General features: G+C 38.4%; 1 protein-coding gene across 1 annotated transcript; it reads right to left on the bottom strand.

The window, feature by feature from the left end:
• Positions 1–96,987: 96,987 nt before the first annotated feature.
• On the bottom strand, positions 96,988–288,027 carry SHISA9 (shisa family member 9). Its single transcript, XM_072878328.1, is given in 8 exon segments — positions 96,988–97,358; positions 116,992–117,147; positions 279,106–279,233; positions 286,507–287,112; positions 287,558–287,742; positions 287,744–287,898; positions 287,901–287,946; positions 287,986–288,027. Coding segments are annotated over 8 exon segments (1,689 nt in total).
• Between the last annotated feature and the right edge of the window lie 331 nt (positions 288,028–288,358).

Here is a 288,358-nt window from a genome sequence, read left to right as displayed (position 1 = left end):
TCACCATCAGGGGTACTTTGTGCTGGATTTTATGCATTCATTGAACATGTCTTAGGCTCAGAGGACTTGGGTATTGTTTTGGTATTTTAAGCTATATTGCAATGGCCTGCAGATCTTCAGGGTTGTTTTAAAGTCAGGAGGCAGATAAACCTAGTTAGAAAGGAAAACTTAATCTTAGACTGGGGATCAATCCCATTATGGTAAATACTTGATCATATCTTCAGATAAAAGTAAATATTCAAATCATTATAATTAAGTGAGGGTTCAAATATGGTGGCAGCAGTCATTGTTCTCTGTACAAGAGACTGGCAGTTTTGACTCCTAGCATCTCCTCCAGCTGGCATGTATTGGTCCTACTGGAAAAGGTGAAGAAAGTCCTGTTGACTTCAGATCTGATTAGGGATGGCCCTATTCAAGAAGGTATTAAGTACTTTTAACGTGGTTTTCTTCATAGCATGCTTGATTTTATGTATATGTGATAGATAAATGGTATATCTGGTTTGTGTGTTCACAGCTGTTGTGTATAGTTAGAGTGTCTGGAGGGGTCAGAGGAAGGCTGCCTTGTCCTGCCCTGCTCCAGGGGAACTGGCCAGTGGAGTAGGAAAGTGGACCCTCCTGCAGAGTAGCTGTGTGTTCTCAGCTCAGAGAACTTTCTGCAGTACCCTGGAGCAGAAGGCATGGGAGAGAGCTAGAAGGAGGTGAGTACTGTAGAAGACGATTAGGAGTACCTCTTAGAAAAGCTGATGCAGGTCACAGGCAAACCTTAGAGGTGATGGCAGATAGCCCTTTTCCATGTATAGTATTCCAGAAGGAGCTCACAGAGCTTACTGGAAACCAAGAAGCCATGGAAATGTGTTGGACTAGAAAGGATGATTGAAGAAAAGGTTTCAGCCAGCAAGGATGTCACTGGAGGGGAGTAGATCTGTTAACAAATCCTTTTATTTTAATCTGTTTTTCCCACCAACTCAAAGTTTCTCTACTCAGTAATTCTAGCCTATGCAAGCCTACTTTCAAATAAAATTCAATTCTATATTTTACAATGGAGCATGTTTGCATTAAAAGAAGACGGATTCATCTCGTAGCATTGGCTAACTTGGTGTCCAGTGAAAAGTGTCTTCTGAGCTGGGGCCTGTTAGTGGAAGGATTTGAGTAATGGTTTTCCATTATCTGAATCAAAGTAACTGTAAAGTCTGAACAGGCCCAAACAGATACAAAAAGCTCTAGGGTGATGACTGAAGATCAGCTTTGTGATTTTGTTAATTTCTGTGCCAATAAATCCAAAACTGAAAACCGATGTGCCAAAGCAAGAGTGGAGACTTTCCTTTTCAAAGGCAGTTTTAAAAAGTTCATGATTAAAGACTAACTTCCAGGCTCTTGTCAATAGTTCCAAAATTAAGTTTGTCATAACACTTTATGTAATGCTAATGATAAGCTATTTATTGTGTGGAAAATGTCAGTTTATTTCTTACTCTCTTCTTTTGATCTAATATTTCCTGACGTGCTGAAGTCTTAGTATTTAGGTCTGTGCAGTGACTATCCATGGGAAATCTCTGTAACAGTGTGGTGAGGGAAGCTGTGCAAAGACAGGGTAAGGTGAAGCACCTGCGTAACTGGTTGAGGGCTACAGTTGGCCCTGAAATTAAGCAGCTCTTTCTAACTTTGATCTGGTATCACAGTGGAATTTTTATTGCTAATTTATGTATTCGTTATGTTGCACAGTTCTAGCTTGATGTAAGGCCAAGAGCAGATAAGATTAAATGAGGGGGTGGGAAGAGAGAAGAGGCTTGGAACAAAGGAATGGCTTCAGGGCAGGAGGAGGCTTTCCCTTGGACATGCTGTGGTTGGTTGTGCCATTTTGTTCAAGTGAAACCAGCATCTGCACAAATAGGGTAGGACTGAATAACAGCAGTTGTGAACGGGGTCATTGCCTTTGTGCAGCGTAGTGAGAGGAGCTGCCATTGCAAAAGCTGTGTTCTGCCCTGGCTTACTGGGTGTTTAGAAAGGAAGAAGAAAATGCAGGCTGGACACCTGGCTACGTGGCACCTGAGTTCGATTTTTGGTTTCAGTGAATATTTCACCATTAATTCAAAGGGGAGCAACGTTGATGAGAAGGACTGAGAATTCCTTCTTGTGTCCCAGCGTAACTGGTGTGTTCACGATCAGAGGAACCCCTGTACAAAAGCAGGTTAAGGGCCCACAGGCAGAAGAAAAAGATCTGAGCTCACCTGCAGAGCTGTTGGGTAGAAGATTGCTCCTCTCACGAGTTTGAATCTCTCTCTCCAACATACTTTTCAAGCTAAAGCTCTGTAGCTTATTATCGATTCAAAAATAACTTGAGGACAAAGAGTATGCAGAAGTTAGAACTGAAGTGGCATGTATCTCTTACACGAAGCTGGATTTAATTTAATGGAATTATTTCTTACGGCTCAATGGCTGCCCCCAAAACCACAGGTTATCAATTCATCGGAAACAGTAACCCCATCATTAACCCTGGCCTGCTGCAATCTCCAGCGCAAGGCTGACCCACATTCTACAGTAATTCCTTGTTAAAACCAGATGAAAAGAAGTCATAGAAGGACAATAACCTCATAAACATTTTACTTGCCAAGCTTCTCTGTATTTCCCGAGCTACTGCCCCGATGAATGGAGGGCTGGAGCCTGAGGAGAAACCAGCTTCTTCCTTCTGCTGGCAACTGCCTGCGGCGGGGAGCGGTGTGGGCCGAGTGCCCGATCCTCAGCCGAAGGCAGCTCCCCCACACAGGGGTTGCCCTGGCTGGGCCCGCACAGCCGCCGGGACGCACTCCCCACATGGCACGCGTGAAGGGGGCACCCATGGCTGCGCTGCCTCTGCAGCAGCCCTGAGCATCAGCAGCCAAGCCCTGGGCAGTGGGACACACTCGGGGCCCTGGCACAACCAGCCAGAGTCCCAAATGTCACTGCTAGGGCTTTGCTTTCATACAGACTTGCTCAAAATCTGATGAAGGCAGTGGATGTCTTTCTGTTGATCTGAATGAGTGTTGGTTTAGGCTAACAAGGTAACCCTGATACTTAGAGTTGGTAATATAAGTGGTAGGAAGGAAATGATATTAAAAATAATGTCAATCTCTGGATTATTTTAGCTATGAAACATATAGATCTGATTAGTATTTTGCTGTTCCCTACAAAGTAGCTCAAAAGCTGAGTCCTGCTGGTATGTTATCAGACCGAAATACCTCTGCCTACTTCTGACTTGTGTACAGTATTTATGAAGCTGCCTATGTGATTTCATTTTAGATTATTATATTCATGAATAAGCAAACAACTCCTCTCAGAAAAAAAATATTTCAGGTTCTGTTAGAAGCATTCTTGATTTCTAAAAATGCATGGTTCAGGCAAATTGTGTTATATTTTCAAAGCATACTCAAGCTACGCATAATATCCTCCTTCTTGACTCCTAGGTAGTCATACAAGGTCATACTGATCAGGACTGCTCAGTTCAAATAGACCTCCAGACATTCAGAAGGACTTAGACTGTGCTGCTTTTGCTTAGCAAAGAATGTGCTTACACATCAACCTTCTCCTCCTTTCCTTGCTCAGTTATTTCATGTGCTTATTTGCTTTCTTAGACTGAGTAGTGATATTCACACAAGTAGTTGTTCCTGTCCCGAGGACATGATAGCACACTGGGTGATACTGCTTTCTCAGCAGGATTTTTACTACAAGAACACATGAAGATTTATGTGCTCACACATTGTTAAACTGGCACACCTCTGCGTTTCCAAGCTGTGAGTATATTTTAAGAGTTAAATTGCATTCAGTATATTTTCTCCAAGAAAAGTAACCCTATCCTCTATCTAACTCTATCTGTAACTCTAACTCTATCTAAAGTCATTGTAATGACTCAGACTTAAGGTTGCTGATGTGTTGAATCCTATTCTCTACAGTGTGTAATATGACAGCAAAACAGATAAAAAGGAAAAGTGTATCTAGTAGAATGGAGCTTTGGAACCCCCCATCCAGTTTCCATTGATTTCTTGAGGATTTGGGTTATTCAGGATTTGGCTGTTTGCAGGCTCCACGGAGCTCCTCGCCTCCCTCTTTATTGGAAGAGGAATTGCGTTGTTTCCCACCTCTTCTTGCCATAATCTTAGGACATGCTGGCTCTCAAAGTAGCTGTAGTACAGAAAGGATGTCAAGGAGCAGTCCAGTTGAGTAAACCTGAGCTTGACTGTTCTCCTGCACCTTGGTTGAAATTGTTATTTGCATACTTATTAAACTCTTAGGTCACTCCTTTAAACTGTTCTTTTGGGGTCACTGCAAAATGGTGATTTTAGAATGTAGCTTTTTGTACCTTCATCGTACCTAGTATGAAGGAACTGTTATAGAAATACTACCACACAGTACAGTGGAGATATATTTTATCATTGTACAGGAAAGTCACAAATGAAAATTGGACAATGATCAGGGTACATTCTTGCTACCATGTTCCTTTTATTTCATAAGTAGTTGAGGGAATATACTCTGGTATATGGTGTATTGTTGAAACACCATGTTTATATTTAATATAGAATAATGTGTATCAACAGGGACTCTGAAGGTTAGCTGCTTAAAGCAGGGCTAACTTTGAAGCTTGATCAGGTTGCTTTTGGTCTAATTCTGACAAGTTTTAAATACCTCCAAGGTCCGTGCCAATGTTTGACTGCCCTTACGATGAAAATTATTTTTTCTGGTTGCATATCTGGTTGTACTTGTCTTTGCTGTGTCTTGTCCCTATTGACCTGTTGCTAGTCTCTGAGAAGACGCTGGCTTTGACTTCACCATCTCCAGGTACGCTATGTGCTCCAGCCTCCTAACTAACTGGCTCCAGTATGTCAATGTCCTTTTTGTACTGGGGCACACTGGAGGCAGTACTCCAGCTGAGCTCTCACAAGTGCTACATAAAAGGGAATACTCAGTTCCCTTGACTCGCTGCCTATGCTCCTGCTAACTGTGTAGTTAGCATCCATTGCCCCAAGGGTGCACTGCTGATTCATGTTCATCTTTTGTTCACTCCCTCCTCCCCGATCAGCAGCTTCTCTGCCTTCTTTGTAAGGAACAATAACCTAGGAGTGACCAGACTTATTATGCCTCTTATAATGGACCTGTCCATTGTCAGGATGGCTGTGATTTCTACAAAATTCATTTCCAGAGTGATAAATCTGAGTATGCTTTTGGACTTGTTCAGCTTATGTGCATAGCAGAAGAAAGAGGTAGAAATAAAATAGTACCTTTCATCCAATACACGCAATGCTGTTTGAACATTCAAACAGTGTTTGAACAACAGAAGTGGCCACTTTCTGCAGCTGGGGAAGTATTTAAAAGATTGAATGCTGCTTGTGTGAGCTATCCATGATCCTTATTTTCATTCACTTTAAAAAAAGAGAATGCTGTAAGCGTAACTTTTGACCTCTGGTAATTTTTTAAAAAGCTTTACACTTTTCCCATGATAGAGGTAGTTTTACAACAAGTTATTAACAGCTAACTAGGATACTGTTAAGCTCACTAAAGCTGATTCTAGAGATTTTCATCAAATGAAGGTGGTTAGACTACCAGGAAGATGTTTGTTTTCAGTGCCCCACTTCTTTTTTTCCTACTCTGTGGGTGATTAGAATAGAGAGCTATCTTACCAGATGCAGTATTTTAAGATAGAGGAACATTTAACTAGCAATACTTCTGTAGTTAAACAAAAGTGAAGTTATAGCCAAGCATATTCTTTACTCCCACAGATTCTGTATTTTTCATTAGGTTTATTCATAATTTTACCATTGACAGAGAAATAACTTTGAACATTCCTCCTTATAGGAAACAAATGGTCTAAGTCTGGCTTCCTGAGCAGACAGGCTTTGTTTATTGAGTTTTAACCATGTTATATAACTCTTCTTGTCACAGGTTTAGGAATTCAAAGGCAGGTTTCTAGCCTGAAGGTTTCTGATAACATCCTATTTTCTCTTGTGTTTTTCCTACTACAGTTTTCAACTTTGTGGCACTATTAATTCTCTGCTAATAATTTTAGCCAATCTCTTCAGCTAACAATGAAAGCTAACTTTTGTGATAGGTTATATTTTCAGTGTATAAAATCTATATAAAATATAACCAATTTATTATTAAAATCTTATTTCCCTAGGACTGGTATGCTAAAACCTTATTCAGTGACAGCATAGAGTAATTAATATTTAGGGTTTTCCTTGCAAAACTTTAAATAAGTATATCAAAACCCAGTATCATAGGTTTAGTATCTTTTCAGAGAAGGATACTTCCCTATCAAGCTTTGTATCCTTTCAGAGAAAATTTGAAGGTTTGTATAAACTGTTAGAGCAAAGTGCGCTTTTGTGGTTTGCAATCAGCTGTATTTTGAATTTGAGAAGAGCTGTGAATCCTTTGTACTTTGATCAAATCAGTGGTACACATCTTTGCTGAGAAAGTCCTGTAGCTTCATTTTCTAAGTCTACCTGACAGCAATGCCTTTTTGTTTGGTTGCAACAGCCCATTTCTACAGGGGCAACTTCTGCTATAGCCCCTAGGTAAATGACCTGTCCCTTAAGCTTCCACATCTTCCCATTGCCTTGAAGCAGACACTTTTGCTCTACCACCTGCAGGCTCAGGCTTCTTCTTAGACTCCTGTAGTGCCTGCTAAATATCCTTATGTAGCTAAAATCAAGTTTGTAACTTTAAGTCAATCAGATCTGTTAAAAGAAAAAGGAAGAGTGGTGCTTTTCCACTTTATCACTGATGTAATACAAAGAAAGACTAAAGCTGGGTTGCCAGAGCTACAAAGCTGCTTCGTTCTTTGTGCAGATTGCAAGAGACTTGTCAAAGAGCTTTTGACTAACGAAGAATGCAGCCCTCGCCCCCAGGTCGAAATACCGAAGCCTGGCTCTCTGCCAGTCCTCTTCTGGAGCTCCTGGAGTACAAGGACTTATGGAAAAGACTGGGTTGTCTCTTGAGTCAGTGAAGTCTTGGGAGGGGAAAAGCATGTAGTTAGCTACATAAATTGCAGGGTTTGGTGGGGAGCTTTGACAGCAAAGCTTTTTGTGTGTCCCTGATCACCACTGTGTTTCCAGGAGGATGTGAAAGTTTACAGGAAGCATCAGGAAGGGATGTTTACTGTCACACTTGATAAAGCTACATGTTCATAGGAAAAACATGCAGTTACAGGCATTACTAGTGGTGGCAATTACTCACTGGAAATGTGCCCCTTTTATGCTTTTATCCTGGGTTTTGTGCTATTTCTGTTGTGTGTAAGTTTTTCATCATGTAATTTGGATTCATGAATTTCAGCACATTGGCTTTCTGGTTTATTTATGTTGTTGATGGTGGTGTGTGATTGCTTAACTTCTTTATCTTACTTTTTTTATTCTTTCACTTCATGCCTGGAATACTGACAAAATTTTAAATAGTGAATAATGAATTAAGCAAGATGTTTGGCTGTACCAAATGTTGCAGTATCTTTTGGGACTCAGAAATATTGCACACATACTGAACTCAAGCTTTTGTTAGAAACTTATGTGGGTGGCAGAACATACCTATCTGAAGTGCAAAGGCCACGGACTTAAATAGTGGTGAAACTCATGCTTTCCAGAACTAGAGCAAGCTGTAGCTTTCTATACCACTACCTGTCTTCTGCAAGAGATAATAAACTTCTTGGGCTTATTTCATGTCTTATAATTCACAGGTTTTTGTCCCATAAAAGCTAATGGAACCTCTTGACCCAATAATAATATATGATTTATAATATATGTGTTAAAACAGGCTAGGTTGCCTCTTGCAAACATCACAAATGCACACAGTACCTTCAGCCTAACAAAGGGGGATAAAATAATTTAGAACATAAGTAAGAGATATGAAAACTAAGAAAACATATGATAAAACCACAAACTAAGAATCAGTTTTGCTGAAGTCCTCTTAAACTGGCAGGAGTTTTTCAATTAACCTCGCTGAGAAGAGGTTTAGATCCCGGATAAACTGGTCTCTGTTCTCATTCTAGCACCACATCTGGATCCCCTCCAGCTTTGGAGAGGGCAAGGCTTCTGACTTGGGAATTCAGCAGCAGCCTCTGTATTTTTCCTCTAAACTCCATCAAATATGCCGTCAATTCAGTTCCAGGTAGGTTATATATTACATGCTGATTTTAAATTGCAACCCTGATTGCAGTGCAACATATCTGTACCAAAGTGTAGGGATGTTATGCTATGCTCCATCTCTGTCTAGGACTTATCTGGGCTGTAGTTATGTGTTTTCATTTGTCTCCTTTCCTCCTGATTCTGTGTGTGTGGTTGTGGGTGTATGTGGTGGACTTCAGCTATGTGGTCTTCACTTATGATTAATTGCTGCTTTGATTTGTGGTATTTAGTTGTGGGATTAAGACATTACCACTATTCCTAACAGATGAATAAGTTTTATTTCTGTGTTCATGTACTGCAGGTGATTGCAAATTCTTCCTGGTACAGAAGGTTCACAAAATGTTCTGTGTAATGACATGATTTAGGAGGTGGCAGAACTGTGGAAAAAACCTTACTGCAGGATGTTTTGAGAGCAGCCCTCTCCAGTTCATCTCAGCAATGGACTACTCCCTACATGCTGTCCTCTCCCTACAGCAGAAAAGGAAACCAGGTATGGAGGGACGAGGGACCAGCACTGTGGAGTAAGCCTGGGAGGCAGGAGCTGAATCTCCAATTTAATAACAGAATTTTTGTCACTGCAGTTCTCCAACTGGAAATAAGGAGTAGTGTTTTGCTAAAGGGGTGTAAGTTAGGAGAAAGAAATCCATGAATGATTGTGAAGCAGCCTGACGTTGTGACAACGATGGCCAGGTGCTTAGCGACATAGGGTGCTAACCTACAGCTGAACAGACAGCAGGAGATGTGATCTAGCAGTAGGTCATTTATTTATTAAAACAGGAGAACTTGTAGACTGTGATATTATTTCTGCAGTTTATCCAAAGCTGCCTGCATTGCTAGGTTAGATAGTCTGTGTGTGCAGAAGGGAACACCCTTGAGGAAGTTCCGTAGCTTCCTTTATGTTCTATCTAGTACTGAGTACACTCTGGCACATCATCAACAGCCTTCCTTCACTACAGGATCCTAGTGATTAAAACCTCTTTAATTACACAAGGCCTCTTGAGAAATATTATCTAAAAATTTAGCGATGAACATCAGAAAATGTGTTACCTAGGCAGCTGAAACATTTTTGGGTTTTGTTTTTAATCAGTCTAAGTAAGCAGTTAGAGACCAGTCACAAAGTGGAAATAATCTTTTGTCATATGTGATACTTTTAAGATTTCAGATTACTGACTAATTATCACTAATTAAGATGTGAACAGAGCACCTGGATGCTTGCTTCTCTGCCTGGACACTCCAAAAGATGCAGCTGATGTGCATTTTTTCTGCATTATTTTTCATTTCTATTTTATTTCTGTAATCTGACAATCAACAAATCTAAAAACTACTGGTCCTAGGAGTGGGGGAAACGCCAGAATTATACATTTTACTGTTTGTTAGTGAATATGAAAATTCTTGCAGTGTTGTGTTTCATTTTTCATCTTTTATTGGAGTTTTGTTTTTCAGACCAACATCTAATTAATTTCAGGTGTGGGTAAAAAGTTACCGGGTGTATGTGATTGTTATTATTTTTTTTTAACTGCAAGCATTAGCTTCTTACTAGTAGGCCTTCATGGTAACCCAAATGACATTTAGAAATGCTACTCATGCTCATGTATGATGAAGATGGCATGTGGAGGAGTAGAGAGGATGATCTGAATGATTTGAAGGGGCTAGTATGTAGCTACATCAAGATTTATAATTGTATCTAACAGAGTTTGCTAGGACTGTGTTGTAGAGAGCAAATGTTATAAAAACTGGTGCTAAACAGCCAGGCCAGGGGGGCTTATAAGCCACTTTAGTTCTTCCACAAGATAATGAATGCAAAACACTTATATCACCTCTAAAGTAAATGCTATCATTCAGTGTCCTTAACTGTAGTAAGAACATAGTAAAAAACTCTATTTATTATAACTTCGTTGCATTTTATTACAAGACACACCCTGAGACAGATTTGTGGTATGCTCCTACCAGTACCTGGGATTACTCAGCAGCAAACCTTCTATCTGATTTGTTGGTTAGACTGGTAGACCTGAAAGAAGTTTTAGCCATAAACATGATGGGGCTGAAGAGTTTTGAATGTTAGAATAAGAAATTCCTTGCTCATACTTTCAAACTTGCAATACATCTTTTCAACACTCATACTTTGTGATCTGCAACTCACACAGCAGGCTCTTTTGTGCAGTGTTCAAGGCCAGCAGCGTAACACACACAGTCCCCCAGCACCCAGTCCCTTGTACGTGCAATTTGGGAGATTATAAGAAAGTCAATTACCAGCTATAGCAGGTGAAACTGATTGGAGTGCAGACTGGCAAACACGGAGTACCTAACAAGCATAAAGAACACTTAAAAAGGCACTGCCAAAGTGACACTGCATTGGCAGCATTGCCACACAACCTAACAGCTTGCTTTCATTGTGGGAGGTTTTTATCCTGTCTTTCTGGCCTTGTGATAAACTTAGAGCATCCTAAGGAACAAAAACAGTTATGGAGCTATAAAAGCATCTGTATCTTCCCTGACATAAAAGTCCACCAGCTTTCTGGAGATGATATAATGCGGTGACCAAATCACTTGACAGGTTTATGAAATATGTCAACCTCAGTAATACATTTCCTCAGCACCATCCTTAGACATGTTTTGAAATTTCATTATTAATATTGCGGGTCTGAAAAAATAGCTTATGTTCCTCTACCTGATCAACTGTCCAGGAAGGAAAAAAGGATGCAACAGACAAGTGGTTTGAAGGTGCTCAAAGGTAGTTATTGAAGCAGGTTGTTGTTTGTGTGATGTGAATGTATACATAGGAAAAAAATGTGTACGAACAGCATACTACTAGTAGCTTGAGATGAAGATGTTAAAAATAAAGTGGCAATTTGAAAGGGCATGCCTGCTCGCTACTGAAGCTACAACCAAAGGTTTGTCAGAAAGCCATTAAGGACTGACTGTTAAACCAGCACGGTGATTCTGCACTATAGAGTGTAGCTGTCTAACAGCATATTTGTCTGGGAGCCTACGTATATACTTGTCACTGGCTGAGACAATGTTACTGAGAGAGCATCTTTCTTGTTCTCCTGTAGATATTTGTTGTTAATATCCTCTTACACATTTACTAGATATTCTCCTGTAATGGTCCCCTTCCCTATGAGGACCAGAGCTGCTGAAGGTCAGAGCAGATCCCTGTAAGTGGGGTACTCCACCAAAGGATCTGGCCCCTGGCTCTCATGCAGTGCCAGCGTTACCCAGAGGAGTGGGACTGACACTGTGCAGTTCCCCACAGCAAGCTTCTGTCACTTGTGCCAGCTTGTTTACTGGTAATGCCCACAACCAAGAACATGAACAAGGTTTCCTAACACTGATACGGAGGGAATTGGTTTGAGAGCACAAACACTTGCAACCCTTTATAGTTTATTTCTAGCATTTGCTATTCTTCCTGCTTTGTAGTTTAGTTGCACCGAAGAAGTATTATGTACAGTACAAAATGCTTACTACTCTTCTATATTCTTCATCTCTTAAGCTATTTTTTTCTTTGCAGATTTTAAATTAAGAGAGACCCCAATTAAAACTATGGGGTTTGAGTTTGTTTGTTTTTATTTCACTGCTTTTTTTAGGGGCCTAACCCATTCCTCCATGTGCATTAAAACTTTATCTTTTTCTAAGGAGCAGGTCTCGATATTAAAAATAGTAATAGTTTGGACTTGCTTAGCTGCTTTAATATTAACTTTGCAGTACTTTACAGGTACCAGTTAATTAAGTTCTGTAGAACTGCTGTTACAGCATAGGCAGGGATGGGTAAATTGATAAATAGAGTGGAAGCATGGTTTCCCTAAATTCATAATGGGATGAAGTCAGCTCTGTGATGTTTTGTTTAGCCCCTTTATAGAGGTTTATGCAGTGTAAAATTCTCCTGTTCGATGCTCTATTTTTCTAGCACATATAAGAGAGCATTGCTATGCACATTATAAAGGTGATCATTGCCTTTGTGAAAGACTCAGTTATAGCCACAATATTTCCCTTACCTCTCCTTAATTGGTCCCTTTGACTTTCTAAGTTTAGTTTCATGTTTATTCTATGCTTCCAGCACTATAAATATCCTTACTGCCAAACTGCTCTTTTTTCTAAAATCACATCTAGATCCTTTTTCTTGGCATTATCAATGTTATCTATATACGGTATCCTCCTTGCCAAATTTCTGTGCTACATTTGCTTACAAGGAATTATTAAAGCTATAGCTCATTATGACTTGTCTGTTTACGGTGCAAGAAAGTCATGTGTAAAAAAATGTGGAGTGTGTTGTGTGCATATATGCAGACACATGCATACATTTGCACATATTAAGTGAATAAGAAGCTGTAAAAATAATATCTGCTGAATTCTGAGTCCTTAGAATAATTCATAATTTCTCTACGTTTCTCAATATAATTAATTTAGCTGGAGGAAGATATGATAAAGGTAAGGGTAGACTTTCTTCCTCAGAATTGTTTTTTAACACGCTATTTTTAAATGATATCTCAGCAATGTGAAAAGCAAAGCACTTTTACCAATCAGAAAAGTGCCAAAAAACCAAGTTCACTTCTAGTTTATGAAATGTGCTTCAATAGAACAATAGTTTTAGGACTAATGACTGTGATCTTGATCTAGTCTTGACCTGTTAATAAAATGTAAAAACGCCACAATGCTCTTTGGGCGTGTGTTTAAGATACTATGTTATTTTCCCTGAAAATTAAAAGCAACAAGGCATATAAATATTTTAGGTTAGTGAATTAAGGTCAATTTGTGCTTTGCATTGGATATATATCTATATTTTCTAAAGCGTCAGAAGAGAAAGGGTCACGTTCACTGAGTGATCAAAATGAAGCTCAATTACCATCTCCAGTCTCATTGCAAGGTTTATAATTCATGCTTGTTTTAAGTTACAGTTTGCTTAAAAACAAAATAAAAAAATCTTCTAAGTTGTTACTTAGAAAAACTGCCTTCCTAATGTTCTCCATCATGTGCATAATTTTAATCTCCAAATTGGGAATAGATTTGAAGATAAATTTTGTCAGCCGTCAGCAGCTATAGATTTGCGTTAGGACAAGAACATGCCCTGGAATTTCCAAGAGAATTCAATTTTGGATTCAATTTCTGTTTCAGAAACTAGCATTAATCAATTCTACCATATTAAAAATCAGGTCTAAAAAAAAAAGAGCCAGAAAACAAAAATGGCGATTTGTAGCAGTTCCTGAAACAAGCTCGCCTACCAAGTTCACCCTGAACGTCGAGATTTATTTTATTCCAAATATGTTTTTAATACTTTAAAACTTTAAAATGTGGAGGTAGTTTCAAACTTTGCTCTCTGAGAGGCCTTAGGACATGTAAGTTGTTTCATTCCACTGCTCATTTCTACTCCATAACAAGGAGGACTAGCGCTGCACATACTTAGGTGATCTTGTTGATTCTAGTAAAATTGAATAGGATGAGCAGAGTTTGGCTGCAAGTGTTACACATTTTACTTTTATTTTCAAATGACAAGCAGGCTTTCTGAAGCCAAATCCTGCTGAAACAAATAATATTACTGAAGCTAATGAATGAAGAGAATAAGTGGACTGTGCCGGCAGTGGATTTAACTGCTACTGAAAGGCTTGGCAAATACACAATAGAAGTTTGTTTATATGGTAAGTAAAACATCAATATAATACAATCTTAAACAACAATGAAATAATTGACCTTTTGTTAAAAATTTGTATCAGGTCTGTTCAGATCCATAAATAAAGTTTAGATCCAGTGGAACTGGATGCGCGATTGCTAAAGATTATATTTGAATAAATATCCCTGTACTTAAATGTCTGCAGTTTGATTAATCTGACCACATCTGTCATAAATATGAGCTGTAAGTTCCAGTCTGCTGGTTGTCAAATATCTGGTAATTCCAGGGCCAGCCTCAGATATAAACCAGAATGGAAAACGAATCTTGGGATATTTCAAGTTGCAGTCTTTGGTTCATATTGGATCTAAAACTGGATGGATTTATGGTTTTTAATTAAATGAAAAGAATTTCAGTCCTTCACTATGACTGAATTTTAAGCTCCTTTTGGGAGAGAACAATCTTCCGTTCTGTCTTCATGACAGTGTTTGCTTCAATGGGACTCTGCTTCAGCCTAAAAGGCATAGTCATGATACAAATTTCTGTGGTGTTTTTGGTGAAGATTATTCATAATGCATGTGTTCCAGAACTGCTAAGCGTTTAAATAACTAAATTAATAATAACACTCTTTTACCCCCCACAGGACATACCAAAAAATCCCAAGTACTGTTTTGCATGAATCTTCCCTGATTAAGCAAGGGCAGATAGTCCTGTGATTAATTCATATTGAAAAAATCAGCTGACTGAATATTTAAAAGCAGATATAGAAATACAGCTACTTTCTAAATACAGGTTCCTCATACTTGCTAAACTACATGCTCTTCCTTTTTTTTTCCTTTTTTTTTTTTTTTTACTTTTAGGAGCACTCTCGCCACATCAGTGACAAAACAGACATCAGGCAACTAGCAGCTATCCATTAGAGTCACATCTGGTAGGTTTGACTGACATTCAGTAGAACTGATTAACCACAGAATAACATGCCAGAAATGTAACAGGAGAAGTCACTTCTGCCTGATACCAGTCAATCACTCACTCTCTGCAAGTACAAATGCACATTCACAGCGGAATGAGTTTGACCCACACTCTTATCAGAATAATAGTGAGAAACTATTGCCAGACTTTTAGATGGGAAAAATAAAGTACAAGCCAAATGCCAGAAAGCAAATTCACAGATGGGAATACATGTTGTTAAATGGCACCATGGCATATGACCGCAAGAATCAGACAGTTCTCCATATTGTAGAAGATGTGTTCAATATGATGATTGCCAGTACTTGAAATACAGAGCTGAAATATGTAAAATAATATAGCAAAATCCTGATGCAGTATTTTGACAGCTCAGTGCTTTAAAGATCACTTTTTCCATCAATGCAAGAAATAAAATAATCTAATGCTTAGAGCAAAAAGCAAGGGTCTTAGTGAGAGCTGGTTTTTGGCCTAGATTACGTAAGGCAATTAAGCGTGTGCTAGAGTCTTCTACTGATGTTTTTGTTGACTCAGAATATGTTTAAGTTCCATTACGTGGAACACGCTTATGTGCTCTGAATCAGTGTCTTTAGCCTTGTGGTTTCAGTATTCTAGCTCTCAAACTATCTGAATATAATGCAGGTCAGATTCCACCTTGCTAGCCAGGCATACTCAAGGGAATAGAAAAATAACTTTTCTACTCCTGCAGCTTGAGGCATCTCTGAATTTGGTTGCAGTTTCTTTGCATTCAGTGTATTGATGGGTCCTAGACACCATGGTGTGATGTTGGGATAATCTGAGTATGTCATATGGAGTTGGGAGTACAAAGGCAATTTTACAAACCTCTTATAAGATGCAATAGTAAATATAAAATCATCCTCTGTCTCCAGTTCAGGTAGTCTCTTCCATACCTCCTCCAGTGCAGGCCCTGGCCCCCCAGCGTCCAAAATCTAACACACATTTGAACAGCATTTGTCAGAGAGAATGTACAAAGAAAATAATTCCCTTGACCACCTTCTGCATTCCACAAAATTGGCCTCTATACTTAAATCCTTTGAATCTCTACTGCACTTGACTGTATTCTTTTTAGATTTTTGTGTACCAGAAAGGAAGATTTTCTAGCTTGTAGTTTTTGAGACAGCCATATACCCCAGCTATATTTTAACAGATACAATGTACCGTTAGTCTTACAAACTTTTCTATGACAGCCTGTTAAAGCTATTGCAGCAAAAAAATACTATACCGCAGCCACCAGATCTGCCTATATATTTGCTAGACTGGTGTAAACCAGGACCAACTCAAAGCAGGGATGGTTTGAATGGGAATGACAACTGAGAACAGAACAGGCTTTTACATTGGACAGAATCAGTCTATCTACAAAAGAAAACACCCATTACATATAATTATTTCCTGAAACAAAAAATTGATTTGGTATCTAAGTGTAGAGCTTGCATAGTATTTCACAAGAAATGACTGTGCAATAATCTTTTTTAAAGAAGATAGCTTTCTGAAAGGAAGCCATATGCATAATGCCCCCTAATAAGAGATGAATCTGATTGAAAATAACTGTGCAGATAATCTCATTCCATTTTTAAAAGCACTAAGCTCTGTGTGATTGGCACAATTACATTAATAATTTATAGCCATTGGGAATTGTTGGTTTCTGCCTTTTTTGGGAGTGTGAATCATGAATGATTGCTCATTTTAACAATATTGAAAAAGATTGGAGAAGTAAAGCTGAAGGGAGGAAATGTGCTGACAGAATGTGCAATAATTGTGTTGGCCAGCCTGGCTGCTGGAGCTGGCTATCAAGTATGTTTTTTCTACTCGACTAGCAAGAATCCTTATATGAGGAAAACATCATCTCTGGAAACAGTCCCCAGTGGCTGCTGTTGTTTGAGAATGCCGAAAACTCCCTATTTTGTTTGTATTTTAGATGTGGTATAAAATAAATTCCAAAATGTGCAACTAGGCTTTGTTTGGTTTGTTGCAATGTCAAAAAGCTTTAACGCTTAAGCTGTTGCTGCTGTTCCTGACAGAGCAAAGTAGGACAATCAAAAATGATGCGTGAAAGGAGCTCTCTGTGCTTGACTTCACTGTTTTTAGCATGCGATGGTATATATTTCTTTATTGAACTTGTTTCTGTGGGGATCGAATGCAGTATGTTTTGCAGAAGGATCAGACCTTTAATATAAGATAAATTACTTTTCTTACCATTTGAGACATATGCTCGATGCACTTCTGCAATTTTGAAAGTGTGTATATTTCCTGTACTGTATTATATACCATTTAGCTGTTTTCTTTAATGCTAAAATGCAAATCATGTCTTGGAAAATTCATCCTTCCATGCATACAGACACAGAACAAAGATACCCAGACTTTGAGAGGAACAGTTGGTGGCTTCCGAGCTATAAAAACAAATGCAATCAATGTTCATAAACCTTTATAAACATATAGCATTGTCAGCACAAGAATCAGTTTGAATTAGTCAGAGGTTTCACACATCTCTATTTGTTTAACAAAACCGTATTAGTAGCATTTACTGTGCCTCTTCCAAACTACAGTTTTTTGAAAGCCTGACTCTGTGTCCATTCACTAATGATGATATTGTGTCTAAGCAAGAAGTTCTGTTTAATATAGTTGGTTCAAATTTCTAAGGAAAAAGACAGAACATTTGCTTCTGAATTCCAGTGCGGTACGAATTCTCTTGGGAAAGAACTACAATCAGCTTATCACTAGGAATAAGACTTAGACAGAAGAGTCCCTCACAAACCACGGTTTACGATTTTCATCTTGCTTGTTTTCCCTCGCGGCTGTCTGGGCTGCCTTCTTCATTTCTGCTTCCATCTTTCAATGGATGTGAACCAACTGATCCTTGGGACTGTTTTTCCCCAGCAGTACAAAACAACCGTGAAAGTCCCAACCTCAGCTCTATTTTCTGTTAACACCACATTAACATTGAAAGGTACAGATTAAGGCTGTCTTATCTCCAGCTTCCTCAGCCCTGTTGCAGTTCCTCCCAGTCCCATCAGCTTTCAGCAGCTGCCACTCGCACAGTTCCCAGGGGCTCTGAGTCCCCTTCCCGGCAGGGATGCCCAGGCTGGGATGGGTTAAGAGGCAAGTCTGTCTTTGATGGTATGTGGCTTCAGGTCACAGAAGTACATGGTTAAGCCTCATAGTGAATCTTCTCAGCTTGGCAGAAGCCAGCACACAACCCTTTTCGATTTCCATAATTTCTTTTTTTCTCTGCGTAGGGACTCCTGGCAGAGGAGACCAACAAAGCAGTCCCCTGCTCCTCAGTCCTGCCTTGGCTCTTCAGCTCAAGGACGGCCAGTTCCCATGCATCTCACAGATAACCTGCCTCCCCTGGGGAATCTTGCTCTCTTATGTTTCGCTCCTCTTTTTTAAGCTCAGAATCTGCTTTCGTCACTCCCAGCCTTTTAGGGCACGCTGGGGTACACTCGTGGTTTTTGCAGCAGAAATGTTGCCTACGTTACTTAAAAGCTCCAGCAAATCAAGACAGTGGTACAATTTACATGACTTCAGGCTTGTGAAATCCTGATGGAATCCTTTCAGCCAGCCTCTCTCTAGCTGGCTGTAAGCACTTCTGAAGATAAATGCTACAATTTTCAAAGGAGCTTAAGGAAGTAGGTGCCTGATCTCCTTGGATTCCTTAGAAAATCCCATTTTTTTAAGCTGTTGTAGCATTAAAATACAATGTTTTATTCCCTTCTTTTTTCAGAAAAAGAGAAGACTTTGTTTACTGAAAATAAACTTCAAAAGCACATAGTGTTTTAAGTTTTTTTCTTGTTCTTAATAGCTACGCATTTTACAGTTCTTTATTAAGTGTAACTATTGATTTGAAGAAGCATGTGTGGAGGCACTCAGTGAATAGATTGAACAGATAATCCTATTACATTCAATCTGATTGCAGGAGTTACTGTAATTTTAGTTTTTGTAAGGGAAGGTGTAAGGCTTTTATATGCATGTGTGTATATCTGAGTGTAAAGCAACATGCAGTAATTAGATAAAGTCAGCAATAATAAGAAACTGGAGCTTCCTGTTAATCATTTCTTGAGCTATTTTTGGTGTGATTATTTGTGAGGAAATTAGGAAGTTCTGAACCATTAAAGCTTAGCAAAATACAGACCTATGCCCTATAAAAAATAAATAACAAAAAATAAAGACAAAATCTATACTTCTAAGCAAATTACTAGGCAGAGCTGTCATTCTTGCCACAGGGTAACTGATGATGATGATGTGATAAAGCTTAATTCCCACTGGATCTCTTAGAATTACTCTATGCTCCCTGGGGTCAGGGAATTCTTCCTAGCAGCAATGGCTATTTCTGGCCTTTACTTGTTTTTCCGAGAATGTCTCACCTATGATCTTCCTGTCTGGACTCACTTCACTGTTGTATGTTTATTAGTACATTTTACTAGTCATTTTTAAAACAAAAGCCAAAAATTTTGCAACAAAACAAACCTGCAACAAACCCCAGAAGTAGCTGCGGAAAATGAGCGAGCATGCTTATAATTACTGATGTTGAATGCTGCCTCATTTTCAGATTAGTTCTGTTGAATGAATCTCAACGTGAAGGGATAAGATACTACATAGTGTTCTAAAGCCAGAGTCTGATCTGTAATGATGAGTTATAGACTATTAACCATTTGTAGATATTTTTTTTTCCCCTGAATAACGTGTTGGGAAAAAACCCTACAGTGTAAAAAGTAAGACATACCATATACTTATGAAAATTCTGCCACAATTTTAGAATTCTTCAGTTATTCTCCTTTTTATCCTCCTAGTATCCAGTGATTTAATTCAGATCCAGAAGAGCACAATAGCTTTTGCTACCACGTTGGATGCAATGTAAATTATTTAAAGACAAATGTCAAATTTTCCTGTAGAGCAAGATATTAAATGGCCTAGGCAAGTGACAAGAATTTGTCCACAATGTAATCTGGATACAACATTTATAAACTGTAGTATATTTTGTACTGCATTTTAATTTGTTTTGGTGTAATTTTCATTTCTTCGCCCAGGGTACCTATTTCAGAAATCACCAAATTACTTAGTGTAGTCAGTGATGTGCATTTTATTATCCAGAAGTAAAAACCTGAAAGACAAGAACAATCAAAGAACAGCAAAACATATTTGTTTTAAGTGATAGACAAGGAGAATGATGATTCAGAATAGGAACTGTAAGTGTTGATGTCCAAATGAGATGGGAACAATTGATTATGCTACTGTGCTTTTGAAACAAAGAGATGTAACGAGCGTAAGCAAGTGTCTAATTCTTCTTGATACTGGCTCAGAATAATTTCTCTGCTTTAAACTGAAAAAGGGATCATATATCCCACACTGAGTTAACAAGCCTTTACTGTAGGTGTTTTCATTATTACTATTACATTATAGGCAGGCAATTACATTGAGTATAAAACCTTTTTTACACTTCACTGATTACATTTTTAGTAACAGGTCATGAACAAATTAATCACCTCTTCGCAGAGTGTTCATTAAAAATTGTCTTTTTTAGTCTTTCTCTAAGGCTTTCCAAGTTTGTGTAAACAATGATTACAGCTCACAACCTGATACTCTGCTCACATTGAGTAACACCTTCCCACAGTGATGCAGTGGGATTGTTTATGCTGTACAGTGGGAGTTAGCATACACACTATGGGCTCTACACCAGCCCGAACTGCTTCAATGATGTGAAAAATCAGCAGAAAGTACTTAGGGTCTTTAAAGCAATTATTCCATCAACTCGTCCTCTTACTTCAAGAAATGAGAGCTGTAGACCACTCTTGACTGTAAGGTTGTATCCAGATCATGTTAAAGGTCTGCTAGCTGTATTCCCTGTTCTCATTTTTTTTGCTCATCTTTTTTGAACCTACTTATTCCTTTTGCTTCCACAATTTCTTGCAGTCACGAGATCCACAATGTAATCATGTGTTGTTTGAAGAATAAACTCCTTTTTTGTTCAATATTCTGCTTCATAATTTCAATAGATGTATCCTCGTTCTCATAGTGCATGAAATGGAGATTCTTGCTTTTCACAGTGTTAAAGGAGACATTAAATCTGACATCTGAGGAGCTGCTTCAAGGGCTTTAATCTCTCTTCTATACAAATGGGCTTCGTGGGTTCAAGGAAAACCCTGGTGTCCGGAGCTCCAAGCATCTGCAGTGGCCTACCACATCTTTGCAAGGTATTAGCTGAACCTCATCAAAACTTTTTTTTAAAAAAGTGTATTGCAAAATGGTATCCAGGTGAGATTATTTAGCATTACAAGTCCTTATGCAGCTTTTAGGAGAATCACTTACTTGCTAAATAGAGTGCAACAGCTCCTTGGGAGCCATTCCAGTCTATCAGGTAAATCTGTAATTAGTATCCAGTTGATCTGAAGCATGGTGCTGTCATTATATTGATATAGACATACACATTAGAAAACATTACTGCCTGGGCACAGCAGGCAATTCACAGACTCTAATAACTCAGCCATTTTATTTTTTTAAAGCCTAGTAATTTTTGTTTCAGAGTTAAAACATAAAATCATAATTGCAACAACATTTTTAATTTTCAGTTAAGCATAAAGCACACAAGACATCTGTAATTTTTTCTGTGATTTCTATGTTTTGAAAATAGTCTATTATATTTTTTTAAAAGAACTGAGAGGCTTTTTGTTTGTTCTTTGTTTTTTAAGCAAATAGTTTGTGTGGTGACCTTAAACTGGTAGCAGCAGAAAAAAAGAGGAAAGATTGTCAGTTGTTTTTGTGAAAATAAATTAAAAAAAAAAAGAAGAAGTTTCGTTTTAGTGCAGCTGAGTGGAATCCCACTTCATTTTGTTTGAATTTCAAAATTTAGTTCTAAAAATGGCAGAGGTTCATGCCCTTTTGTGGCAAATGGAGGTCCCATATTTTGGCATAAAGGTTTAAAATATGTAGCCATGACTAATATAGAAGGAAATAAAATGATGTGTCAACTTGTATCTACTATACTTCCAACATATTCAATAAAATTTAGAATAATTACCCTGAGGTGGATTTGGCAGTATAAATGAAATTCAGGCATAAGAATACTGTAAAGTTTCCATGGACAGGAGCAGATGCACAAATCAGTTACTTCAGATAACCTCCCCACCTTCCCACCAATTATATTGCATTTGCAAGTCATTCAATCTTCTTTTGAATAGTTGCTTAAGCCTTCATTATTAACTAAGCATTACTTTTTCTTTTTCATACATTGACTAGAGGTTTGGGATATGAAAAGCAAAGCTCAGAGGTCTGATGGTGTGTTGTTTGATGCTTAGAAAATGGATACTGTCTGCAGACTCAAATACAAGAAGATGAGTCTCTCTTGTCATTTCTTCCATGGCCTCAATATACCACAGCCAGTATAAGTATGAGACAGATTTCTTAATGGGCGAACATCAATAATAAACTATTCTCATTCGCGTGACATGTTTGAAAGGAACAATGTGAACAAAGAGTGCATACTACCTGGAGCATTTCGGTCTGATGATACATTTTCAAACAGAAGTACAAAAGCTATGAACTGTTACATACATACAGGGTTGATTGATTTTGCTTTAAAATCACATTTAATGGGAAAATTTGTCTTAAAAATAAGCCAAATCAGGCATGCTAGTATACCTGGCGTAAGTAAAATCAGAAATGCGAGTGCTTTTTGAACAAGACGTCAAGACCAGTCCTGCAACTAATACAATAGACCGGAGCTGAGGAAAACCTGATACATAACTGTTTTTCAGTTTATTCGTAGGGTGGAGAATAATATGGGCAAGAGAATAACTCTTAATTCCAATTATTAATTGAAATTATATTTTGAAACAAATGGAAACAAGTTTGGGTCAGCCAGTGCTTGGCTGACCCACACATGGGCTTTTCAGTAAAAAAGTAAAATTCAAATTGAAGTATTCACCCAGCTCTGAAACTGAGGGCATCTTCTACATTCAGTCTCTAGCTTTTTCACCAGTCCCTTATATGGTTGGGGGAAACATGCATAACCTTCTCTTGTCCTTGTCCCACAAGGTGTTAGGTATTTTAAAAAAAAAAAAGGTATTAGGTATTAAAAAAAAAAAGGAGAAAAAAGCCTTGTATAAGAGGGCAGAGGCTTTTCTTTATGCAGTAGATGTACATCAGCTGGCATAGGTGGGCTATGCCCTTCTTGGGACTATGGGCTCTACCTTTATAAAACTGTGATGTGATTGGGATTCTTTTTAAGCTATTAGTCTTGGCACTGAATGGGAATGGTGAAGTTAAAATCTCTGAGAAACAGAAATCTCATTCCAACTCCATGAAATACCTTACTAGCAAATCCTTTGGATTAATTCATCACCCGCGGTCTTTCCAGGTGGATGTTTATTCAAAAACTTTAATTTTCATCATAGACTTAACTTTGTCCTAAAGGAAACTGACAGAAATAAACTTTGTTAAACTGTACTGAGCACAAATATAGAGTGTAATTACACTGAGCAAATAATGGAAGAGACCGCAAACTGGAGATCAGAATATTCTAGTAATTCACAGAGAATAAAAATTACATTTGATTTTGTAAACATGTTGCCTGGTTACACTGGGATTAAGACCTCATCCAATAGTTTAGGAGCATGTTTAAGAGGGAACTTCACATTATTTGAATCTCTCAGCCTCTATTGACAGGCTGTCTGTAGAACACCTCCTGTTCTCATTTTAGAATACTGCAAATGATAAAAATAATGTTCCAAATCCAGTAAGGACTTAAAAGTTATATCAGTGATATTAATAATTTAGTAAGCAATCTTGGGCTGCAGTACCGTCCTTTAACATTCACAGTCAGACTGATGGTCTAATTCACAAAACTGTTTTCTCACTATAAAAAATAAAGTATGACAAAAAGTGCAGTAAAAGGTGAAAACAGTTAGTTTAGTGAGAGGCTGATCTGTAATTACTGCTCCAACGCCACTGAGATTTCCAAAGATCCTGTTTTTTCTATTAACCTCTCTGCTTCTGCCTGCCTCCAAATCACGCCCCTCAGCCTCTCACACCGGAAGGCAAACTGGAGATGAATTTGCATGTTCATGTGCTGATACTTTATCAGGGATTTAAGGTAATTTTATTGATATCATAATATTTATATTATCTGCGTACCAAAGTTTTGTGACAACTTCCAATAAACATCCAAGATGTTTTTCACAGGCACAATAACAGAAGCAAATATCATATTCAACTGTTATGTACAACAGTATATTTTGTAGCCTACCTCAGGCCATCTAGGTTTCCAGCAAAGTAAGGGCCAAGAAAGCAGAAAAGCTACAGAACACCCAGGGAAATTAAATATCACAACACCAACTCAAGAAAGTTGAATCTTGACTCAAGAAAGCTCCAGCTGTCAGAAAAACTTTTAAGTATCACTCTTCATATGCATTTTCTTTTCTCCAAGATCTCTGTAATGTTCTGGTGTGAAAATCTTGTGCATTTGCCATCACTCTTTTGCACATGACTTTATTGTTCACTGTGTGAAAAATAAGTTTTGTACTTTTATTTCTTCCCATGAAGTAGAGATTTTTAAGACAACTGTCAGTTTAGTGCATCAGCAATAAATAAAGCTTCAAGTCAGGATAAAAAGGAAGTATTGCCACACCATTTTCAACTACCTTATATATTAAACGGTTTTATGTATTCTTGCGTTTCATTTTTTCCACTTGCATATTGCTGAGGACCAGGCAAGGGTTGCAGGTGTAATATAAGGAATCTGTTAATCAGAAAGCAAATTTGCTTGTCTTAAAATCTCTCCAAGATAGAAAGCAATTTTGAAAAAAATTTACTTTCTTTTAGCTAAATTTTCATGTCACTGTTTTTGCTTTTCCTTCTGCCTAGCTATTGGGAATTTCAGGGAGGCTGGTCAATTTTCTGTTGAAGGAGAAACAAATGACATGAAGTCAGTGCATTTTCTTAAGTTTAAGCTCTTTCAGTTTTAGCGTGCACAAGCAGAAGTACTTATAAATAGCTAGCAGTCAATCTTGTTTTTAAATATACCAGCCTAGACATCAGCAGTACATTTCTAGAAGGCACTGTGCCGTAAGAGCTTGCTATAGTTACACAGGGAGTCATACTTGCCTATTGCAAGGGCATCACAAAATTATCAGTACGTCTTTCTTCAATGTTAAGCTACAGCTTTATCAGGTGATCATTAATACCTTTTCGCAGTGCTATAGATTCACCTGTATCAAGAATCATGGTCCAGGTCAGGTGCACAAATCAGCCAGAGTATGTAGTATGAACTTTACATTTGCTTTATTTCACCCTTAGGACAGATGATACTGTCCTGTTAGTATTTCACAAGATAACACATTATTCGGGTTGAAGGGTTGTGTTTTGATTATATAAACGGTTGATGCTTGATTGCACCTACAAAAGCCCCAGCAACTGGGTAAAATATGCCCTAGAGTAAGTGGGTCGCCCTGCCCTTACACCTGTGTCTTGTGGAACAGGATATACACGTTCTGTCAGGAGGACTTTCGGAGCCTACAATTCTGTCACAGAATGCTGCTTTTTTTTCCTCCATCAGACTTATTATTTTCTGGAATGAAGATTATGGTGATTTGGACTCAGTCACTTGGGGAACGAGAGGGGAGGGGCCGGATTAGATCAAGAGGATGGCAGTCTTCAGCAAGGACTGGCCATGTAGGAGTAATAGAGGTGAATCGGGGAACTAGATGATAGGAGAGGAGGAATGGATATCATTGGCGTAATTAGCAAGGACTTTCAGGCTCATGGGAATTGTTTGTGAATATATTCTGGAGAACAGAACATTGAACAATTAGTGCTTGAAGCTGAAGGCATTACAAAACACCAGATTAACTGATCCGGTCTATGCTCATGTAATTGTTTTGCACATTAGCTTCCAAAGGTACATACAATTCCATGTTACAAAGGCTCCTGAGAATTTGCAAGTGTGAAAAGCTAAATAGTAGGCTAATGAGAGAGGTTAGATTTTCATTTCCCAAAGCTACATATGGGAGTATACTTCTGAACAGGGACTTAACTTAGTTTTATTTATTTCAGAGAAGATCCTTTGAGGCAGTTTGAACATTGTTGTTATCACTTGCACTTGATGTTTATTGAATAACTATTCTTTCAAAAAATCTTCTACTGAATTATTACTGAAATATCTGTTCAAGTTTGTATTCTATAGATCTAATTCAAGATTATAGGTTCCAGTAGAATTAGAACAGGGATATATTTTCCCCCTGTGACCAACATTTCTGTCTCTGTTTCTAGTTCTTATGCTTTTCTGTATAGGAACCCTGAATCTATGATTAAATGTTATTTATTAGGCCCTTTCCTTTGAGAGCTGTTTCGGAGAAAAAGTATGTGAACAGACTAGTAAAGGGATTTTCAACCTTTACTTTCAATTGATCAGACTTGAAATCATTGCTACTTTTCATTTGGTCTTTTTCTCATTTCTTTAAAATCAATCTGTACTCAAAGAGGAGTTTATAAACTGAATACAAACTAGGGATGTCCTCTCAGCTCTGAACCAGAGTTATATTTGGTGAGCCTCACAAGCACCTTCATATGGGTAACACAAGTTTTATAGAATGCCTGCTGTGGAAATAGATTCACTACCTTGCTGGTAGGCCCCTTTAACATATGGTAGAAACAGAGACAAAGGGAGAGGGTAGATTGCTAACTTACCCCACCTTTAGAGAGAGAATTATTTTCCTTCATTAACTTACTATGTTTTTCTTAAACATTATATACTGCTTTAAATATATTACTTTTGTTAGATTTGGACTAGGATTGTTTTTACATGCATCCCAGGATGTATGGGATATGTATGGATCACAAAGGGGAAAAGAAGTTTATTGGATTTTTGAGATAGTTGTGGAAAACTACTGCTACTGTTACTCTGAACGCATATGAAACTCATCTTGTTTGAGGCCTTTCCCTAAAATGCTATCTAGCTGCAGAACTGGCAAGAATTCCTTGTGGCTTGCAGGAAACTGGAAGAAAGAAGCTTGGAGAAAACTGGAAGTTAAATACCTGGCTTACTCTAAATATAGCTGAATAATAAGAAACTGAGGCAAACTTAACTTTCACTCACATCTGGAGTACTGTGTACTTTTTGACCTCCAGTACAAGAAAAACATTGACATACTGGAGTCAGTCTGGCTGAGAACCATGAAGATGATTAGGAAGCTGGAGGACAACGTACCAGGAGACTGAGACCTACGTGTGTTCAGTCTTAGCAAGAGGAGGCCAAGGCAGGGGGATCTAATTGCTGACTTCAATTACCTAATGGGAGGTTATAGAGAAGACAGAGCCAGAGCCTTCTAGAGGTGCACAGCAAAAGGACTGGGGCCAACAGACACAAGATGCAGCAAGGACAATTCCAATTAGATATAATGAAAAAGGTTTTTCATGGTGAGGGCGGTTCAACACTGGCACAGGTTGCCCAGAGATATTGTGGAATCTCCATCCAGGGAGATAATCAAACAAGGCCCTGAACAATTTGATCTAACTTTGAAGTTGACCTTGCTGTGAGTGGGGCTGGATGAGATAACTTCCAGAGATCCCTTCCAATCTGAATTATTTTATTGATTTCAACTGTCGGTTTCTTAGTGTGTACATAGGGGATGTAAAGTCAGAGCTTTGGAGGCTACCCAAGCGAGAAGGACAAAGTATACTGAGAGAAAAAAGAATGACAAAACAACAGAAAAATCTGGAAAAAATCACACATAGTAATTCTGTATTGAGTTGTCAATTATTGTTTGCAGATAATAAAGGTTCTTTAAAAGCTTCATACAAAGCAAGACAGCTGAAAATATATTATTTTTGCCTTGTTATGAGACACCAACTGTTATAAAAGTTTTAACGTCCTTTAAATATTGTAGCATGAGGGAAAAAAATCAGAACAAGCTCACAAAAAAATTAGAAATGTGTTCCTCAAAACAAATTAACATTTTCAAATGCCTTAGCTTAGTGATTCCTTTAGAGGCAGGGATGATCACAAGATGTTGGCCCTAATTTTGTCTCTAGCTGTTTCTGTGACTGCCTAAGCTGTTCAGTGATGAGATCCTGGAGATCTGTAAAAATATTTAGAAACAAAGAGGGTGTTATACAGCTACACAGGCTGCTAGGGCTATTTTTGAGGAGGAAGAAAGAGCTCCCGACAGAGACAGGAGATCTAAGGCACCATGAAGAGAGGGGAGCGCAGAGGATAAGCACCAGGTATCAGAGAACGGCACATAGGCTGGAGGAGAAAGTACTTCTGGACATTGGAGTTTTTATGGAGTTGGGTCCTGGTTTCTTCACACACCAATGTATAGGTACAAGAACACTGAAATAATGTAGTTACAGTGGTTTTTACATTATTATTTTTGAGTTAGCTATTTGCAAACAGCCATAGAAGTTTCAAGATTTATAGCCATTTGTCATGTAGCTAGATGTAATGCACTAACACATGATGTTGAATCTTCTTTGCCCACCTTATTCCTGCTCTCTCAGGTTCTATATCTGGAAGTTAATAAGTGATGCAAATAACAGAAGTTCAATCACTTACTACGTCCCAGCTTCTTTAACACAGTCTGTACTATTAACACGGTAAGTGCATAACCTGAACAGTTATGTTTTAGCAATCTTGCCAGTAAAATAGTTGCTGCTTTTTTTAGCTTATTCCATGGCAGAGATTCTATTACAGGATGCTGGATATTGCAGTAGAAGGCTCCAAAAATTTTCCAGGAAAAAGGGTATTTTCATCTGCCATTTATTCACCTGCTGGAGGCTTATGGGAAGGAAGTTACAGACATGGATTTGGAAGGGGTTTTGTCAGAATTTTTACTGAAGTTCTGTAACATATGAAACTGTAAGCTTACACAGCTTCATATGATAAATGCTATTTAAGTACAACGAGGAAAATGTTATGTTGCTTATGTTGTTTTATATCTGGTGAATACAGATTCTGAATATAGATTTGGAAAGGAGGGCTTCCAACTAATCTTTTATTAAAGGTAATAAATAAAAAAGCCAGCCAAGCCAATGGAATGATTTAGTAATTCTAAGAGAGTTGGAAAATAAAATAGTATGTAGTAATGACTTCTGTTGGAAATTGGGATGAAATATTGAAGTTTACTTTGTTAATACTGAGTAATAAAACCCAAGATATAATAGGTGATCTCCCAAATTTGCTGGTTTTGTTCCTTAGTGCACAGAAGGAAGGTGAAATAGTTTTTTCTTATAGTGCAAATGCACCATAAGAGGAAAAAAAAATCAGATAAAAAATATATCAAATTTTCTTCTCTAGGGTGGAACTCTTTGAAGTGTCCTTCAAATACTTGTCCAATTTCATTGCTCCCCTGGTTGCTGCCTATGGCTCTTTCAATGTATTCATACTTACACGCAGGTCATGTTTCACTCCTAATCTACGAGAGCTGGAGGACAGAGGTGATAGGAATAATGGTGTAAGTTGCACATCACATACTGTAGCTCTTTCATCTTGCATCTTCTTTCATCTTTCCTCAGTTTCAAGCCTCTTGTCACATAGGTTACATCATCCTACACTAATAGGCTACACTTACCCAAGCTATAGAATGTGTAAATTATGTTAACTTATACCTACCTGTCAAACTACTTTTCTAGGTGAAGGTTCCTTAAAAAGAGAATGTACTGTGCCCCTTCTTTCTCTCCATCTGCTAGAAAAGCTCATATATCCTGTGAGAAAAGGCTACTGACAGAATGTACAGAACAATCCTGTTACCTGCTTCTTGGTTCCCTGATCATTTTCTGGGGTGTTGAGATTTTTTAATACATTATTTAGATCTGAGGAGTTTACCTACTTTTGAACTCAAACCCCCTTTTTTAAGCCACACGTGTCTAACTGACTCAGGGTCTGTCTCCCATTTGCTGTGCTTCTGATCTTGGTCTGTTGTGTAACAACTGTGTAGCAAGAGACAGAAGAAAGTTTAAACTACAGCTTTCTTGAATGACTTAATGCCTTGAAGTGTGTGTTTATCTTTGTTTTGTCCTCCGCCCGCAGGGACCAGAAGACATTTTTTGGGAATTTTTCTGTTCTCTCTGTTATGTTCTCTGGAGGGGGGAAACGGCAGAAGAAATGACAACGTCACACACTTAAATACATGTGAGTAATGGTACAAGCACTTGTTAAGTTAGATGTTTCTTTGAAACATCAAAAATTATTAAATTTTCATGGGAAGCTTGAAACACTGTGTATTAAAGTACAGTCACTGTGCTTCACATTTTTAATAGCATCCCTTGATTTCCCTTTCTGAGACCATTATGGCAACATCACATACTGATGAAGAATAATGCTTTGTTGAAATGATTATACAAAAATGGAATTGTGGTTTAACCCACTGACATTAAACATTGCATGGGTGTCAAAACTGCATGGTGTCAAAACATTGCATGGGTGTCAAAACATTGCACGGGTGTCAAAATCATAAATGAATACACATTATATTCCCAAAAATTTTTTCATCGGTACAAAAGCAGGAAGGGGTTCTCATCTCATGACTAAGCCTTGGCAGTCCCTTACTCTAGAAGTCATCCTTATATTCAAGGATGGATGTTCACTGGAATCTAGTTGTCAGAAAAGTTGCCATACACAGCCATGGCTTGAAGCTAGAAACTGTTGTTAATTGTCATAATAATACATTTGCACACACACACACAAAATACACAATTAAAGCTCTCATAGTTCCTAAAAGCTTAATCAGTACTTACTGAGACTAGCATTTATATTTTTTTTAGAAGCTGGGCTCAATACTTATTTGAACTATAAAATTCTAGGTTACTGCATAGGAGAAATAGGTTCCCTCTGTGAAGTTTCCTCCTCTCCTCTAGCTATGCTAGAGAAGATCAAGACATATTCCACTGAGAAGAGAGGGAGCACATCTCCAGTGGCAGCTGCTCTGATTTCAGTGCAGGTTCTTGTACTCTGGATAATAAACATAAGACAAGTTGGCTCCTTAAACACCTGTGTGAGATTGTAGCAAAGGCATCATTCATCTGTAAGAGATTAATGAGAGGCCTTCATTTGCCAGCCCTCCTACAAGCACCTTATGCTTGCTGACATCTGATATTTCCCGTGGTGACTGGAGTTAACACATTTCCAAGGCAGTGCCGCATTGGAACCTTTATCACCTCATCAGCAGCTCCGCTTGTGTTGACTCTACGCAAGGGACAGGTCTTAGGCCACCCCTTCTTGATCAGTGCCAGTCCAGTCCCTACAGAGCGCAAATGAGGCTGCTGAGCTGCCAGCTTGCCCTGATTTTTTACTTTTTCTTTGCTGTGCAAACAATTGGAATGCCTGAAGGTAATTCCTGTTGTTCAGCCAGTCTGTTAGGTGCATTATTTTCAATTTTTTGACTTCACAGGTCTGCAAAGCACATTGGACATATATGATGTCACATAAGAATTCTTTTACTTAGTATAAACATAAAACTTGAGAATATTGTCTAGAGAAGAAATGTCCTACTAAGGAAGAGGCAAAACCTTTCATCTTGTAAAATGTATCAAAATCTTATGTATAATGAACAGAGAAACAAATACTTCTTCCATGCAGGCAAGGCTCTTCCCTTTTCTTTATATTATTTAATACTCAAGTTAAAAAAAAAGTCATCAGAATAACCTATTAGCAAAATCATTGTTGTAATACAAGTCAGAGATGGTACTTAGTACAGATTATATATGGCACAATGCATGGTGTAAGAATTAAGTTCCTTTTAAGATATCCACAGTAGGTTTGAGTGGTAGATTGAATGTAGAGCATGCTTACCAATTAAAGTTTTATGAAAGAAAATCTATTTGTTGTTCAAGTTACATATTCTAACTACTTTGATATTTGTTAGTCTGTGCTAAGGCAAAGAAGCATGCCATGAATTCATGAGTGGCTTTATTAAAGTCTTTTCAGATAAAGTATATTGATTTTCATCTGAGCTGTTATTCTAACATTCTGTTCAGGATTTGATGATTTCATTTTGTAGTTGCTTGCAAACTTTTGCCTTAGATGTAGATATGTATAATAGCATTAACTCTGTAGTATAATAACATGCTGAATAGGGTATACGTCTGTTGATTGCTTTAATTTGGGTCAGTACATCAGAATGCACGACTTCTTTGTGGTTAAAATTTTGCACACTTGTAACACACACAAACACCCCCTATCACACACGCCATGCCCTTTGTTCTGAAGTACCTTTTTGCTAAACCATCTCGATGGATGGACAGATCATTAACTTACATCCTGTTCTCCTAAATATGTCTGCATATATTCAGAAAGTTAGCATTCTATCAAAAGGACCTAAATTCACTTTACTTGTTCCCTACGTAGAGAAGATCTACATTTAAAACACCGAACTTTCTAGTTGGTTTATTTAAGTGGCTGCATTACTAGCAGTTCTGGTAGAGCAGAACCTCGGATGTGTTTTCTCCTGAGCCGTGCTCACTCCATACCCATGTACTTTTGGACTCACTCCTAAAGGAAATTTACAATAGAGAAACTTTCTTCTTTTGTTTCATGCTTAGTATTATCATGGGATACAAACAAGTGGCCTGAAGCTAATTTTAAGGAAGCATAAGCATATGCTGTTGTTCATTTTCAAATATATCTTCTTTTCTTTGGAATTGTAATGATTCACATTATGCTTCATGTTTTCAGCAGATAAACAACTTGATTGTGCCAATCCCTTAACTCCATCAATACCAGTGCTTTTATCAGCAGACAGGCTAAATTCTCTTTTTGTTTGTTCTTCTAAGGGATTTCCTCCTTTCTTCCCCTGAGTTTCATGTTAAGACAGAGGACAGCTTCAGGGAATTAGAAGAGGTATTCTTTTTAGTAGAAACTCCACATGAAATTTCTTCCTTAGTCCTAATGGTCCTCCAGCCGAACGCAAAAGCAGCCATCCTAAGCAAAATAAGGCTGGTGAAAGCAGCAAAGAACTAACCTGATTTCTGTTGTAACACATTGACATCTCTGGGAAATACATAAATGGGATGTTAGCATCCCACAAGTTAGTTCACAATACATATCGGTTGGAAAAAATATTAGATATTTTACTAAAATGCTTGTATGTTTTGGATGTAATTGCTTTAAAGCATGACCCACTGTACAGTCATCTGTTTTAAAAATCCAGCCTAGCAGAGCAAAAAACAGAATGAGGGATACAGAAGTTTATGCTGTGTTTGAAGCAGTTTCTGCCTACCCATCCCCTCTCACCTCAGAGCACACCCTGCATCGTTAGGGCAGAGTTCTGCTCCCTTTCTCCAGCCCCATAAATCTGCTGTTACTTTCTGTAGAGTGGCATGGCTTTGATGGAAGCGGTGAAGAAAGGCCTAGATAAGTTGTGAAAATAGTTTGCTCTCCAGAAAGGTGAGAAAAGTGAGTTTTTACTATTACTTCTTCAGATAAGCAAGAGACTTGTCTTGGACTCCCTTATTCCAGATTAGCGCTCTCCTGAACACAACAGGGCAGAGATGGCAACAATAGATCTTTTAAAGCAAAAACAATCCTTTAAATTCTTTCAAGTTCAGCCTTGCAAACTTCAAGTGGAAGCAGATGCTGCCTTTCAGTAGCATGTAAACTATTGACACTCATGAAAGGAAAGGTTTTCAGGAGCTTATCCTTAATGTTTCTGTTCGTGCTGCCTTTAGGCAGCTCTTTGATCACCCTACTAATAGTGAAGGATCTGGTCATGAGACCTGTGACTCCCCATGCCTCTCTGTGCCTCTCACTAATGTTTCCAGACCCAATTCAGAGCTATGTATTTAAAAGCTCAGTGCTACAACTCCTAAATCCACCCCCCCTTTTTTTTTTTTTAAGTTAAGGCTTTTGTACAAATAAGGAGGCCTCAATTTAATTTGAGTCTTCAAATGAAAATTCTAGAAGCCCCAGCTGAGGGGGATGATGAGCAGATGCTGCAGGTGGGGAAGGGAGCAGCTGAGGGGGCTCTGGGGGCAGCCATGGCACCTGTGGGCAGCTGAGGTGAAGCGGCTGGGTAGGAGGCTATGTCCAAGGGCATAAAACTGGTCAGCCCAGAGAAGTTGGAGCCTGTCTCAGGAGGCATGGAGAAGTTTTAAAAGAAGGTGTCTGTGGCCTGCTGCCTAATTCAGTGTGGACTTTGGAGGGGTTCATCTGCTGCTGGGCTGCAGGGGCTGTACTGTGCACAGTGCTGAGTGGGAGTGCAACTGCTTTATATGTGAGTGATTTTTGAAGCACATAAAAGGGCTGGAGTGTTACTAGAGAGCCACAGCTGAGGCTAGGATAAATAGAGAGCTATAATGGAAGGGCTGCTTGATTTTTTTTTTAGGGCATGAGGGGAGGGAAAAGCCCTTCTTTGGGATATCAGCTGGAGTGTGAATACGGTAGGAGCTTGTGAACTAAGATGGCTGCTGAGGTGGTGTGAGGAGGGTGACTAGGGAAGATGCAGGTTAGTTTTGTGTTGAAAAGCAAATAGGTCAGAACATAGGCCTAGAATTTTAGTGCCTTGTCTTACCCTCATTTTGCTGAGGAGAACTACTGTTCTTGACCATGTGATGGATGTTAGATTGAGTTTAAAGCTGAATTTTAGATGATCCTTAGGAAGGCTGACTAACTTCCTGCATTTTCTCTAGGAAAGTATAGGCTCTTTGGTTTAGCTGAAGCACTAAATCATTTGTGTGCTGTAATTTTACTTCTTGAAAGCAAGGGTGGAAAACTTCATGATAAGATGAGGAAAACTTGAAGCTAACAGGGACTGAAGTGGTGTAAGATGGTTATGCAGGTTGTGGTCTGTGTGGGGATGGACATGCTTCATTTGGGAGTGTGCCTGCAACAGTCAAAAGGCTGAAAATGAAATTCATGGTTAAACTTCCAGACTTCATGGCATGAATAAAGTATAAGCTACTAAGTTGTTCATAACTACATGATTGAAAATAAGACTCCAGTGATGAGGACGGAGCTAACTCTTGTAGTTAAATGGTGTAGTGTTATAGTTGGAGGAAAAAATGCTGTGTTGAGCTAGCTCCTTGGTGGGATAAGAATCATATCTGGGATAAAGGATTATTTAACTAATGCTCAAATTAAGAATTATGTTACTCAATGGACAGTCATTGTGCTAGATCATTGCCACCTGTATTAAAAGTCATGTAAGTAAAGGAATTGATTTCTTGCAGTTATCACTTTACATTATTTTTTTTCCCCCTTGGACTGTGAGGGAAGGTAATGGGAGAAGCTGGAACATAGGCCCTGGCTCACCAGCTGCTGAAAGCACCTTCCCTGATCCTGCAGGCAGCCTGCTTCCCTGGAAGCACTAGCTCCTGAGACAAGTGGGGACACAGCGAGGTGAAATTGCTGTCTTTTAAGTAGTAAACTAAATCGACCAGGTGCAATTACCATTTCCATCTGCCTTTTCATCCTCAGTCTCACTGATGTGTAGATGTCAAAGATGACTGTTGGTGATCTTCAGGAAGTAGATACTCAGTTGTGTCTAGGGCAGGTACAGGGACTAATTTTGGGCATGACAGTGATAAGTGCTTCGTTTAATGATGGACAGAATGTGAAAGTCTACCAGGACAGGAGAAGAAAAGCATGAAAAAAATGTCTTTGATATGTTGTGTATGCTAACCAGAACTCATACAGGGTTCATATGGGTAAAGTACAGCTGAAGATGCTATGATGTGTCTTAAACTCCTCTGGAGAGGAGTGAAGAGCACAGCTGTTGGCCAGAACTCCACTTAATTGTATTTTTTAACTCTTCCCCACACCCCTTCTCCCACCCCTAGTACATTTGGGAGAGAGGGGTGTACTCCAATGTACTTGCCCTGCCTAATCTTTAGTGTACTCAATAGAGGGGGGGAAAAAAGAGGCTTTATCAGAGGTCATGAGCATAGTATGAGTGCTCGCAACGGTCTTCTGGAAAAGCCTGTTTCTCCCCATTGATTAGGGATGCAGTTTTCTTCACATCAGCTACCTTTATGTGCTGAAGTTAATTTCTACTGTAGTGACAAAAAGGCTAAGGCAATCCATGTATAAATGCTATAAAATGCTAAGCAGGCATGAAAAGACTACGCAGCCTCTGCATTTAGCACTGATATAATTGCTATTGGAGTATCATCTAGTGTTTGCAGTTCTAGAAGGAGGCCAAAAGCTGCAGGGTTTAAAGGAGCTCTTTTTTTCTGAGTTAAAATGTAGAAAACATCTCCCAAGGTCAAGAAGCCCAATCTATTAGTGTATCAAAGCAAAGGCTGAAGAACAATGTGATTGGTCTATAAATACATGCAACCATTTCAGTAATTTGACAGAGAATTAACCAGTCAATTCAGCAAACAAAATACAACAAAAAAATTAATCTTATAGTGGAAAAGGAACCAACTTGCACAATGTTAGGACTATGTACTTAATCATTTATGTAAATTAATTGCTCTTGGAAGAACTTACCTTGGGTGATAATTATGTTATTGAAACATCTTTTAATCCACTTGGGCTGCTTTTCAGGAGTGTATGCTGTAGTTCAAGTAGAGATATTGTATGTGAAGCAGCAATACAAGGCAGTCTCATGGCCTCTGATATGTGGGCCATTGGGCTAAAAGATTATAGAGGTTCCTCTGATCTGAAAAAAAGAAGGAATCACTGTAACAAGTTTCCTTTAATTGCACTACAAATGTGACTGCATATTACATGAAGCAGGAGAAAACTGCCTTCTTAAAGGTGAAGCAAATCTATGTGATCCAATGCTCTGCTTAATTGATTAGCCAGCACCAAAGTACTGCCTGAATGAGGGAGGAGACGAAGTATATTTTTGAACTGACAGATCCCTACGTTAAAATCCCTTAGTTCAAAAATGTATCTATAATTAGCAAAAAGACATCCATATGGTGACTTTTCTAGTCCCAGATGGGTAGCTGTCATTTTGCACATGATCTTTGCTTCTCTTTTGAAGTAGAAATGAGTAATCTTGGAAATATTAATCTGACTTCAACTATATTTATCCTTCTATCAACAGTGATGACACACTTTGATTTCTTTCTTGGCGTACACAGTATGTGCTGTGGTGCAGAGGATTCCAGTTGCCATGATTTTCAGTGGAAAGAATAATTATCACAGGGAACTGTAAGTAAGTTATTATGGATTATTTGTATATTTAATTAGCAAAGCCAAAATTTTCAAGAGTAGTGATGCAAAGATATGCCAAACTTGAAACTGTGAAGGGGGTGATAGAAAGTGTTCTGCAAGTCTTAAAATTGGCTCCCCTTTACAGCCATGTGTTACCTGGCATAGGAGCAGCTGTGCACCTGCTCCTGCCTGGCAGGCCACTGCTGGGAATAGTTATGTTGGAGCAAACAAAGAAGTAAAAATAGTTTACTGTGCCAGAAAAATATTTTTAGGTATCTGAATTATCTTTTTCTCTTAACTATTGGAGTATTAATCCTTAGCATGGATCTTTCTGCCCTTGTCAATATAGCTCAATATAGCTTATGTGGTGACGTAACTACAGGCATCTTGTGTGTTTAGACTTCCATTTTCTTTTTTGAGGGCAGGGAGGCGAAAGTAATTGTGTAAGGGGAAGGTATTTTGTAGCAAGTGTTAATGTCTGTGCATGACTTTCACCCTCTCATTTTACAAAAAATAACTTTGGTTGCTTGTGCTTAAATATCCATATAGAGAGGCTAGCAATCTCTGTAAGTGGTGCAAAAACTTGACATTCCTCTTAGTAAGCATTCTCCTTAAAATGCAATCTTATTTTGGAGGGGAAAAAATGTTACAGTACAGTGTTGTTTTTTTTTTTTACCACAGGCAGTGTCAGAGGCAAGAGGCCAGATCCAATCAAATGAAGTAAATGGAATTACCCTGAATTTACTCCTGTATAAGTGAGAGCTTGTTTCAAGCCCCAAGCTACATGAAAATGATTGCTGTTCTCTTTGCTAGCATTGCCCATATGAAAGCTGACATAAATACAACCTAGAGTGAACTTATTTAGCAAGTGATAGGGTACATTTTTTCACCATGATTGAAAGGCCTTAAGAATGCAAGTCTCAGATGCACGAAGGAATAGAGGTGCCTGAGTTCCACTAAGATCAATAGGAATTAAATGTTTAAGTGACTCAGGCCTGTGCCTCTGAAAACATTCAAGCATTTTTAGCAACTCAGCGATCATAGTTCAGCGCTATCCTTATGATAAAATTTGATTCTGTTTTTAACAAACACCTATGAAGCACAGGTGATGAGAATGAATGTCAAAAGCTTATTTTTGTAGGTTAACGTTTTTTGTAAACAATTAACATCTTAGTGTTGGTGGCCTAATACTAGGGGAAATTTTAGTATAGTTGTAATCTTAGCAAGTAACTGAAGGGGTAAAAGATCTGAAAATTAACGTTGTCATTACAAGGGTGGGGGAGACCTGCACTCCACAGTGAGGAGAAACACCACACAGACACTCATGTGAAATCAGAGAAGAATACAGTCTCTTATGTGGCTGTGTTATGACTTCACAAGGACTTTAATACTTCATATCTTGTTTTTGAATTTTTTCCCCAAGCTATAGCAGATGGCAGAAGAAAAACAGATTCTGTCCCTCTATCAACCTTATTCTTAAAAATTTCTCTGGGATTTCAACCCACTACTTCAAGTCCCTTTACTGTTTTGCTTTAGATACTCTCTTAACATTGCTGTACAAAAAGATGTAAACTCAGTTAAGAGACTGTCTTTAGAAATAAACCTATGTAGATTAGATCAGTGAGAAACCAGTAGGAAAACAACATTTCTATGGTCTACCTGCATGTTCTAAAACAGGATGAAAAAATTTATGCATCCAATGATGAAGTAGCTTGCTAATCAAATAAATGATATGTGGCTTATTTTGCCCCATGTCTCTTTAAAGCCATGAAGATTAGATATAAAAGAGAAACTGCATTTTTTACAGATATGAGATTACATAATCATCTAGCACTTAATATTTGGTAATTTTAAGCTTGAGTTGTGCCTCTAAATGCTTGACTAAGTAAGTAAATTTAATAAAACATATATATACTTGAAATATGTGCCAAAGATTCAAATATTGTGGCAGAACCCAGCTCCGATGGGTATAGGAATATTTGTTGTGTACATTTCATCCTAATAAATCCTTCACAAATAAAGCAAGCCACAACTAAACTGTAACAAAGGCCAACTGATTTGTGGCAAGAGCAATATTCAAATCTTCACTTCTCAAGAGCCTGTGGAAAATGTAAATTCAACTGAACCAGTAAATTGTGGTTAATTAGAGGGAGGGAGAAATTATTACTCAGACTGAATGGTGGGTACCCAATTAAAATATTTGAATTGGACAGTTTCCAAAAAGATGTGCAAGTGGGGGAGGTTTCTGCCCCTGCACAGGGGAGCACTTGTACCTTAAAACATGCAGAGTGAAGTTCAGCAGGTTAAGACTTGATACCTGTCAAATTTTCAGTTTTGGCTTTGGAATCTGGGAGTTGTTGTAGGTTCTCTCAACTGACTTTTCTTCAGTCAGAGCCTAACAAATACCAGTGGGGAAAAGCTTCCTAGGTTACAGCTCTTTTTCCATTTGCAGTTTCTGCAGGAGACTTGCTACCACACTAAATTGGCAGGAATCTTGCAGAAAAATACACAAGGTAACAAGGAACACTTAATCACACACAACACTATGAAACAATATTTTCTTCCTTGTAGAACAACAGTAGATGCCATGTCCAAGTCTTTCTATCAGTCAAAATGATTCAAGACGTGGAAATTTTGCTGCTATGTTTCAGGACTTCTCCTAATAAGTGATTGATGCTTAATAAGGCTTAAAATTTGCATACACACCCCTATGGGTTATTTTTTTCTCAGCTTCTCTAGGTTTCATTCCAAAATTCATATGGGATGACAGGTGAATGAGTCCCTAAAATTTATGTAGTGTCACCTAATTGTGTTTTGCTTGACTTCTTTTAGAATTAATTACAGCTAAGGAAGCAAAAGGCTGAATTCATAAGGATGAGAATAATGGTCAATTTATAAAGAGTTTTGGGGTGACTAAAATATCACATAGCTCTAGCTGATAAAACTTAATATTCTGCCATCTTTAATGCTTGATGCACTTTTGTCAGATGTACACCAAAAAATATTACTGTCATATAAACCTTTAAAAAAAAAAAAGAGTAAACGGGTCAGTGGAAAGAGTTAGGAATCTCTTTTATGAAGGGAAAGTTTGTGCATAAAGAACTTGTAGGCTCTCAGTGGGTGAAGCTCTATTCAGGTGCATTTTTTTATTAATCTAGGTAAGAGTTATAAACAGTTTGCAGTATAATCACCAAAGTAAAGGGAATTGTCCTATCAACATGTGTGCAGATATGGCACCCTCTCAAGAGGTTTAGAAATCTGATTCCTCTTCTGTTCTCGTTCTGATCTTGTTCATTTAATTGCATGCTGTTTGTCAGGATCTGGGACAATTTTAGAGCTGAGTGCTCAGAGGAGAGACTCATATTTGTATTTTTTGTTATTGTTAATGGGAATATGCAGGGATATTTTTATGCATAGGAAAACCTAGAATGCCTTCTCAAAGCTATGAATCCTGATTCTTTCCTGATGCTAGCTTTAATATGTTGTGTACATTATGTACATGATAAAAGCCTTTAGCAAGTGTAAAGGCTCTACTTCTAATACAGATGTATAGAAAAGAGGGATGAGTCTCTGCAAAGAGGAGTCATTTAGAATGTAACATCAGGGAGCTATGGGACGTATCACCCTGTGTTATTGCACATGCTGCTTCCTCACAAGGCTTCAGGCAAATTAGAAACTATGTGATTGAGAATAGCTTCACAGAAATCCGAGAGGAAAGGTACAATTAATGTCAGTTAGTAACAAATTAATTATACAAAGACTAATGTTCAATTATTTTATTGTGTCTAATTTGTTTCCAACACATTTATGTCATCCATCTGTGCTCTGAGGCTCCATTGTTGTTGAATTTACTATTGGCCCAAGGTCCATCCACATATTTCTCTATACTTCAGGATCACTTAAACACAATGAAGACAAATTATTAGAGACAGTTTTTAAAAGTACTGAAGTGACATTTCATTCTGGGCTTTGGCCATACACAGTTAGATCTATGTGCCCTTTAGGTAGGTTCTGAGGGGCTTATTTGGCAAAGTGTATGGATGAGAGCCCAGTTATATGTAAAACCTGTTTGAGATGTGCCTGCTTTTTAGGGAGGAAGCAAGTTAAGATGCCGAAATACCTTCTGGCAATCCTCTGCTGAAGTTTATGTGCACCCATAGATGTCTGTGGGAGACTTCTATAAAGCCTGTACATCCTTTCTTATAACCTGTACCTGATTGTTCTTTTGTTATCTTGCATCTCCTTTTCCTGTATAGATGAGGTGGAATGATAAGAAATTACCAGTGCAGAGTCAAACAGTAGAAGTGATGCTGCTTCTGGGCACCAAGAGGAGTCTAATAATAAGGACGTCCCGCTCTGCAGGAATCTCTCCATATGGGAATTGTTCTATCCAAACTGCATTGTAATTCCATTTCCAATGTCCATTTCTCAATTACTTGGAAACTGTCTGCTTTCCTAAGGGATGCATCTTATTTCAGCATTTCAAAATTAGGCATGAAATTTACTGCTCTATCAAAACAATGAGTTATTTGGTCCTCACACAAAAAAGGAGTCCTGGGACTGTAGGTGATTAGAATGTTGCAAGGCTGCTTTATCAGCCATGTTATAGCCTGAATTATTGCCTTCAGCTGTTCTTTATCTGGTGTTTACAAATACTTGTTTGCATCAGTGTTTCTGCTGCTTTTTTATCTCCTTTTTATCACTATGTCACTAAAAGCTGGTTCTGTCATTCTCCTCTAGTTACCCATTTTCTTCCTCTGTTGACTGGCTAGTTGTAACATCATTATTTCTGTGATATTGGAAAGAAACTTACTACTTAGTCTTTTTCAGCTCTCTGCTTCTGAAAGCTGTGATTGCAAAATCACACCAAGCGATTCTATTGGGTTTTTATTTATATCCCTCTGCTACTATTTGCATTTCACTGAAAGTCATTTCTGAATTTTTCTCTTTTTTTAGTAAACATAATTAGCTCCTGTGAATAGGAAACTGTTTTTCTTTATTGCTTTTTATTGAAGTACTTTTTTTTTTTTTCCTTCTCCCTTGAGACAAAATTGTGAACAGGACTGTTTTGGAAGGTATTCTTCCTTGCCTTTGGATTTAGAAACAAAGGAGACTAACATCTGTTATCAAATAATGTTTTGTTGAAGATTTGAAACAGTTGTTAAACTATTAGAAGGCCTTTGAAATCTGTAAATCTCTACTTAATCTACAGTAATTGAAAATCTTGCCTAACTAATTTTCAAAAACATGAAAAGCCATGTGCCGGACATTGACTTAAACTGACAGGAGTTTCTGAATGTCTTTCTGCTCAGTTAATTAGTTCATTCTCTAATAGGAATTATTTGGAAGGTACCTCTTGGGCATAGTGTGATGAAACAGTATTGAAAGGTGCAGGAGTATTCAGTGATCTGATCATATCTAGATGTTAATCTGACACTGTCCATATGTTCCTTATGTTCGTTTTCATGAAAATCCCAAAGATACTCTATCATCCAAATTACATTTCCCAATTTTGATTAATCTGTAAGTCTTTAATTCACTGTTCCATCTCTCTGCTGGTAACTTAGGTCTCTTGTGTCATCTTTTTTCTTTTGAAGGAATGTACACTTTTAGCATGGAATCATTCTGCATTTAGATAGCAGAAGGGTAGTTTTTGCATTTAGATTTAATTTGATATGACATATCTTGAATATCCTCCAGGATACTTTTATCTTGTTTTTTTAAATTACATCATCAGAATATAACATTAATTAATTACCTTAAATAATAAAATGTTCAATTTATTTACTTTTGGTATCACTAGGACTTTGTAATTCCGATGTGAGGCTCTTACAGAAAGAAGCCCATAGGAGGCAGTGGCACTGGGAGCAAGGCAGAACAATGTAAAATGAATTCCCAGGTAAAAAAAACTTAATTTCTCTTGAACTGAGATGAGATTCAGGGGATGAATTCTTTTTTTAAAGCATGTACCTAGAAGAATCTGCTTGTTTAACTTCTTATTTTGCAAGGACTTTTGTTGTTGCTTAAATTTGAAAACAGCTTGTGAATTTTTATGCAGTCTCTTTATATACCCATCCAAAGATACCCTGTGATGATTCAACTGTTAATAATATCTGTAAGTTGGAGACGGTATGGTTTGTTGCATTGAATATTGAAAATCTTGTTGCAGAAAAAGGCCAAACTCATATTAAAAGAGCAATAGTTTCAGTTAGCCTGCTGATGTTCTTACTTAGAGTTGGTGTCCACTGAAAGCTAGAGCAAGATCTGTCCTCACATGTTAGGAGACTAGGGGTATTAAGTATTTGTTAAAAATGTGCAATTATATTCAAACATGGTAAATTTCTTACCACAAGCTTGACCCTTCTTAAATCATTCTATGTTTACAAACCTGGCATGCTTGTATGGCAAAGGTGTGACAATGTAAGCTATACCTAATTGAGTTCAGGTAAGATAAGCGGTGTTGTATGTGTTTAACATGTTAGACTTAACTCATATTGTGAAACTTCTGTGTGGCTACCAAATATCTGTCAAGAAGTGCTGAAGTATGACACTAAAATCCATGGCTCATATCCTGGTAGTATTGAATCACGTTTTAATGGAGTTACATACATTGGAGACCCCTTTCTGATAGGTACTGGTCCCAAATTACCTTTACCTGTAACTGTTGCCACCCGCCAATAAGTATTTACTTGCTTCTTACTCCAAAAGTTAATGATCTGAGGTGCAGTCCTTCACATAGTTTGCAAAGTGCTTGAGCTTCTTTGGAAACTGAATTCGCAATAAAAATGTAAAATATGTCTAGAAATGACATTGAAAAAATATATTGGAAAGAATTCATCTGTAGTTAAAGCTTGGCACTGTTGTAGCCTGGCTTAAGCTCTGCAACAGGAATAGCTAGATACCGTTAGAGGGAGGGGGAAATCAGCCTCTCGCATATGTTTTGGCTGTCGTGCTGTTTCTCTAATGCATACCAATACTTTGTCATCACAGATGCCATCAGAAAGGCTTTTTCCATTTCAGTAAATACCTTTTGGGGGCAAAGCAGGTGAAATCACTAGTGACTGGTAAATTTTAGCATAAAGTAAAATAAACTTAGTTGAGGCTACACATTCTGTTTTCCTTTCTTGGCAGTGCTACATGAGAAATATGGCAACATTCACGCTTTGATTAAATATTAGAGAGAAAAAAGGTGGGGATGGGAAGCAATCTGAAATAGAGTGGACCCTATTTTAATCTGAGATTGTCTCGAAGAAATTGTGTTTTAAGAGTTAATTTGAAAATATAGGCCCGCAAAGTGTTCTAGGGGAACCTTTGGAAACAGACATCCATTTCAATGCATTTTCAGTGAAAATTTGATACTTTCCTGTCCCATTATGTCTTTGGACACTTTCATTTTTTATTTTATGTTGTATCACTTGCCAAACTTATTACAGAGGGTGGTATTTTCAGATTTCCTTCATAGCTCTTGGTATCCAACATTGGTCAACCCCAGAGCTGGTATTCTGCTGTTACCCCTAATAAGTCTGTCTATCTGCTTTTCTCAGTAGTCTCCTGGTCTTTGAATAAACTGCAGGCTCCCAGATCTTGCTGAGCTCTTTTTGCTCTCTACTTCTTTCTCTGCCTGCCCTTATGCTAGTCTGAAGCTTCTTTCCCTGAAAATGAGGTAGCTTGAAGAGGAAGAACAATTTTCCTCTTCTCACCAGAGGATTCCACCTGATCTGGTCCTGGTCTTAAAGAACGTGATGATGTAACATAGAACAACTGTTATCTATTGTACCCCTTCACGTGCTCCATTGCTTACTGGTGTTAGGATCTACATGGTCTGCATATTCCAAAGTGTCTGTAGTATTTCATAGATGTAATCTGGTATGTGTGCCAAGACTTCCCATATTTTTGTTTGTGCACTTGATATGTCTACTTTTAAACCCATAATTTTGAAGCTCAATTTTCCTGGTTTTGCTATGAATACTGGTAATGTCATTGGTTTTTGTTTGTTTTTTTAACATCATCAACTTATAACAGGAATCCTCTGTGAGGTACTACCTTGCATGTGCCCTCCATGCAGATGTAAATCCCAAGCATTATGGACCACTCTATGAAAAAATGCAGCTTTTAGAGGTGTTCCCTGATTTGGCACAGGAAAAGTTAAAATCCAGTCAAATAAAAAGGAAATCAAGTTTGATTCAAATAGCACATTTCAAAGCTTTTAAAAGAATTAGCTGTGATAATTTGTTATGTCTATCTCAGCCACACTTTCAGAAACTTTGACTTCTGTTTCTTAAACAAAAAAGACTTAGGAGCATAACTGTTCAGCTAAAAGGGTGGCTTTTTGTCACCTTCAAGCCCTGTTTTCAAGGAGAGACATTTAACATATTTCCTGAGAAAAGAGTTTGGTTTCAATGATTTGGTGTCTTAAATGAAGTTAGAAGTATTTCAGCCAGTAATTTTTTAAGATATTCTAAGCAACTGCAATTGCTTTGTAGTTCCTAGCATATGTTAGGGGCCAATGTGCTTAAAATGCAGGGATTTCCTTTTCCTTATAGGAATTAGTGGAGATGACTTATTCTGAATATGTTTATCTCCCTTAATCATAGTGACTAGGCATAGCTGCAGTGTTAAATAAGTGGTTAAGAATATTGCAAGAGCTGCTTTCAGGAAATACAAAAAAAGGCAAGAAACTATATTACGATTATATGTGAGTTTGTTCTTTAGAGCTTCACTTAAATTCTACTCCTTGTCATTTCAAGTCTAAATAATGGTAGTAGCAGTATAGGTCTTGATTGTAAATGTAATTTGTATATGTAGGATTTTCCTTTGTCACTTTATCTGAAGTATTTGTTCTGAAATTCTTTGAAGTGGCTTAGAAAACATAACCGAACATAGCTACATAAATGTCCATAGTGTGCTATTTTATAATAGCTGAGGTGACTACATGGAACCAAGAATATTGCAGTATTCAAGTCTCCTTGTTGTTCACAGGCAGTGATGCTTCATTGCTGTGCTTCCTAAGAAGCTTAAGGTTTGTCACTATAGAAATTTACATCAACTGTAAAAAAAATTAGTAAATTACTCTATTTACTAAATTCAGGTGTCCTGAGGTGCAGTTCAGTGCTGCCTAGAATGCATCACTCTGACTCCCTGTTTTACCTCCTGCTAGTGGGGCAGAACAAATACCTGCAGAAGTGGGCTTAATTTAGCAGGTCCTAGGGCATCAGTATTTTTGCAGCAAAGCAAGAGATTTTCCAGTCTGTCAGTCTTGATTGTTTTTGTCACAGAGCACATGGAAAGGATACAGTTCTCCAATGAACAGATTTCAAAACAATTTTGATTCTGTCCCTCCAGAGTATCTGCAAACTCTTTTAGATTAGTGACATCTACAGCTTTATAAATGCATCATGACTTGAAATATCCACGCTGTTAAGATTAGATTAACTGTCTGTTAAGGACAGACTTGTGCAAAATCTTCTTTGATATGACCTCATAGTCTGACAGCAAAATATTGATAACTGTTCTGAATGCTTCATACCCTTGACACCTTAGGTTAAGTTTGGTAGCTCTGCAGGTCTCTGGTCTTAAACCCTGGTACGTAAATCAAAAGGCCAGTGTCTCATAGATGAGTACGTGGCACTCCTGTTCCATGTCTTACTACTGTAAAAATCTACCTGAAGAGCTGCTCTTTAGATTTGTCTTTGACAGTTACTTTGGTGAAATGTACAGCACTATAGTTAGAAAGTACACGTGCAGCCTTGCTTGTACTTCATCTCTTCAGCATGATTGTCAGATGGTGCATGACAACTGACAAACCAGTTAAAGGTAACATCTCTGAGTCAGTAAGTCTAAACAATTATGCCCAGCCTCTAGCATGTGTCTGTGTGCTTTGAGATAAACCCTTTTGAAATGGCATCCCAGAACATCAGTATGAAAAAGACAAGCTATGCCTTTTGTTCTTTGTTGCCTTCATCTTCCACTTACCTTCAGCAGTTTTTGATATTTACTAGTGGTGTCTAGGAAGACTCTCACAAAGCTTTATTTTTGTAACATTTTCCTGCACCTCTTCCAAAATGAACTGTTGGGAAATAACCATGGTGATACAGCTAAAGGTAAGTCTGCTGCACAATTAGGCCATATGATTGGTGTGGAGTCTGAACAGATTCCCTCCTGTGTTGGTGTGCTGTCACTTGGTCTATTCTCACCTGTGTCTCTGCGGATAAATTGCAACATTCTTTGTGCCAAATGTCCAAGGATTACTTTTCGCCTCAGGAAACCGTGGGAGAATGTTCCTTCTAAATACAGAAGGACATTTAACAACTTCTGCACTCAAATGACAGCAAGCACTAGAAGAATAAATTCATGGATTGTACATAATCTGGGCAAAAACACTTGTAGGGACACAGGTGAAACCTACAGTGTAGACCTATCCATAGTGCAACAGTTCTTTATAGAATAGTCTGCAATAATTTGGATTTAAAGAGGTGTAAGAGGAGTCTGTAGACTAGTTCTTTGCTTCTAATTCTGGAAGATTCTTCTAGCTAGATTCCTTTATTGTGTCTCTCTTTCCCTTGCCCTTTTTTTTTTTTTTGCTCTGCCTTTCTTACTGCATGTTGTGGTTTAGCCCCAGCCGGCAGCTAAGCACCACGCAGCTGCTCGGTCACTCCCCCCCGGTGGGATGGGGGAGAGAATCAGAAGAGCAAAAGTAAGAAAACTCGTGGGTTGAGATAAGAATAGTTTAATAATTGGAACAAAATAATAGTAATAATAATGAATTTAAATGAGAAGGAAAACAATGAGAGAGAGGAACAAAACCCCAGGGAGGGGAAAAAAGGAGGGGGGGGGGGGAAATGATACAACCGCTCACCACCTGCTGACCGATGCCCAGCCAGTCCCCGAGCAGCGATCGCTATCCCCTGGCCAACTCCCCCAGTTTATATACTGGGCATGACATCATATGGTATGGAATAGCCCTTTGTTCAGTTTGGATCAACTATCATGGCTGTGCCCCCTCCCATTTCTTGGGCACCTGGCAGAGCATGGGGAGCTGAAGAAAAATAAAAGTCCTTGACCAGTGTAAACACCGCTTAGCAACAGCCGAAACATCAGAGTGTTATCACTATTATTCTCTTACTAAAATCCAAAGCACAGCACTATACCAGCTACTAGGAAGAAAGTTAACTCTATCCCAGCTGAAACCAGGACACTGCCTTGAACCTTCTCTTCCTGTATATTATATTCAAGCTGAGAGATGCTCCAGATGCTTCAAATGGCCTCTCCATTACTCTCTTTGCACACTAACTCCATCCCAGCAGAAGATTTGCTTGGTCATCCTGCTCAGGGGGAACTTGGCATACTGATACCTCATGAAGACAGTGTCAATATGTCCAAGGTACCCCTTGAGCCAGAGCTATTTAAGTTGCTTTCTTCACTTGGGGCACCACTACTTCTCACAGTCAGTAAATCTCAGCTGGCTGAGTGCTGGAATCTAATTAACCTGCTTTATTCAACCAGCTGCTACAAAGAGCTGAAAAGTAGAAGTCCCTTTGGTGTGCCCATTATGAGCAGGTTTTGCTGTGTTTGTTTTGCAGAAGCATTCATGTTCCACATAAATAATAAAGAAGTTCAGACACACAAACTTGCTGTTACACATTGAAGTAACTTGAAGTTTCATATAAACTATGACACAGTTGTATGAATAAGCCAGCTCTTGTTTTACTCTGAACGGATTACTGCTGATGGGCTTTGGCCTGAAACTGTCCAAATGCTGCCCTGAATAGTCAAGAAGTACCCTCTTAGTCCTGGTGTAGGTTCTTTGGTCAATGGCAAGTTATATGTACCTCACCCTCTCTTCCTCACTTTAACTTCATGTTGACATGTGAGTTGCTATTATGTCTATTACTACAGTTGTGTGAATTTATCAACCACTATGATTAATTTATTGGGAGGATATAAGTTGGTCACTTATGACACTGTTATATATGTTTGCGTTAGGGAAGAAAACAAATTTGTAGCATGGTTGAAATCAGCAGGCTTATCCAGGTTTTTTACACTGATGTTTAAAGCAGTTTGTTCCAACGTTTTAAGTACCCTGGTGTAGGGAAATATTGAGATTTTTTGGGGAAAAAACCTCCGAAGTCTATCTGATCAGTGCTTTATGATGGTATTACACTGATGTAGACGGAAACCTGTTCAATGTGCATCAACAGCCCTCCTTAGATAGAACTGCCAGGTATAAAAATAATTTTGAAAATCAGGAATGTGTATATTCTGTTTGTTTTCTTATCTCATCTTTTTTATTTTGACAAAAATAAACAAAACAAAAAGCAACTGCTGGTCACTGGCATAGCTGTGTCTACCGAGTGGTGAAATCATTAGTTTTCTTCTAGCTACTAGAAGGACTGCTTCAAAAGTGCCTTGCACAGTCCCAGGTAGGAAATGAGGAATCAGAAAGTGGATGGAAGTTAGTTCTTTTACATAGCTGTGCTTACTCAGAGTTTTAGATATAGAGGGCTCTGTGTGTTTCATTTATATCTGCTTTCTCTACATAAGGTGATCTGAAACTGTACTGCACTGTGGTTAGAAGCCTACTTTTGTGGACTGTGAATCAGAATTCCTAGCATCAGCTTTTTCCTCAAAACTAAATGGATCTATAATAAATCGATTTTCTTGGAAATAAAAATGTCAAATATTGGCATTTCTAATTAACAAGGCATCTCAGTTTCTGAAAATTTAATGTGTCCCATGTCTCTACTGAGTAGTCTATTACAGCTGTAATACTGTTCACTTGACACCTCATAAATAATAATTTTCACATGAAGACTTCTGTATGGAAGACACTTCAGATTATCTGAATTAATAATTTTATGCATTGCAGAGAAATGGGTGAAATTAATATTGAGTAGTAAAAGTCATCAATAGGAGGTATGTAACTTTGGATGTAATTCTTAATGTTGTTGATATTGTTATGCAATAACCTCCCCTCTGTTAACATATTATGTAATTGGGTCAGCAAAGAAAAATTATCCTGCATTATATGAACTCCCTATGTGAAAGCAATTTGCTAATTCCTTTTAGGGCAGAGAGAAGAAAGTAATCCTCAGTAGCAATAGGGTGACTTTCCTGGGAGTTTGTATGTGCATGCAAGTTTAAAAAAACCAAACAAACAAAAACCAAAACCCAAACAAAAACAACCCTCAAAAACCCTGCAACAGGTGAATTCAGAATTCCTGTTTCCAAGAGATGGTAACACGTTATTTTGCCAGAAGTTGTATGCTGTGAAGTTTCAGTGCATTTCTGAAGTTGAGAAGATAAGTTTAACCCAAAACTGCTTGTCTTCAGTTTTAAAAATGTTTTATTTAAGTTTTGTAAATAGGGCTCTGATATAAGGAGGGCTTCTGACTAATCACTGTTGTTATTGGCCCTTGAGGAAGACAAGAGTTTTGGGGTCTGGATGAAAATCAGACCTGTTCAGATGATCTGAGTTTGCCCACTGGTCAGGGTGGGGGGAAATATTCTGCTTCTAGGCGAAGGGGAGTGCTAGCTAAGAGTGTGTTCTGAAAGACAAAAGTCTCCATTGGTTAAGGGGGACATTCTCTTGGAGGTAAACGGTGTGAAGGGCCCAGTGTTGATGGAGGCTTTACACAGGCTTGGGGTGAAAAAGGAGATTCCCAGAGCCCTTTTAATCTCCCGTTGCTTTTTCATCTTTCATCTTTTTTTTCCCCCCATCTTTATCTTACAAAGAAAGAAGCAAAAATGCTTAAAACCTTCCTTCCTTTATTTCTAAGAGGTATTGGAGAGCAGTGAACTATTCTGGCAACGCAAACTGATAATAATCTGTCATCAGGGAAGGAATTATTCTAAATTTTTATTAGCTATTTGTAGTGTGGGTAACACCTGGAGGCCTTGATCAGACACAGCAACGGTGTTTGTCAGCATAACAAATGAACAGTCCCCACTTCAGACAAACTTACTACCTCAGAGGCAACAGAAGTAAACTCTTCCTTGAGATGGGAAGGCATGGAAATGAAGAAGGAAACTTATTGTGTAGCATGCAATCTTGTAGAGAAGTATGGGGAAAGGGAGCTTGTGCCTGCTGTCCTTCAGTGCCTGGGCATGTGACTACTTAAATACAGCCTCTCCGAATCCATCTCCTACAAAGGTTCTTAAGCTCCACAAACCTCTGGCTGTGCTTCCTGCTAGTCCCCACACAGAGTATCACGACAATCTGAGCTGGGATTTGCCATCTGTTATTCAGTAAGGCATGCTACATTCCCCAAAGTAGTGATACAACTGCACTTTCCTGTAATTTTTTACTTGATTCATAGAGGACTGACCTCTTGCATAACATTTTTGATGTGGGTTTTGGGGGGGTGGGGGGAAAGTGGGGTAGTGGTGCTTGGTGTAGTTGTGGGTTGGTTTGTTCTTTTGCCCTTATGTCTTGCTACTACATTTTCTCTCTTTTGAGGTGATTGAGCTTAACCAATCTCTAATTCCCAAGTCAGGGATGCTCCAAGTTTTCTTAGGGATGTTTCACTTGCTCAGACTCTGCACTGTGACCAGGGTACTGATCTGAAGTAAGAAGACATAGAATAGTATCAAGTATATTGCACTTTTTCTTCTGTAACTACCTCCCTCATGCACATGCTTATCTAGTTGTGTTCTAGATAGATTTTGTTTTGGTTTAGCAGTCAGTAACCTTTGTTTGTCCCAGGAAACTGGCTGCTAGCTTAAGGCTGTCTATTGCAGTGCACACACCAGCTAATTTTGTGCAAATTTTTCTTGTTCTCAGGACCCAACTTGAAGTACCAGGCATTCTTCTGTTTACTTGGCATATGTGATGTGGGTACATTTTTATTGCCCACATTCCACCTCTTCATTAGTCTCATTCTCTGTTTTCATCTCATTTAAAATGTCAGGATCTGCCACTTCTCTGCCAATTTCATGATGGCCTACACTGGCAAATGCCCTGAATTGTGCTATAGTCATTTTTGCAGGTGGGGAGGGCAGTGTCTCTTGATGTTTCTTTTGGATGATGTCAGTTTTGGTGTTTGGACGCTGTGTATTGAAGCTGCATTTTCTAGCTGTCTTAGTCTCTGAATCTGATTATTTGGGATGGAAGCAGAAACCTGTGACTGAAAGGGACCTATTTTTATAATTAAGTTCACTCAGTAACATGCTGTTTTGTTAGATTATCTTTATATGATATACAATTGTTTTGTCTGTTCTTATTTCCTGGTTGGGTAAAAAGTAAGGAGGTTTGGTTTGAAGTGTAGCCTTGAGTGACAAAACAAACTATTGTTTGTATGGATCTACAAACTTCCCCAAAACTTCTAGTGACTTGCCATGCTCAGGAAAGAGAAGTCAGCATCTCTAAATGAGAAACTTTCTCAGCATGGTGTGTGACATTTGCCATTTCTGCTTTCCAACAAGTAGGCTTTATTTTTATGTATCATGATTGGAAAGTATATTTAATTGAATATAAATACTTTAACCTTAATGTTGAACAGTGGGAGACAAACTATCAGACCTTTCTTTTCACTGCCTCTTATGTAGCCATACACAACAGCACAAAGAATTGTACCTTCCCAGTATTTGGTACCCCCTTTATACTGCAGTGAAATTATTCTAAATGTACAGTAGTGGTAATTGAAGCATATTGCAGCCACACAGGAAATCTCACACTTGTGGAATGCAGCATTTCTCCTGACAAAAACCCATTGCCCTTGAGGGGTTACAGTACAAGGAGGGCAGCAAAATCTCCTGTTATTTGCTGACCTTGATGTTAGTGAATTGTGTGCTCTTATAAAATAAGAGGATGTTCAGGTTTGCAGTTAGCCAGCTCTCAGCCAAAATAAAATTTTATCCTGGTCTCCTGTGGTAGGCTTTGCAGCAGAGATCAGCTGTGGAACGTTACTATCAACACTGCATGCTGAGATCCTTCTTTCATGCAAATTATGACTTTTTCTGTGAGCAAGTGATAAGCTTTTTCAAATGGCATGGTAACCTAACAAATAAAAACCTTCCACATTCGCATGAAGGAGCGGCTTCTTTTGTATGCCTCTTAGTGACCTTAATTTCCATGTGATTAAATTTTGATCTTTTAATGATTTCACTGTGATGGGTGACAGAGAAATGAGGGACAAGCAGGAGAAACTGGCACATCATTGCTTGCAAATAAACTCATTTGAAAAATACATAAAATAGATTTCAAAGTTCAACTGAACTGACTTTCTCTTCAGATTAAATTATGTTGTATTCTCCCTGTTATTATTTTGCCATAAAGATGTCTGGATTTCTGATTAGGAAACAGACCATCAAATACAACTTGGCCGAAGTATATAACTAAAATAATTGGAGAAACCCTAGAAAACTTGAGCCACTTAATGTTTCCTATGCTGCTTATTTCACATTAAGTATTTAGAGCGCGCTATTAGTGAATTTAGTTGGATAATAATTACATGTTCAATTAGTAAGGTAATGTTTTTTGTAAAATATTTTTGATGCTTCCACTGCTGGAATGCAGAAATCCCAAGGATTATCTCAGGAGGAGCAACAGGGAAAGTAAACCACTAACTCAACCTAGTGGTCCAGACTCTGAATGCCCTTGCTTGAGTAGATGTAGAATTATTTCAATAGCTTCAAGTATTATACATTTTAACTAAGTTACTTCTCTGTACATGACATTGGGATCTGATCCATACATGACAAAAAAAGGTGTATGGGGGGACTTGTTGTAGAAGGGCAGTTAATAATACAAGGAGAACATTAACCAGGATATTGATTATTGTAAAAATGTCACAACGATGATCTATTAAATGCATAGAATTTTGATTATTGCACCCTATCTTGAACAATGCAAGCTGTTTGAATCTGACCTAATTTTTTTACAATAGTATTAAAGTCCTTGACTTATTTTGCTGTAAAACAAATGAGAGTTAAAATTAGGCCTGTGTTTTCCAACTGAGGAAGACTCCATGTGAGATTATAGTTCCCCACTAGCTTAGGATCTGATTTCACTAAGAGATTCTTTTGAGCAAAACCACTGTAAACCTTACAGCTGTTTTCACAAGAAAAGGAAAGTGCCACACAGTAGGCTTGAAATCATGACTTTAGATTCTTCAGCAGCAAGGGAATCCTCTACCTAAAATTGCTCTCTACTAAGACCATAAATCAGACTTTTACTACTGAAAAAGCTCTGTTGGCATAAGGTGATAGTTTTCCTCTATTAGATGTTACTGCTTTACAGCAAACCTGTTTTGTACACTCTTTATCTTAATCAGGAGAAAGTTAGGCAAAGGTAGGAATAAAAGATAGTAAAAGCCTCTGGAAAACCTTGCTTAGTTAAAATCAGTGGTAGCCAGAATTCTTTCCTGAACATTGCTGAGCACAGTACTTTGTAAAGAACCAGTATTGACAGAGACGTCAAAACCTCAAACTTTTTATTGTCCATTTTTCCTCAGGTATATTTTCCCATAAAATAAAAGTTTTACTGAAAAGGAAGACACTGTTATATTATCTGAAAGATGTGAACTTTGGACACATATGTGACAATGCCTGCAAAAGCAAAAAAGAAAACAACACTTCCCCTCCCTCCCAAAAAAAAAACCAACCCCCAAACAAACCAAGAAAACAAACGAAAGATGCAGTGAACCTTCTTCAAGAAATGTGTCTGTACCTAAACTCAGACTAGACAAGCTTATTTTTTGCATTACACTCTGAGTGTATATATCTTGTGTATATATCTTCACATATTTGCTGATGACTAAATCCCCTTGCTTAAGGGGCTTGATTAAAAACTCCTTCTCCGTGAGCAGCAAGTAGGGTGGCAAATTTAATAACCACTTTGTTGTAAAAGCTGCAAGTAAAGGCATATAGATGCAGCATCGTGGTGACTTTGATACAGAAAACACTAAGGATTTTTTGTTGTGGTGGTGTTCCATGCATACTGTTTCACCCTTTGATGTTAAGCATGCACAAGGAGAAACCTAACGTAATAACATTGGATGTCTTTTCTTTCCATTTGTAAATATTTGTGTTTGCGGACTCTATATCTGACAGTTTTAACTGTGACAAGTCACAAGGCTTCTTTTGCATAGTCAAACAGGCCTCCTGGATCACTAGACCATCCCCTATGTCACAGCTGAATGTGGCAGAATCAATCAGGGATAAAAAAGGCACATACAGTTACAGGTAGAGATTCAGTGATGGTATTTTACCTGAAGGTTTGAACTAGCATTAATAGAATGATCATGATCTCAGAGCAGTTCCTCTTTGAGAGGTGTCACTTCTGATTTATAATTGCATACTGCCATCAGTTATGGCTATTTGTAGAACTGCAGAGTGCTATAGGTTGCAAAGGGCCTCTGGAGGTCATTCAAACTCCCTGTTTAAAGCAGGACTGCTCAGATTCAGCCTATAAACAACTTATGTGCATAGCATGGGCAGAGTTTGAGAAACAGCCTTGGTATTTATTTAACACTAAATAAAACTCTCAGTCTTGATGGAAACTTGTAACTTCTGATAAAGTACTTTTGTGTCTGCTCTGGTTGTCTAAAAATATGTAGGATAAACTTCAGGCATTCATGTGTTTTATATATTGCTAGCGTTGCCTTTGCCTCTAAGTTTTATATGAAATACATCTTTTCAGCTTGGATGCGAAGGCAGCTCTAGCAATATATAAAACACATGAATGCCTGAAGTTTATCCCACATGGACCAGAAGTATCAGCCTGTTGAGTTACCTGCATAATCTCACTGCTGTGAATTGGATTTCAAATATGAAAACACAATGAGAATCCTCCTGCATATTAAAATATATCGTGAGATGAAACTGAAGAGGTTACTATGAATGTAGATAAGTTCCTGTACCTATTCCAACAGAAATCAAAGCTTAGCTTTTATATTTCCCATCTGTATTTGAGCCAGCTCTTTTAGCTCTAGTCAGGAACCCTTAATCTGGCAAGCATGATGTCTTTTATATATTTTGTTCTTTGTGAGAAGCTGTGAGCTAAAATCAAATACAACTTCAATGAAATTTGCATGTACTTTAGCAGGCACGGCAGTTCAAAGAAAAATGGTCTCTAACAGACCTTTGAAGCATCTTTGGCAGTTACATGTTATAATACAGTGACTACTTTATATGGTAAATGGTCCTCAACTGTGTGGATTCGGAAGCACTAAAGAATTGTAATGCTAACAGCGACCACAGGTGATTTTGTTCAGACACTTCGATATGTTTCAAAAGGATCATAATCTGGATGTTTTTTCCAGTGCTCGCATGCACTAAAAATGGCTTAAGTGGTTAACACAGCAGCTTGTGGTATGGTTGTGATTAAAGACAGATGAGCCCAATAGGATAACATTTACTCTGTTCTCAAATCTATCACATAGGTGTATTGTGTGAAATAAGCAAGCTGTCATCAGAAGAGATATTATGATCAAATCCCAAATCTGAGAAAGCTCTTTTAAACTTCCCTTGTTTTTACTGTTTTAAATAATGTAAGCTGCAGGAGTATTAGGAAAAGTGCTGTGCAGTAACTAAAGCAAAGACAATGCACAAAAGTGGGGGGAGAGGGACAACGTAAAACATAACAAAAATCAGTCAATACAGAGAAGGAAATGTAATGAATGGTCAGCCTAGCTTTTCTGGCTGTGTATTGTGTAACCGCCAAATCTGAGGTGGTGTCGTGTGTTGCTCTTGGCAGCAACTTTGCTTTGGAAAGTTATTTTCAGTCTGGATCATTTCAAAAGTGTGTCTGTGAGAAACTGCAGTGTGGAGGACAAGTACAGCTGGCTTGGGCAAAAGATGTCAGAGGGACGTGGCCATTTCTTACAGTGGTTTTGCCACTGAGGAGAATATAATACGTAAGCACATCCTGCAAGAATGTCTATGCGGGGACTGAATTATTTTTAGCAGCTTAAACAATGCTTAATCTCTGTATAGGCAACCTTACTCATAATTAAATTGGTCTTAATTTGGTTTGATCTAAATTACAGTGAAGGTGAATTAAGATACATGAAATAAGCTATTTAAATTCTGAATTAAACCATCTACGTAGTTTTATGCAATTTAATCAATGTCCTTCAAATTCACAGACTTAGTTAAAATAGTTAGCTTTTCCAAGATCCTTAAGTGCTGTGATGGCAATTTGAGTCTGAAAACTCTTGTGGGGTGCAATATTTGGGGAATACAAAGGCAATATCTTAAATCCCATCAGCTAAATTTAAATAGTTCATATGTTATCTTTACAGACAAAGGTCAGATTGAACAAAGCATGAATGAACTTGCTCTGAGCTGACAGAAAGCGTTCCTATGCAGCCAGAGAAAATGACCGGTAGAAGTTTTTGTGTTCATGCCAAGTGCAAAACTTGCTAATGAATTTTATCAAAGTTTAGAGGGTGAACAGAATTCTGTTACCAAGGCTGAATATTTTTTGGCAATGTTTCATGGCAAAGCTAAGAGACTAAGATAATGAAGTATAAAAAATAAAAAAGTTTTGGTTCCTTCATCAGAACTGAATTGAATTTACACTTCAGTTTTAGATTTAAAAGAAAAATCTGTGAATTTATTATATCCTCAAGAAATGCAGAGAACACTGTTTCCAGAGGTATGAGGATTAATGTAATAAAACATTTCTTTTTTTGAGTTTATACTATAATACAGATTTCTCTCTGACATAGGGCTTTGTTTTAATCAGACAGGTTTTCTGATTTTATATATGTAGTAAATTTTAAATTACTTCCAATAATGTCTGCCTGACCCTTGCCTCCTTCCCCTACCTATTTTAGATGGTAGTCAGAGACTAATTGCCTCTGCATTATCATCACAGTGGTCTTTCTGTCTGTCTGTCTGTCTGTGTTTCTTTCCCCCTGCTCTCCCTGAATGTATTCTAGCATTTGTAGGGCATTTATTTAACAGGTGGAAGGTAAAAAAATGGAATTAGGTCTATGATGCAAGCTTCCACAGGGACTCTTCAGGAATTTGTCCATGTGCTAAACTGATTTCTCTGCTCATGTTTATCTTGCTTCAGGGAACTTTGCTAAGGTCTAGCCAATGTCACTGCAAGGTCTGTCTTTATTAGAAAACACCAAGAGAAGATGATTTAAGTGAGAAACTTGGTAAATTATTTTAAAAACAACTTGAACTCTTTGACAAGTGTTATTTTAAGGGACTCAAGAACAAGTTATTACTCAATTCTTCAACTATGGCATCTTATTCCATGCTGGAGCATTGGAGCTAGGGCACTTGTGGTTATTAACAGTTACTACGGAAATCATTCGCAGTGTACTGAATTCTCACTCAGAATGAACTATAAATTGGAAATACATGTTTTTGAGCATCAGTCCATTCTTACAAGCTGTTCTTCAACTATGACTTGGGTTCAACCATATGTATGAACAGGAAATTAGAAATACATCGCTCGTTTGCCAGCCATTCTTGATTCTTTTGAAAGAAGAAAAAGGAGAGTCTCACTTTGCCTTATGGGGGGTGCATGGGGTCCTCAAAGCTGGTGAGAGCAGAAAGTGGTGGTACATTTTCACCTTCTGAAAGATGCTGGTCTGGCCTATACTGCTCACTCCAGCAAATATTCTGAATTCTCTTGAAGTGGAGTTAAACCAAGCCTTTCTTTTGTAAGGTTGTGTAGATATGATTGTAAAGATTTAGGAAACATTTTGTAATTAAGCTTTTCAGTTGGTCACTTAGCTGTTAGAAACACCTGTGGCTTGCATGCAAATGCTGTTCAGAGTCAGCAAGTAAAGCCAGTATGAATGCTACTTGAATACTGCACCTTCCATGGAAAAACCTTGGGACGTTTTGCAGACCCACAGTGTCCTCACAAGGTTCCTGTGAGTAATGAAATGTACCTGCACATTGGTTTTGAGCAAGGATTTGCTCAAGCCAGTGATTAATAACTGAGTTTTTGAAGACTCTCTATCTGTTACCTCACAATGATCCTACTTAGTTTTATTTTGCAAAAAAGTTTGTCCTTTTCCCAAGTGAGAAAGTCCTTTTGAGAACATATTTTCCAAAACTCTTCATGTAAATTGTTTGTTTTGAGAGGTGATCTGAACTGTAAGCATCACACGGAAACCTTTTGCAGGTTTTTACACCTGCAGAAAGGTTATATTTCTATTTTACAGGTGTATATACTAGAGTTCAGTAGGTACAGTCATTATAAGACTAAGAACAGAACAGAGAATTCTTCAATGGTGACGTGTTTTTTCTTAGAAGGAATTACTTCATAAATTAAACAGCAAAACCACTATGTAATCTCTTCCCCTTGTTGGCTTGTTTCACCCTTCTCGTATTGGAAATAAATTCAAAACTGCCTTGAGAGCTCCATATTGTAGCTCATCTAAACATCATTATACAGTCTTAATGGGGCCCACACTGTGCAGCTGCATGTCTGTTTTATAAAAGCCACTAGGATCTCTTACAAGGACGTCTCTTATCGTAAGATATTACCTGCTAACTGTTCAGACAGTTTTCTGCTTATGGTTTCCTTACCTTAGCAAACCCTTTACAGCAAGGGTGTTAAGCTGCTGTTTTATGTAGCTTTTCCAGCTGCATCAGTAAGTGGAAGGAAACAAAAGAGAAATTAAACTAGAAAGAAGGAAGATGCCAGTTTTTTCTTCTAGACAATAGAAAACACATAAAAGAATGATTCATTCCTCACTTTTTAAAGTAGTTCTGATTCCCACTAGTTCAGTTAAGATTTCCCACTGTGTACGTTACCTCAAAGTAATGACATTCATATGCTGGCTATGGTATTCCTACCAGTGATATTTTCTTTTGACATATGCAGTGTTCACAAATACACCGTGACTAAGTTGTCCCAAGCACATGACAGTTGTGTTTTAGGGAAATAAACACCAAACTCAAAGGAGGAGGTTGCAATTATGGTTCTTATACACCAGACAAATCTCCCTCTAACCTGGCAGTAGGTGATTTAGAGGTAGGAGTTAAATTTCAGTCCTTTCATTGACGCTTCCAGTAAATATTCTCCTTCCCTAATACTGAGTGTTTTCTGTCTATACCAGCAAGTTTGGTTTTTAATACTTCAAATGTGAATATAGTGGGCTTGAACAATCTGAAAACATTTTAAAATGTTTATGACTTTTTGATCATTATATCAAAATACTTCATCTTGCTTATAATTTTTTTCTTGGGAACCATTTTTTCCCTACAGTAATGAAGCCCAGGACTTGTGTCACTCGTTTCTCTTTATATCATCCTAACAATTGAGGGAAAAGGAAGCTGTCACTAGGTGATAGACTTCTGCCAGACTTGACTGCTAGTTGAGTCTGCATTGCGCTTCTATGCATATTTTTTTCCTGTGTTTTTACCTAACATTTCATAAGCGTTGTGTTGATACAGTAAACTTTAGTGTCTGTGTTGAATCTGTGGTTATAATGCCAGATTACATCTGTGATCTTTGAGGTAGTACCTCTTAACCAAATGCGTTCCTCACTACAGTTCAATCTCTACTGGATTATTTGCAAGTATCCTGAGAGCTGTTCTTCAAGGATCCTTCATTCCAGTATAAACCTGACTGACCTCTGCCCCTCTATCCCCTCCAGATTTTATGAAAATATTCACTAGAGAGGAACTTGGACACTCACCACAGAGATTTGGTATTTTTCATCCTTTCAAATGATCAGTGAAGGGAGTCTAAAAATTATTTTAACACAGCAGCCCTGACATAAGACAGCAATTTTCTGTTTCTGCCATATGGTAGTCAAAATGTATGTTTGGCTAACCATCTGCAGGTCACCCAAGTCTATTGAATATTGATAAAGACATTCACCTAAAACATGGGTTAATCTTATTATTCTGGTTAGTCATCTTATTCTGACATCTTTAAGTGAAGTGAAAAAGCAATGGAGTATTGAGAAAGGCATCCTTATTAAGTATGCAGTACCTGTGAAATGATATCCTGAATATCAGAGCATTTTCCTGAATCAGAGCTTAGGCTGCCTTTTTGAATGGTTTTATAAGAATCATGAGAGTCGCTGCTGACATCTATAGTTAGATAATTGTTTTGAAGCCGTAGTCTATCCCTCCTACAATTTTCCCATTGATATATGCTGCTTTTCAGATTTGGGGGCAGAATTACTGGCTAATCTCTAAATCTATAACATGTAACTATAGAAATGCTGTTTCTTGTCTCATTTTTATTGTATGCAATTATCTTTTCATTCATTCTGATCTAGTACTTTTAAAATACAGTTTGTAGTTGATCCACAGCATCACAATTTCATTTTAACTTTTAAATATCTCATTTTAAACAATTTTATTTAAACTTTTGAGTAACTTGCTGATACCTTTCCTCAGTGTTAATGCAGTGTTTGCATGTAGGATGCATGAGACACATTTTGTGTTTATCATTTGAAATGAGTTTGTGAACCAAGTTCCATCTGTATGTGATCTGTAGTGCTGAAAAAGATTTTAGAAATGAATTTCCATTTTGTTGTGCAGAAGTAGAGGGAAAGTGACAGCTGGACAGCCATTCCACCTGCATCTCAGAAGACTCATCAAATTACTCTGATACTTGGGAAATTTAGCATCATCCCTTTAACTCCTGTACGCTGATCTTAGAAGGTAGTGATCATAGTGCCAAGCAGTTCTGATTTACTTCAGCAACAGAGACATGAGCATTTTGGAGTGTCTCTGCCTTTGGCAGCACAGAAAGGAAAGGGGTGACTATAGTTGTAGTTACGTTGCCTTTTCCTTCCCCTTAGGCTGGATTATTTTAATATGAAAAGCACAAATCCAATGCTATTTGTATTTAAATTTGTTTCTCATCCAAGGAAAGTGCTGTCTACAACTCCTTATATTGTAACAAACTTTCTGGACTAGTTTATTTGGGTACAATTTGATGTTAAATTACTATGGGCAGCAGCATAAATAATATTCCTGGAGATATATGATAAATTATTACTATCACAGCTTTTCTCTTATAGTCGGCATACTATTTGGTTTTTTTAATTCATGCTCTTTGCATTTTCATTAGATGTTTGGAGATTAGAAGAATGCTGATATTTGCAGAACTGTTTGGACTATTAAAGAGATTTGGATATTAATAACTAAGACTGGGTCAATTATGTATAGATTATAGAAGCCTACACAAAATAAATCAGTGGGAGCTTTACCGTCTGTATTAGTGGAGCCAGGACTTCATATGTGACAGGTAAGACACAAACATTTTAACTAGAAAAATGTATCTTGTATTCTTATCCATAAATTGAATTATCATGAAGGGAAGGGGGGAATAGGTAGATTTGAAGAATATGTGAAAGCATTCAGAAATCATACTCTGTTTGTCGAAGAAAAATGTATTTAAAGTCATTGATGGTTCCTGAGGATTCTATGGCAAGTTTCGGTGAGCACAAACAAAAACCAGCAGAAATGACCAGACCCACCAAGTTCAGATACTTAAAATTAAAGTTTTGTTCATATCTCAAAATATTCAGAAACAGCAAATGATGAAAAGCTCTTAAAATAGGAATGTACTTGTACGTAAGGGTATAAACAACTCATAGGGTACTTCATGTCAAATTAGCAGGACGGGTGGGAGGAACATAGTGTTCTGTTACATACTATTGGACTGTCAGACAGCTTGGAGTAAAAAGGAAGAAAAGTTGGTGGACTTTACTAAAAGCAAGATGCAGGGGAAGTATGAGAAAAAAATTCTAATGCAATTTTAACCACTTTAGTATATAATAGTAATCAAGAACATAAAATAATGTACACAGTATGTAAAATGAAAATAATTTATTCTCTGAATTATTATTAATACTTTCTGGTGTCACAACAGAGCTTGAAAAATTACATGTATTTAGTTAAACATTAATCAAGAAAGCATATTTTCAAATTAAAGTAGTTTCCATACCTGAAGGTATGTGTGCAGGCTAGATGTAAAGGAAAACATGTATTTTAGTAATGTCAGCATATCTGAAATAATTTGGGTAATCTTTTCATAGGTATATTTTGTCAAAAAAATTTCTATTCCATGTTATGAAAATGCCATTAATTACAAAATTCCCTGAAAAAACTAAGCTGAAGTATAGCATTAGAGCAGTTACTGGGAGCTTGTAGGCATTTTTTTAATATTAATTTGAAGACTGTCAGCGAAGCAGTGGAGGGTCAAGTTCCCAAGAACTGAGAATATGGTTGATAAGTGACAATCACCTATTCCAGATAATATTCAGAGCTGGTGTGAGAAACTTCTTAAACAGTAACTTTTAATGCCTGTGACCTCCTCATCCTCCTGCCACCAAAGAGCTGATCATTACTTATATAGCAGTCTTGACAGTCATGGCTCGGTCCCCTACTTTCTTCTGCCTGATGGTGCAAGCAAAAACTATTTTACATTGATGCTAAGAGATCTCCATGTGGAAGTGGAATTCTGCCCATGGGCTATTCAGTGCAGAGTTGAGAGTTTGGATCCTTTCTCAATGCACATTGCATTCAGCACTCCAGTCAGGCAGTAACCACGACATACTATTGCGCTGTAGAAGAACCATCAGGATGACTTTTGAAAAATGAGAATGCCAGTGTCCCTGAGCTGGGTAACACTAGGAGCAACCTTTCCTTTCATCGGAAATTGTCATAGCCATTCAATACCCCTGGAATTAAAAACTGTTCCTTTTGTACCACAAAATGAATGTGCAACAGATCATTGCCTATTGTCAAGATCTTCCTACACCAATAGTATGTTCAGCAGGTAAGCCTGAAGTTTCTGTTCTCACTCAATTTTCAGTCCCTATATACAACTGCAGAAGCAGCTTCAAGAAGAGCTAGGGGTTGCCTATGAGATACTATAAAGAATGTTTATGTTTTTCACAACCCCATTTTTCACACCCATCCATCTGTCCTTATTATGCTCAGCACTTTAGTGCCCAAACAACTTTGACAGTTCTGCTATTCCAATTCTCAAGTAAAATCCTGTGTTATAAAGTTCCCTATTTTCCTGCACAATAGAGGTGCTTATTTAAATGCAATTTTCACTGGGGTTTTTTTGTTTACCAAAGTTATTTATCATGGGTTAATTACTACATGTTATTACCACAGATTGATCTTGGTTGTTCTTTTAGAGGCAGTAACAGGCATAGCAATTTTAATCCTCATAGAAAAGTGCTTCAGTAATAAGTAAATGTAATATTACGATGGATTATTGTAGTGAGTTATGTTTTCCTGTCTATCCAAAGTGAGACTAAAATGTTAAAAAAAAAATTAAAAAGTTTTAACAGGGTAAAACAGCTGAAATAGTTAGTACAAAAACAGCTTAAACAAAAAAGAATTACTGCACATTAGCAATCTTGTGAGACATGATTTATCTTAAAGGAATCCAAACAAGTTGGATGGAAATCCTGGGGGTTTTATTGGCTTTCTTCTACTATTTAGGAACTTTCTGGTTTGTGGACTGACGGTGAATTAAAAGTACATTTTGGTTAATATGAACTGTTCAACTTTACAAACAAAATGGAGTAATCGGTCTAGTTTCTTGTTAAATGTTTAATCTAGATGTAATCATCTTTCAAGATTTGTTATCCATTACAGCAAATAAACATCTGTCAACAGTTTACATAGTTACAGAAGAAACTGGGCATTAGATCAATTTGCAGCCCCTTTTAGGTTGTAGGCTTTACATTCTCACTTACCGCTGTAAAAAATAGGCTTTGGCATAGAATCTTCTTGCTTACTGTCTAAGGTGGGCACTAACAAATCCACTGAAATTCTTTACTCCCGAGACTGTCTATAAAGGAATAGATGATGCTTGTGAAGAAGTAGGGGATATCCCCCATGTTCTCTGTGAGACCAGATCTGGACTGGCTGGGGAAATGCTGGGATTTTCCTGTTAGGATTATCTGGCAAGGGAAGAAAAACACAAAGGAAGCAGCAGAGTCGCATTACCTCCCAGGGTTAATCCTGACCTCGTGCAGTTTACCAATCACTCCTTACTTATAATTTTGTTTAGAGATAGAAAGTAGGTCAGAACTTAAAAAATATGTTCTTTCCTTGTTCCCAAATCACTTAAATTAAGACTTCTTTTCTGTAGTAACCAACTAACAACAGTTATCAGAAGGGCTGTCTCTTTGTTTAAGAAGAAAATTCTGCCTTTCTCTCCTAGCGCTCTCAGGTCTGATATTACTCTGCCATGACATAAAATCTTCCATTTTCTGCTGGGCAAACAAGGCAAATTCTCCAACTTCCATCAGAACATGTGCATGAATGTTGGCATATCTAATGTTTGACACATTTGTTATAAACAAAGTAGCAGATGTTACCTTACCCACGTATATTAGTTCATTAGAGAGCATATTTATTTCATTTCAATTTTTAATGTTAACTCTTATGTGCACTTTTGCTGCTAACAGAAAAGCCAGTATGGCCTTAAAGGTAATGCTTTCTGCTCCATATTATTTTGCATGTTGTATTAGATGTTGGGGTTTTTTTCATAAGGCAGCAGGGCTGCTTTTTCCTTAACTCAGAGCAAAATATTGTCCTTGAATGTAATCTCCTTCTTAAATTGGATTTGCTTACGACATACAGTAATGCAATGTGTTTGTATGTTTGTTATACATATATACGAAATGTTCAGAAAGAGGAGGAGAAGGAAGTTTTGAGCAGGAAGCTGGACTAGATAACCTCTTGAGGTCCCTTCCAATTTAAATTATCCTAGGGTCTGTCTGAGGTGGCTTACATATACTAGCGCCACAGGGAGACAATGAGTTAATGATTCACTTCTGCATCAAAGTTTGATTCAATTCATCCATGAAATGGGTTCATTGGTCTTAGCCTGAAGGCACAGCTTTGATCTTGCAAGCTTCTCTGCTGAGGTTGTCATCTGTAGAGCTTCACCAAATGCAACTAGTCACCCCTCTGCACCTACGGCAATCTAGACATTAAACTGTGTGAGTTGTCGCACTATTTCACTTAGAGCTTCTATCTGACCTTAAGCCAGTTCTTGAGGAATTAACCATTGGTGTGTTGTTAGGACACCTGAACCCAAAACTGTCTTATACCTAAGAACAATTACTTGGTTTCTGGGCTTGGAAATCCAGTGATGTCCACAATCTGTTGGAAGAAGGTGTACTTATGAGATTGCTGTTTAAATACGCTCCCTTTAGAGAGCAGTGCACATACAGTAATAGAAACCCTGATTCTAGTTGATGAGGTTTAATTATGAGGTCTGGCTGTATTTTATCTTTAAAGTATCTTTGTGAGTCGTCCATGTACACTTGTATTGCTAGAAAAATCTATTAGGAACAAATTAGTAAATAACAATAATCAGCTTCAACAGAAGTTACTCCTTCAGTGGGTTAAAAAGAAACCAAACACTGTATTTGTATGTCATACAGTAAAGTAGTCATTTTTCTATGTAAAGTAAACAGTTTTCAAAACATAAAATGGGTGCTGCTTTCTGACCGTGGTGCGTGAATAATGGTTTGGCTGCAGTGGTTGAAATCATAGCTTGTTTCCCGCCTTTGCTCCTGCCTGTTTGTGGATTGTGTGTGCATGCACACACTTTTGATGTTTTTATATTTTCTGATGATTCTCAAAAGAGATTCTGAAACTGAGATTCTAGACATAGGTGTGACTATACTTTTCTATATGGGCAGTATGCTTTTTTAGCTGGAGTTAAATGGAGCTAACTAGATAATGGTCAGAGTCTTTTTTCTCTGCTCAGCAGCAAGAAAACTAGCGTGATACAAAGAAGGGATTTTGTTGTACTGCAGAGAGGTCAGTTACTGGGGGAATCACTTGACTGCACGTCTGTGTTTTAGTTAAAAATGAAATCTTGATTAAAAGCAAGCAGCAGAGAAACAAAACTGAAGTAAGCAGAGGATTGCAAAGTGGAGAAAGTATATAAGTCTTCCTATATCTCTTGCACCTGTAAATACACAAAATACAACTGATACTCTTGCAACTCATTGTGTGGACAACGACTTCACAGGCAAGGTAGTATCATATATTGGGTGCAACAGAGAAATTCCGGGGTTAGAACTTTATGAAATGCAAAACAAAGTTACCATGGAAATGAGTTTATACATCACTTCTCAAAATAAAAAGATGTAATTATTTCAGGACTATAGCTGATGATTCTTCTCCAGGAGGTGTATCTTCTCCTACGTCAGCTTCAGAGACAAAAAAACCCCTTATAATTGGTGTTTTTTATTTCACCTTTGATTGATTTAGACAGCTCTTGACCAAACTATTCTAGAACATGAAAATATTTTAACATCCTGCAAACTGAAGTTGAAATCCAGCCAAAAAAACACTGTATGAAGAAACAGGGGAATGTCTCCACTTCTAACTTGAAACTGAAAACTGTTTTCTTTAATAGTTAGAAATGGAAATTCTCTGAGATGCTTTGACTAAAAAGGGAAAAATGGGTAATATAAAGCTGCAGTTTTAATCTGTAGTCAGAGAACTAAGAAAAACATTATTGCCAATCTATTCAGCAGTATTTGTAACAAAAAATTCTACTTCCTTCCATTCTTTTTGTAAAGCATGGAAGGAAAAACCTTCTTCTATGTACCTGTGAATAATAAAAGATATCTAACAAGTTTTAGAAACTATCAACAGTTTTTGTATGATAACTATAACTGCTTATTACCAATCTTTTCCCAGGAACAGACTATATTTTTTTTCCTCATTTTGTAATTTTGAAAACAGGCCTACAGTTTTACATACCATTTTGCATTAGAGTGTATGGTTCATCCTATTAATGTTCGCTCTTCATTCTTTTAATTACAGGTCTACATTTTTATCTGTATTCTAATTTCCGTGGAATTAGACATGCTAATCCATCCTTTAATAATATGTTTACATTTTGCTTCTTTCAGGATGAGAGTAAATTTAGGTGCATTTTAATTTCTTTCAGTTCTGCATTTTCTGAAGTTTGCATTGCAGATTGATATATATTTGAATATATGTATATATCTGTACCTATATAGATGTGTATCATAAGACACATACTGAGGATAAATGAAACCTCAGTGTAGTTTTACAGATCCTTGGGCACTATTTCTTTCAGAATTGATTATTGCTGCTGTGACTGCAGGGTAATAAAAACCATTAAATGGATGTCTTAGGAACTACTGGTAGTGTAGCCACTCCTGGAACTACTGAAATGTATTCCCTTGCAGAAGGGAATTGAGTATGGGATAGCTCCCTGGGCCAGTGCCACAATCACCTGCTCAATTTTTGCCAATATTGCAGGAATGTCTTTAGCCAGCTCCTTAGCCCTGTTTTTGTATACATTTCTGTCGCAGGGAGAGGTGTACTAAGTTAAAGAAGGTTTGTATTAATAGTTGCATGTGGACAAACCTTCTGTCTTCCAGCCATCTGAAACCCCCCTAGCATTAATCACTTGAATAGGAGTTATGAAGCCAAAAGGGAAGACATATGGACATATATTAATGTCTCCTTTAAAGAAACAGAATGCAGGAGCTTCCATAGTAGGTCAGACCTGTTGTCTGTGTGTCCACTGTGGCCATAGTTGCAACAAAGTACAAGAAACCTATTGTGAGCCATTGGGTAGTCAGCTCTCAGGATAATAGCACTTTCTGTCCTGAGACTAATTATTTTATATCTGGAAGTATCAGGCCTAGTATCCCTTTATTTTCTGTTTAGTTGGCATGCCTCATTAGAAACAGAAGTCATGTGTCAACTACATGATTGTTTCAGTTAATGCCGTCTCCCAGGGGGGTTTGTGCTGGTATGTTCTAGCTTTTTTTTCATTAATTGCTTTAGAAATACCAATATGTAAGGTATTAAAACCTAATTCAGCAAGGTACTTAAGCAAGTACCATCTCACATATATATATAGGCATGCTAATTTCAGCGAGAGTGCTCATAGGTTTAATAACTTGCTGTACCGAAGCTAAAACGCTTTAAAACCCCTTTTGTGATAAGGCTCGTGCTTAGGGTGCAGACATCTTCTGATGGATGTTGCTGCAGCAGTTCCTGGCATTATGTCACCATCTTTTGTGCCATAGGTTAACGTGCCCATAAGAGAGCTGACAGAGCAGGATGTGTGTGCACATCTCGCCTTTCTCAGCTGACGGGTTGGCATCTCCTGTGAAGCTACTGTTGTGAGTGACCTCTGTGGAAAGGTTGGGGTTGACAGCTTGGGGCAGTAATGTCTTAAGCTGCAAAATTCCTCTGAGGATACGTCAGTACTTAGAGAACTACCAGGAAAAAGTATGAGTGAACAAAGAGCTGCAGATTAGAGGACCGTTGTGCAAGTAACACCTGTTCATATTTTTTGGACCCTCCTTTTAGACACCCAACACAGCAACAGGCATTTGCAATTTGAATGTGCCTTGTACCCATTGCTTAGCCTCACAGAAGTATGTTATGCTAAATCTGGTCTCCAGGATCTAGCCCAAGAAAGTGTGTCAGGACATTAGATTGCTGGTTAATATGATTAAAGCGTGGGATTTAATTACTCCCTAAGTAATGGATGTTTTATTTCCCTTTTTAAGTTGCACTAGTGATCTACAGTCCCACTTTTAATTTGAAGCTTTGCTTTCTCATACTCATTTTCTGCATTTTGCATGCTTGTGCAGTGAGGAGCTTTTGCATGTTTTTATTTTCTTTTTAAAGAAAAAATGTGATAAGAATGGGTGGAGGCCACAGTTCTCTTCCACAAAGGAGTAGGCAGCAAGATAGTTCTTGGTGATTAAAACTTAAGACGCATTATTACGGGCTATAAAAGATAATGACCCATTATAAAATGCTTCTGGATTCCAAGAGTCCACCTTTTCCTTAAGCCTCACTAATTGTACTGGATCAGACCCATGAGGCTGAAGCAGACAAATTGTCTTCACGATGGACAGAGACTCCCCATAGGGCACTGGCACAAAGATCTGCTAAGCCATGAGTCTAGCAAGGTTCATCAATGGTGAGGTGAAATCTGAAGTACCTTTGAGTAAATTATTAGAAAATTAAATGGGAACTAACCTGTGTGAGATGGTTGGATTGGGTTTTGTTAATTATCTTGTAATTCAGTTTTCCATTGGTGTTAACTTGGGCAAAGGCCTTTCCTGGTGACACACTAGTTTTGGATGAACTTCAGATTTGCTAAAAATGGTCCACGAAGTATGGATACTTTCCAATCAAAAGGGACAGTAGCTGGAGAAGGAAACCTAGAGAGTTCAAAGCAACGTTGAAACTGTTTCTACAGGCAAGAATCTCTGAAACAGGTTGTTGGTGAAAGTAATCCTAGGGTGATTACTTTGTTGTTTATATGAAAGCTGGCACAACCACATGGTGATCCATACTAGGGTGTTGCAATCACTTGTTATCCCTCAGCCTTGTCAGTATCTTTCATAACCTTTCTTCAAGTCTGTCCTTTTTCTACAGCATTTCCCTATTGTAACATACCTATATTGTAGTGATCTTGCTATTATAGCAACTTGTAACTAAGAGAGGTTAGGAAGCAGTCTGTCATCAGAAACCATACAGATATGTACTGAGGAAGGAAAAGAAAATCCTCAAGCCATTTATTGCGCTTACTGGAGTTTTAGTTAATTGTACTGGAAATGAAAGGCACTGATGCTGGTGTGGTATGAATCTTTTTTGGGGGTACTGTCTGAGTTCTTTCCTACAGTGATGTTCCGTATGCAGGTATTTCAGATAGCAGAAGGATAACACGCAGAAACACTTTATGGTGGTATTTGACTTCTCACTGTGTTGCATTTCTAAAGCTAGTGCATTTAACTCATCACTGCATGTTAAAGGCAAAACACCCATGTCTGAGGGCCAGTCACTACTGAAGTTGCTGGAATTGTATCAATATTGCCATGCTGGTTTTGCATCAGAGCTTTAATTTCAAAGTTGTTCTACTGTTAGGCCCCCATTTGCACATAGCTCTGTATTCCTTGTGTAAGAAAAGAAAGTCTGGAGAGTCTTGCAGTGACACAAGGTTTCCAGGGCACCTGTGGAGTGAATTGTGTCCAGCAGTGACTGGCATCTGAGCTGGTCTGCGGAAGGGGGAGTGTATGTGAGTATCCACAAGCCACTTCAGAAAAGCAGTGCGTTGCACTTAGAAAAGGGAATTGACCTTAGTTAGGTGGATCACTTCAGCTGAAACTTTCTCCTGTCTGTTGTATTATGCAGTCTGTAGTTTAAGAGCCACAAAGATACACTAATAGCAGTTTCTACATGTTGTATTTTAATTTGGTTTTTCCTTTTAACTTTTGCGTTTATCATTGGAAATGCATGGCGGTGGGCAGAAGAGGGTTTGAGCACTGGAATGCAACTTCTAGTATGCACACACAGTCCTGTAAATGTTAGGCTGGACCTTGGTTTTGGCTAAGTAATGTTGTGAGTATGATTTGTTTTTCAAAGAGTGCTTGTTTTTTCTGAGAAAGTGAGAACTGCTCTGAGTATTTGAAACAATCAATTAATCCTAATTTTGAAACAGGCTGTACTGTAACTTGTAATAACCTGTAGATTATACATTACTGATAAACATACTATCCATAAACTATTCCCATTTGTATGTGCGCTATGCGTTTTTCTAGCAATTTTAGGAGTTATGAAAGGCATGACGTTTTGATTACAACATTATGGTCATACACACATCACCTCATACACTGTTGCACCTGTCTTCTTGGCAGAAGCATGCTTTGTTTTGCAAGGGATGGCATTAATATCTCAGGCTATCTCACTTTGCTTTTAAAATTATCACCTAAATCTAGTTTCCTGTTCCTTCTTTATATTGTTCTGTCTTTGATCACATCTATATCTGGGGAAAAAACGGAATAGGAAAGATAGTGGTTTAATTAGTGGTGATGGCCAGAGGGTATAACTGTCATCACCAGAATGAATGGCTGCTTTCCAGTTGTAGCAGCAGAACTAGCAAAATTGTATCACCCAATTTATCTACCTGTGATTACACTCTGGGAATTCCCATGTGTGTTGATCACATACTTACCAGGTGATTGATTAGTCCACAGCAAGATTACTGAACCTTTTCACAAATGTTTTCAGTTTTTCCATGTGCAGCTCTTCTATTTTGTCACATCTTATTTCCTCTAACTTGGACTCTAGAGAGATCTGTATAACATGCCTATGCAGATTAGTTTTGATATTAATGCAAATTAATAAGTAATACACATCACCCCTGTAACTGATGTGTCCTTCTTCCATTCTGACCAAACTGCTGAATTGTTTTCAGTGAATTAAAACTGAGCTCTGCTGTTATTTTCTCTTCAATGGGGATGTACGTTACTAATTTTCTATTAGAGAAGTTGTTTATTAAAAAATCTGTCTGTTCATTATTTGTGCTTATGAAGGTGGAGCAACTTCATATGCAGAACATAATTAGCACTTGGAATTGTTTTGATCTAGTTTTCTCTAGGTAAACACTTCACTAATAGAAGATTTCTAGTGGTGAGAAAACTTCTTTTTTGAAGTCTTGGCATCAAAGCCTAACTAAGTGAATTTCATGATTCAGCTAGATTTCAGTGCAGTGCAAATAATTTGAAATACCTTTCTCAAATACCACTTTTTATGCTAATTTTGCTTGGGGTTATTTGGGGGGGGGGGAGGTAGCATGAAATGCAAAATATTTCATGAATAAATTAAATAACTGAAGCACAGAACTTCTCCCTCAGTTTGAGGGCTTTATAGAAAAGTAACATGCTGAAAAAAATCCTCTTCTGGCTGCACATTAAGATATGGAGAAGAGAATGGAAAATATCTGTCGCTTGAACTGCTGAAAGCATCTAAGAAAAGGTTTCTTGTGGAAATCTGTCATCTGTCTCTGGTATTTTGAGGTGGTTGTGTAGTCACTCTGAGGTACCTCTTTCCATTGCTGGTCTGCCCATTACACCCTATTCCACCTCTTCAAAAACTTAGGAAACAGGACCCCTTTCCAGATTAGGGTTCTAGATTAGTTTCAGTTTCACTAAGAATGCAGATTAGGATGTGGTCCACATACGAGTAATGACAGGCCCATTCTTTTGAAAACTGGATACGTATTTTATCTATTGCTGGTAACAAAAAAAATGTGAAGTAATAATGCTTTGAAAATCCAATTGCATTTTCAGCTGCTCTGTTATAATGCTCTATTTACTTTTTCTTTAATGTTACATTTCTGCCTTGTTTATAAGCATGTGTAAATTAAGAACAGAAGAGATAATAAGTATAATGCAAGGATTTTCAAGAAATTTTAATGATCAGTCAGGTTCTGAACATGTGGGATCTCAATAATGTTCTCTTTTTATAAGACAAATATTTCTCTGACTACTAGAATACTCCATTCCCTATTCTCTTTGTTCCACCTCATTTCTAAAGAGTGGAACAATCTTCTTTGTGTTGCTCTTGCTCTGCTGAAAGTTGATATGAAGCCAGATCCTTTCAAAAGTGTTACATTCATATAATAAAAATATGTAGAGATAGAAACACAAGCTCCTGCTCCAGGCTAGTATTTTTGGCTCTGTAGAATACACTTGAACATGAACAACTATGTATCTTCCATTTAACCATCATCTTAACTTAATTTCACGTGACCTAAGGAGCTGACAGCATTAATCTTCCATAATGATTAACCAGATGGAAAACCTTTCTTCACATGATAGTAAGGTGACAGATTTGTATCCAGAGAACAAGTACTGATGTGTTTAATTTGCTTGCAAATTGAACTGATAAGATACAGATTATTTAGACCAAAGTTGGAAGTTAATTCTCATTTACTAGTCATTCTTGCTCAGACCATTAACAAAGCCTCTAGACGATTGACAGTTCGGTGGATTTTTAATTGTATTTAGGTAAAACAATTATTTTCCACACAAAGTGTATACATACTTTATATATACACACACACACACCCTTTGTGTACTCTTAAGACTTTTCTCAGATTTGTTTTTCCTGATAATTTAATAAATGAGACAACTATCAGCTTTCTTCTGAATCTAGGTTATTCTTCTCTCATTCTGTATCGCATCTTCCTCAAAGAGGAACAGGCATCTCCAGTGATAAATGTGTACCTCTGTCTGCCTATGTAACTTTCAAAACCCTGGATTTGGAATTAAAAAGAGCACCACCTGATCTACCTTCAATTAACAATTTGCAGAATGGTCTTCCTTCTCCCCATAATACAGAAATTCTCCCGTAACGTGGAAATTAGCAAATGCAATTGAAACAAAAAAAGTCTTTGAAATGAAAAGGGAGTAAGAATTATAATCCTTAACTTATCCATTATCACTCTCCCCTTTCTGTTTAAGCCTCTCTGCTGCAATAATCAAAACTGCAGTTGCTTAGTCACTGATAAACCTACATCATATATTAATTCCATTATTTTCCTGCAGGCCCTAGAAGTACCTTTTGACCATGATGCAGCTTGTCCGGTGATTGACAAGTGTTCTGATAGCTTGTTTCACAGCTTTCTTGCATCTTAGGGGCTGAATTGCTGGAGGCACAAGCTGTGCTGAGAGAAAATCAAGCCTTATCAGTGCTTCCCAAATTCTTGTTCAGGTTTTTCCTCTTGAGCTTCTGCCTGCCTTTACTGATTTAATTAATGCTTCTGTGTCCCCAGGTTACATACCTGCTGACTTTAAATCTGTTGCCATTTATCCATTATTAAAGTAACATCCTATGCCTGATGACTTGGCTGACAGCTATAGAATTACTGCCAAACTCCCATTCCCATCAGAGATCCTTGGAAACAAGGACATCAAAGATTTTTTTTTTTTTAATGAAAAGGGATAAAATTTATCTTAATAGTTTAAAGTCTGACATCCTGAAGCTCTTTAGAAGCTAATTAACTTACATTGCATTGACTTGGATATTGTCATTTCTCCTTTCATTCATGTCAGTGTTGCATTGGAAAATAAACTCTTCTAAGAGCCACTTGACTCTGCTTTTAATGGTGAAGTTAAGGAAGGTAACCAATGGAACTAGTAATATCTTTAGCCTTAAACTTGGTTCTCTTGCTCTTGCCATTTTGCTTTGAAGTTTAAACTCACATCTGTTCTCAAATAACTCCCTGTCCAGGGGATGACCATATGTCAGAGTAAAAGGGGACTTGCAGCAAAATCAAGAGGAAAGCATTACAATCTCTATGAGCTTCCTGACATTGGGGACGATCCATTGAACAGCCTGCTTTGTGAAAGGGAAAGATCGTGTCCCCTTCTGAATAAAAAATCCTTTAGCTATTATATATTATATTAAAACAGTGTTGTACAGTAGTTCTCATTAGCCTCCCTGTAACTCAACAAGCTTAGTGACTATTTCCTCCACACAGTTGTCCACTCTGCTTTGACTAGAATGGATTTTCCAGTCTTTTTCAAACCACAGATTAGATTTTCTAAGAGAAGTGGACCTCTGCATAAAACTATTGATGAAAGACTTGCTTCTCTTAATTAACTCTTCCTGAGATTGTAGAATCAGCCCATAGGCTCTTAGATGTCTGTGGATCGTGAGTGGAAAAGCTCTAGACTAGGATCCTACAGGACTAGTAGGATTGGTTTAGGAGACAGTATGTCCCTGTCTGTTTCCATTTCTATATAGCTTTCTTCAGTATTTCTATACTAGCATTTCTGCACGACTCCCTTTTTTGTCTTTTTGTAACTTTATGCTTTAATTAAATTACCTTTTAAAATACACAAATTTTCGTTTACTGAGCATCAAATATAAGGATAACATATGAAATAAATGGTTGTAAAGTTCCATAAAGAATAGTTAATCTTATGTTCACAACTTCATCTCAGACTAAATCCAACTGATCTTTCAAAATGCTCAGAGGGCATCAAATTAAATTAGCAGAAGGTAGATGCAAAACAAGCAAAAAGGGCTTATTCTTCATACAATACAAAATGTTACGGAATGCCTTTCTGCAGGTTGTTGAGAGTCCTAAAAATTTACATGTGTCAAAAGTGACTGGGAAACGTAATGAAAGAAAAAGAATCCACTGAGAGTTATTAAATAGAAAGATGTCATACTTGGCTCAGGAGATCCTGAACAGCAAACTGCTGGAAGCCAGGGGAGTACAAGGTAAGTATATTTCACCTGTTATACTATTCTCAAAATGCTTCAAAATTCTCAAAGTACTTCTGAGCTTCTCTGCCCATTGTGAGAGATGATGTTCAGGGTGATCCTGTACTAATCTTATTTTACTATTTAAGTGCTTTTTCCCCTTGACCCTGTCTTTCTGTTGGACTGCTTCAGGATTATCTCCTTGGTTAAATATTTGCTATCTATGATGCTTTAATAATAGATATTATTCTAGATGTATTCATTCAAACATTACTACTCTGTAGATGGCACAGGTGTTTCTGTTGAAATTTTTATGCCTGATTTGATTTAATCTTTTAAACAATGTTTGTCCAAGATTTAACATTTGGGTGAATAAAATTAAAATGAACGTCAGCATTTGAAAACTAAGTTTGGGAATCCCATCTGCTATAAAATTTCTTGTTTTAAACACAGAAAGTTTTGAAAGCATTGAAATCCCAAAATTACGACTTTGCTCAATAAGACTGGCATCAATTCCTTTTTTTGCATTTAATGATCTTAGATGTTTTTAAGCTCCAATTGTAGTTGTATTTATAAGTAGCTTTTATATTTTTGGAAGATGACACTATGCAAATAATCTGCTGTGATCAAAACTGTAAGATGTAGAGTCTGAAGTACACTGAATAATTCCTGCAAGTATTGATATAAAAATGTCTTTGGCTTCCTTTTTCCCCATTATATTTGAACAAGTTGTGAAACAGGATCTCAGAAACTTCTAAATAAGTGTTTATTGTCATTACAGAAGGAGGCCATGTCTAGGTTTGAATAATACAAAATGTCATTTCAGTTCACAGCTAACTGTGTACAGTGAATGAATCCACAGTTTGCCATACAAATAAACAGGAAACAAGTACAACTGGAGTTAAAAAAGTATTAAAATAAAATTTTAAGTTGATCCCAATGTATATTCTACTGTAAATGAAAGCTTTTAGAATCCTTTGATTGTTTTCAAAAGTTTGCTTGTATTTCAAAAAGGTTGAAAGGAAAACTAGGTGTGTATAAGCTGCTTTACTCTTTTATGAAAGGAGTAGCCTGTTTAGGTACTAAGAATGCACATGGAGACAGTTTCAAATATTAGTACTGTTTTGTCAGGAGCTTGAGTCAATCGTACATTTATCAAGGAAAAAAGCTCTATCCAAATGTTGCGTAGATGTCAAAACAAAACATTCATGGGGAAATGCCATTTAAGAATAATTTGTCAACTCAAGTTTTTAGAAGATTTCAGATTCATCAGTCTCAATTAAACAGAGAAAAGAACATCCAAATTTTCCATATAATAACTTCTCATTTTAAAATTTACAAAATTAAAATCAAAATACTTTTAAAAGTTCAAATGCCTGCAGCAGAAATATTTCAAAATTATTAAGTAAGTTTTCTAACACACTGAATCAAAAGTAATCACATTTTATAAAGCAGATGTCCGAGTCTGCCTTTTTTTAATCTGAATTCAGCTCTTTCTCTGGTGGAGGCAGTGGGAGAGTAGTGGGAAAACAGTGTCCAGCTCAGCTAGTGTCTGTAGAAATTTAGCTGTGGTGTGAACTGACAAGATAGCCACTGTTCTGTATCTGCCACTGCAATCTCCAGTATGGTTTTCTTGGGATGGAGCAAAATTTTTCTTGGTCCTTCAGTTTAGTCTTTGCTGCTGTCTTTTGTTATTAATGTTGTCCTAATGTCTGTACTGGAGGAAGATAGCCTTGATTTGTCCAGAGGAATCCAAACTCCAACTGTCTGCTCCATACAGAGATGCTCATTTTGGAAGAAGACAACCAGTATCTTTTTCCTGTTTGTTTTCATTGATAGTAGTTTGCTACTTCTATTCTGGGCTGCTCCTTTGTTTTTGCCATGTCGAATCTCCCATCATCTCTGTACTGGCTATCAGAGAGGAGGTTGCCTTCTCATTTCAAGCTGCCTCAGTCCAGATTTTCTGTTGTCAGCGTTTCATGACAGTTTCTGTGCTGGTTTCTGCCTGTCTTGAGAGTGTAATGGATCAGGTCCCAGTACAATATGGGAATGCAGTTCAGGTGGATCACCTCACATATTGGTCTTTTTGCATTTTCAGCAGCTAATTTTTGAAAAGGTTTAGGCATAATCCTATTGCTCTAGTTTCAGAACCAGGGAATTACATGTTGAACATTGCTACTCACTTGGGTTTGCTCCAAATCATGGCAACACACTGACAATGACAGATTAAATTCCCTTCTGTTCCTTGTTACAATTTTCAGTTAATAATCAACATGCTGAAGATGTGGCAGGCCTGGTTGATGCCTTTTAGCACAAGTGACCTAGGTATTAGATTTCCCTTGGCACAAAGGGATACGGATTTGTGAGAGTTCTGCAATCGTCTGTCTTCCTAAAAATCACCAGTTGTTCTGATACAGTTTGAAGTAATTTCAAGACTAATTAAAAGAGGCTTAGGGTTCCACTGGCAATAATGCTGGGTGTCAAGGCTGAGGCACATTGGCAGAATGTAATTGGGAAACAGTTTTCTTTCTGCATTGTACTTCACTCTGGCTAGTGTTATAAAACTATTGGTTTAATAATCATTCTTATTCACACACACAATAAAAGGAGGTGTATCTGACTTGATAATTTTCGTTTTAAGTTTTCTGGTTTCTAGCTTCAGCTGCTTCTTTTATCTTCACTTTGTCACTTCATCCATATTCAGGGGAACTTCATTCAAATCCAGCAAGCAATTACACTGTGGTGTAACCATGAATAATATTGCTGTTTACACACACTTAAGATAGCCCATTTCTTGACAGGGAATGATATTATGTAGATTGATACTGTCTATTTTTTTTTAATTCTGTCTGACTTGCTATCCATCTTTCTAGACATTTATGAAATATCTGTCTTCATTGCAACCCTCCATTAAAACTGGAGATGATGTTTTATCCAATGATGTATATTCTGCTAGTGCTTACAAAGCTGGAGAGTGCATGCCAGCTGCATAAAGTCACTTACGGAAAGATAAAGTATGGTGAGAGAAAATCACAAGAACTCATCTATGGATAATGTGTGGAAGTGAAAACATTTCATTAAAGGCAACCTTTCATCCTTTAAAAACACAGAACTAATACTGAAATCAAGAGGAATCTCATGTATAAAAGCTCACAGGCTAGTTAGGTAGCTGTAAGTTGTTCTTAGGGGACTGTTACAGCAGCCTGCTTACCTTTATTACTAGTTACAGAGGACAAACAAAAAGAAAAAAAAATATATCTTTTATGACCTGAGTGAAGGTGATTTCATGGATTTCAGTTGAGGAAGCTCCCTCCAGGATCAGAATGCAGCTTTTCTTTCAGTTTGGTAGCCATAAAAAAAGTTTAAGAAAAATCCCATGCTAAAATGAAAGTCTCTTCCTTACACTTTTTTTTAGCAATATACCCCTTACCATGCATCAGTTTTACGGAGAATGAAGAGACTGATCATTTTGAATGTATTTATGTATGGCACAGTTCCTTCTTCTGATTAATGTTATAGTAATAATTTTCCCCAGTAAAGAAGTAGAGATATGTACTTCCAATCTGAAAATAGGTTTGTTTAGATTAAGAAGCTACCACTGAAAATAAAAATTCATACAAATTGAAAACTATACAAACAGGAACAATATGTCAACAAATTATGAAAATTTATGAAGATCTACTAAGTGATCCCAGATCACCTTAAGTTGCTCAGGCCTTTCACAACCCACCACTTGTTACCAGTGACCACTTTTGTTCAGAAAACTAGGATTAGCTTTTGATATAGCTTGAAAAAAGGCTCTTCACTTTACTCTCCCTTTTTGCAGTCAGATGCTTGCTCTACCTTTTCCATACTTTTTTCCTTTTCAGAATGTTTATTGAATGGCATTTAATTAAAAAAGAAAAGAGAGAAAAAGATTATTTAGTAATATTGATAAGTCTGCAATTGTCTTACAACTTTGTAGTTTCATTTGCTTAGAAGATAGTGCCTATTGGAAAAGGGAAATGATACATGTAGAAATGGAAATAACGCAATATGCAAGCTAGGATTTCCTGCTATATATTGCTTTAATACCTTATGTAAATAATGAATAAAATTAATGCAACATCAGATAGTATGTTAGACCACTGAATAAAGTATTTTAGGTAATTCTTCTTTTTGTTGAGGTTAGAAAAGTTATTGCAACACAAGCAACTTGCTACAGAAGTCAATATTGAGCAAAGCAACTCTACCAGAAACTAAGCTCAGTATGCAGACAGCAGTTTGTTGTATTGGGTTAAGTAATCCAGCAAATTCAGATGCTACCCTTTTGATTTAAATAACTCCACATGTTTCAAAAAGGTATTTTCTCAGCTAGAGCCTAGTGCCATAAGATGCTTAAGAACACATTTAGCTTTAAGTCCAGAGCCTCTGCCCTTAACTATCAGATAACTGTCAGATCTAAGGCATGTGCTTAAATACCTTGCTGAGTAAGAGTCATCAGGTGTGAGCTAATTCTTATGGAGGTCAGTAGGAAAGTATCTATAAGGATTACATTTGGGCATGATGCTGCCTCTTCTTGAAATAAATACCTCTGAAGTGATCCTGCTGGTATCAGCAGTGAAGCATTTTACTAGTTTTGTCTAGCATTTACAATGATTTTTAAAATATTAATCCAATTTATACTTCTTTTAGCAATCTCTGTTTCTCTTCAAGAGTCAAGCTCATGCATATAAACTCTTTAAATTATGATTGCCAGCATTATTCAGCAAATATCACCACTTTCCCTGTGAAATAGCTGAATAATTGTTTTACATTTACATTTATAAATATTAAGTGACCAATTCTGTAGTGTAATGAGATCAACAAGCTATCTCAAAGTTGCAAAGTGACTTATAGGAGTGCTTTTTATATTTTATATATAATTGTATTCAACCAGGTCTAGAGTGTTTATAGAGTATGGTTGTTTATGGTTGATAATAATAATACAAAATAAAAAGAAATATGGCATTTCTTTGGCTTATATAGGAGCTTCTCCCATAGTCTGTCAAGGGAGATGGATTCTCACCAGCACAAATGATAATAAAAGTCCTGTTTAATGATCCTCTTTCAACACACCTCACAACACTCTACTAGTAGAGACCATGACATTGGTTTACAAAACTGAAGACAATGATTCTCATACAAACAGCAAGGCAAGACAACATCAAAGAAAGCATTGACAGCAGATAGAAAATTAGTGCCCAAAACTTATGTGAAGTTCTAGACTAGGTAATGATTACTTTTTTCCAGATGCACATTTGCAGTCACATCTGTAGTTTGTATTATTTAAGCCAAAGTATTTCACATTTAAAAAATAAAATATCTGGGAGGAAACAGTTCATCCTAAGAAAACAGTGAGTATTTTTTGGTTTAATTTTTTAGAAAAGGCTGTAAGGGATAAAATTAAAATAATCACAGCTACCGCTAATTTGAGTTTCCTAATGTGGTCCTCATTTCCTAATGGTGAACTCACTGTGAAAAGAATTAACATGCTTGGGGTTTTTTTCTGTTGCAAATGTGAGGTACTTGCAATTAGATTTTTAAACAGTTTTTCTACTTCACCAATAAAAATGTATACAGGCATGCTTTATAAGTATGACTTTGGGCTATGCTTTCTACATGCACATCTGTACTGTTGATATAAATTGAACTTACATTTATTTTATAGTGCTTTTCTCTGTAGTGGGTTAATAGCAATATCCTGGATCGCTGCAGTTTCCCAAAAGAGGAAAGAAGTCTCTTCTGTCAGTCTCACTAGTTTTTACAAATGTCTCTGCTGCAGCCAAGGGTCTGATGTAGGCAGCAACTCAGAACTCAAGAACAGCCCAAAAAAGTAAATACTTGCAGAATTAACCCTCAGAGGGTTACCCTCAGAGCACAGAGCACATATGGACAACTAACAAACCCCAAACTAGTAGTTTTCAACATGTTACTGACATGTACTGTTGTAATAGTGGCTACAGTGGTAATTATTAAGAATTTTCACATATGTATTATGATCTTGGCTTAGGAAAATAGGAAGAGAAAGACTCTAGGCCACCTTTTTTCATCCTGTCCTTTGTAGGGTGATGGCAATGTTTCCTCAAATATAATTTAGATCTGTTTTTAAATTACAGATGTAGTAGTGCATAAGTTTTCCTTACTTTTTTCTGTTGCATCCCTGTAATCTTTCTCAGAAAAGTCTTTGCTTGAGTAGATGAGTCCACCCTCCGTGCTGTCAAAAGAATGGGAGGTTACACTTTAAGTTATTCAGTTGTGCTTGGAATGTATCTTTTGTTTGTGAGATTTGTTTTTGTGTAATTTCTACATGCCAGAGCTGTAGGGTTTCGTGCCTATGACATTGTTACAGTCTGGCTAATTTATGCTCAAATCCTCCTCTTTCCATAATTTTCTTTTTGCCTGGGAAAGCCCACTGATTTTACTAATGAATCTAGTACTGATTTCTGAACAGCTGCTAATAATAAGAAAATTGTCTTGATGGTTATTCTCAAGTCTGGAGAATGAGCATGCAAGCAAGTTGTTGGGTCTTTTTTTTACTTTCCAGGATGTTTGGCTTGTTTGGAGAGCTCTCATGTCAAATCCCTTTTATCTGTAATTACAAAGCATTATGATTTCATCTTGGTGCCAAGGGACAGCAAATGACTGCAGGGAATACTGAAAGCCCATTTATTTATCTTAAGGCCAACTTTTGGTCACCGTGACATCATTGCCTAAATTCTCAGTAAATTTATCTGTTTGGAGCTTTAACCCTATGCATGCTTCCCAGGACTGACTACAGTTTGTATACAAACTCTACTGGGAGCAATTGGGAAAATATTTCTTTCCTTTCTCTTTTAAATAGTATGGGCTAGACTATTTGTCCCAGGGAACTGACAGTCAAATTACAGATAGATTATTTTTATCCCCACTTTTTAAATGAACTAATACCATAAAAAAGGAACTGATTAATCCTAAATGACGTAGGAAGTCCATTTCAGACTGAGAAATGAAACCTATGTTTTTTGGAAGCCCAATCTTACTTCTTCGTTCAAAACCTTTGTACCTCCCATCTGTACTCTTCTACCCTTTCAAATGCTTTATTGGAATTCAGAGGCATGATTTATTCAGATTGTAGCTGTAAGCTGACTTGTAGAGGCAGGTTCTTTCCTTACCTCTGAGATCACATCATCTGTGTGGGATGTTATATTGGAGATCAGGATTTTGGCCTTTTAAAGACGGTGGCTGACTGTCAGGTAAGGACATGGAATGAAAAAGCTACTGGCAAATGTATTAATCAAGTCGATATTGGTAATACATAATAACACAGTTAAAATAGTTTGTGCCTCAGGATTCTTTATTTCCAGACAGTCTGTAGTGTGTCCGAATATATGCGCTTTTAGCTACTGTATAAGTCTGTCTAGGGAACATTATGCACTGATTTGCAATTGCAGTGTAACAACGCTGAATTTTGGGGAAACCGCAGATATCTTTATGCTACTAATTACAGCTTTCATCTGCTGCTAACTGATAAAAGAAATGTGAGAAAAAGCTCATTCCTAGGGGAATAGACTTTCTGTCCCATCTTTGCTGTGGGCCTTGAAGAAAAAAAACCAGAAGAGTTGTAATGGACTTTCAAAGATCATCTAGTCCATCTTTCTTCTTCAAGAAGCGTTCAACGATATCTAAATCATTCTTGACAGAATCAGTTCAGTGTTTCTTTAAAATCATTTAGCAATGGAAACTCCACAGCCTCTGTATATAATCCATTTCATTGCTTGTCATTCCAAGCCATTCAAAAGGTTTTTCTTCTAATACTTGACTAAATCGTCCTTACACCAACTAGATTTTTTTTTTCCTGTCTCCAGTGGGGTATAGTATTGTCCTCTTTTCAGCAACTCTTTACATAGATGTAATCTTGTCTCTCCATAGCTGTCTTTTGGCTAGAATAAAAGGAAGAAGTACTCTCTAAAATAACAAAATTTTATTTTATCTTGGCTTTTGCTCTCTTCTTTATCTTTGTAATTTCTAATCATCTGACCATTGCTGTTTCTCATTTCTGGAGTTCATTTGTAAATTTCTGGATGCTATTTCAGTTAAAGCCTTAGTCATATGAGTAGAAGAATTGTATGACATCAGAACTCAAAAATACTTTTTGCAGAATAGTTTCCTAGTCCATCATTTCCTACGTTGTCTGTTTTTCATGTCTTCATGTTAGTAGCACTTTGCAAATGCCGTTGCTGATCTGCGGTGGTCTGAAATAGCTTGGATTGTCAAGACCATTTGAATTCCAGTCACATCTTATCAGCACTTGCAGTCCAAAAGTGTTCCTTTCTGCAAGTGTACTCTGTAGTCTGTCCTCTAAGTCATAACTAAAATACTCATTGGTACTGAACCCCTGGAAAATCTTACTCAATGCAACATTTGCATTTCCCTGATTGCTGCTATTTGAATATCAGAGTTGGCACCCATTTTACAGTAGTTCCATCTAGACAAGTTGTGAGGGAAAAAGTACAGAGATGCTGGAGAGTTACGTGCAGAATCTTCCTCTGTTACGTGATGAAGTCCCCTTCTGTTCCCACTCAGAGTCTTTTCTTCTTTTTTCCCCTCATACTTCTGAAGTGAGTTTGTGAAATTTTTTTTTTCTTTCCCGGCATCACTTATTTACCCTGTGAAACAAGCCAAAGACAATAAGAAAATTAGATCCCTCTCCTTATGTCTAAGGCCCCTTTCCTCACCAATGCTTTGATCCCCCTTGGCTTCACATTTGCGCTATTCTCACAAATGCTGTGATCCAAATAGCAGAACTCTAAAATTGTTGTTGGAGTCTCTGCCTTATTCTATTAGGATGCTAAAGTCCATTGAGATAAATGATCAAAACCAGATTCTCTAAGGACTGGCAGAAGGACGTCAGCCTTTTAGGGCACAGTGATGTCCTGGGGAGGAGAGGCCTGGCTGAATATAATTAGAATCCTGGGTGCAATTACTGACTTTGCTGCAGTGTAAATTGAGCAAATCCTTGAAACTCATTCAGTGTTAGTTTCTGTCTGCTAGGTAATTCTACTTCAAATATAAGATCTTTGGAGAAGGGACTGTATTTCTAAAGTATACATAGTGCAAGCAGCTTCATACTGCCATCTAAAACATGACTTATTGTCAGTTACTGACTATATTGTGTTGTCTTAAAAAAAAATATTCTGTGTTTGTTAAATATCAACAGACCAGCGTCAACACCAATGTTTATATATGTCACTCCTTACCTGCATTGCCAGTGGTGTAAGCAGAGAAGCTGAAGACTCAGAGAATAGCTCAGGTTGGAAGGGACCTTGAAAGGCCATCTGGTCCAACTTTTCATGGGAAAGGGAGCCTAGATGAGATTATCTAGCACCCTGTCCATCTGCATCTTGAAAACATCCAGTGACAGGGACTCTACCACATCCCTGGGGAGGTTGTTCCAGTAATTGATTGTTCTCGCTGTAAAGAAATTTGTTTCTTATATTGAGATGAAACCTCTCCCTATGCAGCTTGTACCCCGCTGCCCCTTGTCTTCTCCATGTGGCTCCTTGTGAAGAGAGAGCCTCCATCCTTTTTGTAGCCACCCTTTAAGTACTGGAATTCTATTATGAGGTCCCCATGAGCCTTCCCTTCTCCAGGGAAAAGAAACCTAACTCTTTCAGTATTCTGTCTCCACTAGACATGAACTGTTTTAACCTCTTTTCAGTGACTCTTTGTTATATAATCTGTACATAATCTCTCTCTTCAGTTGTCTGTTCTGTAGCATAAACAACTGTAGTTTTTCATTTTTTTCCTCACAGTTTGTTTCCTCTACACCTCTGCTTATTCATGCTGATTGTTTAAGTAATAACTGATTACAGTAACCTTACTGATTTTTCTCTTCCCTGGTACTCTTCAGCTGACCCTTATATCTCTGGAAGCATGATGGCCAAGGCTTGGCACAGTATTCTAGCTGAGGCTTTATTACATCTGAGCAGAGTGGGAAGATTACTTTATGTGATTTTCTTATTTGGCCTGTCTGATTTTCTTGACTCATACATAGGCAGTTTGTATAGTGTTATAATTCCCAGCCCTGTGTTTTGCGGATCTGCTGCCTGATCTGTTATTCCGAAACTTGTATGTCTGTGCTATTATTCCTACCTATAATATATAATAACTGTGTGTATATGATACTGTGCATTAGTCCTCAGTGCTCCATCCTGTTTATTTCATACCCCCATGCTATATGGTGAGCACTTTTTGATTCTTACTTTGCTTTCCTTTTTTAAGCTGAAACGAGTTACCTGTAACTGTAATACTTTTCCTTACTGACTTAGACAATGAAATACAAATATATTTTGATATTATAAAGTAAACTTTTGAAGAATGTTGCTTGATTCCTCTTTGTGTTTTATTAGAGGCTTACTGATAACGATGTTGTTCCATTATGGTCAAACTTTACAGTAGGCTAATTTAACCCACATTTCCCAAATTTCTTATGAAAATGTGACACAAGCCAGAATCAGAAGTCTTGATAAACTGTATGATATCTACTGCTACTTGCCATCTTTTTGATTGGAGACCTTGCCATTAGGAATGAGCAGCAGATTTTTAAGATGTCACTGGGTGAATTCAGGGCAGAAATCTGCACCTCTGATGAGGATGCTCCAGGACATACTTTCTATGCTCACCAAGAGAGTGCCAAAAGTGCCTTCCCTGCTAGCATCTCAGTCAGTCTGAAGTTTTGGTTGAGAAACCTATAAAACAGCTTTCTGGCAATTCTTCCTCCTGTTGCTGAAAGAACGAGATGAAAACAGATGAGAGCAGAGGGCTTCTTTCTCTATCACAGCTTCAAGCCTTACATACAGGAATATGCACAAGGGGTATTAGGATTCTGTCTGTATGTGAAAGTCTCCCAAGGGAAAAAGGCATGTCATACAGCTTGAGAGATTGTACAGCTTGAAAATAGTAGAAAACATGATATGGAATAGTATGGTAGGAGATAAGATGCTTTTTATTCCCATCTGTGCTTCAGGGGTTGAATTGGCAGCAAATTCAAAAACCTTTACTAGGCAACAGAAAAGATCAAGAAATATAGTATATGCATAGCAGGGCTTTGGCAGGAGGTAGCGTATGTCCTAAGTGGATAATAGAAGCAGGTCTGGGCATTAATGTAAAGCATGTACTTTCCAAACATTTTTTTCTAAGATCTCACACTATGTCAGGTTTTGCAGAGTCTTTATGGACAATGGTTTTTTGACCTCTAGTTAAAATGCCTTTGAATAGAGTTCTCCAAGAGAAGCCCCAACACTGTATTATTTTTCTGGCATTCATTATTGTGTAACATATGGATATGTCCCTCTGCGGAGGTTGTGTTGTCTGTCTCAGCTGCTATTCCACATTGATAAAAATACTGGTTCTCTTCTCACTTGTATATATTAACAGCTTGAGTGTAAGTGAACATATATGCCACAGGTTCTGGAGACTTATGATCTCCAAGAGGGAAAAAATACCTCTGTTTATTATGGTGTCTCTCATGTGGTTCCCTTGTGCAGCTGAAAAAGGGGAAATTAGCAGATGGTGTAAAACTACTGCAGTTATTAACAAGCAGCACTATCAATTCTATATATTTTTTCTTACTGCAGCCTTAGTCACCTCTTAAGTTTTGTAACCTTTCTCTTGATCTGGTGGACATTCTTGATAATCTGTCTTTTCCTCAGTTTTCTGTTTGTTGACAGGAATATGGCTATTCTGATATTAACATACACAAAATCTACCACCTAAACAGAAACAACCAACCAAAGCCAATGCAGAGGAGAGAAGAAAAAATAACATTATGTCTTTATAAGTAATGCCCTCTGTCTGCTTAAACATATTCATGAGAGCTTGCTTCTCTTAATGTTGGTAATATGTTCTTTGGCTAGCGTTCTGTAATGCTGACAGCATTAACAGGAGGTGTTGCATACCGTGCTGTCTTGCCTGTGTTTGTCTCTGGTTTTGCTTCTTCTTTTCTCATATATATATATATATGTAATATTATAGATATGGGGAATAGGATTTGAGCTGGTAAAAAACTCAGTATTACCTCTTTACTGAAGTGTTAGCGTCCCATCTCTTCACCTGTTTACTCCCACTCCACACGGACACAATCTTTTTGCAAGTATATGTGTATTTTCTTCCTATTATGAAAAGAAACATGTTTAAAATAGCAGAATAGCTTTTGTAGTGTATATAGGAGCTTTTCAAAAAGTAAATTTTTCTATTACTAACCTGTCTGGGAAGTGCAACCCCAAAGATAACTGAACTGTGATTATCAGTAAATTTGGGCGTGAGAAAAAGAGGCGTTTCCTGCTGAATACTCATCTAATACTGCTGTCTTTGGAGAATGATATCTCACCGAATAAAATAATCAATTAATAATAAAATAAATTGTACACAGTGAAATAACAGCATAAGGAATACCAGTATTTAGTGTGGCACTCATCTTGTGTAGAAACTTTAAAAATATCTTAATAGGTAAGCAGCCAAATATTAACTAAAAGTCAAAGAAGCTAAAGAGTGTCTAAGACAGGAGTTTCTAAGAAGCTAGGCAGCAAATCACAAGGGAATTGGAACTGGGCCTCAAAATTCAATATATTTTGATGCTGTTTGTAGAAAGTGATAAATTTTATACCTGCACTTTGACTTTATGCAGACTTCAGTATCCTGATGGCTGTCGTAGCTGTCGTTCACAAGGACTTTGAATGTGCACTTTGAAGCCAAGCAACAGCCTGAGAGTGGAGTCTTCCCTACTCATTATGAGCTGTGTCAAAGTTACAAGATAACCAGGTAGATGAGATTCTGGCAGGATAATTGCATTTTGCTACAAGGCAATGTTGCAGCCATTATTTTGTTGAACTGCAGTCTCAGTGGTGACTGAGTCCAGGAGATCTGTGCGATCCTGTTGTATATCTGCTGCATTTTCTTTCCCAGACCATTTAGTTGGTGTCAGACTGAAAAAAATTGCTTGCAGTGGAGCCTAAAAAATTTTGCATATCAAAGAGTGAATGTGTGTTGTCTGTGGGTTTTGGTCTTCCACACACTGACAAGCCTGCCACTAACTCAGCAGTACAGGATCAGGGCCTTTACTATTAGAGTCATGCTGTACAATGTTGTGTCTCTTGCTGTGTTCGACAGGGCACCTCTGTTATGAGCCCTCTTAGCCTTGTGCTTTTTAGATGCATCTCTTAGAACAGGAAAAAAACAAACTCATAAATCACTGTTAGTAAAAACCAGAACAGTTTGCTCTGCATAGAGAGACTTGTGCAGAGTCTTGTGCATAATAGTATACACAAGCTGTCTCTGCCTTAATGGATCCTGCCAAGTTGCTCTCTATCATTCTTAGTCTTACCATTCCCCAAGCAGTAATGGTAAAACACATTACAGCCTTAAAGGACACTTTTCAACCCTGAAGTTTAGATGGTCCCTTCTTTAGAATGTCACATTCTTTAGTATTTCATTTTCAAAAGCACTAAAGTAAATTAGGTATATAGATCCCATCTTCAAAAGTGATATAAGGCCCCTAAAATGTAGCAAGGCAGTTAGGTGGATTTTCCAAATCAGTGTTACCCTCTGATGGTGTTGTAAGCACAAATGTTCTAGGGAGTCAGGCTCCAAAGGTCAAACAACTGATGTGGAAAATCTTGTAAAATGTGTGTGTGCATACACATGCGTACACAGAGAGAGAAGTTTTTTTTCTGAGACTACTACATTGGTACGGAAGCTGAGAGCCCAAGTGAGGGGCTGGGTCTGAGGGGATGCTCAGGAAGACTGCGGGAGTTCACTGGAGAACATCAGTTCTGAAAATACCACGCAGTTCTCCTGACATCTTCAAATGGGTGGTGGAAAGTAGCCACCAAACCATGGCATGTGGCAAAGCCAGTACTGATGCCACAATAGTCCAATCTATCTTTATGTCTTTCAATTGCATGGTGGTTTTCATTCCTAGTATATGAGGGAGTCAACAGGATGTCTCTGTGCTCAGTAGTCAGTGCTGTCTCTTGCAGAGTGTGTATGAAAAATCCCTACTGAAGTATAACACTGCCTTGAAAAGAGACAGAAAAGTAGGCTTCCTTGAGCTCTCTCCGTACCCCTGTAGGGACAAAGCAAAACCTAGTTTCTCTTCACCTGTGGCAGGGAAAAAGAGCAAAATTATTATATTTTTGCAATGTTTCTGTTGCTTAAAGAAATAGTAAGTAGCCGGTAAAGTGTTCTTTTCCCTTGGGGACCAATTACTTCGGGAATTATATGCAGTAACATTGGCAAAAGTCTCTCAAATTATTTTGAGAATTATTTTGAGTAGTCTCTCAACTACTGTGATCAAAATGTTAGTGTAAGCCCAAATACCAGAGAGTGAAAATGAGGCCAACAGCTGCATGCAGTAAAAAGAAGAACGTACTTCTGCTCAGGGAGTATTAGTGGCTCCACTGACACACCTGCTGCTTGGTAGGACTTGCTTCCTTGACAAAATAACCCTGCCAATGACCACTGAAAAGGCTTGTGATTATTCCCATTTTTCAGTTCTAGTTTGTAGCTGAACGTCAGATTGAGCAGCAGCACCGCCTGAAGTTCTCTCTTGATTTGAAATCATCCCTATCGACAGCCTATTGTACTCCCAGTCTTATTTATTGTGAGGGATGCACACAGCACTTGGTGTGCAGGTTCAGAAGATGAACCCTGCCGGTGCAACATCAACCTCTATTAACAAGCAGCGATGCCTCTTACAATTTACACAGGTGAAGTTGCTAAGTGAAGGAAGCTAGTGTTGACTTAGACAAGGTGCAACTGTGTGTGTATTGTTAAAGCCCTGGATAGACAAAAAAATTAATTCTACCTTTACTAAAAAAAAAAAAAAAAAAAAAGTATTTTGCAAAATGGTTTTGTTTTGTGATGCAAAATTGTCCTCAAGTTACCTGCAGAGAAAGATAGGTACAAAGAGCCTCTTCATGCATCCGTGAAGGACCAGACTTACTATAATATTGCTTCATGCACTTAGGTACAAGCAGCATCTCGTTCTTTTCCCTTATGTGAAACCAGAGAGGCAGTGATAGATTTGGGTTCTAGACCTATCTCAGCCTCAGGCAAGCTTGAATCCATACCTTCTGCTTTCCAGAAAGGGACCCTAAGGTCTGAAGGTGAAAAATGAAATGAAACTGAATAGAACACCTTGCTCTTGAAGCAACACCTTTATCTTGCCAGAAGAACAGTCTCGGGATGAGGAGGACCTATGCAGGGAGCCCTGGCCTGTTCAGTCATTGTTTATTTAGCAGATTCTTACATAGGAAGAATCCCCAGAACTAGAGTCAGGACTGATTTTCTTCCAGTGTGAAAAAGTGTAATTTGATGTTGCTGGTGACAAATACGTCTGTCTTATGTTTTGCTAACCTGGTAGGGCCAGCACAGCTGAATGAGTTGTGTCAAATTCTTCATGATGCATCTTCTGCAAAAGTGTTTACTAGGTCCAATCAGCTGCACTTGTCTCACAGCAGCTTTTGTGCAGATACAGGATGTAACCAGTATCCTAATTTGGTCCTGACTTTCATTAATGCAGCTGGATGGGGAGGAAAGGCCTGGTTTAACGCTCATGTTCCAGATTGAGTTGGCAGGTATGAGGATGCATCTTACTTGCAGGCTGAGCAAATTTGAGTCTGGAAATCTTTAAAGCATGAAGTATGAATTCCAAGAATTGTTTTTTACAGCCACTTTTCAAATTAGAGCTGTATGTTGGTGTTTACATTGAAAGTTTTCCCTTGGGGTTTTAGCTGTAATAGCATTTGCTGGCTCTTTTTTTTCCCATCTGTAGGCTGAGATTAATGTGCTATTATGTCACATTTTTCAAATGAATTGATTTAGTAGTTTAGCATAAAACATTGAAGTTTATCTTCCCTCATTAGTCACACTCATCTGCCATTGCCCTCCTAAACATGGTCCTACACAACGTACACCAGGAGAGCCAGCTGGGCTGATTGTGCAGTTTGCTAGAGCAGAGCACGAGTGCTACAAGAGGTGCGCTCTGTGAGTAATAACCCAAGCTGCCAATGACAAATTCACATTGCACAGTCTCTTTCTTCATCTCTTCTAATGTCACCCCTTGACATTAAGCCTGTTGTTGAGAAAACACTGCTCATGTGTTGGGCAAACACTAGAGATAAACTTGAGTTTGAATCCTAAGTTCTCAGGTTAGACTTCTGCGCTCTTCTGTGGGCAACCTAGTGGGAACTGCAGAATATGGCATGAAGGATCATCTTGTACATCTGTCCTTTTCAGGTGGGCGGCAGCTGGTCAAAGTGGTCAGAACCTGATAGGAATTTAAGGTAAATGTAATGCATATCGTGTAAACCGGGACAGTTTCATGACTCCAGACGACTTTTGGAGTAATGCTGTTATATGCTACATCTTCTGCCAAACTACTGGTAAATTGATAATTTTATCTACAATTACAAAACCTCAGATTTTTTTTCTCCCAAACCAGTCTCATTTCTAGAGGATTAGTTACCAGGAATTTTCTGAGAAGTTCCTGATATTTAATATAGCCAACAGTGTTAATAATCGTTTTACCCCTTTAGAACTTTGTTATTGAACTAATATAGGGGGGTTTAATTTCTTTTTTTTTTTTTTAATTGGGATTTTAATGTATCCTGGAAGCTATTTCTAACTGACTATGTAATGGTATTTTAGAAACAATACATACAGCAAGTTGCTGTATAACTTGAAATGGACTTTCATTCAGTCCTTTTTGGCTGAAAACAGCTTCATACTCAAGCTAGCATGGCATCTGTACTACTATATATGTATTATATTAATGCTGAAATAAATGACAAAAGTTATCTGAAGTCATATATAATCAAAAGACACAATAATGTGACTTTCCCATTCATAAAAATAACAATGCTCACTTTTTAGTAATGTGGTACTCATCCTATTTTCTCATTGTCAGCACTGCGTGATATATGAGATGATATAATCTAATACAATAATGCTTCCTGTCATAACTGTTTTTAGCAAAATAAAATTATCCATGCCAAATAGAAAGATTATATAATTACAGTAAAGACTATATTTATCACTGGAAGTCCTTCATGTATTCAAGTATCGAGACCAGGATTAAATAAAGTGTGCAGGATTGTGTGCAAAAGGGATTTATGGACTAGGGTTATTTATTTAGTACCCAAAATTCAATAACCATTCTATAAGAATAGAGCAAAGCATGAATCTTTTCCCAGATCTATTAAAATCTAAAATCTAAAGTCTGAGTCTTGGAGACACTTTGTAGGTAGTGTGGAATGTCATGAGACCTGATCCCCTCTTTATATAAGTCACCATGTCTTCAGTTTGTGTAAGCTGAGGCTCATGCTCAAAAGATTTAGTCATGAGAACAGATGTTTCCAGGGTAAAGGGGTCTAAAACAGATAACCTTTAGACTTTTAGACTCCATAGCTCTGTATACGGAACATTTTCATTTCTTGGCAAGACACTTTTTTGTTTGTAGTGCAGTGCATCTGTGTTAATATCAAAGAGCCTTATGGAAGAAATGCTTATGGGAACCCAGTGCAGTTCTTGCTCATGGCAACAAAAGGTTCAGGCTAACACAAGAGAAAAAAACATGCAGAGACAGAAAATCAGGTGCAGGGGGGCTTTTGGAGGTTTTTTCCACATATCTGGAAGAACGAAAGCCTATGCAGAGGCACTTCTACTAGTGAAGCAGTTGTCCTTTTTGCCATCTGTGATTCCAGTCAGGAATTTGCTGATAGAAACAACATGTGAATTAGATGGGTTGGTGGTGGAGCTGTAACAGTAAGTTGTGCCTACTGTAGGTTAGGCTTGTATTCCACTGGGCTTCCCAGGCTTCCCTGTGGGTCGCAGGGCTGCCCAGAATTTTTCTGGTGCTGTGGCCACACTCCATATGTCTCTCCTGAGCCCCCTGGCAGAATGGCGTTGTTTCTGTAGTTGTGCCTGAGGCAGGGAAATGCTCCTGTAACCAGAAATGGGGCTTTTATGGACTATTTCGTGGCACCCATAAAGGCATAATAATGAAAATGAGACTTTTGTACTGTTTAAAATGGCTGACTCCAGCCACTTCTGAATTGATGTTTTCCCTCTGATGATGTGTCACGGCTTCCTAGGAATCCTAAATTGTCTAAAGAATTTGCACCAAGTCATGCACTAAATTGATTCTGAAGCTAGGTATCCTGACTCTTCATTTCTTCTTCTGAAATTCATACGATATCATTGCAGCAAAGCAAAGAGAAGAAGCTACCCAAACACTCTCCTTTTCTGAGGTTCTGTTCATTGTCAGGTTTATGAGCCATTAGCAGTACTAAAAGCCTGTAAAGGGCTTTCTGTTGCAGCAGACCTGGTACATAGGTGTTATGTACAGGTTTTTCTGTAATAAAGATATAAACATTTTGAAGCAATATACACCAGCGTTTCATCTGTTCTTACTGGGCAGTTTGAATCCTGGGATGTGGCTGAACCTTTTTGCAAAACTCCCGTGCATTCATGAGGACGAGGATCTGTCCCTGTGCATGCTTACCTTTTTTTTTTCCTCAAAACTGTAATTAACTGATCAAGTGACACAAGCTGCGTGTGGCGCTTGGAGGCTCACAGGGCACATGGAGCTTTGCAAGGCTTGCATGCCTTGTGTATATTATGTCACATTGCATGTAACAGGCGTTGCACATATGTAAAGCGTACAACATGCAGCTGCTTTTCAAAGAACCTCTTGTTGACAAGGCTACCAATGGCAGAGTCAAATCATCACTTGTGCTGAGATGAACCCCACTGGCTGCAGTGAAAGGCTCCAGAAGCTCAGCTGATAATAAAAAATTGGCCCAATGATACAAGTTTAGGAATGAGCCACCAAGTGGGATTCACATAGAATCAGTTTTATTGCCAGGTAAGAAATTCATATTAATATAGTGAATACATATGTTTACAAATAAACATTCTTAAAAAACAAACAAACATTTTATTGTAGGAAGTATTATTGGTATCATAAACTCTGTAGTTAACAAGTATTAACACGGGTTTACTTACAGAACATACAGTTACTAAAATATTTCCACATAAAATATGCTCAAGTTACATGAAACCTGTGTGAATTAGAGTGCAGCTGTAATGTGTATCTAAAGCATATGGATTAACAGCAACATTCCATAAAGGGTCAAATTAAGTCAGCCAGTTGTGAAGGCAATAAAGATTAAAGGAATAAAAGTAAGATAGTGGAGAATCTGGGTTGTGTGCAAAGTATTTGTCCCGTGGGCTTTGTCCACTTCTGATAGTCTTAAAACACATGATCATACAATTTAGCAGCACGCTTATGGAAAGATGCCAGTGCTCTCAGGATGCAAATCAATCTCGATATAGCTAAAAAAAGGTCTCTCCATTTAACCACATTTCAAATTCTTAGCCCTTGCATCTTTGACTAAGAAGAAGCACTGCCAGTCAGTTGAGTACAGTAAGAAATGCCACTTCCAATTCTTCTTAAAACATAACAGGTCTCATTCCTCCCTGCATAGTCTTCCAAAACTAATCTCCAGAAGAACTGACAGCTGGTGAGAACACAACTGTAGTAAGATAGCTAGTTAGGATTTAGCCAAATGACTTGTTTCAGGGGAAGGGCAGGAATTTAAGTGAAAGACTGCGTTGCCTGCCATCAGGCAGTTGCAGCACCGCTGTCCCATCCCAACTCCGTTTACCTGTTTGTGGATGTGCCGAAGCCTTTACAGGGCCAGGACTGCGAGTCTGCTACCAGTGCCCAATTCAAGAGTGGTTTTACTCATACGAGCAAAGCATCCTGCTCATCAGAACCACAGTCAAGACCACGAGTCCAATTGTTTGTTTAGTTTAAACCCAGATCTCTTTGACATTTGAGGCTAGTCCATTAGCCTCTTCCACCAAATAGTCCACCAAGAGGGAACGCCACTATAGAAAGCCAAACGATAGAGACAATATACCATATAACATTTAGTTGAGCTACAAAGAACTACCATGGCTAAAAGCAAATACAAAATGAGAGACTAGAGGGAAAAAGTTTAAGTTGGGAAAATGGAGGGGCTAACTAAATAGTCTTGACTGTGCAACCACTGCAGGGATATGTAGTCCGGTTTCCTTTGGGGACAGAGGAGGCTGAGCAGGGCAGAACCCTTGTCATCCTTAGCAAAACATGAGGAAATAGCTTAAAGGAACAGAGGGGTCACTTTGAGAAACAAGACTGTCATTGAACAATAGTAATACAGTAAAGGCACCACCCACGCTTAATTTCAGTCTGAAGCAGTTGAAGATAGGCAAAACATTTAGGTGAAGAAAAAGTCCTGACAGTCTGCAAAGTGAGAATTGTTACCATCTGCCCGAAAACAGGAGGACTGAGAGGGAATATTCTGATGCCCTTATTCCCCCAGCAGCTTTCTGTGTCATATGATATGTCTCTTCTTGTTTTGGAGGTTCCCAAAAATTTCAAATCAAATGAAATAAACTGAAATAAAATCTTCTGCTGTTTGTTATCATCCTGCAGAATTCTCTACCAACCAGAAAGGTCCCACATGCTCTCAATCATAACAGTCTTCATAAATTCCTTGTGAAAGAGTCTTTTTTCCCTTATTGTGTATATATTTTTTGCGCTTTCTATAGGATGGTGTGAAAGTACAATAATAGATGTTAGGGGTTGTACCAAGATGTTTGCTCTTGGCTTTTCACAGATCTAGTGATTATTAATAGGTTTTGTACAAAACTCCTCTCAAATAATATATTACGGTATATTGTTCTCTCTTTCTTCCTCTGTCTCAAGGCAGGAACATAGTATAAATGATTAAGCAGACATAAAGTTTCTCTAGATTGTGCTACTTCTCATCATGGATTTTAGTTTCAAGTACAAAAATTTAGTCACAAGGGTTTGTGTTCCATTGGGAAATACAAATGGAGTTTATAATTCAACCTTCAGTGTGTATTGCTGAATGGTATTAACCCACTCTTCGGTCTACAGTTGGCTGGATACCAAGAGTGTCCAGGTGGAAGTTCCTTCCTTCCGTTTCCTTTTTTTTTTTTTAATTTTATATTTTTAAATTTGTTTTTTGCCTTTCAGTTGAGTGTTTGTGTTTTGTGTGTATTTGCATGTGGTTTTTAAAGGATTTCATAAAAAAAAAAAAAAAAGGAAAACAAACTCAAACAGTTACTTCTGTCTTGCTGTTAGTTATGAAGTATGGCTGTGGGCCCAAATAATGCTGGCTCCGGGTTGTCAGTGGGTCGCTTAACGTTGGGTCTGCCATACCATGCTTCCCCTTGTTTGTGTATGCTTGCCGTCTAAGAGACTGGTCGTTGGGATCCCAGGTCTTGTAGTGGGAATTGTAACCTAATGGGTGTGTGTGGATCTTTGCCATTTTGGATTTCTGCCCATTCTGTTTGGTTAGGCCACTGTCAATCGTGTAAGCCCTGTCTTCATCTAGGCGCACTGGATGGAGTGGCAGGCTCCCCTTGGCAGCCAGCTCTGCAAGATGTCGGCGTTTGGTGTAGAAGTCATCGTTGACTTTGTCAGCTATTTGGATTTAAAAGGGGGAGGGGACAAAAAAAATCAGTTGGACACAAGAAAAATGTTACACGGTTTACAGTAGGTCATGCACAGTTACGTCTGTGGACCAGATACAGTTACAGGTACATCAGCAGGAGAAATCCATACCACCTCCCACCCCTTATTTTCTCTCTAGTATATTTTTAAATGCTATTATGCTAGGCTTTTCATATATGCAGACAAAAACCTGTTGCCCTTTGACAAAAGACTGTCCCTGCCCCAAATCACTCAGGTTGTGCTGATATTTACATTATGGGGACAGGTCCTATGAATCTTTCCACTGCTCATCTCACATAGTATAGGAAGTTTAGGAAGTGTTTAGAAGTATACGGACTTTCTTGGAAATATAGGGGCATCTTGGGATGTCCTGTTGTATGAGAGCACATCCCTTTAAATACAAAGTGTCATGCAGGTGTTTAACCAAGCCAGTTGTAAGGTCCAATGGTGTATGAGGTGGAGCCATTTCTGTTGAATAGTGCCTTAGGGCAAAATGAAGAATGGGATTTGTTCTTCTAAACAGTTGGAAGTTCACTAAAGCTTTATGGGGCTGAAAATACTTTGGGTTGCTGAAGGTTAGGTATTTACCCTGTGATTTTATGGACAATGAAAATCCTCAATTCCAGGTTCTGACATCATTTTCTGGGGCCAGTGCCACTAAGAAATACAGCAATAGCCCTGCCAACAAATACTGCATTGCAGTTCTCAAATTAGGATTTTGCCTTCTGCGATTTCCTGGACAAGTGTCTTCCAGTGCATGCTTTTCCTCAAGTTTGATTGTTGTTATTGCTGGCATTTGTTTGGCCTTGCTTAAAAGTATGAACCATGCTCAGGAAGCTAAAGGCATTCTGCAGCAGTCGAGCAACTCACTTAAATTTTGAGACTGAGCATCAGGGGTTTAAGGGGAGCTTAACTGAATTTCATTTTTAGGACCTTGCCTTTTATGTAAAGAGGGTTTATTTGCCCCCTTCAAAAATCTAGATTTTTATTTAAGATAGTGCCAAATATGTAGATCAACTAACACGATGGTGTGTTAATCAGCAGTGGTGTGCTTTGAATATATGATTGTGTCAGACTGGATTTGACTTTTGCTGTGCCCTGGCTAGATCCATCCATTTTCCTTGAAGCTATGCCATGTAAGGCTTCTCTGCAGAAGTCTTGTACATGTAGCTGTCTGCTCCTCTTGCCTTCATGAAGAGTAGGTTTTTAATTCCCTGCACTGTTTTTGTTTGTTTTCCCTCTTTTTCTCTCTTCCCAGTATTGATAGAAGGCTTTTGTTGCATTCTAAATTTTCTCCTTCTCTCTAGTTCTGAACTGGATCTTTATGCAAGCCGGTGAAATTCCCATGAGCACCACATTAATCTTCAAGATCAGGCTTCAGTTCTGCATCCCCCTTGTCCTGGCCCCTCAACAGGGAGGAATATTACCAAGAGCAGTTGTTTATCATCTCATGACATTTTTTGTATAATGACTGTGCGGCTGGACTTTGCTATTAAATCCTTAATTTTGTCATTAAAGAGGTGTTTCCTCTTCAATGAACTGCAATTGCTCTTGTCTGTGCTGTAAAATTAGGCTTTGTGTGTTTTACTGATCTCCATCTGTCTCTTTTTTTAGTCGATGAGTAAATGCTTTTATATAGCATACAGGTGCCTTCTGTTTTAAACAAATCACAGAATGCAGATAATGGCCTATTCTAATTTCAGTACAGGATGCACAGTTGCAATTGCTGATAGGCTTGTAATGTGTTACAAAGAGAACCTGCTAAGTTTTGCTTTGATTTTGGGGTGTGTTGTTTCATTCAGAGATCTGTAATTTGAATAATCAAGAAGTTGTACCTGTGTCTCCTTGGAAGAGCTTTTTCCAGTTCTATATGTGGCTTGTCCTTTTAATTTGTTAATATTCACTGAATGCCACAAAACAGTATTATATACAAGTTGAATAAAAATAGCAGGGAAATGCAGTCTGTATTGCTGATTTCTCATTAATCTGTTACCAATAATTGAGAAAAACTGTTGCAGAAAGGGCATTGTGAATATCCACACAAGTATCTACTTGTATAAATTTTTACATCAAAGGCACTGCAAGTCAGCTGGTTAGGGGAGGGAGCTTCTATATCTTATGACTTAGACCTTGGCTATATATGAAAAGTCACACTAGCTTATGTAATTTAAATTCAGCATAGTTAATTATGTCCAGGTCCTAATATAGATACGTCTGCCTATTTCACATTTAAATTGGTTTAATTTGCATAGAAAAATTAAAAACTAAGCTAATCGCATGTAAGGATAGAGTAGAATTGTAAGTTTGTACTTTTAATTTGATCCTGGTTAAGCTGCAGCAATTTGTCTTATGTAACCAAGATCTTTGATGATGAATTACAAGGTAAATAATGACTTCTGTTTAGAAGAATAACAGTGGTGATGCAGTTATGTAGATAATGACCAAAAACTGCAGATATTTGCATTGCCTGATTTTTCGTGCCATTTTTCTCTTTTGTATGGCTAAGTGAAAAAGGCCACAACAAGCTCAAGCCACTTCCTTAGTTTCTTTTTATTACTTTCTCACCTGCACCTTTTCCCCCTGCCAGCAACTGTCCTGGATCTCTGAATTTTGTCAGACATTAGGTATGTTACTCAGATCTCCAAACTCATCAAGACTGATGTCCTCACAGAAGAGCAAATTGTATTACTGTTGTGTATAAACAACACCCCCAGTGTAAAAACTAGGCAAGGAAGAAATCAGCCTCACAAGGACTGTGCCTGTGGTGCATCTGTTAGATTGATTTTGCTCTTGTTTATGCCTTGTTATATGTAAAATTTCCAACTCTTTGTTTCTTATGGAAGATCATACAGTAAGTGAAATTATTAATTCTGTAAATATGTTTACATTAAAGTTGCTTTAACTAATTTAGTCCACAGTCAGTCCCTTTCTAGGGACTTCTCAACTGTTGTCTGGAAACTGGGCTTGAAGAGAAAATCCAGGCTTTGATCTGTAAATCCTCGTCAGCAAAGTCAAGCAGAAAGCTGGCAAACATATGATGAATAGCTGATTGCATGTGTTTCATGTGGCAGTGACAATGTGGGAGAAGTGCTGTTTGTGTTTGTCCTGATCAAATAGTGGTTTGCAGGGTTTTGCCTGAGAATTTCTTATGTATGCCTAGGAGTTAAATGCTAACAGTGAAAGCCAGCCTCTTTAGCTAATGTTTTAACCTCTTTAAAACAGTCTTCTTTCAGCATGCATGCACAGGCTTACACATAGGCACATGTACCAGAATTGGGCGGGGGGAAATACTATTGTAGCAAATATGTAGCAAAAAAAGCATTGATAAAACCAAATTGTTCAGTTGTTCAAAAAGGCTTTTGGCAAGTCTTGAGGCAGTCCTCATTCTTGCATACTGACTAGATTATAGGTTTTATAATACCAGTGTGCTATGCCCCAGTGTGAGTGACCTGATGCTAGTATAGTGCAGAATCAGGTTTTTTTACTTCTGATTTTCCAAGCAGAAAAGATTCAGAGGAGTAATATTGAGCATGGTTTAGTAACAAATATTATATCAAGTAAAGCATATTTATAGTATCCTGATGCCAATTACTTTAAAAATCAACTGTGAATCTCAGGAAGTTCATTTTTCTTCTTAACCAGCCCCTATAAATATTTTGTGTACTTTAAACATGCAAAGAGACATTTTGGAGTTACAGGGTGGATTTATTATGTGACCTTGCATACATGACTCAACTTTCCTCTGCCTTGGTTTCACCAGCTGTAAAATGAGCTGTTAACACATTGGAGGAGGTAGTTGAATGTTATGAAGATTAATTGCTATTTGTAGAGTATACTAAGTTTTCAGATGAAAGGTGCTATAGAAGTGCCTTTTGCATTGGCTTCTGTATATAAATCAGTAAAATAGGATTTAAAGGTATCACTGTCATGTTTGCAAAAGGAGTAAACAATTAGAGTTGCAAAATTGCCAAATGAACAATAGTAAAAGGAGGGCTTTAACTCTGAGTGTTATTCTTTGTGTTCGCTCCCTCCAGTCTTGGCACCTAATTATACAAATGTTCTCAGTTTCAATATTTTTGTAAGGTTTTTACTCCTTTAAGGTAACGCACCCACAAATTTAGTTACTGTTGTAGCTGTTCATCTGGAAAAAATGTTGAAATATGGTTTTTTTCTGACCTAAAGCATGTGCCTGGGAGGGGGGAGAACTTGGGCTTTTGTTCCTGCTGTGCATGAAATGAATAACTGAAAAAAATAGAGAAACAGTGTAAGGATCAAAAGCAGGACTCCTCCCTCCCAGCTGAGTGCCTTAACTATTAAGCTAAAGAGATGCTTTCTCTTTCTTTGCCATTCTAGACTTCTAATTCTTGAATTTTCTTCTGCTCCACAGCACAAGTTCATCAGGATGTGAATCTGGGTGGGGACCATCCTAGCAGAAGCTGGGATGCACCTTGCTGGATAGGGAATGTAGAGTTAAATCCCACTCAGTTGGAGCAGTTGTACAACCATGAGCCTGTCCTCTAAAAGGTGGATCACTCCGCTCCTCACTCTTACCTGAATCCAATGATGCTTTAAAGTGGCCACAACTGTCTGTTTTATTTTGATCTTGACTTTGCCAGTATTTGTGTCAAATGTCTCAGATTGGGACGCTTGCCTTATTCCCTGAATTTTGATTTTGAAAGGAGATGGGTACCAAGCTGCTTGGGATAGCAAGGTCATGGGAATGCCTAGGAAAATTTCAGTGAGTTTAGGCTCATTTAGATGAGGTGGCCAGAAAGGAATGGGCTTTCGATGGTATGTTTTGGTTCAGTTTCTCCATTCTGCCTAAATCTGTCACTAACAGAGACAAGCTTTGTTCTTTCGCTGATTGATGATTGACCATGACCAAACTTGGAAGTTTCACATATTTCTTCATAATCCACAGTTATATAACAAAAACGTGTAAACCAGTGAGTCGCTTATAGACTAAATACCATGGACAAAAACATGTTTTCTTGAAAATCAGTGGCAAAAATCCTTGTAGCTGTAATAGGGCCAGGATTTCTCAGTGCGCTTATTTAAGTGTATGTTATCTGTGCTGAGAGGTGGCCCTAAAGCTATGTAATATTGTTCTGCTCCCTAAGTTAAGTAGTCTTCAAGGTGGCTGTGTAACCACTTTGGGCATAAAGAGTCGTCTGAACATGCATTAGCATTGTGTAATGCTTTCTTTTTCTTGTAAAATATTGCAGTTAGAAGCATTTCTGTGTAGAAAGTACAGCTAAATAAGGAGGTCTTGGGTAATTCTGAAACAGTATTTTTTTACTCTTTTCCTCGTCAACAATCCTCTTATCTTTGTGGGTCCATAAAATGGCTCTGAATCCTTGTACCAGTTCTTACAGCTATGGGAGAAGCGTAGAATCCTGAAAGACAATTATGTCCTACAGCCTTTGTGAATGTAGGCACCTAGGAGTGGGAAGAAACCTCTGAAGTGAGAGAGGAGAATCCACAAAGGAGTGAGCCCTTATAAAAGCTCTAAAGACATTAAAAAGAAAAAAAAAAGCTTCAGTGAGAGCTTGCAGTCACAGTCAGAAGATACAAAAATATATAGGGAACCCTGTTTCTCAGTAGATGTTTCACAGAATTGTTGTTATTGAATATATTTTAAGAACTACTTTGTGAAATGCAGAGCTTTATTCTAGCCACAAAAAGACTATTTCAAATTTAGGGCTAGAGATACAGAAAGCAAGCCAATGGAAAGTGCTGGGGGACAAGATAGCAATGAAATGACTACAATGGCACACCAGATAACAGCTAAAATAAGCTAACTGCCTATTTGTAGATGTTTTCTGTGTAACAGTAAAGCTATCCCTATGTAATATTTAACAGTTTATAACAAGGTTTTGCTTCTACAGCCATGACTTTGCTGAGACATTCGTGTAGTTACCTGAAGCTATGGGAACCTTACATTTCTCTCTCTAAGTAATGAAAGTGAAAACTCAAGGAAAGACGAAAGGGTAATGAATCCTGGCTCAAAGACAACACAAGAATTTTGCCCAAGGAAATACTAGGATGCCGCCTTTGGTGGTGCTGTTGTTGATCCTGTCTGAATGTGTGATTGCTTATTCATTTGCTTTTCTAAGCTGGCATCTAAGACAATATGTTCAAAGACTTCCAAGATACAAGCCAACTCTATGTGAGAGTTTTTGCAGGAGTTCATCTGAAAATCAAAGTAGTATCATTTCTACACTAGCACAAGTTTTTTCTTCAGTGAGGGGAAAAAACTAACATGGACTGAATTCACATTAGCTGTCCCCAGGTATGGATCCAATAAATTCACTGAAAAGTGTGTTCCATCCAGTAAAACAAATAACTAATGACCTGTTTTTTGAATGAAGGGGTTCACCAGGCATCATGGAGCATAGAAGAATTTGCTTCGCATAACATGAAGTCTACTGGAAAACAGAATACAGCTAGATGTTGCAAGTAGACATGATTCTGTTCATATAATGCCAGCAGTGGGTAGCATGATATGATAGATCAGTATGTGGCCAAGAGGAAGGAATGTAGCTATTTCATGATTGGTCACTAGCTGTTCTCATCTCATGGGCACTGGAGTGGCTGTGTATAAGATGGGGCAGTTTTAAACCATACTAAATTCTAAGAAAGGGCAAAGGCCATTTAAAATCATCATCCCTCCTTCTCCATTCTTGTATTGAGCTCTGAGAATGCAGAATTCAGCCTGTGGGCTGCAATGCATTGATTTCTGTCCTAAATATTTGCCTTTCTTCCCCCAAAAGTTCTAACACCAGTTTGCCTTTATTTAAGACATTCTGAAAAGGAAGATAATATTTTATGTCTGTGGATTCTTTCTCATTATTTTTATTCCCTATTACTGATAGGGGTAAAGAAAAATACACATTGCATAGAACCACCCATGAATTACTTTCATAATTTTGGTAGAACCTACTTTTTCTGACTCTGTGTTATTCCTCTCCTGGCCCCCTTTACCACTTTATCTATTTACTCATTTCTTACAGTGATCTGGAGAGAGACCAAGCATGAAAAGACATATCATATCAACTTTTTCTTCTGCAGACATTGTTTGAAAGGAGCTTGTCCACCTCCAGACACAAGACTGCATTTTTTTTTTCCCAGTGAAATGAAATACTACTTTCATGATATGAGATATGATGAAACATAAACATGTAGGCCCAAACATTATTTCTCTTCTATTCATTACTTTCATGACAATTTCTGAAAGGCTGAAGAGGCCAGAATATTTCTGGGTTTTGAAATGCATTAGGAATGGTTTAGAATAGGAATGTAATTAGACTTGGTAAGTAGAGCCTCCAGTCTCAGCAATGTTCTCTTTATCCACTACAGGCAGCGAAGGCTGCTGCTTGGCTGGCAACGCTGAGACAGAATTTGATTAACTCCTCAGGCACCAGACATCATGTGCGGTACCTCATGTACAGGGTTGCAGTTCCCTGGAAGATAAAAGTAGCCACATGTCTGTGAGCAGAAGCACCCCTCTTCTGACAATGTGCCAAAAAAGCACAGCACTGCAGTCTATTTTTTCTTTTTCTTTTTACAAACATTTATTTACTGTGTAAGTTTAGGCAGGTTTCTCTTTGCACATGTAAAACAGCTTTTCCAGTTGGGCTTTGTATACTTGACTGCATTGATTTACATAGTATTAAATTCCATATTTATGATTCAATTTCGCAAAGTGCTGCAGTGATATCATGATTTGGTTTTGGTCAAAATACTCCAGACACACACACATTGTACCTAATGTAGGGACCAATGACATGTAGAATACTTGTATCTAACCAGTGTAAGAAAAACAGAGCTTTTCTGATTTACCAGAATCAATAAGTTCTGTCAACCTGGAAACAAATGGTGGCTATATCATGTTACTGTAAATGTTTTCAGGAGACCTGAAATCTGTTGCATGCAGATAGACAAAGATCACACTACTTTGTTATATCCTCAAGTGGATTAACATTTTAAATTCAAGCATCAAGATGTTAAATTGCTAGTTCAGTATTGTGCAATGAATTATAAACTTGAGAAGGAAATAAGGTTGCCAGTTCTATTCTTGAACCAATGGATGAAATTGTAAAAGAAGTCTAAGAGAATTATGTATTCAGATATCTGACTTGTCTTTGAAAATGCAGCCAGTGGCTGTCCTGTAGCTATAAATCTGTTTTTTCATATTTTTTTTTTCCTAAAGGCCTCTAAGCTCATGTCCTTTCATGGTATCGACAATGGCAAATAAATATGAAAAGTTCTACTGTGAAATATTTATTTTGTTTTATCTCATGTAGGCATATTTATCAGTTTGAGTTTTACTGGAAACCTTATACATGGTAAGAAAACTTGCCTTTTGAAATAGAAACCATCTAAGGAGTCATGCTGTCATGCTTAACTTCTGAATAAAGCATGACTGCAGCATAAACTGATTATAGGAAATGAGGGTTTGGCTTGCTTTTTAAAAACGCCGTCCAAAGCCAAAGAGGTTAACACTTAGGAGATTTGCTTAAAAGGCTTCTTCCACTTCTTCCTTCAGTAATCTTGCTTGCTTTTTCACTGGGTAGTTTTTAATGCTTCTCAAGCAAATCAGTTAGGACAAATCTGATTGTGTCAAAAGTTTGCAGCAAGCCTTTCATACATCAATAATAATATGAAATTGTTTGTAACCTTTTTGGTCAGTGAGGACCTTCAGTTTGTTTAAGGGCAGGGCTTCCTAACTATTCCAGGAGCACTACTTCATTGTACATTTGCAGGAAAAGTGCGCAGTCATGTGCAATAACAAGCCCTACTACTGCAGTTAGAGTAATTCAGGCAGTCTGCACGCAGCAACGTGCCTTGCTCCTGGGAGTGGACCGCAAACCAGGTGGACTGTCCTGGCAGGCTGCACACTGAGTAGCATGTGGGTCGAGTTGGAAAAAATTTCATGGTGTTTTGCAATGTGATTCAGTGTCTAAAAATGTGTGTTTGTTTTTCCTTAAGGTGTCAGTTTGTCTTATTTAATGTTGATTGAAAAAGCTGTTATATTCCTGACCACGTTTATTTGTAATAACTGTTCTTAGCATGAACCTAATTTCATTCTTTTCACACATCGCTGTTGGCATTCTTCTGTGTGCTGAATTTCATTTTCGGTTTTAGTACTTTTTATTAAGTGTTTTTGTTTCTTTTAATATACTGCTGGTTATAACTCTTAAAAGTATGTCTGAATCAGCTACAAATACTCCTAGATGTGATGATGCAGAAAGCTGCATGAGGACACAGAAGACCCAGTCAGGTCTCTGAATACATAATTAAGATGTGGTTTTAGTGCTGAAATAAACCTGCCTTTTTCTGTCTTTCAGCTGGAGTCATATTAGATTTACACCGTTATTTCTGAAGATGGGGTGAGGCCTGAAGGCTTCTTGAATTTTACTGGTTAAATGAAAAAAAGTCCCAGTGATGTAATAACTATTTTTTGTAGGAGTTATTTTTATTTGGTCTGTTTCTTAACTGCTATAATTTAAAAGAACTTTTAGCAATCATTCCAGATTGAAGTTTTTTGGTTTTTTTTTTCCTCCCCAAAATTAGATGTGGCATAAGTTGTTTCTATTAGAAAGTTATCTTTTTCTATTCTTTTTGCCAGAAGGAATCCTTTTCAAGAGAGAGTTATTAAGCAAGAGAAAAAAAAATCGGAAGTAATTCCATAGCTGTACTTGCACACATTCAGTTCTGTTTTTTAATTCTCCTTTCCTTCTCTTCCTGTTTCCCTCCTATTAGACTGCGTGGCATTTGTATTATTAAAGTCCTGTGCATAATTGTCAGAGGTTTCCAAAACAGACGTGTGTCAAACTGAAAAGAAATAATGTTCCCTGGCAATTGCCACACTTGCACTGTCAGAAGAAAATCAGTTTCATAAGGTTTTCCTACAGATTGGGCAAACCCAAAGGCAAAGCAGAACTAAGGCCTGCTCTGAACAGAGCCCTCTGAGTAGCCTCCACATAAAGCAAAAGCATTTGTGACTGACAGTCAAGGAAGAATCAGTAACGAAGCTCACTTCAATGAATATTTAATAGGGCACACACACAAGACTTCTGCCATATCGGGAGTGTTCAGCTCCCACCTCTACCTTTTTTTCCAGGAATTGCAATCATAACCATCAGTTGTGAAAATGAGAACCAGCAGCGCTGAGCTGCAGATCTTCCTCCCCCGCTGTGGCAGGTCCCTTGCAAGGGAAGGTGAACTTTTCACAGGGGCACCTTCCATACACTAGAAAGCTTTGCAAACTTTCCCACTATAAAAATTACCTATTGTATTTAATATTATCATTAGGATGGGACAGACTCAGCTTCTCTTTTCCTCTTATCCTTCCTCAAATAAGCTGTCAGGGGAAGGACTTTTGGAAAAATTAACTGTGTGCATTACAAATCATGTTATTGCTTTTCCTCCCTCCATGCCTCAAGACCTTTGTTATTATAGTATGAATGCGTAGGAGTAAAGCAATGATCTCTGTGGCTTTTATCTATGTAATTTCTCTCTCAAACACATTTACTATCTTTAGAAGATCCTGTGCAGAACCAAAATAGCAGACAGATAACTGCTGCTATGTATATTATATTGTTAATAAGGGATTCATTCCTATCAGTTGTCTTACTAGTCTTCATTGGTATTCATGGGTAATTCTGAAGAACATCACACTACTGCTGTTGACATATATCCATGTACAAAGCTGAAGAGTATTAAAGCTTCTCTGGTTTCAGTTTTTGAATCTGGTTAGAACCAAAAAAAGTATTATTTGTTTACTTAAGTAAACTGGACTTGCAACAAAGTAATCCTCATAACTGCTTATAATGACCAAGCCAAACCTGAATGCCTGTTCACGTCACAAACATTGTAAATACAACAGACTTGAATGAAATAGTTTAAAGCTCTGTTGTTCGTGTGGAGGCAGAGTCTGATGTACCTGAGGAAATAATACTTTCATAGAAAAATAACCTAAATTGTGAATCAGTAGAACCATGGGAAATAAAGTAGGAATATAGGAATTGAAGTCTGTTTCTCACTGAGTTTGCCTCCCAAACCCAAAATTCCTAAATTTATTCCTGAATTAAGCATATTGATTGTAGAGGGATTTCAGAATTGTACTCTCTGGCTTCATTCCATTATTCTTGTTCTCTTTGGTCAGTTATTGGGAAAATTTAAATCAAAGCCCTTCCTTAAAAAGCTACTTTTCATTTTCACCTTTTGAGTTTTAAAAAGAAAAAATCCTGGATCAAGCATTATAACATGATTTATATTTGAATATTGTCAGCCTGAAAGGCTACTTAATAAATAGAAGTGGTCCCCAAAAGCCTTCAGTTAGATAAACTTTTCATTTAATTCAAGAAAATTCTCTTCAAGACTTTTTCCCCAGAATTCATCCAAAGTTGACACTTTGAAATCATTTAGAACTTCACTTCCATGTGCTGAGTTTAGAACATTTTCTAAGCACTTCAGGTATTTTAAAATGGTGATGAATTCAAGGCAGATTCTCAAAATGTCTGTTGATTTTTTGAAAAACATCTGTGGGGGGATTTGGGTCACCAGTAAAGTTATAAGTTTTGATAATTTGGCACCTCTGAGAACCACTTGCAGTTTATCACATGTTGAGCACCTGTATGAAATTCTTATTGCAAAAATATTGCCATAAATGACCTGCACAGCTAATAGTCCAGGAGGAAAGAATGAGTGGAGTATGCTCAGAACAACTAGTGCAATTGATGTGTAGGCTCCATGGTTGGAACTGTAAAAATCATGCTTCACATTAAATCTAGACTTTAGCTGGGATCCTACAGTGTTGCTATTTATCTGCAAGTATTCACAATTATTTTCATATCTTTATGATCAACCTCTACTCTTAAATAATCAATATAAATTTGCATTGCAGAATGAGAAGTACGTTTATATGTTTATAGTGCAAAATAAAATAGTTACAGAGAAGGATGTTTAAGAAGGGTTGCAAGTGAAAATGCTTAACATTGTTAGACTTTGTCTTCACGTGAGCCGAGCTTTGCTTTTTATTGGTTCACTTTCATTTAGTGGTATAGCCTAAGCGTAAAGTTTCACTCACTCATGTCTTCACTTAATGTGTAAAAAATCTCATACATAATTTGTTAACGTCTCATAGAGATAGGTTTGAATAGCCCATGCTTGATTTAGATGTACTAGTTTCCTTCCTGTGGCTGTCACTGATCTCAATAGATGGAAATAAAGCTGGTTATTGTAAGCTTGTTACCTCTGAAGACTGCAGTCTTCAAAGACAAAAGACAAGCAAAAGACAGTAAAAAAACCGGAAAGACAAGCATTCTCTAGTCGTCAACTGGACTCACATTACTGTTATTTTAGATCTGCCCGTTGTGTGTTATAAAAAGTAGAAAATTACTTTCAATTTCATTTTGATCCATTATCACATAATAAGGATTTTAAAAATAAACTAGTTTCCAGAGAACCAACCTAATACTTAGTGGAAGGGTTGGAGTTCTCTATGATGTATAACCACAAATATGATCTGAACTTTTATGACTGTATTGGTGATGGTTTCATTTTCACTGTTTTAAATATATGCTGGTAACAAGAAAAAATGGCTGTTTCTCCATTGTGGGGAATCCAGTGTAGGGAACACTGGTGGAAAGAATATCAATTTCAAGAACAAGAATTAAGGATGCACAGATTTAAATTTGCTAATTTGGCATGAAAAATAGGTTAAGAATTTAATAGATCCTTTTAAACATTCTTCATCCACCATCAAACCAGGTAGTGGACCAAATTCAGACAAAACAAGTTCACTAGCTGTGAATCCAACCCAAAAAACTAAAAATCCTGAGATAAACTTAAACCAAATGGACCTTAAGGTCACGTTTCCTTTCTTTCACAAGTTCAATGTGTTGCTAAAGTCTTAAAAATGAGACAACATAGCTGGAAATGTTTAAGAGCATCTTATTTTTGTGTTTAAACTGCTTTTTGTAAAAGGACTATTTGCAGTTTCCTCCCAGCAGCCTAGATTTCACTTCTGCTGAGACCAACATATCCACGAAGAGTGTATCCCCAAAGAGTTACCTTTTCACAGCTCTGTTTATTTGCTAAAGGATGGCATGAGCAATGGCTGCTTGGATGTCTGATTACTTACAGCAGAATTCCCCAACCTCAGAAAGAATATCATCTTGTAGATTTCATAGTAAAATGTTGTTTCTTTAAAAGGCTGTAAAAGAATGTCAGCGATGCAGCTGATCTTGCTCAAGATACTGAGGCTTTGCACAAATAACATATTTATAATTAAAATACGGCTACCTCACTGGAAGAAGAAATGAGTGTGCTGGATGATAAAATAGGAAAAGATTTTTGATCAAGACTCCCCAAGCATTTTTTATTTACCCATGACAGAGTGCCTGCAGGTATCCAAAGTGAATTTGGTAAATAACAGAGAAAACTATTAAATTATTTAGTGGAAGTAAGAAAAGGTCCTGAAAGTCTGCACACACTGGGCAGGACGTGAAGTTTGGAGAGTCTCAGCAGAAGACATAGGTGGAACAAGTGACGCTGCCACTTCCTCTACTTGGGAAATGGGAAGGTTGAGGGAACAGTGCTAGCAGGGGGACTGCTAAAGTGAGGCTTGCTACTGAGTGCTTCTTGGCTTTTCTCCTGTGTCTGAAGGAGAAGCAAGGATTAAAGTATGAAAGACTTCCTGAACAAATGAACACTCAAAACCTTCAAATTCTCCAGCCACACTAGGCTAAGTAAATAATAATAATAAAAAGATACCAAGCTTTTATATCATACTTCCTTGAGACAGATCCATAGTTCCAGTGTTGAATTGGGCAGATTGCCTAGTCTAGCATTATCCATGACACCGAACATACCTCTAGATATATGAAATCATTAACTGACTCACCCTCTGGATATGACAAATGATGCATTAATCTGTACTTCCCTGTCTGTTTTCATGGTGTTAAATCCAGGGAGCTACTCCCATGTCCCAGATTTTTTAAATCCATTTTTGTGCAACTGCTTATGGAAGTAGTAGCTGAAAATTTCTTTACTCTCTGAAATGAAAGCACAATTCCTTTTTAAGCCTTCCAAAGAAACATGAATATTTACCTGACAGTGTAACAGTGTGTTTGGTATAGGAAAGTCAAGCAACACAAACATATTGTGTCCCATAATTCTGTAGTTCTACTTTTTCTAAAAGTTGACTGTATCAACCCCTGTGAATGCATGGGCAGGCCTTTTTCCCTGTTGTGTGTTCCCATTTTTCCAATTACAGTATTTCTTTCTCAGCCCTCCCTGTCTTTGTACAGAGGCCCCTGAGGCAGAGCACAATGAACTATAGGGAACGGTACAGAATCTCATCTTCTGGTGAGATAGGTATCAGATTCTTAGGGGGCAGTTGTGAAGTCACTTCTATTCTCATAAGACGGCTCTTGTATCAGCATAGAGTTACAATCATTTCTATGGAAATTGAAGATCTGAAGCTTATGAGAAGGCACCACCAAATTTCACATCAGACAGGAGGATGGTTCAAAGATAACACCTTAGAGTTAACCTTATGGTCATCTTCCCCTTTGGATCCTTCTGTGTGTGTAGATGTAAAGGACAAACAAACCAGATGGTTTTCTCACAAGCTTCACCTTTTTGAGGGAGATGTTGCCTTGTGCACTTGCGGCCACAATATTTTAGTAACAGTGACCTAAACAGGAGATATTTATTCTTTGAGTGTCATATTTGCAGAATCTCAGTTTGGAGTTTTGCAGATGCAAGCAGAGCTGGAGCACTGTCTAATTTTCCCTTTGGGATCAAAGAACTGTGAAGCTTCAAGAAATGCTGGGAGCTTTAGACTCAGAGATGTGATGGTGAGTCTGCTGCCAATTATATCCTCCTTCTAGCTTCACTATATCCAATCAATTACATCTGATTTCATCCCACAGGAGACTACAACTCCCAGCATCACTGAAGGCTTTCTGGGTCTGAGTTTCAGGGAGGAATTCTGTCCATTATGTTTTGGTTTTTGGTTTTGTTTGGGGGGTTTTTTTTGACAAAAATTTTAACTGGCTGAGTTATCTCGTCTTAAGTCATGCCCAGTCAGTTCCTCGAAGGTTTGTGTGTGTATGAGTGTGTGAGAGAGGGGAAGAAGAAAGTTTATGAAAGAAATATAAAAATGTGTTAAACTGTAGAAATACTTGTAGTCTCAGTTTTTACATGTATGTCTGTACACCTCTCCAGCAGCTGAGTGATCTTTCTCCCAGTCCTGCAGGACTTTAGAAAGTTGGGTTTGAGGTATTTTTTAATTTTTACAAGAAGTTCCAAAGAAAGTTAGTTGCTTTGCACTCCCTGAAACTCAGGAAAGAAAATTAACTGTTACTGAGCCAGGCTCGCAGAACAACGTGACTGAATAAATATAACTAATACCTCAGGATAGTGAGGCTAATTTGAGCTCTAGGAAACTCTTATTAAGCAGCAGGATGGAGTCCTACTCTTACAGCTTAGCAGAGTGGAATTTGAAGTTGGATTGTTCATGCTTTCTGAATGAGTGTCTAAATGACGTGTATAAAAATTTGTGATGAGCTACCTTTGTATGTCCTGGAACTTGAATTTCATGAAGGTGTTCAGATACAAGATCTCCGTCCACTTGTAGCTTTAGGCATGTGAGGATTGCTTAAGTGAGCAATAACCATTTAAGCATGGAGTAAACACATGGTTGATGAACTGGAAATAAGAATTTATGCAGAAAATCCTCGTTCTGCACTTTTCACATAAATAATCAAATACTGCAAAAGCACCGAAGGAAACCAGGATCATGTGGTCTCAGGTGACCAAAAAATTGCAATATCTAAACACTGTGTGTTTTACTGCCACACAACATTCAGTGACCACTTTTGGTGGGACTGGACTTAGAGCTTGTTAACCCTTTTCCCTCAGATACAGTCTCTGACATTCCTTCGTGGGACAAATTTAGCGCTGTTGAAAAAAGATTCTCTGGCTCAAAAATGGACAAATAATGGATGAACAGAGTGCACCTATCAGTCAGTCAGATAGGCTAGAGATGCTAGGAGATGGATTGCTTATCTGTTCTTTCAGGAAGTGCATGTTGCTCTCTCTCGTTTCCAAGGGGCCCTGTGCCTTCTGCTGATTATTCCCTGGTGGTGTATGTATTAAGGTAGAAGGAGTCAAATTCTGGTGCAGTGAAGAAAACAGTAAGTAAATCTCAACTCACTATTACCTTGTTGTACTCCAAGCACTCAACTGAGAATATAAAATAGGCACAGAACATCCTCGCATTATTCAGAGATGTAAATGCCAGCAGACAGTAAGAGGAAAAGGTGAATTTGGTCAGTGGCCACTGGTCAGTACTTCAGGAATTCTGGAGGCTGCAATGAAATCCTGACAAGAAATGAGGAAAATCTCCTCCTCCATTGAGTGTGTAAGGGTTTGGCTGTGCAGTTTGAACTGGTTCACATGAAAATATTTTGCTTTTTAAATAAAACACATCCACATTGGCCTTTTCAACTCTCTTCTCCCCTGTTGTGCTGAATCAGACACTCTGCAATGCACATGTCGCATTGCATACATGCGTGAACAGTCCAGCTTCAGATTGTAAGCTGCTAAACTGTATGATTTGGAGTCTAAGGTGTAGCTTTAAAATAGCTTCCTAGGGATCAGCTTGGCCTCACTCCCAAGGTATTGGTCATTCTCATTCAGTAACACAATGCAAATTAATAGCAATGGCACTGTTGTCTCTTGTTTTCACAAGCACTTGAGTCTTAGGTACTGAATTCAGTGCAGGTCCGGAACATGATCCAGAACAGAGATTACAGTGACTCTATTTACTAGCTATTTTTCCATAAACTGAATTTTCACAGCAGGCGGTCACTCAGGGATGAGTAGCTCACTTCTAAAATTAGACAGCCAAATTTTTAGGACATCTGTACGTCAGAAGAAAGCAGCTGTGTGGAAATTAATTTAATACTGCCTCTGGTAAAGCATCACTTTTTCAGTTATCTAAACTTCTTACCACTTACGGCCACATTATGATGAGTGATATTAAAGTACTATAGCTACAGTTGCTACAAAGCAATAGGAATGCTTCTTCCTCCACCCCACCCCCCATTAAAGAAAAGAATTAAGCACAGTGGACTACACCCAAACAATGGGATCATGCAGAGTAAGAGGTACTTAAATGAATATGGTTTGCCTCAAATGCATGGAGGAATATAGAACACATCCCTTATTAAATTTCTGTTGTGGTAAATGAATCCACCCTCAAGCCACTATCAATGAATGCAAAGGGAAATGGACTACACACACTCATTCACCTGCTAGGGGGATCAGTAAATGTGACTGAATGTTAGCATATGAAAAATGCCATCACTCTGTGACATGAATACCAGGTCAGGGTGAACTCAGTCTATGTCCATTTCTTCAAAAGATGTTGTCAGGTTAAATTTATATTGGTGGGCCTGGTGTAGGCTGGTTGCTGTTTCCTCTCAGAGCTCTCACAAAGCCAATACGAACTCTGCAATGTGCGGTCTGGCTAGCTTGATATCAGCGTGGTCACAAACCCAGGCCTGGCTGGCATCATGGCAGAACTGCTTTGTGATCTTGGCATGTACTCAAGAGGTGCCTCTTGGGAGGAATCATGGCCTTGAGCGTCTGAAAATGGCTAAAAACTGAGCATATTTAGCTGTTGCTCCATACAACTAGACAGAAGGTGTGAATGTATAACAGTTTCAAAATCTCTATTGTTTTCTGCTGAAAAGTTTGGATAACAATGCAGCACTTCTATACTTTTCTTGTGAAAATTCACCTGAATCTAAAACTTGGCTAATGTGGTCTAAGACCAGTAGATCTACAGGTAAAAAAAGAGAGAGGGGATAGGAAGGATAGGGGAAAAGCAGGGGAAGATGGTGCAATCCTCCTGGAAGAAAACATCCCTGAAAGTTATGTTTAATTTAGTTTAAGAGTCTGAGAGGCATTATACAACTTCTGGAGCTGAAGTGCACAATCTTTCAAGGTTGATTTAACTGTATGGTTATAATCTAGTTGCATTAAAAATTTGTACTCAGACACCCAAGAAATATCTAAGTTCTAATTTAATAATTAAAAAAAAAACCAACCCACATTCAGATGAGAGAAGCAGATGGGCAGATGAGAGAAGTTTCTTTTGAGTGTTTCATCTCTTGTTTTATTATGCTTAAGTACCTTTTAGCTTTGATGATTGGCTTGACCTAAATTGACATCTGAAAAAGAAGCCTGATATCAGTGCGTAAATCTGTGATAATCATCACATCATTACACAGTATCACCTTTTGAAGAAGGAATTGTAAAGCTATTCTGTCTGTATTAAAAATTCAGCAGAAAGCTATTAACCTTTGTCTTTTATAAACAGATTAAAAAATGCCACTTGTGAGAAATAAAAATGGCAAGCTAAAGCAAAGCTAAACTATTTGAGATGGGACTTTGATGTACATTTTGTTAGAGGTCTGCTATCCTGAAGTTCAGATAAAGGAATGTCAGTTTGCGATGAAAAATTTTTCTGGCGTAATGAATACTAGATTCTTAAGACAATGTTCTCAGCTGTTCTGCTGTTTTTCTGAGCCAAATAACTTTGTCTGGAAATAAGCAGTGTGGTACTGCTCTAAATTCATGCGGAAATTATGTTAACATCCGTATGTGTAAGCTGAGCAAGGGTTAGTGAGAAGCTGTTTATGAACAGACCCCCCAGTCCTTAATTTATTATTGTCTAGAAGGGGCCTGAAATGTGAGGTGATAAAGGCTTTCTGTCTTCACATGGTGTGCAGCAGGTATTTATAGCCCTTAAAAAGTTTTATCAACTTATGCTTCCAATATGAAAATTATGCTGAAATCTTTATCCACTATTGTCCTTTTCCCTCCTCACAACTGTTTCTTTGAGGATGTTCTCCCATTTGCTTAAAATAATAGTGTATGACATTAATCAGTCACAGAAAATAGCCACCACTGGGATCTTTATTAGGAGCTTTATGATGCACTAATTATTTGAAATCGTAAGGCCTCAGAATATTCCTCCAGTGACCTACTAATGCACATCCTGCAGAAAATGTGAAAGCTCTTACTTCAGAAGTGTACAAGGGCCTTCTCTTTTCCGAAGTGTTTAGCAGGTGTCTAAATTATATGCTTTAAATTTGCAACATATCTGATGTTTTTCTCTCTCTCATTTGTGCAGGTAGGTATGGAAAATACATACCGAAATGCATAGGTAGGCATATTCAGGGCATAAAGAACTAGGGCTGAACATTATGCATGTAACATAGGTGAAGCTCGCTGAAAAATGGTGTACAGTAGGTATGGTGTGTTTTTGTATGCATATATAGACACACATGCATATGATCACCAATTCTTACATGTAATTATCTTATCACTAATTGTAGTCCCCCTGTTAATTTTTAATACATTTCCAACTAACGTGATACTCTATATGAAATTCTATCATGAAGTAGTCCAGATGAGCAAGACTTTGTTTTTAACTTCGAAGCAGAATGTCAGCTGACAACAGCAAATGCAACATACTGATCTAAAGGAGAAGTCATGCATCGTGTTGCTTACTTACCGACTGCCTTTAGAGAGGCGTACTTGTTAAGCTCTTTGCCTGGGGGCTGTTGCTCATATGGGTTTGTGATCTGTCCCAGGCTGGGATATGAATGTTGATGTGCCATCTGAGGAAGGAGGGGAGATGTTGGGATGACATTATTCATCTGTGGTGGATCTGTATTAAAGAAAATCGACAAGCATTAAGAAAAAAATAAATCAGTCTTAAGGTTTTAACATCATTACCCAGTACAGATTAGACAGGATATGTCATGAGATTTAATGCAACAAAACACTATTTACTACAAAGTGGGAGTTTGAATACAGCAAACTTGTACTTCAAACAGTTAATGGCATGATTAAAGGCTGACGACTGATTGTAGCAATACATGCTAACTTTTGTATAAAAAAGATCTTTGAACTAAAAAACAGGTTTTCAAAACAATTGAACACCAACACAAAGACTGAATTTCCTGCAGCATTAGGATACAAACCCAAACTTGAAGTTTATTCCAAGTAGCTTGAATACAGGGCAGTAGTACCACTCCGTGCAGTTAAATAGCCAGGCTAATTTAAATTGGCTCAGGCAGGCTGCTGCACATATGCAGTTACACTGTTTTTAATACCAGAACCAGCTTGGTTATTTGCAAAGCATTATGTTGTGTTCTGTAGACATGCCCCACAGTGCAGAATGTGCAATTTTGGCTCATGACTATCATTAGGTAATTTCTTCAAAGCTCACACTTTGTCCTTATGTTTTCTCCTTTTCCCTGGCAGTATCATATTCCCAGTATCATACCGAGATAACATTTTTGGTAGCAGACATACCTAAAAGCAGGAGCTAGCTACTGCTTATGTACACTTTTATACCAGCGCTCACCCCATATCCATTCTGTAGTTGATTTGCTCCTTTATAGTAGAGAATACAGCCCGGATACTTTTCTCTCTAAGATATACCATAATTTATTATTTGTTTCTAATGTTTGATTCCAGCCTCTAAAAAGTTTGGTCAGAATTGTATGCTCCACTCAATTTGCAAACCTAAATTTCAACAGATTTCAACATGCTCAGCGTATCTTTTTGGCTGAGTCTTTCTCCAGGCTGTGTATTTTGAGATATTTGGAGCTGATTGTTAATCCTAGAACCTTAGCATGGCTTCTGAAATCACAGACGAGTGCATTTTTCTCCTGCAGTGAAACCATGGTGCTGAATTGGTGACAATACAGTAACTCCCACAGCATCAAGCACAGGCTTATGATCATGTAGAAAGAAAGCTGGGCAGTTAGGGGAAAGAAGGCTTTTTATGATGGAGTGAGTGGACCCACCCCCCAAGTGCCCACGGGATCTGGCAGGAGCTAAATATCCCTGCAGTTTGCCAGGATTTTAAGGGAACTGAGCCACTTGGCTTTCCACAACTCATTAATGAAGCTGAGTGTGTGAGCAGGAGCTCTGAAGCCAGTTAACAGATTTACTGCTGGGAGAAAAAAGGAAAGCTAAGGCGTTTTTTAACTTTCTTCTTCACCATTGCTGCTGTCTGGTGCAATCTGTGCTGTTCAGGCTGAGGCTGCCCCTGCCTCTGCAGAGCAGTGTAATCACATCCTCCTCCCACATACACATACAAACAAGTTGTGAGGGCACCTCGAGGCAACTCAAGAAAAATGGTGGAAGTGCTACTGTCTAATAACAGTATGATTCTTCTTGCTGTTACTGGTTATTAATAGGGAAAAAACTGGTTGTGGATAGTAGGTAGAGCTGAACGAGAAATTATTTTCCCATAACAAAAGAGTTTTTCAGTAACTGGTTTTTTTCTTTTACCAAACAAATGAAATCTGAAGTTGGACTTTCTTTTGCAAATATTGTGTCAGATCAGGAGAAACATTTTCTTATGATTTCAAAATTATATATATATATATAGAATAAGTTGGGTCACTTTTTAAAAGAGAAATGTTATTTTGGATTGAAACCCAGAAACTTTTCTGTTCCAGAATTCCCCAAAAAAGTATTGGAACACTTTTTGAATCTTTTTTAATAGGTTTACCTTGAAAGGGTAAGTTTGTTAAGTCAACCCTTTCACTGAAACAGTTGTTATTTTTATGAATTGCTATTTTCTAATAAATAAAAGCTCTCAGTAAGTTTCTGCTCAGCTATAGTACTGGTATGTCTGATATAACTAAGTGGAGTGACTCTTCTCTTAGAGCAAGAGTTCACAAAATCCTATTCCATTCCCATTCTATCTCTAGAGTACAGCTGAGGAAAGCCTCTTACTCTAATGGCTTGAACCATAAAATAGCTGCCCATTCTTTCCAAACCATCCATATCTTCCAAATATGGTTGGTTCCATATCCATATCCATCCATATCTTCCAAATATGGTATGGTCTCTCTTATGGTTGCATCCACAAGCACACTTTTGAGGAGGAATGGTAGCACAGCTGTATTTCAGTAACGGGGCAGCTCTAAAGATACCAGCATGGGTGGGACCTTTAATATAAGGAAGGTGTCAACCTTTTACCACTACATTCCCTAATTTTTTTCTGTGTAGATCTAAATCAGCACTTTGTAGATGCTACCACCACAAAGTTCCCTTGTGGCAATTCTTATTATTCAGTCTGTCAAAACATCATGATTTCACTGTGATGAAAGTATTGTGAGCACCAGTATTTCTACACTCACTGCCGAAGTGACTTGCAGCTGTGGAGACTTGCAAAAACAACATAAATAAGGTGTAGTTAACCAGGACTGTTTTCTACCTCTGTCTCTTACTTAGACCTATCATTTTTACTCAGTCATCTCTTTAAATGTAGTGAAGAAAGTTGCCCCAGAAATGTACTGGGGAAGATTAATCAGGTGTACTTGTTTTTCGTCCAGGTGTTTGGTGGCAGACTCTTGTTACTAGGTTGCTGGGTTACTAATGTTGCTGGGGTTTGGTTCTTTGCGTGTTTATGAGGACGTAAAGAAACATGTTTTCCATTTCCAGATAATCTTTGACTTCTCTTTTGTCTTGTTAAAAGCCCAGAACTCTCCTGAATTATGAATTTCAGGTAAATTAATGACAGTCATTCTTTCACTGCTGCACTGACTGCACAGTGCCCCTCACTCATACCCAGATGCTTACACAAGACTAAGTCATCACATAGAAGACACAGTTCAAATTACTCATTCAATTGGCCATTTGCACAAAGTAAATTAAGCAAAAGGCCAAACTCTGGCAAAGTGCATTGAACTACATTGAAGAAAGATTCCTGTTTATAAAGAGACTCCCATTGGAATGGGCTCCTAGGGCCTAAAAGGAAAATCTCAGCGTGATATATACATCTGTCTAAATCTGAATCATACTAAATTGTAGTCTAACTGGCCATAACTGGTGAATGTTGCATTTGTTTGCAAGCTCAGTAAACTGTGTGTGATCTGATTCCTTATCTTTGGGTTTCTAGAAATAAGTGAGCAAATGGGACACTTACGTTGTTTTCTCCACACATAGCTAATGTAATGGTGATGGGTAAATTCACCTAGACGTGGATGCTATTTAGGAAGTGTTCATAATTGAAGCAACAGTGGCATAATGCAAATTCTGCAGCAGGCATGGTGGTGGGGAGTGTACGTCTAACCACAGAGAGGAGACCAGGCTCAGCAGTGAGCTGAGGTTTTAAACAGGAGGTTTTAAACAGGACTTGTGTTGCCTACTCTGGGGCAATCCGCATTTATAACTAAAAAAGTTATTTACTTCGGCAGTGTTGTCTTATACTTGTAAATACTGCTTCAGTCTTAGCAACACTGAATAGGGATTCTCTCAGGAAATAAAGAAATTTCTCTGCAATTGCTTCACGAGATCACAATGTGAAATTTGAGATTTTTCAATTTGAGATTTTGACTTTTTTTCCTGAAATTGGAAAAAACCAGTAAGTGTTAAAGTTGGGGGAGCAAATAATAATCTATTGGATTATTCAAAATAATTCGGGATACAAGGGATTGGTTTCAATTGGAAGAAAGTTTAACCAGAAAAATCCCTACCAGCTTTATCACTGACCTCTAGTGCCAAGTTAAATCCTTTATACTCATAAACCAGATATTCTGTGGTTGGTATTTGCAAATAGCTGGCTTCAGTGAATGGGGACAACTTTAACCTGAAAGCTGTGGCTGTGCTGATACATTACTTTTGGCAACCTGACACTGCTACATTGTCCAGCACGGTATTCCATATAACCAGCTGCACTGTGCCACTGCCAATTTATGTATTTATTTTTAAAAGACAGAGAATATGAACATCACAAAGAGTCAAAAAACTGTTTGTGCCACGGCTTCTAGCATGAATAGTCAGACCTGATTAGGAATGGTGATATTGTAAAAAACCTGCAATATTCACAACCTATCTTATTTCCTGCTGACGCAAGGAAATACGATGCCAGGCCACTTCCTAACCTCCCAAGACTTTGAGGAATCATTCTGGATGTAGTGTTAGTGGTTTTCTCTCTGTCTTCCTACTACCAGCCCAAAAGGAAGAGTTTGAAAAAGCATGCTGGAGCTCACCACACAAAAGCTAGATGTCTGCTGGGCAGAAAATGAGACATACAGGAAAAAAGAAAAACAAAAAAGATCTTCAGATGCTGAAGAGTGCTTTTGACTGTTATCACCTTAAGAGGTCTAGGTATAGAAAAGCTTGTGGGAGGCAAATGGAGCAGAAAATAAGAACTGGAAGGAAGCTGCACCAAAACCAGTTTATAGCTAGAGAAAGTGGGTTTTACATCCCAGCCACCAACAATGAGCCTTTGGAAATGGCTAAGGCATCGGCTTCTGGTCACAGTCCCAGTAGTTGATGAAGACTGATCATTACGTTATCTGTTTTTTATCTTGACCTATATCTCAGTCTGTGCAATTCAAACTTGTATCCGGATGTCACAGCTAACAGCTTACTGCATTTTTCAAGTGAAAATGTTTTTTTTGGAGCGTTTCCACCCTTCCCTGATTGTGAATTTTGGAGTTGCTTTAGTGTGCACCACGGTGACAACAACAATGTAATTGGCTGCTGTAGTTATGCTGCACTCTGTCCAATTAAGATGGTGTCTTAATTTATGCACTTCATAAATTAAGATCTAATTTATGCACTTCATTCAGAAATCAAGGAATGGGCATCTCAGCAATTATTAAATAAGAACCCAATGTGGAAACACCTGACACACCATAGTCACATGTATGAATGTGGTAAGACAAGGCAAAAGCCCCAAAACTTTTTGCTTGTTTGTTTGTTTTCTGCATTGTTTATAGAATATATTGTGCTGTTCACCTAGTTTGATTATTCTTGTCAAGAAGCTGCCAGGGTTATGGGAAATGCTCAGGGTTAGAGGAAGGGATGCTATTAGGCTGCTAGCAATAATAAGCTTGTTCACTGTTTCAGAGCCAACAACCTGCCATGAACATCCCTTAAGCTCCGCCACTATCCTCCTCCTCTTCAGCCATGGGAGAGTGAAACCTGTTCTGTAGAGTGGCCTGGGAATTCATTCCTCTCTGTAGCAATGAAGTCAATGATTTGGTGCTTGAGGACAGGGAAAATGAAAACACTCCATAGGCACAGAATGGAATCTATTAGTAAATGAGCACTTACAGGCATAAGGAAAAGAACAAATTAGACAGGCGATGCAGTAACAAAACAGCAGAGGATGGGGGAAGGGCAGGAAAGCAGAATGAGATTTTGCTGTAAAAGCCACCTGCAGACACACATACAAAAGAAATGAGAACAAGACAGACAAAAGAAGACTGGGAAGTCAAGGGGGAAAAAAGGAAAAAATCAGAGCAAAATATAATAATAGCTGAGCATTTTCAGATACTCAAGAGAAAAAGATATGCCCTGAACTAACTAAAATTGAAAATAACAGCTATGAAAACAGGATAGATCTGAGTGATTAGAGAATACCAGTATAAAATTGCTCCCCTCCCATCCATAACTGTGCTGCCACCAACATGCATATTTGCCTCTTTGTTCTTGAGTGTATTATACTTAATTATAAGACTAGCTCATCCAGTGTTGCAAATCCATACTTGCATTCCTACAAGCTTCACCAACAGAAACCGCAGGTGCTATTTCTGAAAAATCACAGATATGATGAAAGCTGTGGGATTTTAACAACTTGACTATGCCTGTAAACTAATTCCTTTCAGACCAGTTCCTTCCTGGATAAGACGACTGTTCTCCATTCATGGGACTGAGCCTCCTGTTGGGGTGAAGCTCAAATCCTTTTCCTCTACACTTGCTCTTTCCCCTCTGTAGTTTGTCCCAATGCAGTTGAACTGACCTTCCCTGAGGTTCTGTGTGTGTGCATTTTTCTACACCTATATAACTTGAGGCTTTTCTCTCTTTGTGGTATTGTATTGCCATTGTCATTGTCTTTTTATTTAGATTCTTTGCCCCTTCCTTCATATTTGCATGGAATGTTGTGTTTTTAAAGGATATTCTTATTCACATCCAGAGCATCATTGCTTGCAGGAGCATATAAGAGTATGTTCTGCAACAGCTTGGTACATCAAAATCAGGCTGCACACCCATTCGATAATGCACTGTTTGTGCACATATAGACATATATGTAATATGTGTGGTCCATCCAGTTTAGTAGCTGCTCTCTGTCCAGTACTAGATGTGTGACAGGAGGGTTCAAGAGCCCCAATGGTATTTATATGCAAAATTGTCTCTGAAAGGTGTGTGCTTATCCCTTAAACTAGGGGTTATGCCCAGAAACAGCAGTGCAGGTTATGCCCCAAACCAGCAGTATTCTTAAACCCTTTGGTTTGCATTAACTGTTACAAATCTGCATGGTCTTGTTCTCTACATAGTCATAAAATGGTATTTCAGCTCTTATTAAATTAATAACACTCTGCAGCAACATTTTGCACAGTCTAGTACAAGTCCTAAACTGACAAGTATTCCTATTATCTAATCCTAATTTCTCTGCCTTGCAATTTAACTGATTTTGTATTTTAGCAAGAACAGGTGCTCGCAATCCAGCTTCTGTACCGTTCATTATTTTATATGCTTTTTTTTCCACTTTTCAAATATTTTGTCTCTTTTCTGAAGTAAATAATTTCATTCCTTTCAATCTTTCTTCATCTGACAGTCTTTCCAGGCTTTGATCATTACTGCTGCCATTTCTCAACACTGGTAGCCTTGCAATGCAGCTTCTGAGATGAGGTTCTACCCTCAGTAACGCGTGGAGTTATGTTATTCTGTTTATAATGGTATCCTACAAGTCATCCCTACAAGTCTCTGTCCCTTATGATATGAAGACTTCTTTGTTTGCTCACCAGTGATGCACAAGTCATGTGAGTAGTCATATTTTCCCTAAATGTGATAGCTCTGAGACAACACATATTTTTCATGGCAATTTATGCTAGCCAGTTATCTGTTCTGTCTCTGCACCTTATCACAAAAACATTCTTGTAACACAGACAACCTACCCGTCTAATCACCATCACAAAAAGGATCTGAGATGAGTGGGATGGCATTTCATCCAGCAAAAAAATGTTTCTGTTTAATGGAAGTGACAGTCTACAGTGTAAACGCCTGTCATCAAACATACTGTCTTGTGCTTTCCCCTCTCCTATCAAGCAATTGTAGGAGTTAGTCCCATGCTACATGCTATACTATTGATTCTCCATGGTGCCACTGAATGCGAGTGTTTCTCAGTATACTGATGTCTAATGCTGTATGTTTTCTATTAACTTCCTACGTGGTTAACCTCTTGGTCTGTTGCTGTCTTCCATGGTAGAGGTTGCATGGTCTTTCACATACAGATTTCCTCTGGATTTCTCAGGAGGAGCTTTTTTCCCCAAAATAGAAAAATGCTGGACGCAGGAACATCTTCAGTTACACTGCCAGATTCAAAAAGGTATTAAACTCCTTATGACACAACGGTGTTGTGGGCTGTGCTGACAGTAGGGAGCATAGGCAAGTGGAGCATATCCCCTGCTGCAAGCGTTTAGGAACCAGCAGGGTTCGTAGTGCTGACTGACACCAAAATTCCTGTTGGTTCAAGTTGAAAATTGGCGAGAGATAGGATGGCATAGTAACTCTTAGCAGCTTGTTGATCTAATTTGAGACACTGATTAACAAGGTTATTGTGGATGCAGTCTTTATGAGAAAGCATTACGGTAGGAAGATTCATGAGCTGATGTTCAGAGATAATGTCACTCATCTGGACATGGGAAAGAAGGTCAAGGAGCCAGGTCACAAAATTCATGGTGCTCAGCCCTTGGTGCATATCTTAGGAGGAAGTGAGGAGGTAAACTGCAAAGCCATTATCAGTCAGCTGTGTAGTCAGAGTGCTGTTGTTGCTCGAACAATGCCCCATGCCTGTTTGTAAATGGCAAAATTCCCAAGTTTCCTTCCAGTGCAGTGGAATTCTGTGCTGCTGTCAGATGAAGGCAGTGCTATCTACACGCACTCGAAAACAGATGGACTCTTCATTCTCAATACTTTTATCTGAAGTGCAGATGAGGACAGCACTAATTTTACAATGCAAATCCTCCACCCCTCCACCCCTTTAATTTTCTGTCTACGTCCTTCAGGCACTTACCAATGTGAAAGTCAGAGATTATAGTTCTGTGAATAATGATTTTAGGGGGGGTTGAAACATAAAAGAAGGAAAACTAGTAGTAATGTGGCCAGAGGTGCAGGGCTCCACTGCCATCTGAGTCCAGCCAGGGAAGTGCACACAATGTTCCTGTAAAGGGCCTTTTTCTTACTGAATGTGCTGCTGCCACTTTATGTTTAAATCTATGGGAAATATTTATATATATAAGAATCTTATGCCTGTGAGCTCTTCTGAACTCTGTGTGACAGGATACAAATGGGGAAAGAGACAACTGCATCTTTGTGTATCAGTTAAATTCAAGAGCTGGTGGCTGGAGCTTCCTGCTGTTTTAGGTGAAGTCTCTGATGCTGCGAGGTGCTGAATTCTCTGTGGTCACAGTGATTTAGGAGACTGGGCCTTCATCATGTTTCAGGTTTGGGGTTCTTGTTTCTGGTTAGACTCCAAGTGCGTAGGAACAGAGTTCTGTGAAATCAGTTGGCTGTTTTACTGCCATCCAAGGACGGTGGGAGTGGGATATCACTGGCCTTGTGACTAAACTGGCTGGAAGCCTCTCTCTTCTGCTCTTCATTTCCCTTGGGCTGCTGCTGTGCCGTTGCACTCACATTCTTCTAATATTTTCTAGGCTCTTGCTTTGCAAAAGCACTACAGTCTGAGGTTGGTTTTCTATGTAGACTTTTATTATGTGACACCGTATCTCCTTTTACGAAGGTTATTTTTGTGTCCTCTGAAGGTTTGCTTTTCCTTCATAATTACTCACAACCCGACAGACTTATAATCCTCTGACAGGATTTGTGACATTGTAATCTTCTCTAGAGCAACCCATTGTGGCTTCACAAACAGAGGATTATAACCTTTAAGAAGGCAATAAGCAGATGAACTCTTGAGATATCAAGACCCTGCTTTCATATCAATTTCCAGTGCTTGAGTTGTGGGAGGGCAGGGAGCAGTGCTGCGTTCTCACTCCCACCCACATTTCTGGTTTTCTTCCTCTTCTTTTGCCTCAAGTAGCAGAATTGAGAAATTAATTAAACCCACCAGTTATACACACTTTGAGCACTGCAAATATACTTAGCTATGCAAATTAAGAAAAGATAAATTCAGCAAATTTGACTTACACAACAGAATTTTTTTTGCCCAGAAGAATGTTCTTTACACTTTCCCATAAGGTATCAGTTGTTTTACAAATCAAACACTTCTGTACCTTTTCACAGAAATAAAAAGAGTCTGCTAAGATGTACCAGCCAGCTCAGATTCTTTGTTTTGCCAGTTTTGTCTCTCAGTGAAATTATTTTTCTTCCAACAATTAGTATACTTTTACTTAATAGGAATGTGCCTGTCATTATAATAAATATTATATTCCTTACTTGTTTTTTGTTTTCTCTTACCATAATGGTTATCAATGACCAATAAGTGTAAATTTTTATGCACCTTGAATATATTAAAAATTTCCTTACTTCAGGCATTCCCCTACTTTGTCTATCATCTGTCCCAATATACCAACTGTTTAGAAGGAAAAGATTAGACAGTATAAAAATTATAAAAGCAAACATGTTACCAACTTCATGCCTTTGTTATTTACTGTTATGTCTAAGCAGTAACTTAGTGGTCCCCTGCCTATAGCTTCTGGGTAACAAATTGCCTGCAGGATTCTCACATTGTTCATGGGCAAAGGGAATTGAAGAGCTAAGATTTAAGGCAGAGATAGAGTTAAAATTGGAAGGAAGTTGGTCAGCATTTTTCCCCTTCAGTCAGCAAAAGTTGAGGACAATTTCACTAGCTAATCATCCAGCTAATGTGGGGTTTGAGAAGTATTTTACTTACATATGTATCTCACCTGAGCATATCCCAGTAGCATATTCTTTCCTGATATACCTGACCCAGCAATGGAGAAAAATGTGCTTTTTACTTTCTGGCATAATTTAGTTTATTCTTTTAGAGTCTCTCTAGAGATGAAAATATATCAGTGTGCTACAGTGAAGCTGTAATATCCAGTTATGACTCTCTTATTTCCCAATCCGCATGTGCGAGTCTTATTAATGTTGGTGCCATTTTTGTTTTGTTAGTCTGTGTTAAGCAAACAAAAACTCAGAGGAAGAACTCAGAAGGTCAGTGAAGAATTAGAGTTCCGTTCTCAAAGAAATAGCCATAATTTGTTGTCTTTTAGAATAGCGGAGAACAACATTAACTGATTACAGAGTAGGATGCATGTTATCTTGTTGCACAGAATCACAGAAAATACAAATGACTGGCTTTTCAAAAGATTACCTCATTTATCCCATACTCCTCTCAGGAAGGATTACCTATACTCTTGATAGATGTTAGTCATGTTTATAAAAAGCCTCCAGTGAGGGGCTCCACAGCCTACCTGCACAATCTAGTCCAGTTCTAATGCTATTCTAGTGGTATCCTCACCATCAGAGAACTTGTCCTATTATCTGTTTTACATTTCCTTTAAGGCAGTTTAAGTCCATTAGTTCTCTTATCCTCCAAAGATATGGAGAGCAGATGATTACTATCCCTTGTGCTGCAGCATTTTATGTATTTTGAAGTCTCTGCACTACAGAACAGGAATGCTTTCAGTCTTCTCATATAGAATGATTAGAGGTCTCAGATATCCAGCCTTTCTGAACACATCTTTCTTGAGGTTTGGCATCTCATATCTTCTCATATTTATCATACCTTGCAGGATCTCTACTTATTTATGCACCCTAGCACACCATTTCTTCTTTGGCATCAGCATGGTGGTGTTGATCCATTTCTGCCTTTGATCCCCTAAAGCCCAGAAATCCTTTTATGTCAGACTGCTCTTTACCATCTCATTCCTATCCTATGTTCATTTAGATGATTATTCTTATACATAGAACCTTGCGTTATTTAATAGGGATGCACCTTGTTTTTTCACACCATTTTTCCAGCTTTTTAGGATCTTTTGAATTCTAATTCTGTCCTTCAAGGCCTTTGAAAGCCCTTCCAGCTTGGTGTTGTCCACAAATTTAATAAGTGTATGTATGCTCTGTCCCGTCGTCCTCCTCATTAATGAAAATATTGCACAATATTGGAGACAGAATAAATCCCTGCAGAACTCTGTTCAGTATATCCTTCCATTTCAAAAAATATGAGTATTGGGGACTACTCTCTGAATACAGTTTTTAGACCATTTTGCATGTACCTTCTAGAAACAGCTTCTGAAATCTTATTAAAAATCAGGATTTATTACATCCACAGCTTTTCCCCCTCCAAAGGGCCTGTTACATTGTCATGGAAGGAAATTGCTTAGGTTTAGCTCCATTTGTTCTTGACAAATCTTTATTAGTTGTTATTCATTACCAGGTTTTGACTAGATGCTATAAGAAATTTGATGAATCAACTGTTGATTTCTATTCCTTCCTCCCTTCCTTTCCCCGGTCCCTTAATTAATGAATTAAATGATTACTAAATTATTTTAATTGTGTTCTTTCTCCTCTTTTAAGGCTCAACAGCACACCTTTGTTTTTGACAGTTTTACAGAACTTCATCCATTGGGTGAGTTCTTAAAGATAATGGCACTTAGAGGACCCGAGTGCTTTCTCTAAGTGTGCAGGATGAAGCCTTCTGGGCCATCGAGTAGAAACATGTTATAATTTTTCCAAGTGCTCTTGAAACCTTCCCTTCCCATCCTCAGGTGTGACCCCTCCCTTTTCTGATGCTGACTTTGGTTAGTTTCTTGAAACTGTTGCCATTTTTAGTGAATCCTGAGGCACAGTCTTCTAAAAGGGACAACTTGAGTCTTTGAATCTTCAGGTGTTAGCTTTTAATAACTAAAAATTAAACAATAACGAAGTATTTTCAGAGTCCTATATATGGTTCTCTTTCAATCAACACCAAGCGTTATGTAAGCGAGTACTTATATGAGCCACGATAATTTGGATTGGCCCTTTATGTAGAATAATAGCTTAACATTAAGCTGCTTAGTTATGATGTGTTCCACATTGTTTCATTATTTCAATAATTGCTAGATTCAGATTATTTTCTATTTAAATAATGTTGTTTTATCCAAATATATGCACAAGAGTTTCAGGGAAAAAAGTTAGGTGAGATAGAAGATCAGACAAATAGCTTCTTTTGAAAAAGAAAATGCTATCTTTGGGTGGAAAAATGGTATATTCTTAACTTCTCTCTTATTTTTAGCCCATCTCATTTGCTTTAGGCCTCTGAAGTGAAACATGAAATATAATAATGCAAGCAAAGTAGACTAAGTATATCTCATAAGAGTAAATAGAAAGCTGATAAGTGTCCAACTCATTTTCTTTAAAGTAAATCACTTCTAACCATGCAGCCTAAGAAAGACGTTATCATGGTACCTTGCAGATAGGCAGTCTGACTAAAAGTTATATATCCTGTTTACAAAGCTTGACATTCTCACCTGAAAGAAAATGTACTTAAAACCCCCTATGATTTGAGAAAAGGCATGCCTTGTCAGCTTACAAGGTTCACTGGTCTTATTAGTCACGGTATTGTTACCAGCGTGTGGCAGATGTTTAGGTTATAACTCTTGCTATGTACTTGACACTGGCCACAAACCAGTTACTTGTTTGTACTCACATTACTCAGAAATGTTTCCTAGTGTAGCTACTGATGACATTTCAGCAAGAGGTGAAATAACTCTGTTTGTTTCATGCTTAGGCTCTAGAGACAAGAAGAAAGAGAAAATGGAAAAATAGACTTTAAAAAATACTTTCCTTTTTGCACTTAAAATTGTGAATTTCAGAATCTATCCTGAGAAACTGGGGAAGAATATGTGTCCAATTTTTTCCTGGAATTATCACCCAGGTATTTACTAGGGGGAAGGGACTTATTCCTAGGTTTTTAATTTTATTTTAAATTGCAGTTTTGTAAGGAAATAAACATAATATTATCAGATGCCATTTAATTTTAGTATTCTAAAAAATCTTAAGGATCCTTCAAAAGTATACTAAGTGACTTCAGCCTTCCATTATTTGATCCTCTCTACTGATGATGTACATACCGACCTATTGAAGGAAGTGCCAAGTAGATACGAGAGGGGAGGAAAGGGAGGACAGAGGAAATCTTTCCATAATTAGGACATACGCAATCCCGTATCAACAGGAACATTATTTTCCTTTTTAACATTTCAGTAATGTTCCCATTTTATTTTGAACCTTTGGACTTAAAAGGCAATGGTGATAGCTGCTGTCTCAACCCTCATGTTATTTTAAGAACCTCTTTTGTGTAATTTCTGTGATCAATAACGTCTATGCACATACACTGACGTGCAGCATAAAGATGACCTAGTTCTATTTTTGCATTTTATCGGCCTTTTGTAGAGTGGTAACTCTACTGTTAAAAGGCCAATGATGAACATATGTTTCAATAAATGAGAAAATCCTATTGCTTTGAAGAAGCAAATTTCAGTGGCTTTTAAAAGACTTCAGCCACCTGAACAGAAGTTGAGATTATCCATCCTATTACAATCTTTTTACCAAAATGCAAATATTTTCTTCTAAATAGTCTTTACTGAAAGCAGTTATCAAAATAACTCCAGTAGGCTATGCACAGGTCACTCTGTTCCTCTGTGAATAAAGCATAATGGGCTACATTATCATAGGCAAGTTGCTTAGTCAAGAATACTCTTCAAGATATGCAGCTGACATGAAGGGAAAGATGGAAAAAGCCTCCACCTGTCCAGTGGTGGAAATCAGAACGGATTAGTCATGTAAGGCTGAGCACGTGAACTTGTGTGAACTGTTGTGCTATGAGCTGTAGATGTACTACACTTCTCTTTTTTAGTGCGTATGTACATTAACACTGTTGTTATCAGTGCTGCAACTACTACAGCTGGGACTGTTTTGTCGGATCAGTGTCCCAATGGCGTGTGCTCATGGCTTATGCACCGTCCTCTTGCATCCTGCCATGCCAGACGCAAACCTGAGACCTGCAGTTCTTCCTGCCAGAGAATAGTACTGTGTTGCCAGGTTTCTCTCAGAGCCTTTTCTTTGTTTATTGCTCATTTCTGTTTTATATTATCCTAAGTTAGACCTTTTTCTGTGTCTTCCTCCTGCCTGTAATCTGTGCAGGGAATGACCACTCGGCTGTGTGGCATCTTCAGCCATGTCTTCTCTTCAAGTTTATAGCTGTCTGTGCCACATTTCCCTGAAAAACATCTGCACCGCAGGTGTCTGTACTATCTCAGAGAGGCAGGAATTAGGATATGGATCCATGAAAATATCTCCAGCCTGACTCTTTGGTCTCCACCTTATGTCTTGAGAGCCAAGATAACTGGCTCTGGAGCCATCCTCATCCCCTGCTCTGTCTCAGTGCCCAGATGCATCATTGGTGCTAGGTGAGCTCTCTGCCAGGCACTGCAGGAGCCCTGACCCAGGCAGAGGTACACTGGCTCCAGAACAGCCTCTGGCACACCACTGGGACAGAGTCCCAGGCTTGTGAGGGGCCAGAACAGCTGGAGGTCACTTTGCAGTCTCTTCAGAAATGTAGCTGTAGCCAAAAAGGCAAGACAGAGAGAGAACCGTGTCAGCAGCCCTGTCGTCTTCCTCAGCTTATCTGGGGGGCTGTTGCTCACTCTACCTCAGTACAGATTACAAGCACCATCTCACCCCAACCCAGCACTCTCCATCACTGAAGGCGTATGTAGAAGAGCGTTTACATCCTGGCTGCCTATACCACCCATGCTGGAAAGGTGGCCGGGGAAGGCCTTCTGGGTCCCTCATTCCATCCCAAATATTTTATCTTGTTCCTTTTCATGGCTGCATTTAAGGAGAGTATTACAGCAGGAGGAAGATATACTGTTGTCTCTGCATACCACACAGGTTGCTCCCCCTCCTCTGAGAAGGTAAGAAATATACATACCAGTACTTTTTGGTTCTGAAGAAGAAGGACAATGCCAAGCTAACCTGAAGCTGCAGGAATGGGAGTATTTCCGTTGACACAGTTGTGTCCAGAATGGTCACACCAGACACATTTCCCATCCACTTTCTTTTCTCCTCTATTCTCACTTTCATGTTTCTGGTTTGAGAAGACAAAGTTATAGGCACGTGCCACCCTTCTGTGGCATAACCATAAGAAAAAGAGAGGAAGGTGATTATTCCCTTCTAATTGCTGCTAAGTCAATTTAAAATAAAAGGTGTCCGGCTTTTATGAATATAATATAAATTCACAGTGTGAGTCTACAGTGAAGAAACTGGCCTCCATAAACTACTTGTTGGACAGTTTCTTTTCTTTTCTTTGGAATTAAAAAAAAAAAAAAATTAATGAAGTCCTTCAGCTCCTAAGTTATTCCTTTTATGGCCTCTATTTGCTTACTATTCTATTCATTCTTCTCTTACTCATTACAAATTGGTGCATTGTATAATTTTTAAGTTGAAGCAAAAATAAGAAAATGTAGATCTGATATTTTGAAAATTGTCTTATTTAGGGCAAGGTTTTGATCAGTGCTCAGGCTAGCCTTTACTTTGTTCCCAGTGAAACTGAGGCTTTTCAAGAATAGCAGAATCAGGCAAATTTAGAACATTTCCGAAGCTCTGTCTGAACCTATTTTATAAACACCTACTTTAATGGAGTTAGGCCAATGTTTAGAAACTGAATTGCAGTAATTCAGCATATCTTCTGTAGTGATACCTCATCACTGTTTAATTTACAAATGTGGTGCTGATGAATTAGATTCACAGTACCTTTTATATCCTCCACACAGTGCACGTCAGTGTGTTTATTTGTGCTCCTCATTGCCAGCATGCCCTAATCTCACGCAGAAGCCCCATACCTCACTGAGAACATCTCACCCCATTCATCTCTTTCGACCTTCCTGATGAGACCAACTTCTTATTAGTTTCTCTTTCATAGCTGTGTTTTATAATGTAGTCACTGGAAAGTGACTGAGATAACAACCCTTTTCACAAAAGCCACTGAATAAAAATGAGTTGTTAAATTAATTCTCAGTCCCTTGCAAACGAACGTGGGTTATGTTTGCACTGATGCCTTGGAGGTGGGGTGGTTGTTATTCCATGACAGTTCCCTGAGCTCTGGTTCTGTCTTTCATTAAACCATAGGAACGTTATTTTGAGTCTGGTATATAACCGGTCTCACTGGTATCAGTATTCATGCAGTATTATCTCTCCTAAATGACGCAATGTACTAATGACTGACATTTCTGACTTAAAGATTTTACTTCGTTTATTTAGTTACAATCCAAATAAAAAGCTGTTGTCTCCCAGTCCTTTACCTTTCAGTGGGATAAGTTGGATGGGTTTACTGAATGTGAGAAACCTTTCAAAACTGGACCTTTTCCCTCTTGATAAATTGATACTCAAACAGAAATACAGGGTGTTGGGTTTCAATAATTTGTTACAGTGCTGCTACATCAAATGTGAGTTCCTTTAAGAACCATGATTAGCTGATACAAAATGATGAATGGGGGGCTGGGACAGTTTATTTAGCAACGATGCTAATTAACAGTGCTGTTGAACCCAAGTGCATCTTGGCATAAGACCAACACCCAGGACAGATTTTGAGTGCCTGCCCAATGCTACCTGCCTAAAGTAAAATGTGTCAGAAGGCAGGCTGAATAGGGGACACAATTTATCTCCCTTCATAATATGACCTTTTTTATAATTTCTGTCTCCTTATTAGCTGGACTGCTGTCACCCACTGGTCTTTCACAGTGCAGTTCTTCATCTCAAAAATAAAGTACAGGCCCAAAAGGAAAAGTAAAATTGATGCTTCTATTCTCAGACATTTCTAGTTATAAACTATTACTCTGCATACATTATTTTTAATGGATTGTGGAATGCCTCTTCAGCTTTCTCAGAATGTTTTCCAAGAACAAGGCTTTGTGGACTCCTGCCAGGCACACACATGTACGATTTGTATGCTGTCCTTTTCTTTTCTTATTGGTAGCAAAACTGTCTCGGCAACAGCCTTCCTACATTTCATTCAATTGCGTCTTGCTCTAAAACTTGTAGAGGACAAAGCCTCAACCTTCTCTGCCTTAGTGTCAAATCCAGTCAGGTGCTGAGGGCCCCAGTTTTCTGTGGGCTTTCATTTATGACAGCTTAAATGAACAGCCCCTGGAAGAACTGAAATTCTAGGCACAGCAATATCAACAGGAGCTAGGCGTGGGGTCAGGTTTTCACCCCTGGGACTGTTACCTGCCTGGAAGGCTTTGCTCGTGAGCAAGAAGCTTCCTGTGCAGCTGACTGAAGCAATGAACTCTTTCAATGTTACATAGATTATTATGAAAACTTTCCCATGCAATCTTATTATTTATTTATTTATTCCTGATGTGTCAAGAATTTGCCAGGCAGAAAAAGGCACAGTCCCTGCCCCAAGGGGACCATGCTGGAAGCTCTGATATTTGGATGCCTGTGAACTTCCTCTGTGACCAAAGGCTATGTCCTTGTATTAATTCTGTCAGAACTATTGCTTCTCACAGCATGTTACTGTAAATAATCTGTTTACAATAATGGATCATTACTCAAACTTCCCACAGAAGCTCAATAGGCTGTAAATGTGTTTCCTTTTAGTTTTATTATATTTTACCTCCAACTTTAATCAATGCTACTTCAGGAAAATTCTCTCTGTATTATATATTTACAGCCAGAAATACTGTGGTTAATAATTCCTTTCCAGTATAATTAAAGATAAATCACATAGCAGTCATTTAATCTTCCCTTCTGTATCTTAATTATGGATTTTTGGACCATGTTCTAATATTTTATGTAATATTTTTATGACCTATTAAACAACTGTCATGTTTCACCCAAGGGTGATTTTTGCTGATAGTTGTAGTGATCCCTTTGCTTGCTTGGTAGAGTAACCTGCCTCTCTTTCTCTCTCTTTCCAAGGAGAAAGCTAGTCAACATTTAGTTAAACAGTAGTAGTGGACTCAGAGTCTAGTACCTCAATTCCTCACTACACCTCAATGGCCTTGTGTACTCATGGTGAAGTCACCAAAAGACTTGCAATGTAAAGAGTGCATCTAGTATATTTTTTGGAAACACTTCATATACTTCTGCAGTCATTTTTGCATTCACAGATGGAGAATTGTTATAATACAATGTTTTTTCATTTTAACTGGTCTGTACAGACTCGATGGCAGCTAGCATTTGCTCATTGCACTGGCCTGGCAGAATGGATTCACGTATGGTTAGAAAACTAGATATTATGAGGCAGTTTAGTAGGATTGTTTCAGTTTTCAATGGGAAGAAATGGTTGAAATGTATGATTATATCCTACAGTCTTGTTTTATCAAATAATTGAAAACAAAAATCAAGTTAGACAAAACTTTATAAGCAAGGAAACAGCAATAATGTCTGCAAGACAGAGGGGTCTGCCATTCTAATACAGCACATTTAGTATTGAGCCTTTCCACATCCAGTACAATCCACACACAATGTAATTTTGTAGCCAGCAACTCAGATGCCTATATTAGAACTTGTGTTCTTAATGCACAGAAAGTATATGGACAAGCAACCCCCCGTTTGGTTTCAGCAGCAAGATCTTTTTGATTAAATTCTGTATCTGGGAGAATCACTTACATCCACAGAGAACCACTAATGACTTGTTATATCCTCTAGTGCTTAGGGGAATTCACATCAAAAACCCCAAACAAATGAAAAAAACTTTGAAACAGAGTTTGCCTTTTGTTAAATACCAGTTGTCCTTGCAATTTAGAGTGAGCAACTGAATATAAAAAGTCTAGAACATTCTATACACAGAAACAGGATAGGGCATCAGAAGAGCTTTTCTTCTGAATACTTCATCTGACTTATGCTGGGATTACTAAATGCTCATTAATCCTAAATCTTGCAGAAAATTATAGGGGGAAAAAAGATTATGTACTTACACACTGTACATATTTCATTGAATGTTATGGATATTAATGATGCAATAGCCATGCAGAACACGGAAACTAGAAGTGTGTCCAGCTTCTCTCCATATTTTTATTAGGGTTTTATTTAAATGTTTGCAATGGAAGAGACTTGGGTGTGTTTCCAAGCCATAGCAAAATTCTGTGATTTGCCTGCAATCAGGGTAAGATGGAGAAAGCTGTACAACTCTGAGACTTTTGTCCCATGAATAAATACCACAAGAATGCCTCCTCTGTGTGTCAACAGTTATTGCATTTATTGAAATAAATTGCAAGATTTTTCACTCTTCAGATTGGAGACAGACCCAGAAGGCAGATAAATATGTGCTTAACTGACAATTATGACTCTGTTTGGCCCTGGCAGGACTAAAAAATGTAATAGGACTTTTCTGTCTCTTCTCTTTGAAATTCAATAAGAAGAGAATAAAGATTTTTCTGTTATGTTTTATATTTTTTTTTCCTCATGGGTGGATGAGCACCCTTTGCTTAGCCATTCCTTTTCACAAAATAATAGAGGCACAAAGGGCATTTCTGTAATTTATTATACATGCATCAGTCCACTTGACTAGAGATTGGTGAAAGAGCCTGACCTTTATTACATTAAAGGGAATATAAGTGGGGGACAATTTTGATGTCGTAGGCACTCTGTCTTGTAGATGTATATGAGTATCTATTTGTTTTAGAACGTTAACTATTGTCACTTCCTAGCAAGGTTTCCTTAGAGAATAGTGCTTGTTCATATTGATACTTGGACCTCCTCCTGTGCATTTAAAACAAAGGCTTGAGAGATTTTGCTTAGCTAAAGACACTACCACTCAAAAGCGTCCAGAGGAGGGCAACAAAGCTGGTGAAAGGGCTGTAAGGAATGTCGTGCAAGGAGCAGCTAAGGACTTTGGGCCTGTCTGGTTTGGAGAAAAGGAGGCTGAGGGGCGACCTCATTGCTCTCTACAGCTTCCTGAGGAGGGGAAGTGCTGATCTCTTCTCCCTGGTATCCAGTGACAGGATGTGTGGGAATGGCTCAAAGCTGTGCCAGGGGAGGTTTAGACTGGACATTAGGAAGCATTTCTTTACCAAGACCGTGGTCAAACACTGCAACAGGCTTCCTAGAGAGGTGGTCAATGCCCCAAGCCTGTCAGTGTTTGAGGCATTTGGACAATGCCCTTAATAACATGCTTTAACTTGGTCAGCCCTGAATTGGTCAGGCAGGTGGACTAGATGATCGTTGTAGGTCCCTTCCAACTGACATATGTCTATTCTGTTCTATTCTATTCTATTAAGCCCGAAGTTCAGAAAGAGACAATGAATTGAACACCTATTTTCCAGAAGTATTTTTTGCAAGTAAACTATACATTCTGTGCTTCAGGATATTAAAATATGAGGCTTTCCTATAGAGCAAAGGCGAAAACAGGTGCTGCGGTTTGTAACGAGGGAGTTATTTTGCTAGCATCAAGGTTGCTGCCTTTTTGTTGATTTTATACCAGTCTGCCTAGGGAGCCACATTGCTTAGCCACTGATGTCATCTAGTGTATAACAGGATAACACCAACAGTATAAAGAGGGGAAAAAACCCCAGTATTTTTGCATTTTAAATCTGAACCTGTAAAATCTTGGCTCTGGGCAGGAGTACATTTGAGTTAGAAGGGCTGCTGCGTACAGCTGTCTCAGCAGGGACAGCTGTGTCTGGAAGAGCCCAGCACTGGTGCTTCTGAAGCCAAGCCAGCCTGTTCCCAGCTAGATCAGGTACTACACATAACCGTGTCGTGCATGTAGACACATTATTCATGTGAAGTCCTAACCCAGTTGAGGGCAGGAAGGGACAAGAGCAGGCTTTCATCCATAATATTTTATTTTCCGTATGGGACCCATTTGATAAAAAGCACTTGAGCACAATGTATTAAACATCTAAAGCCATCCCACACAACGGCACTATGCAGGCACCTACGTCTTTTTCTGGATAAAGACCGCATATCCTCAGCCTAATCCCTGATGGTGGATCGTTTTCATTGTATGCAGTGGGGTTTGGAGAAAACCCCAGGTTTCAGCAATTCTGCTTACAGGAGTTGCTGTTTTCAGGATTCAGCCCTTTGCAGTTCAACCTACAACCACGCAAACTGATTATGCAGGGAAATAGCCAAGATTTGCATGAGGCACTGGAAAACATGTTATAAAATTTTCATATATCCTCCTCCAAATAGCTTTAGTTCATACCTATTTTTAGGTAGAATTCAATTAAGCAATATCAGAGCCAATATCAACAGCACAAAATGATATAGCTGTACATACCCGTAAGTAACAGCACCTGTTAATAATCTAAATCATTATATTACTTTTGTATGTTATTGTTGTGATTGTTTCCAAAAACAGAATTGAGAGAGATGTGCTGAACCTCTAAAGTTTCAGCAATTACTGTACATTAGCAGCAGTTATATGTGAACCAGACAACCACCCACTCCTACACTTGTAGCTGTGTAATACTAAATATGTTTAAATGTGCTGATATATTGTAGCCAGTGATTGTATATGTGCCTGGTTCATAGAAAAATCTCTATTTTGACAGTGTAATGTATTTTACATGAGAGCAATGTAAAATTTCTATCAGTAGAAGAAAGGGCTGAAGGCTCTGGATGCTGAAGTCCACTGTTATTTTGCCAGCTGTCGTTGCTATACAGACAGTGTTGATACTGTATGTGTCTTATCCGTAACTACAACATGAGGAGAATAATACTTTATAAAAGTGATTTGAAATAAACTATGGCTGCTTTGTTTTTAGGAAGAAATCCTGATATATTTACTCTAGAAAAAGAGTAAACTTTTCTAAGTAAAACTCATAGGAGTTTTGGCCATATAAGAAAGGCCAGCTTTGACCCTTGGTTAATCGATAGAGCAGGCATATGCAAGTTGCCTGTCCCAGGGGCTGGCTTACTGTGCCTAGAATATGAGGCTACTAGGCTTATATATAGGAAATCTTTAAAATTCTAGTTTTGGTGGAATACAGCTGTAAAGACTGTATGAATGTTATGGTCATAGAAAGAACTAAAAGCACATCTAGAAAGAATTAAAAATACATAGCCTGGAAAGATTAAGGTAAAATAAGTGATTGCTTGGGAAGGTTAGCCACCCTCTCAAGAACAAGCCAGTTGAATCCTGATTCAGGGTATGATTATTTTTTTTTTTTGAAAGCACCAAAGCTAGAAGTGTTAATAAAAGGTAAAAATTCTGAGCAAATACAAAGGACTGTAATTTATGATTTGTTAAATTCTGAATTCACTTTTATTTTCCAAAACATGTGAGACTAAAGGAGTCCGTGCAAAGGCCTGAAGCTGTGTAGTAAACTTCAGGCCCAGGGCTCAACACTGATGAGTCTCAAATGAATTGTTCTGATTTCAAAAAAAAGTGCAATTAGAACAGCTTATTGAATGTCAACTAAACCCAAGTATTGTGAGCCTCATGTAAGTAAAATATTGAGTCTTAATTCTAGGTATGTACAATTATATCAAATTCAGTTGTGAATTCATGTTTTCCTGTAGTAGTATCAGTGAGGGGAAAAATAAGCAGAAATAAATGTCTGTGGGCAATTCAATTAAAATTGCTGCTGGCATTCATGACATTTATTATTCATGGTTTTTCCCCACTCCTAAAGAGCATAAATCATTAGTAATTTTTTCGTTCTTCAAGAAGGATAAAATGAGGACTAAAAATGTAAATATTGTAAATTCATGTAAATATAATGTTTTTCTCTTGTCCCAAGTCTTCAGAAACAGACTATTTCACAAGAGTCTTAAAGAATGCTGTTTATCTCTTGGTTGTTCTTAGTGTGAAATCCATTGGGCTCTAATCCTGAACACATTAAAGCCCATGGCATCAGGCCTGCATCCCAAGAATGTGATGCTCTCAGAAGACTGGATTTGCAAAGGAGTCTGATGGAGACAGGCATTCAGCTCTTGTGGAATTTTTGATTTGGAGCCTCAGCTAAAGCTGGTCAGAAACGCTTTGACTGGAGAATGGTGATTTGTGAAGATCAAAGCATTACCCAGGGGCAATTTGGTTTTAACCAAAGGCTAATGAAAAATGGACAGGTTTTGAAAGTTGTATCAGTCTCTGTCAGCTTATCTGCCAGGCACCTCTGCTGCCTGCCCAGTGAGCTGATGGGGAAGTGAAAGCTCAGAGCTGCTCCCCGGCTCCCTCATCCTCTGCGGCACATCTGACGAGCTGCCAGGGAGACAGCTCCAGCTCTCGGCTGTTGTGCAGCTTTCCTGGTGCGCTGATATGGCACTGGGATTTTGGCTTTCCAGTTTGCAGCTCCTCGGCAGTCGGCTGCCCAGCTCCACAGCTGTGTCCCGTCCAGCAAGGTGCAGGACAGCCAGAGCTTCAGTGCTGGACTGGCCTTTTGCAGAGAGTGTCAAAATACTTAGTTTTCATCCAAACCAGAAGTAAACCAAATTCTGAAATTTCAAACCCCTTCCAAGCGCAAAGCATAATCTGCTCTCATTACTTTGTTACTCTTAGTTGTGACTGTTGTGGGTTTTTTTCTGGTAGTAAACAACAACAAAGGGATGCGTATTCGGTCATTACTGAGCAATAATATGTATCCACAATTTCTCTGTCTTGCAGCTGCTATCTCCAAAACAACCCCGAAGTGCAGAACATATTCTCCTGGCAAACGCATGAGCAGAAAAAAATTCATATAAGCAAAGTTGCATAGTCTTTTGAAAATCTAGTTGCACTGGAAAAGCATCCCTCAGCAACTGAAGTTTTAATAGGAAATAATTCAGCATTCTGCTGACCTTTACAAGCTTAGCCTTTATGTAGGAATGAACTGTTTGAAAAATGTTTCTAATTCAGTTGTCACAAACAGACACCAGACTTGTGGCTGATCTGTTTCATGAGCAGAATCTTCATTTTGATTTTTTACAAGCACCAAGCTTGATCTTATACTGTCTCCCATAGTTCTCAGCTGCCCGATCACTTCTGTTTCCTCACAAACAAAAGGTTGCTTGAAAAAAACTCTGCATGTGACTAACATAATGAGGATAATAAAAAGGTAATCTTGGCAATTATTGTTGCTTACATATTCAAAACCAGACCCTGTCTCTGTTCCAGGAACCCCACTGTGCCAAGCTGGTTGAGGAAGGAGGAAGGACACAGGCTTACTGCTTATATGCACACACGTATACATATATACATGAGTGAGAAGAGTGGCTTTGATCTATATGGTTATAAGCAGCAACAGTGTAGACTCTTGCTTTCTATACAGACAAGGGTATGAGACATAACAAGACAACATTTATGACCTATAGAGCTCAATAACAAGAGCAACCCAGACTCCAGCTGTAGCTGGTCATTATGTAATGCCCCTTGCTCACCGATTTGAACTCCTTTCCAATCAAATTGAGCTCCTGATTCATAGCAGCTAGCAGGATGGAATATATTAAATTGTGACAGAGGAAGGAAACACGAGGAGTGACAGACAGTGTCTGATACCATAAGCCCTCAGACCAGCAGAGAATGAAAAAGACCTCCAAGCAGAGAATGAAAAAGACAAATATGAAAGAAATTAAATATTTCAAACCAAATTTTACTACTTGAAAATGTGTGAGAGGGCATGTCAAGACCCCATTGTTATGAGAAACAAATAATGACAATAATCAGCAAGACAAAATGTCATGGAGAATATTCTAAACTAGAAACTGACTTTCTCAATCTAGTTTTCTAGTTTTACTTCTTATCAGTTCTTTTCCAAACAATGCTTATGTAGGTGAGAAAGTACTCTGCCCGTATAAAAAACTGTTTCTATATTTCATTAAAGAAAAAAACATAATTGGATCATTAAGCTTCATTACTTTTCTGGAGCTGATGTAGCACTCCTTTTGTTGTGGACACACTGCAGTAGCAGCAGAGGTTGTTTACAGCTAGACTTACACGTTGCGCAGGGAGTTGTTACGAAACGTGCTATTACTCTTGTAGATTAGTTACTGTAAGACAGAGAGGAGTTTCACTGAATTGCCAAATGCTGCACTTTTGTAGGTAGCTCAGTCCAAGGGCCCCTCTGTTCTGTTACTTAGTGTAAAAATGCACCAAAGATTATGCACCAGGGGTGAGATTCTCTCTTGTGAATGGAGTGAACACGTAGCCCGTACGGCAAGTGGGTTTTATTTATACACCATGTAAATGTTCTCAGTATATTTTGACTGGCATCCCCTAAAGCAGAGTGGCTTTTCTTTCACAGGCCTACAGGAGTAATTTTCAGACACGTCATGGGCTCATGTGCAGTTAGCAGTGTAGCTGTGTTTAGATGGATGGTTGGATGTGAACTCAGTCCTCACAGCACGGAGCAGCCCATGGAAAAGCCCAGGAGGGCTGGGACGGGCTAGCAGATGGATGTGTCGCATTTTGGCAGAACTCTGCTCCCCAGAGCTAGGGGAAATGTAGGGGATTACCAAGTTCCTCCTAGCCCTGGGCTACATGAGTCCTGAGCTGCTCGGATCCTTCTGTCCCGCCACAAGTACAACAGTGGCAGAAGGGCCTGTTTAAGGCTGCGAACACGAGGAAGCGCTTGCGGCACACCCAGTGCGTTGGGAGGGTGATTCAGTCTGCTGGAGCAAATTGTTTCAGTGATGCAAAGACTGGGTGGCTGAGTGGGAAGGGAGCCAGCTGGGCTTTTTCTGCAACTAGCGTACACAAGAACATGAGTGTGAGAGTTATTTTGATGGGGTCAGAGTCACAGTAACAAGTATTATGCCTGTTGCAGTGGTGTGAAACTATATTTTGCCCAATTTCCTTCCTCCACTTCTTTTTAAAAGGAATAACAAGAGAAGAATGGCAGAAAAGAAAGCCCTGCAGCGCAGCTCTGGGTAATAAGGCATTGGTGCAAAGGAACCGCAGGAGGTTTTTTGCGAGGCCCCAGAGGAGAGGTTGCCCAGTCCTTTTCGGGTTCATTGCACGTACACCGAGTCCTCTGTCCCTGCCTGGCTGACCAGCTCTAGTGGCTGCTGTGGGGAAGGAAGGAAATGCAGTTTCTTTGTGCCTGCTGGGGGCATTGGGAATGCCTGAAAAGAGCGAAAGGCTCCTATGTTTGTCAGAGATGGTAATTTTTGTCCTTACAAATAGCTGATAAGAGGCCGGGCAGAATTGCATTTATTTCTCCCACATGCTGTATATTTGAAGAAGTATCATATAAGAGCTGATGAAAAATACCATTTTATTTCAATTTTTTTCATTTAGTTTCTTTCTTCCGTTAGCTGCAGGTTTTTACACCCAGCATTGCAAACATTCAGCTCTTTATGAAATGACCTTTCTAAGAATAAGAATATAAAAAGGTTTATGAGCATAAACCAAAGCCTCTCTAATTAATACCTCAGAGAAATATTTTTATTTAATGGTTTCTTAATGCTAGTGTCCTAATATTATACTGAAATATGTTAAATTCCCTGCTACTTTGACTTGACTGATGAAACGAAAGGAAACATATTCTGTCACCTACAGTAGTCATCCCACCTAAAATGGAATTGTTTTCCATATTTACATAATGTGCTAGTAGTCCGCATACTCCCTAACTGTACTGATGTTTATAACCAATTAATCTTTAACAAGTTTATCATCATCATGCTTTCATCCCCAGGATTCTTCGTTATATCCCAAGCCTCCAAAAAATTTAATGGTAAATTTAAGTATTACTACACCAAAAAGATTGTGCTATTTCTATTAAGTATGCCTCTGATTTACAGGCAGTTGTAGGCTTAAATGAATAGCTGTTTCCATTCAAACAAAATGAGGGAACAGTTCTGTCTCTTTTTTACATGTCCCTTTTTGATACAAGTTGAAATAGCGTAGCCTGCCGTCCGAGGCCTCTACTAAATTCAAATGTAGGAGTTTGATTGATTTGTTAGTAACTGTGCATAGAAAGCAAGAAGATGAATTACCCTAGGAAAAACAACTAGAGCTGCCAGCTCTAAGCTGCAGAGGAGTCACCAGGGCAGCAGAGAATAGTCTTCCAAATGTTTTAATAAAGGGAGCAGGAGAAAAAGATCAGTAGCTGATTAATCATGTTGCTAGTGTTTTCAGGGACATAGGCTAATAGAGAACCAAATGTTAGGAAAATATGTTTCAAGGGAAGGCCAACAGAAAAATCGGAGGAATGCACCCACTGACAATGTTGTATAGAGATTTAGAAGGAAATAGGAAGGAAAGAAGAGCAGATGAGCAGGCAGCTCCTGAAGGATCAAATGAAAACCACACACATAATTATTTTTAAAGGTCATAGCAATAAAAAAAGAATAAAATGAACAAACAAATGAAAAAACTAGCTCCCTGACATTGTGTTTTCTTGTGAACAGCTACTGTAGGTGTTGGGAGGTTGCTTATAAATGATGAAATGGCAGAGTCACATGTGTCCTCAAGTCACAATGTGTAAATTGAATAAATACTGAAAATCTACTCTGACAATGGACTTTGGAAATAATTTTTCATCTTTGACATTGGAATTTCCTAAGCCATTACTTGTCAGCTAACTTCTAGAGGCACTTCCTTCTGCATCCCTTCAGGCTGGTCTCCGCTGTTACAGAAACATGAACTGGGAATTTTGAAAGCAACAAGATATCGCCAAATGCAGGCAGAAATGGCAGCCAGCCAGAGGGAAGAGACTCTTCAGCACATTATATATATTGAAAATTGCCACACTGACACTATCCAGCATCCCTGCACAGTTAAGACCATTCTGTTTCAGTGCAATAGCTGAAAAACACTAATTCTGTATCTGACAGAACAGTCATAGTTTCATTTGAAAGATTTAATGAGCTTCATGGTCTAACTCAAGAACAGGAGGGATTTTTTTGTTGTCAGGATGATTTATTAGTAATTGTATCTATTAACATTTTTAAAATGTTCAATAATTCCTTCAATACACCTTGTAAATTAATCTTAATAAATATGCAGTAGGAATCAGCTTACCCCAGTAATTGACATTTAATAGCATACAATAGCTATAATTTACGAAGATAACTTCTCAGAGTAGTTTAACTCTTAATCAGCCCTAGGGAAAAAGCTAACCCTACAGACAGTTATTTGTTTTTAAAAAGTGTAATGTGAGAAAACATGCATGAATTTGTTTTTGCAGATTTCTAGAGGGTAAGTTATGTGTATGAGAACAGCTAGCAAATGGAAAACAGAAGAGAATAAATATATTTTCACTTTAATCTGCTGCATTTATCACCTTCAAATTCACAACAAGTACAACTTTAATTTTTTTTTCCTTTCATGCATTTTAAAAACATATCATTACTTAATTTTACTGTGTGGGCAGACTTGGGCTAATGTGAATTAGAGGAGAGAAGATTCCCAGCAATTCTGTTTCTCTAAGAGAGTTACAGTGCTCTAGACCAATTTTTAGTGAGGACTCACATGAGACTGACATATGATGATGGCGGTAGCAGAGTCTGAAAGGAAGCTGTGATTTTAGAGAGAGAGATTCCTTCAGATATCTTGGCCTCATCCCCAAAATACTTTAAAATCTGCTGATACTTGAACTTCACTTCCCAAAATATCTCTTGATGGTTCTGCAAAACCGATCCAGGGTAACCTCCAAAGAAAACTGGAGATCTCCAGGAAAGAGGCTACGTTCAGAAGTATGAATTGCTTGGGGTAATAAAGATACTGAAGAAATTGTTCTAGCCACATACAGTTACCCACTAACACTTACCTTCAGATGTTTCATTCTAAGCACTCTTATTTCAACTTATTTAACTCATTTAAACAGTCTATTGCAAAGCCTTTGTTCCTAGTGACATTTTAGTTCTTACTAAAGAAACAGACTTATCATGTAATTATGTCACTGCTATTAATTATTAGACCTCTCACTTTCCTGTGATTGCTACCTTTTTTGGGCATGCTGTTTTAACAACAGTGACACATCAGAAGAGAAGACACTTTGAATGAAGTGTAGGGCAGTCAAATTCAGCTTTCAGATGTTACTGTCTTTTTCTAATATTACCAAGCCCAAATGTTTCAATTTATTTTATGTATCAAACTATACTTACTATGTACACGCACTTAACCAATAAGCAAAGTAATAATTACTGTCAGATTGCTTAATAATATGACTTTATTTTTGTTTGATTCTATTTTTAGTTCCTTTCGTTATCTTCCGTGAGGTCGTGCATCTTCCACATTAGCACTCCTGTATTTTGAGGCTGCATTTCCATTGTGGTGATTTTACTTGTAATCTTCCTTTCTCTCTCTCTGTCCCTCGCTCCCCCTCTCCCCTTCCCTTCCCTTTTTTTCTTTGATCATTTTTCTGGCCATACTTAGCCAGCTGTGTACAACCATTCAATTTCTGAACTGTCCGTTCCATTTAAAAACAAACAAATGGCAGCACATTCACTTTTACCTCTTCTCAGCCTCATGTCAGTGAGATTCTCTTCTTGTTGCAATTATGCAGAAGTCTAAAATAAAGTTTTCAGCCTCACACCATTATAATCATTCCCTGCCCACACCAGTTGCTACTTTGATATACCTCCATGTGATTCAGGTTTTTCCCAGAAAGCATGAAGTAATGATTCCTTCTACCAGCTCATTTCAAGGTTCAGGGAAATTGCCTCACCCTTAGAGAACACAAGGATACGTTCAAACAGTATGAGGTACGTTTTCAAAGTGGTACTTAGGAATTACACATCTCATTAGCAAATAATTGAGATTCATCGGCACAACTCGCTCCTTGGAAAATGTTCCCCCATAAAACCTATAATTCGCTGAAGTTGAAAGAGGGAAAACTATGTTAGAGTACATCTTAATTTTCAGTGAAAGCATATGTATGTGCCTGGAAGTTCTGAATCAGATTTAATCCTGGGTAAATGCTCTGACTCCCCTGTCACTGCCGCTTACCCTGGCCTATTGGACATGGAGATGGCATGGATTCCTTCTCTTACAGCAAGAAGGCATATTGAGGAAAAAGTGTAGCTCTTCTGCCCTATACTCAACTGTACCTAAAATAATGTAAAAAGACTTTGTCCATTTTTGTTGCACGGCCTGGCCCACTGCAGAAAATTAAGGAAAGGTTAGGGGAGATGCGAAGCTTGCTACTGCATAAACTGAAAAACACACAAAAACCCTGAGAAATTATACCAGGAAAGAAATATTCTTAAATATTAAAAAGGCTCACTGATTAGTGCTGCCCCACAAAACAGACTTTCTGTGTCTGAGCTCCTGCTGTCAGGGAGGTTCTTCTAAAGCTATCAGGGCCAAATACTCCCATCTCCAGTACCAGGTACAGTTCTGTTGACTTCTACAGTTACTTCACATTAACCAGGATGCCGGAGGGCAAGATTCGGTTTACTGCATTCGTAACTAATGAAATGGTGTGAAATTTCCATTTTCCACCTGAGACTGGTGAACACTGAAGCATAGACTCTCCTGACACAATCTGCTTGGTGCTCAGACTGAGTGGGCTCACCTCATGGGCAGCAGCCCAAGGAATTTTAAATTCTGTTCTCACATTCATTCTGGACCGTGCTTCTCTCATTCTGGTATAGCTAGGTATCAATTCCCATGTAACAGCTTGAACAGGTTCTTTGTCAATTCTTGTATCTGTTGAGAGAAATCACTTATGCATACTGCGTTAGAGTGTTAGCTTGAACAGAGATGAGTTTCTAAGCTGGTGCTGTAAAGGAAAAAGTAGCAGCCTTGATTCTTGATACTACATGCAGAAATATTACAGAATGACGAAAAAGATATGCTAAACAAGATTTTTTTATTTTTCTTGGTGGGCTGAGTGATTATATGGGGGAGGTGTTCTATGAGTCTATCCATTGGGAAAGGCTCTTAGGCTCATATCTTTATACTTGCTTGTATACATCACTTCGTCCTAGCCAAACCAAAAAGACATGTTCTCTGGAATTCCACAGGTGTGTTCTAGCACAGTGTTCCTTCATCTCAGATCAGTGCTAAACTTGGTTATGAAACATAAAATGTCAATGTGTGACCAGCCTCTACCCTTTCAATTAATATATGTTGTGTAAAACCTACATTCTTTCTAAAATTTGACTTTATTGATAATTTATATAATGACAACAGAATAAAATCTCAGAATAGTCCATCTAAGGAGGAAGCTCTAAGGAGAAGCTTTATGTGGAATGATAAATCCTTGTACTCCAGAAGATGAGAGCCCTGCATGAATATGCAGCATCATGCCCTGATAAAAAAATGTAGTTCTTAGTAAAATAACCCTGTTTTCTACTGTTGCTTGTAGCTTGGAAATACTGCCGCCCAAGCATAATAACATATTGAAAAAGGTGGTTTATACTTATAAATATATATGTATATTTAAATCATTAATCTGTATTCTCTAGAAAAAAGAAAGATTATTTCTGTATACCTTTTCCCCAGTGGGGATACACAGCCCTTACGCTCCTTCGATATGAGTTGATAGATACAGGTATGCATGATGTAGCAAGCTGAGAAAAACATCATAAAGATGAATTACAACATCTGTGAAGGACATGGTGAACTGAGATTAACTTCACATCAGTGTATAAATTGACATACAGTAGAAAAGCATTTCATGGGGCTTGGCATATATCTAAGTAAGTGGGACAGCCATCTCGAAGTATAAATAAATACAAAACAATTGTGTATGAAAGATGCATTTCAGAAACTCTGAAATTTGCCCTATACCCACTCTTTTATGTCAGCGTTTGATATTTTTGGGCAATAGTAAGTACTGAAATTTATAGAACCTCTTTATTAGAGATTTCTTAGAATTTCTTAAAGTGAGCATCTTAACAGAGACAGGCAGCCACCCTATTTGGACAGCTGAGCATCTCTCTCCATTAGTACAACTCTCTCTTTTCCTTATCCTTCTGTCTGATACATTAACTTTTAGGGATAGGATGGACTATGAGAGGACAGAGAATTTATAAAAGGGTCCTGAAAAGGAAAATATCTTTTCAGCTTCAAACTTAGTTCATTTTTTTTCTAACAAAGTATTTATTAAGATTCAGTATTAGACAATATGCTACCTTTTTGAAATAAAAACCAAAACCTCTTGAATGTCAGAAAAAGAGAGAGTGAGCAAGTGTAGGTTTTTAGGTGTGTGCTTATTCACAGACTGCAGAGGGGCAGGATGATGGCAATGTGCTTAAAGCAAACCAGATGTAAAGAGAGTACAACACTTTGATTCCATTTTGGAACAGGCAGTTTATAAACTTGCCAGGGTATCCCTACTCTCTATTCTTCCACTGATTTCTCTTACATTTGTTTTCTTTGTAATCTGTTTATCTAAGTTCTCTTTATTACATGTCAAAATGAAGGTCCTATGTTAAAAATATATGAATTGTAACCCGTCTCCTTTGTAAGATAGTCTGTGTGCATGTTTCTAAGGCAGGTTCACATGCACTCCTTCAGAAAACCTCTTGCCTTCTGAACCACCTAACTACTTCTGAAATGAAGCTTAATTGCTTAAGTCTGGCTGCTGCTTTATGTACTTGGATGGAAGGATGTGAAAATACTTGCTGCTTAAAAGCAAGAAGTGCCCTAGCTGACTGACCTTTGCTCCTGGTGAATCTTTTCTACTCCTCCCAGAAGAGAAGAAAAGCATATTAGTTTTGCAAACCTAGTAGCCTTCCCAGTCATTTATTGATGACTGCTATACAGGGGTAGGTAAAGCTGTGAAGATGAAAACATATGAGACACAAAGTGCTGCCTAAGAAGTGTTAATGGGCTAACGAGTGGGTTATGGCCCCAGTACTCCCAGCAGTGAATGATCCACTGGTGCCTTTCGCCCTGCTTGGCAGCCACTGCCATGAAAGTTGTAATCTCCTCCAGAAGTGCATCTACTTCATCTCTGCTTCAACTCCTGCTTACCAGTGGCACACTAAAGTCAGATATCTGCTATTCTAAAAAAGCAAAGATGTTTTAATTTTTAAACCACTGCTAAATAATTCATAAGTGCTTACTGAAGAAGTACTTGACCAGATCAGGAAACTATGAGCCATCCCTACCTATTCTGTGACTACCTAAAAGACACCATAGTAGCACAGATTGGAAGGAGAAGAAAGCCCTGCTGCTCTTTTGAAATATGTTATTGAGAAATATATAGTGTATATTGGAGAGATGTATCTTAGTATCAAAGTACCTACAGTCGTACCTTGAGTATTAGTTCCCTGAGGTACATGAGTGGAGTTAGGAAAAGAGTTTCGTGGATTTCACATTATTTTTAGAAAAATGACCTTGTTTCACAGGTAGGGAGAAATGTTTTCAGGTTCCCTGAGATGAATATGAAGAAACTAGGAACACTGAAAAAAATAAGTACTTAGGCTGTGCCAGCAGTCAGAGGTTGATTCACAGTTTTGATAAGGCAATGATTCTGTGGGAGAGAGATTGATCTGCAGTGTTTGCACTCCCGATCTCTCCTTCAACGTCAGTGCTGCTCTGTCACTGCTCCCTCCGAGTGTTCTGGAAACCCTCAAGCTCTGTGGTCCTAAGAATAAATATCCCGCCCTTAATCACATAGTAGTGTTTTGTTGTCTAAGTGGATATTGGTTTTTCCAATTTCTAGCAGAACTTATTTCTTGAGTTATGTTTAGGTTATCTTTTGGTATGTAACTTAAGTCTACAAATGCTCTCAAGTAGCTGGACTTTTACAAAGAAATAACACTTAATTAATATAACAGCCTACAATATGACAGTTGTTTTTCTAGTCATAAAGTAGTTTCCTTTGTTTATTGGACAAATAGGAGGAACAGTATTGTGAGAGCTAAAGCTTTTTTTGCAGAATATTTTACGCTTACTTGCTTGAATGAATGGTTGTATGGGTTTTTTTATGACTGCCTCTCTTTTTATTGGTGGAATTAGGAATAGTATAAAAATATCATGCATGTTACTTTAAGGGTACTTCTTGTATTTTGTTGTCATTTTTGTCATATATTCTGATACCACATTCATAGCTAAGTCAAGTCCCAGGCTTAACTCAAGCAAATGCTTTATAAAATAGATGCACAACGGCCATTGCTCTGTGACATTCGGATGATATGAAATCACATGAAAGGTTCGGTCTGCCTTCCACTCTCCAGAATGGAAGTTCTTCTTATGGAGCCATGTTTAGCCAGGACATGTCACAAATTAGACCTAAAGCTCATACTGAAATATTATTTTTTTTAGTTAAAATACAATGTTAAAACATTAAACGTTAAAACAACAAAAAAAATCAAATACTGTCCTGGTTTCAGCTGAGATTGAGTTAATTTTCTTTAGAGTGGCTGGTATGGGGCTATGTTTTGGATTTGTGCTGAAAACAGTGTTGATAATACAGAGATGTTTTAGTAGTTGCTGCACTAGCCAAGGACTTTTCAGCTTCCCATGCTCTGCCAGGTGCACAAGAAGCTGGGAGGGGGCACAGCCAGGACAGTTGATCCAAACTGACCAAAGGGCTATTCCACACCACATGACATCATGCTCAGTATATAAAGCTGGGGAAGAAGAAGGAAGGGGGGACATTTGGAGTGATGGCGTTTGTCTTCCCAAGTAACCATTACGCGTGATGGAGCCCTGCTTTCCTGGAGATGGCTGAACACCTGCCTGCCCATGGGAAGTGGTGAATGAATTCCTTGCTTTGCTTTGCTTGCGTGCGCGGCTTTTGCTTTACCTATTAAACTGTCTTTATCTCAGCCCACGAGTTTTCTTACTTTTGCTCTTCTGATTCTCTCCCCCATCCCACCAGGGGGGAGTGAGCGAGCGGCTGCGTGGTGCTTAGTTCCTGGCTGGGGCTAAACCATGACAGTCCTTTTTGGCGCCCAACGTGGGGCTCGAAGGGTTTGAGATAATGACGGATTTGATTGGAATGTGCTAGATAAAATTTATAGCTGTTATTGCTGTTAAGCTATTAATCGGCAGGCTTCTGTGCTTGCCATAGGGCTTGCCTGCCTTACTGTATGTTAGAGTCTAGGGCTTGGTAGTGGCTGCTTTTTGCTTTCACTGCTTGCCGTGCTGCTGTACTGCTGATCATCTTACTGTGCTGTGCCTGGGAACATTTTGATAACAGCAATAGCCTTGCGCCTGGGCTGGCAGATGGCCAGGACATCACTGCTGTTTCTGTGCTGCTGTACTGGACAGGCTGGAACTCCGGTGTGAACTCGAGTCAAAGGGACTGTGACCTGTGGATGAATCCACGTGGGAGCAGGACACCCCAGAGCGTCTGTGCCCATGGATTAGTCCATGCCAGAGCAGGTATATCTTGAAACGTCTGTGGCCATGGTTATGTCTGTGCCACAGCAGGTATCCCTCTGAAGGGATTGTGGCCCAAGGATAAGTCCACGCTGGATAAGGTGCACCTCGAAGCATCTGTGGCTGTGGATGAAGTCCATGCTGCAGCAGGTACACCTCGAAGCATCTGTGGCTGTGGATAAAGTCCATGCTGCAGCAGGTGCACCTCGAAGCATCTGTGGCTGTGGATAAAGTCCATGCTGCAGCAGGTACACCTTGAAGCATCAGTGGCTGTGCATGAGGCCATGTTGGAGCAAGTTTACTTCTGAAGTTCAATGCAATTGGTAAATTGTGCTGATCCTTGTCCCAGTGATTTACTTTAATCTTCCCATGTAAAAGAAAGTGTACAGCAATGATAATATATATGAGAAATATAAGGAGCCCATCCACTGTTAGATCCAGATGCAGATACATCGAAATTTGTCTCATATCTGTGTTGCATTCACTCTCTGCATTATCTTTAGTGTCTTTCCCGCTAACAGAGAATCAACACTCCTTCTGCTCCAACAGAGTCCGAGTCTGAAAAATCTAGTTACCTTGTTAACCATGTGCACTCCCTAAGGGTTTGTTAATAAAGAGTCCTTTTGAATTGTAGTATTTTTAATGCGTAAAATATGCTTCAAGTAAGACATTAATATTTTCTATTTTATCCCATTTTTGAAGAAAAGTACAGAATAGCAAGGTGCTACAACATGTTACAGAATATATTGATGTTTTAGTGTGTTTTGATACTACCACACCTGAAATGCAAAAGAAGCTCAGATATAATGCTTGTTTCATTATAAGGTCCTCAGAACAAAAAGAAAACCTGAATTTATAATTAAGGCAAAACTGTGACAAATCTTAGTGCTTTTAAGAACTATTTTTTCTTTTTTAAAAGACAAAAATTATCTCCGAATATAATTTTAATCTGATGCTTGCAGTCACAAGAGTATGGAGTAGTTTCACTGCCTGCATAGGTCGAAAGACAGGAAGCAGGCCAGAGATCAAGGGCCTGATGCTGAAAGCAAACATTTAATCCTGCAAATTCTTGTTGATTGGAGTACTTCCCATGCATATCACTTTACCACAATAAGGGTTTCTTTTAGGGAATATGTACCAAAGGGTGTAATCATACTGCTACTCCTTTCTGTGCTGTTCCAACCCAAGTAAGGCAAAGGAACAAACTCTTTTCTCAAGATTAGCAAGGAGCAGAAGTTACCTCCCTGGCCAGTCAAAGGTGTAACCATTCCAAAGGTGACGTGTAAAGCAGAGCAGCTTACCTGGTGTTCCCCCCTGAAAAGGACAAACACAAAACATCTACTAGGGATCTCTAGGAGGTGGAGTCAGGGAGGCAGAACACTCGGCTCTGCAAGGAAGGAAAGAACTACTACTTCAGTAAACCTGTATTTACTGTAGTGAGAAATATTAATCAGAATTTTAAAAATCCACCAAAAGCTACCATCCAATTAAAAATAACCCTCCCCTATCACTAATCTAGTGGATAATTATACAATTAGAAATGTTGGAAATGTCGTTACTAGAATTAGATTAGGGAAATTTCACTTAACAGAATAAGAGTCTCCCTGGTGACAGTGGCTGGGGGTATCTGGATGGGCAGTGAAACGCCCCGTCCCTGCCTCCGCGTCCCTCGGCGTGTTGCTGGCCGCCAGGGGAGAACCCGAAGGGCACTTCTGGGGTTACATCTCCAGACACATCACATGGCATTATTCCAGGGCATAAATTGTACTTGCTAGTATGGATGTCTTGTGAGAAATAGTGCACTGGCACTCTACAAATCTGAGTCAAGTATTCTCTATATTTAGTTGGTTAAATATAGCAGTAAAATCAACTGGGAAATCTTAAGCTCTGCTGTGGAGAGCAGAGCTATTAAGAAGCCACACAGCTGTGGCGTATAAAATGGCGATACACTCACCCATTGGACCTTTGTCTCATTTGCTCAGCTACCCAAATTTACAGTAAAATCACAGTGTTTCGTCTGTTTGTTCATATGTTCTTATTACTGAAAATGTTCTTTGACAAATCTTCTATTGAGCAAAAGTGTTCATCCATAGGATGCTGGATAGCCTGGCTGGTGACTCTATGAGCATCTTCTATTCATATGCCTCAGTCACAGTAATATGACACGCTACGAAAGATTGAGAAGGACTCTTGCTGAGGACTCAGGATATTATTGATTTCCTTGATGACAGAGGCAATCAGGATGTTTGTGCAATGTGTGTATTTGACAAATAAGAGCCACAGGGGTGTTTAAGTTGCGGTAGCAGAGAGACTCCATCTGCTTTACAAATTTCATAACACTGATACAGAATGTGCACAAACTGCTCCCCAAATGCTGTTAGTTGCCAAGCATAGTTATCGTAAGTGGTGGTAGAAGACTTACAATCAACATGAATTACCAAACCCTTACATTTTTATAGGAGACAGAAATAAATGGCAAATTTCCTCAGATTTGGTTTTGATGCCTATTTGAGGATGACATTTACCTAGTGGGCTATAGCCACTTAAATCTGAAATTCCTCCACTGAAAGGACTGTGTATTAATTTCCAAATGGCTGTGTTTTGTATTCTTGCTTTTCTGAACAATACATCAGATAATCAGTGTTTCCCTGAGAGGGGTCAGTGCATCTTAGCAACCAGAAACTTCAGCACTTGTAGTAATTCTAATCCTGGTCCTCAGTGTCACTCAGAAAAGTTTGTTCAGCCTACACAGAACTTCTGAAACAAAATGTTCCAGTTTCACATCAATTTCTGAGAAAGCAAGTTCTCTCCTATACCTGTTCTGAGATCCAAACTGGGCTTTTGGAGGGCTTGGTGGGAAATAAATCTGTTCTGAGCAAATAGTTAATTGATATATGTGGCAGTTCTCTTAAGCATTTCTTTCTTTAGCTATATTCACATCTAGGTTCTTTGCATTTGTTTATTCACCCTGAGCGGTGTGTTAAGATTAACGTGCTGTCACAGCTAATGCATGAGGAGTGTAATTACCCGTTTCCCCTGGTTCATTTTTCAAATGCTTGGATTTTGGCATAGTTGGAGGTTCTCACCTGTTCATCTTTTCAATTCTATTATAATTCATCTCAGTGGAAAGAAAAAAGACAAAGTAAAATTCTGCAAAAATCTTTGGTATGTTTTCTTGCAACTCTTACTGCCACCAAAGCCTATTTCAGATGCTCCCACTCTTCCCCAGTCTCTTATTTGTCCTGCCATGATGCCGTTTACCATCCGCTCAATTGCACAGATGCAACTATTTGTGGGTCTACACAGTAAAATGGGTCATGAAATTATCAGGTTTACTTTTTTTTTTTTTTTTTTTTTAAAGAGCAACACAAGGGAGAGGGGAAAGCGATGAGGATGAGCGCAGGTCAACTCTGCTTCTGAGGTGAAAATTATTTGTGGAATTACATCCGTATCAGTTATAACTCATCTATTGTGCTCCACACTACAGACAATACCATAATAGCTAATACAGCGTAGTACAGTAATGGCAAGACAAAATCACATATATTGATGGGAGAGTCATTCCTCTCCTGATAGGTCCCAACCAAGCCCTCGCCTTTCGGTGCATATTTACATTCTAAAGATTCGCGGGTTAGGGGAGTGGCAGCCCTCTGTCAGGTTTCGTCTCTGTGCTAATCAGTTATCTTTTAGTGGCAGAAACCGAACCTCCACTTTTACCTGGGTGATGTACCACTGCAGTGTACAGCACAGGGGAAAATGAGACTGTAGATGACATACTAACTTTCGACCTGGTTTTGGCCTCAGGAAAAGTCCAATCAGAAGGTGTCCATAAGAACTGCACCTTCCAGCACCGCTTCCTGTCTTGCACTTATGTTATTTTGTCATTTTCTTTATCACTTTCCAGTACATGCAAATGTTGTGTGTGTTCTCATGGGTGCTTTATGTTCTCCATAGCATCAGAAGTTCTTATGCAAAATACTTGCAGGACTGAGCCTATCATGCTATCGTTGTTTTATTTTGCTTTGTTGACTTTTTCCTTTTTAAAAATAAATAGAATTTTGCTTTCCTTTGTGGGATCAATTTTTTTTTCTTTTACAGAACTCTCTCTAATGAGGTTATTTTTTGTGATGAGAATCCTGCTATGATAAGGAAGATAGCAGGAAATCAGCCTAACCCCAGTGAGCTCTGTTTATCTTTGTGTAATTGTGAACAACATCTGATTTTGTTTAGTTTCTCTACTTTGTAGTGCTCTCTCTGGCAATCCTATCAAGCCTTGATTCAACAGCCAATGATTTTTTATTCGTTTCTTGGGAGAGTTTTGGGGGCTCTGGGTGCAGGTTATTGATGAGACTGAGTTTTATTGCTCAGGAAACACTGACATTGCCCTTTGATAACTGTTCTTTTGTCTTCTGTCTAGTGAATCATATGACACAGGTATTCTTGGCAGACAAAATGCTGTCGCAGGTGGACTTGCACTTAAACTCAGCAAAGGCTGATAAAATGTCTGGGTGAGTGACTAGGTTGTGTTTTAAGCTGTTACACACAAAAAAGTGGGGTTCTAAAAGATTTCTAAACCCATAGGGACTCATCAATACCCCTATTACATCATGCTTTCTAACATCAAGTGCCAAATTTACTGCTGCTTAGCAATCCAGATTTACTGTTCCTTCTCTCCATCAGCAAGAATGGAGAATCAGTCCCTCCCACTAGACAGACAAATGAAAAGGCTGTTAAACTGCACGGAAGTGATATTTATGTTTCCTTGTGTTTTGTGCATCTAGAGTGCACTGTGTCAAAGTGAGTAATCAGTGTAAGTAGAATAGTGTTATGGCAATAATGAAGACGGTCTCCAAGTTGGATGGTCAGTAAATGTGTTGGAATCATGACACTAACAAAGAGAAATGTTCCCATCTACACCTATTGCTTTATCTTTCTCTTTAGATCAATAAACTCACTCTAGTTGCTTTATTCTGCTTTGGACTGTACAATAGAATTGTGCCCTGTGCTTCCCTCTGTCTCCCGATACATAATGCAGAAGGCTCTCCATGTCATTACAGGAGATTCAGCCTCATTTAATTCACAGGTGATTTGCATTGCCAGCACCCAGTCTCAGTGCCTTGCAACTCCATTCTTTTCATTCCTCTCTCTTTTTCAGAAGTTAGGGGGCTTATTTTCTACCTGAGTCTTGTGTAGTGACCTACACACCATCTTCCCTTACACAGAGAAAAAGAGGTTGAGGCTCTCTGCAATGTAGTCTTCATCCTGCTTCGATTTTTTACTTTCTCTTGCTCATTTTTCAAGCCCTATAATAACCCATTTGTAACATAGAAAAGTTAGTCTCTCTGCTGAAGGCAGCTGTCCATCTTCTGCATATTACTCAAATAGTTTCTGATGCCTGCTTCATGCTGATTAATTTCTCTGCAAGAGATCTTGCATCTTTAAAACAGAGATCAGAAGCTGCTGGGTACCTGTAATGATATTGCCAATACAGTTAACTTCTAAGTGCAAATAAAGGAAAAAAAGAAGGGGAAGAAATGGTTGTTAGGCACTGAGTAGGATGAAACAGGTAGTTTTAGGGAAGTTTTTTAAGGTAACAATAGCAATAGCAATAAGAGATACAGATCTGTTGTAAACCTCCATGTCTTTTGTTCTGAATTCTTTACTGAATTGCTAAAAATACTTCATAGTTGGTTGTATTTGGAAAGGTGGTGCTTCAACATCCAATATTTTTGCCTCAATTTTTACATCAAATATATGGTATCCAACCTGCAGTATAAATCAAAAGATTTTTTTTTTTTTTAATCCACTAGACATCCACAATCTGTAAACAAACTGGTTTTATCTGCCTCAACAGCTGCAGTAGTTTGTTGTGTCAGACTGGAGTCCATGTCACTGTAACTTCTGCAGTGCTACCTGCTGCAGGCAGGTCTGGGGGCTGCTTGCACTCCAACAGGCATCTGAAGCCTACTTACTCTGTTAGAAGGAATTTATTTTCCTGTTCACTGACAATTGCATTGGGCTTCAGTGTAAGGTCCAATTTAAGTTGAAACTGCCTCACCCTCATCCCGTCTCACAAACTGGAGAATGAGAGATACAAGGAAATCAAAAAAGGAGGAGAGACTCTACCTTCTGCTTCCTCCATCTCCAGAAGGAAGGAAGGAAGGAAGGAAGGGTGGGCAGTTCCCCAGCTATTGCCTCACCTCTCATTTGGAAAAGCAGTCAAAAGGATCAGAGCACACAGCTCCGACTATTGATACCAGTGCCCTGTTCCCAGCACTGGGAGAGACACACACAGGCGATAGCTGGGGCTGTGCACAACACTCCTGAAGTTTCACCCACTGGAACTGGGAGAGCAATAGCTACAGCCGAGTCCTCGCTAGCTTTTGTCAGTGTGGTCCTTTCTCCTTTACTCCGGGGGTGCCATTATCCTGCTGCTGCTTGTGCCTTGCCTTTCCCAGTCCAGCCTGTGCTGCCTCTGTGAACAACCAAGCAAAGGCTGCTTCGTTCTGAGCTCGGGCTCAACTCCCCTCCCAAGGGAGCCGTGGGAAGGCACTCCCACGGATGTCTGTGGGAGCTCTTCAGCCCTTTTACTACTGCCACCAGAAAAGACATCCTTAGTCTTTGCCATTCCAATGCTGTGTTTGCTGCGGTAAATACCGTGGTATATTCTGTTGAGCAGTGTGTGTTAAGTGCACATGCTGGCTATCATTTTTCATTGCCCTAAATCTTGTAAAGTCTTTGTGCCAGTACAAAGTGGACGTCAGATACTGATCTAGCAGCATTTCACACCCAGAGCTTGTTGTTTTATTGTGTGGTGGGCTAATTTATCAACCTATATCTAAAGTACCTTCTTCCCTGGAGACAGATATTTAAAATCAGCTGCTTAGAACATTAACTTGTTTCACTAATATGAATGATCAAAATGCGTAACTACTCCTGAAACCTGAAAGGAGGTTGTAGTGAGGTGGGTGGCAGCCTCTTCTCCCAAGTAACTAGCGATAGGACAAGAGGAAATGGCCTCAAGTTGCATCAGGAGAGGTTTAGACTGGATATTAGGAAAAATTTCTTTACTGAAAGGGTGGTCAAGCATTGCAACAGACTGCCCAGAGAGGTCACCATCCCTAGAGGAGTTCAAAACACATGTAGACATGGCACTTCGGGACATGGTTTAGTAGGCATGGAGGTGTTGGGTTGACAGTTGGACTAGATGATCTAGAGGTCTTTTCCAACCTTAATGATTCTATGATTCTATACTTGAGATATTTTATTTTGTAAAATGGTTAGCGTATGTGTACTCTGACTATAATTACCTATCAAATTTCATATGCATGCTTAATGGTCACAAACAGGATTTGTTTACCTTAGTATAATTCGGATTCTGCACTAAAATACTATCTTTTCCCCCTTTGTTTGACTCTTCCAATACTGCGCTTAGAATAATATTTCCCACTTTCATTCAGCCAGAGCTGGGCTGCTCTCATTTACACAGTGGAAAAGCGGGAACTTGGATGAGGGCAGATTCTGGCCCAGAGAATTACATACATGCTGACGACATGAGTACCGTCTCATGTGAAATGGAACTTCTGTGTAACTTGTTAGGAATTGGTAGATGAGCAAAAAATCTTTTTTTTTAATTTCTTCTGGTTTTATGTAATGCTTATAAAGCATTTTCTTGGCTCACACAACAGTGGCCTCAGGAAAAATGGCTATGTAGAAAAGATATTAAAAAATATCAAAGCTGGTAGTGCAATACAAAATATTTCCAGAAAAGGTTAAAATGTCCCATATGGAATCATCATCTTCTAATAAAAAATTTGGAGCGCATCAGCTTGGTGTTCTTACACCTATTGTGCCATACTGGGGGAGTTTCATGTGCCTAACCAGAAAACACTGACATACATTCCTATTTAAATATATTTTTCTGTCTCCATCTTGCTATTGTTCTAAGTAATATATTCCATACAAGATGAATTAAGCAATATACTTCTCAACTCTGACGTTTTTCCTCTTATAGTTCAAAAATAAGTATAGACTGGTATTCCACAAAAGTACACACTGAATCATTCCCATTAATTAAAGATTGCTTTTACATCCACTTCAAATTATTTTAATAATAGTCTTGAGATTATCTGTTTTGTTAAACTGAAATATACGAGCAGCTGTGTTACTCCTACAGCTTTTGGCAAGTTGCGGGAATGCAGCACCTATGCGCAGCATCAGGGTCCTGTGAGAGCAGACGTAATTGCCCATCCATGCAGTTCTCTTGCATACCTGGGGCCTGACTGCACAATTAATATTCACATTAGTATTTGTTTTATTGTTGCACTGTGATTCTCAGCAAGCAAATACTTCTGGCAGGTTGGTAAGAGTAGCAGAGCTGAGTCTCTTGAGGCTTTTTTTCATTGAAGAGCCTGAAGTTGGTGGTATTAGTCATCTGCTTAGTCAAGCATGTGCCTAAACACCTTGCTAAACTGAAGCTGTAACATGGAGAGCACCATAAAAGTCTGTTGCCTCCTGGCTGTAGATAAGAGTCTGAATACCAGCACAGTCTACCTGACCTTTGAATAGCTTCCGTATTAGCAACAATGAGCTGCTGATAACTAAGGTAAGGTAACTAAGAGGACATCGTGCTGTTATTGTTGTGGCTAAGGCCCTTTTTCATACTCAGAGCAATGGTGACAGCAGTAACAATGGCAATACTGCTTGTGTGGCTACTTTCCCCGGTGTCCAGAAAGAAAATACCTTTTTTTAGGATTGCCAGCGTGCTGATGACAGTCATAGCACTACTCCTGTTGACAAGTGCAGCTCCCTTCATGCTGATGCTACTGTATTTTCAAGAGCAGGTAGGGGGCTGATGTCTTCTTAAGATAGTTTTCCATATGCATCCCACTTCGTGTTCTGATCCAGCTACTGGCTCCCAGCCACTTCTCTTGTCTCTGATCTTAATCTTCTGAGTGACCAGCAGGTTAAGCTACTGCAGCAGATCTCACTTTTCCATGCCAGCTGGGCTTGAGTAAATCCCAGTAGCTGACAGACCTGAGGTGCTGGTACACAGAGGACTGGGCTCACTGCAGAATGGACTTTCAGATGCTGATCATTTGTGAGGCCCACCTACAAATCTTTCATAAAGCTTTCTTACTATATCTGAAGTTTTATATAATACACCAAACGCAATCACTGAAACGTGCTCAGTTTCTATGGTGACAGGTGCTGGTAGAGAACTCTGAGACAGATGAATTTGAGAACAAAAGAGCGCAGGAAGCCGAGAGCCTGAAGTTCACTGTGCAGATCTAATTTGTCTGTGTAATGTTTAAAGAATAGAATGAGGAACACTACAGGAAAAAGTAAAACAGATGTAACTAACAACGGATGTCATCTGGTACTAGCATACCTAAGGTTACAGTGTTCCTTACCATGTTCATTTATTTCTTTAATGTTTAAAAATAGTTGCACAGGCTTAAGGAAGCAATAGGGAAGTTGGCAGCTGAACTGGAACAGAACAGTCACTGGAAAGGGGTCTCAGTTTGAGGTCAATATTGTCAAGTGTTAGTGGGAATATCTGTGGGATCACTGGAAATTCTTGGAAGACACAAGCTGGTATAAGAGAGATATGGGATAGCATCAAGCAAAAAACCAGAGCCATAAGGGAGAAGAGGTCAAGCAGCCTCATACCAAGTCTATTCAACATTTGATCATCTGCTCTTGCCTTACTGCTCTTTTTGCCAGTATTTGACTTGATAAGGAAGATCAGTATAAAAAAAGGGCTGTTCAAGTAGCAGGGAAGCCAAAACCACTCTACATTTGTTAAGAAAATGGAAGGATCTTTAAGCAGAAAAAAAAAAAAATCTGTATACATTTTTCTATACAGTTGCAGTTACTGCCAGCAGTAACTCTAACTTTCTGTGGTTTGACTAATGTTTCAAAATACTTGTTTCACTGTCCTTGCCTGAAATCATTTTGTGTTTCCTATAGCACTACCGCTGTGATAGTCACCGTGCTGTTTGGGAAGCATTACGTGCTTGACTAACTTCCCGCTATTTAGGTTCAACAAAATGCATTTCCTCAAGCTCCATAGAGCAAGATTTACAGCTACTGTAACAAAGCAAGGGGAGGATGGGCTGGAGCTCATTGACCACAGCCCTGCAGCTTGACATTCTGCTGCAGTTACTGACAAAACTCTAGGAGGCAAATTGCAGCTTTATCGTGTCGATAAGCACAAGCAGCATAGTAAATGGTGGCTTAGCGAAATCAATTTCCCTGTCAAAGGTCAGTAGAGCTTGTAAGTGCATCTGTTTAGAGAATAGCAGCCTAATCTGTCCATTTGATGATGTTCGTAACTCATTCACAGCTAAAAGTTGACTATGTCCATTTTATGTGGAGAAAAGAGAGGAAAAATGTTAGGGTTTGGAATCAGGCATTGGGCTAGGAATAGAAAAGCTCGTGTATTTTGTTGCTAACTCTGCTGCCGAGCTTTTACGCAGTATTCATTTGCAAACATAAGGCTGTATCTTGTCTGAATCTCAGATTTGAATTGGAAGGAAAGGAGAAAAGAAAATGCATTTTTGCCCAATAGTTCAAGAGACATACGGTAGACAAAGATTTACTGGATTTATTGCTGGTATTAGTTCCCCTGTAATGGGCAGGGAGAGGGAGAAGTGATTCTTTGCACTTTTTGTATCCATGTGCTTCTCTGCATGCTCTACTTAAATATGTTGGAGGCATTTTGTTGACAACAGGAACAAATAGTTGAGACAGGAAGGAGAAAAGCCAGGAGCAATGCCTCCTGTTTTTTCACTGCTCTGATAGCAGCTTGGTCCCAGATCTGAGTTTGAGCTCAAGAATTCATTTTTCTCTCTGACTGGTGTTCATGTGTCCTGGAAAGCAGCTCTATCAGCATACCAAGCTGAATTTCCTTAAGGATTAGAATGGACTGCACACTTATTAGATTAAATGCAATTTCTCTAACTGCTTTTTCATAATTGTGTTCCAGCATGTTACGAAATGTAAAGGACAAGATTTAGCAAGTGTAACTTGCTGCAGTTTCAGAGTTCACTATTTTATTGGAGACTGCCAGCCCCTAAACATTTCTGTAATATGGCAAAGATGGGACCAGGAGATTAATGAAGTTTTAAAATCCCTTCCTAAGCATTTTGTAAACTTTAATATGATGTGACTGAGTAATTACTAGAAACCTCAGAGAGACAACTGTTCAGATGGAAGAGTTTTTAATAAACCTATTAACTTTGTAAGTGAAGTGAAGTGAGTGAAACTCTCAGGAGTTTCATTGATCCTTGCCTTTTTTTAATGGTCTCATGGCCCTCAAGAATGTTTTGTTTTAAAAAGATGCTGAGTCTGAATATGATCCTCACAGGGAAACCAAAATGTCTGCAGCTTCACCTAAACAGGTAGTTACATTTAGCAAGTTTTTCTAGCTTACTGAGAATCACTAATCTAATAATATTAGAATAACTAATCCCTTCTGGATGGAGGTATTGACTGGTGAGAGACTGTTGCTGCAGGAATGCTTGTTGGATTAAGAAATAAACATCAAGTCTACCAGATTTCCAACATTTATATAGAACCGTCTAGAATTCAGTGCCTTTAGAATTCAACTTGTGTGTCTCTCCAGAAGTGACAGAGCACCGTGGTCGCATAATACCCATTATAGACTGCATTGTTAATTGAGGAAAGTTGTTACGATCCCATTCCTGTCTTCTGCATTGTGATACATCTTGCTGTTAGTTTTTACTATCCTAAAAATATATTCAGGAAGTGACTTATGGTGATTGAAAGTCTTTTGCAAAGTGACTAAAGCTCTGAAATTAAAATGCTCACAAATCATTAATTTTTTGTGTAACTGAAAAAAAACCTCAGTGTAGGTATTGTACAAAAGGGATTACGACTTTAAAAATGCGAATGCTTCCCTTGAGATATACTCGTGAAAATGTTATTCATGTGGTAGTCAGATAAATATGTAATATGCTTTTTCTTCTCTCATCTGTGTCTAGCACTTTGGTGACTTTTGTATTCCTTTCTCAAGTTATTGAGTAGTTGCTCAGATATAGCTGCTTGGTTGGAGGTGGAGGAAAGGGGGTGGGGTTTTATTTTTTGTCTGTGAGTTTATGCTCATTGCTTAGCTTTTTAACAGGTGGAGCTTTATTCAGGAATGTGTAGTTTGTGAGACATCGTACTGTCTGAACTATTTGGTATTAGTCATCCTTTGTAAAATGTTTATTAAACTGAACATAAACAATAAGTTACGCAGAATAAATATATAGAATAAATAACTATTTTTAGATTGCTGTACGCTCTTCTGAAGTCTTCATTTTACTGAAGTAACATTCTCTTTGTAAATCGATGTATTCAGAGCACAGTTCTGATACTACCATCATCTAAAGCAGCATAAAAAATAGTAACTCAAATAGTCAGAGTACTTACATTACTGTGAAAGGCAAATGTCAAAGGCGCTTATGAGCTACTATCTTCCTGACGCGATTGTGAAGCAATGGCTAAATGTGCAAGACGCACAGATCTGGCTTGGTGCGGCAGAGTCAGCTGAGATAACTAAATTCCCAAGCTGACAGCCTCCCTGTTACACCAGCCCTTTCAAGGCAAGAGGAAAGAAGCCAACAGCTACAACAGGGCTGAGCCATTCCCCTCCTTTTTCTCTCTTCCGTAGGACTGAGTAGCTGTGATGTTTGCAGTAACCAGGGAATTGTATGTTTGTGATTTTTATGCCATTTATACAGCTGACGAGTTTCTCACATATCTGTGCTTGGAGGTAATGTAATATGCTGTCCACATTCAACACCAGGTCCATGCATCATGAACATACCAACGGTAAACCGGCCCCAGAGCAGCTGTAGTTGCTGAACACAGTACAAGTCAGAGTGGTCCTCAGTGGGTGGGTCTGAGCAGCCACCCCGACCCCACAGCTGATCTGCAGTAACCACAGATGGCCATTGCAGACACCATTTCTGACATCGAGGGTTTCCTGCCTCGCCTTCAGCTGCCTCTCTAGAAAGGCAAAGGTCTTGTAAGCCGTAAACCTTGTGTCTATCTGCCAGGCCCAGGAAGGTGTGTCAGCCACGGTAAGGTGTTTAAAGTGATAGGAGATGCCTATGTTTAGGAAAATGAATTCCACCCCAGGTGTCAGAGCTGAGGAGTAGTTGTAGCTCTGACCTTCCCATTTTCCTGTAAGGGAATCTGTTTCAGAAGTCAGACCTTGAGCCTTTTTTTTTCTCTGTTGCAGAGTCTCCTTGTTCTGTCCCTCTCTGATGAAAGGCAGAAACAACTGCAGCCATTTCACCAACTCACTTATTCAGTAGGCACCATAGGCCTGGCTGCAAAAGCCTTCCCTGCAAATCTGTGACAGATGCAGTGACTTAAACAGGTTTTAAAAATGGTTATACCCTTCTGTTTCACATTGGGAAAGTACAGCTGGACTACCATGTAGAGTTTGAGCCTCCCCAGTACATAAAAGGTGTTGACATAGTGGAGTGAGTCCAGTGGAGGGCCACCAAAGTGGTCAGGGGTGTAGAGCACATGTACTGTGAGGAGAGCCTGAGGGAATGAGTTTGTTCAGCCTTAAGAAGAAAAGACTAAGAGGAGGTCTTCAATTCCCTGATGGGAGGGTGGAGAGAAGGTGGAGCCAGACTCTTCAGGGGAGAAAAATGATAGAGCAAGAGGTAATGAGCACAAGTTGGAACATAAGGTACTCTGGTTAGGAAAAAAAATTTCCGTGTTAGGGATGTACTGTAAGAGGATGCCCAGAGAAGTTGTGGAATCTCCATCCTCGGAGGTAACTCAAAATTTGACTGGACAAGGTCCTGAGCAATGGGATTTAAGTTCACCCTGCTTTGAACCTCTGAAGGTCATTCCAACCTGAGTTATTCTCTAATTCTAAATACTGACCTGAATAAGAATAGGCCCATGCACACGCTTCCTTTTTTTACCAAATCTGAGCCCAAAGCAGGATGCAATACACCTTCAGGATCTATCAGAACTGGGTGCAGTACTGTTTTGGCTATAAATTCCAATCACTCTTTTTAATTAAGTTTCCTGGGTAAATCACTGCATGACTCTTAAGCTTTTAGAGCTCCAAGTTGTCAGTGTTATTCAAATAAGAATGCTCTGCTAGAGCTCACTTGGGAAATTAAATAAGTGTAACTGTGACGTGTGTATTGGTCTAGTAAATCTATTGTAATACCCTCAGAGACTCTCAGAGGGCAATTATATCATGTAGTATCCTCATGTGTGATGCTTGTACTCAAAGTTTTTGGGTGAATCAGTAATACAAGCCTCAGGACTTGCATTTAGTGGACTTCACAGTTTTACTACATCTGTTACATTTCCATGGCTGTTTGCTATGCTTTTTGCAACATTTCCATGAAGTTTTAATGAATGTTTTCATTTCATGCAGTTTAGTGCTGTCTTGTTCATGATGCAGTTCAACAAAAACACTTCTGTTCCAGTTAAAAATCCTAAAGAACTAATAGCAAAAATGTTCTATGTAATTGTTGAACTGCAACATTCGTCCATTATAGTGTTCTTGTACTGTTCCTATCCCAAGTGTTATACATTAACTATAGTATCAATCAATTTTATAAAGGTGGGATTCATTTTCCATTTCGTCAGTGGACATTGTCAAGGAACACTCCTACTTGTTTTCTCATACCATTGCTTTAACCCTATTTGGGCACCATCTTAATTTTGCCCCATTATTCTTATTCAGAAACATTTTGATCAAATACTTTTGCTAGTATTTACTTTTAAAGAAAACTGACACAACCTCTTAAAAGCTCTAATGTTTAACTCACAACTCTGGAGGTAATTATCCCAGTCACATAAGATAGTATGAGTGCATAATACTCAGTGTATGGGATGAGTTGGCCACATTAGTCATATGAAGTAATGTCCATTCAGTGACTTCCTCCATGGTACCTAATTTGATATAAACCCAAGAAATTTGATAATGAAAATCTTTTTCTATAAAATTAGATTTAAAAATAAAACACAGCTTGAGAAATGCAAAGGGAAATCTATACAAATGCCATTATTATTCAAGTATATGAGTCCTGACAACACCTCTTTTTTTTTCTTCAAAAGAAACAGCAGTAACTGAGATCCGTCAAATGCTTTTGCACGGTTCATTAGCTGTATTGCCTCCACATTTTCACATTTTCTAAAGATTTTAAGTGCCATCACTCATTCAGATTTTGACAAATAGAGCTTTACTTCTCATTTTAAAATGTGTCATTTACCAAGGAAAAACAGAATCCTGAGATTTCTGATCAGACTGAGGTTTTCACAAAGATTTTGGAAATAAGTTTTTTGTCCTTTGGTTGGACAAATACTTGAATAATTGCACTTTCTGGGAAAAATGGCATCATTTCAACTGTTCATCATTGCATGGCAACATTTTGATCTCCTCCCAGAAAAGCTTCTTTTTTTGAGTAGAAGACATTCAAGATAGCAACACCAACTAGTCTTCAAAGGGCATAAATATACATGTCCTGTTGGTTGGCCAGCTTCGTTTAAAAGTACCCAGAACTAACTCAGGCAGTTCTGGTTGAACTTTAGTTGTCACCATACTACACACAAAAAACTCTGGTTATACTTTTCACTTACTAGTTTCAATAGCATGGCCAAATCAGGTCATCCTGCAGAAATTACTGCACTATTAAAATTCTTTAAATGGTACAAGAGTATTTTGAAATAAATCTTTTGCCAACACTTGCCATAGCTGAACAAGCTATAATATTAAATCCCATAGAAGTCCTATACAATAAATATAGTATGTGATGAAAATAAAATGTTATCATCAGATAGCAACAAAAAATCTATTCCATCACTGATTTCCTAGAGTAGACTATGCTTGCATTGGTATTTCAAGCAGTTTCCTTTTAAAATTAACTGGCCATTTCAAGCAACACTTTATGTACCTTATTTCCTGCCTCTTTTTTTTAGTCTTGTGAGATTGGATGTTGGGTCTTGTTTTGGAGTTTTGGTTGAACCAGTCTTGGAGTTGTGTGCAGCTCGGCAGCTCAGGTTTAGCCTCTGTCCAAGATTTACGGCAGGGAGGAGGTTGTTTATTTGAATGGGGGACAGAGAACAAAGAAGCAGATTTGACCACATGTTCATCGTTAAGCTAAGAATGGTGATGTGGTCACCACCCTCAAAAGAAAGGCATTGAAGTTCCCCGAAGTATTTTTCTCCTATGCCCATTCCTAAAATAAATCGTTCCTCTTTCCCAGCCTCCAAATTTCAGTTAGGATGCTCCAGTGTAGAGAATGGAAGTGATACACTTGCTCCTTCTTGGACCTCTTCCAGCTCTAGGGAGAGAAAAGGAGCTGATCAGCTCCTGTGGTTTGGAAAATGCTGGGTTAAACATTTTAATTATTTGTTTGTTGCACAGGAACCTCTGTGCTACAGTTATTGTAATCTTTTGATTTCTTGCTTCTGAACCCCTTCAGTACATCTGCATCTTCTCAAACCTCTGCTCTATCCTGAAATGTCTCTCACACAGAGCAGTACAGAGTGCTAAGAAATCTTCTGGAAAACAGTTCTGAAATCTTGATGAAATCCGCATTCACAGGAATTGAACATTCCAAGCTGTTTTCCTCCTACTACCAATACACTCTTACAGAACAGCAGAATATGTTACTAAAGGCAAAGACTTTAGCTGTTTATTTTATCTGCTTCTTTGACAGGAAATCCAGAGATGCCCTACAGAAGTAAGGAAAAGATGGGGAAGAATGTATTGCAACATGCAGTCGTGGGTCATGTATTTCCTGTAACCTGTGCGTTTTGGAATGAGATTATACCTGCTGTGTGCACATGAGCTAAACCCCTCATGCTCAATATAATGTTCAATTGGAAATATATACATGGGTATAATCAGAATATTACCCTACTTTTCCCAAACATGGGTGTGCTTGCTGTTCTTGGCAGAACTCCTGCCTCTATTTTAACCCTTGCCTCTCCTTTCATCTCTCATGCTGTTCCACAGTCAGAGATGGCTAAAATAAGAAATTATGGAAAAATCTCATTCATGACAAATGATAAGTTTTTGCTAACCTTTACTGCTTTTTTTTTGGTGGCTGTTGGAAAAATAGAAATCAGAGCCTAATCTTCATCCCAGAGTATTTAGCAGCTGCACAGTCCAGTTCATCTGGCATATCAAAAACTGCATCCGAATCCAATCTGAATCTGAGAAACAATGTGAGTTGGAAAAAAGTCAATACTAGGAAAGGTTTCAATGTCAATATAAATATTTTTTCATAAAGGTCTGACCATCTCTACTTCTGCACTAATTTCCTAAGTTTTTCTAATGCAGACTAAAAGGTCTGTTGGGGGTAGGCATCCTGTCTTGTTTTGCTATCAGCCTACATTTTCCTCAATGAGTGCTTAGTATCTAGTTAGTTTATTTGAAAGTCTAGATAAAAGCTGAGTTGTTTGGAAAATCTGGATCTCATTTTGCAGAAAAGCATCTCAAGAGTTTTTATTTTTTCAGCCAAAAGAAGTTAATGTCAAGCTTTATCCAGATAAACAATCTCCTAATGTTAATGTTTCACTGCCTGGAATGTCTTTGGACAGCTGTAATATTTGTAGCAGTTCTTCTAAATCATCACTTCTGTCAATTTGAAAATGCCACGGTATAAAGTTTACAACCTTTTTCTTTTACAGTGCTACCCATTGTAAATGCTGCTGTACTAAGGAGTCAGTCAATATGGCATTATATTATATGGTATCTCTTGTGACAATGGAAGTAGAATAATATCATAGCTGGTATATGTCATGTTGGCTTGAAATTTCTACGCAGATTGTCGTTGCGATGCAAGTTGCATTCAACTTTTACCAAAAATGTTAAATGTCCTCCAGTCATTTTTTATACACTGCTTGATTTCCAAACAGAATTCTCAGAAATACAGTGCTTTGTGCCTTCTAGATAAACCAAACCCAAAGCAATAAAGAATTATATTGTGTAAGATGACTACTAGCTGAGGTGACTTTGTACCTTTCTGGGTTTTGGAACACATACCAATATTGCAATAACACTGTAGAACTTTGCAAAATGAGCTGTGATACTTCAGATGAGCATGTGCTTTCACAATTGCATTTTTTGATGCTTCAGACTACCTCATGGACTATCTTTGCATCTTTCTATCACCTAAAAGACTCTGTGTATTTGATAAATTGGTTTAAGTGTAACATTATATAATTGCCAGCCTCTATAACTGTACAAGACTCTACTTTCTGTGCAGTCAACCATGGCATGCTGACTTTCAAAATGGTTGGTAGTAAATGGAAAGCTGTAATTGAAATTAATGGAAAGTTTGCTGCCTGTCAGTAGGGTTTTGCGTAATAGTAATAATAATCATACAGCATACTGTTTGCATTTTAAACTTGCTGCCTAAAAAGTTCTCTGTATGGGTGATACAGGGTCTGGAAATAGTCAAAATGCTTTTAAACTGCATGGAAACAGAAGATACGAAGTGCTCGTTCCATTTTCTCTCTACCTCTCAACCCACCTAAATGCACAGGCCCTGTTCCACAGACCCTGTCATTCATGTGACACTAAAAAGCTCTGTCAACATGGAAATTCTCTGGACTGTCAATTCCCTTAACTAATCCAATTTCTACAGACAAAGGATCTGCTGTCCTTTTAGTAAGTGCTGTATTTGCTGATAGGAAGGGAGAAAGATATTGGTGGGGGATCAGATCTGGGAGCTTCTGTGGGAATCAGAGCTCCATTTGCAAACTAGTAAAAGTTTCTGAAATTGTACTTGTATCAGAATCCCAGCTCTTGTCTGGAAGAAATTAATCTAAAGAGGAGCAAGGGAGAGGAGGGATCAGTTGCATGGGTGTTCAGGCCTTACTTATACAAAAAAGACTGAAAGTTTTACAGAAGTATATCCTAAAGTTTAAAAACCTAAAAAGAAAAAAAAAAACCCTCCAAAATGTATGCTTTTTAAAAAATTCGTATTTTAAATTGATCTAGCTGGGTTCTGTGGGGTTTTTGAGGCCTAACTAATTTTTGAAACCTTGGCTTTGGCAACATTATGTTCTTAAATAAATACTCAGCCTGAATCACTTACCCTCCTGCTGAAGTATATACAGACAATGGGAAGATTTTAGCACAAAGTAGCAGCTTCATGTCTGAATATCTCCATTTTTGGCAGCTTGTATCTCACTCTATTATGCAAGCATGGGGGAAGGATTTGAATGTAGAGTGTTGGGGGTTTTTTTTAGTTTGTTTAATTATTAGTTTAGAACCAAAAATAGCGCAAGTCCTGATTTACTTTAACACTAAGGGTCCTATTCATAGAATACAAGCCACAACCATGAACCACAACCAGTTCTGCATAACTTAGGAACGAAATAACTGTAATTACTGGAACAGCAAAGGTCACTGGGTCCATCATCATTGTTTCTTAATTTCCCTTTTACTTGTATCCCTTTATGCGTATAGTCCTATTTTATCCATTCCTTCTTTAAACATCTTCTCTTGTTAAAAGCATGAGTTAATTCACTGCCCCTGAATCAAGCGGCACACCAACTCTTCTTGAATATCTCCATTTTTTTTCTAAATGCTACAACTTCTCAGTGCTTCCTTCTGCTTCACATTATCATTTGAATTTTTAATCAATAAGGATCCACTGAGAGTGGTGGTGTTCTTGTCATCAGCTGTCCCTAAAGCAATGTCTATGGAATTCTTCCATGGAAAAGCATTTACCCGCCCTGCTCTTCACAATATTAATTTCGCTAATAAGAAATTGTTGTATTTTCACTCAACCCTTGCCTGTGACCTCTCTATTTTAAATCTAGTTTATTGTGGGGTCATGCGTCTTTCACCACGTCCTGGAGGTTGGCTGCTGCTTTCACTTAAGAAAAAAACCTTGTCTCTAATACAGTACCCTATTGTAATATGGAGCACTGTCTGCAGTGCTTCTAGTACACTAAGGCAGATTATCCATGGGACAGGTTAGACACGCTGTCACGAAAGACCATTACCAAGGCAGGTTAGAGCTTCCTCGCCTGTACAAGATCAGATTTTGAAATATTTGTCTACTTAGCTCAGAAGGAATGCTACCAAATCAATGCAAATCTATCTAGGGAGCTATTTGATTTGCATCCTCGCTTATCTCAGTGCTGCACTATATTCAGTGGAGTTTCTAAATTTGCTTGTGTGATTGTTCCCTTTCATCAGATAGGGCACTGAGACTGAGGACGTTAAATAGCTTCTGCTGAACCATATCAGGGATCTGCATCTATCCCATGAATCAAACGTAGGTCTTCTGAATCCCATATCGGCAACCTTGGCATAAGTCATACCTCTCAGAAAAAGTCAAGTTGCGTGGCATTCAGGATTCCTCAGAATTTGAAGCGGACTAGTTTTGGGAGATGTTTGTCTACTTCTATATTAAACATTCACGTCTTCCCAACACATTTTATCATAGCATGTCATAGAAACAATACGAACATCTGGCAAAGTAACATTAGTCTAGGATAAAGTGTCAAAACAGGGATTTCTTTCAAACCAGGAACCTCTTAGTGGTAAGCAGACTTACAAGGACAGGGCTAAAAGAAAGCAAGTCAGATTATTTTTATTTATGCTCCAACTTGAATTATAACTTTGGTAATAAAGCTGTGTCATCTTTCTTAACAGTTCTGTTTATCTGGTAAACTCACCACACAATTCCCTTTTCTTTTACCAGTACTTTGAATGTAAATTTTGCATTTGACTTGAAGGATTTTTTGAAACGTTATCACACTTGTCTTTCCAAAGAGCTTTGTGACTGGTGCAAGTTTTCATTCCTCCTGCGGGATTTTGTAGGAAGGATTCACATATTTTCAACATGCTCTAGTGTGTCAACCCTGCCTGGTGCATTACCATGTCAGGATCCTACGCTCAATGAAATTGCTTGGGCGCTGGTTGTGATAGACCTGCCTTACACCTATGTTTTGCTGAGTCCTGCTGAGACCTGCTGAGAAAGCTGAATTAGCCCAGCTGGAAAAGCATGCCCATGGGGCCACCTTTGCCCTCTGCAGCAAAGATTTAGCTCCTGCTTACCCAACGCTGGTGAGATAGCTCACTGTCTCAGGCAGTGTTTGGTTAATATTAGGGTGAGCTCCCCAATGGCCCGCTCAGGAAAGATCAGGGGACTTATAGTGGATTTAAAGAAGCAGCAACATGGAAATACTGGAAGTAAAGTCAGTCTTTTACTGGGCTTATAGCTTAGCAGTGATCATGGATCCTGAAACCTCAGTCTCTGTTGAGTTTAAAAGTGCTTGTTTTAACCTATAAACCCCCTCAGGATTAATAAATTAGAACTAACATTTTTTCCTCACTGTCACCCCTTACCTGATAACAGATGCTCAGAGTAAAGCCACCTTGTGAATAAAAATCCATTAATATTTTATATCTAAATGAATAATAAAAAATAGAAATAATATTTGTGGACATGAGAGATTAGTCAAAAATAATTTAAAATACATATGCATAGTTTAATGTAAATTAGTACTAGCTATCATGACCTGTTTGTCACTGTCTAGATGGACTGCTTTCCTGATGGTCTTCAAAGTGAAATTATAAGTGTGGAATGGATTAGAAAGAGCAAGGCAAAAACCCCTGTACGCTGGTCAGTGAAGCTCTGTGGGCCACTGAGGAAAAAAGAAATTAAGTAGAACATATAGCTAAGGTACTGCTCTTAGTGGAACTTGGTGTTTTGAGGGAAAGGAAATAAGGTTTTTGAATGGTGCATGTTACAGATTAAGCTTGTTAATAATAAAAGTCTCAGCAGTTGGTGCCTGCACATTCTGTGACTCCCTTTACCAGAAATAATTCACTTTCCAAGTGATAATATACTGGGCAGTGAATGCTTGATAATAAAATAACTGTTTTGTTATTGAACTCATAAGAAATTCATCTTTATTGCAAATTCTAGGAGTAAGGGGGTTTCCAAATTGCATTGAGTCACAGTGTTTCCTTCAAAATATAGCCTAAAATCTGTGTATATATAGCCATATTTTTGCACAGTGACCATGATCTAAGGGCTTAGTTTAGCCAATTTAGGCTCTCTGGTTTTTACTAGGTTCAGAATTGTGGAACTCTTTCATGGAGATATGTAGCATCTGTGTAAACAGGAGCTTGTATTGGTGCAGTGTAATAAATTGTCAAGTCTCTCTGCAAATGACTTTCCTGTCCCAGCGGGGTGTGTTAAGTACGAAAAGTCGTATTTGAGTAGTTGCAAGAACCAAAAAGAGAAAAACAATATGAAGAAGTCAAAAAGCCTCTGTAAAGGTGAACTTTCATTTCTGTCACAAAGAAATTAATTCCCTTTGAAAAGCACTCCATTGCTAATTAATTCACACGCACCTAAGGTGTGTTTTCAATTTAAAAGGCTAATCCCCTTGCATGAGTTCAAAACTAAAACATTTCAAATGCCCATGAAAATGCAAAGAAAATTGAAAGGTGTTAAAACTTAATCGAATGTATTATTTCCCCAAAAGTATATCTAGAAAGGATTTGTGTGAATGGGTGTGTATACATATATATGTATACACACATGTGTATACATATATATGTAAATACATTTTCATGTATATGACCATAAATGAATGAGCTGATCTACAATAAGCAAGATGTTAATGAAGATCTCTTAGTATTTAGCCTTACAAAGGCTTCAAATAGATATAAAAAAAAAGATCTTAAATTACAAAAAAAGCATACCAAAATGTGAACTTTAAGCAGTTATACATAGAAGTCCTGTGATGCTCCAGTGTGGTCAGGGAATTCCCTATACAGATATTTGCATAGACCTTCCCCAGAACACTGCCTCTGAGAAACAGACTTGAAGTGCGAGAAACATGGAACGACAACAGAGAGACTAGCGCTTAGCTAGGAGAACTAAATGCAGCGAAACAGTTTTATCCATATATGAAGCAATTTCATTCCAAATGTTGATCTTTTGACAATAAATATCTTTTTTCACCTTCTTTTTTAATTTTGAAGATTCCAAATAACAGAATGAACTAGAAAAGTCAATTTGAGTAAACATATAGGCATTTTTAAATCGAACTTTTAATTTTTTATATCAAGTGACACAAAACTTGTATTTCTTAATTTGGAAGTACGTAGAAAAATCAGACGATGGTAGCCACCCAGCTGTTTTCAGAAAGCTGCCTTTTTTTTTGAGAAAATGCAATAAATTCTCACAGACCTATTGCATACTGCAGTGCTTAAATATATTTATTTTCTGCTCTATTATTTATTACTTTTCTCCTTCCTTATGCTCGCTTGCCAACTTCATTTATCTGTATTCAAGATAACTGGAGATGGTGGCAAGGAATATTTGTTTGAGGGCAAACCCTTTTGCAAGATAATGAAACTAACTCCTGACCTTCAGTTAGGAAGAAGCACTGTGAAAATAATACTGTAAGGAGAAATCCCAAAAGAATTAACCACAAGATCCCCCCTCCAAGAGCTAGCACAAGCCTTGGGATGAGAATGCAGGTAGCTGGAAGACCTGCTAGTCATGGCTATATTCACTGCTCATCAGCAGTTTCAAATCTTAGAAATGCTACAGCTAGTACAGTTTAAGAAAAGGCTGCATTAAAAAAGCCCAAATTCTCTACATCCAGACATAGACTACAGTTTTAAAATGTATGAATATTGAAATGTATCTTGGTAGATGGACCTGCATTTAGTTCTTAGCTCTGCTATTGCCTGTTTATTGCCTCTTAATCATCTCATGACCCTTTGCTGGACTCACTCCAGGATGTCTGTGTTGGTTACACTGGGGGGCCCAGAACTGGACACAGCACTCCAGATGTGGCCTCACCAGTACCAAGTAGACGAGAATAATCACCTCCCTTGACCTGCTGGCCACACACTTCCTAATGCGGGGAAATGCAATTTAAAATTAAACTTTAAATTTAAATTGGAAGATGAGTTGAAACAGTTTTAATGATTTGCCAAGTTCCAATTTAAAAAGTTGAGAATTTCTGACCAACACTGTTCTATCCCTCCCTGTCAGACAAGATAGCTATCTATGAATCCTGAAGTCTTGAAGGTTTACTTAATGTTTGTTAAGCATTTTTTATCCTTGTATGAATACTCCGTATATAACAAAAGAAAAAAAAAACACAAAAAACATGCACCTCTCAATGTGAGCAACAACCTGAATTTTGCTGGTTAGGAGCTGCATCTGAGCTCCATGTATGCAGGGAGCCTCTGAATATTCACTTATTATATTCCCATTCTCACAAAGTGTTGAAAGAGGATACAATAATCATAGAATCGTAGAATCATTTAGGTTGGAAAAGACCTTTAAGATCATCGAGTCCAACCATTAACCTGGCATGCCAAGTCCTCCACTAAACCATGTCCCTAAAACCTGTTTTTTAAACCAGGTTTAAAAACCTGGAGGTTTTTAAATACCTCCAGGGATGGTGACTCCACCACTTCCCTGGGCAGCCTCTTCCAATGCTTGACAACACTTTCAGTGAAGAAATTCTTCCTAATATCCAGTCTAAACCTCCCCTGGCGCAACTTGAGGCCATTTCCTCTCGTCCTGTCACTTGTTACCTGGGAGAAGAGACCGACCCCCACCTGGCTACAACCTCCTTTCAGGTAGTTGCAGAGAGCAATAAGGTCTCGCCTCAGCCTCCTTTTCTCCAGGCTAAACAACCCCAGGTCCCTCAGCCGCTCCTCATCAGACTTGTGCTCCAGACCCTTCACCAGCTTCATTGCCCTTCTCTGGACACGCTCCAGCACCTCAATGTCTCTCTTGTAGGGAGGGGCCCAACACTGAACACAGTATTCGAGGTGCGGCCTCACCAGGGCCAAGTACAGGGGCACGATCACTTCCCTAGTCCTGCTGGCTACGCTATTTCTGATACAAGCCAGGATGCCATTGGCCTTCTTGGCCACCTGGGCACACTGCTGGCTCATATTCAGCCAGCTGTCGACCAACACTCCCAGGTCCTTTTCTACCAGGCAGCTTTCCAGCCACTCCTCCCCAAGCCTGTAGCATTGCATGGGGTTGCTGTGGCCCAAGTGAGCCTTGTTGAACCCCATACAATTGACCTCGGCCCATCGATCCAGCCTGTCCAGATCCCTCTGCAGAGCCTTCCTCCCCTCAAGCAGATCAACACTCCCGCACAACTTGGTGTCATCTGCAAACTGACTGAGGGTGCACTCGATCCCCTCATCCAGATCATTGATAAAGATATTAAACAGAACTGGCCCCAACACAGAGCCCTGGGGAACACCGCTTGTGACCGGCCGCCAACTGGAGTAAACTCCATTCACCACCGCTCTTTGGGCCCGGCCATCCAGCCAGTTCTTTACCCAGCGAAGAGTACACCCGTCCAAGCCATGAGCAGCCAGTTTCTCCAGGAGAATGCTGTGGGAAATCGTGTCAAAGGCTTTCCTAAAGTCTAGGTAGACAACATCCACAGCTTTTCCCTCATCCACTAAGCGGGTCACCTTGTCATAGAAGGAGGGCATAGAAGGTCAGGACAGAGAGAATATCAGAAAATCCCAAATAGATTTTTCATGTAGCTTATTGGAATTAAATATATCCTGGGGCAATGAGAAAGAAAGGAGTTTTCAGTCCAAAATAGAACTTTTAAGATTTTTTTCATCCTTTTCATAAAGCATCTGAAAGTCTGAGGAAAAGTAGGGGAAAGGAGGATGAAGTAGGAAAATACCTTGAGGGATTAATGTTCATGTCTCAAATAACACTTTCATATTTTGCATCTTTCAAGCTTTCTGGTTTGTTTTATTTTTTTGTTCCGGGAATAACGGATTTGTTTCCCATAATGCAGAGTGTTTGGTACGTGAGGTGGACACTGTTCTAGCTGTGGTCTGACGAGTGCTGACTAAAGGAGAAAAATCGTTCCTCTCAATCCGCTGGTGACACTCCTGTCAATACAGGCTGGGGGTACTGTGGGCCTTCACTGCTGCAAGGGCACACACTGGCTCATACTCCTGTCCACTGGCAGTCCTGGATCCTTTCCAGCAGAGCTTTGTGGGAGGCTTGTCTGAAGGTGCAAGACTTTACATGTGTCCTTGCTGCATTTCATGAGGTTCTTTTTGGTCTAGTCCTCCAGCCCAAGTCTAAGTCTGTCTGAATGGCAGCCCTGCCCTCGAGCATCCTGACTTTACCTTAGTCAGTACTCCTCAAAGAGTTTCCCCAAACTACAGAGAAAACTTAGGAGAAATGTCTGGTAGGAGCTTCATTAATGTTATTTGTTTTTCTGTCTAGCAACAAAGAGTTCAGCTGCAGCCATGGCATTTTAAACAGTCTTTAACTTTGTTTTAGCTGATGAGTTGTTCTGTTTTCTTTGTGATTCTGTACTTAAATGTCACATGGATTTCTTGTTTCCTTATCCTCTCTCTTTTCCAGTCTAGTAGCATATTTTTTCATGGATATTTTGGTGGTTAGTTCTGTGCTGTTTATTATGTCTTATGTTCAACTTCAGTCATTTATGAATGTTAACAATAGCTAAAAATCACAGCCTATACCCAGAAGCGTTCATGTGCCATTTTCTATTTTCTACATACAAACCTTAACTGACACATGCAAATCAAGACTCTAGACACAAATGCCTATTTTTACAAAGAAAATTGATGCATGTTTAGTTCTATGAGTGACTAAATACAGGGCAAAGACTGAAGATGCATAATTTTGGACAATTAAGTTCAAAAAATATCACGTGGTTTATTTTTAACAGCTTCTCATTATTTTTTTTAACTAATTGCTCTTGCTCTGATTCATATCTCTGCAGAGCTGTATGTATGTTTGTAGCTCAGCTCAGACTTCACAAACTGAGCAGTCAGCAGTCAGCAATTAGTCAAAGTCTGAGAAGCTTGCTCATATTAGTATTTCTGTTACAACCATCACTTTGGGCTGCACACAAGGCTATGACTAAATGTCTTTCTTGGAAATGCTTCTTAGAAGTGTAAGGCTGAAAACATTCTTCTGGTTCAGAGTAAGCATGGTAGTCTATTGGTGAAACGGCACGAACAATTTAGTAATAGCATAAATATTAAGCTGGTCTAGGCATAACAAGGATGCACTGACTGTGACCAACAAGTATAGGACAGCTTACCTTATAAATGTTTATAATACCATCTTCGCTTCGATAATTATCACTCAATAACACATTTTTGCTTCTGAAAAGGCTACAGGCAAAGATGTTAAAAGATTATTAAGGTTGCAAAACTAAGCATGCAGAAATTAAGAAGTGCCTTTTATCTAGTTAGTATGAATATGTTATAAGATAATCTTTAATCACACAATCACGTTTTATTTTCTATGTTTTCCTTGTGCTGCCAATTCATTCAGCTTTTCAGGTGAAGGTGGGGTAAAATATATCTACTAATTAAATAGCAAAGAATCTGGGAGTGGAGGAAGGAAACCGTTAACCTGTTCAGTGCTGCATTGTCCCAATAAGCCTGAGTTTGGCCTGTCTGACTGCTGGGAGGAAAGCAAATGCTCTTTTTTCTTGCTCCTGAAAGATCTCATTAAGTAGGGTCCTTTACATCCCTCTTGTGTTATACATAATACTTGAGAAATGTAGCAGACTGTAAAGACTAGAAAGTGAAATCACAGTGGCAAAGTCTGAGTGTGCCTTCAGGGACAGTGAGTCCTGTGGAATGACTCGTGCTTTACCTGCCAGGAAGGGAGAGCTCGGCCACCACCCCTGCATGGGTGGCACAGCAGGTTTGTGGCGGAGGCGTTTTGCAGAGATCCTACAGATTAATAGTGCTGATGTCTGGGAAACTTTTGCGGAGTAACGCAAGTGGGGCTGGTATATTTGGCATAAGCCAGTGTTCCTCCTAAAATATCTGTTTAAGATACTGGATCTTCTTAAGGAGATAAGCAGTCTGTTTTTCCTACGCCTCTTTCTTAGAAATGGATGAATAAATTTCTTCAGTGGAACTTTCACATTGAACAAGAGTTGGTATGACTCTAACATGAATTAGAGAACTGGCTTGATTTATATCAGATTTATATATCAGTCTGAAGAGTTAAAATTCCAAAAAGTGATAAGCAATTGAATCCAGTGCATAATAAGTTTTTTAAATTTCCCTTTTCTCCCTCAAGGACTGTTTTTTTCTGTCCTCTCTCAAGGAAATGGCATATTTTAGGTACAACATTTGTGTAAAATACTCTCATGAACTCTTTGGGCTTGTAGACAAGTAACGCTCACTTCCATTACTACATTCAGGCAGTCACCTTTGGGATGAAAGCTGACCTTAAGCATATATAGCACTATAAGAGGTGGAAAAGATGTGCCCTAGGATACCAAGTCACAACCTCACTTCTTCATAAAGTACATGGGATCTCAAATGCTCCTGTCTAAGATCTGGTAAAGATAAATGGTGGATTAATGCCTACAAATGTATCAATGATTTGGTTAGAGTTTAAACTTTTTTATTATAATCAGTAAAATCTGTTTGTGACAGTTTCTGATATAAAGCAATATTACTGAGAATACATAATCATTGCTTGTATATGATAAATTTTAAAATCTTTGTTTATGATAAACGGTGTTATTTTTCTTTTCTCACATCTGACAATATAATAAAATAAAGTTGAGCATGACTCATACATTGCAATGATTCAGCAAGCTTAGAAAGTCAAAAAGTAGGTATAGCTGACTTGAAAATTGGAGAGACTGAGCAGTCAGAGCTATATAATTTGGCTGTATAAAAAGTAAAGCAATTTTGGTGAAACTGTTATGTATTGTGTACATTTACACAAAAGTACATATAGATTGACCAAAAATAATACAGCAGGGGCCTGATATTGCATTTATTAAAGTCAATGACATAACTGCTAGTAACTTAAATGCAAGTAGGACTTGACTCTAACTTCATATAATATTCCAAATGTTGAATAATATGAACAGCTATACCTGGTATTTCTTAAGAATCAAGACATCTGCAAGCAAAAACTTATAAAAATCAACTGGATTAAAAGGGTGAATAGGCTAATCTTTCCACAGAAAATCTAGTCTGGTTAACCGGGTGACATCAGAAATGGCTACTTTTCAGGCAGCCAGCTGATCACCAGTCCAACTGTGCGTCTTCACCTTCTTCATAACAAATCCTGTCTAAATACTTTCATATTTCAGCTTCAGAAGATGCAGTCGAATTTGGAGAGTAAATGCTCCCAAACACAGGGGACCACTTAAGGAGTAATAAAATAACAAGGCATGGCCTTATTAAAGGGTGCCAGCCAAGGAGAGAAATATAAGGATCCCTGAGGCTGAGGGTGGGAATGATAGGAGGAGGAGGAAGCAATAAAAAAGAACTAAATTGAGAGAGGCAGATTGAAATTAGATGGCAATTACTGAAAACATATCATCCATGTCCTTCAAATGGTGTTCTCTGTGATCCAAGTGCCTGGAAAGATCTAAATACCCGTTTGTTGCCACTGGGCAAATTCAGATGCTGAGCATTTCCATTTCCAAAAAGTTTGGAACAGTGCAGGTGAGATCTTCAGCAAGTGTAAGTCATCTTTGCTCCATTAGTGTATAATGTATGAAGTCACTGGAGTTGAAACAGTTTACACTAACTGAAATTCTGCCCCTGTAACTCTTAATTTATATAATATATGTAAGTCATAGCCAAATCCCTTGTTCATTTGGTAGGCTAGCTTACTATTTTCTACAAAAATATCCATGAAACTCTGCTTTCCAAAGTTACATGTGTATTCTTTATATATGTAAAAATGTTGAAACATTAAAAAATCCTCTGGTGTTACCAAAACTATTTTTTTACTTTCCAATATCTTCTTCATCTTATCTTTAGTTAGCTTTATAAGACTCCATGTCTAAGTGTGGATAATCGTAAAGGCTTATGTGGTAGGCAATTGCCTGTTGGAAATCACATGTTGTGTGTTGCACAACCTAATAGCTTGATGCTTTAATGAGTTTTGGTTTTCATCTCTAGCTAGCAGGGATGAAGATTTGCCTATGATGAGAGGACCCTCTGACATCTTAGTTTCCAGCTTCAGATTTTTAGACCTTCGTATCTGAACTTTCCAAGATTTGGTTCTGTCATGAACTCAATTCTGCATAGGCTAATCTGAGCTATCAGTAACTTTGGTTTCAAAATGTTGGGGTCTTTTTTTATTGTGTGAGCACTTAGTGCCTTCTGCTCTTGTCTGGACTAAAATACCATGAAAATATATAATTTGTTTTATTGTTGCCTTTCAGCTCTGCCAATTCTATTCTTAGCTGTAGCCTAAAGTATTATGACAGTCAACAGACAAAACAAGTGTTATATAGATGTTAGTTATCTCCTAAAAGATATTCTTATATGGGCAAGAAATTACTCTGAAGGATCCGTATTCATTTTATCAGGGGCATTTTCCCTATTTCAGTGCTAGAACAAGTGATTCTTCATGTCTGTGTTGTTGTTTTCCTCCTTTTAGAACTGATGTTTGATACTTTTTTCTTTATTTACCAAGGGATCCCACCTGGGAAAACCTTAAAATGTTCCGACATGTATCACATAATTTTTATGCCATATCCTTTTCTCACCTGTCAGCCCTGATGTTCTTAATACATTAGCTCCCAACCTCCCCTGTACCAGTAACATCAGCTTGATAACTCATCTGTTACGTTTTCAAACATAGATCTTCACACTTAGCATGAGCTTCCTATTAGTATTCAGAGCTAATTGTTGTCTGCCTTCATATCCCTTCCTAAAGCCTTTTTTTCCACATGATGACAGAAAATTTTGAGTGATTATGCAGCTGGTATGCTTTGACCTCCCCTCTTCTTTTCACCAAATATTGCCTCACTGTTATACTGGACTCCCCATTTGTTTCCTGAATCCATCTGTCGCCTCTTTCTTATGCCTAGACGGTATTCTCTGTGGCAGCTCCCGCTCATGATTATATAGGTGCTACAGCAATACGATGTACAGATCAACAATAACAGCATTCTTATCTTTTTTTGATAGAAGCAGTTTCATCAGAAAATGTGTCTCATTTAGTTACCCTGTCTTACTTAAGGGAGAAAGAATTAGAAGCTGTAAAATCAGCAGACCAAAGCAGCGCAAACACATAACTTCAGAAACACCAGGTTGGGAAAGTTTCCCAGTTCACAATAACGATATTCACCAGCTACTCATGTATTCATAGCTACCAATGAGTTATAGACAGAAACTGTCAATGTAAATTGCATTCTGTTTTGAAGGTTTCTTGTAGGAAGATTGTTCTGCCTCTTTCCCCATAGTACATTATCATGACTGAATAAGCGAGAAAAGAAAGGACTCTTGTGGTGTCTGCCCTCTGCAAGGGATGTACTGTTTTTACTGCAAGCTGATTTATTAGGGCTTGAGCTTGAAACAGTTCAACATTTAGCTCAGCCTCTATCAGGCAGGGTGAAGTCCCTCACACACTGAGAGCTTACGATGGGTTTGCTAACCATGCGTATGCAGGTGGTACATCTTTGTGCACAGACTTCATCCCAGTAGCTGTCCCCATGTTTACTCTTTGAGAAGTTTACTCCTATTATCTTTGTATCTGTACCCTGGCAGTAGACTGTTTCCATCTTAGATGCTATCAGCACTCCTTCACTAAGTCCATTAGTTGAAACCTAAAGTATAAAGGGCCTTTAAGCCTACTGCTGTTCATTTACAAAAGAGAGAAAAGACGTGTTTAATGAAATGCAAAAAATAATGTATCTCCAAGTACATCTCCTGCCTAAAGAGGGAGTTAACAAAAGTAAAATCAGTTCAGGCTTTCAGATTTATCAGAGCATGACCATAGATACAGTTCATAGCTCAAAGTGGTTGTGTTGGATGCAGATGCTGCCCTGATCTAAACAAATGCAGGTAAGGGAGCTACACAGGACACTACAAAGCCACAGCTCTGTCCCATGGGCAGGAGCAGATACCAATTCAGCTGGTAAGAACGCATTATTATTATCCTTATCTGATAGCCAGGTGCATCTCTGAAGGGAAGTGTTGCGTCCAGTCTGTGTTCTTAATGGGGCTGCGTGTTAGTTTGTAGCCCTTAGGTAACTTCAGAGGCTCTGTCATGAGATATCAGACGTCTTTGTTAACAGGATACCCTAGTTTTCTTCTTTTGCTATGCAAAAACTGCTGTATTTTCTAATTGACAAAAACACTTAATGAAGTTCAGTACTTTGTGCTAAACACTCTAATTTCTTTTTTGCATATTCAGCCACTTCAAAGGTCTTTTCTAAACTTCAAAGACTACCTTTTGAAGTCTCTTAAATTGTAAGCCAGCTAAAAGGATTTACATCCTCCATTCAAGGAGCATTTAAGTAAATACTTCCACTGGAATATATTTTTTGTATTTCATGATTGTCCTCCCACCAAGAATGAAAGATGTCTCTGCCCACAGCAGGGGGGCTGGAACTAGATGACACTTAAAGGTCTCTTCCAACCCAAACCATTCTATAATTCTGTGATTGTATGATAAGAAGGGTGCTGTACTGAAAATTCCTGTACTGCTCCTTGACAGAGAGACATGTTTCAGTAAAACAGCTGTTAACATATGACTATTAAATATTTACTCAAATACTACATAAAATAAAAATCTGAAAGAAAAAGGAAGAGGGACTCAGCCTCATTCTGATACTGAGAATATTATTTTCTTAATTCCAGTGAAATTTATGATAGTGCGAACAGATGTTTTGGGTGAAGTGTTATTGCCAGCAAAGCCCATCAATGTTTTGCCAACCTGGCTGTAATTATAACTTGAACTTTCTGTCAACATCCTTTTAGAGGTAGGCTGTAATCCGTAGGCCACAGGGAAACTGTGGATATGCCTCTTTTCCTTCCACTATGCTCCTCCACCAGCCACAGGAAGAAAGAAGCAATAATTTCTAAGTAGAAACAATCTTCCTCCTTTTGGCCATATGGACTGGCTGTTCTGGATTGGCAGAAGAGGACAAAAGGTATCCAGAAGGATTCCTATATCTGGGACTGTACTTCCAAGTTAATTAATCTCAGAACCACAATTATAGCTCAGGAAGAATCCCGAGGCAGGTGTTCTCAAGCATTTAAAGATAGTTTGTTTTCACTAGTTTATTTCTAGTCTTTGCCACTGTGTGAAATCATGAAAAGGTTAAATGTTAGTCTGGCATCTGCTAGTTTACATTTTCTGAAAATGTACGGCGCTCTGTGTAAATCTCAGTATTCTGTGAATTTCATATATATTTCTGGTATCCTGATTAGACACTCAGTTGGAATTTTTTTGTTTAAAAGATTTTTGGGTCAAAAAATGAATTTTTAAATCAAAATCAAAAGATCTCCAAAACTGAGTTAGCTTTAACAAGAAAACAAAATAGGAAATGGAAGAAGCCCAGCAAATTATAAAAAGTATAATTTGAAAAGCAAGAGTTCATGATTCCATTTCATAATTTCATGTTCTATATGAATTGTTCAATGCTCCATCTTCTCTATTTAAAGACACATCAATAGAAGTGGTGTATTAATGTGCCTGGCTATTGGCACACAATCATATAATATGACAGTTAAATATCAAGTTATGCTTTTTAAACCATTAAGCCTAGCAGATACTTAGTATTAACTGATAACATATCTTAAGCTTTTTTCCTAACTTGTCTTTAGCATTGTTTCATCGTCTAAAATGATGAGAGGAAGACATCTATTGTCTCTGTCTTGTTAAGAATTCATTGGTTTTGCCTTGCTGTTTTGTCTTGCTATTCCCCTTGTACTTTGGCTAGACTCTGGAAGAGACCATCAATCTACTGCTTCTGATTATCATTTAAGTTAGTAAATATCTGAGACTTCATCTCTCTATACATTCTTTTCTGCTAGGAATAGATTTAGCACTAAGAGTAGAAGACATCTTTGACTTCCAGATCACAACTTTGCAGTCACAAGAGGCTAGTGTTTCTGGGAGGCCAGAAATAGTGTCTTTCAGTACTGCCCCAGCTCAGTTGCTATTTGATTGAACTAGCCACACTCCCTCAAAACGCAAATTCTGAAGCTGCCTTCATAGTTTAGAAATACCATTATAGGCATCCTAAATAAAAATGATACAACTTTTAAAGATGCTGAGTGTAGCTCCCATTTTATTTCCCTGGGATTTGTAAAATGTAATTAGGCCACTTACATAGTAGGATCCTTGAATGTGATCGCATTTTATTTATCTAGGTTAGACTATTTTGGCCTATTGTTTATTTCATACTCAAGGCTGATCTACTTTTTATATCTGTTACAAGGAAATAGGTTTCTTCCAGTCCCCTTTAAACATGTTGTTTTAACATGTTGTTTCATAAATATTATGTGTTCAATCTCAGCTGTAAATAATGACTCTCATTTTGAGGTAGACCATAGCTTAATTGGTAAAATTGCTTAATTGTCTTACTTACACACGGTGTTCTCTGCTGAGTTATTTAGAGCGCTTTCTACACAAAATGCATTATTCAAAATGCAATCTGTGCTTTTGACTTGCAGACTTCACATACATTACAGAAGCTCGTCTGTTCATTGTTTTACTTTTTTCCCTTCCATATTCTAGCACCTACATCTCTTAATATTTATATTCTTCAAAACAATGTTCTGTTCAGAGTTTCTTCACCCTTATAAAAAGCTAATCTAGAGCACATATCAGGGAGGACAGAGACAGCATGAATACACTGTAAGATGATAAAACTCCCTCTACTGTCCTTTCCAAGTCATTGAACAATAATGGCATCAACAGTTTTGCTCATCTTTCTGCCTTTCTGGTGGTTTTCAGCAGTTGAAAACATCCTCTTTAAGCAAAAGAGCAGAAGCAAAGGCTCATATGCTGTGTGGAATCTTTCTTCACCTGGCATATTGCTAGGAAACTACTATGTTACAATAAAACAAAGTTATAAAAATCCCATTGGAAGGAGTGAAAAGGCAGGTGGTATCGTTCCCTAGGAGTGTGCCAGTATATTGCATCAAGCTGTTCTTGACATCTGTGATTGCTGTGTGCTCATTAGGAGAATGGGCAATACTGTTGTAAGCTGCAAATAGGAAGAATGAAGATTCCTGGACTTTCTGCCATACCTGTTCTCACTCAAAAGCATAGATGAGATACTATTATAAGGTAATAATAAGAGAAGTTCATTAATTATTTAAGACCTCAATTAATCAGGAAGCAACATGAAGTTCTATCAGCAGATGCTAAGAAACATGGGAAATCCCTTTGACTGTTTAACTTCCTAGATTAATGCCTTGTTCAGGCAGTGTCTGCATTGCACCACTCTACTCCTGTTGCATAACAGTCCACAGCCGTCCTGCTGTGATCTGCTCCGGCTGTTTGAGACTTCTCTTTGTCACTTCACCTCGCTGACAACCCTGTTCCTCGCTCCCTAGCAGTACGATTACCATTCTTGGGAAGTGCTGGTGCTTGGGATGGTTCTTAGCTACCTGTTGCCTTTTACATAGTGCTCTGTAGGTGCATTACAGTTTTATGAGTTCCTCTTTTTTCAGTCTTTCATTAACAAGAAATGGTCTTTAATCCTCGATGTGTATAGTAGGGAGCCCCAGGAATAATCTTCACAGGTCTGAATTTTAGCACTCCCTAAATGCTGGCTTGCTCCAGTGACCAGGGATCTAGGATTCTTTTGAAATATTTTATCTAAAAAGTATCTTTCTTAAAGTCCTGGAAGACTTGGAAGGGAAGTTTTCCACGTTATAACAAATGGAGAAAAAGGAAGAACATTTATTGAATTAGTTTGAAGCTAAGGAAAAGTTTAGCTTTAGTCTGAGCTTCACGAGAGACTTACTTTACTGATAAGTTCCCAGGTGATTGGTGATCTCAACTATGTTTCTTTCCATCAGAACCTTAAAGCTGTCATTTATTTTTTACAGGTACTTAAGATGTTATGCAGTTAAAATGTGCACAATAATTCACCTTCAGTTGCAGTCATTTTCTCTCCTATAAGAAGACTTTCATAAATCATTCATAACAAAGTAAATAAATCTCTTAGTTCCCACCATGCACCATTATTAAATTTCAATCTTTCCTTAAAAATAAAGATGAATGCATTTAGTAACTGCAAATAAGTAGAACTGCCATCCTTTAAAATATTATCTCATGGTATAGAATTTGAACTAGAGAAATGCATTTACTTTTAAGAAGCTGAACATTAATCATCTGGCAGAAGTGGCATACTATATACATGAAAGTTGGCAGTGGAGTGGAGCTGTATTTGACACCTCTAGGGAACATCAACAATAGCCTACAAAAGTAAGAGAGAAATACGATGAAGCTTCATAATGAAAGCGCTCATGATATATACCACAGTGCTTGACAGCCATTCTGTGCCCTTGAGAATCTTTAGCAATAGAAGTGTTCAATCATTTGCATTAGTTTGGCAGTTAATTTTTGTACTGTAAACACTTGCACAATTTCATTTTCATGTGCTTAACGCCAGTAGAATTGATTAGCCTTGTGGAGGATCAGGTCCTTTTGGTGTCTTGTCTATATGACAGATACGACTTTTTCATTTTTGTTCATGTTCTTGTCTCTGTGCAATGAAATGGTCATCCTAAGTAGATGTTGAGTTCTTTTTTAAAAAATGCTTATGATATTTCAGCTGTGGGTTTTTCTGGGGGTAAAGTCTTTGGCATTTTTAGTTTTTCTCTCTTTTTTTTGTTGTTATTCTTGTAATTAAGGTTTATTAAATTTTTAAGATTAACTTTTAAGAATATCTGCTTCTACATCAAAATTTTGATCTAGGACAGAAAACCTGTAGCATTTCATTTTAATTTTATGAAGCATGAAACATTGTGTGGTGGACGATCATAGTTAAAATAAAAAATCCCATTACTTTAAAATTTAAAAAATCCTCTTGATTAGAAGATTAAACCTACTGACCCTGTTTTTAGGATAAAAACATTATTTATTAGTAATTAGTAAATTTTCATAAATTTAAAAAATTATGCTATGGTAGAAAAGAAGATTTCAACTGAAATGAACTAGGAAACCCCAAGACAAGAGTATAGTTCTCTGATCTGATCCTTAGCATGTAAGAAAGTGGATGTAGAAGATTACCAGATCAGAGTAATAGTATTATTGCACACATTTTGAGAGGTAAATGACTGCTAAAAGTGATGGCACCAGTGAATCAGCCTCATGGTATTTAACCTGCATTCAGGACACCTTCAGCAAGCAGCATCTGAAATACCAGCAACAAGTTTTATGTGCAGGGCTTTTTGATGTGCAATGGAAGCCTCACCTTTACTGACATCTAAGCCCTCAATGGTGCAAACACTTGCAGACAAAAGTGACTGTATGCACACTAATAACATTTCTCATCTCAGGGGAGCTGTTTGCGTACATATATGTACACAGTGGCAGAACTGGGCAAAACTTTTTTGTTTCCTTGTGTGATTTTTTTTTTTCCACACAGTCGCCTAAAACAGCATTTCACTTTACAGTAAAACACATAGCATATAATGTCCTTTTAATGCGTTAGGTAATCAAATGTGAAACTAACCACAGAAGTTAAAAATACAATTGGCTTTATTTTACTCAAAACTGATGTTTCTTTATTTTCCTTTTCCCAGTTTAAGTGTAAGGATTATATGCTGTGTGTGTGAACTGCAACTGCAAGAGAAAATTCTTCATAATTTGACTTACGCTTCTTTAAGGATTAATACAACCAAGCTAAACTCAGAGTCTATGCACTAGCTGGCATAAATAATTATTTTTCTGTTACCAAAAAAAAAAAATCGTTAATGATTCTATCTAAATTTTTTTAACATTGACAATGTATCAAATAGAGTTAAAGGGCTTGCTGCAACAAGAATCCATGGTGCCTAAGAGATATGTTACATATAGTGATCCACACTATAAATTAAGTTCCAGATCTCTACAAATATTGTAGTTATACCTCTGTGAAGTTGAAAATGCAAGCAGCTTCTTTGTCACAGCCTAATTGGATAGAAAAAGCTTTCCACTGAAAATTTTCAGCATACAATTGCTATTGTATGTATTTTTGTTTGCATGATGCAGCTGTATACGGTACATGCTGTTATCATCTACTATACAGATAACGCTATGGAAAGACCTGGAAATGTGACAAGAAAAGCTTTTCTTGTTCTTGGTTAAGCTTGCCAAAAATTGCCATGTTGTGAGCTTTTTTTCTTTTTCTGATGAAAAGAAAATTCATGTCACTGCAGTTGTGGTAAGTGACAGAAATAGCCTAAGGTAAATAAATACACAGACCAATTTTACTCTTTCTCCTGAGTTTTCACAAAATAGCAATAGCACGGCTCCCTTGCAGTTAACACAAAACCATTCCGACAACTCCATTACTCAATAATTTAATACCTTCTATGGCAGGTGATGTAGTCTTGTGCCTTTTCTTGATCTCAGCTCTTACAGGTTTAGTCATTTCCACTCAATAACCAAAAGAGACCATATATATAAATACTGTCCACCACTACCTGGTGACATTAGTGAAGTAAATTTTTGCCTGTTTACCATGTCAAATGCTTGAGAACAGCATGCACACTCCTTATATCCACTTAAGCACTTAACAGAATGTTCATGTATCGATTTTCGAGTGTCTTTTAAACCACTCAAATGAATTACATATGAGCATTGGAGCATTTGTGAGTTGTCCAAATGGGCATTGATCCTACGTAATGACCTTGCTTCCACAAGGATCATTCTCTTTATTCCTTTCCTTCTATTTTTCTCTTTGGTTTGCCTAGCCAACATACAGCATATTACATTAAGATTCAGTCCCCTATCACCAGATGTGTCTTAAACATTTTTGTTGTAATAGGAGAAAAAAATTATATTCCACACACTTGTCCTGAGCTCTGCATTAACCTCATCATAGCATTATTTCTCATTCAAATCAATGCAAATGAGAACACAGAGTTTTTCTTTATAAAGGATCTTTCGCTATGAATATATAAACTGCCCAGTGAACCTCACTAAGCATGGGATCAGACCGCTGGAAACAGAAAAGCTTTCCTTACTCAGTCCATACAAAAAACTTACAGGATGCTTCATGTTAAGTGTTAAGCGTGTTAAGCAAAGCTTAACACTTCATCATTGCCTCTTAAAGTATCCTGCACATACTCCGCCTTGTGAAACCCTTTCTTGAAAACTATGGAATAACTCCAAAAGGTTTCTCTATATTGTGCCAGCTTCACAAAAGTATGTCTGGGAGAGATTGGTCTTAAATGCTCCGTTAGTAGGGCAGTAGTCATTGCCTCCTCTGGGAGTCACTGAGGAGGGGCGGGCAGGGGTGGCCTTTCTGCCGCCCGCGAGGTCCTGCTTCTGCATTCTGTCTTCTCACTGCTTCGGCTTTCTGTGTTACTGCCTTACTTTATACCAAGACAAATAAATACTTATCGGCAAGAAAGCAGCACAGATTTGCCTTATAAAAAGGGTTAGAAAGCCATTAAGTGACCAAGCCCATATAATTTAAGCAGTAGTCCAGAGTACAGTGCGAAATCTTTAACACAGCCGTATCTCATGAAGTCGTGTTGATGGCTGGTGATTTCTATCCATTCTCACAAAAGAGCATGTTGTTTAGCAGAAGTGCTGCAGTTATTCTGATATATAGAGGAGGCTCACAAGCTGCATTTTTCAGTGACTTTCAGTTTTTATTGTCTGAGGGCTGTGTTTTTGTCTTGTTAGTTAAATCCACATTTAGTTGCAGAGGCAAAATGTTGATTTAGTTTAATACAATTGGCAACACAAGAGTTTCACCTACAAAATTACAGGCCTCTGTTAAAAATTGGTCCTCCCTCAACCACAATTCATATCAACAGTCATTGAACATGACTGTACTTCCATCTTTTTCTGCTGTTGTTCAAAGGCTAAGAAATGCATAGAAAGATTTAAAAAGGTCTTTTGTTCTACAAGTTTACTACAGGGGTGTAAGTTAAAAACATGTCTAGACAGGGACATGTAAGCAAAATTAAACCAAATTAATTTACTGCAGTATTCATACATTTATTTTAAGTATCCCTTTCTGCGATATTCTCATCAGAAACAAATTCTCTTTAATTAAATTCATTTTACTTTGGTCAACTAAAGCCTTATTTCTTAATTACAGTATCCACATGAACTCAAGGCTGTATTGAAGATACTTTAAATTTACATCTCTAAATAATTCTGCTTTGCTTTCCTGCTTATCTTTCCCCATGTAGACATGGCATCACAGCTGATAGAACAGAACCCAAAGGGGCTGACCTTGACAGCGTGATGTAAAGCCTCTCTGTGTAGTCTGTTGCTTGGTACTCCCTGTTCCTTTCACCTCCGCTGAATCACAATGATGTACTTTGTAACAGGAGCTGATATGGATCCTTTATAACCGGAACTGTTTTTATACACATAAGACTGTAAGATAGGTACATTTATTAAAACTCAAAAAACAGGTTGGGTTTTTTTTCTGGGGTTTTTTTTTGGTTGGATTTTTTTAATTTATTATTCAGGCTTTTACGGAGCTGTATTTCTTTCCATGGATGGATGGCTAGATAGATAGACATCCTGGCCTTAGTGACCCAGGAATTGCCTGTCTTTCTATGTTCCTGTGATATAGTTTGTTTCCTAAATTTAAATCATCTTTAGGTTTTAAGAACATTTGGAAAATGTCTTAAGGTTGCTCCATTTACGGGATAAGAGGTCATAAAAATAGTTACTAATTCAACTTGTGAGAACAGAACCAAAGAAACTGGGGGGGCAGGGAAGCAAACCATACTTAGATGTGAAAGGGAGCGCTTTGCTGACCTTGCTGAAGGTTAGGGAAGGCACTTCCCCTCCAGCAGGATTCCAGTGGAGACAGGACACATCTCTCCTCCTCTCAGTGCAGTAGGAGTGCCAAGGCAGGTGCCAACCCAGTGAATTGGGTTTTTTCTCCTGTAGACTGTATGCATGAGTGTGCAGAGAATATGCAGAGCAACAAAGCAAAAGCCTTCACATTCTACAATGCTGTGCCCATGGCTTCCCAAATACTTATTTCTACATGCAGTATTTGCAGGCTTGAATGCACCTGTGCTGTGCTTTCCTCTAAGATGATAATGTCCAATTGTAATAGAAATAACTGTTCAACCACGTAAGCCTGAGTTAAGTAACAGGAGCACACAGTGGAGAAGGCAAGGGGATATGAAAACTAGCAAGTAAGTCATGCCTGTCAGTTTGGTATCCTTGTTCTTTGCTTTATTTTGGTTTATAAAACATTATGTTTCACAAAATATGTATTGTACTTTGTTCTTCTGTGCTGTCTTTCATCCAAGGGATCTCAGAGCACTTTACACACATTATTGATTAGGCCCCAAAACAACCCTGAAGGTAATTACGTATTTATTATTGTACAGATGCATGAGCTGAAATAGTGTCTGACACACAGGGCCTCGTTTACATTAAAGGTCCCTTGGACTGTTCTATTAGCATAAAATGCCCTTAAAATAGTTGTAAATTAGATTCTTAGGAATGTTAGTGCTTTTTTATCCCTCAGAACAATGTAAAGAGCTAGCTTGTTTGCAGGCCAGTTCATGTACCTGATCTTAAGCTGTGAACTGGCAGTGCAGAGCTTGTTCTCATTTAACTTCACGTATGGACATCTCCAAAGAGCCTATTGTATAGAAAACCCAGTGCTGCTCCCAACGCCATTTACATCAACGGCTCCCTGCTGCAAAACTTAGAACTTACACATTTAATCACTGTCATGATTTCCTTCTGAATCTGCATTTCCTATTTACAGTGTACAATTTCAAGAGGAGGCAGAAGCACCCCTATCCTGATCTGTGTACAGTCTGAATTGCTGAAGGTGGCTTAGGTACAGTTGATTGACTTGGCATTGCAGTGAAGTAGAAACAAAGTGTCTGTTAAGTTGTCTCAGAATAGGGGTGATAATTTCCATTTGAAAAATGCTCATTTCTTCTGTTTCTGTTATCTGATCTTGCCTTTAGTTTTAATTTCTGAAATTCTGCCTAAGTTCCCCTCTAGGTACCTCTGTTCTTCATTTAGTTTGTCCCTAAATTAATTTGTTGAGTATGGATTTCCCTTGTTAAAACTTTTTTATGTTCTTTTTTTTTCCTCATTCTCTCTCTTTCTTGCTGCTTCCTCAGCAAGTTTGGAGCAAGAGAGAAAATTATATTGCTTTTTTATACACAACATAACAAATACTATGCTAGTTAATTCCTTTGCAGTCTGCCTCTGCCCTGACCTAGGACTCCTTGCTGTAGGGACAGCAGGACTTTGCCCCTGCTTCTCACTTCAGCTTAACAGAAGCCATACATTTCCACATCTTCATTATCCCAAAGCTTCCAAAAGAGGTACAGTAAACTGCTTTTTCAGCATAAAGGAGGTAAATAAAATGGAAGTCTGACAATAACAACTTTCCTAATAAATCTTTGTAGTATAAAAAAGGGACTGGTTTGCCTGGCTAGTCTGACTGGTGGCTCCATTTCCCCTCCTGTGGACAATGATCTAGTAATTTTTCAAAAAAAGCATTTTTTTCTAATCAGACAAGTAGATCCTGTGCATGAAAAACTGTGGATAATAACCTGGGCTACACATTCCAAATGAAGAACTGAAGGTGAATCCAAGTGCAAAGTTTCCTTTGTTTGAACTTACTAAGCATGTTTCCCTCACCGAGCGGAGCTCAGTTTCAAAATCCCCACATCTTCGAAGGTACCTCTGAGTATTAGCTCACACTCCAAAAGCAGTGTGACTACATATTAGTGTGGCACTGCGTAAAGGTATATACATTCTGTTTCAGTGTGGCTAATTGGTTCACAATGTCAGTCTGCTACAACTCCTTCTAGTCCCAAGGTTTGTGTCGTTAGTACTGATTCAGGATTTTTGCTCTGTGGCACAGACATCCCTAGAGGTTTTTTCCTATACAGAGAATTCTCAGTGTCAGATGCTGTTTAGAAACTCATGTAATTTCTGTTTGCTTTTCCGTCTACACTGATGATGTCAGGGTAGTTTTTTTAGTTAATCAAGGTACCTTCTGCAGTTACTGCAGTAGCAGAATAAAAAAATACAAGCAGTGTTTATTGCCAGTTGATTTTCTCCCTCAGCAAGAAGGCTATGAATTTAAAATACATATAGTTTAAATGTGGAGGACATTCTGTACAAACATCAAGGTTGATTTGAATTTTGGGCATAAACCACCTGACAGCTTCCATTTCATATTGTGCTATTTTAGCTTTTAGTAAGTATAGCGTCAGTAAGAAACACATATACAGCTGATGCACGAACTGGTAGTTCTTTGCCTCTACTTAATTTGTCCTGACAAGAAGTTGCTGCTGTTCAGTTTAGTTTAGGAGTGAAATAAGCTTGTGTCGATCCAACTGTATACATAAGAGAGTTTCAGCTTCTAAATAGGTGGAGTTTCACATTTTCTTCCCTATGACCAAGATTTTAGACACTAACTTAGACATTTATATATCACAAATACTCTACAGCATTTAAATTAAACCATCTCTCTCATCACTGCATTACCATGGAAGGAACATGAAAATAAGACTGGATGGGACTTTCTGGATTATCAAATTCAGTTGTTTTCTTTCTCAGGCAACTATGGTATAAATGGCTCATGTTTGCTTCGAGGCCAATTACTTTCCTTACTCTGATAGAGATATTGGTTCAGGAACTCACTCCTTTCATGATTAGAAAGCTATTATTTGCAACCTCTGTATATGCAAAGCCAGTCTACACCAGTTTGTACTTGCACCAACTTTGTTCATTAGCCCAAACAACTCTTCTACTTGGTGTTTCCCTCCAATATAATTATGTCAAAAGCAGTTTTGCCTCTTGTTCACTGTCATTTTGCTTGGGTTGCCACAACAGCTCCTTTTAATCTTATTCTGTAAAATACATTTTTCTTTTCTCCTTGACCTCTCTCATAGTCCTTCTCTACACTTGCTGCACTTTGAATTAGTATATCTTGCTTGCACAGGACCAGATGACCAGAGTTGTGTCAACTAGTAACCAGGAAGCCTTTCTGGTGCCTTAGATCACAGCATGAATACATCATATGTCATCAAATAGCCCTTAGATTTTACCGGGACTTTATCTTAGTCCCCCGGTATCGGCATTCTATTTTATACTGGCAGAATCCATCTGATTTTTGTTATTTCAGTCCTCAAGATCACCCTTCTTCTTGCATGATACTGCTATCTCCCATATGGCATCTACTTCTCACTTTTTGTCATCTGCAGATTCAATTAGCACATTCCTAGTTTTTGTTATATTTTTGTTGATGAAAAGATCAAATAAGCTCAACCCTTGCACTGGTCCTTGAGGAATTCTCCATGTCAAGTCCCTGCAGCCCGATAGTTATTTTCAGGGTGATCTGCAGTTCTTATCCACTCTACATTTCTAACAGGTTCCGTCTTCTCCGTCTTAAATAGTAGTTGCATATGTGGCATCATATCAGAAACTTTGCTTTGCCTTGCTGAAGTCCAGTTTCTTTTCTCTAAAACAAGAATCATCCTTTCCCAGAAAGAGATTAGTTAAATTTAGCATGTAAATCTTGAAAGTGTTTCATTAGTTTTAAGCAGGATTTGTATAGCCTTATTCTTTGCCTTACCAAGAGAAAAAGAGACAAACTTTTATAGTTTGCAAAAGAAACAGCTGTCCTGTGCTCCTCCATAACATAAATGATGACTTTGGTTTAAAATGCATCATCCCACTAATTAGTTTTTTAGCATACGCTGCTCTTGGAAGAGTGGGTAACTACTTTCATGGACAAAATAGGAACTCATGGCTTATATGCCCTAAATTAGTATGAGTAGTGGTTCTAGTGGATGTGTCACATCTCTGATTCTTTATGTGCTGTTTCAGTATTGTCCTTTTGGACCATTGCTGCTGAATTACATCCCTATGCTTCAGCTCTAGTAACCACCGGGTTAAACTAACTCTTTCTGTCCTGGGATAGCACTTGAAAATAGAGTCAGGGCACTAGCCCGTGATTGCTCCATTTCCTAGCAATCAGCTTGTTCCCTAATTCAGAGACCATTCCAGCTAGTTTTCTATGACTCCTCTGCTCTCTAGCCAACTAGTTCTACGCAGCGTAGCTGTGAGCTGCTGAGTGCCGTTTGGCATTGCCACTGGGGATCAGTGCTCAGTCCTCAGACCTCCTCTGCTTCAGCAGAAGCAGATCAAGTGGTTCCTATGCAATACCCTTGTGACCTGGAGACATAATTACTATTGAATACATCTTCTGCATTCAAAGTGTCTGAAATGCATTTAAGACTGTGCTTTTATCGAATGATGCCAGGTGTGTATTACAGGTCCCTCAATATGCTGTGAGGGCATATGAGGGCACAAGGACTATTACTGAGAAACTGTCCTTGGAGGAGCAAACAGGCCATGGCAGGATCAATATCCACATTGCCTGTTTGATGGATTTTAGACCAAAATACCACAGCAGCTGTGCCAGGGAGTCCTCTCAGAGAAAACCAGTTGGTCACTTTAGAAGGGAACCTGGGAGTGAATTAGTATGAGTGTGGTGAGGGTACTCAGGGAATCCGGGTCCTGGCTCAAAGAGGGAGCAAGGCAAACTGGCAATGCAGAAGTGACTGTGCTTGCACCATGTCCCTGACATGTGCAGTCCCAGGTCAGACGATGCCTGGAACACTTGAACACTCTGTAATCTGTGATTCAATGAAACTTGACCAGCTTGATAATTTGGAAGTTTATCTGATACCATTACAGCTTTTAGATCTTGAACAAAGTATCTAAAATATAATCCTTTGGGAACTACTTACTCTTTTGCCTATTGCTAGCTAAGTTTTTTGCATTGGCTATTTCCTCTAAGGAACAAAAGGAGACATTTACTTCTGAAAAGCTAACAGGACCATGATAATTTATTTTAAATTTTAGGCAAAAGCATTTTTTTCTTTGTAAATTAATATTTTAAATCTATGCACACCAAAATTCTGTTACTGTTGCTTTCAATTAGAAATAATAAGGTTAAAGAAGCAACCTCAATTAAACTATACAGGTAAGGAAAGAAATTCTTTTCAGCTGAGCAAGAATGAAAAGTCTAAATGTTGCATTAGATGTTTAAAGTGTGCACTGAGAATCCCCAATACACATTTTAATTTGCATTTAATATCTGAGTTCCTCTGCATGAAATCCCAGTTGCTTATGAAAAGCTGAGGTTTAAAAACTGTCTAGTAGCCATAGTCTTAAGGCAGAAGGTCAAAGAAATCTATTACTGAGAGAATAATTAAGGGTCTGGTCCTCAGCTTGGCTAATTTGATGCAGTTCCTCTGAGGTTAATGGAGCTTGACTGATTTACATGAGCTGATAACTTACCTTCAGCTCCACATTTTTAGTGAGTAAAACAATTCCCTTCCCCTTTAAAAGCAGAACTGCAATTATTTGCTAAGAACTATCTCATAACCATTTAGGAAATATTCCACAATGTGGGAACAAATGCACAAAGAAACTTACTGATATACATCACCTACAGGGCACCAAGCAAGAGGGAACGATGACAGGGATAAAGGTGAAGGTCTGCTCAAGTTTTGGGGAATCTGTAGGGTGCACTTTTTGTGCACTTGCTTATGATGAGTTGAGTAACATAGTGCAAAATACACAGGACTGCTGCTAATCCCATATGTGTACCTTATGCGAGTAGACTGATTGTCATTGTGCTATTGTAATATACAGTGTTCATACAACCTAAACGCAGATAATGTCTGTGTAAAATTTCTCCAATATGAATGGAAGAAACAGTGTCTCATGGAAAGATCAACAGCCCCTAAAACATGGATTTCCAAACATACAGCATTATGTTACTCCAAATATCATGATACTTAACATCTCATTTGCTGAAAAATACTTCAGTTGTTAATAATGTATGGGATTAGCATAAAGCCACCAACAGGTAGTATCTGTGAGAGCTGCTGAATGAAATGAAAAGTAGGATAATTCAGATATAAGCATGCATTAGGAAAGGATTTAAAGGAACAAACTGTCTCAGTGTTTGCTGCTGCTCTTTGATGGGGGGTTAGCTTCGAGTTCAGTAAGAAGCATTCAAAGTTCAGGAGTGAGTTACTCTTGCTTAACAATGATAGCCAAATCTAGATGAATAAATCATGGTCTTCTATGAGAACAGATAGAAGGTTTTGTGATCAAAACATCTGACAATTTTTTCTGCTGTCTTTGCTGTACACTTAATAAATGTGAACAGACTATTCACTTAACTTTCCTATATCCAAATTTCCCAACAGTAATTTGCAAATAACATTTGCTTGAAAACACTTGTTTCTTTTGAAAGTGGAAACAATTACAGGCTTGTTTAATTTTAATATATTCAACATGCTCAAACATGACAGAAGTATCTGCTGTAGATGGGCATGACAAATGTCAGTCTGGTCGTCAGGGTACTTAGCTGGTGTCCATGTTAGAGAGCGACCTCAGCCATTTAAAGTGCAACACAGAGCAACTAGAACTGCTGCTTCGATTCTGACAAGGGAGTGTTAACCCTTAGCAGGAGGAGTACTGCATCTACCACAGAGGTCCTGTTCCTCTCCTGCACCCTGCAAACACATCACTCCAAGAAAAGCATTGTCGTGGTCATTGTTTTCCCTGACGGATGCTGACCAGGACAGGACTGAGACCTATTCCAGTGTACTCTGGAGAAAGCATGAGCTCTGATGTCTCGACTTTCCCAAGTTTCCCTGAATCAAAATTTTCTGCAGATCAGCTTGTATATAAAATAAAACCATGAGAATTTAGAGTACCACCAAGGATAACTGAATAATCAAGCAAAGCTGGGAACTTTTTAAACAGATTGGTTTCCACGTTTTATTCATTTTAGTCCTAGCAGAATAACATGTCTACATAAGAAAAAACTGAATGCTATTTTGGCTAATGCATTTTCGGTAGAAACATTATGTTACATTTAAAGCATCTTTTTGCTTTTAAAGTTTGGATCAAGAAAAAAACCCTAACAGCCATATTATAGCCTGAATTTAAAGCACAGAAAGATAGAAAACCAGCTTGTAACTGAAATTGATAGAAGAATCATAGAGACGATTCATACAGAGCTCCACAATACTGTTTTTCAGGAAACGCTGATAATTGAGATTAACTTTTGTCAAGTAATTCTTTGGCTTGTACAAGGGGTGCAAATGATGCTTTTCCCCAACTGCAAACGTGTAATTTATGAAAACGGCAATATTTTCATACGGAGTCTCAAAGTGGAAAAAAGCACAAATGTGCAGTATTGTTTTGGGAAATTACAGACTGGGAATAGGATAATCTGATCTAACTGGAACACAGGAGAGTTTCTGCAAACATTATTCCAAGTGAGATTGCTCGAGGACGGAGAAGTTTCACAATTGTCAAAGAATGTGTTTAATAGGTTTCCTCATATATTTTTCTTAAAAGTAGTATTTTTTCTATATTACCTGTATCTGTATTTAATTACTACGTATAGCAAGATAAAGGCAGGACTATGGTCTGTGGCCTACAGTCCTACTCGCTTCAGTCAGTGAGGCACAGATTTGCCCACACATAGATGAAATAGTATAGCTGTGCAAATCACGATTGCCAGTATCCCTACACTCCCACACGTGCTGGCAAACTCTTCTGCCTTTTTTGATTTGTTTTGTTGTGCTTTGTTTTGTTAGGATTTCCAAAGCCACAAGGCTTTGGAACTGGGTTCTACTCTGTGGGTTTCCAACTAACAATATATGGAAATCAGGCAGGTCTAAAGGATTTTATTTGGGGGAGAAAATACGGTATTCTCATCCACTACACATGGACAAAATAACCTCAGAAACCACTGGCCCAATGCACAGAGTGAGCAATCATTAAGAAATTCAGTCAGTATTATGTGTATTGCACACTCTGAAATTAGAGATAATGGCTATTAATAACATCTAAAGCTTTTCAACTCTCTATAAGGAGGTCAAACAAGCCAATATAATCCACAAATAGAAGAAAAATATTATTGCAAAAATCTTATAGCCTATCATTAAAATTAATCAGGACATTGTAGTTACTCAGTGATTAAATGTTAGGATTCTGTGTTTCTGGTGATGGCAAGGAGAACGAAAATACCTGAGTAATAGTTAAAAAATGCTCCTTTAAAAGATAATGCTCTGATTTTCTACTATGACAGCTTAATAGCCTCTGACTGATGCAATAGAAAGCACTCACACAGACTTACACCAAAAACACACATGTACACAGACACCATACTGCCTGCTGCAGCAAGCAGTGTCTTCCTAGAAAAAAAAAGGAATAAAAAGATCAACACTCTTGTTACTGTTTCGAATTCTTATTAGTTCCTCGAATGCCTTTGCTTGGAGCAATGTTCTTCATAGCACCAAGTGATATGTTGATGTATCACGGTACATGTGATTGCAGACCCCTAGTGACTCTTCCTCCTCCCACATACAAAGCAGACTTACAGTTTCTCAGGACAAATTTCATTTTCAAAATAATGGTCTCCTCTCCTTAGCTTGTGTGAGTGGCAAGAGTTCTGGTGGAATAAACTGGTCCCATTAATTATGTTTTATCACATACCATATTCAAGAAATATAGTTTTCTGGACAACTTTGATCACTTAGGCTTGTGATAATGGTTCCCCCCACCTCTAGAGTCCTCGTAGAGTTTTATTCTCAGGCATAACATTTTTTCAAGAGAATGACCTTTTACATCAAGTTTCAGAACTTTTGTTACACTTTTCTTTATTTCTGAAAGCTCCAACCTCCCTTCCTCTAAACAGGTATCTATCAGTGCCAGATGTTTTAAATAGTAGGATATAGTTTGCAGAGCCCAATTTTTCAGCTTAGTAATAGCACTAGGTGCAGCTGTAACAGAGACTGCTATCAGGTCAATACAAGTATTTTTAGTATCATGTTAACTAAATCCAGCTCTTAGCCTTGTGTACACGTGTGAGTTAGCCTGGTTAGGTATAGTGGTTCCAGCTGAGTCACAATTAAGTATCCTGTCAAATGGTTAACTGGAAAGGCTCTAGCATGCTTGAACTCTATCTTTTGCTACATATTCCTTTAAAATATCATCAGCTTTCAGAGTTTTTATCAATGAACCTCTCTATGCACTGTCTTAATTATAAACCATTTCTTTTCTTTTTTTTTTGTTCATTTGAATGCAAATCCTGTTCCTCACTGCTGAACAATGGAAATGTCCACAGCCCTCACTTCCTCAGATGAGGGTTCAGATTTCAGAAATCAAAAGAAAAGAGCTACGCCAAGCCTGAAGAAAATTAGACTGCTTAAAATGCTTTTGAATTGTAATACTGCACATGCAATGTGATGTTAATAGTACTGTGCAGTAATTAGGAAGCATATATGTGTATGCTGTTCCCTACTACATACAATACTATGTCAGCTATTAATTAGATACTGTTTTCATTTATAAAAAAACCTTCTGTATGCTGAAATAATCTCAAAATACATTGAAATGAACCAACTGTATTCGTAACTATTCTTATTAAGCCCTCAAAAGGAGCACTTCTGACAAAGACAGTGCTGGCAACAGATCTGCTTCAGGTGGAACTAGGTCAGTAAGCAACTGTAAGTCAATAGTTGAAATAATTGAATAGTTTAAATCAGAAGACAATAATTGAAAGATTCAGTCTTCTGAATCTATGTACTGTAAGAGTGTCTATGTGACTGTGAAAGGACAAAGGCTATTACAGTGGAGATCCTCCCTTCTGAAAGATATGACACCAGAAATTATACTTTCCAAAAGAGAGAAAGAGAGATTTGGAAGGTGTTTTCTTAATGAATGTCCGTATAAACAGATGACTAAGCTTCCTATCCTTAGGCATACCTCACACACCATGAGATTTATACTGGTATTTACTGGAGAGGTAGTGCTTGTTCATTTTGCCTGGACAAGCCTGTTTTCTACCCATTTTAGGGGGCTTGTGTATCCTTTCAGTTCCTAGGTAAGCTGTTAATTCATGTATCAGGAAGGAAGTTGAAAAGACTGCTAATGGAATTTGGCTTTTCTTGGTTTGATCCTCATATTTTATGAATGTACATATAGTCAAAATTTTTTCTTGTTGTCTCTGTATTATGTCATGTACAGCATGCTGCAGCTTAACTGAGTTCCAGAAGGAAAAATAGTAATGACCCCAAGTGGAAAATAGTCCTTGTATTTTATAATCAACAATTAACTTGGTGCTGAATTCCTCTAAGGATTAAAGGGTGGTCTTTGTTCCACAAATGTCAATGAGAATCCTTCACTAGAACGTGGTGAGCTCTAGATCAGGCCCTAAAAAGGAAGAAAATCTCACCCAAAGGTTCAGAATCAGTTACAAAGACGATGAAGAAGAATCCTCCTGTCTTGCACGCTTATTTACTGAAAGCGTAGAAATTAATCATTTTCTTACTAGCACGTTGACAATTAAGAGTATGGACAATATAAAAATGGTGAATTAGAGAACTTGTTGATTTCTGAGTGTCATTAACAACTCACTATCATGTGTTGTGTTTCTTCTATGCTTCAGTGGCATCCTTGCCTTTCTGCTAAATTGGTTCCAGAGAGCCAAGATCAAAATCTTTAACTGGTTTGTATGGCCCAGAGGGCGGCCAATGTTTTGTAATCATCCTGGCCCAAATCCTTCTGTATTTTGATCACTAACCATTAACAAATGATTACAACAGATGAACTCGTGCAGTAAATGTCTTGGACATTGATACTGTAAGACAGATAACAGTGTTTAAAACACAAATCTTTTAAGCTAAAACAAAATATGTTACTAAGTTTATATTCAACATTTGTTTTCCATAATAAATGGAACAAAAGTCCTTTCCTGTAAAAGGAATTCCTTCTTCAAACTTAAAAATGTCAAGCTATAATAGTGGGAAAATAAATGTACTGCTAGCATATTGTGATCATATTCAATTAAAGCTTTTTTCTCCACTTTCCAGACCATAGTAAAAAGAAATTTATTCTATTTTTGTCAGCACTGCAGACAGAACAGTCAAAGTGAATTAGTTTTCACTGATTTTCAGAGTCATCTGTAAACAAGATTTATTAAAGTAATTAAATGAGGATTTTGTAATTTGTACAGCATTTAACTCAGAATTTGGAAGTGTTAAAAGTACTAATATACTTAGAATTGATTTGTCTTTAGATTATGTAAGATTTGCAGATATTGCTGTTTCCTAATGGAATCATAATCAATTATAAACTATTGGGTTCGTGCTCATTTTTGTAAAGTATACATTTGAGAGAAGACCTGTGACATTGCCATAGGGAGAAAAACAATCTTAAAAAGTCGGCACACGTGGGAATGCTGCACACAAAACTCATTGAAGGACTAGCCTACATCTTTCCGCAGGCAAATCCTCTAGTGCTGTTTTGACTAGGACCGAATCTGAGGAATCTGACCATTGACATTTCCTACTTTACCTTCTTTTTCCTTCTGTTCAACCACATACATTTTCCTTTCACAACCACCAGTCTATACTATGCTAATTGCCCCAAAAGGTTTAGCTCCCAGTCTTCTCATCTTCACACTCACTCGTTTGCCTGGTGTTTCCCATGGAGCCAACCACAGAGCAGCGACCCAAGAGCCAGCGCCTGCTGCTCTCCAGCCTCCACCACCCCCCCCTGCCAGCTGCTGCTCTCTCCACCCTCCCAGGGCTGGGCCAACTCTTGCATCTGCTGCAGCTGCTGCTCAGGTTCTCACCGCATTACAGCCACTGCTGATGTGGCTGCATCTCAAGAGATGCGGCTCAGGAAGCCACCTTCTTTCTTTTTGTCAATGCTTTGTCTGTTTATTGTTCACAGGAATTCCAGCCAGTTCCTTTTAGCAGTCTCTTCTAACCTGGTGTGTCAGCACCAGCTAATTCTAAGAGATTTTTGATGCTTTCAGAAAAATGTCTTTCTCTTGTAAAAACATGCATTTTTCTTCCTTTCCCATGCCTAAGTGGATTTTTTGTTTGTGAAATACAATCTAATTCTTTACAAGGGAGGTAAGATTTTGCTGATCTTAGTTACTCATCTGCTCTGTCTTCTGCATGGATAAATGAGATAGAAGGGTTATGGAAGCCACATGCACTGGTTGTTAAGACATGAAAAACAAATAACTTTTTTCATTTTTCTGTCCTAACTGATGATTTCAGTTTTCAAGTGCAAAAGTTACAAAGGGTGCTGCCAGAAATGCTGGGCTGCCACATCTGGCTGATGGCATTGGGAAGTTTGGGGAACTGCTCAGTTAAATGTCTGATAATGTCAGAACCTCCACGCACTTTCTGTTAATGAATCCCTTGTTCTCATACGTTTCTTACTATTGTTTCAAAACCTTCTGTATGAACTGGAAAATTAATCTTATTATTTCACCAGAAGAACAATGTTCACTTTATGTCTTCTCATTTAAACCCTGAGAAAAATTAAGATCTATCTATTGCTAAGCTGCTGCAGCAGAATTCTCTAGAGGGGTTACTCCTCTCCAATAGGCAAGTGAGAAACCACAATGCTCACCCCCTCTTCCAATCCAGGAGGCTGCTGAGCGAGATGAAAAAACAGTATGCTCTATTGCAACCTGATCTGTGTGTGTTGGAGATGACTGCCGGTCATGCAGGTGATATAAATTAGCGCTCAACTTTTTCCCCAGGCCATGGCAGCCCCCTGCATCTGTGCTACAAGCTGCAAACCTCAGCTGCATTTTGAAGCTCTGCCTCTGATGTGCTTCTGCAGTAGGACTGCTTGGCTGCATCTGTTTCTACCAGCCTTGTGCAAGAGACTTTCCATTGCCAGAACTGTTCTTTGGGCAGTGGGAGGTTGATTTAGGTTGGATTTCTTGGGGTTTGTGTTTGTATTTTTTCCTTTGATCTATTATGTCATTCGCTGTGAGTAGATCAGCCTAATGTCAACTGGAATAAATACTGACTGGAGACTGTGGGTCCTCTGAAAAAACCCTGTTGCTTATAGGGTGATGTAATTGGCATAAAAATATTATCTAAACTAATTTAGTAACAAAGTAACGGGACTGTTGCTAATTCTTCCCTGTACATTATTCAAATCTGGAAGCATCTTGCTTAGTAATTTTGTTTGATTTCTTCTTTTCCCTTTCAGTAATATTTACATAAAGTTATCTTTCTTTCTACCTTTCTCTGACCATTTCACCCTTCTATATCTTTCCTTGACTCCTCATCTCATGCTGTTTCAAATTCCAGATTGTCAGTAATTAAAACGTCTTCCACATTTATACTGAATTTAGGCAAATTGAAAATAAAATTTTAGAGAGAAAGTCAGAAGACTTTCTTCTTCACATTCATGTAATGGGCATGCAAGTAGAGAATAATATTGGCAAATTTCTATTTATGAAGAAATAGCTAAAGTAATAGCTGAGATTGTTCCATCAGCAATGATTTTACTCATCATGCAGTCTCCATTGCTGAAGAACAGAGGAAGCTGCACAGTTTTTTAAAAAAGAAATTTTAAATATATGGAGTAGAAGTGCTGAAAGGCACTCGGAGCCACATGGACCAATTGCTTCCCTGCTGAAAAAAATATTGGCTACTTTACTACTCATTATTTCACAGATTGCCTTATAACCATTGTTAAGAGAATGGAACCTGGTGAATAATGTATATTTTTAATGCTGTAATTGTTTCATGTTGATTTTCATTTTACTGTCTATGCAGCCTCTTTAGAAATGGAATATTTTCACGAGCAACTGCGTCTGATCGGTGGCTTTGCCTAAAGATCTGGGTGGGATAGTCCTGACTAATGTAGCTTAGCTGCTCTTCCTGCAGCATCTGGAATTCTGAGCTATACATAGTACTGCTCTTGGTGTATGCATGTATCAGAATTGTTAAATATTTTTTAGAACTATATATTTTCCATTATTCATCACAGCAAAGTAAAATTCAGCATAATATTTTACACTATTTCGTAAACACAAGGGATTTTCATTCTGTTCTTGTGACCAGTGGGTTTGGAGTTGTTCTGCATACGATTTGATATAATGGTGAAATTTGTTTCTTTCCCTGATAAGAAGATATTAAGCATTCAAACCTTTATAAAGATAAGTATGTTTGATGTGTTTGAATGTCAGTATGAGTGATGTTTAAATTTGGTGCCGTGAATACTTTCTGTTATCCCTTTGAGTTTCTTCTGTTCTGCCGGCTGGTAACGCTCCCTCTAGGGTGGGTCCTGACACAAAACCTGGCCCGCAGGGCTCCAGAGCACTTCCCGAGGACTTACTTCATTCACTATTGACTGGCAACTTTTTAAAATTTTGGTTATTCTTTCTCATTTAGAGGTTTTTTTCAACAGTATTGGAATATATTTTGTTAAATTCTAGGGTGTTTATTGTATATAATTGGAAAAAGAAGCTAACTTAGGAAGGGAAAAAAAGGAGGTAAATTATGTCTGTTCTAATTCTGTTCCTCCTCCTGGGACCTACAGAAAAGCCCACTAGCACCAGCACAAGTAACCCCATCAGCTTCCCTGGGCTTTGGTCTTATGCCAAATTTAGAGAAGAGCAATCCATATACTCTTGAACTGAGGCTATGGCTAGGTAAGGCTACGGGTAGCCTTTCCTGGAGGTGTTAAAGAAGGCAGGACTTATTTCAGCCTAGTTCACTGTATAGGCATGAAGTAGTACATAGGTACTTTATCAGTGCAATAGCAATACAATACTGTGTGGATTGCATGCAAAGATTGCACGCCTGATTACGCACGAAAGCCAATTTGTATCAAAATTCAGATCGTTATCAGGCAATATGTTGTGATGCATATAGAAAAGCTCCTTTTTTCCTCTTATATTCACATCTGCCTGTTTATTAGCCCCGACCTCAAAAATTGGATTTTCTTTCCATAGGCTATACTTGTATGCATTATTAACTAAAAATTTCCCTACGGTCTCTCAAAAATTTTATCAGAACATAATAACTATGGTTTCATAAGTCATCTTGTTGCTGCTATTTCATTGTAACAATACCGGCTGAACTTTATGAGGAGGGTTACAAAATAACAAGAGAAGCATGCAACACAGGTTAAAATTTGGGGCAGTTTCAAAGCAATCATTTTAGACATCTAGCGTATATGTTCCAAAAAAGGCTCCAGTTCCAAATCAAAGTTTTAAGGACTCCATCTCTCTCTGTTGTCTAGGGAAAGAGGCCATATCTACAGCCAACTGGGTATTTAAAGTTGCTCAGTGGTTTTAAATTGTAAACAAAATTACTAGCTTTCCTTTAATATGACTTAGAATGTGTGTCCTTATTTTTAAAATCATCACACTGTAGATATAGATGTGACATTAATTACCACATTGGGTATATAAAATGCCAATTTATTTGCACAAAATTTCCTCCTTAATGATTGCTAGATGTGCAAATTAGGACAGCACTTATTTATGCATAAACTGGAAAAGGTGTGCCTTTTCTACAGAATAATTAAGCATCGAACCCATCATGAAAATGACCAAAGCACATGTCATTTCTGCTGTAAAACAAACAGGAGATACTGTGTTAACCTCCCCTGCTACAAGTGTGCCTTCTCCAGTAATGTTATAACACATAAAATCTTTAATATGTTTAACCCTGCAATAAAAAAATAATTTTTTCAGTGAAGACAAGGTCTGTGAAGCCAAGTCATTTTCCTCTGTAATGACACACCCATAACCGGTTTTAGAGCACACTAAAATTATAAGAGCACAAGCCTCTGCCCATTTTCCATTCATGTTTCCATTATCATCCAGATATGAACATATCTGAACTTAGGGGAATATGCTATATAAAGTAACAATTATTTTTATTGCCAAACTTGGTATTTGTTTTATTTTCCTGTGTTTGCTATTCTCAAAGATAAAACAAGTTAGGATTCTGAGCATATTCCCAAATTTAAATTTGCTAAGAAATACTAATGTGAGGATCTAAAAAATGTCCAGGGAAGTACCCAATTATGTGGAGTGATATATAAAATTTAAAGAATATGGGTTGCAGCCCACTACTCCTCAGATTTCCTGTATTTCTTGGTTTCAGACCTGCCAGAAATATGTATCTGATGGTATTTTAGGTCCCCTCCCTAATCCTAAAATGGAAAAATGAGTTTTGGGGGTGGGAGGAAAAATGAAAAATTTGGATCAACTACCAGAATGTGAAGGCTGCAACCAAGTTTTGGTTCAAGCCCACTTCAAGTGTGGGGCTACCATGCTGGTCAATTATTTTATTTCAAGAGATTCATTCTTCCCTAATTAAAGCTGGCATTCTGGTGCCAGAAATTACACTGCTTCTTCAGAAACTGAGCATGTGTGGGTTCAGCTCCTGTCAAGGACAATTTTTAGCATTCAGATAGTGTGGTGCCCTAGAAATAACTACGATAGACAGACAGAAAGAATGAGTGAGGTTAGCATACTAGTCACAGTTACAATACTGAGTCATATGTATATATTTATTTCACTGTTGATTGCCAAAGGCAATGCAAGAGTTTGAGACTGGGTCATGTTGCACAAAGGACATCTGCAATGTTGCTCTAAGAACTACGCTGGCTTGTCAAAGCCAAAATACGAGACAGAAAACAAAGCGCCAACTTTAGAAATATAGATACAATTGTAGTGCTGAGCTTTCTAATGATAAGGAATAAATTTGACTCTTGTTTCATAGTGGATTACATTAAAGTCAAACTGTGTCTAAACTGTCCAGTGTTGATTTCTCTAAGATAGATTAAATGATCTGCCTTTCAGTTGCAAGCTCCTCTAACAGGGACAGTCTTTTTGTGTGTTTTGGAAACCATGTAGCGAACAGCTTGCATGCAAAGTGGAAATGATAGAATTAGTGCGAAGATCCCAGAAATTCTGCTGGGGAGGTGCTTGCAAGGATTAAAAAATAAATAAATACTCTAATGCTTCTCCAACAGCATGCAGCTATGCCAGTACTCAGGACGGGTTTAGTGGAGGTTGCTGGAAGGCTGGCAAAATCCTGATTTGATAATGACTTGCAAGGATTTCACGGAATTTCTTGGTAGCTCTTAGTAAGAGTTAAATTATCTATCTACTTTACTCTGGGGCATCTGTAAAGGAGGCTGGAGACATAAATATTGATTATTGTCAGCCAATGCAAATTCTTATTTGAATCAGTCTATTTGGGTAAGAAGGAGAAATTGTATAATAACAATTTCTTTCACAAGAAGAGGCAGCTGAGACACCCTCTATTAGTGCAGCATTCATTATCCATTTCCGTTGCAGCAGTTATTTTTCCTTGCTCTGCTCAAAAGCATTTCCAATCTGTTGTTATTACTTATCCTAATACCAGAAGAAGTATTGTCAGAGCAATTAGGAGTCCCAAGCCATTTTGAAGGCTCATTGCATTTGATTTGGTAATGTCTTTCCCAAGAGTTTTCCATCCAGCTACAGTTTACTATCCACTAAAACTTAGTGGAAGAAATGGAACTGCTCGCAGAGAGAAACCGTAGGGCAAAGACAGCATCATGTGATTCTCTATGCAGCTGTTTGGTAAGAGACCGAATATTTAGTGCATTGTACAAAATCACGTGCTAACTTGCCTGGTGTACTTCTTGGGGGACATCTCAGAGAGAGCATTGCTGCCCTACAGACTAATTCTGAGGTGCGCCCCTGCGTGAGCAGTGGCAGACAGCGTGCCGCCGCCTTTGGTTTGAAAGGGCTGCGGCAGCGCAGCCTACATTCTAGTACTATTGCTTTTCGAAACGCTCTTCAATGTGTTTTTGCTCACTTGCCCAGTGCGGGTAGCGGCATCCCATTGTCGTCCTCACGTCAGTCAATGCTACAGACGCGGGCAAGGCGTTCAACGCAGAAATCTGCGCCGATCCTGAATCCCCGCCACGCTTCTATTCAGCCCATCTCGTCACGCCTCCCGTCCCCGCGCAGCCGGAACTCCCCTGCGCCTGCAGAACGAGCCCGCGGGCACGCACCTCGCTTCGGAAGCAGAGCCCCCTTCACCGGCGGCCAGACCGCTCGCACGCGGCAAACGGCGGGCGTCAGGGGGCGCGTGCGCCCCCCGCACGCGGCTCCCGCCCCGGCCCTGCCCCAGCGGCGGCCACGGGCGGCGCGGAGCCAGCGCCGGCTGCGCCGTCCCCACGGCAACCGCGCACACCGTCGCCATGGAAACGGCTGCAACGCGCTGGAGCAACACGGGGGGAAAAACGTGCCGTTTCGCCTCTTGTAAAAATACCTCGGAATTGCTAAAACAGTGCAAAAAAAAAAAAAAAAGACAAGGCAATGTTGAAAAACACTGCCGTTCCTGCCCAGTAGCACGCGCGATGGACGGCCGCAGAGATAATGTTTTGGTCTTCACCGTTTCGTTTGTCAGGGAAATGGCTTCGTGATTATCTTTTCCCTTACTTGTACGACAGGATAAAAATAGGGCACACATCTAATGCATATGTGTAGAAATTACGAGTACAAAAATGTGCGTGTACGTCACAGCGAGCACAGATAGTGTATCCATAAATACTTTTATATAATGTGTCAGGTCTCATGGTTTCGATTTAGTCTAAGCAGTTGAAAAAAGTGAATGCGTGAGATAGGGTGGTTTATTTCTTTCTATATAATGCGTTTCTCTTTTCTGTCTATTTCTGCATGTGTTTGAATGCATGTACATACGTGGTTATTTCAATAGTCTATTTTAAAGGGGTTATTGGTTTTAAACAACGGTACAGTAACCTTAAAATATGATTTGCATTTTGCAATGTGGAACATATTTATATTCCATTTTGCTAGTATAATTTCCACAGGGGTATTTCTTGTCTTCATGGTCTCATATAGGTGCTGTTCTTCCACAACAGAGGAAAAAGAGACATTAAAGAGCCTGTCATACCGAGCAGAAGGGAAGGCTTTCATAGACAGCATGTTAGTAAGGATCTTGAACAAACTGCGGAGTATCACATCCATCTCTCCTCCAGAGGGACAGAGAGCATGAGAGCTAAATAGCGGCTATTGAGCATAACACGCGGACATGTCCTTTCGCCTTTTGTCGGTTGTGTCATGCTTTCTCTTCCTGAGGAGCTGGTCCCACAGCCAGTTTGACAAAGGTACATTGTCAAGTACGTGTTAGAGGGATTATGTAGGAAGTTGGAATATAAGAGTAAAATTACAGACTGTTTAAATCCTAACCCGTCATTGAATTTCACTACCTCAGTGGTTTTGGCAGTCAGAACACAGAGGGTATAATTTGAAGGCAGTTTGTAAATGAGAGTAAGAGGCTGTTTAACACACCATGCAAATCTCCAGGCTGACTGTGAGACCTGGCGGGTGGTGCGTGTAGCAGCGCTAGGCGTTGCAGCGCTGGTTTGAACCACCACAGTGCAGCTTGGGGTGTAATGGCAATTCGACTGACCCTCTTTCAGCCTACTAAAACTGCTGAACTCTGTTGCTGTATGGAAGGTTCCCTTTCAAAAGTGACTTATTTTAAATTTTTGGAAAAAAAAAAATCAGTGCAGCCAATTCTGAGACTCATGGCCATAAATAAAATATATCAACTCACACTTTTGAAGATCTGTTCTAACTGTTTCCATTCTCTCGTAACTCCAAAGTATCCTCGGTTTAATACTTCAAATACAGCTGCATGTAGCGAGGAATGGGCTGTTACAGCTTATACATATTTCATAAAGAAATACAAAGTTCTGAACTTTTGAAAACTTCCTACCCTGCTGAGCATAGTTTTCTTCTACATAACCATGGTTGTTGCTTTATCTTTCCTCTTTCTTTCTTTTTAATTTATTTGTTTGTATTTTCTTGTTGTTGCTAGTTAGTATTTGTGTGTTCAGGTGGAATTTTAAAAATATTTTCCTGTTGCTTTATTTTTTATTTATTGTTTTTTGCTATAGCACTGTATAAATGGATTTATTCAGACCAAACATAGGCTGCAAATAATCAGGAAGGGTTAAAGGGTGTTTGGACCTGAAAATATTACTCAACAATGCACAGCTATAAGCCACATTTCCTTAACTTTTTTTTTTTTTTTTGTGGATCAAAACTAGAGTGGATTTGTGTGAATTAGGACAATTTAGGGAAGGGCTATTGCTATTCTTCCTATTGTGGTCTATCTGCATGATATCAGATAGTACTCTTGACCCTGGTTTGACATGAACCTCCTTTGTTTCTCAAAGTTCACAATACTACATTTTTATACTAAATGTTCAAAACAGTTTATTGGGACATGCGCAAGTTTTTTAACAAATAATTATTATACACATCTGCTACAGATAACGTCTTTCCCATACTATGCAAAAATGATTGCCACTCCATTATTGTCAGTAAAAAGATAGAAGATGAAAGTTGTGTCTCAAACTGTGGATGTCCTGGCAATATTTCAAAATACATTTGGGGTTTCTTAATGGTATATGCATATATTCCGACAACTAAAAGAATTAATGACTCTCATTTTTCTAGGCAGATTTGGTGCTTTCATTTATGTTAGATGAAGATTGTTATTAAATGCAACGTTTCGTGTTTGTCTGATAGAAGAATCTCAGCTGATCTCTTAGGACTTCATCCTATGCCTTGAACTCTTAGGAGTGGTCCACACAAGTGTTCTCACTGATTCCAGCAGAAGAAAGGCCAAAGGCCGTAGTGCATGATCATAGAAATATTTTGTGATTATCCAGATTCCAAATGCTAAATATTAAGTAGAAACCAAAAGCTTTATCAAAACAAAGAAGCAACTCTTCTTGTATGGAAGTACCAGTGAACTGTACCAGCAAAGCCACATCCCCCTATGGATGTAGCTATAGTAGTAGCTGTCTTTGTATGCATGGTTACACTCACATATGATGACTTTACTGTATCTGTACAGATTCACGATATACAAATAAAACAGTCCCTACCCCTAAAATTATAGTTTTATTCTTTTTAGCTATTAACTTTGGAGCACGTTTTTGTCTCGTGTCACTGGACTGCAATAGCAGTTCAATCCTTGTCGCTTTCAGACTGGAACCACATTTGATCACAGGCATTCAGGAATATTTACACCTGCTTGTAATCCTTTGGAGGATAGTTAACCTTACTATATGACACCAGTTATTAATGATAATTAGTGTTTAGGTTTTATCTTCACAGGAAGTATATCCCATACAGTCATTAACACAAACTGAGTACCTGCTTTTGAACTAAATGATTCATAAGTATTGAAAGTGATTGTAACCAGTGATTTGATATTTTTTTTTAATTCAACTATTTCAGAACTCTAAAATACAGCACACAGACCAGGCAACCTTAGAAATGTTATCAGAAAACTGCTACAGTTTTAGGTTGGTCCTGAAAGTCTGTTTAACACGTTTTTCACTTTTTCAAAGCAGTAGTGCAGTGTTTACATTTGAAATGCTGGTTTCAAAAATCTACGTAACCTTTTGAAATCTGAGTAAATTCCGGAAGTATATATACAATATGATATATCATAAAGCAGATAACAATATATTACATGTGTGTGTGTATATATGTCTGTCTGTGTGTGTGTATATACACATGATTTTAGTTTGATACAGGGGGCCACCATACATCATCCACATAAATTCTGTACAAATCACCATAATTCTGCTGGAGTTTTTGAAGTCCCTGATTCTGGCAGTGAAAGGCTGTGGGTTACTGCAGGGTTTTTCCTCCAGTACTTTAGCATTTTAGCTGGCTGCCTCACTGTGACAACGTGGAGCCAAGTTAGTGCTGGTGAAAGGAAGGAAATCAATGTGACTCCTTTCTCTCCAACCTATGCAAAATACTATCCCAGGTAAAGGTAGCCTGGGCAAGAAGTGCTCCCTTCTGCTGTTGCCCCATCTCACGTGGATGCACAACTGAGTCCATAACCTCAGAAGAGGCACTTCTTTGGAAATTCAGGGAGTTAATTCTTTCCAGTAGCACTGCTTGGCACACACTAGCACTCGCAGAACACAAAAGCAATTGCACAGCCCTCTTCAGACTATAACTGTATCCAGCTCTGAAAATACTATTTTGAGCTTTGTTTCCCTTTCCCAACTGGATTCAGAATGGTACAACATTTTGTTTCAGCTAACGATAAGCTCAGGATGGGTTATATTTCCTTCTGGGGCTAGTGAGAAAGCCTTACTCTGTCTGCTTAAAACATTTGTTTAAAAAAGATGTTAATTAAAGTTTATCCTCTCTAGTGGGAGCTGTTCAGCTCTATCCCAGACAAACTGGAAGTATGGACATGTTACAGGTGTGCCAGAGATTTAAGTGCTCTAAAGTTCTTGGAGAAATTCCAGGGCACAGGCCTGTGTTATCTGTTTAAGATGAGCTCCAGAATTTTCTCAGACTTAAAAGCTACGCAGACAGTGAGCCTTCAAATTCAGACTCAAGGAAAATTAGAATTTGCTGGGGACTCACGTGCTTGAGCATGCCAAGGGAAGAAGGAAGCCACCAGCAGTGCCTGGGCACACTGCCTGCAGGTATGCTTCCAGATGTCAGTAAGAAAGTCAAATGTACGGGAGGCAGAGCATGGTAACACCGCAACTGCTCAGGAGCCTACTATTTTCAGAGCAGCACAGACTTAGCTAAAGTGCAGCACTGGCCCCCAGGCTATTGCTTTCCTGAGAGAAGGATCTATGATGCTATACCTCAGTAATTCGTGAAAACTCTGCCTTTTGCAGTGGCAAAATAGTGCTCAAAGCAAAACCATTGCATTTCACATGGGTCTACACAAAAAGGTCCTCAAGCACATAGTGTAGCAATGGATAACTTGGATTGCAAGAGTTCTGTGTTATTTTTCATTTGTAATCTCTAATTCAGCTTAATGCAAAGCTGGACTTCAGATAATGATGACACTTTAGGTGTAAGGTGTATTGATTTTGTTCAATCATTTTGTTCAACCCTTTCTGGCTGTAAATGTAGAGGTCTCCAAATAATATAGTGGCTGCTAAAATACTTGTGACATCTGTGCTCTAAATAAGTATTGCAAACATGTGAGACAGTAGACTATCTACTTCTTTGGGGTGCTTTTTCACGTATGTTTCCAATTCACGCATAAGTGAAGGTAGCTCTGTGGTAGATAACTGTAACAAGTGCTTTTAAGTACATTATAAAATCTCGCCATGGCAACATCTTTCTGCTCATCGTATTTATAGTGAGAAAAAGAAAACAAGCAAAAATAATATTAACCCTGAAACCTTTCTGAAATTTAGAGGTTGAAAGAGTATCCTAAGTCAGGGTTCTTTTTTTGTAGCTGTCTGTAAAGATCCTTGAACATGTTACCAGACAAATAGTAATTGAAGGTAGAAATAGAAAGTTTTCTTTTGATTTCAGCTTTATATGAAACTACCAAATACCTAGTTTTTGTTTGGGTCACTGTAACCAAATACAACTTGATTTTAACAGAAGTAAGTTACAAAAAAGATGGCACATTTGCTTAGTTCCTCTGAGACCTAACCACACTGGACATGATGCAGAAGCCCAGATACAGCCATAGGAAGACATACCAGTTTGGAAATTACGCCTCAAACATCTTCCTGTCACCCTGTACTCTGGCGTCATGTAAACCTGGCTCAAAATGGATTGGCAGTCTTCTTGTAGGGGCTTTACATGCCTTTAAGGAGTGGCAGTGTTTTCTCTATTCTCTTGCTACCTCATTTCTGCAGTCTTTTGAAGGCTTGGAAATGCCTGGGTAAATTGGGAGGAATAATTGTAAAAGAGTGCATTAGGGTGCCTGTACTAGAGAACTGCATGTTTAGTGTTCCTCTTGGTATCATCTCATGGGCTACAGCTGAAGCGATATTCCAGATAACACAATTCAGAATAACATCATTATCTCTGTTCTTGTGTTTTCTCTGTCCCTCTCCCTATAGTCTCCACAGCCCTGTGTTATAGGAACACTTTATTCAAGCAGTGTGAAAGAGGAGGAGTGCAGGCTCAGCAAAAGGTTCAGATAAGCTAAATGCAACTACAATGTCTCAACCCATCATTTCTCAGGTGCAAAATGAAAATGGACAGATTCTTAGGGAATTCATCACTTACAAATACCTTTCAACTGTGGATAAATCTGTGGATGGTCTGAATATCTAGACAAACCATACCACTTTGACACGTAGGTACAGATATAGGGTCTAGAGTTTAACCACCTACTTTAGAAATTATTGGATTTATTTCTTATTTCACTCTAGTTCATTCCCATTCATCTAACTTTTTTAGAAAAAGTTCTTTGTTTATATTCAATATAAATAGGGAAGGAAACTAAGGGAAATATAAAGAGATTCTGAATTAAACCCAAAAAATCCAACTATTTTTAATCCTTCATGAATTTTTCATTACTACTTCCCACAAAACACCTCCTGCCTTCTCCAAATGTTCTAAAAAGTGCTGCCATTCTTGGTAGATGAAAGCAGTATAAAACAATTGTATTAAGCAAAATTCCTTCTTTGTTTTTCTCAAACAACTGCTATGTAGTGACTTTCCATCCAGTGTCTTCTGCAGTGGGAATAGGTTCTTTAACTGTCAGGAGAGTAAAAGCAGTTAGCTATGCTTACAAATCTGTATGGGAACTGGAGCACACAGACAAACTCAAAGGGCCCTTTTGCTCATTTACGCAGAGAATTACAGCATAGAAAGTTCACTCTCAATCACTTCTTTCTGTTACTGTTTTTAGGGGGAAAAAAGTGGTACTGGTACCAAAGCAAGTAGGAGATGCTTGTTCTTTACACTGTGCCCATCAACTTTCTAGCCATAGCAACCTGAGTAAATTGGAGTAGGGAAGAGTGTGGAGGAGAGGCCATGAGACCTGGCTGGAATGATACTATTCTGGATATCTCAGGTCAAAAGAAAAAGACAGTCTAAAATCTAGTAGAGATGGAATTTATTAAATATTAAGTTTAGAACTGGTTTAAAACCTTGTCAAAGTTTGGCTTCCTTTCTTTCAAAGATTTTTCCCATATAAAATCAGATGCTCTCATAGAGCTTATCTTTCAATTGTTTTGGTTTTACAGAGGCAAAGATTTCACCAGTTCCCCAGAAGACTTTTCAGAACAGAAGAAACAGTAAACTTTCCAGACCATCTTTTAATTCTGTGTTGTTGAACCTAGCACAACAGATTCCTGATCTATGAACTATTTCAATCTAGTAAGTTTTGATAATACACACTGTGGCATACACCTTGGAGCAAAATTTTTTCTGCTTGTACAGACATCCCAAATCTTATTCTACGAGGCTGCCTTAGGTAGGAATGGGATGGCACAGGCACATGGTTGTAGGCTGAATCACATGCTGGAGGTGTCCAGTCTGACAGCTGACATGATACGCAGGCATCCCACCGCACAGGTCACCTGGATTGCAAGGACCACTTTATCAGATAAATATTCTCTGGCTGCTATGCTGCATTTAAACCTTTCTCCTGCTTCAGGATTAAATACACAAGATGCAGCCAGTGCTGAGCCAGTCATTTGTGCCCATCATTTAGGTCCCAGCAAAAGAAAGAGGCAGCCAATGCAGTGAGCATGAGGCAGGGACCACATTAGTTTATTTTGGAAATAATGAGTAATACTTATCAAATCAGTTGGTGTGGGGGTAACATGTAACAACCTTGACCAGTGATCAAAACTGACGGTGTTAGGCATTCAACAGAGATGGCCTTACTCAAGGAACATTAAGTGTAAAATGATACCTGCCTTTAATACTTGCTTTGCTCTTAGTGCAGGGCTCTGATACATCAGAAATTAAGTCCTTGCTAAGCATAGCTTGCCCTTGACTACTAAAACCAGAAACCTCGAGCTGCCTAATACCATGGCATGGGGAACAGTGAGTGAGAAAATGTTTTTGTTCTGGGTGTCTTCTAGGCTATAGAGAAAGTGCATATTTTGCCACTCTGGTGCTCAGGGTGATCAGCAAAGCTTAATTGTTTGCTTAAGCAGCCTTTGGAGCAGTGAGAGCTAACAGAGCTATAAATTGGCTGGGCTGGCCAATGCAGTTGAACAGAAAAAGACTTTCAAAGAGGCAGTTTTGCTCCCAAGTGCTTATTGTCAGCTCTTTGAGTTAAACAGATTTTAACAACCCAAACAAAAACTCCACAGGGGAGCTTTTTACAAACAGAAAACAAAGGAGCCCTGCTCCAGCTACATCAAAGCTTCCAGTCCTTTATAACCTCTGGTGGCAGTTTGTTTCATCCAAGGCCCCTAACTCAATGCTAATGTCACTTTTCCCGCCTACCAATGAACCATTTTTCTGGAGTTTCCTGATCCAGCTTTTAGCTGACTTCAGAGAAGAAACAGGATTGCTTTTGACAAAGCTACAACCATCTCCATCACCATACTGTGGTTGCTCCCATGAAAGGTGTCTGAGAACACTGTGCTGTCATGAAGTTTTAAAGCTTTTGGTGCCTCTGGATTTGTTCACATTGAAGCCATCCTATTCAGGAGATTTCCCTCACTATACCAGCTGCCTTCTCTTGTGCAGGCTGGGAGAACTGAGAGGCAGATTTGGGCTGGTAAATCTGAAGATAAAATGATAAAATTTATTTTACTCTTTTTTAATTTCCATGTTTATCGCCCCACCCAATGTAAATAAGGGATAGTAATAAGAGATTTGAATTTATAAAAAGTTCATGGTAGTGAAATTCCAGGCATGTTTAAGAGAGAACAGCATTACTTTGCATTTAGTGTGGGGTTTTTAATGTGGTTTTGTTCAGAATATGCAGTTAAAAAGGGGATGCTCTTGTAGCTCTGGGTAATTAATGACAGAGTAGGATGCAGCCTTGTCTGAATAAGAGGCAGAACCATCTCATGGCTGCTCCGCTTCGACATGACACAAAGGAGTACATGCTGCACTGGTAAATCCATACCTAATGGAAAAAAAATGCACCGGTTGTTCAAGAACAAGAAAAGAAGATTTAGGCAGTGTGGAGACATGAAATATATGGTTGTATATGTAACGTTGTAGGTAAAGTTGAGATTTCAGTTCTATGAAACCAACTGAAAGTTCTGAATCATCAAAACCCACAACATTACAGACCATCCAAAGGTTATAATTTTTTTCTTTCAAAATGTGTGCTTATAGCCAAGAGACATTAATGAAATGTGGATAATTAATTTCTCAAATCTTTGTATATACTGTATCAATTTGAGGGGGAACACTGAAAAGTGGAAAATGACAAGCCTCATCCCAACATAATATAACGATCTCAAATTCACTGGAGACATCCTGATGCCTATATTAACACTTTAGTTTCCCTGCTCACTTTAATTACCCAAGTAGTCCCATCAGTATGACATCTACTTCCAAACACATTGTGTTGCCTCCTCCTACTCTGCAGATCCTCTCCTTGCTGCTGGAGTGCTATGTTCAACGCAGCACAGCAGAGAGTTACGGCACTGCTTGGATCTATCTTTGAGTAGACAGTAAATAAGAAGTGACAAAAAGCTGTAGTGCAGAGTGCTGTATCTGTCTCAGTACCACACTGTGATGGGAGTACATAAGAATATGTCTGTAATATTTCACTGTTATTAACCAAATCTTTAGAATTTCTAGTTATTTTGGATATGTCAGTTTTTGGGTTCCTAACTTGAAATCCTTCAAAGAGCCATGAATTCTAGAAATTTATGGAAAAAAAGGGGTTTCAAAGTGCTTCAGTTTAAGGACACATAATTTTTTTAGTCTTAAGCCAGTACTATCACTTCCCTGTAATATGCATGTAAAAGCATACAGTTATCCTTCTGCATCAGAGTCCATACTTGTGTACTCAAGAATAGATGGTGGGAGTTGGTTACGAATGTGTACTAGGAAGAACTAGTGCTACACCACTCTTTTCGAGATACGCACTTCCATTTGCTTCTGCCTGACAGTAAGACGCCTGTCTTTGCTGCAGTCTTTCTGCAGTTAACTAAATTTCTTTCAAGCCAGCAACTGTCTTCAGATTTTAACAGGCTGATAGAAGGAGGTGAAGAGAAAGAAGAATTCACCCTGTAATGTCCCTAATCCAGGGAACAAGTGGATCAGCTGAGTGGGGGGAAAGATAAGTAAGGAAAAAGCTTACAGGTAAATGATGCAATGGGATTAGAAAATTAAGGAAATCGACGAGGATCCATGTGGACTGAGTGAAGGATGGAGAAAAAAAGTACGGAAGACCTATTTTAGGGAATCAACATTAGAGCAAATAACTAAGCCACTGACTAAGCCCTGGCCTGAGGTTAGGTAGGGGAACAGGACGTGGAAAATTACTGGACATTACATGAGAAAGTGCTGAACATGATTGACACGAGTGTGAGAAAATGACTAAAGTTACAGATAGCGCCGTGCAGGATGGCTGGGTTTCACAGGTGGTTAAGGGGGAGTTTTGTGAAAAATGGAACAGAAGGCCCAACTTCACAGATAACTGGGGGGGTGTTCTGGAGACCTTTGGGGGAGTAACCTTGCAAGGCACCAAGGTAACTGCATCACTAAGACGACAAAAGGTCGAGATTACCTAGGTAATAGTATCAGAATTGGCAAATTTGGGATGGATGTAGCAAAACTGGGAGCAACGGGGAAAAAAGTAATTAGGTGGGTGTTGTGGAGGAGACTAGGGCAGAGGAAGTGGGTGGTAAAAAGGTGGGAAATGATAAAGGGATATCAAGGTACACAAACCATAGGATCGGTGCAGTCTGGGGTATCTGTTGGGCAGACCTGCACTTGGCTGCCATAGCTGGAGCAAGACAATAAACCAAACCCACCGCTCTGACCACATCACACAAGCAAAACTTGCTTCTGCACCAGTGGGAGCGAGGCAAGCAGTGTGTTTTCCTGGGGTGCCATGGGACCACCCCCCCGATCAAATGGCCATCCTGGTATCACCATGTCAGTGCCCAGTCCAGGTCCGCCAGCATCCACAGCTGCCCATCACTCCCTAACAACAACATGACTGAGCAAACTAAAAAAGTACTTCTGCATTTAACCTGCAAAATCATCAATGACTTAAAAAAAATTCACTAAAACCTGTTGACAGCAGCAAAATGTTTTTGCAAAGGTGATTTTTTTCTTTTTTTTTGCATAGAAGAAATGTGTGAACATTTAGAATTCTTTCCCAAAGACAGAATTGTGCCCTTACTGCCCACAGGACATGTAGTTTTTATCAAGAATAAAAATAATTGTAACGATTCATTAAAAAATGTAAAAAGCCCCCACAAAGGAAAATTCTTCCACACAGCTGTTAAAAGAGACCTATGGGGCTTGAAAGAAGCAGTCATATTTTTCATGGTTCACTAAATTCACTGTTCTCTAGTTCTTTTAATTGTATCGCCTTTTCAGACAATATTTTGGTACCTTTAATAAACTAGGCAGCTGGGAAGGCCTCATCCCTTTCTTTGGTCTTCTCATCTCTGTACCTCTCATTTTCTTAAGTCGAATGAATGATTGCATAATCCTGAATAGTGGTACAGACTTAAAAATATCACCTAGGATCATCCTGCTTTTCATTGTGTCTGTGTAGGCTGAAGAATTCTGCCTTTGACATTGTATGTCAAAGATTTATTTCTGTCATCAACTGGAGCATGCCATATATACAGATACCTCTTGAAACCTCCATGGATGGTTACACTTTTAACAGTATCTCAGACTGTGAAGTACCTGACACATCAACCAGATACTTATTGTCTTTAATGAAAAATTATTTTTTATACTGTCAAGTTAAAACTTGAAGGTTCAGATTCCAGCTGCCTCTGAGTACCACTTTTTCCCTCATAAAGAATCTGGTCAAATTAAATATTTGTTTCTCAAGAGGGGGCGGAGGGGAGCGAGCACAAGTGCAAACATGTTCATTTTTTCTGCTCCATCAAGCCTTCTTTGATTATGTGAAAATTGACAGTTGTCACAATTCAGAGTAATAGTTTTCAGTGTATAAATGAGATAAAAGAAAAGTGTAAACTTCCTATAGTGGTGATTGCAAGGTCGCAGGGAAAGGATGTAGTTAGTCATGCAGCCTCTTCCAGGCACAAGAAGTAATTCACACAAGTTTCTACCCAGGGTTGCTGGCAGAGGGGCAGGTGGCAATGTTCAGGGGGGACTGACGTAGCAGGGAGCTGGAGTATTGCCAGGCTGCCTGAGGAGCTGTACTACGTGTGTTCCTGATATCCCAAAATTCAATAGAAGCAATGGAACTTGAATCCTGCTTCCATCCCCACCATTCCCTACCCCTCCAATGCATTCAGCAGAAATGTGACTGGCTTTCTGTAAGCTCATTTCTACAATTTTGCTCGTAGCATTACTAGGCAGTAATCATACATTTTCAGAGGAATTTTACAGAATATTCCTGTAGGTTATGTGTTTATGTGCTCCTTTCTGCTCTTTTTGCAATAAAGAATGAGTTGCTTTGACTCTGGTGAGAAGAATTTAGGTCTGGTTCAGAGTTTCATTGCATATTGTTTGTGTTCCTAACAGTTTTGCTTCAAGGTACTGTCCCAGTCTTCTCTTCTGTGGAATAGCAGATGAGGAAAAAGATATGGGCGTGTTAGATTTAGGATACCTGTAAACCTTCACGTGCCACAGCTGTGGAAAACATGCCTTTTACTAGGTAGTACAGTGTTTGTAAGTACAGAAGAAGTGTTTTGCAGCTGGAAAAGAGGAAATACCAGTGTTGCTATGGAAAGTATTTGAAAGACTTTCTCTATGCTATTGTTCTGGACAGTCACATCGAAATGTTGAATTCAAAACACGGGAAATGCAGAGAGGGCATTCCCAAAAGAACAGGCACAAGAAGTCTATTCTGTGAGAGGCAGTTTAACAGTTTAGCTCATTTAGCTCAACAAAAGAAGGCTGAGAGGAGATATGATTACTCTTGGAAAATATATCTGCAAAATAAATACCACAGAGGAAGAAGGGACAGCACAAATCTAGTTGTTTGTAAACTGACAACAGATAAATTAAAAACGGATTTCCAGATAGCAGAGAAGTTAGGTTGTGGAACAACCTCACAGTAGTGTCAGGGACAGACACAAGTTTAGACAGACTTAAGTACTGGAGGTCCAGCAGCATGAGGGCACTGACTCATCCCATTTGTTTCAGTCTCAGCTTGCTGTAAAACCATGCTGACTCCATGGTTTCAACTGGGTTTTAACCACAGCAAAATTTTTATCGAATGGCTTGTATTCTCAGTTTTGAAGTTCATTAAATCTAAATCTCTTTGAAGTGAATAGGAGAAAAGTTTCTCACTTTGCTGTCTGAATCACAAGTATTGGATCAGAAGTGCATGTCCCATCTTTTAGAAAGAAGAAAACTTTGTGTAGTTGGAACTTAAAAATTTGGCACTAGTGAATCTGATTTTTGAAAGATAACAGGGGAGAGGCTTCATGTTTTAATTTTCTAGCTTAGGCTTATAGCCAAGCTTTAAACCTGTGAAAATAAAGGAATGTAACAAAATATGTGAGAAAGCTGCAGTGGTTACAGTACCATAATTCTATAGAAAATGTGTTCCATTATGTTAATGAAAATGAAATACGTATTTTTCCTTGCAATATAGATGTTTTCCTTTACCTTATTTTCTCAGTAATCAAGATATGCACACAGTGTAAGCTCTGAGTGAAATGTGTGATTAGAGACCATTTAAGATATATATTTCACTTCAGAGAAAAACATGGATAGGTAATTAACTATATACCAAGTTCAGGATTGTGTCTAAGAAATGTGTTCTTTCTAATGAAACTATTTCTAATACTACCAGAGACACTCTTGTAGTTTCATTAGTGAAAACACTTCTGAGTGTTAATAATGAAAGCATATTAATAAAAATATGAGTCACAAAGTAAAGAGAAACTGAAGGGCTGTGACAAACAACCTTCTGATGTCACCACCTGTGCTGCTGAGGTATAAAATACAGTCATAACTACATGTAGAAACACTGCAAAGTTTGCAAAATCATAATTTCAAAGTTGGAAAATGCCAAAATTTAAGATTTCCCATGTACCTGTACTTGTATTCTTCATGCATACACATTTCATAATCTCTCAGCACATTTTCCATGGGACCCTTGCCTTTTTAAGTGCCAAGGGTGAACAGTTCTCACAAAAAGCTGTTCAGCACCTTCTGATACACTTTTTATGCTGTGTGTGGCACCACTCTTATTTGTTTCCCACTATTCAAACCGTCTCAGAAGAGAAATAGTTCCCACATAGACTTTTCTGTCTCATTTATCACTACTGTCTCCAAGGGCTTCACAATGACTAATTAATTTAACTTCACAAACTCTTGCGAGATAAGGGCTGGCATTTAATTGAGGCACAGAGAGATGAAGGTCAAAAGTATCCTCTAACTTCGAGGTGCACTGTTGAGATGCTCTGAACATGCTGTTTAGAACAATTTTATTGTGCTCTTCATGTTCAAATTACAAATCATTATTCATCTCAGCTGCAATAAGTAGTGCTCAGCATTTCTGTCAATCAGAACCTAAGCTCAAGACAGACACCTAGAAAATAAGAAATGAATGGCTATGAAAAATTTGGTTTAAGTGCCTCACTTAATGAAAGGAGGACAGGAAACCTTTGACAGACACAGAGCTATAATGTGATTTTCTGAGGCAGCATTTAACGTTTGGGACGTGTTTTCTTTTCCAGCAGCTCCCCTGCCTCATTTTCAAAGATCACCACCTCCAAGTTCAAGAATGGTCCATTTCTGTGAGCAGGAAATCAAGAAAAGACAGCAGGAGGCCTGCACGGATGAACAAGGAGCTCCTGACTAAACTAAACCATAAAGGAAAGGCATGCAAGACATGGAGGCAGACACAGGTGACCAATAGAAAATAGAGACACTGTCCAAACTTGCAGGGATGGGGTTAGGAAAGCCAAAGCCCACCTAGAGTTGAATCTGATGAGCGACATGAAGGGCAACCAGAAAGGCTTCTACGAGTATATCAGCGTGGAAGGAAAACAGGAGAAAACATGGGCCCACTGCTGCATAGGGCCAAGGCCCTCGTGACAAAGGACATGGAAAAGCCTGCTGTACTCAGTAACCTTCTTTGCCTCAGTCTTTACTGGTAAGACCATCCTTTGGGAATCCCAGGTCCCTGAGACCACTGAGAAAGTCTGGAGCAAGGAAGACTCACCCTTGGTGGAAGAGGATCAGGTTAGGGAGCATTTAAACAAATCGGACATGCACAAGTCCATGGGTCCTGACAGGCTGTACCCATGAATGCTGAGGGAGCGGCTAATGTCATTGCGAGGCAGCTATTTATTATCTTTGAAAGATCGTGGTGATCAGGAGAGGTTCCCAAGGACTAGAAGAAAGTAAATGTCACTACTCTCTTCAAGAAGGAGGATCCAGGGAACTACAGGCTACTTAACCTCACCGTGATCCATGGGAAGGTAATGGAGCAATCCTCCTGGAAACCACTTCCAAGGCTTGCCTTGTCCCTCCAAAAACTTTCTTCTTCTGTTTCTTCTTCCTTATCCAGTTCTATTGTATCTCTGTCAGCTCACTTTTCAAGACTCCAGTTTAAACTCATCTCTGTCATTCACTTTAATGCAGACCTCACTGGTCGGTATATAACTTCCTCCATCCTCCTTCTCTAAGCTGTCTTTCCCCTTCCCAGTAACTGCCTCCCCACTTACTTTCCTTCCCTTGGGTTCCCGCTTTTCTCCATCCCCACTGCCACTTCCTATGCCTTTCTCCCACCTATTTGCTGAGCTAGACTAAATGTTTTTTAAAGGCTGAACTGCTCTGTCTGAAACTTTCTCTAGCTAAAAATAAGTAGCCTGAAGCAGACAGCACAGAAAATACAGCTCACGTGAAGTTTCTCAGTGCTTGCAACTGAAAACATGCTCTTACAAAGCAGTGTTAAGCAGCCTTAATAAGAGACAGACCTACTAACATGCCAATAGCATATCTCTTTAAAAATGTCCAGGATTCCTAAATGCTGTCCCAAGCAGCTGATGTCCATTGTAGCACAAAATAGCATGTATACTAACCATCCATTTAAGTATCTAATAAAAAAGCAGGATTTTTTCCAAGAAATACATGAAAATAGTTAAAGAATATGTTAAGGATTCAAAGACTTAAACTATATTATGCATCATTAAGCTTCTCCAATTCTAATGACCAAGATATTGAAAACCAAAATGTGCAAACAAATACTGCCCCAAAATTAATAACATGGAGTGACGTTTTACCTGCAGAAACACACACAAATCCCACTGATGTCAGTGCATAGTTCCTAAAGGCCATTATTTGGAGATCATGTCTGCAACCTTAAAGTTGCATTAACGGTCTAGTTGTGTAAAGAAAATTAACTTCCAACCTAAAGAATATAAATTAGTCTTTTAAAATTTTTAGAGAATGTTTGTGAAAGCTATAAATGAATTCAAGAAAAATCACAAAGCCACAATTATTTTTTTAAAAGAAGACAGTAAATTTGTAGTTGAAATTATTTCTGTGGTACTGTTCACATGTATACACACATATTATATAAATAATAAATGCTGTGTTAGTGGCAAAAGAAGATTTTTAGGATGTTGTTCAATGGCTGACAAGGATGAAGTCAACTGAAACATATTTTTAACCAGAGGATAAATCTTGTTTGAAGGCTTTATAAAGGAACCTTATAAATTTAGACCAAAAGCCTGGATTTATTTTATGTACTCTAGACCTCACTTTGGCCTCTGATCACAAGAAAACTGGTGTAAATCTGGAATACCTCCTCTGAAACCGACTAAGGCTTTCAGAATTTATGCTCCCAAATCCAAGAGAAGAATTTAACCCAAGGGCCCAAAGCTAGCTTTATTGAGCAAGAGACATTTGGTCTGGCTGCAGGGGGGAGAGGCTGTGGCAGCTGGCCAGCTTTTCTCCCCAAGAAGTGATGTCAGCCTAGTCGGTAGATCCCTTTGGGCATTAGACATCATGGGAAATAGCCAGACTCTCTTCTGAATGGGAACTGTTAGGGAGAGCCAGCTGGCATCTCTTTCAGAAGGCTCAGGGGAGATGGCCACCACCTAAAAGTGCCTTACTGGTTGTTGGCCTCTTGTTTCAGGGCTGCTGTGACTTGCTCTCAACCCTCATTCTTTTTGTAACATAATGTAATTTAATTTATGACCACAAAAAGTGCAACGAGAAAGGGAAAAGATGAAAAATATTATGCTAAATACAGCCAGCCATATACTTGAAAATGTAAACATCAAACTATTCCCTAGATATGTAATTACAGGCAGCTTCAAAGAGGGAAAGGCACATTTTTAGCAAATACATCTTATTTTGTATATGCTGCTTTTGCCTGAATGACAGTCTGGTTTTCTACAGGAGCACAGCAAACTGCTTTTAAAGGGATCATCAACCAGAATTTGTGGCTAATCACTTGGAGCTCCCATGAGACACACAGAGGCATGACATGGAAAAGAAAATAAAAATACAAAAGCAAGTGTTGTACGTCTCCAGCATGCTCCTCTTTCCTTCCCAAGACCCTGAAGGATGACATACCAAGCCATACACTGGGATGGCGGGTAACATGAGGAGCCATCCTCTGACACATTCCCCCTTCCCAGCTCTAAGAAATTAGTGCTGGAAAAAACATCAGGAGGAAATACTTCTGCTCCTACTGCATGGTGTCAGTACCATACAGGGAGCTAGAAAGGCTATGCTGGAAGGCTGATTTAATACCACCAACTGTTAATAAATGCCCTTAACAGGCTCCCATCCCCCCCACTGCTGCAGTCCCCTCTTCTGGGAACTGTGCTGGGCTGCTGTAAATGTCTCTGCCTTTGGCCTCTGCTCTCAATCAGATCCCAAAGTCCTGTCTCTGGGGAGAGACACACGTGTAAGCCCTGGCTCCCATGAACCCCCAGGAACCCCCATGTCTCCCTCCACGCATTTGGCCTACGCTGCCAGAACCAGCTCATAGTCTTTCATTAGCACATTCCCCTTCGCAGGGTGCAGAGTTAACCGAGGTGTCCACTGCTCCTACTGAGCCCAGCAAGCGCTACGGAGTGGCCTCTCTCTGTGGAAGCTCCAGTATTTGCAGCATGAAATTTCCTTTCAAACTCTGACTCATTGCCTCCTTCTAATGGCCTTAATCCTCTCCCATTGGAAGGGAAAGGCATTCTGTAAGGTGGGCTGTTATGACTTCCTTCATTAGTTTGTAAAATCTTTAGCATATCATTACTAGCAAACCCGGTCTGTTTTTCAGAGCTCTGGTAGAGGAAAAGTAAACAGGAAGGCAATGGCTGTTTCACTGTCCCAGTTTGCTGCCTTGGGCAACTGCCTGCTTTGGCTGTTCCATGTGAGAACCACCTAAAAGCAAGCACTGATGAAAAGTTTCCTGAACAAATATCCAGGCAATTTTTTTATCATTGTTTTATTTTCTAAAACATTTTTCACCTCAAATAAAAGAGCCCAAGAAGATCAATACTGACTAAGATCTGAAATGTTTGACTTGTGTGCTCCTTCTTAACAGCTTCCACTTTCTGAAACTTGTTAGCCTGTTTGTGGGGAAGAGCAGCTCCTTCTTCTGTTGGTATTCTTTGTACTAGCTAAAAAGATACCTTGGCCAAATGATGCTGAGGAGTAGATCTAGTAGATTCTTTGTGGGTAGAAAGAATATTTTTGTAGTTCCAATTTACAAATTAAGAGATTTCTTATTTAACTTTTCTAAACTTTTTGCTTAGATAAATGGAAAAAAAGCCAGAATGCCAGTACAGGTACAATAAAAAAATCTGGTAGCATAAGGATGAGCTGAGACCAACTCTCATTTGTGCTCCAGTGTTCATCTTCGGACAACACAAAGGAGAATCAGAAACAGAGCCCGAGGATGCCTCTGTGAGTAATTTAAACTCATGTTTAAATCTCCCTTGTCTGTGGCAGACTGTTTTACCTCTGGCAAGTAGTTTCTGGTGTCCTAATTCCTAAATATTCATGTTTTGCATTTATTATCTCCAGCCCTCTGTAATGATGTTTGTTTCAGAATGAGTGTGGGGTTTTATGTGGCTGCATTTGATTTGTCCGATGCTTGAAAGCAAAGGGACTAACTTAAAATCAGTGAAACTGTTTTCTTGGATTGTGAAAGGGAAACAATAAAACTTCACTTCTTACATGTTAGGAAGACGTCTTCAGTCATTTTACTTTAAAAGGTTTTCATTTAGCAAATGGAGTTTGACAAGAATCAAATCCTTGGCATAATGTAGCACTTCTCTCTTTTGAATATTTGTTTCCATTAAATGACTGGCGTTCATTTTCTTTCATTTTTTGTGGGCAACAGTAGAGCAACATCAACATTTTACATTTCTGATAAGGGAATCAGATTATTTTCTATTATTACCCCAAGACATTAGTTGTACAAAGGACCTAAGGGTAAGTTTTACTAGCAGATAAAATTAGTAACTACAAATAAACTGCAGGGCTGAAAGGCAGAAAACTGTAGAGGTGATGAATGAAAAAAACTAATGTTATATGAGAGAATGCAGTGCTAGCCATATTAAAAATTCAACTTGCTGAAATATAGATTTTTTTAAAAAAATATTCAGCATGAATTAATGCGAATCTATATCTAATAGTTGCTAAAATCTCTGCTCTGTTTTACAAATACATTGTCACATAAACAGAAAAATATACGGTAAAGAAATATAACAACACAGGAAAATAAAAGACTCTTACAGTAATGCAAACCTAGATTTCTTCATTTAACATGCTTAAATGTGATGTGATTTTTATGTAATATTTGCTATTTATCAGCTTGTTTTGTTGCTTGGGAGATCGGTTGATTATTTCCCAGTAGTTGAAAGGCTAACACTCATCAGACAATTCATGAGTTGGAAAATGCAGTCTTGTTCTTTCCTTATGCCGCATGGTGTTTGATAGCCAGAGTCTCTTCTATGAGAATTTAATGAAGAAATATTTCAAAGCAATTGTTTTGCTCGTCAGGTTTTTCAGCCTTTCTTTATGCTGACGAGTGAAGCCTTAACTCCTCTCCAGGGCTGGATTCAAAGCCCACTGTAGTCATTGCAATGACTCCCATTGGCTATGACAGGCCACAGACGAGGGCCCACGTGCGGAGTGTTGAGCTGGGGATGCAGAAACCCTGTTGCTTCAACTGTAGCTTAGGGGACACAACTCATAGAGGGACACTTTCTTGCATCCACTTAGAAAGGGTACGGCGTGTACTTCATAGTGTCTAGACAACTGTCCTATCTGCTTTATCTTACAGAATAGTGGAGGAAGAATAATGTTCTGAGCGTGGGGGTGAGAAGCAGCAGAGCTGTGCCAGGGCTGTAAGTGCTCCTGGTTCTTTCTCAAAGACCCATGCTAGGCAAGGAATGGTTACTGGACCCCATCCCTTCTTATGTCCTCCAGGTAAAACAAATACATTTCTTTACCAAACTATAGATTAACACCAAACTGTAGATTAACAATTCAGTAATAAGGAAACAGTGATTCATATGACTAAAACATGAGCTGATCTTGTCCACATTCCTCACGCTCCTGCTTTACATCACTGTTTTTCTGCATTTGCTTAATAGCACTCCCTAATACTTAAAAAATCTACAAGGGATGAGATATACACACCTATTATTATGCTAAAGAGGCAAAACAGCATAGTAGCAAAAAGTGTAAGACATTCTGTTACTTCTCGTTTTGAAAACAAGTCTAATGTAATGCAATGCATGAACTGCCTTTTAGAACAGCCAGAATCTCCTGCTCTACTAATTCTCCTTTGTGAGGAACTGGATTTAAGACACAGGTTTTAAGAAAGAGCTGCTGTCAGAAAGAGTTGTTCTTCAGTACGTTTAACATGGAAACATGTCCAGTTATTCCCACCATAAAACAGTCTTCTCTGGCATGTATGTCCTTTGAATCAGTTACACTTTAATCCCAGCAACACAGGAACTAAAATTAAATACATTTTTCCATTTTTGTTTTTGTTCTTAAAGGGAAAAATACAGAAAATATTTTAAATACAACATATTCCTACAGATATCAACCTACGGATTCTTTAAATGTTTAAGAAAATTATAAAAAAAAATTACACCTATATATGCTCTAATTTTGTCAAATATATATGTTTTAAGCATAACTTCTCAGTTTCCAAATCTTCCCATTACTCAGAACAAGGGTACGGAGTCTATGCTGGTAGCAAAATGTTCCTTGAATAAAGACTCTAAAGGTCAGATAAAACAGCCCAAACACCTGGGATATTACCGTACTTCTACACTGCATATTTGTTTTCATATAACTCTTATAAATATATTTTAACTCATACTGATTTTTCCTCCTGTTGCATCTTGGTTTTGTCAATCTACTCATACCCAGGTTCTCTCAAATCTCGATAAAATGAGAGGAAGCCTAATGCTATTTTGATTTAATTAATGCCTACAGATTTCATAGCCCTCCCATTCAAGGAGGATTGGCTGAGTCTAATTTAAAGCCATGGCCCCACCTGTCTGTCAGGTGGATCATGATGGGAGGATGAGGAGAGCACTTCCTGCAGGGTCTGGGTGGATGGCTGTAATGGTTTCCTCAGTCCATAGCAGTTTATGGAAACTCAGAGTCAGAGAAGCAGCTATCATCAAAATTCATCTCTGGTAGGGTATTTTCTTATCTTATATTTGTTTTTGCTTTAGTAGTTTAGTACTGCAACATCTGTGCCAAAGCACAATCCTTATATCCAAGTGGATTCTGAGTTTTACACCTATGTTTAATTCTGAAAAGTCTAGAAAATTACAGTGTTTCTTGTATTGGTTGTTTGGGTTGTTTTAAGATACTGAAAATGTCTTATTAACATAAGCACATTAACTGTGCTATTAACATACAGAAAATCACAGTTAGAGGAATGCCCCTTATCAGGACTTGCTCAAGACTGATAGTTAGGTCTCCTAGGAAAGATGCATACTTCAGCAAAGTGAATATATGTTCCAAATGGGGGGGAGAGGAGACAAGAAAGGGAGAGTTTTTAAACCAAATAAATACAGTAAATTAGACACAGTCTGGAGTATGCTACTGCAAGAATTAAAACTGTGCATATGGTTTCTTTAAAGTCTAGTTCTAAGCTGTTGTTATTATGATGTTACTTAATGCCTCTTAATATTTGAAATGTGTTTGTTCTAAGTAAGTATTTCAAAGCTTCATATGTCACTGCTTCATGGACATGTTCTAGATTTGCTATATGGACTTCTGTTTGCAACTATAATGGTACAGGAGGAATACATATATCAGTGGAGCGCAGAGAACTAGCATGAATTAAAACTGCATTAAAGATTCAGAACCTCAAAGGTCAATACCTGTTGCTTGATAAAACTCAAAACAGCAAAACAATGATTAAACTAATGATTGATCGCATGTAACTTCAAAAATCTAATTCCTGAAGATAGAAAAAGCAATGAACACACAGTCAATGGCATTACTTTCTATGGCAGCTGTGGTATTGATTTCTAGCCATCAGTCAAAGTGGTGAAAGCTGAGCCAAAGGATCTGTTATCATTATTGTTCCCAACTTCTATATCATAGTTAGTCTGCCAACTCCAGGGTACGCTCCAAAGTTGCGTATTTTAATAGACATTCTTCAATTGTCAAGCTGTACAACTAGCTCTATTTTCTAATACTCACTTTCATTTTCTTTAATTGTGAGACATTTAATCAGCAGATGTCTCCATCTCATCTCTTTTTTCCCCATCTCACTGAAGTTATAAATTAACTCCTGGGTGAAATTTAAAGAGGTGTAACAGAGAATTTTTCAGATGTTGGGGTTTTTTCCTCAACAACGAAGTTACCTTAAGTAAAACAAAGACATTCTTGACAAAAGGTCCTTTGCATTTTTATTTAGGCAAATGCTGGGGATGCCTATGTTTGGAATTATGTCCTTAAGGATAGTCTGCTGGATAAACATGCTTCTCCAAAGAAATGCAATGAGACATCTTGTGTATATTACAGTCAGCTGTGGATAGCATTCCTTTCACTAGTTTTGATTAATATGCCATTGTATCCTGGTAAGATTAATGAACTGTGAAGGGTATGTGGACACTGTCTCTTCATTTCAAAGAAAGAGTGTGAAGAATTTAAATAAACGTAACATTTAGATGGTCTATTTTGTCAGGATCTGATTAACTGTTTCTGCCTTTATAAAGCCTTTGGGGTTTTTGTTTGTTTGATTGTTTTACAGGTGGGTTTGGATCTTGCAATTTTTAGGCAGTAGTTATGTTGCCCAAGAGCAACTACGAGCTATTATTTCAACAAGCAATGAAAACTTATGCTAGATAAGCTGATTAGATTTGTATTAGCTACCAGGTAATTGTATGAGGTTTTAGAGGTGCTTTGAAAAGACAAATTTATTGTAATATGATTTCTCTGAGAGTTGCTATAAAACATGACTAAAACAGAAGAGTAAAATGAAAAAAAAAATCTAAAGTTGGAAAGAAATAAAGAAGATCTGGATGCAGCTGTAGCTTTTCTATTGCATTACAATCATAAAGAAAATTTTAATGGCCATCACTGAATTGTAGGTCTGATACTATTTCTAAGTTTGTTTCCCATCTGTAAATTTTGGCTTAAGTATTTTTTTGCCCTTGAAATCATCCACAATGCCATCTCCAGTAATTACAGCCAAAACTACCACTGTCACCCAGAGAATTAAATTCACTTAATGGCTAGGGGATGCTTCTAACAATTGTTTCTAATGCTTCTAAGTGACAGAATGTTATATCCCTATGAATTTTAAAGTAGTGCAAATACTAATGTGCTATTGGTTAGAAACAACTAATAAGAATTAATTCTTAACTGATAAATACTTATTTTTTTAAAAAATCTCCTTTCTGTTACTTTCTCATTCACTATAGTTCCTTAATATCTCTGTGTAGACCTACTTTATATTCTGAAGTATGTAAGACTGAAGTATGACTAGGAACCTGGAGGCTGGAATGATGTTTCCCTCTACGATCAATTGTATAAATTGACTAATAAGCAAAAATTGCTCATTTCTGTACTAATTATTCATTGTTCTACATGAGCTTACCAGGCACTGTAAGTTTAGTTGTCACTAGAAAAGCTTTGGTATTTGAAAAAGCAACACATCCATATATGGTACTATATATTACTTTTTATTGCAGCTTTGGTAGAAAGATTACCAACTCGGTAATTTAGGATTCTGAGTTACTCATCTGCTCTGAGCTGATGGCTGTGGTTCTCAGAGGTGTATGTTTAGTATTATGGTATGGGAAGACCAGTCCAAATGCTTTCTTCCCCAAAAGCCACATCACAAAATTTTGGTCTGCAGATCTATTTAATACAGCTCTTTCCCAAAACTGTAGAATCAACTTCTGGACAAATCTAATGTCTACCAGTTCTGGCAGATTCAATCATACCTGAGTGAGGCAATCAATCAGATATCACAAACAGCAGAAGGGGACAGAGTCCCCTGTAACCGGGAAGACAGTTTTCCTTGTTCATCGGAGCTTAAATCTCCAGCAATCAATTCAATATAGCTAAAATAATTTTATATTATCAGTGTTTTTTAAATTCTTGCTTTTTAGATGTATTCTTGGTTTTTAGATGATCATCAATCAGAAATCACAAAGCACAGATCACAGCCAGGAGAAGAGGTTTAAGGTCACCAGGCACAAGAACAAAGGCCAACACCATAACCAAAGGCCTTCAGATTAAAAATTAAATATATTTGTAAATCCCCTTCCCCAACAATCAGTAACATATAACCATGGAGTCAGTGGCATACAAATTTTGAAAGTCTGAGGAAACACCTGTGATTTGTCCTGAATTACGCTATACATTTAACAGTGAAGTCCAAGGTTAGCTCTCTATGGAGTGGTGTCAAGGTCGTCAGAGCAGATACTTTCTCTGGTCAGAAAGCTGAAAGAAGGAGCCAATCTGTTTGAAAGCTGGGCTTTATCAAGCTTTAAATAGCATGGGACTTCCTTTCCTAGCATATTCTGACAGACTTAAAATTTGTATTTAAATTTTTGCTAACTTTGTGAAAATCCTGATGCTAAAGAGATCACAGTTGTCAAATCAGAAATATGTTTTCTTTGCACAGTTTTAGGTGAGTTTGCCAGAACAGGTTTAAACCTGCCTTTTTTCCCTCAGGCTGGTGGAACCCCTTGGCTAGTTTTTTGCTGTCATCTACAATGTATTTAGCAAAATAGCATATATGTCACTTAGTCATGTATGAGCGGTACCTGATGGTTCAGAGGCAGATAGAACCCGGGGAATTATTGCACTCGATGCAAACCTGCCACACAAACTTTCACTCCGTTGTTCTATGCTAATTTAGTATTAATTGTCACATAAAGCCAACAGTGAAAGTTTGGCTCTTAGAAAAACAAGGGCAAAATTCTTGTTAGCTTCAGCAGAGCTGGGTTTTCAGGCAAAGTGAGTAGAAGTCCAACCCAGTGGCAATGCTGATGCCCTTGGGGACTGCTCAGGAATAGTGTGAAGAACTCCAAATGGCTCTGTCTAAAAAACATGCTGCTTTCTCTCCCATGTCTGTGCCACAGTATGTTCTTTGTTATCATCTGTGAATCACCAAACATCCTTTGTGACGTTTATATGGTACAGTTATAAATAACTCTAACACTTGCATGTTAAACAGAAGGTGATTTACAAAGTGCTGCTCAATCTGACAGCTGTTACTACAGCATAGCCAGAATAGATTACTTGCAAGTTTATTTTAATTATAGAGAGGCCTACACTGAAATACTATAGTCACCTGTTTTGTAGCGGGACTGCAAAATAGTGGTAAATAATAACATGAGCTATGTTTGCCTCTGTGAAGGCCAGCACTCTTTCTTTTACATAGGTAACTTGTTTTCAAGTATCAAACTTTCACCTGGCTCTTTTTAGCAGGTTTGTAATCAAGTGAATCCACTTACAGAATTGGTTAGACTTCTATTCAAAATGTATAGAATATTCAGAAAGACCCATTTAAAATATGATGAACCAAAGCCCAACCTTCACAAGGAGAAATGCACCCATCACTCTAGGACCAGTGACTGTACTCAAGTAGTAATCCCAGCAAGTTTTGATTTGAGGAAAAACTGCCATCACTAACGAGAACAGTTCTGCATTTGTCCTTCAAATGCTTCTTTTGTGATACAATGAGTCACATCTATAGAAACAAACAACGAAATGCATCAAAACTATGTAATTCAATACTGTAGAAATTGCCTTATGGAAATAAGGAACTGTCCACAGATCTTGTTTTATAAATTAAGCTGGTGAATTGGAAGAACTTGGCTCTCTGGTGGGCTTCCCAACATCAAGACGACAACTTCCAAAAATACTAATTCAGAGAACTCTTATGCAAATCCTATAAAGTTGCTTACATCACTCGAATGATTCAGAATAAGAATGTTACATGATACGGATCATAACTCTGACCATGTATAGTGACAGTTATGAGACTAAGTTTTGAACAGTCTTTGAATTTTGATCTCTAGAAGATCCTTACTTACAGTAAATATTGGAACCTTTGTAGCAGTCAGAAAAAGTTATATTGTTCTTTCATGAATATGTAATTGTAATGTATCAGAATAATAGGTACTCCAAAAATAGTAATGAAAGACAACTTCAGTATATGCACTGTAATATCTTGCACTCAGATTTTCCTAAAATAGGTCACTGACAGAGAATCTCTGGTTCAATTTTAAATGGTAAACCTTAATAGAAAGTGCTCCACATACCTGAGGCGATGTGACCTTCTAATCGAAAATTACACAATAGTAGTTTCAGGTGCTATTTTCAGTCTCTCCGTATTTGGACAAACTTTGTCATGAAGTAATTCTTACAGTTGAATAGCATAGCAAGCTTACATATATGTTCTGTATTTGAACTTCAAGGTATAGTAAGTTCGTTGCAATAGCTTAACTTGTATATTAATGTTCTTATGGAAAGCCTTGTCAGTTCTGTCAGTCTCACCACCACTATAGCCCACCAGGGCTGACTTATTAATTGTATGCCCTCTGCTGCTTTGTAGGAATAGTCATTTTAAATCACTTTCTGCCCAAATGTAGATACAGATGGAATCAATTAATTACTGCTTGCCTGCTCTGAGAATGATCATCGATGCAATGCAGCTAAGCAATACTAATCTCTAGTAACCATCTGGAACCATTAAGACAAACTGTATCTCCTTGCCCAGGGGAGGCAAAAGTTTTGGAAGCCCTTGAGGCACATGGCCTCTCTGAGTTGCCTACAGTTACAACCAGCTGACAAAAAAAAAAGAACGAGGTCTTCAGCACAGCTTGTATTACTTGTCCCTTTTATGAAGAGCTGAATGGGATTTGGGGGTAGAATGTAACTGCCAAAGTTGTTTTTGGTGGAAAAAAAAAGCAACACTGTTGAAGGTAACAGCAACTCCAGCATCAGCAGAAGAAACAAAGAGCTCGCTAAAAGCCTAGGCATGATCCTGGATGGACATAGAGGACCAAAGAAATGTTGAAGACCACCAGATGGTTGCAAAAGCTGGGCTTTTTAACTCCAGATTTGCTTATTAAAAGATATAGTTTAGTATTACATACTCTGATAAACCTCTGGGTTTCTTGGGATCCAAACTGTATTTTATATGGTAGGGATGGTAGCTATGAGCCCACCCAAATCCTGACTGATCCGAGTCTCTCCAAATGAGAGGAATGGATGCCAACGCAAATCTGCTCAGAATCACAATTTTACTGCACAGTTTTGAGGGTTCTCTGCTCATTGCAGAGAGTTGTAATTCTTTCTTTTTAAAACTGTAGCTGTTTGCAGTAAAGTAGCATTAGAGTGCTCTCAGTAAAAACACTGCCTCTGCTGTCAAACTGGCAATCAAGCCTGATCCAGAGCCTGAAAAAAAGATGCATCTCCTGAGTTCAATGGACTTGCTTTTGAATCCATAGGTAAAAGTATTCTTATGTCTTTTAAATCAATTTAAGCCTTCTCCTTAAATAAAGAAAAATCCTTGTTATTTCTAATATTGAGCAAATTTAAAACAAGTAATGGTTCCTTAAAAGGATGGGGATTTTTAAACCGTATTCACATCTTGCAAGTGCTTGCAAAGTGTAGCAACTTTATAGAATTGAATGCTGACACGTGAAACCACTCTTATTTTCATATTTGTTCGCAGGACCAGTGTCTGAATCTGACTTTTGGTACTAGAAGATTTGTTTTCACCTGAAAAGCTTAATACAAGAGACCTGGAAACGGTTCTCTTGACTATGAACTTAACCTCACAAGGAATACATTTTGTTACAGCTCGTCATTTCCTCGGAAACTTTTCTGACACCAGTCTCTCTACAAGCAGAAAGAGGAATTTTCTGTCTCTCAGAAGAGAAAGGGCTGAGGTAAGATCTGTTTTATTTCATAAATGGAAGATGAGATGAGTCTTTTTTAGCCAAAGAATTCTTGTTTAGGTCTACATTTAACAAAGTACTTCAAACACATGGCTAACATGAAGTATTTGAGTCAGGCTGTCGGAATCAAAGGAACTATGAAAACCTTAAAATGCTGCAAATGTGCATCTGCGTCACAAATTCTGTGTCTAAAGAATTATTTTATTCTAATATTTCACTGGTTTTGGTAAAAGCATTCAAATAATCAGAAAATTTCATATTTCATATATTTCAGTGTTTCAAATATGCAGCCCTGAAGAAGGTGGAAGGCCTCTCCATATATGTCATTGAGAATTATAAACTGAGAGAGAGGTGTAGCAAAAGCCAGTGAACCTTTATAAACTCATATAGCTGATTTACCTCTTTTTCCCTGGAAGCAGATGCATCTAGCTTTGAGGTACAATTCTAGCTGCTTGGTATGCAGGTTAAGACTTTTGCTAAGCAGGGTTATTGTTGGCTTATACTATGTCAATAAATATATGAAAAAGAGCAAGACTGATTCATAAAGGGAGTGCAAACTACAGGAAGTCATACAAAGGGAGGTAGAATCTTCCACTTCATGCTTTATTTTCATTTGTTTCATTTTAAGGATGTTGTCTTAAAAAAAAAATTGAAATGGCTCAACATTTTATTTAAAAAATATTAAAAAGGGAAGAAGCGTGCATGTGTGGTGGGGGGAGCTTGCTGTAGTAGACAATGGCTCATGGAGTACAGGGCTTCTTGACAGGAGTTGATTCATGTCTGGCCAGTTCACATTGCCAGTAGGGAAGGGGTCCAGCTCCAACTAAACCTGCCTTTAGAAATTACTGATGCACAGACCTTATGCTGGCCATCAGCACAAGCCAGGGGTGAAAGCCATCTCAATGCCTACCTTTCTTTTTCACAGAGAATTGGAGCTTAATAGGAGTTTTGTCCAAGTGAGGTACAGCTACTCTAATAGATGAAGAGCAGGCACTGACTGCCACCTCTGTTTATCTTGCCTTTAAATCCCTCTCTTCTATGTTTAGAAGTTCAAAGAAAACTCTGCAGATATTAGCAGGTAGGAGAGAGAGCAAGTATTTAATTTCAGGATCTGATTGTTTTTTAGGCTACTTTTTGCGCTCTCACTCTATATGATGCGATTCTCTTCAGGCTTCCCTTCCTGCTAAAGCATGACATCTATTAACTGGGGTAAAATAATGCAGGCATTTAAATGCAAGTGATTAATCTGGTCAAACCTGGTGAAATGCTGAGCACTAAAACCAAGACTAAGAAAGGACGGTTGGCACTTTCAGGCCTACTCCCTTTATCTTTTCCTAAGCAATTCCTTTTTGCTCTCAGTGTTAACTCAGTGATGTATTTCACTATTAATTGAGGGAAATTGTTTATTATGCAGAAAAAATTATAAAATTGCATCTGTTGGTAGATAGGTAATGGCAACTATGTCGTCGCTGGTTTTTTTAAGTGATATCGTAAGACCTATCTTGACCCAAGGCTTGTAGACTGAAAATTTACTGGCATCTTTTCTTTCAGCAAATTGAACTCAGAATTTGGAACTAACCTTGGTATTAGGTGTTTCCAAGTAATTGATAAATGAGGATCAAAATCCCTTTTCTTGGCAATCAAGAAATGTAGAGGCAATTATTGTCTTTTTAAAGACATAACAATAATGGACTGTTTGCTCATAATTACAGTGTCAAGGTCATCAGAATCTGAAAGGAAATCACATACTGCCTCTGCTCTGCTGTCTCCACTGTTATAACTATTACTTCAAGTTGATAATGTTCCATATATTTCTTTGAGAAACCTCTACATTTCTTTGAAAAAAGATCTTTAAGCCTGATAAGACCTTGAACTGCTTGCAAGTCTAATGCAGTATTGGATTATCTCTTTTGTCTCCTTTTTGCTGATTGGGAAGAATTTTGTCCCTGAATGCCAAGGACAGTTCTGCAAAATCGGCTGAACAAATGAACCAACAACCCCAACCTGTATGTTTATCCTCAGTATAAGAAAAGAATACAGAGAAAAATAGCTCTCTGTGTGTGTATACAGAGACAGGGAGAGAGGAAAAAAGACTTTTTTTTTTTCTTGGAAATTCTTTGACATTTTTTCATAACTAATACTCAAAGAGAAAAAGCAAAAATGTTGCCTTGAAAATAAAATAAAAGCAATTTAAATGTCAAATCCTAGTCACAAAATCTTAGTGCTCTGGATGGTTGACCTTCAGAGAAGCCATGATGCAGTAAATAGATGTGAGGAGAGAAGGGACTGGAGCAGGTTGGAGGAGGCATGCTCAACACTGTGGTCACGTCTGTGATTCGTTGTGATTGCCAGCCCCAGAGGGCAGTGGAAGCCGCACAGTACTCTAGTGTTGGTAGAGTAATCTAGCAGCACCAGCTGCTCCAGAATGGGAGATGTGCTGTCCCTGAGTGTGATTAACTTGGCCCAATGTGCATGCATGCCTCGACAGGCTATGTACCAGAAAGCCACAAAACTTGCACACAAAATTCTTAAGAGATGAAAATTAATTTGGGATAATTTTAGGCTATTGTAGCTATACTTTGTTGGTTGAAATCTGCTTGGACCTCCTTTCTGCTTAAGTGTGAATCCTTCAGATAATCAAACTGTAATAGTAAATTAAACAGGGCCTCTCAGCCACAGCATCAGCACACAGTTGTCCATACTGTTCACTGGTTTGTATAGCCTCTGCAGATTTGGTGTGGGCCAGCAGCACTGATGCACGTGCCTGGGCGTGGCTTGGGTGACAGCACAGGCCACAACCTGTTCCCTGTAAGCAGTTTGGATGGTGCCACTCTGTCTGACATGTGAGAATAGCCAGCTGTGTGTGCTCTGCCATACCATTTGACCTCCAGCCAGAGACTTATTCCCAGTTCGATCTGTTTACTCGAATAGTTGTAGGCTTAAGGGTCTTGTCTGTGCTGAAAAATCTGACTTTCCTATTTGGCAGCTTGTCTGCATTACCCTGCCTCACTTTCTCTACCACTTCAAACCACAATTAAATCCTGTTTATCAGTTACTGGTTCAAACCATATTTTTTAGAAACTCAAACCTGAACGTTTTAGCACTCTTTTTGCAAAATTCTGCTGCATGTTGAGACCAATCATTCTTTACCACAGGTGGGGTGGTGCTCACTGTTCCACTGGTGTTCCAGGGGAGGAGAGCATGAAGAGCACCACAACATATTTGGGGCATAACTTCAAGTCTTAAAATCCTAAAGACCAAGGACTGAAACTTGTATTCAGTGCCCAGGAGCAACATAGTGAAAAGAGTTTCAATCCTGAACTTAGAGACAAATAGGCTGCAAGTCTAGGGACTAAAACATGGAGAATATCTTCCCTGTGCATCAAGATGTTCCACGTTTGAATCAGAATCTTCTGCAGGGCACGACACAGGGCTGAGCTTTACAGATATGGTTTTAGGGTGTCAATAAGAAGAGGGAATCCCAGAACCACAGAAGTAAAACAAAGTAAGTAATATTTCTGGAATAATTTATTATGATCATGTAGGAAAGCTGTTTTTTAAATGGGTATAGCTGCCCAATATTGTGTAAGAGCCATTATATGCTTTCATAAATCTGTTGCAAATTGATTCTACTTAATTTAATTTTTCAATTAAATTATTTATGCTTTTATTTAGCATTGCAAGAAGCAAGTGAAACATAGATTATATTTAAAAATTCAATTAAAAAAAGCAGTCAAGTGCTTAGTTCTGAAGATTCATGCTTTTATTTTGGAGGAATGAGATTTTGGTGGTTTTAATTTAATTGTCAAATTCCAGAACAATCCTAAAACTACATAAAGCTGTCTTCATTTCTTGACTTAAGTGCATGGAAAAAATTAACTTCCATTCTGTGTATTGATTTTTTTGGTCTGAAAACAGCAGATTAGTATTTCATATTATTTAGTTTATATATACTGTAATTAAGACTGATACACTGTAATCAGTCTGCTTCACATCATCTTCTAAAGTGTCTCATAAATTAGACTGAATCCTGTTTACTTTTCTTTCCTAATAGTGATATGAAAAAATAATTACATTTACAAAACAATATATTTGAATCCACCAGACATGAGACGTTTAATAAAAGACAGAAAATCTATGGGCAGGAACATTATTTTCTTTATAATCTATTACATTCTTGTTTCCTCCCAAAGATATGCACAAAGTAAGTGCAGTGCCCAAAGGTTAGATGAAACTTAGTTTTTACCAGTAGATCCAGCTTGTGATCCAAACAAAATTATCCTCAACTTAGCTTGCTTTGAAAAGCTATAGTTTTCCTTCTTTATCACTGCATGCTGTTGGGTGATAACATAATGCTGTACCTACCAGATTGAGGATGAGATTCTAACAGACCTTTTAATGCTATGTAGCCATACGTACAGAAGTCGTTATAGTTCCTAAATATAGGTGATATAAGGGTATTGTGAACACTAGAGCAGAAAGGGACAAACCCTGTACTGATGATGCTAATCAACGTCCAATTTCAACTGTTAGGCAAGAGCTGAGGCTCCCACAAGTTGTGTAGTCATCTGCAATTGCAAACGAGCAAAAAGTCACGTGGGGGTAACTACAGTGTGAGCAAAGCCCTAGGGGGTAAATATTCCAAAGGCAGATAGTGCTTTAGCCAGTGAAGTCACTGATAATCAGATAGGTATGGCTGATTATCGATAATCATTTAGCAAAGACTGCTTGTGACTTTTGAAACATTAGCTCAAAATAGTGTAATCGGACATGACACTGGCTGAAAACTGCAGAGAGCTCACTGCATATATTTTACGAATACAACAATTAAATACTTGTGAATTTTACAGTATGTCAAATATATGCACCCTACACTGGAAACATGCCTCCTTCAATTTTTCTTTGTAGGAAATTTCTGTCACAAAACATTTTATTCAGCACTTAAACTATTTTACAAAGTTATTTTTCACCATAAGACAATCTGTTGAACTCAAATATATTTCTGTCACCTTTAATCTTTGTAGAACATTGTACAGACCATTTACATTTCCCATTTTGTTATTAAAACTACTGTTCAAAGTAGCAGGTTTTTATTTGCTATGGAGAATTCTGTTCGTCTAACAGACACGTATACACTCCAGAAAGCAGATTTTCCTGTGTGCTTTCATAGGGGATGTAGAATTGTAGAATGTAGATTGTAGAATGGGATGGCTGACATGACACCAAAGCAGCCCTTTACCTCCTATACTGTCTCTTCTCCAGAGTTCCTTTTCCAGCACATTTTTCACCCAATATTTCTCTCAACCCTTTGTTCTGTTGGTCCCCTTCTAAGTTTTAAGAATCCTCTGCTCTAATGTGGCCAGTTTGCAAATAGCAGTAACTGGTTTTGTCTCTGTTATCAGGTGCTAAGTATATGTAGTGGTTTATCCTTGTTCCTGATGAAAAAATGATAAATTATTACATCTATGGTATGAGAGCTATGTTTGTCACAGTTTTTTCCTACACTGTTTTAATCACAGCTTAAATTCAGTTAAGTCAAGGGAGTTCTTCTGGTGAAAACTGAATACTGTAGGGAGGCAGGCCTGATGGCTTTCATCAGGCTGCAGTAAGATTACATTTTTATCCTGAATTAGTATGTGTAACTATTTCTTTAAAAACAAGGATTATGCTATTTTCATATTTGAAGAATACATGAAGGATCACTTAAATAGAAATCCATACAGCACTGTAATGAACTAAGTAAACCACACTTTGTATTTCTGACATATGAGAGATACTCATTTGAAAAAGAACTTCTTGGCACTGCCTTAGACTGATAGCACTTCAGAAAAAATTGCCGGATGTTGAAAGTAGAAAAAGTAAAAATAAGTCATTACACTTAAACTACAGTCTTATATTTGGTTGTGTTGCTTTACATTTGTTTAAAATAACCAATTAAATGCAATTATGCAAAGCTTTCTAGTGGAACGTGCAGCATAATTCTAGAAAAGAAAGTCTTGTTATGAAGACAACTTGACTTTTCAGTAGGTGTGAAAGGTATGCTTATACCCCTGCACACATCTGAATCTTCATTCTTAAAATGCTAGGAGATCTGGTGGTTCCACCACTTTAACACCATCTATATATTAATACCCATCCAGAGATTCACAACTTCTTTACCAGCGAGTTTCCCTGGAGATGCTGACAAATATTATCTAAGAAGAAAGAGTCATTTATCATAATTATCATATCATCCTAGATTTTCAGGTCTCTGGAAGTCAAGTAGGAAGTCAAGTCTACAGTAAGTCTAACTCATGCTAAAAGGAATACAGGTGCAGGCACAGAGCAGTAAATTGCACTGTGAGTTCAGCATATCTTAAAAGCATCAGACTTGCTAAGCAGTATGTCCACCTCTACTTTTCTCCTGAGATTTCCAGGATGGCTACCTGCATGCCTAAAAGTGCAATGCATCATTCATTACAGGGAGCCAGGGGTATAGGTGCCCCTCATTTGTACACCACTTTATGCAGTGGCTTGAATGAGTTAGACTTCACTATAAAACTGTCAAAAACTCAAAATTAAAAAAATATTGAGAGGGCTAATCAAACTATGCAAGTCAAATGTGTGTAGTGAATAAATAAAAGGCATTAATTGTTTGGGGTTTTTTTCCATTTTAAAGTTCAAAATGTAAGGTACTGCTTTGTCAAGAAATTCCCTTGTTTAACCTTTGGCTTTATCATTTGTGACAGTAATAACCATGCTCGTCTTTTCTCACATGGCTGAGAATACCAGCTGAGTATAAATCAAAACCTCCCTGCAAGCACAGTTCCAGAGAAGTTCATTCGGCTTTGACCCAAACCCTGGAGATAAAGCTCACCTCCACAGAGAATTATTTTTGGTCTGGGTTTACAGAGCAACTACTCACATCACGTAAAATACTTGCAGTAGATGCCTAGGCAAAAAGACAACAGACTCCAAATTTCTGGAAATCCAAATATCAGTACTAGTGTGGTATCAGTTAGTGAGTTAAACTAGGATTATCTTGGAAGACTTATCAAAAATACTGAACACCAGCAAATGTTCAGGACAGAAACAGCGAGATCTGTCCTGTAGCATGTAAGGTATTGTAAGCTCTTAGAGTGTGAAACAAATGGAGTTTCAGATTTCCAGCTGTTTAGAGTTATTTAGACAAAAAGTGATCTTCATATCCTTGCCTTCCATTCCCAAATTATGGGATGCCACTGAATATTCAACATATTTGACTCAGAAAATTGGATGATTTGGTTTATGAAATAAAATTAATGGTCAGCTGGCATATAATAAATCAATTACTTTATTCTAGTCTACTTGGATTTGGAAATGTAAGCTCCTGAAAATAGGCTTTAGCAATCATTTTTTATAGAAAAGCAGCAGATTTTAAACTCAGAATTTTTCCCTAATACGTTTATTACTGTGTGCTTTTTGAACTTTGTCTAATTTTTGTAATTTGCACCATTTTAGTCATGGAAGCAATAACTAGAAAATAATGCACACCTGTTCATATGAGTATTCATGTGAATATTTAAACAAGTTTGTGTCCATGTTGTTTTCTCCCAGTTTTTGCCTTCTGCAAATATACCAGTGAATAAGGTCAAATTAGGAATGTTGATGAAAATAATTGTTTTTAAGAGGATTATTACTTTTTTTTTGCATGGTGTATTGTAAATTTACAGTAGAAATTGTAATAATTTGGTCAAAGAGCAGTGGCAAGTTATATGCCACAGGTACAAGAACAGCAATGCAGGCTTTGTGTTTCTGAGTCCAACTAGACAAATAATTCTTATGATTATTTGTTGACTAGTGTCTGTTGATAGCAACTGAAATGAAATGAGGCAAGACCAACTATACAAAAGGAGGCTTTATGTATAAAGTCAAATTCCCAGAGCAAATGCTTAGTTATTGGTAGCCATTCTGAACACACCACTATGCATGGCCTCAAGTTCCCCTTCAGGTTAAAACTGCATAAAGCTGGTTTTGGGGTTTGGTGGTGTTTTTTCCTGGACAAGGCCAATGAGGCTTGGCAATGGGACCTGGCATCGCTAAGGAAAAGGGTTTTCCTGACTTGCCCAACGGGAGAGGTCTGTGTTAGCACCAAACTCATGGTATTCATTCTCAATGCCACAAAAAGAAACACATTATGTAGCTCGGTTATGATATATTCAGTACCACTGCACCTCTCTTACCTCCTTATTTTGAATTGGTTTTGGTTGGTGGAGGTTCTGTTTAAGTGGAAAATGGCTGTATGGTTCTTCTATCTTCCACCATATCTAAAACTACTGGGTCCCACTGTACGCTTTACTATTGGAATAAGAAGTATAGTTAGAGCAAGCAGTTTAGTGAGGCTGCATCATAGGCTCTGCAGGATTGGTGGCAGCTGGCCCAAATTGGAGAAACCCCACACTGTACCCTGACTTATGCTGCCGAGATCAATACACAGCTCCCCTTGTCTAGAATGGAGGAAGTCCAAAAAGCCAACAGTCACCTTTCTCCTGCTCTTAACCATAACCAGTGAAGATCTGGACCATGTTCCTTTACAGAACCTTTTCCACTAGTGCCACGCCAGGTTTGTATTCAAAGGGCATTTCACTTCAGATTAAGTGGTATAGGCTTTAATATTTTACTTCAAAAGAGTTTGCAGAGTATAAACATTAATGCATCCATTAATAGGAATCATAACACAATGCAAATACAATTAGTTTAAAGCCAATTTATGTTTAATGACATAGCAGTTATCAAAGCTCAATTATTCCAATTAGAATTTTATTCAGTAAGGCTCATTTTATTTACTAAGTGTTTGCTCAGCACTTTACAGGATGAGTCCCAAAGACTAACAGTGATTTAGGTTGGTTTTTTTAACTGAGTTTCTTATTCACACATCCTCAGAAAAGAAATGGGATGTTATTTATTTGCCTCTTAATAAAGTACATCAATAATTTTGCACAATAGTAGCAAAATACTTCCATTATAGCAGTCTGAAATTAACTGTCTCATGGTTATCTCAGTATATTTGGTAATATGCTGCTTCCATCCCTCTTCAGTCAGTGAGATGTTTCTTGCTACAAACAGGTTTGTAGTTTCCCATATTTGAAGCCACTGACTTGTAGTATTAAAGTACATAAAACTTACTAAGTAATTTATCCTGTGTTAGATTTTTTTTCACTGAATGCAAGTCAAACAGTAACAACTCAATTTATTGTAATAAAATCCATGATCAGCCTCACCTTGGTCCCTGGTAAAGATACAGCTTTTAAGGGGATTAGCTCCATTTCTAAATGCATGAAAGACAAGAAGGTGATTGAGAGTAGCCAGCGGGGATTTAGAAAGGGCAAATCATGCCTGATCAACCTCATTGCTCTCCCTCAGATGAGGTTACCAGTCCTGTAGAGAAGGGGAGGACAGTGGATGTTGTATATCTTAATTTTTAGCAAGACCCTTGCGCCAGTCTGTCATAGTCTCCTTATCACCAAATTAATGAGATACGATTAGGGTGGGTGGAAAAGCTGACTGAAGTGCTAAGATCAAAGTATTGTGACCAGTGGTGCTAAGTCCAGCTGGCAGCCAGTAGCTAGTGGGGTCCCTTCAGGGATTAGCAGTGGGACCAGTGTTATTTGATGTCTTCAATAATGACCTGGAGAATGGGATGAAGTACACTCTCAGCAAGTATGTGCAGGACACAGAATTGAGGGGAGCAGTGAATACACTGGAGGGCAGGGCTGCTCTTCAGAGGGACCTGGACAGGCTGGAGAAATGGATTGAGCAGAACTTCATGAAATTCAACAAGAGAAAGTATGAGGTCTTGCATCTGTGAAGGAATCTCATGCAACTGTGCAACCTGCAAGGATGCTGCTGTGGAGAAAAGTGGTTAAATATTGCAACAGGTTTCCCAGCAAGGTTACAGAATCTCTGTCCTCTGAGGTGTTCAAGACTCGGTTGGACATGGCCCTCAGCAACCTGATCTATTTAGACATGTTTTGAGCATGCGGTTGAACTAGATGTCCTCTGAAGGTCCCTTCCACCCTAAATTTTCATTCTATGACTGTATATTGCTTATTGTATAGTGCACCTTGTATGCATGAAGACTTTGAAGAATGCAGCATTTTAAAAATTTATATTAATTTAGGTAATTAGTATGCACAGATCTGTAAGATGGCTACTGCAATGTCATTTTATTTTTTTTTTCTGTGAGTTAGAAAACCCTTCCCACTCTGAAAAAGGACTGTTTCATTGACTTCAGCTCCAGGGTAGTGACACAAACATATTTTAGAACTTCTCTAATTTCTCACTAAAACACTGATCAGTGTGTTCGTGGAACTCCTAAGAGATAAAAAGACAGCATAAGCCTAACTGAGAACTATGTGAAAGAGATAAGAAAAGGCTCTAAAAGCCACAGTCCTTAAAAATGGGCTCATCATTTTAAACAATATGAGCTATAGCAATGTAGAGGTGGTCCTTTAAAATAATAAGTAGTGAAATCCTGAAATAACTGCCTTCATGACAAGGGTTGGTACTATGACCCTCCATATGTTCTTATGCACCACAATATGGAAATAAAGGTTGTCTTGAAACAAATGACCTGTAGCAAATTGTCCACTGCTTTTCTTTCCTCTCTGGTAATATTGGATCTCTGTTTGCAGTGGTTTTTAAAACTCACTTGTGAATATTCTAAATCAATACTGAGCAACCTTTCTAATTCAATCAACATATACTTCTCTTCCATGTGATATATAAACATGATCTGTTTATATAGGTGTATCTTAAGTCCAGCCTGGGAAGGTTGGGGTTTTCTTCCTCACAGAAGAATAATGGATTTAAAGTTAATGACAACTGGCAGCCAAAAGTCCTATGGGATAGTTCTGGCAGCCAGGGATTACTGAGTCATGGGGATCTTCTGGCCATACACCTGCTTTCTCAGAAATGCCATTTCCAGCTGCAGGAGCACAGTGACACAAAACAATGGGAGAGGACCTGAAAGTATGCCTGCAGAATCCACGTATTCCAGGAAAAATAATAAAAGCGTTCAAACTAGTGTACCATGAAAACGGGAGCTGACTAATAGGATTACAAGCTCAGCATTGCTAGAAAGCATAAAGTCAGTTATAAAAATTTTAGGAACTGAAGCCAAGACTTCTAACTTTTTCCTATAAGCTATTAAATCATTTATTTATTTTACATAGCACCTGTACAAAGTTGTTAAATAACAATCAGTGGTCTCAGTCTGCTCAACTAGCTAATGTGCCTGGATTGTGTATTTTACTGGTATTATAGGTATTTTTTGTAACAAGGAGAGTCCGTGGAGAAGGGAGAATTGGAAAGCTGTCTTAAAATGGATTGGGTTTAGTAACACAAATGTTAGGGACACCTCAAAAGATAGAGTCTTGTAGTCACAGGATAGGCACGTGGTGTTAAGACGGCTTCCAGCTTGTCAGAAGGTGAACACTGAAGTGTAGTGGCAGTGCCTAACTAGCTACAATGCCCGTTTTTCTTCCACAGAGTCTGTAGTACTTAGCATGGTGAGGTTGTCTCAGCATACCCTGTAAAGCATGCTTTCTGCAGTCCTACACTGGGACAATTTTCTCATGGATAAGTCTGAGTCTTTAAGAGCTTTTCTATGTCAGGCTGGTTCCTTTTGTTCTATCTATAAAGGCTGGAGCAAAAGAAGCTTGTGCCAACCAAGGCAAAAAATAGCATTTTTACAATCAGGGTTGAAAAATGCGGGAGAAAATATTATATAGCACCACTAAAAGAGAACAGAGAGCCTAGTAGCAGCAAGAAGAGAAGTGTCTTATTTTTAAATATATATGTAGTTTCAAAGTGCCCTTCCTTTGCTTCACTCTACAGTTTAAAAAATCTTTCTAAAATGGCATGTTTTGACCATGGATTAGTAACTTCTCTGAAATCTAGTTAAGTTCATCTTTTGAAGTCTATGTAGGATTATTGTTATATAAATTTATATATAAATATATATGTGTGTGTACACACCATTACAGCACAATATTTAGTGATTTGATGTATTTTATACAGCTAATACAAACAGTATCAAGTAACTACATGTATATGTAGAAAAAGTGTAATATTCAAGAACTTTTCTTTTTGAGGCAAGCAGGTTTAATTCTTTCATACCAATGTGAGGGATAATGATACCTGACTACATTTCAAGGTCATTGAATGTATTTCTATTTCCACTCTTATTGTCACTGTTGGTGGCAAAAGATCTTAATTGCAGGCAGCTTTTCTGACAGCAGATGCAGCAGGTTTGTAATTTTGTTTTTGTCAAGGGGCTGCATCTTGCAGCCTGACTATGTGCAGAACAAAGGAGGCTTTCAGCTCTCCGGGTCTTGAATTAGTCTGAATCCTGGCATAGGTCATGAACGGTTTATTGGGCTTCCTCTAAGTCATCAGACAATTGTGTTTAATGTTCTGCTATTAATCTGTTCAATTAATGAAAATAAATATATTTATGAAATTTGCTATTAGAAAAGCCTTATGGAAAGAAGATCCTCTCTCACCAGTATGTACTATAGTAATAATGGCAATGCTATGAATGATGGTACAAGCATAAGTTCAAAAGTTACCAACATTTATAAAAATGCCATTGGAAAGGCTTGTCTGACAGGAAAAAAAAGAGGGGAAAGGAACCTATTGTTTTTATTTAGAAAATGTCATTGTGTAAAACATTATAATGGAAAGGCTGAATATCTGCTTTCCACAGTGCGGTCATTGAGATGCTGAGCTCCTTCCAGGGTTGCCTGAGTGCCTGCATAGGCTGAAAGAAAAGACAAAAATAATCAAAAAGACCATGTTTGCATGTTCCAAGATAAAAGAAAGCAAGGCAAACAGTTCTTTTTATCCATGGGCTCCACAGCAAGGGGACCATTTACTTATTTTCAGTATGTTCTGTGAAAGCTTCTGACAGGCAAAGTGTTGTCGCACTGGAGCATATAGCCCTCATAGTTGTTTCTCAGGCTTGCGTTACCATTACTGGTACTCTGTTGGCCATAAATGAAAGGTCATTGGCCATGAAAGAAAAATCACTTTGTTTCCCATTCATTCTTTTATGCCTTTTGGATTGAAACCTCATTTCTATTGACCGCTATTTTGATGATTGTTAATGGTTTTCAGTTAGAAAAACAAGGCTATTTTGGGGTTTTATAGCACTACCTTTCCCATACCTGCCTCACAGAGCTCCTAGGAGACTCAAGAAAACCACAGCATAGTAGACAATTTATGCATGTACTGGGAATTATTTATATTGAAAGATTTCTAAGCCAATATCGGAAAATCGAGGTGGGGGGAATCAGCACAAGCCTCACATTTCTCTTGTTTGTCCCTCATGTTGTTGAGGAAAGAAACTGTTTTATTCAAGGCACAGAATTAAAACAGTTATTTAAAATCACTGTGAGGGCAAGCAAATGTTTCATTTGGCTATGACTGTCAGTCAAGAACTCATTGTAAAATAGTGGTTCACATTACTAAAACAATGAAGAGATTAGATTTTTATTACGTGTATTAGGCTGACAAAACAGAAAAGATGAACATAAAATGAACTGATTAAATTAAAACCTTTGATTAGCTCTTCTAGGAAGAATTACTTGCCTAGTCTATTATGTCTGTATACATACACGAAGAACACGGGATTAATGTACAATTACTTTATCACTATGCAACTTCTGTTGGTATATTGAAATATGTGAATGGATTTGCTTTGTTTAATTCTGAGCTATTGGGAAATCAGCAAGAAAGGAAATCAGAGGTCCTTAAAGGAATTAAGAATCCTTAAGAAAATAGCCATTAATTTAGGGGTGCCCACTTCCTGGCTCAAATCTGATTAGCAGGCTTATTTCTCTCATATTTCAAACTCAGAAGGACACTAAATTGTTGAAAACAAACCTTGTGTCTACAGTAGAAATATGAGCTGCCTGCAGCTAAAAGTGGAGGGATGCCAACAAAAGAGCTTGTTCATACCCCCTAGCTGTAGCCGGCTGCCCTGGTGTTCTTCCAGTCCCATCTTGTGAAGCCACACTGAGGACTAGGTGAGAGGAACCAATCTAGCTTTAGCTACCCATACAGGGATTTTTGCAAAGTTATTTTAAAGTCGTAACAGCCTTTCAGTCTGACTCAGAAGACAGCCGTGAAGCAGCGATGCTATTGTAATTGGTGGCGATACTCCCCAATAAAGAGGCAGGAAAAGGAAAATGGCTAGGGGTTGAAACGAGCACACTCTGAGCAGTGTTATTGCTGAAAATGTTGTCTGGCGACATAGCCACAAAGAACAGAAGGATACAACTTGCCTGAACCACAGGCTTCCTGGGATATATCTGAGGCATGTGGGTCACGGAGATCTTAAGAAAAATGAGCCAGGCACACAAACCATGCATAATTTTAATATTTTTGCCAGGGTGGTTTTTTTGTGTGTGTGTGTGAAGGGATGGTGCATTGTTTCAAAGGAGCTACTGTGGATTATTGTAATCATAGGGTCGTAGAGGAGAGTATGCTGTATGGCAAATACAGCAGTCATGAGACAGCTGCAGCTGGATGGGAAAACCTTGAGTTTCGCCTGTCCAAAAAGCAATGGGAGTGCAGGATGCACGAGAAGACAGTTTTGAGGGACTCGCCAGAGACCCATGGCACCACTCACTGCATTCTCATGGCATGATGATGGGAACGGGGTGATTGCAAAGCCTTGTGATCCAGAGCAAGGATGGAATGACCCAGCAGCAGAAGCAGGGCCTGGCAGCTGGGCGCGCAGAAGCAGGGCCTGGCAGCTGGGCGCACAGAAGCAGGGCGGTACCAGGGCTGCTAGTCACCCCTGAACCATCACAACATGACACTCTCTTCTTCTTATGTAAGAAAATAATTTGCACAGCTAATTATTCTGTCTATCAAGCCTTTAATAAAAGAGCAATAACAAAACCTGTGGGCGTACTATAAATGGAAGGCATACTACCCCCTCATCGTCCTCAACAAAATCTACACAAAAAGCAAAGTTCTGCTTAGATTTGCAGGAGGAGCTGAAGGGGAAGCACTAGTGTTTCACAATGTGAGCAGGACGGTGTTCTCAAACACAGCATAAACATGTTCTTTTTACTCCAAAAGTCTTGTTTTCGACTTCCAGCTCAACTTTTCTCCTAATTTGACCTACTTCATACTGAATAGCTTTTTGGTATGGGCATCACTGGCACCTACTGAACAGGGTATCTGCATACTCCCATGTGAATCAGCAGCAGTTCCCCATGAAGTGTTGGCCAAACTAAGTGCTTATTTATTGAAAAAGACTGGACAGAAATGTAGGAGCTTTGGGTGGAGACATTCAGCTTGTGGATTATGTTCACTGTTGCCATATATAATATGGTATTAGACATGTTGAAATATTTTTGGTTACATTGCCTCGTAAAGTTAACTTACAACAGTGTTCTGCTGAAATGTTAGTAAACTATGGAGCTTTTTTTTTCTTAAGCTGTGAAGTATTATTTACTGTGAAGTAAAGGATCTGTTAGCTAATCTTAGAGTTGTATGTCTGAGGTTCATTTGAATATTGATTTTGTAGATACAAACTTGTGTAGACTTTGTGAAAAGCCTCTTAATCATTTGAGAAATATTTGTGCCTCTTCACTTTTATAATTCTTCTGATATTTCATATTGAAAACACTGCCATGACCACTGTAGATAGAAACAATGAATTGATAGTAATATCACTGATGTAGTAAACTATAGCCATAAATTTCTTCAGAAGTACATGGTTTATAACCTTAAACTGCTTATTTGATGTTCCCATTTATGTAAGTATCTTGCTATATAAAGTTGGTATTTCCAAAGCAGTATTTTATTTAATATTTTTAAATCTACTGATCATTCATAAAATGTAATTATTCACTTAATTTAACCCAAACAATTCATGATACAATATATTACATTTTAAGTATATGTTGGAATAATAGGTTATTTGTTGTATTTATTTGTGTTTACAAAATCAGGATTGGTATGGTGCAAATGTTAAGATTTTGAGACTCAATGCACACACTTTCTAATTGTGTCTGAAACAGTCAACATAGCTGTTGCTGTGTATGCTGCTGACTTGTTTAGTTCCCTAATGAAGTTGTGTTTAAAGATGTCAGAATTGTGGCCAGTAGGCTCTAGTATCTCTCCAAAACTAGGACAGAAATTTCTAATACATTAAGAAACAGAAAATAATCAATACTGTTTTCCTAAAGTTCACCTTCAAAACAAAGAGCTAAAAGGATCATGCACCATATTCTACCTTGAACAGTGCTTATGCTTTACGTTTCCAAACAGTACATGATGTACAATGAAACTACTGTTCAGGCACTTAACAGGCATAGGATTAAACACAATTCATGTTAGGAAGTGAAGTAATAACAATTAGCATATTTCCTAGATGGGAGCAACCCAGACAGGAGGTCATTCCTCAAGGGAATGGGGAGAAGAAAAAGAAAATTGTGGCTACATGATACAGAGGTAATGAAAGTTACTCTGCCCTATGTAGCTGGTGTGTAATTTTGGATAGTTGCCCAAAACTGGCATTGGCTGTAGTCCATTTTTTTTAAAGCTTGAAGCAGCACTGTGGGATTGCAAAGTTATTTGATACTGAATTCAGACAGGAGGAAAGAAAACTAAGGGCCAGAGAAATTGTAAATAAAAAATAAATTGCACCTCTCAATATCATCTCAGAAATTCCACATACAGATTTTTCTGTGAATTCACTGCACATCCATCCTATGCCCTGAAAAAGTCAAAAAGTCATTTCACCAGATATTTAGAAAGTATATGGAGTGTACACGGTGTTTTTACATGATCTATTACACTGACTAGAGCATATGCTTTGGAGAAAAGAAAAATATGAGAGTATGAGATCAGAAAATGTATTTTTAGCTTTGTCTAATATTGAGGACTTGGGTAATTTTGTATTTTAGCTCATCATTGTAGCTGTGTGGAATGGAAGAGGGAAGGATTAACATTGTCCTTTAGGAGGCTCTGTGATTATTTTTGCATAGAAAGGACAACTGCTTGTGCTACTTATTTTCCCAGAGTGTTAGCAAAAAAATGGAAAACAGAAAATGGAAACAGTCATCTTCTATGTCTTTTTCTTACTATGAGAGCAGGCTCTTAGGAAACTGTAAAATAGTCATATAGCTGAATTTCAGAAACACCTGATCATGCCAGGGCCTGCAAACTAAAGTACTTCAAAACCAGTTTCAACTTAAAAATAAAATCTATTATTTAAATGTTCAGTGGACCTCCAAAGCAGTCCACCAAGTGTCTAAACCAAACAACAAAAATCTTGTTCCTTGGTAATGTGAAGAGAAGTTTCTGATACTTGCATGAGACTTAGTATATGTTGGTAACATTTAGTCAGGTTAGATAATAACCTTTTCCACAAGTGCCGTTCAGCAGTACGATACCAAAACCTTTACAGAATTTTATTTCATTAACAGAGAATAGTTTATTTGGCAGAGGTGACAGGTGCCTATAGTAACTTGTATCTAGTTATTAGTTCCTATGCTGTGTAAAAGTAAACTTAATGCCTTCCAAACAAAGAAAAGAAAAAAGCCAGAAGCAGTCCTATTTATTTATTCCTTTCTAACAATTTAATTTGTTTCTGTAAGAGTCCACTTTATGTTGTTCATCTTCCACTAATCTCTGTCTTGGTAAATAAATGAATGGTATAGTCCCCCGTATTTACATGTCAGAGGCAAAGTAGAGTTTAAATCATTTCCTATACCAAAAAAGGTCACATGGATTTTAAAGTTTGACATAATTGAGAGTATCTAACTGAATTATTGAATACAACTTTTTTTCACACTTGTATACTAATAGCTTCAAGCAACAGTGAACAATTGCCTTTACAGGTTTAGTGATTTTGTGATTGGCCTTCTGATAGAAGACTAACCTAAGGGACTTTGGTGTTTAAGACACATTTTTCAGTGACAACGATAGTTGATACATTACCACTGGTATTTTCAGTATTTGGTCTGTATTTCATGGAGATTCTCATCTGAAAAATGTTAGTTCTGTCATCTGTATTTTTAAGTTAACTTATTGTAGAAGATTGTTCAACAAAGCAGGTGCAAACAGTTTTGTTTCTCTAAAAGTAGTGCTAGGTCTGGTTACTAGCACTTCAAATGCTATATATTAATGCCATCATTTCACATAACAAAAAAAACTGCACCCCCCTGAAATAAAAGACTTTCTAAACAAAGGTCACCTTTCTATCTGTAAATATATTAAAATGCCCAGGAAAGATGCCAGACTACAGTTCTCTGTTCATACCGGTATCAGCAGAGACACTAAACAAATGCAACCTGCTCTGCTGTTCGCAGTCTGCACTGTACCCCTGCAGGTATGAAAGGATACATTTAAGAGCTATAGCAATTACTTTGTAAAGTGAACTGTGCCCAAGAAGGTTGGTGAAAATAGCTCTAAACGCAGGAGAGGCAGCCTATTGCAGAAGCAGAGGACTGACCAGGGACAGGCCTTTAGAAATCACTGCTGCTTGCATTCTGCCCTCCTCCTCTCTGAAAACCCTCCACAATACCACGTGAGTTATGACAGTGATGTGGGCATAAAGTAGATATTATATTAGTTCCCTTTATTTAGGAAGCTGGAAATTATCTGACTCAAGACAGCTGCCTTGACTGCTTGGACTTTAATAGATTCCCTGATCAGGCAGAAAGCTGCAAAGAAAATGAGATTCAGTAACTCGCAGTGGTGCAAGGAGATGTCAGTTGTGTATAAGGGATGTGCACAGATAATGTTTTTACAGCACTGACTGTCTCAGGCTTGATCAAAAGCTGCTAATCTTAATACACCTCTTTTCCTTGACTTCAATGAGCTTTGGATTGGGCCCTTTGAGAGCAGATATAAGCTAAAAATATTGCAGTGCCAAGACTGTGTAAAGTCAGTAGAGAAATATGATCAAATTTATCATTATAATACTCAGCAGTTTGTAAACTCATTAACATTTGCAGAGAACATGCTGTTTTACCTGTGACCTATAAATTCTGGAAAGCTCAGGAGAATTGCCACTGAGAAATGTTGATGGCAAAGATATTTTGGGGGAAGTATGATGAAGCCAAGTGGCATAGTTTAATTGAAGTTGCTATTGTTATAAAAGCTTCATGGGATGCAAATGACAAGTCACTATGCATCTAAACAATTACAGAGATTGCACAGAGTGAGGTTAAGGTTTATGAAATTATAAAGGAAAGTGGGAGTCAGTTAGGTTAGCAAGATATTGCCCACAAATTAAAACACATTTCACACAGTAGGGACTATTTATAGCAATAAGAGGATGGATGATACTAATGTCCCCCCTTTCAACTATGCTAAATGTTTCAAACCTGCAAGTACTGAGGGCAAAAAGTATAAATTCTGGGTTAGATCAGTAATATCAGCTGCACACAGGGATCACATGTAGGCACTAGAAAGAATATTGGAGGACAAAAAAGATATAACAGGCATGAAAAGATTTACAGACTGAATAGAGAACTGTGAATCTTTAGCTGTGGCAGAACACATTGGAGATTCAGCAGCCATTGTCTCATGAGAAAGAAGAACATATATAGTGCTTGAAATCTTTTTGCATGAAAAGAGCCTTTCCATTAAGAATTTTTTAAAAATTGTATGGTTTTCCCAATATGTCAAGATTTAAAAAAAAAAAAAAAATTAAAGATTGCTGCTAGCTTTTGTTAAGTCATAATTCCATAGCACTGTATATGTAGTATTTAGAGCTCATGGTCATTAAGGACTGTCCATAACTAAAGGAAAAGCTGAAGAGAGTCTTTTGTATTGCCATGGTTTACATCCTAATTCTGTATTTTCTTCAGTCACAATGTGCTTTACAGCAGCCTCAAAGCTATGCCAGCCATTCTGGCTCCTAGCGAGTTAAAGCACTACCTGGGGTTGTTGTTACAAGGACAATTTCAGTGATGCCCTGTTCTTCTTCCTTGTAAAAGGGCTGCAATCCCTGGTGCTCGCTACAGTTCCTAAAAAAGATGGTGCAGCTCTAGCTATTTAAGGGAACTTCTGGCCAACTGCACCAGGTTTCTGGCCCTTCTCATCCCAAGCCATGCAGCTGGGCAGGAATGGGCCTGACAAATTTTTCCATAGTTTGTATATGGCACGTTACAAAAAAACGGTCTACATCCTGGCCAAGATCAAGCTAAAGAATTATGGATCAAAGTCAGTTTCCTGATAGTTTCCTGCCGATTGTATATAGAGCTGTGGGAGCTACGTGTAACTGTGGTTTGCTGCACCATGTCAGCATGGTTTTAAGTGCATTATTTGTGTAGGCAAAATCCAAAAATAAGACACCCCAAATTAATGCCAACAATAATTGTGCCATACCAAACTACCACATATTCATTGCTTGTTTGTGTTATGCTATGTATAAGCTACATTTTCTATAGAAGAACTACCAGTATTAAGGAATCATTTCAACATCTTTTAAAAAAGTAATTAGAGCTGTGATCCATCTTGTACGTCACTTATTACAAGTCTATCATCCAGGAATCAGACTAACTACTGAAAAACTCTAAAACATTATTTTACTCTCAAGAGACGGATTATTAATCTCTTTATATCAGGTTGGCAAATGCTGTTAGGAGAAGATCAAAGTTTAGGAATACCAGAATAGATCTCAATAATTTGGCAAAAGGCATGTGAGTTAATCAGTCATGCACAGATTCAGGAAGTTAACTAATGTTCTGAATCTCACTGCCATATATGTGACTGGAATTTGTTTGTGTGCTTATCTTTATCTATAGAATGAAAAATAAAATAGCTTTGAAAATGTAGCCCTGTCTCTCTTAATTCAGCCTTTGTCTTTGCTGCTGAAACTTCCAAATGTGCAGCTGGGGGAGGGGAGAAACAGGAATTTCTGATGTAGACATTTGTCCGGTAGGAACTAGATGGAACTGCCAGCTTATTACACATGGACCATTGAACACCAAGCAAACACTACTCTCTCCCTCCTGCACATTTGCAGTGTCTGTGGATTTCCTCATATAGTTACTTATCCTATTAGCTTAAGGGAAAAGCTCTAATTGCATTCACATGAAAGCAAAATCTTCAGTATATGCTGTTTCCATTAGTAGTATTCTCCTTTTTCCTACTATCAGTTAGGGTTTAACAGAACTCTCAGGATTATAAGCATATTTTACACTTCTGGTTTGTATTAATATATGATACCAAAGCAAGTAAAGAAAATATTAAACAAGCATTTATCATTTAAAAAAATTGTCACTAAAATACAACCCTCAGTACAGAAGGATAGCAGCAGTTTGGCTTCACAGCCCACATGCTGATTATAGGAGCTGCTGAGTAAAACTATAGGACTTGTATTATACAGGGGGTGTCTGCACAGATCATAGATCTAATAGAACTAATTTCTTCTTTAAAAGCTATGAATCCACACAGTCCATGCAGCTAAGAGGTGGTCAGACATGGAGGTTGGCCAATGTGAGCATATTGCTGGTGGATCACAGTTTTGCCCATTTGTTTTTCCCTTTTTTTCTCCCACAGAGAGGGAACTTGCATACCACTGAGATTGCTTTAGCCCGAAGCGTATTGTAACAACAGTGAGAGAGAAGAGAAAGCAGAGGCACGCCACCTTACCAGATAGCCCAGTTACTCTGTCAGTCTGTCACAGAATTAGTTCCCCCAAGTAATGATTCCACCTGAAATTCAGTCAATCAATAAAGCTAACATGCTTCTGTTTAAGAGACCTTTATTTTTTTTCCGTAAGACCAAATGTGTTCATAAATTAAACATTTGCTAATAAACAGTCTCACCTCTGATTTTAGCAAGTCTGTCTGCTTAACAGAACAGGTTACTGACACTATTAAGACACTGGCAAACTCATTTCTTTCCAGAATATTTAATGCTCAACGGATTAGAAATCTAGTGGCAGATAGTTTAGGCTGCAAACTTACAAACTGGCCACTGTTATACTTGCTACGACTGTATTTAAACTGGGGATCCAGATGTGACAAGCTCCACATTCTATTTAATCGCTATCCAGTCCCTTAAGGCTTTTTTTTTTTTTCACAACAGTATGTTTTTGTCAGTGCCTATGTCTACTTCAATAGAAGGAGGTTTTTTGTACACCTTTGTACATCTGATTTTTGAACCACCATTGCTAACTAAGCTAATTTCTTTAGTGAACTGCATAAAAATTAATAAATTAGCCCGGGTAGTCATTTTACATTTTTTAATATTTTACTACACTTATTTGAAGCATTATAGATATTAGAAAACTTAGGGCTCTCCCATTCCCCCCCCAAAATGAGCTCCTGATTAGTACCAATTCTTAATTTTTTCAAAGTGTTTATTTTAATAACTGTGTTAACCTGGAGTTGCAGGGAAACTGGAAAGTGTTCTCTAGTCAGCAACTATGATCTGGCAGACTGCCAGGATGTTTGTGACCTCTAGAAATCCTTAAGGTTTTGATCAGCATTTCCTTATCCCCAATACTCTGTTGTTTCTGTTTTAAATTACATCTCAGTGTACCCAGGGCAGGTAATAATGTTAATGTAAGTGATACAACAGATTGTTACAAGCATCCTTGGATTATGAGATGGGAATATCTTGATTATGTAAACAATGATAGTGTTTATTGTATTATATTTCTGAAATTATTATAGTATTATACTGATACAAATTATACTGTCACATCTCAAGCATATTTATTTAAAACATAGTAGATAGAATTCAAAGACTGTCAAAGACAACGAAAGACAATACCTGACTTTCCCTTGTTTTGTATCAGGATCAGTATGCTATTGTAACTTTCTGTCGTGGTTTAACCCCAGCCGGCAACTGAACCCCACCCAGCCGCTCGCTCACTCCCCCCACGGTGGGATGGGGGAGAGAATTGGAAGAGTAAAAGTGAGAAAACTCGTGGGCTCAGATAAAGACAGTTTCATAGGTAAAGCAAAAGCTGTGCACACAAGCAAAGCAAAACAAGGAATTCCTTCACTCCTTCCCATGGGCAGGCAGGTGTTCAGCCATCTCCAGGAAAGCAGGGCTCCATCACGCCTAACGGTGACTTGGGAAGACAAATGCCATCACTCCAAACGTCCCCCCCTTCCTTCTTCTTCCCCAGCTTTGTATGCTGAACATGAGGCCATATGGTGTGGGATATCCCTTTGGTCAGTTGGGGTCAGCTGTCCCAGCCGTGTCCCCTCCCAGCTTCTTGTGCACCCCTGGCCTCCTCGCTGGTGGGGTGGGGTGAGGAGCAGAAAAGGCCTTGACTCTGTGTAAGCACTGCTCAGCAGGACTAAACCATCTCTTTGTTATCAACACTGTTTCCAGCACAAATCCAAAACATAGCCTCATACTAGCTACTGTGAAGAAAATCAACTCTACCCCAGCCAAAACCAGCACACTTTCACATTATTTTGTACTAATTCCTAAGATCCGAAGATACAAATTTCTTTACTTTTCTGTGCCTGTAGAGTTAATTGTTACTGTAATTATAAAGCATTGTAAATAATGGGTGAAAAGATCACACTGCCACTGCTAAAATACATTTGTTTGCTTCAGAATGTGCAATGAGTTAGTTCAGGGAATCTTGTAATAGTAACTATGGATAATACTAGAAAACGCTTCTCTCAGAAGGCAACTTTTGTTTATATGTTCATATAAAGGTGTATTAATAACAAACAGGTTCTTACCCTACTAATACTTAAAGACGAGGCGATAACAAAATGATTGCTTACATGTTACATATTACATAGCACATGTGGGGGTATATATATTAACGTATGTTGCTATGTATACTGTGGCAGCTTACACATGCTTTGTACATAAGTGGCCTAAATTCAGAAATTTGATGGGGAGAGAAGAGGAATGTCATATTCCATTGTAGAACATATAGAGTTGCAGTATCTTGGGGTGATAAGAATGTTAAAGCATGTAAGAAAACAGAATTATTTGTTTAAAACCCCCACATTTGTTATTCTAAGCCAAGTAGGGCAACTTCAAGCTTTTAAAAATCCATTAACACTTTTTCAGCTAGAGTTGGTGTTGAAACTGAGACAAACGTATACCGTCTTCCTGTATCACCTTTATGGATCCTTATGCTGCAATGACACTTTAACAGTGAGTTATTTTCTTCCATGCATTTATAAGTGTTTTCATTGATTTTTTAATTAATGATGACCTTTAAACAAATACCTTTTTTTCTATAAGTTACAGAGCATGACATAAATTTACATATTGGTGATCACTTCCAGAAACTGATGTCAGGTATTAGCTATTTCATTTCATCTCTTCTGGCAGAATTTCTCTAGAATACTTGCCTTGTCACTAACTGTGGCATATCTTCATTACAACTGTCAGGCACAGAAAAGCAGAATTGCAAACACGAAGGCAAGAAAAGCTTTGATGGGCAAGAAAGAGATAAGTGAGAGAGAGAGATTGAGCTGAAACAATCGTATCATCCACTAGATACTCCTCAGGGTGTGGAGAATGAGACTTCGCCTGGCCTGCTTTTGAGTCACAGCTGGGTAAATCATTAAGTTACTATTACTATTGTTGTAAAATGAGTTTGATTTTCAGGTTCATTTTTCCTTACTCTCTCTCTGATATTATTTATCTGTGGCTTAAAAAGAAAAATATAATATGGTTATCATCCAAACATCTACCAAACAAGTTAAGTTGATACAGTGCCAAATGGTCAGTCCGTGTAAATTTACCCATGGGGGTAATGACTGTTCTGGAGACACAGCTCTCTGTTCTGAAAGTTCAGTGAGCTATGTAGGCAGCTCCAGGTGTTACACCCTACCCAGTTCTGAAATTTTGAATCCTTTTTGAAAAAAGACTCTCTGGAGCATTTTAAATCGAACCCACTGTCTCTCTGTGCTTTCTGACATCTTCCTTGTGAAGTGAGGCTCTTCATTGTCATCTTCCTTTGACAGCTTCTCTCATCCCATACGTTCAATACAGACGCTCTGAGCAAGTTACCTTTTCATCTGGCATTTCTTTGTGTTAAGGCTATGCTGATCCTCATTTGTGAATTCAATCTGCCAGGCTTGCTGATATTGTATACTGCAGTTTGCCAAACCTAGTTTGCTCTGACTGGTAGTGATAGCAGTGGATACAACTTCAGACGGCTGTGGCAGCAGCAATCTACGCTATCCAGTCATAGGTATCTAACCATAAATATGATAATGTTGTATTGCTGGACCACAGCCAGCTCTGCACTAGCTTCTGCAACACCTTTCTACCATATGAAGCACAAAGATAATCTGATGCTCAGAGGCACTCAGCTTGCATGCAGTCAGACTGAAAAAAGGCTCAGGTTTGCTTTATACGGACATAGATCCAGCTGTAAGGCCTCACCATTTATTATATGGAGGGGGTGTCAGGAACTGTTTCAATGCAAGAGGAAGCGTGTACCTGTTTTAGTCCTGTATACGATGTAAAAAAGCACTCCATGTCTTAATTAGAGGAAAGCTGGTAAGAATGACAGTTAGAAGCTATCACTGATATCAAATCCACAAGAAAGAGCAGCCTGCATACCACTTGCAATTATCTCACACAGGTCAAATCTAGTGAAATCCGTGGCTGCAAGTTACTATAAGAATATTTCAAAAGGATTCTTCAGATGATAGAGTATTGATCATGACATACTGACTGCCAGGATTCAGTCATGCCTGTGATGTTGGACTATGACATGCATATGTTCTAGTTCTAATTTACTGGGATGATAATTAAGATAAAATTATTTTTCTTCTGTTAATTCCTTGAAAGCTGAAAAGACTTGTCAGTAACTAGATGAGAAGAGTATTCTTAGAGTTACTAGCTCATGCTCACCAACCTCCAGGGTGCACTGATCTCAAACTCTATATGGGCTACAGGTATACGGGGCAAGTAAATAGACTTCTACATACATAGATTTCACACAATGAAATATGCACTTAGGACTTCTCCCTTTGTCATCTGCTAGTTAGCCTTAGATTGCTTAACACCAGTGACTTCCCATCCTTGAAGCTGTGCAATATCTTCTTTCCCAAGAGTGTTGCAAGTCATAAAGGAGGATTAATGCTGCTTTTGAACTGCATTAACTATTGTGTGGATTTTCCACTTGGAAGCTTCTAGCATATGCTTAATACCATGTAAAGTAGAAATAAGAATAATTAGCAATTAATAAACCATCTGCCAAGTTTTGAGCTTGTATTTTCCTCTATGATCTGATCTTCTGACATATTCCGACTCCCTTCAGACTTTCCTATACAATTAATTTAGACACTACAAACCAGGCATCATCCTGACAGATAACTTCTTTGATCCATGGGAAAGGGGATGTGCCATAGATTATTCTATCCTCCTTTTCTTGTTTTCCTGGCATTCCTAACCTTTGATGACCAGATCTCCCTATTTGATGATTACATACTCTCAGAGCAGCATCTCAATACTTATTTGATTTATGGATCCAGATTTCCTGCTAACAATGCCCTGTAGCATTTTATTGCACTCAGTAAATAACTTTAGATTTATTGTTCTTAAAAAAGAACAAAGCTAATGTAATTTTTTTTTCTAGCTATCTGTTACTCCCTCTAGTAACTTTTAACCCATTTGCGCCTTCTTGTGTTATTGAGATCTCAAGGATGAGGTGTTTCTACAGCTGTTAGGAAAACAAATGGCTGAATGGAGCCAAAAGGCTGAAGTACAAACTCTACAGTTATTTGCTTGGTTTGTTCTGCTTGCTGGTCAGTCAGCATATGTATACCAGAATGGATAACTCTGAAAAAGCCAGAGAATATTATTCTTTGTCCAGACAAAATCAAGAAATGCAAAAGGAACCTGAGGTACTGTGTGTGGGTTATTGAGATGCGGAGGGCTTGGAGTGGAGAGGCACAATCCTTCCTCTTCCTGATGAAGAGACATGAGAGGTGGTAAAGAGGAAAGGGGATCACTAGTGTTATTCCAGTGGACATTTTCAGCAGAGTAAAGCACTAAGTTACAGAGACCAGATTTTCATGGACCACTTGTCTTCCTTTCTAAAAATGCTTGGGTGATTTTGACGCTTACAAAATCTGAAAATCTTTTCCTATGCATAGAGCATATAGGTGATTCACACTTTGCAGCATAACTCTAGCTCTGTGTCTCTGGTTCCAGAGACATCTTCATCTATGTCTGTATATTTGGAGCAATGGTGGAAAGGTGTAGCTTGCAAATAAATATTTCAAACCACATTTTCACAAGTAAATGTTAATGGCTCTAAAATGCTAGATTATGACAATGCAAGATCATCATATTATAAAGTGTGTCATTTGTATGCGCTTGAAAAGAATCCTGCAGCACTGGTGTTTTTTTCTCTGTTGTAATTTGCTTACTCTGAGAGGAAATAAACCTAATCTATTTGCATATAGTTATTTAGACCTCTCTATAAGGGGTGTAGGATCACAATCGGAAAAAGAATGAGTGAGTTAGGTAATCCTTTGATGGGTGCATTAAATTATTAATATAATGAACGAGTTAGAGAAAGAGCTACTCTAATAATATAAATTGTATTTTATATAGCTATCCTCTATAATATATCTGCTAAAATGTGGACATCTTCAAAGACACATAAATAAATTTACTTATAATATTCTTCAAGATTCAGAAGTTTCTGGTAATTGTTACTGCTTTTGCTACAAACATTTTTATCCAGGCTTAGCTCCTGGCCTCTCTGTCATCACAATCATACCTTTGCTTGGTTAAGGAATAGTATACTGGGCTCCCAAGGTAAAATTTTAGTTTCCTGGCTTTGATGCAAGAACTTGCAGACACAAGATAAACCCCAGACACATACTAAAGAATAAGGAGATGGCTGTTATAAGTGAATTTTGCTCATTATAACTCTTTAAGAGACCTTTATTCTAGTTAAACATCTATGCAAAAACCTTCTGCAAATGTCGTATCCCACAGAGTGCATGCTTTTTTTCTGATTTTCTGTGGTTTCTTGAAGATCTTTGCTGGGGCCAATTATTTCTGAGAGAAACTATTCCTTTTCACACACCTCTCTTCCTAAGTGGAGGTTCTTATGCAAGGAGGAAAAGCAAGAACCAAAGAAAAATAAAGTGTTAAAATGATGGGAAAGAAGTAATCAATCATAAATGTAAATGATTTTGTTTTAAAAATCCTTATAGGAGTTCATTTAACTAAGTAAAGCATTTAATGGCAATTTAGCTACAGAGCTATGACTAGAAACTTGAAACTATTCTAATTGAAATGGTGGTCAGGTTTGGTTTTGACAAAGGATAAGGAACGTTTCCTCACAGTACTGCTGGCTGTTCAGAAACTAACTTGAAACTTTAACAAGAATCTGGATTACTATAGAAATGTAGTTCTCCAACCTTCCAGCTTTGGAAAAAATGAGAAATAGTTTAATCCATTATTATAAATGCAAAATATATTCTTTAAACTAGAGTTAGTCATTTGATGAGGTAGAGGAAAGCTTTTAGGAAAAGATTGCATTGCTGATTCTTAGCCCAGCCCCCAGCAGGAATTTCTGAGAGCATGTTGCACAGCAACTCCTTCAGGCCCTCAGATGTATAAAAGGAAGAGCAAAAATATATAAATCATCATCAGCTTCCTTAGTTTAACTCCTGGATGAGAATGACGCTACTTTTCCTTTTTGGAAGCTGTTTATAAAATACTGTTGGTAGGCCTCATTCTTTTAAACACAGGGATGCTCAAGAATTAATTTATTAATTTGCTTCTGAATGATATAAGCATGTTGGTTCACATTGACCAAACCCACCTGGCCAGACTAGCAGACCAGTTAGTCTGTGTTTGGCCAACTACCCCCTTGCAAATGTGCTGACTTGGATCCCACCATACTTGGAAAGGCCTCAGTGAAACAAATCTCCACTGTGCTCAGTTCTCCACTCACGTAAGGTTCCAGAGAAATTTTAGACCATTTACGTAAGTGAAAGCTGCCACCTGCAATTCTATTTTGTGCCAGGGTTCAGCAGTTGATAATTCAGTATCCGCACAAGCCCTCCAAGAGGCCTGTTCTGCACACCGGGGGTGACAACAGTTGTTCAACTACAGCAGCTGTGCTGCCAAAGGGGAGGAGTGTGGAAGAAGAGCATGAAAGGTTCCCTTTCTCCTGCGTGCCAAGGGCACAGACATTTTACTCATTTGCAGACTCCCAAACTTTCCTGAAATCAGAACAAAAATGGAAACTACATTTAGCTGGAAACTACTTCTAGCCTCCTGGCTTCTCAAAACACTTCTCAGGAGAGTTTAATTTGGTAAATTATTTGGTAGTTTTCACTGCACTTCCCCTGACTAGCTTTTATTACTCTTGGCAATGAACATGCATTTTTCCTTCTCCCGCACTGAATTCTCTAAGCTGTATAATGTTTTTTTGCGAAGCTGTAAGATAAGCTCCCTGTATATCCCTTTATCTCTCTCCTTAATCATGATTAATAACAAAAACATAATTCCCCTCAGTAAGATATATATGAGGTCCTAAGTGAGTTGTAGTGCCCCTGAGTAAAATCCTTGAGCCATTAAAGATGGTGAATGCTTTACCATGACTTTTGACCAATCAGAATTTCATCTAATTGGCTTAAACTAGCCAATACAGTAAGCACTGTCAAAATCCTACCTTTGTTGCAAGGCTCACAGACTGTGCCTACCCCCACCTCTGAATCACATCCACTACCATTTTGTAATTTATGGCTGAAAGTAGTTAATCTTCAGCGCCTCGTTGATAATATGAAATGCTAGTAGACATTTGCCATATTTTCTATCTTGTGGTATTCTTTCATATGTTGTCCAGAATGGCTGACCACAGACTTTCTAAAACAACAAAAACTAGCATCATCAAACAGTATTTGTAGTCACAGAGGACCAGCTTCTTACAGGCAGCAGAAGAGACAGCAATAAGAAGCACAAGGTTTAGTATGCATGGAGAATATGTTAAGAGAAAACAATAAAGCAGTTCAGAAGTGATAAGGAACAATCAGATTAGTCCTGGAAGAGCAACTGTCTACATGGGAAAGGCTGGAGTTTTTTCCTGGCTAGTGCTGTTGAGCGTAAAGGGCGAACTAACACAGTGAGAACAAACTTTTCAGGGTAAAAAACAGATCTGTGTTTTAGTTTACTGTGGACACTTCCAGCTAAAAAAATTGCTAACTCCAATAGTGTCCAAATTTTGTCATGCACATTATCTTTTGTGTATACTCATGTATGTGTATAAATAACTATTTATCAAATGTGCATTTCCTTTAATTGGTAAGGAGTGGATGATAAAAGACAATTGGATTATTTTGGATTATGTTACAAATTGGATTCAGAAGTATAGTTATAGCCTTAAGCTTGGGTGCATGGACATGTTTCTTAAATGTATGAGTTAAAAACAAAAATATGTTACTGAAGGGTTCTTAAAAGCTATTTAAATGTGGTAACTAAAAATTAAATATTAAATTTATTAGTATACCTAAGAAAACATTAAAATTCACATTGTAATCATCTGGGAATTATTATCAATGTAGTTTTGTATCATGGTTCCAGAGATTTTTTTCAACTATTTTTGCTATTATAAAAATCAACAACAAAGCTATTTCATAAATATTAAACACACTGAGTTCCCTTCTTGACTTTATCTTACGATAATAAAACTGGAGTCAGAGCCGATGTGTACATTTCAAGGAAAGTTATGATATAAAGCAGAGAACATAAAACAGAGGTACTGAAAATCATTTATGATTGAAACTGTAGATTGAAATTTGTGAAAATATCTCTCACTGAATAGCATATCACAATTGCCTCGTAATACTGGGATGTGTATTCATAAGCTTTTTAATGTATGCAGCCAACCTCTTCTACTTTATTTTGTAACCACTGTACTGATTCTGCTTGGCAAAGTTGGTATGACTGATTAAAAAATGAAGAGGGAAGTAATTTTAGAGAATGTTAAATTCCTGATAAGCGCATTTTAACATCTAAAATATAGTATCAAAGTTTCACACAGCCAGAGTGATAAAAAATTTATATGTTTAGCTGTGGATATATCACTTTGCAATAGTTAATGCTTGCGACTGAATGCATAGACAGAAACTGATGTATTAATGAATTTATGTTTTTATCATTTGTGTTATAAATCAATGATTTTTGAGACAAAATATGAGGGTGGGAGTTAAAGGATTTAGAGAGATGATTAAGCTGTAAGTCAACAGTTAAAAACTATATATATTGTTTTGGCATGGAAAAGGCAAGTGTAGTTTGTGTGATGATGTTGGCAAACGAACAGTGAAAGCAAAAGGTAGTTTTTGTTTGCCTTTCAATGAGGTGACTCATGCCATATTAAAAAAAAAAAAAAGTATCTCAATCTCTATCCTCTTCATTTTAAGGAGCTAAAATCTGACAGAATACAAACATAAAAGGTTGTGTTGTTGGGTTGTTTGGTTTTTTTTCCAAAAGATGATTCCTATTAGTTTGTCATTGTTTCCTATACCAGTTTTTGACATCAAGAATTCCAGTGACATGAAAGATTGCAACAGGCATGAAGCACTGATGATTAATCTTGCTGACAGTTGCAGTTAATAGTGGGGATACTTTGCACTGGAAGTTATTCAACACTGAGAATACTATTATTCAGTGTACCTGTCCAAAGACAAAATACAATTTTAGATATTAAATTGAGTAGTCTATAATATGAATAGCACCTCATTAATAAAATTTAATAAGTAAAACTTAGATTGCGAAGTGCCAAAACAGTAGAGGATGCTTATTCTTCTAAGCATTGCCTTTGTTTTCAGGTGAGTATTTGATGATAGGACATATCGATACCTAATAGCAAACACCTGTGGAACTAAACCCTTATTAAATAATTATGCTGAAAATATGGAAGTAAAAGTGGAAACACATAACTGTTTTCCAAAGCCAAACCACGTATAGATATTGAACTTTTCATCTTGTAGATGGTAACTACATCCCTGTACTACTGGGCAACATTTCAAAGTACTTTAATCTGCACCCCAATGACAGCAAAATGAGTCTCATCCTTTATATGTGCTTTTCAAGTCTTCTGTTGTGTGACTGAAAGCTGCCTATATAATAGTCCAATACAGCAATGCTCTTTTCTGTTATGACAATAATTTTTGTTTTATTAAATAATCATTCAGCCTTTTAAACTACATTATAAAGTGTAAAAATATATTCTAAATAATTTTTATTACCATAATGTTAATTATTGCCGCTACAGGATAATGTCAGTGATTAACTGTATTTCTCCCAAAGACATTTTACACTGATGAGTATTTTTATTAAGATATGTCAAATTTATCTGAATTAAAAGCTGACTAGAAGTACATGATAGGATGCAAGGCAGTGATCTAATCTAATTGTTCTTATTGTACAATAAATGAAGAAAGATAGAACGAAAACGTCATTGTTCAGTCCTAATGGAAATGGTTATATGGAGCAGAGCTTATGAAGAGCTACCCAGTATGGTTCAAAACATATCCCATTGTCTAAAATTGCAGGTAGGATTCATAACATTCTCACAGAGTTTCCAATAAAATTGTATCCAACAAGAAATATTTTAGAATAAAGAAGAGACCCACTGAACATACGTAATGAAGTTAAGTTCACCATTTTATTTTATTAGAGACCCAGGATGCAAGCCCTCAGTCCTTGTTCATGCAAAATTTTGTGTTTACTATTTGCTTTAGCTTTTTTTTTCATTTGCCAGATTAAGCCAACAGGATGATTCCAAAGGCATGGAATTAATTGTATGGTAGGAGCATTGCTAGAGTTATGACATATTACACATGGTGAAGACTGGTGTAGTTATTAAGAAAAAGCTATTGTGTATATTAACTATATAAACTATATATTAACTATATAACTATGTAAATATATATTAACATTTTCAAAATCATCCTTTTTAAAAAAAAATTAATTGATTAAATGTACAACAGTCAATGACAAATGAGATATTTCATTTGTTTTACTTTTTGTCTTTCCTAAACAAACTCAGAAGCTCTCATTCTCAGGTTGTAATTAACTTCCCTGAAAATACTCATTGGTGTTTCAAGAAGTTTCATAGCATCTTCTCATAAATCAGCATCATGCATCTGAATTAAAATCTGAATGTAAATTAGAAACATTTTTATATTAATGATTGTGAGGCTAAACACACATTCAGAACTGATTAAACATTACTGTCTTACAGTGACTGACTGAGTTGCAAGAGAAATGCATCTTCACATTCTAAGTTTATATGGGAAATTTTGTTTCCAGCATGGAAGCTTTGGAGCTCTGGAATACATTGCTGTAGTTGTAATTATATTAACAAAAATTCTATCACCAATTTTCTAATGCTTTGAAGTTCCGATGGTAGTATAATTTCAGTTGAAGTCAGTATCTAGAAATTAATTTAAAGTGGTTTAAAAAGTGGTCTCAAGACAGCTGTGACAAAGCAGCTTGCAGCTTTTAACCTTAAACAGAAATTATATTTTAAAAATACAGTATTTTTTTTGACACGGCTGGTAATGGTAGTGTGGGCTTTTTCTTGGATGATTAGTTTTGTAAAGTGTATAATTTAAATGTGGAATTTGTCCTCCTTGTTGTATATTAGAATCAAAATGTAATAAGTAGCCCTCTCCCAGGGTTAACTTAAGTCTACGAGTGTTTAGCTCAGGAATTTAAATTATCAGATTTTTTGGAATAGTGTTAAAGTGCTTCCTGGATAGATCATAGAAACCCCAGTAAAATGAGTTTTTGCATACTGGCAGTGAAGACTAAGGCTTTAAATGGAAACAAATTCCCAATACTTACTGACTACAGTCCCTTCCCTCTGTCATAGCACTACAGTTTCTTGTGAACTAAGTACATCCTCCAATTAAGCTAGCCATTTTATTCTCCCTCATTCTTCACTGTCTCAGAGCACTCCATCAGCAGTTCGTCTTCACTTCTTCTGTCACTGTGCTAAAACTATCTTTTTCTTGGCTGAAAACTTACTAGTGTTGTCCATCTTTTCACTCATAAAACATGGCTGGAGCCCTGACTATACAGCTCAGCTTTTCTGACTGTACTTTGTCCTTCTAAGTGAGGAGGCGAACAGCCAATTAAAGTTTATGAAGAACATAATGCAATTCCTCTGGGCTAGACTCATGCATATAGCCAGGCCTAAAAAAAAGCATTTTACTGTAATCAAGCAACCTAGATACCAATGAGGCCAAACATACAGTTATTTGCTCAGTCCTTTGGATTTTGCAGCCCTCTGTCTGAACAAGGTTTTTAGTAGAGTTTCAAGGCCCATATCACCAGAAGCATACTGTTACAGTAATACCTGCTCGTTCTCAATGACTACTTCTTCAATATTATGCAATTCATTGGCCAACAATTACAAAGTAAATTAGTTATCATGTTTTTTATACTTCAAGAGCTTTGCATTTCAAAGAATAGTACTTCTCTTTACTGAAGTTTCTTAATATGCCTGTATGCTTCTTTCCAATGAGCAACAGTAGGAATTATGCCTAGGCAATGCAATACAATGAATCATCTGATATAAACATGTTTATGCATGTTAAACATAATTAGTTTCCCAAAGACCACTGTACTCAACAACAACAACAAAAAGCATATTCACTAGAGGTGAAAGAGACTGCAAAAAAATTCTGCAAATTCTAACTGTATTTTCACAGTGTCAAACTACTGGCAGTTTCTCTCACTGGAAAACAGAGGCTGAGCTTCTATTTACAGAAATGGGGGAAAGCACAGGAATATGCAATACAGAACGCTTATTCTAATATGCGAGAACTTCAAAAAATACCCTCCTATTTAAATGCTTACTGTCTCAACACAGAAACAAAGAAATAACAAAAGTTAACTTATCATCAGGCACCAATTACAGAAATGTCTTGGCTTTGTTTTCAGCATTAGTATTTGTAGCCACTAAGTATCCAGGACAACTGACAATCAAATGCAGCAGCAAGCACATTATTCCCTTGCATATATTTAAGAAGAGAAACAGTCATTTTAATCATATGTGCTGCAAATCCTTGGCCAGTATTAAAATTGGCCATTTGATACAGTGCAACATTTCCTTCTTTGAGTGGTGTGTTTACAATTAACTTCTTTTTTTTTAACTTTAAATTCAAAATGAAGAAATAATCCATACACGTCAAACTAACTAAAAGCTAGCATTTTTCATCTTAAAATCTCCATAATCTAGAATTGGCTTCCCTTTAAAGTCACCTTTATCTTGGGAGTCTGCATAAATGCTTTAAATATACTAGTGCAAAGCTAGTTATTATTGAGGAGAGAGTATCGGAGCTTTTACTGATCATTAGGAAAAGTGACTGTGGATAGTACTAACTTAAGTATTTGTTTTACTCGGCTGTCATAGATTATGAATTAGAAATAATAGCAGTAATCACATTTCGGAAATGAGGATGTAGCTACAAAGCCTCCTAACTCCCACTGCACCAGTGTTATAATCCCAACAAGTTAAATTGCTTATTCTAACACAATAGGTAGAAAGAAAAAAAGAAGAAAAAAGAAAATCTTGAATGCTGCTGCTTTCTTAGGATTCATGAAAGTCAGAGATGAACAAAACAACTCAAATTCTGCAGGAAGGTTTGCTTTTGGTTTTATGTTTTCAATATAACTTTTAAATGTCCTCTTTTTTTTTCATTTTATTTTATTTAACATTCCATGTTAGAAAACTTGAATGCTATGATTCTTGGTAGATATCTGCTGCTTGTTTACAAAGCACCACTACATTCTAATGTGTATGAATGAAGGGAAATAATGGAAAAGTAATCCTAAGTAAAGCACAGTACTGCAAGAAATTTATGACAACTAACAACCATTAAGGACAAAATAGCTTTTACTAAAAATCATCTAGGTTTTCTGGATTCACATGGGCAAAGAAAAAAAATATGTGTTTTTCCAGAACCTCCAATATGGCTGTTCTTTTCTGAATATTAGAAAAGAAGGGACAAAAAACTGAGTAAACTGCAAGATGCTGAAGAGAGATCTCTACTTTTGGCCTTCCATTGGACTGCTAGTTTTGGCAAATAGCTGTGCTAGCTGCAGGCAACTTAGAAAATCTTTGTCCTCTGGTAACAAACAGTCCAGAAACAAACAAACACACTCATTTTCAGTGTCAGAGATCATGCGAAGTTTGTCATTTTGACAGAGCTTCCCTTCATAAAACACTTCCAGATGGGTTGGCAGCATCAGCAAAATGTTTTTCAAGAGGGTAGAAAGAGCAAATGAACATTCAAATTAGAACATTTTTAATAATGTTTGGCCTTCAATAGTTTGTCGTCAGTATTCTGAAAGACACAATACAGAAGGGGTACATAATGCCTAAGAAATTCCTCGTGCCCTCTTCATATTTATGGACCAATGTGAAAAGTACATCAGTCTCAAATTTTCAAGTCTCATTTTGAGATGGCTAGTAGATAGAAAGTGGTAACTTAGAAAAGAAAACTTAAAAAATACATTTCAAAGTCTCTGATGCTATAATTTTGTACCATTTCATTTTCTCTGTGTAAGTAAAGATCTGGAATAGAATTTCTACGAAAGCTGTAATTCACGCTGGTTTATTTGCTTGTAAAAATACCCAAAAAAGCCTGTCACTTTTCCAGCACTCGTAGTAGGTAATGCTGCACTGCCAAAGTTTCTGCAAGTAATATCCACTCTTGTAGTGTTTCAGAACTCCACTATAAAATTTCAAATCGCTAGGATACAGGACCAAGAAAATTTGTCTTCATAATTTTTCTTTATAAAGTTTTTTTCTGCACCATAAATGCACATGCTCTCAACAGACTTTAATCATTTGTGATGTTCTGGCTAATTCTAGTAGGTCATTTAGTCATGTTTTAGATGAGTTTATGAGGGAATATAATGGCAACAAATATAGAATAATGATGTACTTGCTATGAAGTAGATGTATGTAATACCGGTTATAGAATGCCTTGAGTAATTTCACCACTTGAAGGTCTGCATTGAACAATCTAAAATGATTGACTTAATCCATAAAGTTGATTAAAGACTGAAACAGTTACCATCGTAGCTGCTTGCATCTGAGGTTTCCAACTGTAGCAGGAATGCCTGAGCTGCATGTGAAGCAGTCTTGGGACTGCCCCTGTTCATTACCCAATGGATTAAGACAGCTCCAAAGTAGCAGCTTCTATGTTGTAAATTGCAGTGGTGCAAGAGCTGTTACACATATAATTCTTCCATCTGTGCCAGAGAGGCAAATTCTGAGACAGAGGTGGTACGGATGTCTGGGGTCATCATAAGCCAAGATCCTAAGGTACTATTAAATGTATCTTTTTTTTTCCTTGATGCAGTAACTATGTGGCTCTGAGTTGCATTTATATGCAAGAGTTTATAGAAGCAAGGCTTAAATCTGAATTCAAATCTAAGCAAAAATGAGTTTAAAGACCTGCTGTGTTATGTCATATATTGTAGTGCAGAAAGAGTTTTAAGCAAAATATCTCAGTGTGATGATTACAAAATCTAGATACAAGATACTAGATACAATCAATGCAGTAAGAATCTCTTTACTTTCTGGATCCTTCATTAACTGGGATTCTGAATAAATATTTCGCATATGAGAGTAAATAAGGATTGTACCCTAACTTCATACCATTTGGCATCTTTCATCTTGAAAACATGGTCACAGGAAGGATCAGAGATCAGCAAAGAGCTAATACACAGAGCAAAGAAAGGTGTAGTGCATATTCCCATCCTCCTTAAACCTTCAGAAGTTCACCACCTCAGCTCCAGGGGGCTAGAGCACCTTTGATTGAGAGACAAGCATAAGATCCCCTCCAGAAGTGTTTTTATACAATTAGGGATGCAATGCTGTGGTATGTATGTAACTTCCCCCTCTGCAGTGTAGAACTGCACAGGCCCAGGTGGAAGTACTTTGCTGGAGAGCAGTGCAGACAGATCAGGTATCACACTTCACTATATGTGGTATCTTTATTAGAGGTCACAGCTTTAATTCTCTCCTATTACTCTGTAACCATGCGCATAAGAAATCACAGTCAGCCTCTACCACAAAACAAGTATGAGGAGTGCATGCAGCACCTAAATCTGCTTTTCTTCCCATTGTTTTTACACCCTTCCCCAAAAAGAAAGCAGTAAAATCTCACAATAACTGCACAGTGCAGTCCAAATATATTTGCTTATATTTGGACTCATTCTTTGTCCAAATATAAGCAATTTTTCTGCTTTCTATAGTTACAGAAAGATAAGGAAAAGACTAGTGCATATACTTTAAATGTTTCAAAATCCAAATACCAATGCAGTAAAAGTATATTTGCAGTAAAATGCACATCTATGTTGATCTACAACACAGAATAAAGCCATCCACTGCCTAACAATCTAAACCTTCCTGAATGATACCCTTTTCTTCTATAAATATATTGAACTTGAATTTGTAAATATAGATAATTTCTATGCATGTATACTTATATATTTAAGATATAGATGAATATAAAATACACAAATATATATGCAAATTAAAATTGCAGTGGAACTGTTCATCACAAAAGGAAAACGTATCTGAGCATGAGAAAGATCTGTACTGTGGTCAGTACAAGACCGCAGTCATACAAGACTGAGAAATAAGTTGCCTAGGACTTCAGAACCACTTGAAATGTCACCATATTTCCTCTGAAGCTCCAAGGTGCACTTTTTCCTTGCCTTCAGTAGCATAAACACATAATAGCAGATACAGAATAAAATATTATTTAAAACTTAAAATAATAATCTTTCTCTCACCTTTCCCTTAGAAAAAAAAAAGAGAAAGTGAAAACCACATACAACTTGATGCTCTCCAGGAAAGTAACTATTTTACTAGTGGACATGATATAACAGCTTAATGAGACCATTTTCTTATAGGATGTTACAGCCTTATGAAACATCTTGTTAAATCTTGCTGTAAGCTTAAATATTTGTATTTTGGTATAACAAAACATAGAATAAGGCATAGCTTGATGAGCTGAGCAAAAACACCAGTTAGAAGGAGACAAAGATACGAAACCAATATTAGTCAACCAAGACAATTAATTAAAAATAAATATAACTAATTTTTCTATTCAAAATGGCACGCTCAGTGTTGCACTATTTGCACTAGGAAATCCTAAATATTTCTAATTCTGTAATAAATAATATTTCTAATTTGGAGGAACCCATATACTGTCGATCCTCATTTAACATCCAGCAATATTTGTTTCATAATGCTCATTTTAGTGCCAGCATTCCAGATTATTGATAAAGTTATAATGCAACTTACGTAAATTATTTGGAGGAGGTCTCGTCTCCATGTTTTCATAATGTTGCACATGTACTACAATGTTTAGATCTCTTTCCATATGATCTGTTGTACAAGGACCTTGAGGTCGCATAACATCAGCAAGAGCCCTGAAAACCAAACAAAATCAAAATGAACCTGTTGCAAAATCTGTAAGGCATTACCAATGTATTCCAAGTTTTTTTTAGTTTGAGATGCAGTCCGTCATAATGTCTGCTGGAGAAACCAGCTCCATTCACAGCATCAGGGAATCAGATTCATTGTGAGACTTCGCACCTAAGGCTCTTTTTAAGTTGTCTTAGACAGTGTGCTAGCAGTAATACACAGAAACACATTAAGTTCTTTAGCTGTCTTGGCTTTGTAGGAACATAATTTAAGCTTGTTGAGACTTGCAGAGTTCTGCCATTGCATGTGCTCGATAACATTGCCATCTTGGTTAAGCTGAGCACCTCAGCACCTAGCCCCCGTCTATAACTTTTACAAACTAGTTATCTTCATACCTAGATTACCAGCAGGGCCTGTCAACATAAATTCTCACACGTGCATTTGCACAGAGCAGCCACACAATGCAGTGGTCTTGGCCATTTTCATTCAAAAATGTCACCAAAGTTGAAAGGTCACCTGATTTTCATGTAGAAATCCAGTAGGCATAGCACGCTTCATGATCAGGGATTTAAATTCTTCCCATCCAGAAGGGGAAATCAAAAATGTCTTTTCTAACTTCTGTGAGTGTCCTATCATTAAGATGGAAGTAACCAAGCTTGCACAGGAACACCCCTTCCTGCTTTGAAGCCAGTTCAGAAACAGGATTAAAGTTTTACGCTAGCAAAGAGGGAGCAAGCAAGTGGATTCCTAAGTTAGGCCAGGCCCAACCTGATGCTGGTTGTGGACTTTTTCTGCAGAGCTGCAGGCAGTAACTGTATCTGAAAGAAAGACACATCCATCCTGCTCTGGTGTATTTTCTAAGGACTGGTTTCACTGCTGAGTGTCCTGCTGAGTTTAAGTCCATTCTTAGGCATACACATAAGCACACATACCTGTATCCGCCTTGTGGACCCAGAGTTAGTGACTAAGTTTTAAGCTCTGAAACTCTCAGCATGGCAACATCTAACTCTGTGATTCTGGGCTATGGAGTTTTACCATTGACTTCTGTAGTAGCAGGATTAGCCCTTAGGTATATGACATATAGCTACCTGCTGAACTACTGTGCCATACAAAATAATTGGCCCACCTGCAGAAGCTGTTGCCTTAGGCAAAGGAAAGCTATGGTATGTGTTACCAGTGTCTTCAGGGTTCAATGCAAGTCTTTTCTATTCAGGTCAATGCATCGCTGACCATTATTTGCCTCCTTTTTGTTTTACTAGTTTTAATTTTTAGACCCTTTGAGCTTTTTTTTTTAAGGGAATGGATGCATTTTCTGGGCACTGTGCCCAGTTTAGTTTAATTTTCTGCAAAATTATATACAGTGTCACAGATACTGCATCAAGAATGACTAGTTTATAAATTAATAAATAAATAAAAATAAGCACATTCACTGGTGAAAGCCATGGCAAGTGCCATCTAGCTCCTCCACTGTACTTCTGTGACATGATGATTTCTTGATCAAGAAGCACTGTACTTTTAAGTATTAAAAAGTAGCTTCATTTAAGTTACAGACAGAGAGGAATCCTGAGCTGGATCTTGCTTTCAGGTTGCAGGAACATTGCTTTGGTACACAGCTGAACGATATTGATGTTTCATTGTGTTTATGGCTAGCATTATGTCATTAAAATATTAGTTACAGTTGTGATCAACATGTTACAGAATACTCTGTTGATACTGTAAAAGGTCAAAGACAGTAACCAAATGATTAATGGTATCAGAGCAATGCTCCCATTTGAAGCAATGCTTATACAGCACAAATAGCAGAGCTGGCCTACATAGCAGAAAAATAAAAATTCAATAGAAGAGATCTCACAAAAGTATGTAGAAAATTATGCAAAAGGAAAGCATTATATTGCAAAACACAGTTTAAAACAAGTGGGGACCGAAACCATTAATATCTAGTCAATTTATGCAAATATGTCTCTATACAAAGGAAATTATTGATATCCATATTAAGCCTAATTCCAGAGGCGGCTGGACGCATTTCTGGGAAGGGAAGAAATACAAATGAAAGTTCCTAACTTCAGTGTGGGAGTTAAAACTGTGAGATCTTGTAATACACAGATTAGTATTTCCCAACTTTGTGAGAGCGGGTTTTCAGAAATGCTTTCCTCATTGCCCTTAATCTGATGGTAAATATTGTTCACTGTAGACTTTAAATAACACCCCGTATGATAGCAGATTAACTAGTGCCTGTCTGCAAAAATGCCAACTAAGTTTTCTACCATTTTAGGGTGGCTTTTTTCAAAGGGGTTTTAAGGAATTAGCTGTCCAACTCCCACTATATTAAGAAAAAGGAACTACTCACCATCAAGTTCTATTTTTAACAACACAGCACCTATGTTTATACTGTGTTAGCCAAAGTTGTACAATCTTCTCAGGGCAGAATAGCTCACATAACAAAGAGCTTGTCCTTATCTTCCACTGATGTTAGGGAGAGTTAAAAATGTGTAGCAGCTTGTATCACTGAAGTACAAAGGAAATGCTGTACCTGCATTTTGTTCTTTTAGGGATTTGACCATATAATGAAATGGATAAAGGGAGGTTTGTGCCCCAGTATGTGACAAAATCCTTGAATAGACGCTTGCTTCGAAAAATTCCACACAGGCTGTTATAATACCTTCATGCATTTGTCTCACCTGAATATCATCATACAGATTTTGTTCATTATCTGAAGACATTGTTAGAGTGGATCCCATTGAAAAATTATATATGCAGAGGGTCTTTATCTACAGCTTTGCTGTATTGAATGATTTTTTAAGGAAATGCAAAATACAAGATAACCTTCTAATCAGGTAGCAATATCATTAGGTCCTGTGTATTCATATTGATTGCACTATTACAGAAGTGGAGAAATGCTACCCACACAGAAGTTCATAGCCAAGAACTATCCAAGTATCACCAAACATCAGCATTTGTCTTGCCATAAGATTTTTCTCTTTGGATATGTAATGCTATTTTCAGGTGTTATAAAGCATGTGGAGCCAGGCAATTCCCTTATGGGTAGGGAAGAAACTTGAAGAAGCTGAAACACAGGTTATTTCATGAAAGGTCACTTGTCATATTTTGCCTCCAAAACTGGGTCAAAACCCATAAGGGAAATAATTTCACACATAGGATTCAGGATTTTGGCAAGTCAGGCTATTTTTGGCCCCAGGTACTTGCCTTTTGAATGATCAACAAAAGGCTTAACTCTTGAGCTCAGCACATTGCGAGGGAAGAAAGAAGAGCTCAGATGGTTCACAATACTTGGAAGGCTGCTAACATACTGTCAGAAGCACTGCTTCAAAAAACCAGGAGCTATAGCGTACGAGCATGATTGTAAATATTGTCCTTTCAGTTCTTGGTTTGTTTGCACATTCTCCACAAGGATTAGGGAAGAAGACAAAGGTGTGGTTTTATTTACAGAAAAATCTCCTCTATGAAACAGAAGTAAAGCTTTTCCCTTTTCTACTCATTTTTGAGAGAGAATTCTCTACTTTAACTGATGGAGCCTGGAAGTCCCATTGATGTAGTCTTAAGCAACAAGAACACGCTGCCCTCATATGCCTAACAGAGCTTCTAGATCTGCTTCAGGGGGCAGATAATTCGGTTTCCATTCAGGCACAATACTGCCACATTCATTCCCTTTGCCGTATCTGATAACATACACCATCTTATTCCCTTATTCTCTTACAAAGCAGGAGGGTAAAGGAAGAGTTACTCTGTTTGGATACTACTATTGCTGCTTAGTTCTTGGACACTGTAGCTGAAGAGAATATTTATCTCCTTTTAATGTCAAGTAACAAATTTAAAAATGAGGAGAATTATATAAACAAAACTTTATCATATGATGTCTAAAGCAAAATATGCCATGTAGAGTTAATACTGTACTGCCCTCTCCATTTTCATCTTCCAGATTTACAGTTCCATGCCAACAGTAAGAGTGTTTTACTGAAAAGCACTGATCTAACAAGAAAGAAAATGTCAACAGTGCCACACTTGGCCTTTTTTCTCAAAAGAAAAGGAAGTAACAAGCTCTCTAAAAAAGGACAAATTTTGACTCTTCTTTCCTGAAAGGACTTGCCCAATAGAGATTTTTTTTCCTATGGATTGTTTTAAATAAATAAATACATACTAAATAAATACATTTCCCCAATGCTTTTTCATTGTCAAATATTTCAGGAAAATTCAGTGAAATTAATAGAGTGTTCTTGGTTTGTATTGATATAGCAGTAAACAAAATGTAATGAAAGGTGAATGTATAGAAACTATGCTTGCCAAGCCTGTGAAGTTTCCTTTATTAACATTGTACCACTCTTACACACACCGGTGTCTTACTTCAACAGCAGATCCACTGACTGCAAGATGAAATAATGCAAGAAATTAATAAGTGTGGCACAGCTTTGCTTCCTATTTATGTCAATGTTCTTATTCCCATGTGTTAGGTCTCTGTTCATATTTTTAAATATTTTTAGTAAATAAAAAATGGAAATATATCATTTACACTAGTTGTATTCTGTTCACCTTTTTTAAAAAATCAGCCCTCATAAAAAAAAAAATCAGTTTACATTATGCATTGTCTTTTTTGATAAGCAGTACCATCCCTTCCATAGGTGAATTTGTTCATAGGAATGAAGTGGATTCAAGTGTTTCATGTAGCCATTGACTAGGGAAGGGAAAGGAGACAATCTTAGCTAAGGAAATAGATGACAAATCAGCCTCTGTGTGTTTCTTGCTGCCAGCCAAAATGGAGTAACACTTAGTACTTTTGTTTTGGCCTATCTAACACTCTCAATGCATTATACTTGCGCTTATTAATAAGGTTCAGTACAGAAAAAACATAAGAAGTGTTCTTTTTGGTTTTGGTTTTTTGATATTGTAGTGATGAGTTATAAAAGAAGATCAGTATTAATATAGGCTACATATTATTTTAATTATTGGTACTATTAACTTTTTAAACAAAAAAAATATTTATTACTTAAGCATTGCAGCCTTTTTTTTCAGAACATTAATAGTATAAAATGAGCTAGGAGGGAATATTTTACTTAAACACACATTTGAGGACAAAAAAGGTTACCTCAGTTCTTCACTTAATGAACAGATTTTTAGATTGCCAAAGGGATGTACAAATCTAATTCCTTTTCAAATTAATGGTAAGGCCACCCCACAGCTGTAATAGGACTGTGAGAACTTTTTAAAAAAATAAGAAGCTATAGCGCTGCTTTTTCAGAACATGACTAGCTATTATGTGTACTGAGTGGGTGACTGTTTTTCCATGTGATCATGACTTTCCAAGTTTCTATATAATCCTGACTTGAACATTTTCATGGCAAGAAAAGTACAAGATCTCAGACACTGTTAAGTAATCAGGGTAACAGACGACCTTTTCTAAGAACCACTTCAGAAACCTAATCTTTATGCATACATGACTGAAGGATTTCAGAGTGATTTTCCAATCCCCTATAATTCTGTTTCCATAAACTAAGACAGAATACCCTTTCAGAATACTTCACACCTGTACTTTAGATAGCAAATATTTCTACTAGTAGAGATAGGACCTATTTAAGCCATATATAAGCAGGGATTAGCTACAACTTCACTCTGTCCTGGTTTTTGTAACTGTTACCAGCCCTGCCTTTTTGCCTGCATGAAGACACTACAGAAAGAGGCTGAAGCAAGGGAGAGCTTTTTCCAAACAAGCTCTGCAATCTTAAGAGTAAGATTTAAAAAAGAAATTGGGACCCATGTATTCTTTTTCTCAATTCAGTAGCTGAGAATATTCAAAATGTCTAAAGGATTATTATACCTTGTTCAACAAAAACCACCGTTGCAGGAGTAGCACTGACACACAGTGTTAAGTTGACTAAAATTTCTGCAATGTGCTTCGTTCCTCGGTAGTAAAAGCGTATCCTTATCAGCCAGTTTATAAATAGCAAACAATTGCTAGTGAACTGGTGATGCATTTGCAGGAGTATTTTTGTGGCTTTCTCCGTTCATTTCAGGATAAGCAGTTAATCAAAAAGTAATGTAGAAACTTCTGTAAAAAATAAGGCTCCAGGTGTTGAGTTGATCTCTTGGACTATATTTCAAAGGATGACTCTTCATCTAAGCTTTAAAGATTGTGAACTACACCGTTACCAATCAGGGCAAGAGGAAGCTTTCTGCAACACTGCATGTCCAGTAGAAGGTATCCTTTTAGCTGAATTTCATCACTGAAGTTGCCCAATATGCTGGAATCTATTTAGACTCTTTAATGGAGCTGTTTGCCTTTTTTAATGCCTTTCCCCCATCTGCTTTACTTTCATGTGCCTGGGATTAGCATAAAGAATCAGACAGACTGCAAACTTGACAAATGTGTTATGCCTTGATTTTGAACTGCTGTGACAATCTGGGTTTGGAATACGTTGTTAAAGCCATTGGCCTCTGTCCTGAGTTGCCCACCTGCCTATCCACCACTAGGTAGCCAGTATCTGGAGTAGATGGTACACAGCATGCCTAACTCTAGGTGGGGGAGGTTCTCTTTGATAGAACTCAGCCATTACACTGTGGATACAGAGCATAACACACAAATATATGGATGAGACAAGACTTTCATATTCCATTTTTTACCTCTCAACAGTAACTGAAAAATTGTTAAGAAATTCTACAATAGCTTTTCCTTTTTGTGTCTCCCTCTTCCCTTCCACCCTGGCTCATTTTCACAGCTTAGAAATTTTACAAATAGCTCACACACTTGCAAGGGCTGGGGGAGTAGGGAAGGTCCTGCCAAAACCATTTTGCAGCTGGAGAGGGAGGGTGAGCTGACATTTGTTTACATCCTTCTGTTGAGAAGTAAAAACATTTTCCAAGCTTTGAAACAGTTGGAAGAGGGAACCCATCAGGCTTTCTATAATTCAGTGTTGCTGGTTTCAGGATTTTTTTGTTTTCCTATTCATGCACAGTATATCCGTGAACACTTGCTGGATCTTGTTGGGGAGAGGGTAAGACACTGCAGATAAAAATGGACTACTGTCTGTGAAGACTCCACAATTATTTCTAGTCTTCCTCAATATGCATGCACTTTGATAACCTGGGCTTGGGGAACCGCAGGAGCTCTGCTCTCCAAAGTTGGTCTCTCTCGGTTGCCTTGAGGGGAATGCATCCTGCCTGGCAGGAGTTGTTTGTTTAACAGGAACACATGGGCTACTCTCTACTCTTTAGGGGTAGGGGTGGGAGGTAGGAGGGTAGGGGACCCTGCTGCCTGGCACTCAGCCTTACCTGGACATGTGCTCCCGCTGGGGTCTGTGCGCCTTCTCCAGCCCTAGTTTGGTGAAGATCCCCACCAGCACCATGACTGCCACAACCCCACAGATGATGTAGACAATGAGGTTGGTTTTATCCCTGGTAGGGTCGTGCAGAGGGTCATCTATGCGGGAAGGAGGTTTCCCAGTGTTCATCCACAATGGTGTCTCATAGTTTGTGCAGGTGCTTTGATCCAGCCTTGTCTTCTTGAACTTGCAGCAAAACCTGAAGCCACAAGTGCCGCAGCAGAAGATGAACTCCCCCGAGCTGCAGTTAAAGGGGGGGTCCCACTGCCCCATCACGTCAAAGTAGCCCCTGCAGAAGTCCGGAGTGGGAGGTGGCTCGGAGGGGTCTAGCTGTTCCCCAGCGCTGGAGTGGTTTCCTCCTGAGAGCACCACGAAGCTCCCCAGCTGCTGACCAGCTTTCTCCTGAGCCCGACACACCAGCGTGAGAAGGTCCGCCACCAAGTAGCCGAAGAGCAGCCGAATAAAGCCTTCCATTCTGCCTCCCAGCCCCGGCTCAGCGATGCTGCTGCTGCCGCCGCCGCCGCTCGAGCTGCTGGATGCTGCTCTGCGCCAGGAGCTGAACATAAAGGGGCACCGTCAGGGGCCGGGCGTCCGCTGAGCCCGCGCTCGCCTTCAGCACCACGGACAGCCCCGCGCGGGTCGGGCCGGGCCGAGCCGGGCCGGGCCGGGCCGGGCGGGGGCCGCCGCCCCCCGGGCAGTGTCCGCAGCCTGTCGCCGCTCCGCTCCGGAGGAGCGAGCGCGCGGCACTTGTGGAGTGGAGTGCGCGGGAGAGGGAGCGCGCGGGAGGAGGAGTACCGAGGGGTGGAGGTGGTGGCGGGAGTGCGGGGCACCGCGCCGCGCGGCGGGCTGGGGAGAAGGGGCTGGCGAGAGGGGCGTGGAGGGGGCCACGAGGCGGGAGGGCTGAGGCGAGGGCGCTGCAGGGGCGGGAAGGAGGAGAGAGGGCGAGCGAGGAGCCTCCCCGCGCCGCCTGGTGCCAGCGTGCAGGCGCCGAGGGCACCCACCTTCGGCTCCCCCGCGGAGCCCGGCGCGGTCTCCCGCACAACTCCCTCAGCCAGCCACGGCGCCCGCCGAGCCCCGCCTGGAGCCGGGCGAGCCCGCGGGAGGCGACGGCTGCCAGGGCAGAGCGCGGGAGGCTGGACGGACTCGCCGCGGCATCCAGCCGGCAGGGAAGGGCCGCCGCCAAAGGGGAAATCCGCCTTGGCGGGCAGCGTGCGGTGGAGAACGAGGGCGAGGCAGCCCGCCGAGCCCAGCCCGTCCTCCGAGCGCCCGCGGGAGGCTGCGCGCCAGAGACCCGGGGCTGCCCGCCGGCCTACCCCCCGGCCCCCGCAGCCCCTCTTGAGGGGCCGGCGCCCTCCCCTTCCCGCTCAGCCCCTCTGTGGGGCTTTCCCCCCTCCCATCAGCCCCGCCGCGGAGCCGGCCCCCACCTCACCCCCCTCAGCCCCGCCGTGGCGCCGGCCCCGCTCCCCGCCATCCCTTACATAAGACACTTCCCGCCCAGGCGGGCGCTCCCCACAGGTGCGTCTCCAAAAGCGCGGGAGCGCCTCCTCGTCCCCTCCCCCCTCGCCCCTCCCGCCGCGCTGAGGGGGGTAACGGCCAGCGCGCGCCCGCCCGGGCGCCCGGCCAGGGCGGGGGAGACGAAGCGGGGGCGCCGGGCAGCCTCAACCCCACACGGCCACGCCGCGGGCTCCAGGCCGAGGTGGGCGCCTCGGGGGAGCCGGTGGCAGCCCCGAGGGAGGAAAGCAGGGCGCCGCTCTGCCGATAAGTAGAGCGCTCCTCCTCCCGGTGACTGCTCCCCTCACAGG

This window comes from Ciconia boyciana, chromosome 13, assembly GCF_034638445.1.
Source record: "Ciconia boyciana chromosome 13, ASM3463844v1, whole genome shotgun sequence".
Classification (NCBI taxonomy): Eukaryota; Metazoa; Chordata; class Aves; order Ciconiiformes; family Ciconiidae; genus Ciconia; species Ciconia boyciana.
The sequence above is the reverse complement of the archived record's forward strand: the minus strand, read 5'-3'. Positions and strand labels throughout refer to the sequence as shown.